This window comes from Pelobates fuscus, chromosome 12, assembly GCF_036172605.1.
Source record: "Pelobates fuscus isolate aPelFus1 chromosome 12, aPelFus1.pri, whole genome shotgun sequence".
In the NCBI taxonomy this organism is placed as follows: Eukaryota; Metazoa; Chordata; class Amphibia; order Anura; family Pelobatidae; genus Pelobates; species Pelobates fuscus.
Window position 1 is genome coordinate 91,100,737 of NC_086328.1, and position 288,358 is coordinate 91,389,094.

At 42.4% G+C, this 288,358-nt stretch overlaps 4 protein-coding genes and 1 pseudogene across 6 annotated transcripts; 2 read left to right on the forward strand and 3 right to left on the reverse strand.

Moving 5' to 3' along the window:
* Positions 1–15,645: 15,645 nt before the first annotated feature.
* CDCA5 (cell division cycle associated 5) lies at positions 15,646–29,092 on the reverse strand. Its single transcript, XM_063438267.1, has 7 exons — positions 28,691–29,092; positions 24,680–25,227; positions 22,666–22,728; positions 20,863–20,901; positions 19,835–19,873; positions 17,824–18,318; positions 15,646–15,947 (listed from the first exon to the last, which is right to left on the reverse strand). The coding sequence occupies exons 1-7, from the start codon at positions 28,740–28,742 to the stop codon at positions 15,867–15,869; spliced, it is 1,317 nt and encodes a 438-aa protein (XP_063294337.1). The 5' UTR covers positions 28,743–29,092; the 3' UTR covers positions 15,646–15,866.
* Positions 29,093–29,162: 70 nt separating this feature from the next.
* ZFPL1 (zinc finger protein like 1) lies at positions 29,163–46,846 on the forward strand. Of its 2 annotated transcripts, none has more exons than XM_063438701.1 (8): positions 29,163–29,197; positions 38,006–38,121; positions 38,470–38,581; positions 38,680–38,873; positions 42,593–42,668; positions 43,938–44,105; positions 44,697–44,820; positions 46,258–46,846. In XM_063438701.1, the coding sequence occupies exons 2-8, from the start codon at positions 38,020–38,022 to the stop codon at positions 46,442–46,444; spliced, it is 963 nt and encodes a 320-aa protein (XP_063294771.1). In that variant the 5' UTR covers positions 29,163–29,197; positions 38,006–38,019; the 3' UTR covers positions 46,445–46,846. The 2 variants fall into 2 exon arrangements, with proteins under 2 accessions (XP_063294771.1, XP_063294770.1); XM_063438700.1 differs by lacking the exon at positions 29,163–29,197 and adding an exon at positions 29,233–29,324.
* A 25,080-nt stretch (positions 46,847–71,926) lies between these two features.
* Positions 71,927–187,323, forward strand: CDC42BPG (CDC42 binding protein kinase gamma). 2 transcript variants are annotated; one of them, XM_063438262.1, is made up of 37 exons: positions 71,927–73,237; positions 121,386–121,481; positions 122,176–122,255; positions 127,193–127,288; positions 131,017–131,165; positions 133,107–133,200; positions 134,811–135,011; positions 135,334–135,582; positions 137,342–137,421; positions 145,556–145,641; positions 145,748–145,852; positions 148,179–148,276; positions 154,580–154,822; positions 156,604–156,714; positions 156,827–157,095; positions 157,543–157,648; positions 158,157–158,263; positions 158,617–158,731; positions 159,253–159,401; positions 159,730–159,818; positions 159,950–159,999; positions 160,486–160,560; positions 168,238–168,306; positions 171,452–171,560; positions 171,668–171,801; positions 172,992–173,119; positions 173,801–173,882; positions 174,219–174,435; positions 175,030–175,092; positions 175,541–176,134; positions 176,239–176,336; positions 181,996–182,080; positions 182,410–182,530; positions 182,659–182,776; positions 183,543–183,621; positions 186,109–186,194; positions 186,371–187,323. In XM_063438262.1, exons 1-37 carry the CDS (start codon positions 73,060–73,062, stop codon positions 186,416–186,418), a joined length of 4,857 nt encoding a protein of 1,618 aa, XP_063294332.1. In that variant the 5' UTR covers positions 71,927–73,059; the 3' UTR covers positions 186,419–187,323. The 2 variants fall into 2 exon arrangements, with proteins under 2 accessions (XP_063294332.1, XP_063294333.1); XM_063438263.1 differs by having other exon boundaries at positions 171,455–171,560.
* On the reverse strand, positions 85,822–86,933 carry LOC134579029 (cell division cycle-associated protein 7-like; annotated as a pseudogene).
* On the reverse strand, positions 187,230–217,169 carry SCYL1 (SCY1 like pseudokinase 1). The gene is made up of 19 exons (XM_063438265.1): positions 217,030–217,169; positions 216,291–216,431; positions 213,161–213,283; positions 212,828–213,045; positions 212,375–212,465; positions 211,508–211,663; positions 208,639–208,797; positions 205,857–205,964; positions 205,125–205,238; positions 203,363–203,518; positions 201,468–201,656; positions 200,816–200,891; positions 197,262–197,453; positions 196,648–196,790; positions 196,400–196,489; positions 195,870–196,103; positions 191,845–191,911; positions 190,817–190,957; positions 187,230–187,384 (listed from the first exon to the last, which is right to left on the reverse strand). Exons 1-18 carry the CDS (start codon positions 217,132–217,134, stop codon positions 190,833–190,835), a joined length of 2,487 nt encoding a protein of 828 aa, XP_063294335.1. The 5' UTR covers positions 217,135–217,169; the 3' UTR covers positions 187,230–187,384; positions 190,817–190,832.
* Between the last annotated feature and the right edge of the window lie 71,189 nt (positions 217,170–288,358).

Sequence of the window (288,358 nt, forward strand, 5' to 3'; positions counted from 1 at the left end):
AGCTCTGGGGGTAAACGGAACAATCTTGGAAACATCCCAAGTGTCTGTATGTCCCAAGTTGGATGCCGCCGGCCGGGCTATACGCAGCTTTTGCAGGAAAGCTGCTGCTTCGTCCGCCGAGGAGATAGTGTGGTTGTGGCTATCTTTCGTGGCTATCAGGGTTCGTGAGGGCCCCCACTTGTAGGCAATCCCTGCCGATCTCAGGGCTTGCGTGACATGTTGTAGGGGTCTTCTCCAGGTCAGGGTGGAGCGGCAGAGGTCCTGCAGGAAATGGAGCTGCATCTCTTCAAACTGGTAAGGTGCGTTGTTTCTTGTCTCTCGTTGGACCGCCATCTTGTCTCGGAGCATGAGGAAACATACCATCACGTCCCTAGGTACCCCAGCCGGGGCTCTAGCTGATGTGGCTAGTCTGTAGCAGCCATCCAATTGTATATTTTTGGCTACTCGTTGTGGCAGTAGGGCTGCAAATAGGCGACGTAGGAAGTGCGGCAGTTCTTGGTCATCGACCGACTCTGCGATGCCTCTAATCTTGAGGTTTGTTCGCCTTCTTGTGTCTTCCATTGCCTCTATTTGAAGTTGGGTGGCATGTTGTGCAGTCTGGAGTTGCAAGATCTGCTGTGCGTCGCGTGCTTGGCGTTGGGCTATAGAGGAGACAGATTCTTCGGTACCTCGCACTCTGGCCGTGACCATAGAAATATCCTCTCTGATGATGTCTAAATCTGCGTTAAAGAAGGCTCTGATGTTGTTCATCAGGGCTTGTATATCTCCCTTAGTAGCTGGGGCTTGAAGGTCTTCCTGCAGTGAGGTTAATTTTGAGCCCTCTGATCTCGGGATGTCATCGAGGGTATCGAGGATTTCATCTTCGGAGGAGGGGCAGGTTGAGTCCGCTGGCGACGCCATTTTGGGCCTAGGCCGCGGTTGCTGCAGCAGGTCGCAGATGTTTCTGGAGCCCTCCCCCGTGAGGGTTCTGAGTTTCATAGCTTTTTTGCCCATCTCTGGTGTTGTTGGGCTCGGTCCTCGGTTGTGTGAGGGTAAGAAATCGCCGTTATGCGTGTATTTGCCGTGGGTATAGCGGGAGCTCGTCCGACATGCGTCCGCTCCCTTCAGTGTCCCGGCCACGCCCCCCGAAAATCACTTCTGCCTAGGCTTCTATGGACAGAGATGGCTGCCAATTCTGATCTGATAGCACTGTTCCAATTGTGAAGGGAAGTTTGTGTCTTTAATCATCTGTATTGTGTCCTTAGTCGACCACTGTTTTTACTTGTACGTCATCAAAAGAGTTTGAACAGCACATCTGGAAACCTCTGTCTGCCTTCAAATTGCGGCCTGGTAGAGCTCGCTGATGTAGTATAAATACCATCTGACTCGTTACTGTAGTGTAGGACTTGTGACATTAAAATGTCTTCAGCAGAGTTTGGCTGTTCCTCGCCCAGTTTTAATTCTCCGACACAACTGTTGAAATTTTGAAAAGCATTTTTACTTTAACACCTACCCAAAACCACATAGTTTGCAAATAAATGTAATCCTATCTCTCTTGTCAACATCAGACTCAACAGGAGAGAGATACAGGAGACAGCTAAAGTATGAGCATGAGTACAGGGACCAAGCATAAATTAAATTAGGTAAAATTTAAATTTTTCTTCTCCTTACTACATCTAACTTCCAGCAAATGCATTATTTGTAAAAAAATAAACATGGACACTGATCATGGAAGTATTACCAATATAGCAAATGGTTAGTGCATGCTATGTAAACAATTTTAAGTATATTGAAAGCTGAAAGGCTGACTGATAATTGTCCACAACACATGAATTGCCAAAGACCATCTATCAATGATATAGTGGCATACAAAAGACCAATGATTATACAGACTTTTTCACTAAATTCAAACTTCAACTTACAGAGTCTGTGCTGATGTGGCCAAACTCCTACCTAAGCTCTGCTAACTAATTTTATCTCCTCCATAAAGAAATTTTAAAGTCTTAGGAATACAAATACGTATTCCTAATGCTATAGTAGTGTTTCCCAACCTATTCAGTCATATCTCCCACGTGGGTTTAAAAGGTGAGTATTACTTACACATCTTCCATCGCCGTGCTTTTCTCACTACGGCAACTCCACCTGCCTGGCTGAGATCATCAAGAATAATGACCTCAGGGGGCGTGGTTTGACCGCCAACGAAGATGGCCGCATAGAGCGAGTGCTCCGCACCCCGGCGCTCAAATATAGCTCTGTAACCTGCTAATTTCCCGACGGAGGGAACATACACCTTGCCCCGAACACCCCGACATCTCCACAGGACAAGGGGACCGGATGTCAAACCGCAGACTGACGAAGAAGAGCTCGAAAGAAGCCATATCAGTGGCGGACATGTTGTCTGCACAGAGGCCTACAGCGCGTGGGGCGCCTGCGGCCGCTAGCCCTAACTCCAGAGACCCCATGGATCGGACCGGACAGGGGAACCCACCCATAGAGGCAACATCCAGAGACATATTACAGTCACTGGCCGAAGTAAAGGGCTACTTAGCCGAATAAATAAAACGGACGGCGGCAGAGGTAAAGGCCGACATTGCTGCAATAGGCGCCCGCACCAGCCACGTGGAGAAAAAACTAGAGGCGGTAGTGGAAGCACATAACACGGCGGCAACCCTAACAAACAAGCTCATGGCACATGTGAATGAACTGGAGCTGGAAGTGGAAGACATTGCAAATAGATCGCGGCGGAACAATCTGCGTGTCCGAGGCCTGCCGGAATCCATTGAGGAAGCAGACCTCGAAAAGACCCTGATTGACTGCTTCAAATTAACGCTGCCGGAAATACCTGACCACCAGTGGGCAGTGGATCGTGTCCACAGAGCGCTCAGGGCCAGGGGCCCGAAGAATAGCCCGCCACGAGATGTCATCATGCGGCTGCATTTTTACAAGACCAAGGAGGCCATACTGCGTCACAGCAGAACCCAGGCCTACGAACCAGGAGGACATACAGTTCAGATTTTTCAGGACATTGCACCAGCCACCCTCCTCAGAAGAAAGGCATGGAAACCGGTCACAGACGTACTGAGAAACAACGGTATCCGATTTGCATGGGGATACCCCTTTAAAATCCTCGTTTTCAACGGCCCTAAACCGGCTGTCCTCCACGCAGCGACGAATATTCCCGCCTTTTTTGCAGACCTGGGCATCGAGCCTCCACCGGACTTTCAAGCCCCGCCAACCACCATGGACACACTCGCCCTGTTTGGGGAAGATGAGGAGGCAAGTGGATGAATGAGAGCTCTGCCCGAACACGCCGGAGCCAGCCCGGGACCGGGAGCCGGAGACACACGCAAGTTGCAACTAACCATCTAACACAGTGTTTTTTGCACACTTTGGGGACTTATCAGACTGCATAGTTGATAACGCATAAAACTAATGCACATTTTGATTCAGTTCAGGTTACCCGATTTTGGGGAGTAATATGTACAGTAATGAGAATCGCTAATGTGTTATGTGGGGTAGGGGGTAAGAGGGAGGGGGGTAACGGATGGGGGTGCAGTGTTACATGCTCAATACACACAAGGTGCCCAGACATAGACCGTCATGGCAGGGGCCTGAGTCACCGGTGTTTGGGATTCCTAAGGTGGAGACAGTCGGGGGTTGGGAAAAAGAAGGGAGGGGAATAATGAAGCATTACTGAAACTGCCAGTTCACGGGAAGGAAATTCACAATGGAAGGCTGTGCGTATAATGACACAGAGTATGTGCCCCTCCACCAGTAAAAACAGGGGCTAAAGTTCTGTTTACACCCCCCCTTTTTCTGCTTTGTATTTATTCCACCCCCCCCAACCCATTAGAAACCAGCAACGAGTCCCTCTGACTCGGTTCGGGCAAATGCGTGGTATAGGTAAGGAGCAATCTGTTAGGTAATAGGCAGGAGGGAACAAAGGGGAGTAAGCTGCTATACTTTAAAATGACTACAGATTGGTGCCCTGCAGCGAAAACACCGGAGATAACGCACACGCATACCACTAGGGAAGGTCAACAGCCCCTATATGGATATGATAAAGACAAGGGTTGGGTACCTGTACAACCTGCCATAAGCAGAGGACTTTATTACTCCCCCTTCCGGCGACCTATCAAATATCTGTATGCTTAGTCGCTACCCATCTCCCCCTATAAACCAAGCTTTAGATTATCCTTGAACGAATGACTTAAGGAACTTAAAGTTATTACCTCCTACGAACAATATGCGCCCCCTTCTAACGCCTGAAATTATCCCCTTGATTTCTCAAAAACTGAAGAACATAATGAGGATGTATTTCTTCCTATAAAGTTCAGGTGATAGCTTGACCACTGTGACACAGTTCTCCTCCCAGTAGACAGCACCGCACATTTCGCCAGGGATATATAAAGTAAGCCCAAACACGGTACTCAGTATAGAGTGTCACCATTTGCCATGCTAATCAAGGTATCACAACTACTCACATAGCCACACCACCTAGAGAAGAAATGGTAGAAATGGTAGAAAAGACACCTCAGAACTTGACTAGAAGGTTATATTGACAACAACAAAGGCACGTCAATGGTAGTGGGACGATTGGTTGCCCTGCCCCCCCCCCCCGAAGTGAGCTAATGAATCGGGATTGGTAAAGCCTCCATATTTGAGTGTTGCCGGGGTGCTCTGCGGCTGAGTTTCCCCCCCACCAGAGGTTATTCCCTCGGTGCGGTGGATGCCCACCCCCAAATCTCCCGGCGAACAGTAAGACCAGGAGGACTTGAGGTACGAACAAGATATAATTGTTGGTACCAGTTTAACACTGTACAGTTAATTGTTACGTTATTTTATTTTATTTTGTGTATATCATTGTTGATTGATCTTAACTTCTCCTTCTTAACCTCTCTCTTAACCCTTTTTCTCTCTTCTCAAGGGGAACAGAGACCTCCCTTTGGCCTACCTACTACCGACATAAGAAGACAGATTAGAGAATTAATGCTGGATGAAGTAAGCAGGGATATGGTCCATACAAAACGTCTATTTTATGAAAAAGCAAATAAAATGGACACATTACTGGCAAGAGCCCTTAGACCTAAAAGGACAGTCACCAACATCACATCCATCAAAGACACACAGGGACAAATTCTGAACAGCCCCACCGACATTAATAGGGAATTCACCACATTCTTCACTGAGATCTATAACCACTCCCCGGCACTCACACGTGACAACAACGCATACATGGCGCAAATTAACGACTTCTTACAGAGTGCCAAACTACCGCACCTGTCGGTGGAGGCCACAGCCCATTTGGGGGAATCCATCGAAATAGCCGAAGTCAGCAGGGCCATAGCGGACCTCAAATGGGGTAAAGACCCAGGCCCGGACGGCTTTGACGGTTCCTATTATAAAACGTTCCAGGACCAACTCATACCCCATATGGCCGCAATGTACAAAGACTGGACAGAGGGGGACGCACCCAAAGCGGACCTGACCACGGCAGACATAGCCCTCATCCCCAAACTCGACAGAGACAACACCAATGTAGCAAATTACCGCCCCATATCCCTGATAAACTTTGACTTAAAAGTGTATGCAAAAATCCTGGCCATCAGACTCAACTCAGTACTGACTGGACTCGTGCACGCGGATCAGGTGGGATTTGTCCCGACCAGGCAACTTTACGAAAACACAAGACGCGCAGTGGACCTGATATGGTGGGCAAACAAGACCCGAAGGCCTTCTCTGATCCTTTCTCTGGACGCGGAGAAGGCCTTCGACAGAATCCAATGGCCCTACATGTTCGCAGTCCTGGAAAGGCTACAGCTACCCCCTAGGTTCATACAGGCCACCCGAGCGCTCTACGCGGCCCCCAGAGCCCAAATCTCTCTCCCCGGTACAGCCCCTCGGCCCTTCGATCTTAAAAACGGTACCCGTCAGGGTTGCCCCCTCTCCCCCCTCTTGTTCATACTTGCACTTGAACCCCTACTGCATATGATCAGAACAGAGAGGGGAATTGAGGGCGTCAAAATCGAGGCTGAGGAATTTAAAATTTCGGCATATGCGGACAACGTGTTGCTCACAATCACAGACCCCACAAAATCAATCCCACATCTTCTCCGCATCTTAAGTGCGTACCAATTAGTGTCCGGCTTTAAAATAAACATGGAGAAGTCGGTGGGTATGCCCCTGGGCCTCTCCGACGAGGAGATCCAGTGGCTGCGACATGCGACTGACCTAAAAATCAGTACACAAGCCATCAAATACCTGGGAGTCAAACTCACACCAAACTACGCGGACTTATATGCCGAGAACCACCAAAAGTTGCTAACCACCCTAAGACAGGACCTAGATAGGTGGCACGATAAACCCATTTCATGGTTGGGTAGGCTGCACACTATCAAAATGAATCTCATGCCGAGACTGTTGTTCCTTTTCCAGGCGTTGCCAGTGGCAGTATCAAAAAACAATTTACAACCACTCCAAACAGCAGTAGACAACTTCGTATGGGCAGGGAAAAGACACCGAGTAGCAAGACACACAATGCACACACCCAAGAGCAAAGGAGGTCTGGGCCTGCCTAACCTCCATCTGTACTACCTTTCGGCTCATCTAGCACAGATAATCGAATGGCACTCGCCACCTGACAGACACAGATGGGTAGACATAGAAACGCTCCTAATGAGAACAGACTTGCCGCAATTCTGGATATGGGTGCCAAAAGCTGACCGTCCCGAATTGCACACTACCTGCCCGGCTATCTTAAACTCCATCAGAGTCTGGAACGCCACGGCTCATAAATATGCACTCACCTACCCCACGTCACCCCTGACCCCATACCTCCGAAACAAAGCGTTCCCCCCAGGAATGTCCCCAAGGGACTTCCGAGGCCTGGAGGACACGGGAATCCAACGCTACTGCCAACTATTTCAGGCTAATGTATTCCGCACATTCGAAAACCTGAAAACCCTGGCACCGCTAGCCACAAAAGATTACTTTAGATATATGCAGCTCAGGGACTTTGCCAAAACACCTGCTGTGGCACAAGCAGCCAGTCTCAGGCCCACCTTCTTTGAAACACTCTGCGTGTCTGATGAATCGCGTACCGGCCTTATCACACGTCTTTATGTCCAATTAAGCGCACCCACAAAGAACACACAAACACCTTCCTACGTCCTGCAGTGGGAAGCAGACCTCAAACAGACTCTAGAGGCAGGGGAGTGGCAGGACATCTGGGAGGCGGCAGCCAAGTCCTCCATATGTGTGGTACACCAAGAACAGTGTTACAAGACACTCATGAGATGGTACACGACCCCTGTGCAACTGAACAGAATGGGTAAGACACCTACAGACACATTCTGGAGAGGATGTGGGGAAAAGGGGACCTATCTGCACATGTGGTGGACATGCCCAAGACTTACCCGGTATTGGGACGAGGTGGCCAAACTCTTGACAACGATACTTAAAAGACCAATAAGACCAGATCCCTGGACATTTCTAATAGCCAAACCGATAGACACATTACCCAACAAAGACCAAAAGCTCCTAAACAAAATAACTCTAGCAGCCAGGAGGGCTTTGGCACTGGTGTGGCTCCAGGCAGACACCCCACACATGGACAAGGTAATACAAAACATCAAAGAAGCCTGTCTCATGGACAAGCTGACAGCTCAGGTCCGGGACACATACCCACGGTTCCTCAAAGTTTGGGAACCGTGGGTGGAATACTCAGACCTACAAAGAGGGACTTAAACCCCCCCCCCCAGCAGCAGAGCCCACTACATCCCGAGAGGAGCGCGCCTCCAGCAGCCCATAATCAGGCCTCCCATATCAACAACGGCCCGAGACTATACTCATACCTCTAGTAGTAAGCCCCCCGTGGCAAAAACCCAGCGCGCAGACCCACATATCCAACAGCGAGTGGGGTACGGGTGCTAAATATCTCAGTAATTTGTAAAGCCAGGGAGGGTCTCACCCCCCCCCCTCTCCCTCCCATCCTAATTTCCTTCCTTCTTTCCTCTCCTACCCAGCTACGTCTTCAAACTTATTTTTTCTCCTGAAAGATGATCAACAAACATGTAAGGAGCACACGTTTAATATGATTTGAACTACTAAATGATAAAAATGTCAGCTGATGGGAGTGCTGGTCGGCATCCACACAAACCGACTGTGAAGACACCAATACTAAATGTCTATATTTGGCTTCTGCGTAAGCAATGAAACTATGACATGTAACAACAAAACTGTATAAGCAATGGACGGTTTCTGCGCAAACCGATTAAACTGCACAAGACGTGTTCTCGCATTTTCTGACAAACCAAAAATAAAGAATTAAAAAAAAAAAAAAAAGAATAATGACCTCAGCCAATCCAATGCTTGCCTATAGGGAAGTATTTGGATGCTACTGCACAAATAACTAAGGTGTGCCAATTAACTGCTGCTCTAGGAGCAGCTTTCTACAAAACTGCAATGTTTAACATTAGAGGGTTAAAACTAAAACACCACTGCACCCAAACCACTTCATTGAGATGAAGTGATCTGGTTGCCTTTAGTGGACCTTCGACCAGCAGCACTGTCACACCGAACTTACATTTTCCCAACCGCTTCCTCTTCTCTTCCTCTCTAAGAATCTGTTCTTCTTTTCCTTATTTCTAACCTAGCTTTCATAAATATATAAAAAAAGACTAAGTAAGGACTAGTTTGTCTTATATATTTTAACTACGCCATACTTTCTTTTTCAAAGTGGGTCCTAAGTGACAATAGGGGGGGCCTAGTGTCTCCCTCAGCCCCACCCACTAGGGTGGGGGCTCTAAGTGACAATGGGGGGAGGACCTAGAGCACACTGAGTGAAATTGCATGGCGTGGAAAGGCTTTATAAGCTTTTCCCCCCTTGCAAAGCTCAGTCTGAGCGCAGCCCTCGATGGGTGAAGATGGGGCACGGGTATTTTTATTTTTTTGTTTAATTAAATTTTATTGGGATTTTCAAAATTGCATAACAGGACATATGTTTATCACCAATAATCAATGATAAGGTCACAATATATATATATATATATATATATATATATATATATATATATATATATATAGATTCTATCAATACATTTGTTTTACAATATCTTACAAATCGATAAAAACAAAGAAAAGAGAGAAAAAAAACCACAAAAAAATTAGTAAATAAAGAAAATAAATAGATGAATAAATAAATCAGCAATATAATGTACAAAAACCCTTGTATCTCAGTTATGATCTATTAAATACTATAATAGAATTAAGTCTATTTTAAAATTAAAATATACCTCCATACGTGGAAAGAATAAATTAATCTGAATGCCAGACCATTTTATTTATTTGCTAAATTGGATTCTACTTCCCTGTAACATCTAAACCATGAAATATTCTTATTTCAATTACCGGTAATCAAATAATAACAAAAAAGAAAAAAAAAACTTGATTAAAATAAGAGGCATTCAATCGCATTAGCTTTCCCCGTAATAATAGCCATAATAATTTTTGTTTATGAGTATCTGAAAAAGTACATGGCCAACCGAGAACCGAAAACTTAAAAGGAAGCACCCCTTTAATCAAATTAATAACTTGTGCCCAATAAGTCTGTATTTTTTTTTTACAAAACCCCCAAATGTGTTTAATGTTGCCCCTTTACTCCTCACATCTCCAGCACTGGTCACTATAGAACGGTTTAAAAGCATGAATATTTACAGGGGTTCTGTACTACCGTGCTAGACGTTTATAAAAAAGATCTCTTTTTGTTGATTATTGAGGCCTTCGTTGCTTTCTGAAAAGTATTTGTCCAGTCATTCTCAGATATTTGTATATGTAAAATATTCATCCATTTCCTCTGGAAACTTAACATTTCTCCTCCTTTTGTCACCTTCTGAATTAAATGGTATATCCTGGAGAGGGAGCCTCTTGTATAATTATTTGTACGTGGGCCCTGTGCAAGGTCCACCTTTATTGGATTTGGATGGGGGGGGGGGGTGGGTCTTTTTTTACAACAGTAAGCAGCCACTGGTTGCTCACTGTTTAGTAAACATGCCCCTATAGGGGCAGAAGGGAGATTTTAACCTTCCTTATGCCAATATGTGGGGTCATATTAACCCTCATAGAATGAGGGGGACATAGGGGGAATTTAGGATGTGGAGGAGAGCACACCTCCCCGCCTCTTCTATTTTTATATATTACAAGGAGGGTTCTACTGAATGAAGACTGAGTTGCGATTCCATCTATGTTCATTCTTTGTCATTTCTATTCATTCATCTTTTTGACGAATGGACGAATAGTCGAAATCCGGACAATCACGAATGCCCAAGTGTTCAACTGTGCATGTGCGGGAATTTCACAGACCAAGCTAGTGTGGAAAGAAGAAGGGTCCACGGTACGTCATCCAGAGAACACTAAGTTGGACATAGATGCGAACAAGAAATAAGGAGGTAAAAAAAATAAATGGGGGACCTAGGGGCATTTGGGGATGACTAAGGGTACAATAAAATGTTGAGACGTCAGGAGGTGGGGGGGTTTCTTTTCAAAGGATGCTGCCATTACAGTGCCGCTTTAAGTAGTTGAGTAGAGAAATAAGTTCAAGGCACGGGAGGATTATTTTAGCGTATCTGTCATCGAGTGTGGGAATAGAAAGAGGTGCCCGTTTTGGTACCGAAGGGAATTTACAGTGATCACTCTAGCAGTGAAAATGTCATTGTATTCACCACAGTACTCATCTTTATGTTCTCATAGTATTATTTGAATACCTATTCAGATGGGTATCTGCCAAAGCAACCCATTGGCATCTCACACAGTCAGATAGATACTCAGCCGATTTTAAGATTCAGCATTCACTCTGACTCACCGCTTAGTTTTTTCCTCTCCTTTTTCTCCCGTTATGTATATTCCTATTGCTATGTGACTCTGTTATATACCCTGGCACAGACGTGTGCAAGGAGATATCCATATCAGATTTTGACCAATCATATAGCATGATCCCTTAACACGATACTTACCTAGTTGATACCAACCAGTACTAAGGGTTAACTAGCAAGTTGCTATCTGTACATTACTGCAAATAGGCAGTTCACAACATTATTGCTAACAGGCAGTTTCTGTTTTTATTGAGCCTAACCTTACACGAATAGCAGAACTTTATGTTACCATAATAGCTGGTTGCACTCACTTATTGTACACGAGCACCACTGTATATAATAAGTTGATTATGTAATAATATATTTTTCTTTTAACTGTTCCAAGTCTGGTATTTAGCTGGCACTCTGTTTAAAGTATATTATATCCCAGTTCCTGTTGGTACACTACTCTTTGTTCACCCATATAAATTTCTACTTGGGGGTTACCCATTGTCTCTAGTGTACCAATTGGACCATTGGCTCGATTTCTTTTCTCTTCTCACCATCATATATATAATGTATATGTATCTCACCAATATATTTGTAAGTGCTGTACAATGTAAAGTACCTGAGTACCAAACATGGTTTCTTAGCATTTTTTGTCTTGTTTTACTTATTGAAAGGTGCTGCAAATATGTTGGGCCTATGTAAATAATTGTAATTGGTGACACATAAGATTTGTGTTTTATGTACGAATTGATATCTGTAGATGTTGTGTATGTCAAACGAGTTATAATAGTGTCATGTTAGTGCAATGTATAAGCCAGTTGTCTTATTTGTACTACATGTGTAATTTGAAATGCCGCAGGGTGTCTGTGGTTGTTGATGTGGTGCCATTTGAATAAAGTTGGCAGAATTTGTATCATTCATATAAAAAAAAAAAAAAATACAACACATCTATAACAATTTCCTAAAGTATTAATATTCAAGTATTAAAGGGACACTAGGCACCTGGAGCACTTCAACTCATTTAAGTGGTCTGGGTGGAAACTCCCATCACCCTTAACCCTGAGCATGTAATTATTGCAGTTTTTTATAAAGTGCAATATTTACCTGCTAGGGTTACCTCACCCTCTAGTGGCTGTCTACCGGACAGCCACTAGAGGGACTTCCGGATGGAGAGGCGACTAAATGACGCTGGATGTCCTCACGCTATGCATGAGGATTTCCAGCATCACCTGAATCCCCATAGGAAAGCATCGAATAATGCTTTCCTATGGGAAAATCCTAATGTGAGCGCGGCCATTGCGATCCATGCGCATTAGGTCTCCCCCACCGGTTGACGTCGGGGCTGGACCCAGGTAAGTGACAGAAGCTGTAGTGCCAGAAAACGAGCTTGTTTTCCTGGCACTAGTTTCCCTTTAAGAAAACGAACACATTCCAACCTAAAACTCAGATTTCTTGTATCATAGATACATTCCCTACACTTTCCTTGTTAAAGTTGAAATACTGAAGGGATGGGAAGTCTTATTTGAAATTTCCAAGAAATGATAAAACATCAGTAGGAAAAAGAGATGAGAGTAAAGTCTATATTTATAAATTCCTAACATTTTATTGCCAGGTATGTAGCTAGTGGTCTCACTCATTGCGGAGAGCGCTAGTTAGAAGACATTAGGTAGACCTAATGCTTGGTTCAAAACAAACTCACCAGCACCCTCCAGTGGTCACAAAACTATGTACTGTACATTGTAATTCTCCTATTTTTATAATGCAGTTAGACACTATAGTCGATCTTCAGCCACTGAGCTGGTTTTGTGATGAGAAGTGCCATTTGCATACAGACAAAAAAATACATATTAAAAAAAAAAAAAAAAGGTTCAGAATATTTTTTTTAATCCCTTAGTAAATGGCCAATTACTTTTTACATTTACTACTTTACACATCAAAGCCTGCTGCTGTATATTTCCCTGCTGTTGAAGGGTTTGTGAATATCCCCTGACACTGCACCTAGTCCCACATAAGGGACTAATGCTTCCAGGCAAAATTAGAGTGGCTCCTAAGAATTTTGGTTCTGGACTGCTCTAATGGGAGGGATTAGTCTGGTATGCTTTGGAACTGGTTCTGTCTGTAATGGCACAAGTGAGCAAAAACATTTTTGAGAACATTGAGAACAGAGCGGGGGGAAACGGGAGCTACTGAGTTCTTCTAAGCTTTTGTCTGTTTTGAGAGTTCTCATATTCTATGTTAAAATTAGGACTCAGACTTTTACTATAAACCATTTAATTTAGGATACATCTAAACTGCATTAAGCTAAAGTTGGTTTGATGCCTATAGTATACCTTTCAAGTGGCACAGGTATCAACATTTGTTGTAACATGTTCAGCTACAATTACCCCATTATTTTTGACTGCCCTTTTGTCTATTCTATTCAAAAATAGGACTATAGATAGGACCAAGGTCACACATTTAAACTGGAAGAAAGGAGAACTAGTCTAAGGCAAGGGAAAATAACGATGCGTAAGTTTCTGCCCGAAGAGATGGTTTTACCAGAGTCTGTACAAATATTTAAACAGAAACTAGAATAATTCATACAAAAACATAATATTAGGGACAGAATAGTTAATATATTGACTAGCAGCTTCTTGATCCAAGATGAGATCTGACTGCCATTCTGCAGTCAAGAAGGAATGTATTTGCTAGTTAACTACAAAGTTGGAATGCACTTCAAACAGGGAATTTTACCATCTTGTGAATCACCAAAAAAAACAGAAAAAAAAAAAACCAAACAGAATACAAGAACGCTGAAATCAATCAAAAGCTCAGAGAAACCTCTACAGCTTGCCCTTTGGCTAGTCTGATAGCCCTCTAGGGTAGAGGGCCAAAATGATCATCTGGGGTTGCTGTATCTCTTGCACAGATTAACTTGCTTGCATTTCGGATCTGGATTGCCCTTATGGGTGATAGGAGTCTGATATGCAAATGGTAAAGGTTCTCTCTGTAATGGCGACTGAGCCAAAAAAATTGAGACCTGAGTGGTTATTAACTGAAGGGCAAGCTATGGAGTTTCTCTAACCTTGTTTGTTTCTACCCAATAAGCTATCCAGCAGTGTTTACATTATTGCTCCAAAAAGAATGCTATATATCATGTCATGCGTGAACTTTTTTCTTTAGGAAAATTAATAGCTGATTTACAATTCCCAGTACCCTTAGCACAGCAGTGCTAACAAAAAGTATGACATGGAGGAGTCATTTTTCTGGTTGGATGATTGCATACCCTGCCAACCCTGGAGATTTCCATTAAATGCAGGATCAAATATTGTTATTCTTTTTCTTTAAACAGATTGTTTTTAAAGCATGAGAAATGAACACTCCATTTGACGTGCTTTCCAATTTTGCAAAAACTAGATACAAATATTCCTGTTCTATCCCAGAATGGCAGTCAGATCTCTCCTTGCACTGAGAAGCTCTTACCCCCATATTTTAAAATCGGTAATATATTTTTACATGAATTCAACATAAAATTCAAACTAGTCAAACTTAAAATTTTCAAACCTAGCTATGTTTCAGTTTGGCTACTCTGGCATTAAATGTAAAATAAATTTTGATTTGATTTTGAATTCTCACTTTAGTACAAGTGAATGTTAGAAAAGCATAGAAAATTATACAAAGATTATTCTTCCCTACTTTTGGACCCTTTGTTGCAGTTCCAGAAATAAACCATAATAAATATAAAATAGCAAGTACAAAAGGCTCGCTAAACACAAAGTAACCATGAAACTTTATATGGAAGGTAAAATTTACCAATAAGTTCACCACTTATGAGCAGGTTTGGGATAGTAAGGCACACATCTGTCCACAACTTCTGTTCCCACAAAAGGATATAAAATATAGATAAACTATCTTAAGCTGCATAACTGCTTAATAAAAAATGTAATGAAAAAACAAGTCTACTTTATTTGAGGTTAAGCAAATTTGTAGAGTGATATTGTCTTCATTGTGTATTTGTCATATACACAATCATTTGCACGCTTGACAGGTATTGTATACTAATATACAGTATGTTTCATAAAAATAAAACCTTTATACGTTATTACAGTTCACTAAGGTACCCGTAAAAACTTTTTGTTTGAAATTATCAATCTAGAAAACTTATATTTGGGCATTAACTGCAAGGATTCCTAAGCTACCTGAGCTATTAGGACAAGGGCAGGGTACACATCACAGTGTATAGATAGAAATTACAATTTCTCTTGATACATTAGCTTTAATAAAATAGACTGGATATTATATAAAAGAAATATATTATTTCAAGTCAGACTTCCAAAAATTAGTTGAAATGGTACCTTAAAGGCAGAGAAAATATGGGTTGACACAGAACACGTCTGAAACATACCAACGATGGTGTTCTAAACAAACCCAACACGAAAAAAGTTCAACATAATTAAAGCACAATTACAAACCCCCTGCAAGATAAGTTAGATTAGTTATGTTTTCAGCTTGACATGTCAGAGAATGAATTTTCAAATCTTTTATTGTGAAGTCTTCATTGTTGCAAAATCTGGTGTAATTTGGATCAGCTTTCCAATTCTCTGATTCCTGGGAGAACTGGAGTCTTGGTAGTGCAAGATCCCACTACACCTTGTTCAGGAATTGTAGGACAGAATTCCAAGAAGGACCAAAGCTATTCTAAAGAAAAAGGGAAGTTCTCTCCATTATTTGGTACATGAAATGAATATACGGTGAAATGTTTCCATTATCAAGATCCATTTCCTGTAGAGCTAGGACACTAGAAAAAATGCAAACTCCCGTTTAATAAAGACTCGTTTTATCAACACATGTATTGTCAAACAAAATTTTGTTTGCCTACTGAAAAGATGAAGAAATACTTCTATAAGCTGAATCCTGTATAAAATGCTTCCCACAACATCAAAACCATATACAAAAAAAGAGAAGGGAAATAAAGGAACGGCTACACATCACATGTAGATCAAGTACATATGTGTATTCTCAGTCAGTGAACCAATATTGGGGATAAGCCTTTTATTCCACAAAGAGGTCAAATTTTTCTGCTTCGTCAAATTCGGCGTTCATGACAGCAGCCCATTCATCCAGGTCAGATTTCTATTAAAGCGAAAAACAAAAAATACATGAAAATTAATTTTACTTACTATAGATATATTACAAATAAATGTACTGTTTGAGCCGTACACACTGTATCCCTTCCATCAGTCCAAGTCACCAGCACATACAAGGCAATCTATATATTTAATACATTGCTAAAAAAATAAAAAGGGTTTTCATCCACACTTTATTGGTATGTACTTTACAAGTAACGCCAAGCCTCCATAGCAAGCCAGTTGCATTAACAACGAAACAGCTGTCCATGAGTGGTTCACTGGCTTTGCTCCTCTTCCTGAGTTGTGTTTCAAAGCTGTTGTATACAGCAGACACATACTCCAAGGAATCCATGTATAAAGTGGAAATGAGGCAAAAATGTGGTTCTTTGTTGAGCTCATTCGCGTATGCCTACCCAGAAGCCCTTGCAGTAGTGAAAGCACTGTTAAAGTTGGATTTCTGTGGGAAAAGAAAGTCTTATGGCTTGACTGGTGTGTGTATAGCAGTGTATTAACGATCCACTTACTTGAAGGTAAGGGGAGGTGGGGAACAGTGTGTGTATATATATATTCCCATTACACAATCTTGGCTAATAAGTTTAACAAAGAAACAATTTAAAAGGAGTCCAACATTAGAAATACAAACATGCATTTTTAATGTTCGACATACTCCTTACTTATTTAGATGTAGGGCTTCCTGTGTAAGAAGGCGGCTGGTGGGACACAAACAAACAAGTTTTACATCCACTGCTGGAGTTGTTGCATCAATGGTGATATTAGTCAATTTAGTGCTTTCCCATACAGAAGCGTTGAACATGCCATGCCAACCAGAGATGCATTATACCAGTATTTGGCATCTTCATGCAGAATGTCAGTCCTACAAAGATTACAGGAAACACCTCTAGCAACTGATTGACAGCCACTAGAGGTGGCCTAAGGGACAAATGTAAATACACCTTTGATGTGAAATGGTTGTGTTTCCATTTATCAGACTGCAGGAACAGTCTCTTTACACCAAAACCATTGCAATAAGCTGTAGTGGTTCTAATGTAGTGTGTCCTTTTAAAATTGTAACCAATTAGTAGATATGTTGGGCTATGACTTGATAATTAATACGATACGTCATTGGTTGAAACTTTGTTTCTGGCATCTTAATACCATCTAATTACACTGAGAAGTAGTGTAGTTACTGCGATAAGATTCTGCACACACAGACTATTAGGGTTATTCACAAGTGAGAATTTATGGTGAATTCCAAATGTAAGGTCAAAAGAGCTGAACTTGAGAAGTCCTTTCAGTCAGCTATGCTCTCCATTCAGCTACTCTGGTCTTGAATTCACACTTTAGTGAATAAGCCTGTACATTCCAGCTATACTCTTATTCTGGCTCTCCATTTAGAACTCTGCTGACCCCCACCAGCTTCACACATCTTCTCTTAACCAGGTTTCATTCACTCCTTCATTTTCTTTAAACGCATTCTCAACAGGCTGCAGTGAGATTCCCTGTGCACACTGCTGCTTGTAAAGAAAGCAAGACACAGGACAACAAAATGCATCCCCCCAAAACAAAACAGCCAGCTGTGGTGTATTGGAGGGCGAGGAGTACATGAAAACTGACAGACAAACCCCAGACGCAGACAGCTGTGTTTGTTTGGCTGCCAAACCACTGAATCCCTTTGCTCTGACTACTTGTACTTTTTTAACAAAATTACTTCAGGAGGGATGTCCTAGAGCAGGAAAGCAAGTCTAGGCACCAGATCCCATATCTGGTTGTCATAGCGACTTGTTGCCCTGCAATGACAACTGTCAAACATCTATGTAACACAAATGTAAATTATCACTTCTTTAATGGATGAAACTAGTACCAGTTCTGTACATTCTTACCTCTATCAGTGGAATTTTACGTTTTCTTCTTTTCTGTTTAACAAGGACCACTCCAGGAATATTGTGATCTGGCTCTTCAACAGATATGCTCACTCCTGTGCTCTTATTGAATGTGTTTCTGTTATCCCCAGAGTCTCTTTTTGTGGTTTTTCCCAAGTCTTCTTCTGGTGTCTCAGAACTCAAAAGTGTATTAAACCCAAAGAGAGACCGGCGTCCAGATTTTGCTGCCGAGTTTGGTGTGGAACTATCAGAAGAAGAATTTCTTGTGGGACTGTATAGGAATGAGCTGCCATTCAAAGACATATCCAAGCGGCTGTAGGAACGTCGCACCTTCTGAGACATTAACTTGTCTCGGTCATCTTTCATAGGGGATAGTGAAATGTTGAGTGGGATTGGAGAGAGTATGTCCAGCTTGGAGGGGGATTGTTCTGTCACACTTTTGGAAAGCACCGGAGGCTTGACAAATGAGTTTTCTTTCCCGAATTGTGGTGAAACCTGTAAAGAGAAGTTAAGAATACATTGACTGGCAAGATCACATACTGTGCAGGCAAGCACTATCCCAAGGAGAATGAAGGGTCCAAGGCATAATACAGCACTACTTTGGGAGATAGGCCTTAAATTGAGATGAAAACATTACCCTCACTTGAGCAATATATGCTGCACGTGAGAACTTGTTTACGTTTTTCCTGTGGCAAAGACTTTACTTATCTAGTAAATAAAACCCCATTGCATGAATTATTTTAACGGCAAATTGTAGTGAAATGAAGCCACAGTTGCGACATTTAGAAAAACAAATAGCGGTCAGGAAAAATCAGGACTTCTTGCGGGCGGCTCGCTTTCTATGGAACAGCCTGCCTACCGCCATCAGATTCTCCTCTAGTCTTCAATCGTTTAAGAAGTGCCTTAAAACCAATCTTTTTAGGACAGCTTATTGGCCTCCCAGAGTAAACACTACCTCACATACCTGTCCCTTTCTCTTTCCTGAAGGGCAGCACTCTATGCTCTCCTCCACCTCTGCCTCGCTCCCACCTATTTTGATTGCTATTCCCTGTCCTATTGTGTTTTACACCCCACCTCCTGCAGACTAATCTCGTTTGAGCAGGGTCCTCTTCAACCTATAGTTCCTGTAAGTGTTCTTGTAATTGTCCTATTAATAGTTAAATTCCCCCTCTCATAATATTGTAAAGCGCTACGGAAACTGTTGGCGCTATATAAATGGCAAAAATAATAACTAGTAAGTGTCCACATGTAGCTAGTAACCTTACTCATACTTTTCTAAGCCTGCACATTACATTTTCATTGTGTGATATTAGTTGTAAAACTACTGATCTGTTAGTTATGCCGCAATTTTGCTTTTTTCTATTTACTAATTTTTGAGAACGTTAAGGATTAATTAAACAGCAAATAGTATCGAACATTAGCTGCAGTAGGTTTTCTACAGACAGTGGTTAGAGTGCTTAGAGGGCACTGGTGCAAAAAAATTTTAGGCCTCCTCTACCACAAATGTATCTAAAAGATAGATCCTCAGCTATTATGTAACTACCACAATGCTTTGCCAGTGTAAGATCTACCAGCTGCCCATCGGTGCAGGGTTGTATTTGTGAGCAGTGTTTGAATATAAGCATGTCTTGTATGGAGTGTGTGTGAATGTATTGGTGTATATTTGTGTAGTGTTGCCATTTGAATGCATTGGTATTTGTGTGTAGCGTTTGAATGCTAAGGTGCGTTTATGTGCAGTGTTGTATTTATGTGTATTGTTGGCATATATATGCCGGGATATGTTTAAGTTTAGTGATTCAATAGTAAGCAGATTGGAAGAGTCCTGAACTCACTTCCTCCCAGCAATGCCCATCTAACAGGGACCGGTAAACGCGGTATGGGGCTGGCTGCTTCGCCCGACAGGGCTCCTGATCAGATTTGCCTATCATGTGGCATGATGTATGAAGGACACCTGATGAGTTCAGGCCATTAGTAGTTCTGCAAATGTCTATAGAGTTCCCGTAGTACTTACCCTTGAACTTCTCCTTAAAGTAGCTGTAGCAGTTATAACCTGATGAGAACAGAGGAAAAATAAGTTAAAATCTAGGGAGGTTTAAAAAAAATAATTAATACAAAAATCCCCACCATGGATGTAAATTGAGGTTTTGTTTACAGATATTTAATGAGGTGCCAATTATGATAAAACCACTGTATAGTTTTGGGTTCCCAAGTTTGTATGACGTTAAATCCTGCTGGGCAGACTATTGTATTAACATTACTTGTATGCACACGCCACTATTAGTTCAAAGTTGAAAGTCACCATAAGTCCCTCTCTGCTCTGTCTCCATCCTCTTTCAACAAAGCTCTACATGCTACAAATGTTTTATGGACAACTAAATAAAAAAAAAAAAAAAAAAAAAAATGCAAATTGTACCTCAAATCACATTGCTTTCTCTCACAGTAATATACATTTGCAATGTAATCACTTATATTAATTGAACACGGTAGGCAGTATAACCATTTCATCTAACTGGATTATAGTTTCTAGAGTCCCCTGACACCACACCTTTATTCAGTGTTAAAGTACCGCTAAAGTCACTCATACCTCTTCACCTCAATGAAGTGGTCTGGGTGCAGTTCTGTCATATTAACCTTGCAATTATATTTAGAAACTGCAATGATTACACTGCAGGGTTAAATACACCACTAGAGGCACTTGTCCAGTCACTATATAAGGGTTTCTGTCCACCCCCACAGCCCACTGGAGGTAAGGCAGATATTTTCACACTTTCTTCTAACCACGCCAATTCATATCAGCAATGGGCACCTTGATGTGCAGAAATCAGTCAGCTGATAACTCTCAGCCAATCACAGCCACACATGGCTGCTTAGGCTAAAGCTTCCCCATTATCACAGAGCAGATAGTCTTTAACTTTACCAATAGCTCACTTTTAGTTATTAACTTGGTTGTGCTCGAATTAGCTAAGTGACAGTTCCCAAGTGACTTGTGGAATATTTATAAATATACTTTAAAGAAAATACCCTCTTGTGAAAACTTACCTTGGGAGTGGACACAGGTACAAAGGCAGCAATGGCAGGCTAGAAATAGATGAAAAGAGAAAAGAAAAAAAACATTAAATAAAATTCTACTTGACCCTATGTGTCCCTCAAAGACCTGATAAAAGAATACATGAGGGGCATTAGTGTGCTTGTGAGCAGTAGCTGGACACAAATAGGGGGTCTTTACAATAGTTTGATATACGCAGTCTGCAAAATTCCATAGGAAGACAAAACTTGTGTGAAAAGCAAAACATTGTAGGGAATAGGTCAAGAGTAGGCAACCTTTTAGTAGTACTGTGCCAAAACGAGATCTTGAAGTCCCTTGGAGTGCCTATTTTTTTATTTTATGTTTTTAAATTTCAGGTGTTTACGTTGCCATATTGTGCCATTGTTATTTATGGGTGCAGTAGGTGCTTTGTAATGTTGCATTTGTGCATATGCGGCCTGCTATAATTGTATATATGCACATAATTTGTATTCTGAAATCAACTGAAATTCTGTTCATGAATCTATTTTTAGTTATTTTTCTTCAGTAGCACTCAAAAGAAAGTATAACCAAAAGGAGAGTGTGTCAGGTCTGTTGAATGGTTAAAAATGGTGTAAAAAAATGTTTAAGAAAGATCCAAGAAGACTCAACCACAAAGATATCTTCAATGGGAATCGCTCATACCTGTGAATACAGACTAAACATGGGATACGGCTGTAGAATAGGATGAAGGTATTAAATGCACTCAAAGAGTGCCTCCCCCAATGGTGATGGGGGGCTATTATTCCCTCTCCTCAGTCTGTGTATTTCGCTGTAAATCAGGAATCCAGATGGTAGATTGAAACAATTTGCAGCTTTATAATAAATAAAAAGGTGATATGGCACCTGTATAATGCTTAAAGGGACATTATATAGTCACCAGAACAACTGCAGCTTATTGAATTTGTTCTGGTGAGTAGAATCATTCCCTTCAGGCTTTTTGCTGAAAATGCAGTGTTTACATTACAGCCTAGTGATAACTCCACTGGCCACTCCTCAGATAGCGGTTAGAGATCCTTCCTGGGTCATGGCTGCCTAAAATGCATCCAAACATTCAGTATCTCCTCTCTCTGCATGCACTTTCCTCATAGAGATTCATTGATTCAATTCATTGATCCAATCCTATGGGGAAGCATTGTGATTGGATCAGGCCACCACTTCTGATGTCAGCAGACAGCTTTTTTTTTCCTGAGGCAAACAGCATGCATATCTACAGCTTCAGGCTTGAATACAGTAGGATTTTGCTATATTTATGGAGGCATGAAGAGCCCAGGGGTGCTAAATGGTGGTTTTAACACTATAGGGTCAGGAATACATGTTTGTGTTCCTGACCCTATAGTGATCCTTTAAAAACAGCAATTATGGTCCTACGCGTTTTGTCCCAGACGTGAGACTTCCTCAGGGAACAAATCATAAACACTTAAAGCAATGACATACACAGACCGAGGAGAGGGATTAATAGTCCCCCCATCACCACCTTTGAGTACATTTAATACCTTCATCCTTTTCTACAGCCGTATCCCATATATTTTTGTCTGTATTCTAGTTGATATGGGATCACCACCTGGGAAGTGATCTTAGGGACACTGTCTATTATATAGACAAGTATATTATATACTTTGTATTCACCATTTTCACATTTGTATTGTGGTGAGAGTTTTGATTTATACATTTTGTGAATAAAATGCAAATTTCATTTAATACAAAAGGTGGCATGTAATATACACAAATTATATAATTTGTGTGTTTTTTCATAAGCAAGAGAGGGATGTCCTTACCAGAGTCTTCCTGGGCATTATTTTCTTGGCTGTGATTGGTCGTCTGAATATAGGCACAGGCATCTACATTTTAATATAAAAAAAAAATATATATAAAAAAGTAATACCATAGAAAAGTAAAAAAACAAACAAAAAAAAAACAATTCTGCTTTATTTACTTTATTTATTTTATACTTATTTCATATATATTTCCAGAACACTGGATTTATAAAAAAAAAAAAAAAAGGGAGCAGCTGTGTTTTATCCAACCAGAAAAACAAACAAGTAGTACACACTAAATAGATCATTTTTGATTAGTCTTCACAAAAAGCGCTACACTTTGCTCACATAAATTTAATGTTTTTAGATCTTCAACAGAAATGTGTATTTTTTTTAAATTATCTCTGAGTGCACATGTAAAAAAAAGATGAAAATCTTTGATAGATGCAATATATGTGCCAGGTGATTAAGAACAATGATATTGTAACAAGTCTATAGCACTTTAATCTGATCAGCATTTGCGGGTACACAGTCTTTGTTGACTTACATTATTAACTAAAATATATCCTATATTTCCTTTTTTAACTTAATATGTAGTATCCCCAAGTTTTGATTTATAGCGGTTTGTAGATGTATGATCACTTGGATACAGAATGAGTATAAGTTTTTGCATTTGAAGTGTTTTCCCCCCTCTTATGTTAAATATATGTTAAGGTATCCAAGGCTTTAACGTCCTACAAATCTTACTGTATTTTAAGTAGAAGAGTGTTTGCGAATATACAATTTTCTAAATGTGAGCTATGTTGTTAGATACAGTCAATGGGCTTTGTTATGCAAGTTAAAGAAACTTTAGACTTGTAAACAAAATAATCGGATGAGATCTGCTGCATTGTTTACTTGATGGTTTGCAGAGAATCAAGACATGCCCCAATACAATGGTCATCCAATAGGGTAAAGGAGTGTCAATGTAAAGTGAAACACAGACAGTGCAATAGGACTGACATCATCTGAGGAAGCCAATGACTGGACAAAACACATTAGGACGTCAGAAAAGCATCACGTGGGACTTTTCTCAAGACTGTCTTGAGAAAAGAAAAGTCAGGTTGGACTGAAACGTCAATGTATGATTTGTGCTGAATGAAGCATCTATACTTTCTACAGACCCCCGAGTGCACTCGTCTTTATTCCTGTATTATGGCTGGAGTTAGCACCTGGGCATTCTAAAGACCAGGGAATTGGAGTGCTGGGATTGTGGTATATATATATTTGTAATTTTCATGCTTTTTACCATTTACAAGAGGAAATACAAACGAAAGAAAGATATAAAGTTGATCATATTTAAAGAAACAGAGGTACCACTAGAGCCTAGATTGTACAAAGTTCTACAAGCTTGGGGGATATTCCTCATAAGCTCCCATATATGAGTGAGTAGCACCATTGTATTGATGTTCTAAGAACTGATTTTCACCTGCAGTATTACACTATATTCTTGTTATATGATCTTTTTTACAGTGTGAGAATTTTAAAGCGATATACACCACAACTGATGAGTGCTAAAAATATCATTGTCTATTATATTCACAAAAACTAATTTGCTTACAGAAAAATACTAAAAAAAAAAAAAAGCATCTTATCAGAATTTTAAAATAAGATGGTTAAAAGAACTCATATAAATTTACTCAAGGCAAAGCTATGGAGCAAAGTCTTCTACAACAATCCGTAAAAAACAAAAACTTGAGCCATTTCAGACTAAAGTCTTCAATATTCAATGGATTTCTGGTTTGTACTTTAGGCTTTTTTTTTTTTAGTTTTAAAATGAATTGTAACAAAAACAAACCAAAAAAAAGTACCGTATGTGTGAATGAGCACTGGCCAGAGTGTTCTTTTCCACATAAACAGGATAACGCATATAAAATATTTACCAGGCACTAAGAAAGATTGTATTGAAACACAAGCTTTTTAAATTCTTATGTTTTTTAATGCATGCACTCATGCAAGAGAAAATAACATGCAGAACATATAATTTTATATATACCAAACTGTCTGAAGTGGTGTTGACTGAGAACACATTCTGGGATATTTTCTTTGATGTAAGGTTCTCCTGAGGGTGATGGTTACTTGATAACTTCTCCTGTGATCGTCTGACTGGTGGAGAAGTCCTTTTTGGACTGTTGCCACTGGATAAATTCCCATGCAAGGTTCTCTTTAATGGAGAAGTCATCTCTGGACCATTGCTGGTGGATGACTTTCTCTGAGAGCTTCTGTTTATTGGAGAAGTATTCTCTAAAACACTGGTGCTGGATGACTTTCTCTGGGAGCTTCTGTTTAATTGAGAAGTCTTCTCTGAAGCACTGGTGCGGGATGACTTTCTCTGGGAGCTTATGTTTAATGGAGAAGTCGTCTCTGAAGCAATGCAGTTAGATAACTTTCTATTGCAGCTTTTGTTTAATGTAGAGGTCATCTCTGGAGCATTGACATTGGATACTTTTCTCTGCAAGCTGCTGTTTAATGGAGAAGTAATCTCTGGAGCATTACTGCTAGATAGCTTTCTATGAGATCTTCTCTTTAGTGGTGAAGTTATACCTGTAATAGAAGAATGGTTGATTAATAGTAAACGGTGACAGCTTTCACTAGTATGGTGAGAACATATAATGGATTATTCACCAAAGTGAGAATTCAAAGTGAATTTGAAACTCCTAGCCAGAGAAGCGAATATGAAAGCATATTTTAAAAACTGCAAAACCATATGTGATGAAGGCTGAACTTGATGGACGCAAGTCTCTTTTAAGCAATGTAATTACCGTATATACTCGAGTATAAGCCGACCCGAATATAAGCCGAGGCCCCTAATTTTTCCCCAAAAAACTGGGAAAACTTATTGACTCGAGTATAAGACTAGGGTGGGAAATGCAGCAGCTTCTGGTAAATTTCTAAATAAAATTAGATCCTAAAAAAAATATATTAATTGAATATTTATTTACAGTGTGTGCGTATGAGTGCAGCGTGTGTGCGTATGAGTGCAGCGTGTGTGCGTATGAGTGCAGCGTGTGTGCGTATGAGTGCAGCGTGTGTGCGTATGAGTGCAGCGTGTGTGCGTATGAGTGCAGCGTGTGCGCGTATGAGTGCAGCGTGTGTGCGTATGAGTGCAGCGTGTGTGTGTATGAGTGCAGCGTGTGTGTGTGTGTATGAGTGCAGCGTGTGTGTGTATGAGTGCAGCGTGTGTGTGTGTGTATGAGTGCAGCGTGTGTGTGTATGAGTGCAGCGTGTGTATATGAATGCAGTGTGTGTGAGTGCAGTGTGTGTATGAATGCAGTGTGTGCAGGGCCGGTGCAAGGATATTTGCCCCCCCCATATGTCCTGACCTCCCCTCCTCCTCCCTCAGTGGTCCTTACCTCCCCACCCCCGTGTTCCTTCACCCCCCTCCCCCAGTGGTCCTGACTCACCCCTCCCCTAGTGGTCCTTACCCTCCCCTCCCCTAGTGGTCCTTACTTCCCCCTCCCCTCCCCTAGTGGTCCTTACTTCCCCCTCCCCTCCCATAGTGGTCCTTACTTCCCCCTCCCCTCCCATAGTGGCCCTTTCCCCCCTCCCTCCCATAGTGGTCCTTATCCCCCCCTCCCTCCCATAGTGGTCCTTATCCCCCCCCTCCCTCCCATAGTGGTCCTTATCCCCCCCCTCCCTCCCATAGTGGTCCTTATCCCCCCCCTCCCTCCCATAGTGGTCCTTATCCCCCCCTCCCTCCCATAGTGTTCCTTTTCTCCCCCCCTCCCTCCCATAGTGGTCCTTATCCCACCCCCTCCCTCCGATAGTGGTCCTTATCCCCCACCCCTCCCTTCCATAGTGGTCCTTATCCCCCACCCCTCCCTTCCATAGTGGTCCTTATCCCCCACCCCTCCCTTCCATAGTGGTCCTTATCCCCCACCCCTCCCTTCCATAGTGGTCCTTATCCCCCACCCCTCCCTCCCATAGTGGTCCTTATCCCCCACCCCTCCCTCCCTCCCATAGTGGTCCTTATACCCCCCCCCTCCCTCCCATAGCGGTCCTTATACCCCCCCTCCCTCCCATAGTGGTCCTTATACCCCCCCCTCCCACAGTGCTCCTTATACCCCCCTCCCCCTCCCACAGTGCTCCTTATACCCCCCTTTTTTTTTATTATTATTTCTTATTTTATTTATATCTTTATTTATTTTTCGTCCCCCCTCCCTGCTTGATACATGGCAGGGAGGAGGGCTCTCCTTCCCTGGTGGTCCAGTGGCAGTTCAGTGGGGGGGAGAGGGGGGCTGGCAGAGCTGTAACTTACCTGTTCTGCAGCTCCTGTCAGCTCTCTCCTCCTCTGCGCCGTCCGTGCAGCTCCTTCTATCAGCTCACACTGTAAGTCTCGCGAGAGCCGCGGCTCTCGCGAGATTTACACTGGGAGCTGACCGAGGTGCTGAACGGACGGCGCGGAGGAGGAGAGAGCTGACAGGAGCTGCAGAACAGGTAAGTTACAGCTCTGCCAGTCCCCCTCTCCCCCAGTCTGTATTATGGCAATGTAAATTGCCATAATACAGACTATTGACTCGAGTATAAGCCGAGTTGGGGTTTTTCAGCCCAAAAAATGGGCTGAAAAACTCGGCTTATACTCGAGTATATACGGTATATAAAATTGTATTGAAAATTATGTAGGAGAAATGCCAATCAGCATCTCCATTGAAATGCATTAAATCAATGCATCTCTATGGCGAACGTTCAGTGCTTCCATGCAGAGCGTTGAGACACTGAATTTAGGCGCTACATAGTGTGAAGCACTGAGATATGAGACACTTTAGTAGCCGTTTAAGTGACTACCACTAGAAGTGTTACCAGGCAACAATGTAAACACTGCCTTTTCTCTGAAAAGGCAGAGTTTACATTGTAAAGCCTGCAGCGACAGACTATAGATGAATAATCTCGCACTTATTCACATTAAATGTCAGTTGCTCCCATTTTTCTAGTTTACCTAAATCATTTGCCATTTGGTTTATCCCTCCTGGAACATCAACCGTTACATATATTAGTATCGTCAGCAAAAAGACATACCTTACCATCAAGACCTTCTGCAATATCACTAATAAAAATATTAAAGAGAATGGGTCCAAGTACAGATCCCTGAGGTACCCCACTGGTGACAAGACCATGCTTTGAAGATACTCCATTGACTCCACCCCTCTGTTGCCTGTCACTCAGCCACTGCCTTACCCATTCAACAATACTGGAATCCAAACTTAAAGATTGCAGTTTATTGATTAGCCTTCTATGTGCAACAGTGTCAAAAGCCTTACTGAAATCTAAGAAAGCAATGTTTACTGCACCACCCTGGTCTATTATTTTAGTTACCCAATCAAAAAAATCATTAAGATTAGTTTGGCATGATCTCTCTGAAGTAAACCCATGTTGTCTCTGATCATGAAATCTATGTGTTTTTAGATGTTCAACAATTCTATCCTTTAACATGGTTTCCATTGCTTTCCCCACTACTGAAGTAAGGCTTACTGACATATAGTTGCCCCACTCTTCCCTGCTACCTTTCTTAAAGGAGTTTTGCAGATTGTAAGCACCTAAAACACCACAGGAGGAGGTCAGACAGAAAATCATATGAGAAGCATTGGAAAGGGGCAAAAGCCATCATAACTAACAACATCACGAAATGCAGAGCATATGCAGACTAGAATAAAAAATAAAAAGGATGCGTTATAGCTTGCCTGCCCCAAAATTAATGATGATGGCAGAAACCCCATAACAGAGAAGATGTCTCAAATATTCATGTAGGCCAGGGATTCCAATGCTGTGTCAGCAGTGACTCCAATTACACACGCTGCGACCTATTTTACCTTATAGCATTACACGAGTGATCCATTTGCCTGGGGGCCTAGTGAATACCATATACATGCTCCAATAAGGTTTCAGCCCTATTAAACCACCAAATTAAAAAATAAAATAAATAAAATAGGATTCAGTGCCCATAGACATTAATCTGCAGTAGGTGTGTGTGAGGCCAATGCCATCATGGTACATGGGTGTGAACACATACATGTTTGTGGCTGGGTGTCAGAGCCCCTGGTTCGCTGTCTCGGGGCAGACATGGCCAGGTCTTACTCGGCAGCTTTCAGATAACCTCCTGATGGCGGCTCAGACCATGCCCGTCTCACAGGACACACACGGTGACTGCTGCAGGCGGGAGGCCCATTACTAGGATCACACGGAGAGACAGACAGAGATATGGCCGCACGCCCTGTCACCGGACAGTAATGGGGGGGTACACGGCAGCCTCCCTGCTCTCCTGTGTATCGGCACTGCGTCTCCCCAGGCCGCCTTCCCCGCGTTAAATCCGCGCGTTCTCTGAGAGTATTCCGCCGCGATCCGAGCAGAACTTCAAATATCCCGCGCCCGCTCTCCCTGCCGGAACCGGAAGTTGTCTGTCTGCCAGCCAGCCCGCCCGATGGCCGAGTATAGAACGCCGGATGTGACGTCATCCCAGCGCGCCGCAAGCTGTCACTGTCACCCGGAAGAGACGTGGCAGGGAAGAGTGAGTTCTAAAGTGTGTGTGTGTGTTGGCGGAAACATTCAGCAATCCATAGACCGTGATAGACTGTGTGTGAGATTTAATATCGAGATTGCGGAGACACTGGGGAGGAGAGCAACCAGGAACATACTGGAGGAGTGAGGTATGGGGGAGAATGCAAGGACTGCATGTGCTATAAACCATGAACACAGAATGTATAGGGCAACAACAAAGAATACTACCAATATAATAACTAAATATAACTGTGTGTGTGTATATATATATATATATATGGGCAGCTGGACACCACAGACGGGAGACTAAGATACAAAGAGTAAAATATAGAAATAAACACAATATGTCACGATATGTCCATAAGGTAATATTATTATTATGTTATTATTTATATAAGCTCAGTTCAAGTTATCGCATATAATTTTACCTCAATAAAAATATATAATATCTGCTGTTACAGAGAGCTCTATCACAAGAGAGAAGCAGTAGTTTACATTCAACAAGACCCACTACTCCAATGATCAGATGCATTGGAACCTTTGATGACCACTGGCAACCCATCAAAGATGTATTTTCCCGACATTGGCTGATCCTTCAATATGACAAAGACCTTGACACCAGTCTAATACCACATCCAAATATCACTGCACGCAGATCGAAAAATCTTAGAGATCTATTAGTTCACAGCCATCTAGAAAGAAAAACCCACTCAAAGAACTGGTTACTGGCCCCAGTAGGAACCCACAAATGCGGCCACTGTAAGGCGTGTCAATATGTTAAAACTTCAAAGACGGTGAAGTGCAGCCAAACTCTTAAAGAATTTAAGGTGTACCACTTTATCAACTGTAGCACTACACGTATCATCTATGTAATAACTTGTTCATGTGGTATTCAGTATATAGGGAAAACTTATCAGGAGTTTAGGAGACGTATTCTCCAACATATAAACTCCGTTACCAATATGAATTTGAGTACCCCTGTAGCGAATCATGTCTGCCATTTTCATGATGGCAATCCGAATCATTTATCCTTTCAAGCATTAGAAAAGGTGACCCTAAACTCTAGGAAGGGTAACTTTAACTTTTAACTTTTAACTCTTCTTCGAAAAGAGTCCAGGTGGATTTATGAGTTTAAGACCCTGACCCCAGGGGGGATGAATGAAGAATTCAATTTTACCCCCTTTATCCATTAATCCACCTGTTCTCATCTGAACACCTTTGATGACGAGTTCTATTTCCCCACTATAGGTCTAGTGATTGAGGGGAGTTATCACGCTGTTGGTGCCTGTCAGTGTGGACTTTTGTATATCACCTGATCATCCTTTCTCGGTGCTATTGGTTTAAACACAGGGAGTCCCCACATAAGGGTACCCTGAGGCCTGGGGTCACAGTTCTCTTGACTTATTGTATCTAAGCCTTTAATGTGGGAAATGTCCTTTAACCAGTCAGGACCTGCAGCTCCAGGGGGCTCCACATTGGTCAACCATTCTTCTCCATAGTTATTTTTGATATATTTACCAATTTAATTACATCGGTCTGTTAATGGTTATCATTATGGTTATCTGCCTATTCATTTATAGTCTTATTCTCCATCTCGTTAATATGACCAATCAGCTTTTGTTCCTTCCACTATGAATAGGGGAATCAATTTTTTTGACTGACATTTATTATTATACCCCAGTATACACACATCACTTCGGTTTAAAATGACACATTACCCTGAAATATGAAGACATAGGGACTGTGCACAGTGCACCCTGAGCCTCTATCTCTATGTCATATACAACGCTCAGGTTGTGTTAACATTTATTGCTACATTCCCGAAACGTCAGATTTTGGTAACATTTTCAGGCTACAAGAATACACTTTGTTATACTAGCAGGTTGCAATCCTCCGGCTGGAGGATACAAATGTCCTGGGTTTATATTGGTGCCCCCTGAAGGGGTTAATTTACCCCCTACACGGCACTGACAGGAGTTATCCAGTTGCAAGGACCTTGATTTTCTATCTGCCATGTCTGTTTAATGAATAGGCACTCGGCAGCCTTTATGACAGTTATGATAAGTGCTGTTTGGACTAGTTTTATTTCTTAGGTAGGGTCGTTCCACATACTCACCTGATAGTATGGACGCAGGGACTCTAGCCCTTTGTTTGGTTCTTTTTCTCTCTCCCCCCCTTTCTCCCGTGTCTTTTTTCCTGTCGGACCCCCTATGGGGTTAATTTAGATGATGTAATCATCACGTGACGCTTCCAACCCCTTACCTGATGTGGATTGGCTACCATAGGCTGACAGGCTTCTACTTTCCTCCAATGAAATTGTTCCACTTACCTTTAAATACCGGCTCAGTTCCCGCAGATCAGCTCCCCTCTGATGAGCTGCGGGCGAAACGTGCACGTCAGGGGCCTTTGATCCAGCTGTATCTCCTACTCTCTTAGCACATCATGGCAACAGGGATACAATGGATCCAGAGTGGACTTCAACTCCCATCAGGCGAAACCCGGAGAGCTGCTTAAGGTTTACTGGGATACTGCAGCAGCCCATTTACCTCGTTATTACTAACGTTTGTGTTGATTTGGCTGCACCCAGTGTCTCCCGGTTATATGCTGAAGTCTCTCTGTCACTTATCAGGAGTGTGTCACTTAGGGCACATTATTGAGTGTGCTACCCGTTCATATATGTGTCAGGCATTTAGGGTTCCCTTATAATTGAGGGGTGTTTATTATATTTTTTATTTGCTATTAGGGCTGCTCTTATTATCTAGGCATACCGCTTACAACCCTTATCCTGAACACGGTATGTTCATGTGACCTGTCTGATACCTCATACACTAGAGGTCTCAGCTGTTCTTATTCACTTATTACGTGCAAAATTACTGCTCTTTTGCACATGGGTATCTAAGAGAGGACACTGAAAACTTCTGAACAGGACCTCTCTCTAGGGCTATTATGTATCAGGGTATTAACCCATGATTGCTAATTAACAATCTGTCACCTTATTTATGGCTTTAGGGATCCTTTGATTGAGGTTTATGTTCCCATGGCATTATTTGCCAATTTTTGCTAATATTATACCTGCTATTAGTGTTTGTCCTCCCTTTTTCTCCTTTTTTGTTATTTGCAACAGTGTGGAGTGGACTTCAACTCCCATCAGGCGAAACCCGGAGAGCTACTTAAGGTTTACTGGGATACTGCAGCAGCCCATTTACCTCGTTATTACTAACGTTTGTGTTGATTTGGCTGCACCCAGTGTCTCCCGGGTATTTGCTGAAGTCTCTCTGTAACTTATCAGGAGTTTGTCACTTAGGGCACATTATTGAGTGTGCTACCCGTTCATATATGTGTCAGGCATTTAGGGTTCCCTTATAATTGAGGGGTGTTTATTACCGTATATACTCGAGTATAAGCCGACCCGAATATAAGCCGAGGCCCCTAATTTTATCCAAAAAAACTGGGAAAACTTATTGACTCGAGTATAAGACTAGGGTGGGAAATGCAGCAGCTACTGGTAAATTTCTAAATAAAATTAGATCCTAAAAAAAATATATTAATTGAATATTTATTTACAGTGTGTGTATAATGAATGCAGTGTGTGCGTATGTGTGTGTGTATGAGTGCAGCGTGTGTGTATGAGTGCAGCGTGTGTGTATGAGTGCAGCGTGTGTGTATGAGTGCAGCGTGTGTGTATGAGTGCAGCGTGTGTGTATGAGTGCAGCGTGTGTGTATGAGTGCAGCGTGTGTGTATGAGTGCAGCGTGTGTGTATGAGTGCAGCGTGTGTGTATGAGTGCAGCGTGTGTGTATGAATGCAGCGTGTGTGTATGAATGCAGCGTGTGTGTGTATGAATGCAGTGTGTGAATGCAGTGTGTGCAGGGCCGGTGCAAGGATATTTGCCGCCGTAGGCAAAAAATTTTTTGCCGCCCCCTCCCCCCCCATATGTCCTGACTTCCCCTCCTCCTCCCTCAGTGGTCCTTACCTCCCCACCCCCGTGTTCCTTCACCCCCCCCCAGTGGTCCTGACTCACCCCCCCCCCAGTGGTCCTGACTCACCCCTCCCCTAGTGGTCCTTACCCTCCCCTCCCCTAGTGGTCCTTACCCTCCCCTCCCCTAGTGGTCCTTACTTCCCCCTCCCCTCCCATAGTGGTCCTTATCCCCCTTCTCCCTCCCATAATGTTCCTTATCCCCCCCCATCCCTCCCATAGTGGTCCATATACCCCCCCCCTCCCTCCCATAGTGGTCCTTATACCCCCCTCCCTCCCATAGTGGTCCATATACCCCCCCCCCCTCCCTCCCATAGTGGTCCTTATACCCCCCTCCCTCCCATAGTGGTCCTTATACCCCCCTCCCTCCCATAGTGGTCCTTATACCCCCCTCCCTCCCATAGTGGTCCTTATACCCCCCTCCCTCCCATAGTGGTCCTTATCCCACCCCCTCCCATAGTGGTCCTTATCCCACCCCCTCCCATAGTGGTCCTTATACCCCCCCTCCCTCCCATAGTGGTCCTTATACCCCCCCTCCCTCCCATAGTGGTCCTTATACCCTCCCTCCAATAGTGGTCCTTATCCCCCCCCTCCCTCCCATAGTGGTCCTTATACCCCCCTCCCTCCCATAGTGGTCCTTATCCCACCCCCTCCCATAGTGGTCCTTATCCCACCCCCTCCCATAGTGGTCCTTATACCCCCCCTCCCTCCCATAGTGGACCTTATACCCCCCCTCCCTCCAATAGTGGTCCTTATCCCCCCCCCTCCCTCCCATAGTGGTCCTTATACCCCCCCCCCCCCCCCTCCCATAGTGGTCCTTATCCCCCTTTTTTTTGTTATTAATTTTTTTTATTATTATTATTTTTTTTTTTTATTATTTATATATTTATTTTTTTTCGTCCCCCCTCCCTGCTTGATATATGGCAGGGAGGGGGGCTCCTTCCCTGGTGGTCCAGCATTGGTAGTTCAGTGGGGGAAAGGGGCTGCTGGCAGAGCTGTACTTACCTGTTCTGCAGCTCCTGTCAGCTCTCTCCTCCTCCGCGCGGTCTGTGCAGCTCCTTCTATCAGCTCACACTGTAAATCTCGCGAGAGCCGCGGCTCTCGCGAGACTTACACTGGGAGCTGACCGAGGTGCTGAACGGACGGCGCAGAGGAGGAAAGAGCTGACAGGAGCTGCAGAACAGGTAAGTTACAGCTCTGCCAGCCCCCCTCTCCCCCGGTCTGTATTATGGCAATGCAAATTGCCATAATACAGACAGTGACTCGAGTATAAGCCGAGTTGGGGTTTTTCAGCCCAAAAAATGGGCTGAAAAACTCGGCTTATACTCGAGTATATACGGTATATGTTTTATTTGCGATTAGGGCTGCTCTTATTATCTAGGCATACCGCTTACAACCCTTATCCTGAACACGGTATGTTCATGTGACCTGTCTGATACCTCATACACTAGAGGTCTCAGCTGTTCTTATTCACTTATTACGTGCAAAATTACTGCTCTGTTGCACATAGGTATCTAAGAGAGGACACTGAAAACTTCTGAACAGGACCTCTCTCTAGGGCTATTATGTATTGGGGTATTAACCCATGATTGCTAATTAACAATCTGTCACCTTATTTATGGCTTTAGGGATCCTTTGATTGAGGTTTTTGTTCCCATGGCACTATTTGCCAATTTTTGCTAATATTATATCTGCTATTAGTGTTTGTCCTCCCTTTTTCTCCTTTTGGTTATTTGCAGCAGTGTTTTATTTCCAACAGGGTGGGGGTCTACAATATTGGGTTCCTATCCCTCACATGTTGGAACATCTGGCATATTATCCGTATAGACCCATATACTTAGCACCTATCTGGTGTGTGGGATACTGTATTCTATCGGAATTGTACAGATTTTATTTGTCCTTCACTTATTGGTGGTTTTTCACCTTATTTTTTACTATTTACTATTAAAAGTTATATTTTATATTGCAGGGCACTCATCCTATGTATGTTTTTTCTGTAACTACCTTGGTAGTTTTTTGAGGGTTATCCCCTACTGTCAGAGTGCCCGTCCAAGTCTTCCCTGTCCTCCCCCCTTTTTTTGTCTGCTATCTGCTGTTACATTATGTAAACACAGAAAGTGGCAAAAGTTGAATAAGCAACCTAGAATTAAAAGGGTTATTTACTAAAGTTGAATTTACAATTTAAAGGGACACTATAGGCACCCAGACCAATTCAGCTAATTGCAGTGGTCTGGGTGCAGTGTCTCTGTCAGTTTAATCCTGCAATTATAATTATTGCAGTTATTGATAAACTGCAATGATTATATGGCAAGGTTAACTTCACCTCTAGTGACTGTCTACCACAGTGGAGCCGACCCAGCGCTGAGGGACATTGGCACTGGATTCAGGTAAGTGATAGAAGGGGTTTTAACCCTTTATGCACTGCATGTATTCCTAGCCTATAGTTTCCCTTTGAGGGCAATGCAGTTGAACTAGAAAATAAATATCTAAGTCAGCTATGCTTTCAGTTTAGCCATAAATTTGAATTCTCACTTTCATGAATAACAGTGTATGTGCTCTGGGTTGCTTGATTAACCCCTTAACGCCGTTACGGCATTCTATGCCGTCCCCATTATAATGTGCTTTAAAGCCGTTGCGGTGCATAGAACGCCGTAACGGCTTAAACAGATACTCACCTTCCAGGCGATCGGCTTCGGGAGGACTGTCTGACAGCCCAGGCAGCCCTCCCCCGGGAAATCAGGCCCCCATCAAAGAGCGATCACATGGACCCCTATGGCTGGCCGTGGATCTACCAGCAGGGGGACTGTCTGTAAAATCTGTTAATGGGGGGGTACTGTTGTACTCGTGAGACTTTGCTGAATACAAATATGTGCATTTTATTGCAGTAAAAGCTAAAAGTATCATGACATTTACAGCTAAAATGTCAGACGGAACTACAATTTTTATTTTTAAAAAAAATCTTAGTTTTTCACAGTTTTTAAAAAATTTTTATTCATAATAAGTTATGTTTCATATATGAATAATTCATGAGAAACTAAAGCCCTGTTTCTCCTGAACAAAATTAAATATAATAAGTATTGGTGCACTTAATATGAAAGAGGTGAATTACGGTTGAACATACCTTAGGAATATTTGAGAATGATAGTCACAGAATTGCCAGGTCAAAGAAACAAACAAAATATGCAGCTATAGTTGAGCGAAATCATTGAAATGTTTTAATGGAGACCTGATGTAAAAGATAATGCAGATAATGAAATTAAAACCTGAATACACTAGGGTGACTAGGCCTTAAATTACCAGTATATATTGGTTAAAGAAACACTAAAGGGTCAGCAAGACAAACATGTATTCCTGACCCTTTAATGTTAAAAACACCATCTAGCCCCCCTGGCCATCCCTCTCCGCCTTAAATATAGTAAAATCTTACCTTTATTCCAGTCTGTTGCTGCTGGCTCTGCCCCTGATCTGCTCCTTGACTGGCATAATCAGAAATTATGAACTCAGCCAATCACCATGCTTTACCATAGGAAAGTATTGGATTGACTGAGATTGACAAGGAGACAGGCGGGCAGAGCCAAATGCCATCCTGGCCAATTAGCATCTCCTCATAGAGATGCATTGAATCAGTGCATCTCTATTAGTAAAGTTCAGTGTCTCCATGCAGAGGGTGTGCAGCACTGCCCCAGTAAGCACCTCTACTAGCCATCTGAGGAGTCGTCACTGAAGGTGTCCCTAGGCTGTAATGTAAACATTGCATTTTCTCTGGCAAAACAATGTTTGCTGCAGGGACTGACTATACTCCCCAAAACAACTACAATAAGCTGTTGTTGTTCTGGTGACAATAGTGTCCCTTTAAGAGTAAGGTGGTAGTTGTGGGAAGGTGACAACAAATTAGCTAAAGCAATAAATACATTTTTATGTGAGATATAATAACTAAAAAAACACTGTAAAGGGAGCTGAATTCCCTATAATATTGGTATGAAAATGTGAGCCCAGAGATGAAGATATCTGCAAACATGGAAAACTTAAAAGCAGTAGTGTACTGAGGGGTGGGGGAGAGAGGGGGTGCCACTAGGATTAGAATTGCACGCTCCCTTAAAAAACTTGCGACGTCTGTGGCATTGTGCTGTGTGATAAAACTGCACATTTTAGAGTAACCTTTTATTGTGGCCAGAATAAGGCACATCTGTGCAATAATCATGCTGTCTAATCAGCATCTTGATATGCCACACCTGTGAGGTGGATGGATTATCTCAGCAAAGGAGAAGTGCTCACTAACACAGATTTGTAAACAGTATTGGAGAGAAATAGGACTTTTGTGTACATAGAAAAAGTCTTAGATCTTTTAGTTCAGCTCATGAAAAATGGGGGCAAAAACAAGTGTTGTGTATATTTGACAATTGTGACTAGTGCTTCTACAATGTATTCTGCCATTGATCAGATATTACCTTCAGTCTCTTTCACAGAATCTTTGTTTCCTGCAGCTATATTTGTAATGCTTTGCATTGTGAAATGTGTTGAGGTTTACACATATGTCCTATCCTCTGTTCCTGCAAGCTATGGAGACCATAGCTATCACTCATTCATCAATCAGTCAGTAATTCCTAAGAAGTTAAAAAAAAAAAAAAAAATCTTGTACCCGTAGTCTTTTATCCCTCAGGTTCACTGACTAGTGTCTATTTCAGTTACCAAGTATCACCAGTAAAGTGTTTCTTGATTCACAAACATATGCATACTTTCTTACATTCATTTTGGTGGACATCATCTGTTTATGTATGTAATTTGTATTTATCCTTGTTTTAACACAACTTTTGTTTTCTGCTATTGGTGTATTTAGTATGTTTGTTTTTAACAGGTCTCTTTTTCGCCATGGGCCTGTGTAAATGTCCCAAGAAAAAGGTGACAAATCTGTTTTGCTTTGAACATCGCGTGAACGTGTGTGAACATTGCCTGGTAGCCAACCATGCAAAGGTAATTATAGTCCATCCTCAAAAATATGTCTTATTTGCAAGGAAAACTAGAGTTGGGATTGTGATCGATGCAGTGGTCTTTATTGTGGTGGACACAGATCAGGAAAGGGAGTGATCGTTACGTGTATTGTTAATAACTATATTTAGCAGGATTACACCTTCTGATTGTGAAACTCGTGTCTTAGAAATGCATGTTTTTATTGGATGTTAGCAAGGGTAAATACTATTATTTTTAATTGTAAGAGACAATACTGGACCTAACGGTCATACTTATTGGGAAGTAAAGCAAAAACTTATTTAATGTACAACTTTCGTGATCTATCTTCTCTCTTAATGTTTTTCTCTTTAGTGCATTGTCCAATCTTACCTCCAGTGGTTGCAGGATAGCGATTACAATCCAAACTGTCGGCTCTGTAACACACTACTGTCCTCCAAGGAGACCACACGGCTTGTATGTTATGGTATGAAGCTTAGCACTTCCAAGTCTAATTGCAAGGAACACAGAGTTTGTCACCTCTACATTTCCAAAGATTAAACATTCATGTTTCTGTTGCTCCAGATTTATTCCACTGGTCCTGCCTGAATGACTTAGCCTCTCAGCTTCCCCAAAACACGGCTCCTGCTGGATATCAGTGTCCAAGCTGCCAAGGACCTATTTTTCCCCCTGCCAACCTTGTAAGCCCTGTGGCCTCCACCCTGCGAGAGAAACTATCTACTGTAAATTGGGCAAGGACTGGGCTGGGCCTCCCTTTGGTAAGTAGCGTAATACAATTTTGAAAAAATCTCAACAGTAAATGATGTCTGCTTTGGAACCTTGCTCACTTGATACATTTATTCTTTTATATCTTCCTTTAGCGTGTGTATACTCCGTTTTCTCTTAATGTCCCCTATTTAACTGGCCACAATGCAATCTTCCCTCACTAGTTCACCCCCTGGTTTCGCTAGTTCCCTCACTAGTTCACCCCCTGGTTTTACTTAACCAGTCCTCTTATGTCACTCTTTGTTACATTAACTACCTGGTTCCTCTTTGGGCAGCATGGACGGCTCTGCCTGTTCGCGGCATGCGCTGGTATGTAATGGAAGGACGCGATACATCCTTTTTGGTTCACGTCCATCCATGTCATCCCTGAGACCTTGTTCACTCATGTTGTGGGATCATAGAGATGGTGTGGACCAATCAGTGAGTCTCTAATCCGATAAATAACATTTCCTTTCCCACAGTAAGTAGCCTGTCATGGTTTCCTCCTGGTTCTGAATAAGCACATTTCTATTGCCATTTTGACTCTTGCTTTTGACTTTTTTTATTTTTATTTTTTAATCTTGTCTATCTCTGTAACTTGGACCTAGCTAGTTTACTCATTCTCCCGTATCTCTGTTATCCTGGCTTGTCATATCTTTTACAAAAGTTCTCAGCGAATACATTAAGTCTGACCCAACTCTATGATCCAGTAATACGTTCGGTTTTGTTTTCTTATATTTTAAGTTTTGCGTGTTAGGGTAACATGACACTTTTTAAAAATTTTATTTTATTTTATTTGTATTTTTTTATTTGAAAATAGATTTGGTTTAAATAAACACTTCATAACAATTTAGAGGGTATACCTCCAAAGATAATATGCATGTTTTACTTGACAATATATAAAATCTAATCTAGATGTTTAATCTGCAGATACTACAAGCCTTTTTCTCCAGGAATATCATGTATACAATAGAAACATATGTCTCCGGTAACACAAAGCAAAATATATTGCATACAGATGGATACTACCTCGTTTTATAAACAGTTGATTAAGGTGTCTCAAAAGCAACGTGAGAATAAATTATTACTGCTATTATTAAGATGCCTTATGGGACAGAGTGTAAAGACACGTGGTAAGATATTAGACTCTTAGAGGCACCAACTCAATTAGCCATAAGCAGAATTAAGTAGGTTCTTTAGTGAGCACTGATTGCCAAATTAACAGGAGACAATTGCCACTGGATAGCATGACTACACTACAGCTGATATTCTTTGTGAGAATATGAATCAAATATATTTTTTTTTAAAAGCTCTGTTGTAGAGGGGGTCTGCTGCCCACTCAGCCGATGCCTGCGGAAGGATAGCCACTAGGAAACTGGAGTGCAGCCAATACGACAAGGTTGCCCCACCATCCCTGTGCCTTAATACATGCTATAAGCACGGTAATGGATTTGCAGCTATGAAGCGCAGGTTGCGGCATCTGCTTGCGTCTTCATGCCTGCGGATCAGCAAACAGGATCTGGGAGGCTTTAGCTGGGAACACAGGTATGAATTACACGCGCGTTTAGCTTCGCCCGCAAATTGCACGCACAGACTGTCAAATGCTCGAAGAAGCAGGTCCACCTGGAAGGGCGGCTGTGTTTAGGCTTGTGGGGCAGCAGGCCACGATGTAACAGCCATCTTAAACAGTGGGCCTTCTGCTTATATTTGCAAAACCCTCTTAGAGTAGGCCATGAGAGTTCACCAGTGGGGACCAAGATATCCCCTGCCAGGCCAAGGGGGAGGAGGGACAGGGTCCAGTGACAATCTGTCTCTTAACCAGGGCAGAGTAGTTGCCACATATAAAATAGTTTTGTCGAGGCTGCAGAGCCATCAGCCATACGAGTTGGACGCATGTAGCGGGAGCTCCGCTCGATTGCCCGAGAATTGCTGCACCTGGTCCTTTTACCCAGTCTCCCAGGTCCCTGTAATTAGGCAATTTCCTCTGGAACCCATGGGCAAGAAAACCAAAAAACTGCAGGCCGAACCGAGCCACATATCCCGCGATATTGATACACTCCTGCACCAGCCTGCTAGGCCCAAACCAGCCAAAATAGTGCCAGTGGAGTCCTCAGCCTCATCGGTTGAGGAAAGCTTGCCTGAAAAGCTCTCTATAGTCCCAAGAACAAAGAGACATGGCCCCTTCTAATAAGGTCGATATTAAGGCTCTCCCGCAGGAGCTCAGAGCGATGTTTCATGCGGATGTGGCGGCGGTGAAGGAAGAAGTGGTTACACTGGCCAGCAAAATTGCCACGGCAGAGGAAGAGTTGGGAACCATGAAGGTGGCCCAAACCACCACAGATGCAGCCCTTGGTTCACATCAAAAAGACAACTCAGGCCTTCATCGCCGCATGGCAGCCCTGGAGGACAGGAACAAGACCAGGAATGTCTGACTAAGAGGAGTACCTGAGACTGTCGCTTCAGATGAGTTGCCACACTATAGTAGACTGCTTATAGCTACGCTACTACCACCTAAACAGGCCAAGTTTGTGATGATTGACTTTTCCTTCCGCCTACCTAAACCCACTAAGACCCCACCGGAGACCTCTGGAGACGTTCTCATAAAATTTGTGCTGGACTCAGCATGAGGTATAATTATGGGGGCAACGAGGAACACTCTTTCAAAGATCTTTGAAGGTGGTACGCTTACCTTATGTCGGCATATGTCCTGACACACAGTCCTATGGCATCAGTCCCATTGACAGCTCACCCAGTACCTATGGGAATAAAACGTGCCCAATAAGTGGGGAGTGCACCGTCTTCTTGTGGATAGAGATGGCAGAACATGCTGACTAACACACCTCTCCGAGGCATCCTCCATGCTACCGGAACTGGGCTTACCTGTCAGAGCATTTCCTGAAGCACGGAGCCAGTTGTGGGCTGTCAACCAGATAAACCTGTTCGCTTCTTGAGCGCAGCACCGAGAACCAGAGACATTCCACCATGAAGAGTGTTATCATTCAGTCCTGTCTCACTGCATGCATTCTTCCACCCCCAAACCCGAGCCCATTACACTGTTGACGGCTGACGGGTTTAGCACACTGCCAGGAGGTATTTAATTAGCACACAGTCTGTACAGGCATATTTACCTCATATCACAGCTGATATGTTACATAGCTGACAGACCGTTTTAAGACACGCTAACTTAAACATCACCTGTAACCCTACCCCATACCGACTTAGGTGTTTTTAAACACGGGTTCCAATTAATGCCTAGGCTAACTTAACTTAAGCTGACTTTACCTATACATTCTACACAAAATATATTGTGCTGTACCTTTTGCTATGGCAAATGTATATCTCACTGATGTTAATTAATATTGCTGCAGTCATGACATTGCAAACTATGTATACTGGTTTATAGCATAACAAAAATAAAGAATTTAAAAATAAAATAAAATAATTGTTCGGTCAATTTTATTAGGCTTAGGGAGAGGGTTTCTCAGAGGAACTCCAGCCACATGCGACTATCTCAATCGGCAGTCAGGCCTTGCCCCCCGAAATCGCCACGATAAAATGAAACAAAGTGGAAGAATGCTGACGTGCTTTATGTGTTTTGGAGTGTTTTTTTGTTTTTGTTTTTTTTTTCAAATGTATGAATCTGTGCAGTGGAGGCGTCTTGTGTTGTGTTTTGCTTCCTGTGCTCTCTCCCTTTATTTATTAGAACTAATGTGACCTATTTTTATCCTCCTAGATAGAAGAGGTGGAGACTGTAGACGAGGTAGCAGCACACGATGTTACAGACTACAGGGATTGGTCTGTTGTAAATTGTAAGTTTGTCATCAAACTTGAAATACTGGTATTGCTTTTAACTACCCTCTGAATCTTTGCTCCTTAGTTATGACATGGCCAAAAAGTATTAATAACCTGGGTGTACCAGACAGTTATCTATTATAAATGATTAAAAAACCACAACAATCATTTACATTTTTTTTTTTTTTTTTTTTTAAGTAACCCAACAAGCGGAGTTGTTTTTGTCATCATAATGCACTTTGTGTACAAACTGCAGTGTTTTTGAGCCAATGTAGATGGCAGAGAACATAAAACAACAAGAAATGCTGATATCTAATGTCTATCCTGTAGACCACAGAAAGCCAGGGTATTTTTTAAATTTATTTATTTTATTTTACTCTATGTCTCGGGTTTCATTCTGCAGGTCTCTTGACCTGTTGAAGTTCCTAGGTATAAAGCTCACTTCTGACCCTTCTGAACTTTATGAACCCAACTATCCCTCATTGTTTCAGGTGTGATGTGGCTTGGGCCTTCCCTTCCTGCAGCTATACTTTTATGCTGCTAGGCTGTCTCAAATTCGCTCTTGGTATTGCCCCATAGGAGTGAGGTGGTGGGAGGACTTGGAACTGGATCTGGTAGGTCCAGACCTCCCACAGTTCTGGATTTGGACTTCAAGTCCTACAGGGCATCCCTACATATGTGTTTGTATTTTATATGTCTTCAGGGCATGAAAGAGGGCTGATCACACAACTCTATCAGCACCTGGGCTCGCCTGGGTAAATAGGTGAGTCTTTGGACAGCGATGGGAGTACGATATTTGCATAGCGTCTGCCAAGGAGTCTTTTTGTGTTGTGCATCAGGAGTAGACTTCCAAGATGCACATGAGTTGGTATATACTCCGGCACGATTGACCCATATTGGAACAGTTACTTCAGATGATTAATGGAGAGGTAATGGGAATTTAGGTGTTTTTTTTCCATATGTGTTTGGGCTGCCCGAAGGTGGTTAGGTCCTGAGATTTAATACAATCCATCTTATCAGACATTCTCTCCAAGCCAGGGAATCATTCCCTTTGGGTTTCCTCATCTTGAGATCTATAGACTCATTCACACAAAAATTGCAGGATTGTCAATATTGTGCTGAGATGAAGTAGTCTGGGTGTGTATAGTGTCCACCTTTAAAGGTATAGTAAACCCTATATGAATGTGTTGTTTTTTTTCTTGTTATTAATGGTAAAAAACAAAGTGTGATATATACTTCTATTATACCAATACATTGATTTCTGTATCCTTTTTTTTTTTTTTTAGCCTCTTCTGATCACATGCCAGAAGCTGTCGAGAGATCATCGCAGTCAGGATATCTGTACAATTCTGCGCCCGCTGCTGCCACACAGCATGGTATAACTGGAGGCACATCTCAAGACCATACTGTCATGATTGGAAACACAGGGGATGACAGTGTCGGCATGAGCGCAGGTGAGTTTGCAATGGCAAAAAAGATATTCATGTAGTAACCCTCGATGGAGGAGTCAGTGTGTAGATACTGGATTGTAGATTCCATGCAGCGGACAGAGACCATACAGCTGTCACAGAATTTCCAGATGTGAAGGACTTATTTATTTTTTTATTTTTTTGCGGGCAGCTCTGTTCTGAAAGATCAGTGCAATTAAACCATCAGAAAGCTGGAGTGTTTTTTGTTCTGTTAATCATGATTATCCGCACAAAAAAAACTGAGCAAGAAAAACACCAAGGTCGAGTACTAATTTGTGACATTGGAATTTAAGATAAAGAAACATAGAGGACTTCTGAAGAAATAAAGGGTAATTCCACATGTAACAGTTATTAAACAAGGATATGTAAGTGGATTGCGAACAATTTTAAAGTGCATGCGAGTGACTAGAGAGGAAGGTTGAGGAGTATATATTGCAAATCAAGTTGCAAACATAGATTTGTCACTGATGGAAGCGTAATGGAAAAATATTTGGACATAGGTGAAAAATTGGGCATACCTTAGCACAGGATGATAACCTTGTTGTTTACAGCTACTTTATTAACGTGTGTTTTTAGCTTCCATCCCTAGGAAAGTATATGACACTCGAGATGTTGCCAAGAGTGAAGACACACTGATTGACTTTGACGATGATAAATATAGAAGAAGACCGACATTGAGTTGGCTGGCCAGAATACTTCGGTTAGTGGTTTGTTTGGTTTTTGTTTTTTACTTTGAGGTATGGCTAAATTGGTTTATCTTAGCTTATATATATATATATAAATACAAAAAGAGAAGTCCTGCGCTTAAGCAGCAAGGACTACAACACACATCAGCCCCAATATATAGTAAAAACCAAAGAAAAGAAAATGTTACTTGCGCTTTTTCCTTAATCCCTATGTATATTTAGACAAATGGAGGTCATTTAGTTGCTCCAATGGCCATTGGAGGGATGCCCGCCTGCCAACGTCAAGGCAGACCCCCCTAAGCGGGTCCTAACACTGACCCTTCAGCCTGCTTCCTTGAGCTTCTGGCAAAGATATCTCTAATGAGACAGAAAGGGGTATTTTTTATATACACCCCTTTACTTATTAACCCTTAATAGGGAACACATGGGATGGGTAGCAGCATTGTAACCAGGCTGTGTGATACAAAGTAAATACAAATACAAAAAGAGAAGTCCTGCGCTTAAGCAGCAAGGACTACAACACACATCAGCCCCAATATATAGTAAAAACCAAAGAAAAGAAAATGTTACTTGCGCTTTTTCCTTAATCCCTATGTATATTTAGACAAATGGAGGTCATTTAGTTGCTCCAATGGCCATTGGAGGGATGCCCGCCTGCCAACGTCAAGGCAGACCCCCCTAAGCGGGTCCTAACACTGACCCTTCAGCCTGCTTCCTTGAGCTTCTGGCAAAGATATCTCTAATGAGACAGAAAGGGGTATTTTTTATATACACCCCTTTACTTATTAACCCTTAATAGGGAACACATGGGATGGGTAGCAGCATTGTAACCAGGCTGTGTGATACAAAGTAAATACAAATACAAAAAGAGAAGTCCTGCGCTTAAGCAGCAAGGACTACAACACACATCAGCCCCAATATATAGTAAAAACCAAAGAAAAGAAAATGTTACTTGCGCTTTTTCCTTAATCCCTATGTATATTTAGACAAATGGAGGTCATTTAGTTGCTCCAATGGCCATTGGAGGGATGCCCGCCTGCCAACGTCAAGGCAGACCCCCCCTAAGCGGGTCCTAACACTGACCCTTCAGCCTGCTTCCTTGAGCTTCTGGCAAAGATATCTCTAATGAGACAGAAAGGGGTATTTTTTATATACACCCCTTTACTTATTAACCCTTAATAGGGAACACATGGGATGGGTAGCAGCATTGTAACCAGGCTGTGTGATACAAAGTAAATACAAATACAAAAAGAGAAGTCCTGCGCTTAAGCAGCAAGGACTACAACACACATCAGCCCCAATATATAGTAAAAACCAAAGAAAAGAAAATGTTACTTGCGCTTTTTCCTTAATCCCTATGTATATTTAGACAAATGGAGGTCATTTAGTTGCTCCAATGGCCATTGGAGGGATGTATATATACTTACATTCTGTATTTTTCTCTCCTACAGAAACCGTTCAGGTTCAAAGGCACGGCCTACCTCCACCAAACAGCGTTTTCTCATTATTCTAATTATTGGAGTTTTGGGATTTTTTACACTAATCCTAATTATGTCAAAATTGGGCAGAGCATCAGCTGATAACGACCCTAATCTCGATCCCCTTTTTAACCCACACATCCGTGTTGGACAAGAGTAGGGGAGAATGTAAAAAATGCGGGGCACCACGAAAAGATTCTAGTGTGCCCCATCCCAATCCAGACTCACAAAGAGGACCAAGCAGACCCCAATCTGGAAATATACCTTGTACTTTCTGTAATGAGACATCAGTAGACCATGCATAAAGATTGCAGATATAAATAGCTGGTTTGGCCCGCTATAGAAAGCAATGTGGAATTTTGGGCTCTAGAAGAGGAGCTGGAGAAAGACGTATGGCTGTCAGGTGGGCTGTAAGACCTGGCTACTCCAGGAAGTGCTCAAATCTACCAGGTCTATCTACTCTAAGACTACACATAGGACCTGGTGTTTATAAAAGAAGAGTATTATGTATGATAGATACATGGTAACAATGTGTTCAGTTTCTCAAACTCATAATCTCAAACACCCATCCATTTATTTTGGATTCAAAGCAGTTATTTTTTTTTACCTTTTTTTTTTGGCTGCCTAATAAAATTCTTCCAATTCCCTTTCTGCTAATATTTTCTAATTGTTCCGGGTTTCAAGCAATTAATTTATAAATTAAGGGACTGTTTTTAAGCATTATAGTTTTAACTTTGGGCAGACAATCTGAGGCAAAACCTTGATTACTTTACGTTTTGGGAATCTAAGAAGACTTGCTAAATCCAGTAGTGAAAAAAAAAAGTATCCCTGATCTTTACCACCATCTTCTCTTAAACTGTTGGCAGCATTAACAGTAAATAGTATGTAAGAAACCTCTGTACAAAATCTTGCACCACAAAAATACTTATCTATATCCCATGCAGGCAGCTATTGTCTAGGCCAGTGTTCCCCAACCTAGTCGTCATGGACCACCAACAGTGCAGGTTTTGTCAGTATCTCCATTGGAATAAAACAGGGAAATACATAAATCCTGAACTGTTGGTGGTCCACGAGGACTGGGTTGGGGAACACTGGTCTATTACATCAGTTTTCTATCATTTATCTCATATGTAAATGGACGGAATAACCAGGAGAATTGCTGGTTGAGCCTTCGGTTAGCAGTTGTACTACAGTTATTCATTAAATAGTCTATAGATGTTTTATCTATAACTTGAACTAGAACTAAAATATAAAATAAAATCCCACTGTATGTAGCTGACTATTCATTTTTTTTTAAATTTAATAAAATTACATTCTCTGTTAAAACACCAGAAGCCTTATGCCCACTTATGTATTTCAATCCTTCCTTTTTTTTTTTTACATTATCCTTCATTTTGCCTAATTGTAGTGCAATACCAGTAAAATAGTCTTTACTTTTACACACACAAATTTTTGAAAATATATGTACACTGAATTTGTATTATTGTGTGGAGGGGAAAAAAGAAAAGCAATTCATATACCCTTTTACAGAAATGTGTATATGTTTGTATCCGAGATGCAATTTATTTTCTAGTAGGAACTTAAATACTTCATATAATGTCATACTCCTGTTAGTGGACAGTATGTATAGGTCTACCTTTGCTAAATAAACAGGACATTCCATACTGCCAAAGGATCTTTAACCCCTTAAGGACCAAACTTCTGTAATAAAAGGGAATCATGACATGTGACACATGTCATGTGTCCTTAAGGGGTTAAAAGGACACTATAGCAACCCAAACAACTTAGCTTAATTAAGCTGTTTTTGTCATAGATCATACCGCTGAAGTCTCACTGTTCAGTTCACTGCCATTTTAGGAGTTAAATTACTTTTATTTCTGCTTATGCACCCCTAGCCACACCTCCCCTGCCTGTGACTGACACAGTTTGTTTGAAAACAAAATGGTTTCATTTTCAATCAGATGTAACATTTTAAAAGGTTTTATTTCCTGCTCTGTAAATTGAACTTTATTCAAGGTCTAGAATGCTATTAACAGATCAGGAAATAAGAAATTATCAATTAAACAGAATTTACAGTAAAGGAAGTGTAAACATTAGATGACTCTTTGCAGGAAGTGTTCAGGAAAGCTGTGTAAGTTGCATGCAGGGAGGTGTGCCTAGGGCTGCATAAACAACGTGGTTTAACTCCAAATGGCAAATATTTGAGTAGTAAGATTGCAGGGAGATGACCTATGCACCATAGCTGCTTCATTAAGATAAAGTTGTTTAGTGACTATATTGTCCCTTTAAGGCGCACAGCTTGATAATGGCTTGGAATATTACTGATCTTTGATGGGTTGAAATTAGTAACTGTCAAAACATCTCTGTATAAACATAAGCATACTTTTTTTTTTTTAATTTGAGTTCAGATATGTTAGTTAACTTCCACATTCTTTTAACGTAACAGCAATGCAAACGAAAGTGGCAATGGCGTCAATCTGATTTATGTAAATACAGATAACTGATTTCACTTCCTTGTATTTGTCAGTTTAAAAAAAAAAAAAAGGAATTGTCAGATTGCATGCAATTCCAGTATTTTGTGGCCTGCGTGTGATATGACAGCAGAAACCATGACACTAATTAATAGCTAGGACCATTCTAAAGGAATGGCCTTCTATAAACTCTGTTTACTCAGAGATGTCCATATCACAGATGTTTATTCAATACAGTCAATATGTTTTCAAACTGCAAACAGAGGGGCTTTATCTTCAAAACTCCCTATAAACCTGTAGCAATTCCACCATATTGCATATATCATAAACATGTTGGCAGTTTTACAAGGAGAATCCTAATGTGATTTAATACCAAATGTTTTCTGGATATCTCATCTCATCTGTTTTTCATCTGGCTTCACATCCTGTTAAAAAAAAAAACAAAAAAAAAAAACTTTTCCCTATGAATATATTATAATCAAATATATTCAGAGCAATATATGTAATGTATTTACAATCCTAAACAATTAACAAATTGCTGCTTATTCTGAAATATTTGTTACTGTAACTAAATTAGTTATTGAAACATTTTACATTTATTATTCATCCTGTTTTAATATACATGTGATTCAGATTTAAAAAACAAAATTGAATACAAATATTGCGATTTCTAGATGTAACCATTCAACTAAGAATTTCAGCATAATTATTAAGAATTAAGAGTGCTAGCTAGTAATTTTTATTTTAAATAAAAGAAACATTCTCTATGATACTATGTCTCTATTTAACTACTATAACATTCTGGTTCATTTTGGATCAAAACCAAAGAGTTGCTGTTGGTTTATTTTACCACACTTGGGTTTTATACATTTGAAGTGCAAAAGTAATGACTAAGCAATTGAAATATTCCTATTGCATTTACTTTAATAGGTAACTGTTATCTTTTATTGTATTGCAGTTGTGATAAATTGTATTTGCAAAAGATGCTACTTGTTGGCTAATTGTGGTTTAAAACAGCCTATTGTGGTGGGTTGACAGCCAGATTAAAAATGTTTAAAAATCACCAAACTGGATACATAATCTCCAATTCTTGCTGTAGATGTTGTTTTAGCCCAAACTATAAGTTGGTGAACACTGTTGCCTTCTAGAGCATGTTCTTCAAATCTGATCAACAGGGCCAGAACTGTTTACTGGTGGTGCAACAGGAGTCTCGGTGAAAATAACTGGTTAGCTTACCTGTGCTGAAACTGTGATATCATGACATTCTGGCCTGTTTGTGACTGCTCTGGAAAGGACCAACAATCTGGGTACGTTGGGAGTCAATCAATTAACCCTCGAAATAGGCTTTATGTGTGTAGGGTGTGTTTTTTATATATATATATATATATATATATATATATATATATATAATTTATTTATTTTTTTTTTTTCTTCAAAAGAAATCGGCACATTGAAAATTGAACCCCGCTATACCACTCTGAATGTTTTTCAGACAGCCAGGAGCTGTTTCATCTCTCTGAAGTTAAACTCAAAGGCAAGTGTCCTCAAAAAGTGCCTGCCTTTGAAAAACTAATCGATATCCTTTAGCACAGCTTATTGAGAGATCTGTGACTGAACAGACACGTGCGTGCGCATCTTGATTGCAAGGCTTCTCTGTGAGAAGCCTCTAATTGGTTATCCACTGAAAGATTTTTCTGGAAGAAGGGGAGGGCTTTTCATAGCTGCAGATACTAGAGCTGCAGCTAATGCAAGCCAAGATTTCTTATATCCCAAAGAAACCATGCAAAAAAAGAATTGTGCATGTTTCCTTTGAGGGTATAGCTACTAAAATGTTAACATAATTCCTTTCATGAATAAAAAGATGATATAGGTCGGGGTTTCTTGAACTGTAACATTCCCCATGGAAATTAATGAAATGTTCCTGTAGATTGTGCCTTTTTCAGAACATTGCCCTTGAATTTCACTTAATATGTAACCACCATTGTTTTTCCACCATTTTACGATGCTTTGCTCAACCTTATTAAACTTAATGGGCTGAAAGGAACAGTCCATCCATGCAGGGTCTAGCATTGTGTTTGGAATTCTTTAAGCATATATCTGTTTACTGTACAGACCACAATGTCAAGCTAAGGGTGTGTATTACTGACTGTGCCCCTTTTACTTCATAACGAAGGGATGTATTCACTAAATATCAGCTTGTGTTAGATACTTTTTCCAGATTAGCACATTTTGCCTAAATTATGCAATTTATGTTTTAATTCCCTAAAATTCAGTATTGGGCAAATAGACCATTTGTGAATGAACTACTCGAAGAAATTCAGTTTATGATCTGAGCACATTAGGTTATGTCATGACTGCATGATGTCCGAAATTATGATGGCACAATATGTAGAAAACATGTTTATGCTCTGGCAAGTTGTCCCAAACACTGTTAAAATTTGCGATATTTATATTCCTGATAAATAAAATTTAAAAAAAAAATGAAAAACATCAGGCTTATTTACTAAAATTAGGAATTAAAGTGAATCTTCAATGTAATGCCAAAATAGCCCAACTGGAAACATTCTCAAAGTCAGCTATTCTTCAGTTTGACTACTTTGGCCTTACACTTTAAATTCACTTAGATTTCTCACTTTGGTAACTGCATGTGTTGAAGTTTGAATGGGCACTTAGAGTTCTTTAAATATTTAATTTTAGATCTGCTATCTAAGACACTGTGATGGTAATCATTTTTGAAAGGTTTTACAATGCCAATTAATTATTTGTATTGTAATATAGATCCTTGACATCACATAATGGCTTATTTGAGTTTGTAATAATTAAACACTGGTGTAATATTTATTTGTTTGATTTAATAAACTTAACAAACGTCTACAGTAATGTGTTCAAGTTTACTGATTGATCTGTGATCTGTGCTACTAAGCTAAGGCCCACAACATTTGGTGGAATATTTTAACATTGACCAAAGGTCAAAAGGTTTACATTTTGGGTGGAAAAATGTCTGTTTGTCTAGATTTACTAAAATAACTTTACTAACTTTGTAAAAGTGCATTCTAATACCATGGAGCATCTAGTTGATTAACATTATTGTCTTTATTCTGTATGTTTAAATGTATTTGATCATATTGAAAGAAAATGTGATATTTATGTACCACAAGTGGAACACTATATTCCTTTGCAACCATTTGAGTTATTTAAAAAGGCTCCACCTTTTGTGAGTATAATATATACATAAAGTTCAACTTTGTATATTGTAATATACATCTTATCTCTTCTGAGGAAGATTCAAAGGGGTGAAATTCACTCTGAGGGGAGTGGTTGCCTTAACAGGCCCCCAGACCAGAGGCTTTTATAACTATAGCTAGCTTATATGATAGTACAGCACTGCATAATTTGTTGGCAATTTACAAATAATAATAACACTATAGCTCTGGTGTTAGATACTTTTTCCAGTGTTCAATTTCTTTATATGTTTTTCCACATCGTTTTAAGATTTTACACTATGTTTGTATTATTTTTATAGAAACATAGAATGTGACGGCATATAAGAACCATTCGGCCCATCTAGTCTGCCCAATTTTCCAAATACTTTCATTAGTCCCTGGCCTTATCTTATAACTAGGATACCCTTATGCCTATCCCACACAGGCTTAAACTTCTTCACTGTGTTAACCTCTACCACTTCAGCTGGAAGGCTATTCCATGCATCCACTACCCTCTCAGTAAAGTAATACTTCCTGATATTATTTTTAAACCTTTGCCCCTCTAATTTAAGACTTGTGTCATCAACAAATTTCAAAATATTCACATTGGATTTTTTCTTGAAGATTTGATACTCATGTAAGTGCTGTTAACATTTATATTACATAGTACAAACTTTATTGCACAAATTAGTTATAAGGGAATATAGCACTCCACTGTTTACTGTTTTGTTGGATATTTTTTTTGTGTTTTGGGGAAATTACACATAAGTATGGTAGCAGCTCACAGTAATAATTTATCACTTGATAGTTATTTTATATATTCTGTTTAACGCTTAACACATTATTTTTTGGTTAATTTACATTTATATACATTTCTGAGTGTATAAGGTTAAGAATATAGAATGAGTTTATAGATCATACCTATTTTCTATCTTAATTTACTAGGCAAAACATTTTTCTTGCTACATAAATATTTGAAAAATTGATTTGTTGTCATTTTTAACCAATTAGCTTTTCATCACTAATGATCTAATGCATGTAACTCAAAGGATTGATGAGTTGCATGCATAGGATTGATGTAAAATGAGAATTCTAAGCACCATAACCACCACAGCCCACTCTACTTGATAACGTAATTTGTTGACTAAGAACATCAGTGGATGCGTTTAGACATAGACATTATATCCAGCTAGAGAGGAAATTGATATATCAAATGCAGAAGGAGAATTTTCTCTTCAGCTGTATATGAAGACAGTGCCAGACCACAGGGGCCCAGGGATCCAGGTAAGTGTCAAAAAAATTTGAACCGACTTGACTCTCAACAGAGAACTGGCACTATAACCACTGCAGGTCACTGTAGTGACTATGGTGCTTAGACTATGACGCTTTAATACCATTTTTAAATGAAGATTTCAATTAATTGACTCTCATCTAACAGGGATAGTCAAATCTTCAGATTTTATAAAAATGCAACAGTTGAGGATCTGAATTTTGGCCACAGAGCTCTGTAGCTATTGCAGACTATACATGTGTAATTCAAAGTTGCTAAAGAAGTATAAATTAACCATCACTGCTCATATTAATAACTCACCTAGCATGAGGGATGTATAAATAAATTAATCTTGTGTTTTTTAAAGCCTGAAGTTTAGGGTGTGATTAGTAAAAAGACGACTATTTAATTGGTAGAGGTTGATTAGTTTGGTAACTAAGTCCCACCTAGAAACCTCCTCTCCATGACACATTTGAACCCTTGGCTTTCACTAGATCACAGCTCAGGTGACTCAGTGACCCACACCCTGTGTACAGGAGAATATCCTGATTCCCCCATAATTAACTAAGGTCCTTATTAAATTATGGGTGTGGAAATGAACGATAAGTGCACTACATTTCTGACTGGTCTCAATTTTTTTTTTTTTTTTTTAAAGATGCTGCAATATTATCAGGATGATGGTGTGGACTTGTGTTTCAGATATTAAGATGTCATTCCCTGCTAAACTCATGAAATTGTACAGTTCATTTAATTGTAGTATTTATACTCAAACATCCATTCTGTGACTAGATCTGATTTGTACAAAAATTATTAAATCAGCACGTTACCTAAATTCTGCAACATGGTTTTTAATGCAATTTTTTTATTTTTTTTCCATTGAAAATAACTTAATTTAGTTTTTTATCTTTATTTAAAGAGTTACTGACTCTTACCTGGAATTTGTATTCATTGAATAAAATATTAAAAATCACCTTTTTCACATGATGTACAGTTCTTTATTTTTCTGTGCAATATGAATGACAATCAAAGTAAGGGTGCCACAACAGCACACAAATATGGAAATATGGAACAACATAGATAATTGACTTGGCACGAATAAAACTGCACATTTTTATAGTGTTTTTATGAGTAAGCAGGCTAGGCTGGCATGTCTTTCTGGACATTTGCAGAGCAGAGATAATGAGCCCAAAATAGGTTAGACGTGTGCGATGTTAAATGCTTAATTTTTATTTTATTTTTTATATATGTATGTTAAAGTCTTGGAAAAAGTGAAACCTCAACCCAGTTAAGTCCAGGTTCAGCTAGAGCACAATTTTTTTTTTTCTCCAAATTTTGTAGTTGTTGCACTGTTTAAAGAGCGTAATACACTCCACACACAGGTGTATGTGTGTTTAACACAGTTTGATCAAACAAAGTTTGTTCTAAGTGGCTATCATATCATTTTGTTTTTTGGATTTCTACATTTTAGTTGTCAGACGTCACAAACAGATATTTGCTACATATAGAAACATAGAAACATAGAATGTGACGGCAGATAAGAACCATTCGGCCCATCTAGTCTGCCCAGTTTTCTAAATACTTTCATTAGTCCCTGGCCTTATCTTATAGTTAGGATAGCCTTATGCCTATCCCATGCATGCTTAAACTCCTTTACTGTGTTAACCTCTACCACTTCAGCTGGAAGGCTATTCCATGCATCCACTACCCTCTCAGTAAAGTAATACTTCCTGATATTATTTTTAAACCTTTGTCCCTCTAATTTAAGACTATGTCCTCTTGTTGTGGTAGTTTTTCTTCTTTTAAATATAGTCTCCTCCTTTACTGTGTTGATTCCCTTTATGTATTTAAATGTTTCTATCATATCCCCCCTGTCTCGTCTTTCCTCCATTCTATACATGTTAAGATCCTTTAACCTTTCCTGGTAAGTTTTATCCTGCAATCCATGAACCAGTTTAGTAGCCCTTCTTTGAACTCTCTCTAAGGTATCAATATCCTTCTGAAGATAGGGTCTCCAGTACTGTGTACAGTACTCCAAGTGAGGTCTCACCAGTGTTCTGTACAATGGCATGAGCACTTCCCTCTTTCTACTGCTAATACCTCTCCCTATACAACCAAGCATTCTGCTAGCATTTCCTGCTGCTCTATTACATTGTCTGCCTACCTTTAAGTCATCAGAAATAATCACCCCTAAATCCCTTTCCTCAGATGTTGAGGTTAGGACTCTATCAAATATTCTATACTCTGCCCTTGGGTTTTTACGTCCAAGATGCATTATCTTGCACTTATCCACATTAAATGTCAGTTGCCACAACTCTGACCATTTTTCTAGTCTACCTAAATCATTTTCCATTTGGCTTATCCCTCCTGGAACATCAACCCTGTTACATATCTTAGTATCATCCGCAAAAAGACACACCTTACCATCAAGACCTTCTGCAATATCACTAATAAAAATATTAAAGAGAATGGGTCCAAGTACAGATCCCTGAGGTACCCCACTGGTGACAAGCCCAAGCTTCGAATATACTCCATTGACTACAACCCTCTGTTGCCTGTCACTCAGCCACTGCCTTACCCATTCAACAATATTGGAATCCAAACTCAAAGATTGTAGTTTATTGATAAGCCTTCTATGTGCAACAGTGTCAAAAGCCTTACTGAAATCGAGGTAAGCAATGTCTACTGCACCACCCTGATCTATAATTTTAGTTACCCAATCAAAAAAATCAATAAGATTAGTTTGGCATGATCTCCCTGAAGTAAACCCATGTTGTCTCTGATCTTGAAATCCGTGTGTTTTTAGATGTTCAACAATCCTATCCTTTAACATGGTTTCCATCACTTTCCCCACTACTGAAGTTAGGCTTACTGGCCTATAGTTGCCCGACTCCTCCCTATTACCTTTCTTGTGAATGGGCACAACATTCGCTAACTTCCAATCTTCTGGGACTACTCCTGTTATCAATGATTGGTTAAATAAATCTGTTAATGGTTTTGCTAGTAAACCACTAAGCTCTTTTAATAGCTTTGGGTGTATTCCATCAGGTCCCATTGACTTATTTGTCTTTACTTTTGACAGTTGAAATAGAACCTCTTCCTCTGTAAACTCACGTGTAATAAATGACTCATTTATCCTTTTTCTTAACTGAGGTCCCTTTCCTTCATTTTCATCTGTAAATACCGAACAAAAATATTCATTGAGGCAGTCAGCTAGACCTTTATCCTCATCTACATACCTTCCTTCTTTTGTTTTTAATCTAACTAATCCTTGTTTTACTTTTCTTTTTTTTTTTTTTTTTTAAATTCTTTATTTATGTTGTGCATGAGTTAACAAGCAGATTCGCACTGCCACAATAGCTAGTGCAAACAAGGCAATAAACAATGAAAAAAACATCAGTGTGGCTTCATATACATTACACATTTTCTTTTTTATGAGAGAAATATTCAGTAAGCTAGAGACCAAGGTCTAGGCTAAGCTTTTCATACATTGTTACGTGGGGCTTTGCTATCTAGACTGATAATAGGTTAGTAGGAGCGTAAAAGTAGAAATACAACATGCTTTGGTTTGATCTATATAACATATGACACATGGGTGCAGATAGTATTTAGTTGACTGACATCTAGTCATGTCCCCTCTGCGTTCCCTGGATAGTCTAAGATAAGATCATATATTCACTTCAACATATGCCACAGCAGCGTGGTTCAAGAGGAGCAAAAGGTTAGATAGAGGCATGAGAGTGCGCACGTTTGTGTATATATCTGTATACTTAAAGCTTAACTGAACAGTGTTTGCGTGAAGGTAGAGTAGGGTTAAATAGGTGTTGCTCATCGACTCTGGGTTAGGAAAATTAGCGTGTTTGAGGAGTGGTAGCTTGTGTTACAGTGTGGCAGAGGTAAGTCTGTGTGTGGAGCCTGGACATGGTATGCTGTATATACATAGGCAGTAAGGTGCTAATGAACATACAAAAACATTGCTTCGTCTTGCCAATACGTCACGGTAGCGTCCCTGCATAATCTAAGCACACGTATTTTCTGCGTTATCAAGGGTTAACTGTTCACTGGTCTGGTTCAAATAACTGTTAACACAACTGCTTTTCGGTGGCATGGTTGTGGAGTAACTAGGGCATCCTATCAATGATGTAGGCATTAGAAACAGAACTAATAACAATTATAAACATGCTGAAATAGAATGGCAGACTATACTGCGACTGTGACTCTGGGTCTCAATGGCAGCTTCCTATGTGTAAGTAACAACATTATGTCCTAAGAGCAGAGTAGTCGGTGGAAGTCCAGGCAAACACATTAAAGAAGGAACATAAGATCAGTCTCAAAATACCACTGGTTGAGGCCAATATGGGGTGTATTCGTGTCCTGAGGTCTTTTGGCAGTCCGGTAGCTGTATGCCTTAAGATCAGCCTATGCCCGTTTGGAAGAGTCCCAATAGCTGCGATGATTGTGACCTGCTGCATGAATGAGAAGTAAGGGTGCGTGTGGTCCCCGTGTCCTGGGGCATCGAGCCTGTAGTGGCGCATAGAGTCCCTTCCGCGTTTCCCCCCTGCTCTGCACTCCTCACGTCTGTGTCGCAGGCCGTTGCGGCTCTTGGCCGGTCTCTCTGTCGCGGTCTTCTTGTCGGGCCTCCCGCCCCGCCGGCTCACCATTCGTTTCTGTTCTGGGTTGCTCTGTCGGGTCTCATGCTGATTGTGTGCTTTTAAGGTAGGTTGCTCAGACCAATGCCCCTTAAGTACCTTCCGCATGGTCTCAATTATTGGCTTCGGCCTGCTGCTGCTTTTGGAGAGGTTTTGGGTGTTAGGCCCCCCGATTGCCCTTTGCAGGCGACGGTTGACTGCGTGTTTGTAGTTGGGGTTGGGTATCGTTACCCCCTGTTTATCAGCTCGATGTGGGCCCCAGTGTGGATTATAATCAGGAGCGTGGGGTCTCGTGTGAGCCTCTAATTTCTTCCAAAAGGCATCGAAGATTTTATTCAGTCTGAGTTCTGTTTCTTGTGCCACGCTGCCTGGGCCTGCAGCGTAAAGTACATCCGCCATTTTGTGGGCTTCATTATCGTTAGGCTCAGGCCTCTGTGTCTCTGTCTCCCTCTCCTCGTTTTGCTGGGGAGTCGCATAGGGGCGGACCGGTATGACCCCCACCGGTCCATAGGGGGGGGACGGGTGGTTTGATTCACGCTTCTTACCGTTCTTGGTGGTGAGAGGGCGGCTATCCGTCCCGCACCCACCATGCTGGTAGGCCTCATCTGGAGGACCGGCGTGTACCGGGGCGGTTGTCGCTTGTTTAGTACCATCGTGTGTGTCCCGGTGCCTTCAGTCCCCCGACGGCCCTTGTTCAGCCAAGTGGTGCCGTTTTTGTGGCGTTTTCTCGTTTTTCAGTGCTGGTCGGCTGGAGCTGCAGAGGTTTGCTGCCTCTCAGTCCAGCAGTCAGGCCCCGCCCCCCCCTTGTTTTACTTTTCTTTTCTCATTTATGTATCTAAAAAAGGTTTTGTCCCCCTTTTTTACTGACTGTGCTATTTTCTCTTCTGTGTGTGATTTGGAAGCTCTTATAACTTGCTTAGCCTCTTTCTGCCTAATCTTATAGGTCATTCTGTCTTCCTCACTCTGGGTTTTTTTATAATTACTAAATGCTAACTTTTTGTTTTTTACTATTTTGGCTACATCTGTGGAGTACCACAGTGGTTTCTTGATTGTTTTGCTTTTACTGACAAGCCTAATGCAATTTTCTGTTGCCTTCAGTAGTGCAACTTTTAAATAATCTCATTTCTTTTGGACTCCATTTAAATTGCTCCTGTCTGATAATGACTCCTTTACACATATTCTAATTTTCGAAAAGTCTGTTTTTCTAAAGTCTAAAACTTTTGTTTTTGTGTGGTGTGACTCAGTCACTGTTCTTATATTAAACCACACTGACTGATGATCACTGGATCCTAAACTTTCACCTACAGTAATATCTGATACCAAATCTCCATTTGTTAACACTAAATCTAGTATGGCCTCTTTACGAGTTGGCTCCTCAACGACTTGTTTTAGAGACAATCCCAGTAGGGAGTTTAGAATATGTGTGCTCCTGGCACAAGTAGCTATTTTTGTTTTCCAATTTATATCAGGAAGATTAAAGTCACCCATGATGATAACTTCCCCCTTCATTGTCATTTTAGCTATTTCTTCAACTAGTAGATTATCTAACTCTTCAATTTGTCCTGGGGGCCTATAAATCACACCTACACGAGTTACTGTGTGATTACCAAATTCTAACGTAACCCAAACTGACTCTATGTTCGCCTCACTAACCTTTATTAGGCTAGATTTTATGCTATTCTTTACATACAGGGCCACCCCTCCCCCTTTCTTGCCTTCCCTGTCTTTTCTATATAAAGAGTACCCTGGTATTGCTATGTGCCAGTCATTTTTCTCATTATACCATGTCTCAGTAACAGCGACTAAATCTACACTATCAGTTGCCATTATTGCCACAAGTTCATGGATCTTATTCCCTAAACTGCGAGCATTTGTAGACATGACTCTAAGCTTATCATTTTTTAACACACTTGCTACAGGCACCTTCTGTCCTTGTTTTGGGGGACAATTGGATTGATGTTTTATCACCCTTTTGCCCCCCCCCCCCCTCCTAGTTTAAATACATCCTAGCAAAACCTCTGAACTGCTCACTGAGAACATTTGTTCCCTTTTGAGAAAGATGCAAACCATCTTTTTTGTACAGTTTATTTCCATTCCAAACAGAGCTACCATGAGCAATAAAGCCAAATCCTTGCTCCCGACACCATTCACCAAGCCACAAGTTAAAGTCCCTAATACGCATCCGCCTGTCATTCTGAGTGTTATGCACAGGCAGAACTTCAGAGAATGACAATGTGGAAGCAACCTGCCGTATATCATTGGCAAAAACACTAAAAACTTCCTTAACCTCTGAAACCTCATTGCAAGCCAAGTCATTTGTCCCTAAATGGACAAGTACATCCAATTCCCCTTCCTGCTTTGCTTGCTTAACAATATTACCGATACGTCTCCTGTCTCTGTGAGCAGTAGCTCCGGGAAGACACCTCACAAGACCACCATTGTCCATCTCCACACCTCTTATGATGGAATCCCCCACCAACAACTGCTTTCTATTAGGCCTCACCAAGCCTCTCTGCACAACACCACTAGCCTCAGTGCCTCTCTGCACAACACCACTAGCCTCAATGCCTCTCTGCACAACACCACTAGCCTCAGTGCCTCTCTTCACAACACCACTAGCCTCAGTGCCTCTCTGCACAACACCACTAGCCTCAGTGCCTCTCTGCACAACACCACTAGCCTCAGTGCCTCTCTGCACAACACCACTAGCCTCAGTGCCTCTCTGCACAACACCACTATAGGGAATAAGGAAACATAATGTGAAAATTTGTGGAAAGTAACTTTTCTTCTTTTAATAAAGAATGATTGGTCCTGGTGGCTTTATCTTGCTAACTACGTACATTACACTATAACCAGTGCTTTAAACTGAACTGCACATTAGGGATGTGCATGGGTAAAACATTTGGTTCAGTTCGGCACTTTATGAAATTCGGGAGTTTGTGTCCAATTTTAGTTCCACGCGATCGACGCCACACTGCTGCCTGCATTCTTGCAAACAAGATGGCCGCCACACGTTCGTGCTTACAAAGGGCAGCCACCCAGCCGCACAATTAGAAACCACACTGGTTGAAGTGTCAGGACAGGTTAACAAGGGTCCAAGGGAATCCCATGAACCAAGTATTTTAATAGCCTTTTAGCATGGCCCATAGTCAGTGGGCAGGAGGCTAGCCTCCACACTCCTCCAGGAGCCAGTGGCGAACGTCTATCACACCACCCTCCTACAGAAAAAAGATAAGCTAACAGGAGGGTGACTGTAAATAAATATAACAAATAATGATGTGTGTGTGTTGATATCAGAGTGTGTGTATGTGTCAATGTATCTGAGTGTGTATGTGTGCTAGTATGTGTCTGTCAGTGTGTGCCAGTATCTGTAACTTTGTGTCAGTGTGTATCTGATTGTGTATGTTTGCCAGTGTGTGAATCTTTGTGTCAGTGTGTGCATCTGTGTGTCTATCTAGGTGTGTTTGTGTCAGTGCATATATGAATTTGTGTGTGTATTTACGTATGTGTTAGTGTATGTGCATGCATCCGAGCAAACACAAACACAGCATGCAAACACACCCCTGCAATCAAACACAAACATAACATGCAAACACACCTCTGCACTAAAACTCCAAAATTATATACAAACACTGCCTTTCACTCAAACACCAATACTACACACAATTGTAAATCCACATTTAAAAGCCAACACTACATCCAAACACTCCAATGCACTCAAATGCAAACATTACATACAAACACACCCCTGCATTAACCCGTTAACGCCGTTACGGCGTTCCATGCCGTCCCCATTATAATGGGCTTTAAAGCCGTTGCGGCGGCATGGAACGCCGTAACGGCTTTGAGCCCCAGGAGGTAAGTTATACTTACCTCCGCCGCGATCCTCTTCTGGGGGGCTGCCTGACAGCCCAGGCAGCCCTCCCACGGCAAATGAGGCCCCCGGGGGCCATGTGATCGCTCTCAAAGAGCGATCACATGGCCCCCTATAGCTGGCTATGGATCTGCCTGCAGGGGGACTGTCTAAAATATCAGACAGTCCCCCTGCTGGTAAGAAAGTATAAAAAAAGAAATTAAACATGTTAAAAAATAAATTGAAAATATTTTTATATATATATAATATGTATATATATTATATATATAATATATATAATATATATACATATTATATATATGTAACGTCATACAAAGTGTATTTTAATACTAATATAAGTATATATATTAGCATTAAAATACACTTAGAATGATGTTACATATATATAATATGTATATATATTATATATATAATAGATGTACATATAAATATTATATATATATACGTATAATTAAAATAATAAATAAATAAAATAATAAAATAAATAAATAAAATATTGAAACAAAATTTAATATAAATTATATATTCATATGTAATTTCATTCTAACTGTATTTTGTTATTAATATATATATATTGGTAACAAAATACACTTAGAATGACATTCTATATATATCTATCTATATATAAAATACAAATAACCGCAAATATATATATATAGATAAATACATATAATTACATAAAAGATTACATTAGTATACACGTAGAATTTAAATACATATATATGTATATATATTAAAATTCTACATGTATATTTAAATAATCTTTTAACATAATTATGTGATTTGATTAATTAAAATTTGATTGACATGCCTGACAACACAGGGAGAAAGTGCAGAGAATTTAATTTGCAAGCACTATATTTGACCCTGTAATACTCCACGACACCATAAAACCTGTACATAGGGGGTACTGTTTTACTCGGGAGACTTCGCTGAACTCAAATATTAGTGTTTCAAACTGGTAAATTGTATTACAACGATGATATTTTAAGTAAAAGTGACGTTTTTTGCATTTTTTACAAACAAACGGCACTTTTATGGACTATATTATTGTTGTAATATGTTTTACTGTTTTAAAACACTAATATTTGTGTTTAGTGAAGTCTCCCGAGAATAACAGTACCCCCCATGTACAGGTTTTATGGTGTTTTGGAAAGTTAGAGAGTCACATATAAGGCTTGCGTTTCATTTTTTTCACATTGAAATTTGCTAGATTGGTTATGTTGCCTTTGAGAGCGTATGGTAGCCCAGGAATGAGAATTACCCCCATGATGGCATACCATTTGCAAAAGTAGACAACCCGAGGTATTGCAAGTGGGGTATGTCCAGTCTTTCTTAGTAGCCACTTAGTCACAAACACTGGCCAAATATTCGTTTTTTGCTTTTTTCACACAAAAAAAAATATGAACGCTAACTTTGGCCAGTGTTTGTGACTAAGTGGCTACTAACAAAGACTAAACATACCCCACTTTCAATACCTTGGCTTGTCTACTTTTTCAAATGGTATGCCATTATGGGGGTAATTCTCATTCCTGGGCTACCACACCGTCTCAAAGGTAACATTACTAATCTGGCAAATTTCAATTTGAAAATGGAACGTTCTATATTTGACCCTGTAACTTTCCAAAACAACATACAACCTGTTAATGGGGGGTACTGTTGTACTCGTGAGACATCGCTGATTACAAATATGTGCATTTTGTTGCAGTAAAACCTAACAGTATTATGACATTTACAGCTAAAATGTGAGGCGGAACTACACATTTTTAAAAAATAAATACATTTCTCACAGTTTTTTTTATTTTATTCATAATAAATTATATTCCATATATGAATAGTTAATGGTAAATTAAAGCCCTGTTTCTCCTGAACAAAATGATATATAATAAGTGTGGGTGCAAATAATATGAAAGAGGGGAACTACGGGTGAACAGACATATAGCGCAAATTCCAGTTTTTGTTTACGTTTTGTTTTGATCAGAACGTGCACTATTGACTCCGTCCTGAAGGGGTTAAAACACTAATATTCTATGCAAACACCAACACTACACACAAATGCACCCCTGCATTCAAACGCAAACACTACACACAAGTAGACCACTGCTTTCCAATGGCAACCGTACACACAAAAACACTGCTCACAAATACTAGCCTGCAAGTGGAAGATCTCCAGCTGGCATAGCATCATGGGAGCAGTATGACAGTTGTGGATCTATCTTTTCAAAAAGGGGGGCAAAAAAAATTCCTGCACCAGGACCCTCTCTATACTAGTTCCACCACTGCTCACACTCCCTCTGTCCTCTCCCCTTTACATGCAAAACAGTCCAGTCACAGGCCTCTCTATGAGAAGCCTGTGATTGGATTGCATGAGGCCCTTGCTGACGTCACGAGGAGAAAGACTGGCATCGGGAGCTTTGCCCTGGGCTTGATTACATGTAAGTTTAAACCTTTAACATCCCCCCTTAAAACATAAAGAAGCAATGCCAATAGGTCATTGTAAGCAAAAAAAAAAAAATGTTAATTGTTAAAAAAAAAAAAAGGTTGGAGTAACCCTTTAAATTCAAAATATCCAAAATAAAAATAATATTGACGTGGATACATTTTCCAGTTTAGCTATTTTAGCCTAAATGTTTAAATTCCCATTACCAACTTTCCCTTTAATGAATAATCCTGACGTTAATGTGTGTTGTGTTTACGGTTTCTCAAATCTTCATGACAATGGCACACACAAATACTATGTGATGCTTGCTTTAAAAATAAGATAATAGTTAGACCTTTCAGTCCATCCCTAATTTTTTTATGTGTCCCTGAATAAGTAAATTATGAACAAAACCTCAAACTATAATATATGTAGATCAATAAAATTTCAAGAAATAGGTCACATATGCATATTCATATTTTACAAAGCCCTTTGTCAGGTTTCTGGAGGTGTGTTTTGGTAAGACAGTCCCTACCCCAGTGGTGACCTTTCAAGTATGTACTTATATTTGTTTCTTTGCCCTTGTTCCTGTTACCTCTGCAAATTCAAGTAGAATGGTAGCTTTCTATAATATAAGTTAGGAGTGTTTTATGTTAAAGGACCACTCTAGTGCCAGGAAAGCATACTCGTTTTCCTGGCACTAGAGTGCCCTGAGGGTGCCCCCACCCTCAGGGTCCCACTCCCGCCAGGCTCTGGAAAGGGGAAAAGATGTAAAACTTAACTTTTTCCAGCGCTGGGCGGGGAGCTCTCCGCCTCCTCTCCGCCCCCTCTCCGCCCCGTCGGCTGAATGCGCACGCGCGGCAAGAGCTGCGCGCGCATTCAGCCGGTCGCATAGGAAAGCATTTACAATGCTTTCCTATGGACGCTTGCGTGCTCTCACTGTGATTTTCACAGTGAGAATCACGCAAGCGCCTCTAGCGGCTGTCAATGAGACAGCCACTAGAGGATTAGGGGAAAGGCTTAACCCATTAATAAACATAGCAGTTTCTCTGAAACTGCTATGTTTATAAAAAAAAAATGGGTTAACCCTAGCTGGACCTGGCACCCAGACCACTTCATTAAGCTGAAGTGGTCTTGGTGCCTAGAGTGGTCCTTTAACCCCTTAAGGACACATGACATGTGTGACATGTCATAATTCCCTTTTATTCCAGAAGTTTGGTCCTTAGGAGTTTGCATATTGTTTAACCCCTTAACACTCTGAGCTATACTCCAAACTGTGTGTTTGATATCATGCATACCAAGTATGGTACCAATCAGAGAAGGATGTCCCTTCACAAGTTAGTGATGCATATGGAAAGAAGAATAGATTTCATGTTATGTTCAACAGTAAAGTCTATATATTTATATAGCTCAGACATTTTCGAATAACTCTGGAAACATTTTTGTAGCTGTTTGCTCCCCCAATATCTTTTTAAATAGCCAAAACACAATGATAACTGAAAGCCTTGCTCAATACTGCATCCAACGTCTATTCTAAGATTCAGTGCAGTCCTACTTTATGTTGTGTTTTTTTTGCCCTGTAGAGTGTAATGTAGACTTGTAACGTATATTGGGCACCTGTTCTAAAGAAAATTGTTATGGCACTCGAAAAAGTGCAGAGGCGGGCTACAAAATTAATAAAAGGAAAGGAACATTTTTGTTACGAACAGGGCCGGCGCGTCCATAAGGCGGCACAGGCGGCCGCCTTAGGGCGCACCGGCTCTGGGGGCGCAAAATTCCAGTGACCGGCAGGAGGGAAGTGCTCCCTCCTGCCTGGTCACCTCCTGGATCCCCGGAGCTGCTGGGAGGCGTGCAGCTGAAGTTGATTAGGAGGCGGCGAGGGAGCTCTCTGATCTCTCTGACCGGCTCCCTCGCGCGCCTTTTGCTGATGCCGCATGAGCCGGAATATGACGTCAGAAAACAGCCTGCGAGGGAGCCGGTCAGAGAGATCAGAGAGCTCCCTCGCCGCCTCCTAATCAACTTCAGCCGCACGCCTCCCAGCAGCCTCACTGGACCACCAATGAGAGACCCACGCCAGCACTCCAGGTAGGGAGGCTGGGTGGGACATTTAAATGTAATTTATTATTAATTATTTTATTAATTACTGTGTGTGTGCATGTGAGTGTGAGTGTGTATGTCAGTGTGTATGTGTGTGAGTGAGTGTGTGTCTGTCAGTGTGTGTGTCTATGAGTTTGTGTGTGAGTGAGTGTGTGTGTATGTGTGTCTGTGAGTTTGTGTGTGTCTGTCAGTGTGTGTGTGTGTGTGTGTCTGTAAGTGTGTCTATGAGTTTGTGTGTGAGTGAGTGTGTCTGTCGGTGTGTGTGAGTATGTCAGTGTGTGTGTGTCAGTGTGTGTGTGTTTGAGTATGTGTCTGTGAGTTTGTGTGTGTGTGTGTGTGAGTATGTATTTTTCTGTATGCCTGTCTGTATGTATGTATCTGTATGACGGTATGCCTCTGTATGTATGTATGTGTCCGTATGCCTGTATGTCTTGTACGTATGTTTCTGTATGTCTCTGTATGCATGTATGTAACTGGATGTATGTTTGTCTCTGAATGTCTGTATATATGTCTCTGTATGCATGTATGTAACTGTATGCCTATGTCTCTGTATGTACGTATGTGTGTGTCTGTGTGTTTTTGTATGCCTGTATGTCTTTGTATGCATGTTTCTGTATGTATGTATGTGTCTGTATGACTGTCTATATGTATGTGTCTGTATGACGTTATGTCTCTGTATGCATGCATGTATCTGTATGTGTGTATGTCTTTGTATGCCTGTATGTATGTATGTATGTGTCTGTATGTATGTTTCTTTATGCCTGTATGTATGTATGTTTCTGTATGTGTCTGTATGACGGTATGCCTCTGTATGCATGTATGTCTTTATATGCATGTATGTCTCTGCTTGTATGTCTCTGACTGATTGTGTCTGTATGTCTCTGTATGATTATTGCTGTCTTTGTATGACAGTGTACCTGTATGACTTTGACTGTGTGACTGAAAAATTATGCCTGTGTGCCTGTGGCTTGGGAGGAAAGACACACAGGTGAAGATGCATTTTTTTTTTTTTTTTAATGAGGGTTGGGGGCGCCAAAATGCATCTTCGCCTGTGTAACTAAAAATCCTAGCACCGGCCCTGGTTACGAAGAAAGGTTAACCGATTTAAATCTCTTTATATTAGAAAAATTACGCCTCAGACAGGATATTGTAGCACTATTTAAATATATCCAGGGCCAACACAAATCCTTGTCTAGAAATCTATTCATAAACAGGGCTATACATAGGACACAAGGTCATGCATTTAAACTGGAAGAAAGGAGATTTAGTCTAAGGCAAAAGAAAGATTTTCTTTTTTTTTTACATTAAAAACCATAAGGATGATGAATTCTAGCCTGAAGAAGTGTTTTTTATCAGAGCCTCTACAGATGTTTAAATAGCCGCCAGATGCATGTTTGCAAAAACATATTCTTGGATACAATTTTTAATTTATGGGGTAATAGCGTCATTATCCAAGGATACATCTGACTGCTATTTTGGGGTCAAGAAGGATTTTTTTCCTAGTTTGTTGCAAAATTGAAAGTGCTTTAAAGCGTTTTTTTTTTGCCTTCTTTGGTATCAACAGCAAAAAACATGAGAAAGGCTGAACTTGGTGGGCACTTTTTTCAGCCTATGTAACTATGTAATATAGTGGGATGTTTGGTATTTATACAACTTTCTTCTTTCTCTTGACCTATAACCTTTGACCTGGGAGGATTGTCGATATTGTGTATCACTGGTTGCCACAACTATATTTGAGGCCTATGTGAAGTCAAGCCTAAGTGTCAATCAGTGGCGGAACTACTGCGGTCGCAGGGGTCGCAGCTGCGACCAGGTCCGTCATTCCAGGGGGAATGAAAAAAAGAGGACACACTCTTTACACATAATGCGCTTCAGCAAGATAAAGTGCTTTAGGGGTCTGCCTCTTTAACTATAGCTCTGCTCTTTGCACATGGGCATCACTGTGATGTGCATGCAGTGGGCAAGTACTAAAAGAAAAGGCATGGGAACTTAGACTGGTGGTGGAAATCTTGGGTGAGTTTGTTTTGCATCTTTGGTTTGCATCATTGATTTTATGACACACATACACTGCTTTCCTGGTCTCTTGACTCTGGTGTCCCCATAAATGGGATACCAAAGAACAGCAATGGACAGGGCTGGCATGTTTGTAGATGGGGCTATTTGTGGTGAAGTTTATATAAAGTTTGTGGTGTACTATGAAGTTTATGTAAAGTCTGTTTGAGGTGTACTATGTGAAGCTAGTGGTTGTAGTGTGTGTGCGTGTGCACATGTATAGGGGCTGTAGAGATTGGGTGTGTTGACAGGGGCTAACCAGTAAATAAATGGTCTAGCTGCAGCATTTTGTTTGTTTTTGGTTTGGTAGAGCCTGAAGAACAATGTATCTCATTTACACAGATTGATTATCACACACATTTATTGCAGCTTAAAGACACATTAGTATTATTGCTGTGGAGCTCTGTTATACACTCAAACACAGTAACAATTTGGAGCTCCTAGAAAAGAGGGTTACAAGGATACAAAAGAGGGACAGAGGAACTTGTGTCCAAAATAGGGACAGTCCCGTCTAAATAGGGACACTTGGGAGGTATGACATTGCCATGTCGTAGTTATCTTGCCTAGACTGTTCGTTTAATAACATATAAAACTAAGACAAAATTATAAAGATTTTGATTCATAGCACAGGGCCAAAACTACAACCTTTTTCCATCAGCACTGAGTTCTATTGCCTCTCTGTAATAGTTAGTCGTAAATGTTTATCACCTTAGTCCACAATGTATATGCCAATTAAAATATAAAAATACAAATGTGTTAATCCAAAATCCCACAGTAAACATGGACCACCACAGCATAATGTAAGAAGGGGCATTGTATTTTCTTCGATTTGAATGAGGCCTGTGAGGGACAGTTGTTATACCTTTTTTTTTTTTTTTGCCCCTTCGGGAATGTTTTCTGATGATACCCTTGTCAACAGATCAAATTTTTTGATAATGATAACAGAAAACATACTTGAACCACTAAACTGTGTACCACAGACGCAAATGTAATCTTTCTTCCCCCCCCCTCCCCCCCCCATGAAAAAAAAACTGCATTATCCCAATTACTCAAGGTAGGGTTTGCATCTTTTTACTTGTGAATGCTAACAGCATTTCTGAGTACTAAGCTTTCTCTGTGTATGCTCCTACTCAAACAGACCATGTGATTTATTGCAGATTGAGGCTGCTGGAGTTGGTGTGACAGAAAATATCTCTACAACCTCCGTCTGTAAGATCTAAGCAGTATGGCGGAACATTCACAGTGATGTACACCTGCATAACAGACACAGACTCCTGTTTCCTGTGACTCTATTGTCACCAAGACAAAGGGTGGACATAATGAATATCACAAACAGTGGTCTCATGTCACCTTTGGGTCACTTGTAAACATCTCCAGAAAGTAATGTGTTTCATCGTTATGCTGCCTTAGGCCCAGACAAACTTGTTAACCATCCCCCAGCAACCCCACAATCCCCCTGCATAAATATAATGTGTGTGTTAATGTGACTGCACGTATTGTGTTTGAGTGACAAAAATGTATAATGTATGTGTGTGTTCCTGAACAGAAATGGTCGCATATTATTATTCTGTAGCCAACACACAGACATAGATATGAAGTTAAACCATACAAACACACACTGTGTATGTGGTCTCTCTAGCACATACACACACTATATACATAGCTTCTCTCTAACATATATGTACATACCCATATTCAGGCCTTCTCTCACACGCATGCACACACACACGCACACAATGCAAGTAAATATTTAGCATTTAGGTGAGCCCGTAGGTCAGGATTACTGGAGCCACAGTTTTACAGGTGTATATTTGACACTGACATAACTAATTTAACCCCATGCACTCCACATTAAATCACCTGCAGAAAAGTGTCTGTGTGTCTGGCGAAATGAGAAATGCCAAAGAGAGCAGAGAAGAGGGGCCATCACCCAGTATGACCATTCACCAATGTAGTTTCCCATTCCCATGGCTGTTAGCAATGTGAAGTAATGGCTCATGTTATATATATATAAATACATTTTGAAAATGGAGGGACCACCTACCACCTCCAAGGTCCAGGCCTGTTGGCCAAGTGACAATTCATCCCTGCCTCCCAGCACAGATGGTCTCTCTGTTTTTTTAACTCATTATCATTTGGTAGCAATCAAGGTACTGCAGTCCAGGCAGCAGGTCCTTCCTGGCCTACAGAACATGGAGATTGTGAGCTTCAAGCCCATGCACAATCCATGCAGTGCTGGGCTAGCAAAGGCCCTGTACAAGTCCTGCCTGCTGCCTCTGATCTGCATTAATGTGTCAACAAATATCACAATACACCTATTGCTATATTAAGCTGCAGAGGAATGGTGCGGTGCTCCAAACACCCTGTATGCTAGTTGCCTGGGGACGGGAGAGGGTATATTTGTCCTTTCCCAGCACTCTTTCCATCCCTGCTCAGTTATACTTTTATAGTATGAATGAAATATATATGGGGGTACATTGGTGGCTTAATTTAAGGGCATCTCTAAGCACCATAACCACTACAGATGATTGTGATTTGATGCAAGGTGTCCAATCTAAACCCTAAACACATGCCTACTGCCTATGACATAGCAATGAGGAACTTCACTTCTCCACTATCAGTACAAATATTTGGACAATGCGTTGAAAGACTGTGAATACTGGGCTATACTCACAGTCTGTGATAACATACCATGACCATACAATGTGTGCTCATTGCGTCCTAATATTTGTACTGATAAAGAGGAAGTAAAATTCCTCATTATAATCTTGGAGGCAGTTGGGTGTGGTTATGGCTCTGAGGAATCCACCATTTATTTTTTTTAAATTGTTTTTTAAATAGCTTGAAGACAATTTAACAAGTACCTAGGGGGGTGCACCTGAAGCCTCCTGCATAGAGTCCCCTTAACCCCTTAAGGACCAAACTTCTGGAATAAAAGGGAATCATGACATATCACACATGTCATGTGTCCTTAAGGGGTTAAAATTTTTGCATAAATAGTGCATGCTATTTAAATTATGTATTATATATTTTAAATAAAATAATAATATTATTATCCGATGTTTAACATGAAGGACACAAAGCTGTACCTAGAATACATTCTACATTTCTTAGTAGTTAAACTACAATATTTCAATCATAACAGTTAAAAATACAAGTTCATATGCTATTATTATATTTTAAAAGTATGTTTTCAGAAACTTTAATTAAATTGTAATGTTTTTGTTTTTTTAATGAATTGTAAAATATAGACTGAAACAGCCGATCTGTGACAAATGCTGAATTGCAGAACGTTCCATATCAGATATTTTGCACTACAATTATGTATTTAGTGAATAAACCCCAGAACGCATGCACTGAGGATAGACAGTTCTGAAACATTGCATAGTTCTATAAAGTTCTCTATTTATCAACACTTACTTGCCATTAAATCTCCAATAATATTCAGTGCAGGGGATTTTAACAAACCCTTTGGAATATCATTGGCTGCTGGAGCTGTCAATCCTCTGTAGGAGTACCTGGCCTGGTTAAGCTTCAGGTGTGCTGTAGGGGGCGTGTTGCAAGTCCCCACGCCCTGTTTCCAGGTTCAGGCGTGGTTTGTGCAGCTGGAGGAAGACTGGGAGCTGATTGCAACAACTTCAGGAAGCTGGGCAACCTAAGCTAAGCGATTTTTAACCTAAAAAGTTAAAAGAAACAAAAACTGATCTTCATGTTTAGCTAGGTGGGATTTTAAATTTGCACACACAGTGTACCTACTATAGAGTTAGGAGACATGATCTGCTTTAGGCAAAGGGTATAAGTCTATTTACTTTGACACTCATACACAGAAACCATTGCACTGCTTGTATCGACCTGCACTTTGACGAGGTGAGTGTGGTGTGTGTGACATTTTTATAAGATCAGGTATGTGACTGTCTTCCTGAGTGAAAGTCTAGCTGGCTGTTAAACACACAGCACTTTGCTGCATTGTATCAGGGAGATAGTGCAATCACACTTTGCCCATGTTCTATCAGATTGTGTAAGTGATACTTTGTGTTTCTTACAATAGAATGCTGCTAACTTGTGTCAGTGTTGCAGTCTGTGTGCACAGGGCTTTGTGTGAACATGGCTGTTTATAACACCTGGATTATATGTGTGGGTGATCAGGTGAATGTGTGGTTATACCACTGTAAAAGATTGGATGTCAGTAACAAGCAAGGGGCAGTGAAAACTGTATCTGTTCAAGGGTGTATCTGATTGTGAGTGTGTTGTTTGAGTGTAATTGGCCGTCACATTGCACCATAGTTGCTCACACACTAGCATCAGAACTTAACTTGCAAGACAGATCATTCATACCATCTAGGCAAAAAAGGGAAAAATTGTATCTTTCCGAAAAGATTGCTACCAATGAAAAATGCCACCTGATATTTAGTTAACATTTCCTGGATACTTGCACTAAAGGGACATTGCAAATTTATCGAGGAATACACCAAACTCTCCAATTTCTAACCATCTGTACTCCGATACTATTGAGACCATATACATTGAATGTGGTGTAGATGGTGGTTGGATTGACCAAATGTCAGGATTTTTTTAAAAACTTGGAGGAATATTCATTTGACGTTCCCTGTCACTGTGGTGTGATCTCAATAGAACTTTGAAGATATTGACTGGAAGCAGACTATAGTGACTCGTTAACATTGGATAGACTGGTTTTCCTTGTGTTCTGGGGTGCTTGCATGTTAGGAAAGAAGAGCCTCCAAGATGTCGGTTGAGAAGAGACTGAAAGACTTGGAGGACATGATTTTAAGAGGACCTCAGGTGTTTAATGAAGGCACCCTCAGTGTGGAGACTCTTCTAGATGTCCTCCTCTGCCTTTGTCAGGAATGTAACACTGCACCTCTACGACGGGATAAAAACGTTGCAGAATTCTTGGCCTGGGGTAAGAAAATGCTAATTTAACTTCCCATCACTATTGAATTTGCCATGTAATGCATGTATTCTTCATTTATCATTTTAAGGTTTTTAAACTGTTGCCTATTTATCAACATTAATCAGCGCAGTTTTTTTCACTGTTTCATTTTTTTCAAGTTTATCAATGACCTTACCATTTAGACATGGACAAGCCCCCAACATTAATTACCAGCCATTATTGATATCCATTTATTACCTTGTCCTTTGATCGAAATCTAAAAAACGACTCATGGGTTTTACTAAATAATGAAGTAGAACAAATTCAACTGATTTCATATTTATTTTTAGAGGAGATCTCTTAAAACTAAACAATTTTATTACTGCTACAGTGGGCCAAATGTGTTCTGTGATTTAAAAATCTTTTCATATTTTGTCTGAACTTTCTGACAATTTCTAATGTCTGAGTGTTGTCAAAAATGTCCTAATGTTGGCTTGTGATTATAATGCGGAAAGTTAAATTTAAAGGATGTGGGTAATATAAATATATACCCACACTGAATTTAATGTTTGTCCATTTTTTTTAAGACTGAGCAGTGTGAATTTGAACATTCTTACACAATTAGCCCTAGGGTTTTAAGGAATACCAAACTGGTTTAGACAAAACGTTAGTGACAGAAATAGAACAGGTAAAAATAAAACCTTTTAACAAAATTAGTGGTTCATTTTTATGTGTTGCAACACAGTCTTCTTTTAATGCATTACTTGAACCCCTATGTTAAAATCAAAGAACAAGAAATGTAAGGGATCCCCTTTGATGGGTTGTAGAGTCCTAGGTAGCCAGCAGATTTGTATCTATTATTCCCATATTCCTTGTGACGCAGAGTGATCTAGATAAGTAACATTAGATCCCTGGTTATGTTGACCTGTTTCATTTTTCTCCGTTACTAATATAGCATTCATAGTCATTGGAAGAAGAGAGATCATTGCCATCTGTTGCACAGATCCCACCAGGGTCAGAATGCTATAACTATTAAGGCAGACCTTTTGTCACTTGTGTCTTGTGCACTTATGGTTCCAGAAGTGATGGCTTAGGGTCCCCCCAATAGTTGCATGTAGAGCCTAGGATTTTCCATCATTGTTTAATTTCATACATAGCACGAAGTAATGGCAGGCTATATGTGGCTTAGGTGTCAATGTGATATAATATGCCAAAGATCATAATAGTTAAAATATCCCTAACAAAAGATATATATAATTGAATTATTTGCTGAAATGAAGATGTGACAAGCCTAGTTAAGTTCTAACTGTACAATTTAATATTCTTATGTTGTTTTTTTTTTTTTTTTTTTTTTATACTGATGTTTTGTGCATCTCCAGTACAAAAAAAATCACATTTTTAATTGCTAAGGGATTCACACAAATTAAAATGGTTTTATAGATTAATACGCTGGTAGACAGAGAGTTAATTTGGAGCATTATCAATGTTTACATAATATTTTGACATGTGCTCATGTGCTTTATTTTCTTGCACTGTTAAGCATGTACAAGTATCAGCTCTTTAATATAACGTGCAGAGTGATGTTAGTCTCTCAACAAATGCCAATTTTACTCCTTTATAAACCCCTAAGGGTTTATATACTACACTGTTGATGATCAATTTAATGCCAAATTTTCAAACTTTAGACCTTCATAAAAAATGTTGTTAAAATTTGGCTTTATTTTGGCTTAGATTTCCCAGTTTCAATGTTAATGCATCACGATGCATTGTTTCGACTACATGGTTAGCTTCCGCCTTACTTCCAGGTGTTTTACGTCCGATAACAAGAGTAGAGACACTGCCACATCATAGGGCTACCCTTAAAATGGAACATACATGGAGGTTTGTCTTATTGCACCAGTGATCTAGTGACCATAACCATCTCTAATTACAGTTAGAAGCAGCAGGGAGCTATTGGCTAAAGAGAGAAATTAAATATTCTGGCTACATAATTTCTGGGGCATTGAGTGCCATTGCTATTCTGGTAGCATTCGCGCTCTACATTTGGAGCTTATTGAATATTGTGTTGCACTTTACAAGAGGTGTCCAAGCTTTATATTTTACAGGACCATTTGTGCACCAATATATTTTAAAGGGACACTATATAGTCACCAAAACCACTGCAACTTAATGTACTGGTTCTCGAGTCTATAGCATGTCACTGAAGGCTCAGCACTGTAAATGCTGCAATTTCCAAAAAAATGTAGTGTTTACATTACTTCCTAGTAATGCCTCTAGGTGCCGTCACTCTGACCAAGCCACTATAGGTACTTCCAGGCCGTGAGGCGACTTTTGCGCTATGCATTGTCACCGTCCAGAGTCACCCAAAACACAATAGGAAAGCTTTCCTAAGGAGAAATCCTAATGTGAGCGCCGTTATTGGGTCTCCCCTGACGAAGGTGGACTCTAGCCTGCACCCGAGAAACATCAGCGCTAGACCGAGGTAAGGGGGGGAGCACTTTAGTGACCGGAAAATAACTTTTTCTTTTACATGTGAAATTCCCTTTAGTAAATAATTCGGCTCAGTCCATAGCATATCAGGAGCGATGTTACTGACATTACTTTTGTCCTAAAGCCAATCAATGTCTTCTTAGCTGTTCCCTTTCCCTGAGCACTGCATTGACATACTGTACAGATAAGGAAAAGAAAATGATTGGGTGTGATCTCAATGATCTCTCATTGGCTGAGCTGCACTATTTACGTTCCAATCAAGAATACTTTTTATTTATTTATATTTTGTGAAAAAGAAGAGTGGTGTCAAAGGAGGCCGGGTTCTGCTGTGAAAAGCATTTTTTTTTATTTTCTTTTTCTAAAGAGATTTGATAAGCACTTCCTTAATATAAGGCCAGAATCTACTAAATTAACTCGTTTTTTTGGATACACAGTGTTCCTTTCAACCACTAAATATTCGCTGCTATTCAATGAGGCTCTGTGTTGCTTACACTAAGCATTTCCGAACTTTACTCTTCAACTATTTCCTGCCAGATATTTATTTTAGTCCAAAAACAGCGGGAGGGTCCTGGTTAGACACGTGCATGATGTTAATTATGCTTAATGCAAAGCAATACTTGGCAGCAATATGGACCAATTTTCCTTTGATATTTGCATGAGATACTCCTTTAATTGATACAGTGTGGCATGTTTACAGTTACTCCCGACTAGTAAAAACAAATATTGTTCCTTTGTGACGTTTCAGTTAACCTGTGGGGTATATCAAAGCCACCGAGAGGGTGTGACATGGAGATGATGTGACATCCCTGTCACCCTACCTGTCCCCACACCACAAGTCCCTTTTTATAGATGTCTCTGAAATTCTCATGGTTCAGACTGGTTTGTCTAGATTTCCAACTATGTCATATTGTCTTTGTCACCCTTGTTGGTGTCACACTAAAGGGGAGGAATTTAAAGCTCTTGTCTGACACTTTCTTTTTGTTTTGCATGTATATTTTAGTTTGTCTCCAGTGTCATAGATTACATTATCACTTAAGAACAGATTCTTTGTATTAAGACATTTCACACCTCTTGTTTTAACTCTTAAATTCCATATATATTGTTGACCAATATCTTTTATTGAGGTGGGAGAGGGGGGACTTTAGTTGTGTGATTATCTGTCTGTCTAGTGCAAGGATAGGCAACCTTCGGTACTAAAGATGTTTTGGACTACATCTCCCATAATGCTCTTACACCAATAATGCTGGCAAAACATCTGAAGTGCCGAAGGTTGCCTATGCCTAGTCTAGTGTATTATGTCGATTCTTATTGAAATCATTTCCCTTTTTTAATACTTTTTTGAAAGCAAGATCTTCTCATTAGGAAACTTAGAAACAAACCAGTTTGACATATTGTAGAGTTTATCCATCCTAATCGTCTAACATGAAAAATGCATTAAGCAAAATAATGTGATTTAATTTTGAGAGCAAGGTAAGATCGACAAGAATATGTACACATTAATATTAGCCCAGATACAGGGGGAACTGCATGAATCATGCTGTCACTGGAATGGTCTTTAATTAAGAGTCAGGGTACGCTAACAGTTACTCGTGAAGCTCATTTGTCGTCGTCCCCTTCTTGTAATGCAAGTGTTAAGCCAAACAACACAAGATTCTATCATGTTTGGAGTCCCACTTACATCTGTGTGACTGAATGTGAAAGTTGATTATCTGCAACTATATCTAGGGATTAGGGCTTATTCCTTACCTGTTTTCCTAGCTATTGTTAAAGGAATAGCAGTTGTATCCATTATATTATTTTTAGGCCCAAGCAAACTGAGCTTTTCATCGTATGCAAGGCGACATCGGAGCGGGGCTGCAAACACGAACATAACCTTCAGCCACCGGACAGTTCTGTAAATGTTAAGAGGATTGTGCTAGTCACGCAGCTTAATGATAGACTTTGGTGGGATTGCCACACTGGCATCCACAGACCGGACAGGGCTATTCATTGAAAGGGACATAACAACTTGTTCTCAACCTATCAGTAGAACTGCATTCACAAAACAGAGAATAGCTTCTTCCTGCCTCCCTTCAAACTCAATTCTCTTGTCTCAAAGTCTCTCTCATCCATCCTGTACATTAGACTCCTACAAACTTTTATCTATAAACCTATCTCATTCGCCATCCCTCCTTCATAACCCAGTGTAATCATCCTTTAGAACGTCTTCCTTCAAAGAGCTAAACCACCCTTACACCGACCTATGGAACATCCCTTCAAACTCCCTTTTCTATTCTTCACAATTGCTCATTTATACTTCTACATAGAAAACTATCTTCCATACTGCTCAACCCAAAAACGTACTCATCATTTCTCTTGTAAAATAAAAACTTTCTTTCCTTTTATCCTGACCTCTTACTCATTCTGTTCGCTGGAAAACTCTCCCCTCCACACATTCTACTAAGCTGTTTTCATGGTAAACTCTTCTTTTTAAAACTCTACCTGTTCTTTACTGCATTAGAGTTTACAGAATTAAAAAAAAAAAAAAAAAAAAAAAAAGGCCAATATGAAATGTAAATGAACCATATCGCCCTATTTTAACATGAATGCCTTCTTTTCAGTGGGACTACCCCTCAATTATTTTGCCAGTTGATTTACATACTGCAGACAATTTGATGGGAACCAGCAGTCACAAGGAGGGAGGCAGGGGGTGGTACATACCACAGGACCCCATTTTGTCTATACCCAAATCAGTTATTTGTAAATTTGAGTCTATAATAAGGAGATGTCACAGTTTTTAGCTAATTCTCAGGGCTCAACTGGATTTAATGACTATATTTTTTTTCTGTCCCTTTAGGCGTGCATTTATTTGACTTCATATATTTTAAAGGGTTATTATGATCCTTCTGTGTAATATGCCTTATTGCACACTATGAATTCGATCATTTCCCCCCCCCCCCCCAAATTTGCAGTATAACCTACCTGGAATCCAGCGCAGGGTTAAGCTCCTGGCACTGACTTCCAAAGTCATAGGCTGCGCACAGTCCAAGCACAGGCTTGTCATAGAGAAGCATGTGATTTGACCCATTTACCGGCTCAGAAAGCAAGGTCAATGAGGGAGGGTTATACCCAGTCTTGTTACAGAGGGAGGGGAGAGTTGGCTTTCTCTTGCAGGCACTCTGCCGGCAAGGGGAAGACTTTTTTACTTCTGTTTCTAGAGAGCTGTGCGCACTGACTACAGATGTAAAATATGCACAGACCTGACATTAAGCCGCCTGGATCACAGTTCTGGACTGCCTAAGTCATGTCTGATGGGGGATGCAACTAGCCCCAGCACACAATTACAAATAACTCTGTATGTACTATGTTTCAAGCTGAACTGCACTACACATACATACTCCTACCACCATGACTACTTCAAATCACTGAAGTGTTCTTGGTGGTCGGAGTAACCCTTTAATTTTTGCTGTAGGCCACTTCTTTTAACCCCTTGAGGACACATGACGTGTGTGACATGTCATGATTCCCTTTTATTCCAGAACTGAAGTTTGGTCCTTAAGGGGTTAAACCATAAATCCGAACGGCAAACCATAGCATGTACATTCTACCCTCTAATTGCACATTCACGTACTATCCACTGCGTATACTCAACATTTACATCCTGCAGACACACTCACATGTAACTGTTTTCGTGTATTCTAAAAAAGTGTTTTCTGCATTTCTATCGGTTGTTTGTGTTGATTTCGTTTTTTTTCTTAGATTTTTGTTTTGTTTTTTCTTTAGGTTGAATTAGGTTAAAAGTAAGGAGGTGTCATAAAACCCAGTGCCTGTAAAATGTAAATCTGGCTCTGGTAATCTCGGCAGTAATGGTGATAAACCTGATGTAATCCCTTATGAAAAATAGAGCACTTTGCATTTTCAGTTTTTGATCTTAATTGGAAACCATACACCCATAACTGTAATATGTTAAAGTGTCTGAAAGATGATAATCTGAAACAGAACCAGGGAGATAAATGATATAAATAAAAGCAGGGATTAATGGACCAAGCTTCTCTGATTCTAACTCTAACCTTTACTATTGCATTTGTTGTTGTGTTTTTTTTTTTTTTTTTTTTTTTTTTTTTTTTTTTACACACATCTCACTTCTTACTTATTTTTTATGAGAACACTGTGCTCTAGGTACTGAGCTTATTTTGTACCTGTGTGTCGGGACACACAAAATTCAATTCCGATTTCTTGGAATTGGGTGTATTAAACCATGACATGAAACCGTGCGTGAGAGAGAAACCTCTTAATTTTTATTATTTGATTTATAGAGCAAAATAATCCATAATACTGTTTTTTTTTTTATTTATTTTTTTATTACTATTTAAAATTTTCAAACATTTATTTTATTACACAGTCATAGAGATTTTAGGTTAAATTTTGGAAAATTATACTGGTTGTGTCACTGAAATTTTTTTATTTTTTTTAGTAGCATAGCAAAAACTCTGTCTCTACACATTTCGGAATAAAACACCTCAGCCATGAAGCAGTTAATTCAAATCCACCTTGAACCTCTGCCACTTAGTTAAGCTTTTAAAAATAGGACATTTGTTAAACTACATATTTAACAGGGCTTCACCTTCAAGAATGACCTGCTAGCTTGGAGTCCTACTTCACCGAGGTTGGAGTACTTTATCTGGAATGTTCTGGTCCATTTAAATTTTTTTCTTCTTTTTTGAATGTGTGGCATTCCAGACTTCATTGAGTTAAAACTGGTTTGCACATGGAATGCCAAATGTTTCTGTTCTGGTTCCCTAGTAACTCAGAAAAATAAAATGTGTAGGTTTCTGCCGTGTAAATGTGTTATTTTTTTTTTTCTCCCTTCCAGTGATCTGACCTAGCGTGTTTTTCTTGTTCAACATGTCCGTACAAAACCCAAGAGAATGTTTCATTTTGAAACAAACTTCATGAGGCTCTAATGAAAAATGTTTTGGATTTATGAACGAGTGAATTGTCCTATTTATTAGATGTTCAAAGTCTTTGGAATCCCATCCTCCCCACACCTCTAAAACAAGAAAACTAACAATAGTTTAAATAGCAGACTTAAAATGAACAAACGTTTTGTGTCAAATTGGCAGTCCCTATATACAAAAAAAGAAAATCTATTTCAGAACATAAAGATGTGTATTTAGATTTTATGTTATGTAGCAAAAAACTGATTTACTAAACTCTGAATTTTCGCAAATTAAATCTGTATTGTAAAAGAAGCAAAGTTGTGACTATGACCGAGTAGAATTTTTCCAGATCATATATATTTGCCTCCATTTATCCATTTGCGTTTTATTCACAAAAATGTGGAGTTAAGTGAATAACCAAGTAAGTCTCAGCTATCTTCCATTTTGGACTCTTTAGATTAGTCTCTGGAAATGACCCCAATAAATAAAACCTTGAAAAATACATGTAACATGTGATAACCTATTTTATTGTGCTGCTCAACTTTCTTTCAATCCCTTCACTACAGGAATTGTGTATACAAGATTACTTGGGGTACCCATACCCCAGAATCATGTAAACACCATTTTTAATAAAAGTGTGTGTGTGTGTGTGTGTGTGTGTGTGTGTGTGTATATGTGTATATATATGTATGTGTATATATATATATATATATATATATATATATATATATATATATACACACACACACACACATTTTTGCTCTGAGGAGACTGCTGAAGACAGGCACACAAGTTGCGTTACAACATGCAACACAACCTTGCCTTAAACACTGCGCACAAACCATACACACAAGCAGTCCCCATAGACAAATCACACCGCAATCAACTCCCCCACACACATGCTCACAGTCACCGATACAAGTGCGCAAAAAGGATACTCCCTGCCAGTCATGCCCTCCAGCACCTACACAGCTGGTCAAAAATAGGTTAATGCATGTGTAAGAGGATAATAGTATGTGAGGAAAATGTTCATTAATTTACAACACAGCTTTATTATCTGTAACTTCATTATTTAGTAGTAATAATAAAAAAAAGTCCAACCAAAACAAGTGTTTTTTGTTTACACTAATATCTGTGTATAGTGAAATTTAAAATATATATTTAAACATTTATTTCTAGGACACCCAAACGTCTCTGGTGGTGGTTTTTCATAAAAGGCTTGGCAGTAAATGGGCTAAATGTTATATTAATTTAGCAAATTACATCACAATTCATTTTTTTCCACTCACAGCCATGGCCCCCATTGCAATGTGTCTGGATCTCCCCTCATGCTCTCAGTATGCTGACCAAGATGGAAGCACTCCATCCAGAGAAGGGTTAAGATCCCACATGACCCTGGTCACTTTACAGGTGTAGTGCCCCCCTCTTCTTTCCTTACAGAAGAATGATGAATGGGGTCAAGCAAAATTGTGCTTCCAGGGACCCTGTCTAAGCTCTGGGCCCTACGAAGCCACTTAAGGTCAAATTATGATTAATCCTGCTCTGACTCCATTTCGGGGTAGAAATAAATAAAGCATTGCGGATTTCTACATTTTTCATGGCCCATAAAGTTCTCTACTGAAGCTCCAGGCTCATATATTGCAATAAACCTTTTTAATTTTGTATTTTTAAAAAAAAAAATTTGTTACTTGCTGCTACTCTGAAATGCTGAGTGCTATACTAGTGTGTGACCGAAGAAGCAAATATACCTTCATTGGTACAGCCAAGCATCATGGAAAACACTCTGCAGGTTCAAAAGCCAGGCATCCATTTAGCTTACCTTGTTCCTCTTTTCTAGAAGGTCGGAATATGTCTGCACAAGATGCAGATCCTCCCTTTAGTGTTGAACTCAATGGAGGAGTCACTTAATGTGCAATGTCTGAATAAATGAATGGTGATATCCTGCACATGTGATTGTAGTAATATGGGATTGCATTCATTTAATTCTTGTCATCTTGTCAGATTTCTTTTGATATAACAAAACCAATGTCTGTGATGTGAGTGCAGGGGTAAAGGTAGAGTGGTGGTGGGGCCATTAGATGGCATATGAGAGATCCATAAACACACATGGTGTTTAGTTAATGTTTGCTCCCACTCAATAGATTCTTGCTATGATGGTTCAAAACTTGACTTGTGCCTATTTTTAAAGGAACACTATCCAATTTGGAATACAAAACTTTATTTGTAATGCTATAGTGTCCCTCTGCCTCTGTGACCCCCTCACCCAGGGATTAAAGGGTCAGAAATCTTTTGTCCACTTGACGTGGTCCCTTGGCGCTGAATCCACGCTTTTCTTATGAGGATTTTGAGGATGCTGGACGTCGTCACGACATCCAATGCCATTTAATGGAGTTAAACTTTGTGGTGGGGGGGAATGCAGGATGTGTCTTTGGTGGCTCTCTAGAAGATGGCCACTAGAGGTTGTCTTAACCATGCAATGTTTACAAGACAGGGGCACAATGAGATGAAGTGATCTGGGTGCCAATAGTGTTCCTTTAATAGTTGAGCATATTCTTTTGTTTGCAAATTTTGTCCACCACATAAAATAAAATACATGTTATGTTTAACTGACAATAGCATTCTGCAAACAGAAAAGATTAACTTTTATATTAGTAATCCTTGCATTTCACAAACGGTAACTTTAAAATTGGACTAATTAAACACTTCATATAAATAAAATTAGGGTAAAAAAAAGCCACATTTCTGAAAGTGGCTCTGTCATGTTTTTGTATTCTGAATACCTGTAATATTATATCTTTTTAATTCTTTCTATGAATCATGTCTCACTAATGTATCTATTTTCAAGCTATTGCTCTATTAAGATAGAAATTGTTATCTAATGGTCTTTTGTTCTAAATATTCATGATTAGTCTGTTTTTTTTTTTTTTTTTTTTTTTTATTTGGCTTACAAATATGGACCCACAAATGGAAACTGATGCCTACGGAAGATCTTGCAAGATGTCAAGTTGACTTGCCTTATTCAGAAGATTTCATTTGTAGTCTAGAAATGAAATCCGAGAAACTTGATACCAATCTTTGTCTTAAATATTTTGATTCGTATTTTTTGCAACTTTGTAATCTTTGTGGGTCTTATCGTCCTTCATCACACACGATCATGGCAAAAAACATGGCAATCCATAATTAATTCATTAATTCCTTTGACTAGCGTGATCAGGAAATGTACTGTTTACATTACAGTGTAAAATACTTTACATTTTTAGTTATTTAAAAAAAAATCACAAACAACCACTGTTAAGATTTAAACTCTGCAGGAACCGCCATTATCTAAACAACTTGAATATTATATGCCTTTTATATATCATTCTGCAGAAAAACCATAACCAGCTGTAAGTAGTTTTTCCTTTTTAATTATGTAGTCTGAAAATAGATTACGAACAAAACCTTTAGAAAAACAGTATGCATTTAGCTTTGATCAGAGCTTCTCCTGGAAGAAGGCTGTCTTTGTAGCAGACATTTCATCAAAAAGTAAAAATAAAGGAAGAGGTTTAAATGTTGCACAAACCAACAGTGAGGGTAGTAAGTGTTAAAAAACATTACTTTGTTATTAACATGTTTATCCAAGTTTTATATAAATGCAATCTTCCCCTTCTAGGCCCCAAACATTTGCATGCAAAATATCAAAATGCGTTTGTGCGAACTCCTCTGAGATCACAACGGAATAAAAATTTGCATTGTTTTATACGCAGTTAGGGCACAAGCAACTTGAAGTAACAATTACAGTCTGGGGAGGGGGGGAGATGCGAAGTATAAATTGAAAGTGAACCCACAACCTTTAGATCAACAAAGCACGGAGAGTCCAAAGTATGTCAGTGTTGCACCTGCATTTCCCAGAATGCCTCAACATTGCACAAAAAAACAAACAAACAAGTGTTAGGAGGCAAGTCTTTAGAAACTAGAGAAATACCATGTTCAATGCAAGACAGGTTATTAGTATCCTAAAACTGGTAACTAGAACAAATGATATCTCAGACCCAAAAAAATAATAAAAATAAATATTTAAGTACCATGGTAGGGATCAGAAAATATTTCCAACCAGATTAATGGTTATTTAAAGGGATATAGGTATTGGTTTTCCTGGCACTAGTAGTGCCCCCATCCCCAGTGCTGGGTCAGGCTCCACCTACTCTCCTCGCCCGCCGACTGAGACCTAATGCGCATGTGCAGCAATGCCACGCATGCGCATTAGGCTTCACCATAGGAAGCATTATTCAATGCTTTCCTATGGGGGTTTTGGCTACGCTGAGGTCCTCACATAGCTTGAGGACATCCAGCATCATACAACACTCTTTTTGTGTTCCAAGAACACTGAAGTCCCTCTAGTTGTTGTCTGATAGACAGCTACTAGAGGAGGACCTAACCTTGCAAGGTAATCATTGCAGTTTATGAAAACTGCAATAATTACACTTGCAGGGTTAAAGGTAGTGGGTGTTGGCATCCAGACCACTCCAATAAGCAGAAGTGGTCTGGGTGCCTGGAGTGTCCCTTTAAAAGGTTAACTCATTTTGAGCAGATTAGTCAGAACTCTACAAATGTGTATTTGTATACAATGTTTTATGTTACATTTTCTACAAGCAAAACAGATTTACATATATAAAATATTTACATTCTGCTTTTTAATTGGCATTCCCAGTTAGGCTTGCTAACCATTACAAATACCCCATCTTTAGATAAGGTGCATTACAAAAACATAAAGGGTATATATTCATTTCAAAATAGAGGATACAAAGTGGAGTAACCAAAAAACAGTTTTAACCAAAGACTTGTGCATTGGGATGAACAGCAATTCAGTCAACAATTGGGCGACTCAGCAGTTTACCAGAAGGATCACCAGATGACCAAATCAAAAAAGTCCTGAATTGCATGAGGACACAATTCTTCCATGTGATTCAGTCATTTTAACGAATAATTGTTAATATGAATAACATTAATTGCATTTGCAACCAAGTGTATATGATCAGTTACTAATCTGGTCTATTATTCACTACCCTAATTTGGTATCTTTAAATATGGCAAACATAAGAATATCAAATTAGGGAGCCATCAACTGAAGAGAAAAAGAAAAGCCCTTTAACTGAATATTCGAAATACCATTCTGTCACAGTGTACCGATGTTAAAACATCAATATGTTAAACATCAATAAAAAAAAGCGTATTTCAAGAGTTTGAATGAACAATATTTTTAAATATTTAGTCTTCCTTTTCAAGTTCACATTTCAAGCTTTTTAAATAGGCATGGACATTGTCAAATCCATGGTATTTGGCAAGATAAACCAGTACACCAGTAGCACAGCGACCATTGCGCTGTCTACAGAAACTACAATTGCAAATTCCTCTGCATGGTGGACAGAGCCACTCTGGATCTAGTAACGCATTTCTCACATCCTCTCCATAGCGATTTTTTTTTTTTTTTTTTTTTTAAACATGGGCCACAGAACTGTCCTCTCACTCCTTCACACTCTGGATTTCGACAGTTTGTTTTAGTGTCTGTAGTCTTTTGATGACATGTTGAGCCCGTTGATCTATTGTACACCTTCTCCCTGACATTGAAGCAGATGTGACGAAGCTCTTCCTCTGTGATTTCTTCTACAGGTCGTACAACATGGGGTATAGACATACTTGGGCGGCTCCTCCTCGGCACATAAGTTTCATCCTCCAAATCATCATACATTCTCCTCCTCTTCACTAAATAGTAGGGGTCATCATCCTCTTCATCTAGAGATGGGCTTGGTGGTCCATCAATAAGAGATCTTGATCTTGTGTAAGGTCTTTAAAAAAAAAAAAAAAAACCAATACAGCTTCCGAATGAATCTAAAATGGATGCTGTCCAGGAGGTGGGAGGGTCTGCTGCTGATTGGCTGGAATGTGTCTTCTGACTGTGAGGTACAGGGTCAAAGTTTACTCAATGATTACGAATAGGGGGCGGACTGAACAGAGCACAAGCTATGTTCGCCAGGAACTATTCGCAAGCGAACTATTCGGGACATCTCTATTACAGATTCAAGTCAAATACTCATGAAGTAAAATCTGACAACAGATTCAGGTAGAATTTATCTAAAGACCGTGACTTGCCTAAAGTCAACATTTTCACAGATATTGCTTATGAATTTTGGAATAAATGTCAACACATGACTAATAATGAGTCATAAGGATCTAATTTAAAAGTTCATAGTACACACCTCATAGTGTACACCCACACAAACATAAAGCCAGGTAAGGAAATCTTACCTCATAATAGGTGAAGTCTGATGCTTTACCATGTCCTTTGTTGTTGGCTTGTTTGTGTGTAAAATCAGTCAACATTGTGCTATCCTACTCAGTCCCCCTCTCTATCCCTTTAGCTCCCTTCTATTTCTCATAATCCTAGTTTTTGTAACCATTTTGGTCACTTTCATGATCCATTGGAAAAAGTGTGTGTGCACAGGCCATAGAGAAAGGACAAACCAATATTAACTTTTTGATTGTCCCTTCCAAAGCGTTGGTGATTGTAGAAGACCCTAGATTTTGTATTAATATCTTGAGATATTTGGCATAAAGCCATAAACACTCACTGTACTGCAGGTTATATTTGCCATTGCACAGTTATGGCATATTGGTTGATCGTGTGTACCCACCATAACTTTCTTAATGTCTACAACAGTGGGGGAATTTATGTTCTGGTCTATATTGCAATAAAATGGTAAATACTCCGTAATGGGGTAAGAAACATTTTAATGACAACTTCTCCTGCGTGGATTTAAAGGGACGCAATTACATGTTCAGTGTATTGATAAATGTATTTTACGGCGTTTCTTATTGAACGCCATCATTTTTATAATAATAATGCAGTGATGGCAATTTTGCAAATGTAAAATTTTTTTTATTTTGTGTCCAATCAGTTGAACACAGGAGCAGCATGTAGATGTTAGGATTGAACACACCGCTAAAGCTCTCAAAGGCAAAATGACTGTAGATCAGGAGAGTGTGTGAAATCGGAAGAAAACGCACTTCCTCTCCAGCACCACACAGACCATAGCGCACACAGCAAGTTTTCCAAAACCTACAGATAGGCACTACGATTATTACGAACACTCCAATTCTTGATGGTGACTTATTCGAACCCACCACACTTCCCTTCAAGCATAATTCCCAAAAATGTCTCTTGCAAAGGTTTTGTCAAAATGGCCGCTGTTATCTCTGCTCTTGGGCAGTACTGCATATTAATAAATCCTTTCTGGTGCAGGTCAGTAAGATAAGAAAACCCTTCTCCAGGACTACTAAGACCATATAGTACACAATAAGTCCCCCCAACACATACAGATTAGACACTAGTGATTATTACTGACACAATAGTTTTCTGCAATTAAATTATCAAAAAATTACATTATCAAAATAAGCAAATTTGCTTTTACCGAAAAAATTCCATTTTCCATGTAGAATTCCTGCATTTAGCTAGATTCAATTTGCTATGCCATCCTTTTACTGGTGCTTCTTAAAGGAATACTTGAGGCATAAAAGCAATGTTTGTTTCTGGAAGCAGATTCAGTGTATATGCCCGGGCAATCTCACCAATCCCATTATCTGCCACTTGGGAGTTAAATCACTTTTTGTTTGTTTATACAGTCCTAGCCACACATCCCCTGTGTCTCCCCGGTGACTCCCACAGTCTGATTTTGAAGAAAAAAAAATTCATTTTCAATCGGGGTTTAACTTGTTTTAGACTTTTGTTTTCATTATATTTTTTTTCTCCTGCTCTGTAAATTGAACTTAAATCACACACAGGAGGCTATTAACAAATCAGGAGATAAGAAATTATTATTAAACAGACTGTGCTATACAGGAACCTAAAATGTCATCTAGGTTCCTTTTCAGGAAGTGTTTAGGAAGACTGTGTAAGTCACATGCAGGGAGGTGTGACTGGTGCTACATAAACAAAGTGATTTAACTCCTAAATGACAGAGAATTGAGCAGTGGGGACATGATCCATACACTAAACAGCTTCATTAAGCTAAAGCTGTTTTGGTGTCCTGTTAAGAAACCACTGAACACCTGGTGACTTATTTTTTAATTTTTTTTTTTTGAAGCAAAGTTTCAGAAAATAAGCATAGATCACCCAGGGTGCAGTGAAGGTAAAATTAATACAAAAAGGTCATATTTTGTCATATTTTAAAGTCCAATTTTTCATGTATCTTTTTTGAATCTAATGCTACTTGCCTGTGACGGGTTCTCAAACCCAGGAGCAGCTAAAAGATCGGTCTAAAAGATCGGTCTCCTCCAGCTGAGAATAACTAGGTCTCTTGCAATGCTTTGCAGCTGGGGGTCTACCATCTATCTGGTCATCCCTTACCTAGTCTTCCCAAGTTCCTTGGTAGAGAAGTAATATATCCTGTTATCTCCTAATTCTGTTTAATCTATAGACATTCTTAATAAACCAACTAAAAACAAGATCCTTCGCAGAACTAATGAAGTTCTTCACTTACCATATTTGTCCATCTCGAATAAAAATCTATTCACAGCAACCCTTCACACTCTGTCTTTAAGCCAGTTTTCAATTTTGAACAATATCATTTTCAAATCATCCAAACAGAGGCATTTCACTGTAAGACCTTTATCCTCTGATTTTACTCACTTGTTTGGCATTTACATAATTGAATGACAATTGAGAATTGCCATCGTCACTTGCGTTGTCTGTTTTCACGTGATGACCCATTTTCTTTTAAATGAATATCAAAGATTTTGGCAATTTAATGCCACAATCCAGTTCTGTCAGAACACCACATATATACCGGAAGAAGAGTAAATAACATTTTCCTTCTTTCCACTTTCACATTCTTTATTCAGTGGCAGAAAAAGGCAGCTTATAACAATGATGGACACCGAGCCAATTATGATCTCAGTCTTAGGATAGAAGTGTAGATTTCTGCACAAAATATCTATTTATTTGTTAAAGATAATGGAAATTAGACTTGAGCATGGGCGAAAAATGCTGTTCATCTTAGAATTTTTTAAATTGTATTTTTAATATATAAAACAGCTGAACCAAATTTCATCAAATCATTATTTCTTTTTTTCCCCATAATTTTAATTTCAGGTGTTTAGTACAAGTTCCTTAAATTGGTACTCCTATGTGCATTTTCCATATTGAAGGGGGTACCAAATTATGGAGCTGTTTAGTAGTCCTGTCCAAATCAACGAATGACCAAATTGCTTCAATCATGAGATTCGGGATTCAGTTGAGTCGGACATTTGGCGATTTGGTTGTTATTCGGACGAATAGCAGTATGTCTCGTTGAACATTTTATTTTAAATCCTTAAAGGAAAAGATGTTCTGGCCATAACAGGCACCATTTTAATCTGAATGTATAGATGAGTTTAAATAGTCTAAATATGGAATAAAACAAAAAGGGGGGGGGAAATGAACGAAAACCAACACATAGAATGAGATTTGTCTTTTTGGTTTTATAACTCTCAGATCTTCACAAATGTCTCCAATATGTTTACAGGACACACAGATGCAGCCATACCTAGAAAACCTGTTTTCATAATTAATCTTTAACAATGTATATGGGTAAATAAAGGGTTAACTGTACAAGAAAGGGAAGCAAATGCATTCTCCTGCACTCTCCAAAGAATGCAGGTACAAATGCTATACGGAAACAGTCAGCAATGTTAATGTTATGACTGTAGCAAAATGATGACACTGATTGTCTTCAATGTGATAAGTCCACATAGATGTGGCATAGACTTTATGTGAAATTCGGGATCTATTTTCAAAAGTAGCAATTTTTTCATACACCGTTGATGCATTTAGCATAAGAAATCCACGAAGAGGTTCAAAAACTCTGTTCGTGTAACAGTATTATGCATTGTACAAGAGATTGTGTTGAGCTTTACACTACATTTGCATGGTTTTATTCAACCCCTTTATGTGAACAATCCACTTCATTTGCAAGAGAAATATGTGGAAAGTGCACAGGAAAAATAAACGTAGTCATACTCTTGTGATGGTTATTGCAAGGCACGGCAAAACTCTCTCTAAATTTCACTTGTGTGAAAAGCACATGACAAGTTTTGCATGATTCGAGTTTGGCTTCAGATTCTGGATTAGGCCAAGTGTTTATTGTTGATTACTCCAATACAGCGTGATGAAGGCCAGGTGCATAATCAGAACAAAGAAAGTTAAAGGGACATGCCATTGCCCAAATAAAATGTTTTTTGAGTAGATAAACTAAACATACCGTATATACTGGAGTATAAGCCAACCCGAATATAAGCCGAGGCCCCTAATTTTACCCCAATAAACTGGGAAAACTTATTGACTCGAGTATAAGACTAGGGTGGGAAATGCAGCAGCTACTGGTAAATTTCTAAATAAAATTAGATCCTAAAAAAATTATATTAATTGAATATTTATTTACAGTGTGTGTGTATGAGTGCTGTGTGTGTGTGTGTGTTGCAGAGCCTTGGTGGGGGGTGGGCAATTTTATTATAATTTTTTATTATTTAAATTTTTTTTATTTTTAATTTAATTTAATTAATATTTTGTATTTTATTTTATTTTTTTGGTCCCCTCTCCCTGCTTGATACATGGCAGGGAGGGGGGCTCTCACTCTCTGGTGGTCCAGTGGATGGGCACTGTGTAGGAGGGGGGCTGGCAGAGAGTGTTTACTTACCTCTCCTGCAGCTCCTGTCGGCTCCCTCCTCCTCCGCGCTGGTCCGGTCAGCTCCCCTGTCAGCTCCCAGTGTAAGTCTTGCGGCCGCACTATGACCCCGCGGCTCTCGCGAGACTTACACTGGGAGCTGATAGGGGAGCTGACCGGACCGTCGCGGGGGAGGAGGGAGCTGACAGGAGCTGCAGGAGAGGTAAGTAAACGCTCTCTGCCAGCCCCCCTCCTACACAGCCCCCAGTCTGTATTATGCTTGCTATAGCTACAGATCTCTTACCTGCACCCCTTGCAAGTCCTGCCGTTTCCCCCCCCCCCCCCCCCCGGCACTGACTTTCAGTCTGTCTGGGTTTTTTTACTACAGGGAGAATTTAAAGTGAATTTGTATAGCCAGAGTAGTTAATTGAAAGCCTACCTGGCTCAGAATTTTTTTTTTTTTTTTTCAGTTCAGCTATTGTGACCCTAAATTTGAAATTCACTTTCATTTCACTTTGAATGCTCACTTTAGTGCATAACCCTGTATGTTCGGTAAATGATGAATCAGAGGATTCTCACACTTGGAGCCAGAGAGTCGGAAACGCAGAGGTATGAGCCCTGTCGGTGCGCAAGCACATTGAGTTTGGGGAAGCAGACAAGTGTACTCTAGCAGTCCGTGCCTGCTGCTTCCATTAACTCTCTGGAGCTAATGGAATCGGGATGATAACCTCCCTGGCTATGGCATGGAAGGGTTTCTGCAATTATTTCTAAAAGCGACGATTTAAAGTCGTAAATCTCTGCTGAAGTGCTTTATGTGTGTGGAGTGTTCATTTAAGCATGCTCCGTTTTGTTTACATGGTTTCCTCCTTAATCCCCAATCCCTGGTAAATAATCTGTGGATGCTCGGATTGTCAGATTCAACTGGTTTTCCAAGATACGCATGCAGTGTGGAAACACCTGAAAAGTGCTGTGCTGCGAGGGGTTAAACTTCTGAATGAAGGCAGGGGTGCAACTAGAATCACAGGGCCCTGGTGCAAGAATCAAAGAAGGACCTCCTTTATCACTCCTCCTTGCTCCCCCAAAGCAATATACCTGAGTGGGCCAAGTGGGATTTTGTGTGGGTCTTGGCTGAGTGTGATATGTATGTGTGGAGTTGGCAGAGTGTGATTGTAGTCAGGTTTGGCTGAGTGTGATGTGATTGGCCCTGCTTGGCTGACGCTAACATACTGCTGTCGGTGCATCCGATACTCCTCCAGCAGTGTCTGGGAGCAAGAGGACTGCTTCTCGCTCAGTCTATGGCATTAGACCCTGTATGCCACTGGACCACAAGTCTAATGTTGAGGGTTTTATTGAAATGCAGGGGAGGGGCCATATTTTTAAAGCTCTTTTATTTAAAACTATAAATGTCCTAGCCTTTATGCTAGCACAATGTACATATGGAATTTAATAGTTTATAATATACACTATAGCATACACATTTAATATTATGGGGCCCCTGTGACAGGCGTAATACTGAGGGCACGGTCACACTCATGACCTCAGCTACTCCTGCTGTTCCACCACTGAGTAAAGGGGATCCCAAAGTCCATTTTAACAAACTTGCCACCTGCAACATATGCTGCATACTACATGTGCTGCCCGTCAATCTGCTAATATGGCATGTATTCAAGAAAACCATAGCTGGTCTGGCAGTATGAGTGGGATAGTCCACTATAGACATAAGTGACTAACTAACTGTACTGATTTTGTGGCCATACACCGAAAGATGTATTCCTTTCAAACCTGTACACGTCTGATATGCAAACTTGTTAGAATCTATTCATGATGTATGGGTTTGGTAAAGCAATATAAATAACACATTGTCAGATTATTCTAAAACCCAAGGCGCACAGTCACTGTGATTTTATAGATGTTACAAAGTACCCTCTGTCTGCTACCTTTTGCTACTGTTTTGTTGCTATAAATCCACGAAAACCTTCCCCTGGTCATTCGTATACACGAATGACCGAGCACCCGACGTTTGGCGTGTGCTGCCTATTAACCACCCCGAAACTGCAATTTCACACTTATTAACCTCGTTTACCTCTGAAGTGCTGAATAAAATACCAAACAACCGGGGGCCGAGCCGACCGAGCTGCTGAATGGCCGCGTTCTAAAACTGCTCCGACCGCGCCAGACACGCATCCGACCTAATCGGGCTACAAAACTTAAAATGGGTCACCCAAAACGAGCGGCAACCTCGCAGCAAGCCTCCGGCAAGACCCCGTCGGGGAAATCGAGCGCCTTTACTAAATATTTCCGCGACCGGGCGGACAGCAATGCGGGCTCGATAGGCCCCAATATGGCGGCAGACTCCTCACCTCTCTGCATGTCTCCCAACGGACAGAGACCTGAAGGACATCCTGCGGAATTTGCCCTCAAAGCAGGACATTGCAAGTATGCTGACCCAGCTAGAGGCCTCAGTCCAGGCCAAAATGGATGCATTTAGTTCAGAAATTCGCCAAGTATCTGACAGGGTAGTCACCCTGGAAGATGACAGAGATACCATGCACACACAACTAAGCTCCTTGCGGGCAGGTGTGGAGCACCAAAACAGATACCTGTCCACACTCCATAGGTCTATTGACGACCTGGACAACAGGGGGCGCCGCAACAATCTGAGGATCCGGGGTCTCCCAGAAAATGAACAAGAAGATGTTTACCTGACATTAAATGAACTTTTCAACTTAATATTGGGTAAGCCCAGAGACAACCACATTTTACTAAATAGAGCTCACAGGGCACTGAAACCCAAAGGTATAGCGACTGACAAGCCCAGAGACGTCATCTGCAGACTCCACTACCATACCTGCAGAGAAGACATTCTACATACGCTAAAACAGACCTCACAACCTTTACTATTTCATGATGCTTGATTTACTCATAACATACCTGTTTGTATATAAGTAAATTGTTGTGTTTTTTGCTCCCACCTCCCAGTGACCAACCCCCCCCTCCTCCTCTCCTCTCCACGGGCATTCTTCATTCTTCATTGTGAGAGAAATTATTTTATTGGCACACTCACAAACATACCCAGACCTGATGGCCACAGTACAAATAGTCACCCTTAATACCCCTGAGAAGCGGTCCATAGCCCTCACAGAGTTGCACAAACTACGAGCTGACGTGGTCTTTCTACAAGAGACCCACTCTCAAGAGCAGGGTATACCCCTCAGGATTCTTCAGTAACTACAGTAATGCCAAGGCCAGGGGGGTGGCTATACTCTTTTCAGCACGCACCCCCTTCACGTACAAGGATCAAAAAACTGATGATGGGGGCAGGCTGCTCTTAGTAAAGGGCCAGATAGGCCAGACTACACTTATGTTTGCTAACTTATATCTGCCCAACCGACACCAAGGTAAGGACCTCAAGAAATACCTCCACATAATTAAACCTTTTTATGGAAGGCATGCTAATTATGGGTGGTGACCTAAATATGTCCCTAGACTCTACCCTTGACACGACCTCCCACTCCACACATTATCAGACCGCGGCAAGGAAACGGGTAACACACCTCCTTGACCAGGCTAGACTGTTTGATTGCTGGAGGGCTACACATCCCCAAGCTAGAGAATACTCTTTCTACTCCTCGGCCTCACGCTCATACTCCAGGATAGACATGATGTTCCTTCCCCAAGATCACTTGCATTTGGCCATCTCATGCACCTACGGCCCAATCACCTGGTCGAATCATGCACCCCTGTCTCTTGCCATACAAATCCCTACGCTTCCATTAACGTCCTTTCATTGGAAACTCAATGGCTTTCTCCTTAATGACTCCACCATCACAACACTAGTAGAAACCGCACTCACCAATTACTTCCGAGAAAACATGCTTTCAAACATCTCCCCCATGACCACTTGGGAAGCGCACAAATACGTCATAAGGGGGGAATTTCTAGCAATCGCGGCTACTCTCAAAAAACGGAGAACACAGAGAATATACACACTCACACGGGAAATTAGAACCCTTGAGCACTCCCATACCCGGGACTGCTCTCTACCGACCTATAACGCCCTCATAGCCAAACGCATAGAACTGACGCAATTACTGCAACAAAAAGCCAAGAAAAAGCTCTTAAACACTGGGCATTCCTACTATACAAAGGGTGGCAAATGTGGCAAACTTCTTGCCAATGCTCTACGACAGTCCAGGCAAAACACATACATCTCCAAAATCAAGACACAGACTGGCACTTTATCCCACACCCTCCTGGACATCATGGAAGCCTTTCAACACTTCTATACTAAACTTTACAATCTTAGGGACTCACCCCCGACACAACAGACATAACCAGGTTCCTCTCAACTAGGCTAAAAAACACAATCCCCGAAGCCATTGCCCGCTCCATAGACATGCACATAACCATCGAAGAATTAAAATGTGCGATAAAATCTACGCCACTAGGCAAAAGTCCCGGCCCTGACGGCCTAATACTACAAACAATTTACCACACTTCTGGCAGAACCATATCTACGGGCATTTAATGCTCTAACCCATTCGGCCCCACTCCTGGCATCCGCATTGGAAGCTCATATCACACTGCTACCAAAACCAGGTAAAGATCCAACTGATTGTGGCAGTTACCGCCTGATCTCGCTCATCAATGTAGACTTGAAAATATGCACAAATATTTAAGCCACGCGTCTACAACCTATCCTGCACTCCTTAATACAGCCAGATCAATCTGGTTTTGTCCCTGAACGCGAGGCCAAACATAACACAACAAAAATGCTAAATCACATCCACCTCTCCCAAACCACGCAAAGGCAGAGCCTACTGTTATCTATTGATGCTGAAAAAGCGTTTGATAGAGTAGACTCGACAATGTTGACCACCACCCTTCAGGCCATGGGTTTCGGCCCAAACTGGATGAAATGGATGGGAGCCATATACTCTAATCCAAGGGCAAAATTGAGAATAAACGGCCAACTGTTGTCACGTTCTGTTCCTGGTTGCGGATCATTCTGGTAATGGCTTCTGGTATCCAGTACTCCTTTTGCTATTCTTGTTTAATATTTCTTGGTTTTTGGTTTTCTATTCTGTGTCTGGTTTTCTTTATGCTGGGATTTCTGGGTTCATTCCTATAGTTCGTCCCTGGATTTCCCAGTCTCCAGGTTTCCTTTAAATGTTTGTTTTATGTGCCACACCCTTATGTTTCCAGCTTTCATTATGTGTTGGAGTTCCTGCAGGCAGCAGCTCAAAGCTTCTGTCTTTTCTTGCAGGTAAGTGCTATATATGTGTTCTTAATCTGTGGTTGTTTTAGCATACATTAGGCAGTGTAGGACCTGCCAGATATGGGGTACATTGGCGTTGTTGGCAGGCTTATGCAATGTATGATCATATAGTGTGACTAAACCCCCATGATTTCCATATGTAGTACTTAGTTATTTCTCCTCTTGTTTTGCCTATGTTATCTTGTCGTGTCTTAGTTTGTATATACCTGTCCATGTTCAGCCCTGTCCCGTCATGCCCATGTTTAGTTAATGTTCCCTTATGTATTGTGTCATGTTCTGGGTTTAGCTTCCTATCCTTCTCTGGTTCTGGGTTCTACTAGTTATGTCTTGTTTTCATGTTTGGTGCCTGTTCTAGCTTTGTCTTGTTTCTAGTACTGGATACACCCTTGTTGCAGAGCCTCCCTATACAGCTTCTGGGAGGTCTGCTTATTTCCTAGTTCCTTGGATCCGCAGAAGCTGAATCAGGGTTCTGGTTGTGGCTGCACAAACGCTGGTGCTCAACACCAGGGGGCGTGCGGTTACCCTGCACCAGACCCTGCTAATCCACCTCCACGCTGAAGACTCCCACTTAACATCAGGCATTATGGGTCCCGGTCCATGCCCCGCCACCTGGACACTGTGTCTGGGTTCCGGGCACCGGACTACCACCCTGACAACTGTCAGGTCCAGTACACATTAGAAATGGCATGAGACAGGGGTGCCCTCTCTCACCTTTACTCTTTATCCTCTCACTAGAACCCTTCCTGCAGGGAATACCACCACCTTTCACGGCTTTACGGTTCACCAACAGGAGTTCAAGGTCTCTGCGTTTGCGGATGACCTACTATTTTCCATCACCGACCCGCTCACCTCCCTACCACCGCTAATAGCTGAACTGACGACATATGCCAGACTATCCAACTTTAAGGTCAATTACACAAAGAGCGAGATCTTACCCCTTCAACTAGACAGACACACACAAAATATGCTCAAAGCCGCATACTCCTTCACATGGGCCAAGAGGTCCATCACTTTATTTAGGGGTCCATCTACCCAGACACCTGAAACATGCATATGATCTAAACTTTCTACCACTACTCACCGAGATATCAAAAGACCTCGTAGGCTGGCAGAGACCCGTCTTTAGCTGGCTATGTAGGATCAATATATTGAAGATGAATACATTGCCTAAAGTGTTATACCTCCTACAAACACTTCCCATTGCAATCCCCCCCTCTTTTTTTTTTTTTTTTTTCTCCAAGCTCAAACAATTGTTTACGAATTTCATATGGGCAACCAAGCGCCCGAAAATAGCTTACTCAGTTTTGACTAGACACAGGGGACGGGGGGGGTCTAGGCCTATCCCACATGGAACGCTACTATCAAGCGGTCATATTGACTAGAATATACGAGTGGACCGCAATGCCCCCACTGAAGCAATGGGTACACATAGGAAGCTCAATGTTCCGATCCCCACTATACGCAATTCCGTGGCATGACAAGGGACACACCTCTTACCCCAACACTCGCAACACCCAACGATTTTACCCTCGTTACGCCAATGGTCTCGCATTAGATACCAAAAGGAAATCTCGCCACACCCCCCGCCTTTCTATCCTTTGGCACACAATCCAAGTTTTTACCAGGCATGCGCTTGCAATTCTTCGCTCAATTCCCACCTACCCAAAAGATACCCGATGGTTAATACCGTTGTGACACCGGCAGGAGTAGTTCCACTATCTATATTGGCCTCCACCGACCAAACCACTACCAAACAACACTTCCAATATGCCCAACTGGCTCACTTTCTGGAAGGGAACTCATACCTACTCCGGGGAACAAGGGCACACACCACTTTTGAGACCTACTGCACCACGTATAGCCTACAGACCAAACACTTGTCTATCTTTTACAAACTCCTCAGCACCACAAGCCACACCCTACAACCCACGTTCACGTCGGCATGGGAAGATGAGCTAGGTATCACCATTCCTCATCACACCTCATCTATCAGCACGGCGGTAAGGGAAAGCACATACAAAAGGATATCCAGATGGCATTACTCACCCACTAAGATCCATGCACTCTTCCCGACAGTACCTGACATATGTTGGAGATGCGGGCAACCTAAGGGAACCACAGCCCACATCTGGTGGCTATGCCCATCTATTCAAACTTACTGGCAGAGAATGAGAAGCTTAATAGCATCTATCACTGGCCACCGGGTATCACACTCGCCCGAAACCTTTCTATTCCTCAGGCACACCACCCACATGCCCAGTCACCAGCGCAAGCTCGTAAACCATATGCTGACAGCAGCAAACATGTTAATACCATTAAAATGGAAAAGCACTGGGGTCCCATCAGAACGCGAATGGATACAGAAGGTGGAATTCATACGGACCATGGAAGAATTAGATGCCTCATACTCAAATTTACCACATACACCCTGACATGGCAGCCGTGGTTGACCTACCTAGGCCCTTAGGACTATTCAAGTGCCATCCCCACACGACCCCACCACTACCTACATGACCCCCACCCCACCCCCTCATCCCTGTTATGCAACACCAACTGTACGACCCTACGAGTTGAATCTATACCCTCCGACCAAATCTGTATTGTGTTTATTGACTGGATTCACAAGAATTCTAATCTGTTACATTACTTTGTGTTACAAATATGAATAAGAAAAAAAAATGCGCAGACTTCAATACCTGTATATCTTAGAATATTGTTTGATACGATGATGTGGCGTCTATCCTACATGTCTTGTAATATTTTATGCGCAATAAAATAAAGAATAAAAAAAAAATGCCAAACAACCAACCATCCTACATGAGGAGTGTGCTCTTTATTAACCTCCCAGGAGTTGTGGTTTTTGGTTAACCGCAGCCTAATTGACAATCGACGGGGTGGTCGTCGTTCGTATGCATGAACTTGTGGCGGTGGCCATCTTTAACTGTCGAACGCCCATCGGGACTTGGTCGTCGACCTTCTGGTACTATTTTCGGATGCTATTTCCCACGTACCCCGCTGGGATCTCCAAAGCCCCGTCCGTGTATAAGGCACCGAACACCGTGCCGTTCGGTATTTTGAGACTATGGAGGCTTGACAGTCCCCATGCTGGACATTATGGAGCTGATTTCTGGGTTTCCCTTTTGCTGAACAGCCCTACAGACAATCTTTATCCCCATAGTGTTTCCATTCTATGCGTGAGATCGGAGCGCTTTTCGGATATCTTGGGCGCTCAGATCCAAGCTGTCTGAGGATATGTTGAATGTATAAGTTAAAGAATATTTTGGAAGAATTATAGATTTTTATGTGATTTTTCAATGTAACTGCAAATATAGAATATTGCCTGTACTAGGAAATAATTAAGTTACTGTAACTATTTAAGCTAATTATCTCCAGAATAGAGGGGAGGGTTTGAAAAGATGCACTTTGTCCCCATTGGTTATTGTTGCTTGTAACACTGTGTACCATCAGGTCCAGATGGGTGTGCCTCTGGCCTGAAAATGTGTACAGGGAGTGCAGAATTATTAGGCAAGTTGTATTTTTGAGGATTAATTTTATTATTGAACAACAACCATGTTCTCAATGAACCCAAAAAACTCATTAATATCAAAGCTGAATATTTTTGGAAGTAGTTTTTAGTTTGTTTTTAGTTTTAGCTATTTTAGGGGGATATCTGTGTGTGCGGGTGACTATTACTGTGCATAATTATTAGGCAACTTAACAAAAAACAAATATATACCCATTTCAATTATTTATTTTTTACCAGTGAAACCAATATAACATCTCAACATTCACAAATATACATTTCTGACATTCAAAAACAAATCAGTGACCAATATAGCCACCTTTCTTTGCAAGGACACTCAAAAGCCTGCCATCCATGGATTCTGTCAGTGTTTTGATCTGTTCACCATCAACATTGCGTGCAGAAGCAACCACAGCCTCCCAGACACTGTTCAGAGAGGTGTACTGTTTTCCCTCCTTGTAAATCTCACATTTGATGATGGACCACAGGTTCTCAATGGGGTTCAGATCAGGTGAACAAGGTGGCCATGTCATTAGATTTTCTTCTTTTATACCCTATCTTGCCAGCCACGCTGTGGAGTACTTGGACGCATGTGATGGAGCATTGTCCTGCATGAAAATCATGTTTTTCTTGAAGGATGTAGACTTCTTCCTGTACCACTGCTTGAAGAAGGTGTCTTCCAGAAACTGGCAGTAGGACTGGGAGTTGAGCTTGACTCCATCCTCAACCCGAAAAGGCCCCACAAGCTCATCTTTGATGATACCAGCCCAAACCAGTACTCCACCTCCACCTTGCTGGCGTCTGAGTCGGACTGGAGCTCTCTGCCCTTTACCAATCCAGCCACGGGCCCATCCATCTGGCCCATCAAGACTCGCTCTCATTTCATCAGTCCATAAAACCTTAGAAAAATCAGTCTTGAGATATTTCTTGGCCCAGTCTTGACGTTTCAGCTTGTGTGTCTTGTTCAGTGGTGGTCGTCTTTCAGCCTTTCTTAGCTTGGCCATGTCTCTGAGTATTGCACACCTTGTGCTTTTGGGCACTCCAGTGATGTTGCAGCTCTGAAATATGGCCAAACTGGTGGCAAGTGGCATCTTGGCAGCTGCACGCTTGACTTTTCTCAGTTCATGGGCAGTTATTTTGCGCCTTGGTTTTTCCACACGCTTCTTGCGACCCTGTTGACTAGTTTGAATGAAACGCTTGATTGTTCGATGATCACGCTTCAGAAGCTTTGCAATTTTAAGAGTGCTGCATCCCTCTGCAAGATATCTCACTATTTTTGACTTTTCTGAGCCTGTCAAGTCCTTCTTTTGACCCATTTTGCCAAAGGAAAGGAAGTTGCCTAATAATTATGCACACCTGATATAGGGTGTTGATGTCATTAGACCACACCCCTTCTCATTACAGAGATGCACATCACCTAATATGCTTAATTGGTAGTAGGCTTTCGAGCCTATACAACTTGGAGTAAGACAACATGCATAAAGAGGATGATGTGGACAAAATACTCATTTGCCTAATAATTCTGCACTCCCTGTATATAAGCAATGCCTTGCCATTCAATAAACCAGACTTCTTGCCCTCAACTCGCAGCCTCGACTCGTGTTGTAGGGAAATGCTGATCACTAGCTCTGCTATGAGCTCCAGGGACACACTACACTTGCAGGAATATCGCTAGATGCTGAATTGGAGCTTTCTACCGCTCTCCAGGATCTGGGACAAGGACATCCAAACGGTCCAACTCTCAGCTAGCCTGAGGCAGCCGTAACAACAGATATTGTTTGATTCCTTTGAAATCAAGTTTTAACTCGGGCCTGAAGTGTTTACTTTTTTACTTTTTTTATTTTTAAATTTCATCAGATATATCAGATCAAGGGAGATGTACACTTGTTGCTGTTAAACGATTTTAATAAGTATTTTTGGGGTGTTTTCAGACACGCAGATTATTGTTTATCTTTTAATTGGCACTGTCCGTGTCTTCAAATTGGTCTATGGTTCCTTGAACCAGACACTGGATTTAATGTTCTAATGTATCTCTACAATTAGCCAGAAGTAATTATACACACCTAACATGCAAACAACGCAAAAACACATTTCCTTTTCAAATCTGTCTAAATTGATGACAAATCAGTGTAAACAAACTTGTTTAACACGCATATGTTGTATAAATCTAGATTTTATTAACTTATTTTACTTTTAAAAAGGCAGAATCCTTTACTCCCTTTTTTATGTCGTAGATCAAAATACATTTTTTGTCTAACATTAACATTTTTCACAAGACCCTAAACGTAAACCGTGAAAACACAAATTGCAGGCAAGATAGAGGCAAATAAAAAATAAATGCAAAAAACAGAAATGGGGGGAAGAATCCACTCACTAATAGTGGGTGGAATCCATTCACATTCAAAAATACCTCCTTATGTAAAGAGTAACATAGGTGTGGTTAGAACCTTTATTAGAAAAAATTATATAGTAATAATGTATGATAAAAAGTTACCAAGACTAAATGCACCATAAATGTGTATGAACAGTGATAAAGTGAAACCAAATACCCTTATTAAAAGCTTGGGTAATATGCTCCTATATATCACCTAAGTAGGTATAGGGAACAAGTGGGTTACTGGTATATGAACCTCAAGAGGGTCAAAATAAAACCACCAAGGTCCCTTATAAAATAAATGCAATACAGAAAAAAATTACTTTGTCCGGGCGGGGCCTAACCACAGAGCTGTGCAGACGCTCATCTCTGCAGCTCCTACTAAACCGGGCACTTAACGCCAAAAATAACCGCCAAACAGGCATTTAATCATGACCCCAAAGCTACTACTCGAGAGAGGATACCGAGGTGCAGAGATCGGTACCGCTCAAGCGACAAACCGAGCACAGCACACAATGAGGCCTACAAATGTGGCAGGCGCAGGGGAGGCGGCCGCTCCCCAGCAGCAAGGCCACGCCGGAAAGCTGACTGCAAGCCCTCGTTTCCCCCCCCCCTCTGGACCGGTGGGGGTCATCCCGGTCCACCCCCAACCAACTCCCGGGCAAAGCAATGGCCCAGTACCGGCTACGTGGAGCCCAAAAGCTACCGTTCCTGCAACCTCCAAGATGGCGGAAGCCTCTCGCGCCGCCGACACGTCTAACGCATGACGGGAAACTGAGATGCGACTAAACAGTATATTCAATGCTTTCTGGGAGTCCCTAGAAGCCCACATGAGGGGCTCAGAGCCTGAAGAGATCCCCCAGACTTTGCCACAGGGTACCCCACAAGACGCCAGACGGGGAAAAAGAGCAGCGCAACGGCAGACGCAGCAAAAGGGAGACACTAACCAGAACCAGCAGGGGCAGAGGCAGGACGCACAACCCAAAAAAGCGGATGATGGAAAGCAGCGGGTGGCCAAACACTGGCATCTCCCAGGCAAGGCGGGGAAGCAGAGGGAACCGCTGAAGACAAGCACCAGACCACCCCAACCAAGGCAGGTGAAGCTACACTCAGCAACTCAGAACAGCCCAGGAGATCTCGGCACCCACACACCAAGGAGATCGCACCAGCTGCACCACCTACAGCAGGGGGTACTCACCCAGCCCCATCAAGGCATCGGCTGACCCCAAAGGGACTGAGACTCTAACCCAGGCATAGTATCAGACACACAACTCTTTGCCCCACTGGATCTCACACGAATGTCTGCTGACCTATATCATTTATTTCGTTTTCTTACTTTGTTCAGTTTTGCTTCTTAAAATCCCATCACTCGCAGCCAAAATGGAGGTCTGCATATTAGGCTAAGATGTAGCTAGGGGGCTTTACTTTTATTTTTTACTTTTCAAATCAGTGTTTTCTCCTCATGTTCCACACAGTTTACCCTCTAGCACTGTACTTATCTAGCTTGTATAATTTTTTGATAAAATACGCAGATCAAGCTTAAAGGAAAAAAAAAAATTACTTTGTCAAACCAATAACATGATTATTATCCCAGAGAATTGGTACGTAAATGGAAGACCGCATATACTGAAAGGCTATGCAGTGCAATGAATTGTCTCTGGGGGGAAAAGTGCTCTACTTTTTTATTTTCGTAGCACTGTACAATGGTGTATTTTCATATTTTTTACTGATGGGAGTCACATCGATTTGTTGTTAATGCCAAATTAGGCCAATTAGGCTTTAAACTGTAAAAAAAACACTTGTTTTTGTGTCTATTCTGCACTCCATTAAATCCTAAACTCAAAAAAAAATAGCTGCACAAAAGTAATTAGATTCTTCAGTCATTTAACATTTGTTTATTCCTCATCGATATCCTCTAATTCACATGATCATTCATGTGTTAAAATATAAATACAATGTTCAGTCCTTTCTACTGGAACATTATATATAAATATAATTATGTTTGTCTCTTTTTAAATCTGATTTTATTTTACCCTCTATCTCTTATCGTCTACCTCCTTTGCATATGTGTCGGGGTCATACTTCACACTGCTAACTGCAAGAAGAATGTAGAAATACTGGATTACTAACCCTCGGGGCACATCCATATCTTCACCCATATAAACAAACTGTGCGTTCTTTACTGCACCCACGTTCTCCTTTTAATCCATGACTCCGAACGAGAGCACACTTACAGAGGGTCTCACACATTTTATGTTGGACTGTAAGTCCCTGTATTTTCTATGCAGCCAAGGGAGTAGCAAAGTCATGAGATGCCCAGGTGCAAGTTATTATTTTATTTTTTTGCTCCCCCCAAACAATAATTTCCGCAATACATTGTACCAGCATAGTGCGTAGTTATATGGGTAGAATTTTTTTTTTTCAATTGAGAATGCATTAACGTAGACTAGCACATACCCACTCTCAGATACAGAGGTGCTCATTGGAAAATCACACTCCTTAACAAACACAGTGGAAAACACATTGGTGAACATACAGTGACACATACAACTACAGTGACACGCAATCATCAATGCACATACTGAGTGACACGCGCTCACATATACTCATGAACACTCACTGGCACACACTGCATAACCCATATTAATACGCTGACACACACACACTGACAAATACAACCATCCCGACACACGATCTTCAATGCACACACGCGCTTACTGACACAAACTCATACTCTGTAACACATATCGACAAATGCAAACACACACAGGGATCCATACAAACACACTCATACATACATAGTGACCCATACAAACACACTCGCACACTGACCACACACACTGGGCCAGTGCAAGTATTTTTGCCGCCCTATTCGCTCCACCCATGGTGTGACATCACAATGCCCAACCCATGTGATCCACCCATGTCATGACATGACATAAAATTGTCAGGAATTGTAAATGAATTTCGTATTAAAGTAAAAATAGCCAAACTGCAAACATAGCTGAATTGGAGATTTTGTTTTTCCCAATTTGGCTAATTTGGTTTTTGAATTAGAAATTCACTTGACATCCATTTTGAACTCCCAGCAATTCTCACTTTTGTGAATAACACTGTTAAAGCATAGTGCAAATTGTACATTTAATTATAGGAACACTCCAAGCGTATGAAGACGGTTTAGCCAGGGTGTCAGTGATAGTCTGTGATCATAATCTGACAATCTCAGCCTATCACTGGCTGCCAGTTGAGAGAAATAGTAAGTTTTATCCTTGTATATTAATGTATGGGTTTTATGGTAATTTTTGTGTAAAAATTACATTGTGTATGTATGTATGTATAGATAGATATATGGACCGCCTGGCACCCCGACCGGGTACCTCCGTCAATCGCTGCTTCCTTGTACTTGCGAGTACCATAAGCACTGCACTGGAACACAATAACCACTGTAAACCCCACAAACTGTTGCAGCGCGGTTGGGGTGTCGCCGTCCTCCACCCATGCTGGACCCAAGACCAGGATCCAGCTTCCAGTAGGTAGACCTCTCCTAGTCCAGAGAGTGTAGCAGGAACAGCTCTTACAAGAGCTTGGTGATTATACTCAGGGGAGTATAGTGATTATAGCAATCCCCAGAGTGAATGTAGTTCTCCAATCCCCCAAACATGAGCCTAGACTTCATGAAGGGTAAAACAAGTGTGTTTAATGGAAGCCACAGCTGGCCTTTTATGCAAGTCCCCAAGCAAGCTATACGCCCACATGGACCTTGTGTGGGACAGGGACACAAAGCTTACAAACCAATCAGAACAGTAATTAAATGTACAACACACACAGCACACAATCCCTCCCCTCTGCATGGGAGATAATTGAGTAAAAGTACATTATGTAACTCCATTATCTCTAGGCAGAATAAAACACATATTTTATAAAGTCTCATAAGTACTCCAAAACACAACATATCATCATAAATGTTACATCCCCCGATAGCCCTGATCTGGGTGAACAACATATCCAAGCATCACCCAGATCAGAGCAGAGGTTCAGGAAATTCCTGGAAGTCTTATTTTTGACCGACTGTGCACATGGTCCCATGCCCAAAACCGTTCCAGAGAATTAGTGCCAACGGTTGGTCTCTGTCTGGAGTACAGAAGTACATACTTCACATTAAAGTATTTTAGCCAAGTCTATTGCAGGAGCCATAGTCACAGGGTAGGAGGCTGGCAAACAGGCCCCTCCAAAAACTCGTGGCAAACTCACAGGAAAAGGGGAGTTTGTCACAATATATATTATATTAATATAATAGTATTAATTATAATACTCTGCCACAATTTAAAGTGCCACTGCAGTCATCCAGTCCACTTCATCTCAATATGGTGTTCTCGGTGTAGTGGTCCTGTAGGTTGAAACGTACAAGGTAAAGCATTGACATTTTGCAGAAACTGCAATGTTTACCTTGAAGGGTTAAATATGCCTAGAGGCACCTTCACTGCTATGTCATGTTTAACTATGAGAAGCAGTGGACTTGCATAGCCCTTGCCACACATGCGCATCAGGTGTCCAATGCTCCTGTATGAGGAACATTGGATTGAACCAGTGTTTCCCATTGGTGACATTGCAAGAGGTAGGAAGGCAAGAAGTGCAAAGGAAGTGTTGGTGCTTGAAAAATAAATAAAACTAACTTAACATTTTTTTTTTAATATAGGTTTATATTCCTGACACTTTAGTGTTCCTTTAAAAGTATTGATTTAAAAAAAAAAAAGTTAAAACTAGCCTTTGTGCACAAATGCAATCACACACACACACACATTTACTCACATTTGATGGTCCACTGACTCGTGCAGACTGACACACATAAACCCAAGCAGACTCACACACACAACACACACTGAACCGTGCAGACTGACACACACACACACACACACTGAACCGTGCAGACTGACACACACACACACACTGAACCGTGCAGACTGACACACACACACACACTGAACCGTGCAGACTGACACACACACACTGAACCGTGCAGACTGACACACACACACACACACACACACACTGAACCGTGCAGACTGACACACACACACACACACACTGAACCGTGCAGACTGACACACACACACACACACTGAACCGTGCAGACTGACACACACACACACACTGAACCGTGCAGACTGACACACACACACACACACACACTGAACCGTGCAGACTGACACACACACACACACTGAACCGTGCAGACTGACACACACACACACACTGAACCGTGCAGACTGACACACACACACTGAACCGTGCAGACTGACACACACACACACACTGAACCGTGCAGACTGACACACACACACACACACTGAACCGTGCAGACTGACACACACACACACACACTGAACCGTGCAGACTGACACACACACACACACTGAACCGTGCAGACTGACACACACACACACTGAACCGTGCAGACTGACACACACACACACACTGAACCGTGCAGACTGACACACACACACACACTGAACCGTGCAGACTGACACACACACACACACTGAACCGTGCAGACTGACACACACACACACACACTGAACCGTGCAGACTGACACACACACACACACACTGAACCGTGCAGACTGACACACACACACACTGAACCGTGCAGACTGACACACACACACACACACTGAACCGTGCAGACTGACACACACACACACACTGAACCGTGCAGACTGACACACACACTGAACCGTGCAGACTGACACACACACTGAACCGTGCAGACTGACACACACACTGAACCGTGCAGACTGACACACACACACACACACACACACACACACTGAACCGTGCAGACTGACACACACACACACACACACTGAACCGTGCAGACTGACACACACACACACACACACTGAACCGTGCAGACTGACACACACACACACTGAACCGTGCAGACTGACACACACACACACTGAACCGTGCAGACTGACACACACACACACACTGAACCGTGCAGACTGACACACACACACACACTGAACCGTGCAGACTGACACACACACACACACACACACTGAACCGTGCAGACTGACACACACACACACACACTGAACCGTGCAGACTGACACACACACACACACTGAACCGTGCAGACTGACACACACACACACACTGAACCGTGCAGACTGACACACACACACACACTGAACCGTGCAGACTGACACACACACACACTGAACCGTGCAGACTGACACACACACACACACTGAACCGTGCAGACTGACACACACACTGAACCGTGCAGACTGACACACACACTGAACCGAGCAGACTGACACACACACACTGAACCGTGCAGACTGACACACACACACTGAACCGTGCAGACTGACACACACACACACACACACACTGAACCGTGCAGACTGACACACACACACACACTGAACCGTGCAGACTGACACACACACACACACTGAACCGTGCAGACTGACACACACACACACACTGAACCGAGCAGACTGACACACACACACTGAACCGAGCAGACTGACACACACACACTGAACCGTGCAGACTGACACACACACACTGAACCGTGCAGACTGACACACACACACACTGAACCGTGCAGACTGACACACACACACACTGAACCGTGCAGACTGACACACACACACACACTGAACCGTGCAGACTGACACACACACTGAACCGTGCAGACTGACACACACACTGAACCGTGCAGACTGACACACACACTGAACCGTGCAGACTGACACACACACTGAACCGTGCAGACTGACACACACACTGAACCGAGCAGACTGACACACACACACTGAACCGAGCAGACTGACACACACACACTGAACCGTGCAGACTGACACACACACACTGAACCGTGCAGACTGACACACACACACACACTGAACCGTGCAGACTGACACACACACACACACTGAACCGTGCAGACTGACACACACACACACACACTGAACCGTGCAGACTGACACACACACACTGAACCGAGCAGACTGACACACACACACTGAACCGAGCAGACTGACACACACACACTGAACCATGCAGAATGACACACACACACACTGAACCATGCAGAATGACACACACACACACAAACGCTCTGAACCATGCAGAATGACACACACACACACACAAACGCTCTGAACCATGCAGAATGACACACACACACACACAAACGCTCTGAACCATGCAGAATGACACACACACACACAAACGCTCTGAACCATGCAGAATGACACACACACACACACAAACGCTCTGAACCATGCAGAATGACACACACACAAACGCTCTGAACCATGCAGAATGACACACACACGCGCGCGCACTGACTCATGCAGAATGACACACGCGCGCACTGACTCATGCAGAATGACACACGCGCGCACTGACTCGTGCAGAATGACACACGCGTGCACTGACTCGTGCAAACGGATGCCCGCGCACTGACTCGTGCAAACGGACGCCCGCGCACTGACTCGTGCAAACGGACGCCCGCGCACTGACTCGTGCAAACGGACGCCCGCGCACTGACTCGTGCAAACGGACGCCCGCGCACTGACTCGTGCAAACGGACGCCCGCGCACTGACTCGTGCAAACGGACGCCCGCGCACTGACTCGTGCAAACGGACGCCCGCGCACTGACTCGTGCAAACGGACGCCCGCGCACTGACTCGTGCAAACGGACGCCCGCGCACTGACTCGTGCAAACGGACGCCCGCGCACTGACTCGTGCAAACGGACGCCCGCGCACTGACTCGTGCAAACGGACGCCCGCGCACTGACTCGTGCAAACGGACGCCCGCGCACTGACTCGTGCAAACGGACGCCCGCGCACTGACTCGTGCAAACGGACGCCCGCGCACTGACTCGTGCAAACGGACGCCCGCGCACTGACTCGTGCAAACGGACGCCCGCGCACTGACTCGTGCAAACGGACGCCCGCGCACTGACTCGTGCAAACGGACGCCCGCGCACTGACTCGTGCAAACGGACGCCCGCGCACTGACTCGTGCAAACGGACGCCCGCGCACTGACTCGTGCAAACGGACGCCCGCGCACTGACTCGTGCAAACGGACGCCCGCGCACTGACTCGTGCAAACGGACGCCCGCGCACTGACTCGTGCAAACGGACGCCCGCGCACTGACTCGTGCAAACGGACGCCCGCGCACTGACTCGTGCAAACGGACGCCCGCGCACTGACTCGTGCAAACGGACGCCCGCGCACTGACTCGTGCAAACGGACGCCCGCGCACTGACTCGTGCAAACGGACGCCCGCGCACTGACTCGTGCAAACGGACGCCCGCGCACTGACACACATTCTCTGAAACACACACTTACCTTTAATTTCATATATCAGTTTGCTGCTTGGCATCCTGTTGCCCCCTGCATCAGCCCCACTTCCTGCTGTGTAAGAAGTATGTGCACCTGGTGGAGGGCCTCCTGGGATGGATACTCTCTGCCACCCTGCCCCACTTTGGTCCGCTGACATATCTCCATGTACACTGTAGGGGGCGGGAGTACACTGACGCTGCGCCCGCGCGCAATGGAATCAAGTGCAGCCAGGCGCCGGCCAGAAGGTAGTTTAGTACTGTGTGAGTAATGGCAGCGCCGCTGGCGCCTGGCTGCCATCCTAATTTTTGCCATGCTTTATTGGGTCTGTCTGAGTGGGCCAGTCGTCTGGACAGACCCAGATCCAATTAGAGCTGCAAGTTTGCCAGAGGCGCCCCCAGGGAAATGTCACACTAAGCTACTGCCTAGGTGGCTTAATTAAGTGCCGGCCCTGCACACAGACCAAGAGAGTAACGGGGACCAACATAAGCACAATGACACACAGCATAACCCAACACACAATGATCAATCCAAAGAAATTGACATGCACACACAGTGAACTGTACACACACTATCCGGACCTCGCTCCCACACTCTCCTACCTTGTGCTCCCATTCCCCGTCTCCCTCTTACTCCACAAGGACGCCGCATCAGAGCGCGACTGTCCATACAGCTTGGTCAGCTCAACCACCGACGCAGACCGCTCACATTCATACGAATGCCACTTCTGTTCGTGCGAACACCACTTACTGAACAACGCTATACAGAAGGCAGAAATCAGTTCGTATGGATGCCTGTTACCGAACCCGGCAAAATAGAACTCTGTTCATGAGAACGCCTCCACTTCCACATGCGGCCACACAGGAGATAGAGCTTCGGGAGATTCAAAGTGCACCAGGGAGGAACTACAATCGACAAGACTACCCACTCTCCCTGTTTAAAACTTTGATTCCTTGCTCAGTTGTACTGTGCTCCTGATCGTGTAAAGACCTTCAGTGACTGTCCTGTTGTATACTTATTTTTTGACTCTTGCCTGAACCATCGCTTCTGAACCTGTGCCGCCTTTCCTGACCTCTGGCTTCCCCAACTACACTCTTCGTCTGATCCTTTTGTACTGCGAACTTGGTCAGATTATTTATTTATACATTGCTCCTATAAAAAATGAGCACTGGGATAGAAATGAGGGGCAGAAGGATTTTGAGATGCAATATTGCAATAAATGCAGATTTGGAGATTGTCATTCAGAGATACGAGGTGGGGTTGGTCAAGTTTGCCAAGGTCCTTTTGGAGGCTGACACATTTTTATTTTTTTTTGTCATAAGGGTAGTTACTCTAGGCTACTTCGTCATTGCCGTTGTACTTTACACACAGGCAGCCATGGCAGAAACCCCTCATTATTGCATACTTCCCTACTTGGTAAGTCAGCTTCATTTAGTGCAGACCATACTCAGTGAAACTCTTGTAATGTCACTGTCCTCAAATCAAGACGTCTGGGTGTTAGGGCCTCTGAGAGCAGTTTGTTCCAATGGAAGGGACATCCAAAGAGAGAGGGGGGAAAAAAGAAAATGTAAACTTTAATTCATTTAATTTTTTTATTTTTTCTCCCTCCTGGTGCCTTGTCATATCCACGTCAATGCTTTGTTTCTGAGAACTCCTACAGCACTTCCACACTTGTTATTTTACCTTCCGGCCTTCAGATCACGATCACCGCATATGTAGACATTGACATATTTTCCATTATTTCAAGGGCTCTAAATAAAGTTTTTGGAAAGAATGCGAATGTGTACATCTTACGTTTGTCAGGTCTACAAAAATATTTGTACTGACTTCCTTTCAAATGCTCAAGCATTAGTTTTAAGGTAGTCTTAGCTTCTCAGCTGACTTTAGGTACTTTGTGGTCTGCACATTCACTGGAGAAATATTGGTGAGTTTCAACTTTGTTTTACCTTTTTTTTTTTTTTTTTTACCTTTTTAGAATCTGTATTTGTTTTTGTTTTTTTAATTTAAATGTGTTTTATACTAAATTTAGCATTCAGTCCAGGCCTAGCCAGGGCACATGCTGCATTAGAAGAGAAACCATAAGTAAAGGAAGTGAAAGTGTTGGTGTTCAAGGACAAAGTTGATACAGATTATGATGATCGATAACCGATTTCTACATTTAATTTTACTTTGCAAACCTCATAAAAACACATGTTAAAGATAGGAGATAAGTAAACCGTGACAGTTCCTCTTTAAATATGGAGTAAGAAAATATTCAGTCATTTTATTGTCAAACACAATTTATACTTGGCTTAAACAAAAGTGTCCTATCTTATTAGCCAGACATAAAAATGTAACGCACATAAGGCAAGCAGAGAGGGTGCATGGCATATTCACCAGAGATGCATTTCTACCCGCTGGCTGTAAATCTTCACTTACTAGTGACAAGCAGAATTTTTGATCCATGATTTCTATATGCACTTACTTTTTTTTTTTACATAATATAAGGAAGTCTGTGGACTGCCATTTTGTAATGGATCACTGAAAACTATAATAAAAGATAGGGACAGGACAGAAACTGTTTAGTGGTTAAAAGTATTTTACCGACTGAGGAACGAGCTGAGGAACGAGCACCTGCTGTGTAAGAAGTATGTGTAAAGGACACAACCAACCGCAACAATGCAATATCCTTAGCAAAGTCAGCACATATCCTTACTAAACTTAAACTCAAAACATACACTCAGGGCAACAGGGCAGGAAAAGCATTGTCAGCCCAACTGCGGCACAAAACTGCCAACGCTAAAATTCCATACCTACTCACCAACACGGGCACGAAGCTGCATAGCCCACAAGACCTAAATTACAAAATGGCAGAATACTACCATTCACTTTACAACCTCAAAAATGACACGTCCCTACACCAACCATCAGACCATGACGTCATCACACGTGGCTAACCTCTAAAACCCAATCACTACCCAAGAAATACTGGATACAATCCAATCACCTCCCCCCAGGTAAATCCCCTGGCCTGGATGGCCTCACAAATTCATACTACAAGAGATTCACACCCCTTTTAGCGCCCCATTTGAAGCAAGTCATGCCCCCAGAAATGCTGATGGCACACGTAGCTACCCTCCCGAAACTGGGCAAACCACCAACTAGATGTCACACAGATCTTAAGCTGATAGCAAAAATCTTCTCCAACAGATTAAGGCCTGTTATTCCAACATTGATCCATGGAGACCAGGTGGAATTCGTGGGAGGCAGGCAGGGAGCTGATGGAACCAGGAAGGTGTTGAACCTACTGCATGGGATGCGAGGAGAGGGGGCTCCTAGTGTACTACTGTCCCTAGACGCAGAGAAAGCCTTGACAGGCTGCACTGGCCCTTCCTCCTTGCAGTCCTCAACAAATATGGCTTCCCGTCCGAATTTAAATCACTGATGGGGGCACTATACTCCAAACCAACAGCCAAAGTCGTAAATGGGGGCTTTATATCCCGCCACTTTGACATAACCAATGGATCTAGACAGGGATGCCCCTTATCCCCTCTACTGTACATACTCGCCTTAGAACCACTCGCGCAAAGAATACGGGAAGACCCCAACATACACAGAATTAAACTCCATGGCTACGAGTATAAAATGATACTGTTCGCAGACAACATACTATCCCTGGAACAACCACACATCTCTCTGCCAAACTTTCATGCCCTTCTGGCCCCGGTACAGCAAATGCTCCTACTATAAACTCAACCTAACGAAAACACTAGCGCTAGGCATCAATATACCCAAGCAGGACATAATACTACATGCTAAAAAAAAAAACTTTGACTACAATTGGAGGAGAGACCACACAACGTTCCTGGGAATACACTTCACCCCCACCGCTCACGCAAGGCGAACTACTCAAAACTGCTAGGCGACATTAAAAACACGGTGCAGGAGTGGAAGGGGAAATTCATGTCCTGGTCAGGGAGAATAGCCGCAACAAAAATGATCCTCCTGCCTAAAATCCAGTATCTTTTTAGAACACTCACGATCCCACTTAACAAAACATACCTCCTGGAATTACAGAAAACTCTAAATGCCTTTTGTTTGGGGACCTCTAAAACCTAGGGTAGCGAAAGAAACCCTGTATAAACTATTCGCCCACAGAGGAATGGGACTGTGATGGAACCAACCTCGCCACGAAGCACTGGAGAAGTCTGGTTGCTCGCCTGCTGCCTTTGGACTATGGCCACGCATTAAAAACCTTTTATTTTCCCTGCAGAAAGGCTTGTTCGTGCCTTTCTGCCTGGTCGTTCGGTAGATTGAATCTACCAAACCAAAGCCCGAATGAAGGGACCACCTGGGCAAGGAGTGTGCCAGGGATTTACCTCCCAGAAGCTGCGGTTAACCGCAGCTTAATTGGTGAACGCTGGGTGGTCTCTGTTCGTAAAAGCGAACACGTGGCAGCAGCCATCTTAAACTCACGAACGGCCAGCGGTGTTCAGCAACAAAACTATGGAACTGAAAACGGATACTTATTTGCGCGAACACCGCTGAGCCGCCGACCTCCCTTCTCCTGCCTTCGGTCATTTTAACCAAACGCCGGTCCATTCGGTATTTTAATGTGTGAACAGTGCTACTCCAGATAGCTAAGCCATGAAGCCCATTCGTATACCGAAAGACTATGGGAAAGATTTTGGCTCCATGGCGATTGAACTGTATGTATGTGATCTGAGCGCCATTCAGTAATAATGTGCGCTCAGACCTAAGCTATCTGGGGATATGTTGAATGTACGTTTTATGTAGTAATTGTAAAACTGTGTAATTTTGTCTTTTTACTAACATGTGGCTAATGGAGTTTTGCCTCCGTCTTTGGAGATAATTGGATTACTTCCCAATTATCTCCAGGACAGAGAGGAGGGATTATAATGCATTGTGGGAGTATTTAAATGTGTAAGGTTGTGATTGGTCAATGTCCACTATGTATCCCAGTTTTCCATCTGGTCCCATAGGGGAGTGTCCATCAGGTGGAAGACCTGCATAAAAGCCGGGCAGGTAGCCCCAGTAAATCAGTTCTGCTTGACCCTCAAACGAAGTGTCGTCTCGTTCTTGGGGGGAATTGGATTGTATGCTGTTACAGTGCTGCCAGGAGTGTAAACTGTTTGTATGGTTTTTCCTGTTCGGCTGTTTACTGCATTCGTAATGTTCCTGTTCGGGAGTTGGGGAATTCGTGTGTTTCCTGTTCGGGAGCTTGGTGCTTGCAGTAGCTGCCTGTGTATCTGGAAGGGGAATATCGCATAAACTGTTTTTAACCCCTTTCATGCTTTACGGTCCGTTACAGGGACTCCCAGATATATCAGGATATTATAGAGCTCCACACATGGCCACTCTACTCTCTACGTTCCACCACCCGAACCCCCCCCTGCGTGGATACAAATAGAAAGAGGGTTCCCCTCCATATAGCCTCTAACAGCCCTGGCATGGATCCCTACACAAAAACATCCAAAACAACCGCAAGCCCTACCCTCAATGACATTTACTCTATGCATTTTGAACAACTATCGTAGCAAGCTAGGGGACGAGTACAGGGTCTCACCTGCCTTACGTATAGAGGCGTTATCACGACTCATTGACGACTTCAACCATAAAATATGGGAAAGACGTAGTCTGTACACTCTACTAACTCCTCTAAGGGTCAAGTCTCAAGATGTTTTGGGATCTCCAAACAGAATACTACATCCCTACCATAGCCCATTTCTCTTATCTCCAACTGAGATCCTGGGTCACGCCACAACTGACCCCAATAAGACCACAACTGTCTGACGCTGAAAGTGTCAGCCTTAAATTAAAACCCGCTAAAAAAGTATCTCCCTAATATATGCGTCAGAACACTCCACGACAAACCTAGACTCCTTTGCCTTTAAAATGGCGTGGAATAGGGATGTCCAGACAGCTGTCGGACCCCCAATGGAAGGAGATATTCCACCCTCACAAACAAATTACACTGTGCTCGACACACATTGAACTGTCACGCAAAATTCTCTACAGGTGGTACATGGTACCGACACGCTTAAAACACAGCTACCCTTCCACCTCAGATCAGTGTTGGAGATGCCAGCGTGACAGGGGAGACATGCTCCACATATGGTGGTCGTGTCCACGACTTCGCCTATACGGGCAAGCAGTGAAACGCCTGATAAAAAGCTGCACGGGAATTGACCCCCCCTTTCGCCCCGAAATAATCCTCCTACTGTTCCCAAAACAAATGCCAAAAAATCCTGCATAATTTAGTTTATACTGAAGACCTGTGTTGGGTTAAGAAACCATATTCTCTGTGAGTAATGCTGTGCTACCTGTTTTCTTTACGTTACACTCCTTGAAATTGATGCAATTTAAGTGCCTGTCCATTCTCTCTCTCCCCCCCCCCCCCCCATATTACTAAATAGAAAAGCACCAATTACAGGCTCAAGTATCATTAAATTGATGTTGAAAATGAAGGAGTCTGCTTCAAATTGTGTGACCCTGTCACCCCAAGAACCTCCAGCTATTCATTCTGAGATTAGACAAACACAGATACTTTGGGTCCATCCCTGAGAGGTTTATGCTATGATTAATGTTTGCGTTTCAAACAGTGCTGCCCTGTCTGATCTTCTATTAAATGTCATGCAAACCTTTAAATGTATGGACAGTGTGAAAGGACCCTACCTGGGGCCTGGTGATATCTTAAAAGGATACTTTAGGATATTTAATTAAAAGAACACTCCAAGCCCCAAAGCTATTATAGAGTACAGCAGTTGTTATGGTGCCACCTGTGCATGTAGTAACACCATTTTATATTCTCCCCACCTCCTCTCTGTAGACCGGAAAGTCGAAAGCCCTTGATTATGGGCTTCCATGAGTTCTCCTGAGCTTGTCCCTGCAGTGCACAGCCAGCTTGTTGGCCAAGAGTGTCCAATGATTGGTCTGAACCAATTAGCTGAATCGTGCACTGTAGGGTTTAGGGTTTAGCTCAGGCTCCCTGAATGTATAAAATAGTTTGATGACTTATCACGTGGGGAGAGGTGGGGGTGGTGCACCAGGGCTCTCAAGGCACCATAACAGCTGCATGTATTTAAATATTCAGAATATAGGTTGTTTTGTTTTTCTTGTATGCAAAAAATTCCATGACATTTTTTTTTAATTTTTATTATTATTATTATTATTATTATTAATTTCAGTACTGGGTCAGGCTCCTCGCTGCTTGTATATCCCCAAAACAACCTTCTGTGAAGTACTCAAGACTGATGACTTTTGTCCAATCAGATACTTTATAGAGTAACATTGAGGACACCTAGCACAGCAATACTGCAACGTGTGTTGCATTGCGCCTCGTTTCGTGTTTTAGAACACTTTATCAAGTTCACCCAAAAGGAAATAAAGGACTAATATAATTATTATAGTATATGGAATGAGGCATCTGCACTAATCTTTTTTGATCTTCATTTGATTTGCAAAGACACAGGGCAGCATCAAGTCACTTAATTTAGATGAAGAGAATTTGGTGCCTAGTCTGTTGATTTAAGGGTTTGATTTAGTTTATTTTTTGCCCATGTTTGACTCTATTTAGTTTAGCTTTAAATTAATATTGGGGGAAAAATGAATTACAACTGTCTGCAGAAAGTGGAAGGACAGAGTGGCAGTGCAGCCTGGCGCTGAAGCACACACTTTAGGGTTAAATTGTTTGTGAACGGTTTAACACTTAAAGGTGAGCCAGTGCCAGGAACCTCTCAATTTTGATTAAGTTATGGTGCCTAAACGAGTCCCTTTTTAAGTATAGCACAAGCAATCTGAAGCTGTGTCCGTAAGGAGTTAAAAAAAAAAAAGTAAAACCTAAAAATCTTTATTATAAATTCTTGCGTTTGCGGCAGAACTGTCCAGGGTGCAGTAAGCTCTTGCCAAACTTTTTAGATCACTGCTATACTCCTACCCCTCAGCTGCGCTTTATTCCTATAGCACAGGTTTTTGTGAGTTTCAACTTTAATTTGTAATAAGCTAAATTGCAAATGCAAAAAACCCAAGTCAAGACATCCTGAAGCAAAATGTTTTTGAAGCAAGAATTCTGATTTTATATATAAAAAAAAAAATTTTTTAATGAAATAACCACAAATAACTGTAACCTAACCTACATATTGCTCCTACCATATGAAATTAAAATTCCACACTAGATACAATTCATTAGAACACTGGTAAGAACATCTAACGCAAAACCCCTAACCTTAACATCCACATATTACTATTCCGTTATGATCTCTGATTATCCAATTTATTATTCTTACAAGGATATCTCTGCTGCCTCGTTTTATTTTACTGCCTGCTTTTATGTGATACTTGTCTATGTTGTATATGAAATATAATGCAATTCATATGACCTTGTCCTACTACAACCCTTGAAATACCAGAGGAGGGCAATGTGTTGTGGACCCACCACTTTAACATTTACTGTACTTTATTATAAAATTTTATTTGCGAATTGTGTATGTGGGTATTTATATGTAGAATGCAGACATGGATATGGGCACCTGCTTAAAATAATACTGTTGGCAGAAATTACATTTGTGTTTGAACGTAGGTATGAGGCTTGAACGGACATGTATGTGAGTGCCTCTGGCTACCAAAGTTAATCCTACATGCCTTGGGTCACCCATGGATTTAAACAAAAATTCCATCAAAGTATCTGAGCTGCAAGTTCTTTTCTTTCTATTACAGTGTGATAGACGTAATAATTATCTCATAATCTCATTGCAATGTGGAATAGTGACTTAAATAGGACTAAGCTATTGCAAAGTGACACTAAACCAAAAGGCCGGAGCCAGTCTTACACTGCGGTATCATGTAAATGTATCTCTATATTGTTTCTTCTTGATGGGTTGGGTTGCAGGATCACAATTTTAGTTTGGAAACCAGGTTGTATTTCTGTTTTGATACATGCTTGCCATTAAAGGGACACTCTCTAGGCACAATAAGCTTCTGCTTACAGAAGTGGCTATGGTGCCAGGACCCGGTCAGTGCAGTCTTACATTTGTCAAACTGACAAAAAGGGACGTTAAAACAGATCCTGAAGCTCTGTTCTATAGCCCTTTCATTTGAAGAGTTGTAAGTTACACCTTCTGGCTCTCCACACGCTGCATGCTGAGGAGAGGTAATTTTCACGTGCTACTTCCCAGCACCAAGCTGTTGCAAGTACAAAGACTGCCCATCTAATAATTGGTTTTGGGCACATTATGTGATTGACACGGCATTTAGCACCAGGGAGATTGGGGCAATCTTCAGACTTGCAAGTGCTCATTGCTGGGGAGTAACACCAGCAAGTCGCTTTACATTCATGCTGGCTTACTAACTCATGTTTGTATGTAAACCAGGAAGTGGATTTATCTGCTCTTTGACTGACAAAGCTTGTAGGCAGGGCTATGAGCTCCAATTTCAAAAGCTATATATTGTCAGCTTGACAAATTTGTCAATGAAAGACTCCTGGGACAAGCGTCCCTTAAAGTACTGCTTTGAAGCTATCTTGGTGCCAATCTGGTTTTTAGTATTCCATTGCCCCTAAATTCACACCAGGCTGAGAGAAGCAGCATAGATTATCAAAGTAGGATATTGTAATGTATGTTGTGTTAAATGCTCACAAGTCACCACTCTATTTGTGGCAGATAATTTAACAGTGCCATATTTCTCAGGGGTTTCAAAACCAAAGTTGGATCTTTCTTTTTCTTTACTGAGCTTATTCAAAAGATACATTTCTACAGAAAAGGACAGACCATATTGCAATGGTTAATTCTTTTAATGGTATTATGAGTCTGTAAACCTACATCGTCATGCTTAATTATCGCTGGTAGAGGATATTGAGAAAAGAAACAAAGGGTGTATACCCAGAAAGAAATCAAACCATAAACAAACAATAAACCAAAACTAATGTATGTTCTAGTGCCATACAGATAGCAACTTGCAATGAACAAGGCTCTGAACCCGGTTTATTTTAGGACTACAGTGGTATCTCGGTTAACAAACGCCTCGGTTAACATCATTTTCGGTTTACAAATGAAAATCCATTAAAATGAATGCCTCGGTTTACAATTTTTTTTCGCAATACGAAGCAAGTTTTCCCAGAATGCACTGCGCCTGAGAGGTTTATAGTGATGTCCCCGTACATGCTGGAGTCTGTGGGTAGCAGGTGGCATCGGGTTGGAGCGGTTTTTGCACAGAGTTTTTTGGAGCAATTCTGGAAATATTTTGCAGCGGTTTTGGTACTTTTTTGCTGCATTTTTCAAGTGGTGGAAAGGTTAGGTAGCTGGGCTTCATCGTTTGCATGCCGTTTACTGAGTGTTCTGCAGTGTGGAACAGATTAATTGGTTTTCAATGCCTTCCTATGGGAAACCATGTTTCGTAAATTCGTAAACAGAGGTACCACTGTAATTCTATGCAATTAATGTCATTTTCTACTTCCTAAACCCCCCGACTTTATTTTGCAGCTTATATTGCTGACTGATCTCCCACAATAAGTTAAATTTATTTTTGCTTTATTTTCCCTCTTTTCTGAACAGCTGAACCATTTGCTTCAAAAGTCAAGCAGAAGCGACTGAAAAGGGAAGACTTTGAGATTGTGAAGGTTATCGGAAGAGGAGCGTTTGGAGAGGCAAGTCCACTTTAATATATATAACATTGCAGAATAAATTGTGACCTGTTATACCGGTGTTTGAGGCAGTGGGTCTGTTAATGGACAATTCAGCAATCTGTTTTCCTACAAAATGCTCGTGATATGTTTGGTTTTTCTGGCTTTCTAAGGATGTTTTTCTAAAAGTAATTTAACCTTTTGCCTTCCTTTATTTTTGCGCAAGCACACTATTTTTTAAATTCCATTGTTTTTTTTTTTGTGGTTTTTTTTCTCCTCTCCGCTCATTCTTCCATCTTCTTTGCCAAATATATCCCCAGACAATACTTCCCCTTCCTTTAGAACAAGTACAGCCTCTATCTACTCTTTTCGTCTCTCAATAGCCACCATAACCACTGCTCACTGTAACCACAAAACACTTGCTCCAGGACAACACAATCTCTGCTCAGTTTGTTCCATCTCTTATACTCTATATTAACAACCTCCTCTCTTCTACATTCACTTCCCCTAAAAAACAAAACCAAACAGAACAAAAAAACAACCACAAATGACTTTATTCCACCTCTCTACATAACCCATAATCCAATACTTATGTTCCTATCTGTCCTTATATACCTATTGTTTTCCCCTGTTCCATATTCCCACATTAAAAAAAAAAAAAAAGGTTCTCTCTAAATCGCTAAATACATTTTCCCTTCTCTCTTCCATCTCTTTCTAGGTAGCAGTTGTGAAAATGAAAGGCAGTGGTAAAATATTTGCCATGAAAATCCTTCACAAGTGGGAGATGTTAAAGAGAGCAGAGGTAGGTTTTGTGATTTTTATCTGGAAAGGTTTTGCAAAAATGCCGCCATAGCCAATGTCAAAATAAGTGGGTCACATTTATAAATCCCAACACATTGCACCAATAACTTAGAAACATATAATGTGACGGCAGATAAGAACCATTCGGCCCATCTAGTCTGCCCAATTTTCTAAATACTTTCATTAGTCCCTGGCCTTATCTTATAGTTAGGATAGCCTTATGCCTATCCCACGCATGCTTAAACTCCTTTACTGTGTTAACCTCTACCACTTCAGCTGGAAGGCTATTCCATGCATCCACTACCCTCTCAGTAAAGTAATACTTCCTGATATTATTTTTAAACCTTTGTCCCTCTAATTTAAGACTATGTACTCTTGTTGTGGTAGTTTTTCTTCTTTTAAATATAGTCTCCTCCTTTACTGTGTTGATTCCCTTTATGTATTTAAATGTTTCTATCATATCCCCCCTGTCTCGTCTTTCCTCCAAGCTATACATGTTAAGCTTTGAAAGTTCCCACTCCACTAATTAGCTTGGCCAATCAGAAGCCTCTCACTTTGGTTCATAAAGCAAAACTGTTGGGCATGTTTAAAGGGTTACTCCAAACACCATGACCACTTCTGCTTATTGGTAGTAGGCTGGATGTGCGGTTATTCAGCTTGCAACTCTGTATATCTATAGTTATTGACAATTGTGCACCTGCCTGTCAATTCTGTGCATATTTTACATCCATCATTAGCGCGCACTGCGCAATGGCAACAGATGTTCACTGCTTCTCACTTGAGCCTGCAAGAGGAAGCTCGTGTTCCCCCTCCCACACTTATTTCAGCCCTCCCTCTTCCCTATCTTACTTGATATTTTCATTTGCTCCCTCCTACTTGCAAGCACTCTGAGCTGGTTAAATTGTCCAATAAAAGGCTACTATAGGAGAAGCCTTTGATTGGACCTCCGTGCGGCTCCCATTACGTTATATGGGTGCCAAGCAGCGCCGGGAGCTTTGTTCGGCATTGGATTGAAGCTTCTTTTATTACTTTTTTTCAACATCTTTTGTGTAAGGGGAACCTAAGAATAATGCCCAAAAGGACATTCAACAATTAAAAAAAAAAAAACATGGGTTGGAGAAACCCTTTATCTTAAAGAGGATAGGGGTGATTAGCATAATTCAAATATTTGAATAATGGAGTCGGGACAATGAAATAAATGCTAAAGAATCACTAGCACCATAAGCACTACGGCATGCTGTATTTGTTATGGTGCCAGGAGGGGCTTGTTGATGCGCCTCCCACTCCATTGTAAGGAGTCAAGCTATTTTTAGAAGGATTTAACTTCTTACCTGCAGGCGCTGCTCCTTCCCTCTACATTTAAAGGAGAGTTGGAAGCTCCCGCATAGGAGCTTCCATTAGCTCATTGGATGGATGGATACTTACAAAGGATGCAAGAAAGCTTCCCAGGCACTTAGTGTGAAAGCCACAGGCAGATTTATTGAAACAAAAAAGACTGCAACGTTTCAACCTACTAAGAGGTCTTTTTCAAGTAGGTCGAAACGTTGCGGTCTTTTTTGTTTCAATAAATCTGCCTGCGGCTTTCACACTTTGAGTGCCTGGGAATTTTTCTTGCTGCCTTGACGCGTTGGGATTGCTGGTCCTGTTCTGGAGCACCTGCAGCTGCTGGGAGTCAGTGCGGTTCCTGTGATCAATTTTACTTACAAAGGTTGGGCACTATTGCACTTTTGGTACCAAAACCACTACAGTGAGCAGTAATGCTTATGGTGCCTGGAGTGTGCCTTTAAGATGCAGATGTATTGCTATATTTATGTTGTATATACAATAAGGGATTTATTCACTAAACACTCAAGGGTAGTAAATTAAAACTTGAGGCAACAATCGCTGACTAGCTATATTTAACAACTGTTCTTACAATAATTAATTTCCTCACAAATGTTATAGAAGTGGTTTTTTTTTTTTGTTTATTTTCTAATAGTTTTTTTTTTTATATATTTAAGTTGTGTTTTCATTAGCCTGTTTTCTTAAATTGCTAGTTTAATGATCACGGCTCCTTCTTTCCCATTTATAGTAAGTTTTACAATCTGTATAACTGACTTAAACCTTTGCACTAGCATTAAGTTCAAATGCCTTGTTTACAATAATGCAGAGCAGGGTCTAATAATACCACAAACACTTCCTTGTATGAGAACTGAATGTTCATATATGGAGCAAAGCAGAGTGCTCGCAAAAGCTGACCTTCCATTCCCCCAGGTCATACGAAACTGGAATGCCAAGATGTGTCACTGTACCTATCTATTGACATGTCTGGGATGCCTTCCAAAGAGCAGACAAGCTGAAACAAGCATCTCCAACAATTCCGCACCTTTACAACTGCCTAGAGATGTCCTACTTAGTGTCTGTGTGTGATCTGCTGCACATGTGTGCATTCATATTGACAAGGATAAACACACTTCTGTATATACATATTGTAAGAGAATGTGTGTTTGTTTGTTTGTCGATGTGTAGGTAGACCTCCAGAACAAAACACCCAGAACACTTACTGTTGATGATGTTTCTAGTTGGTGCATGCACTGTTTTTAATAGTTTCGAAATCACTTCAAATGGTGAGGGGTGGTTGCCTTGTTTTAAATCGACAACAGAGATATGTGACAGGTAGATCTTGATGGTCTTTTTGTTCAGTCTATATAACATTGTAGTGATGTAGCGGGTATACATGCATAAAAGCTCTATAGGAAATCCTATCAATTAACTGTTAATAGCTTTCCCTCCCCGCACCTTGGTAAACCACCTTGCTTACTCTCTTGCGCCTGTGTCATCCAAAAAAACAAACTATTTTGTAAACTATTCCAGTAACCTACTTTTTTTTCCCGTACATTAAATACATCCTGCCCTCACCTCTTGTGGCACTTTACCCCACTTCCTCTAGATTGTAAGCTCATTTAAACAGGACCCTCTGTTCCTGGGAGTCCAGCTTGTTTTGCTACAAATACTTGTCTGTTAGTCCACACATTGTACAGCGTGGGCACTTTATAAATAACAGTAATATCTGGCTATGCGATGGTTACACATAGCATAATAACACCTTCTGGTCTGTTTACCTCTAGCTTGCCTTTCTTCTTTGTGAGATGATAGGAGGAGTATGTCTTGATTTGATAGGCTTATAATATATTGATTCAGGCTGAAAACAACCATATTTTAACCTTTCTGCACCCCTGGATTACAATGGAAGATTGAGCCTTCTCAGGATTTGTAATATGTTTACTTATCCCTATGTTAACAAATATATATTTGGGAGGTGTGTAAATGTAAAATTAAATGTAAAAATCCACACCACTTGATACTGCAACTGTGTGCCTCCTGTCTGCTATGAATGCTTGATATACTGAGTAAATGGTTTAAGAAGACTCTTCTAAAGAGAAACAAACAGCGATAATTGGAAACCCAAACCCGGTCTGCATAAATTGTCCGGTAGTCCACTTTACAGTTCTTGTGGGATTATGGAGTTCTCTGTTGTATTTATGTCAACCTAACCTGTGATAATTTTCAGACATTTCAATTCAGTCTTTCATTTTTATTATTATTCTTTTAATTTTTTTGTGACTACTTTTTAACCTTTAAATTTTTTTTAAATGAGGGTTGGTTCACATCTCTTTAAAGATGTAGAGGTTTTGTTGCATACAGTGTCTCTTCTCTCTGGCAATGTAAAATCTTTGAATTCCTGAAAAAATAGTAATGTTAACATTTTGCCAAAGAACAACTTTCTAGTGACTCTCAGACTCTTTGAGTTTTGTTCATTTCAGCCTGAATAGAAAACATTGAAAACAAGTTGTAAATCCGGTTTTAACAAAAATAATTAAAAAAAATAAAAAAATATTGAGTTGGCAGACCATAAAACATCAGAGTTACCCACTTAAGTGAGAATTCAAAGTGGAGAGTCTTAAGCCAGAATTTAAAACTAGCCAGATTATAAAAATGATCTAAGCCCGTTATGTTTCTAGTTTGGCTACAACAGGCAATACATTTAAAATTCACTTTGAATTCTCACTTTAGTGAATAACCCTGCAATTTTACACACACTACTAATCCACTTTTGACGCATCCTCTTTATTTCTTGGTCTTTTCCCATATTTTATCACCCAAAAGACTATTCTCACTACTCCTGGTTCCCTACACCTACTTCTCCAAGCCAACTGCCCGGGAGTGCCCTTCCCCTGACAGTATACGAAGTCCAAAAACCCACAAAGACTGTAGCGAGACTTATATGGAACTCCTGTCGGGCCGCGGCTAGGCTCAACTCCCAGCCAACTTCCACCCCGATTTTTCCCTACTTCCACACCAACTACAAGAGCACTCTTTGGAGCTCCCTGGGAGCCAGGGGGAGCGCCCCTTATTTTGTCAATAGAAACCCTGGACATTTGACTGGCCTAAGCCCTGATTGTTCTGGAACACTTTTGGGCATGAAACATGTGTGTGGCTGGCCAAAACGTTACCCCGGTGGTGAATTGTCATCTCTTCATGGATCCAGGCGCTATTTTGCCAAAATGGACACTCTGATCAGAGCTATCCGGGGATGTATAATGTGTGTGGTTTGTGTATGTTTTTATGATGTTTTTGGGGTGTTTTTCTGTTGTGCTCTCTGTATCCAGGAGATAATTAGTTTAGCGAGCAGCAACTCCAATATCTCCCAGACACAGATGAACCAGGGCGTTCTCATTGTACTGTGAATAAGGACCCCATGCCGGTGGTCCATGTATTAATGACCGTGCTTTTCCTAATAAAACCAGATCTACTTCCAGCATGAAGTCTCAACTAATGTATGCTATAATACTACTAAGGAGCTATAATACTATGGGAAAGGGAAAAAAAACTGAAGCCAATCTCAAAGTATATTTACAAAGACCGTAATATTGTGTAATTATTAATTTTTCTTTGCAGACCGCATGTTTTCGTGAAGAGAGAGATGTTTTAGTGAAAGGTGATAACCAGTGGATTCCTAGTCTGCATTTTGCCTTTCACGATGACAACTACTTGGTGAGAAATGGCATCGCAAATAAGAGATGGTTCTTCTACAGCCTCATTCATTGCAACTTATTTTCTTGTTAAAATGGAATTTAAATTGCTTAAAGGGACACTATAGTCACCAGAACAACTACAGCTTAATGTTTTTCTCTAAACACTGCCTTTTCAGAGAAAAGATAGTATTTACATTACTGCCTATGGACACACTAAGTGGCCACTCCTCAGATGGCCACTGGAGGTGCTTCCTGGGGCAGTGCTACACACGTTCAGCACCTGCAAATTCTGCATGGAGACACTGAACTTGATTCAATGAATCTCTGTGAGGAGATGCTGATTGGCCAGGGTGGCGTTTGGCTCTGGCCCGCCTCCTTGGCTGAGATTATCAGACTTAACAATCTCCGCAAATCCAATGCTTTTCTACAGGAATGAATTGTGATTGGCTGAAATCATAACTTCTGATGAGGTCAGCCAAGGAGGCGGATCAGGGGCAGAACCAGTGTTGGTAGACTGGAATAAAGAGAATAATTTTCTATATTTTGGAGGGCAGGGGGTTAGATAGTGATTTTAACACTACAGGGTCAGGAATACATGTTTGTGTTCCTGACCCTATAGTGTTCCTTTACAGTTGCAAGAAAACGTATGTGAACACTTTGGAATGATATGGATTTCTGCACAAATTGGTCATAAAATGTGATCTGATCATCATCTAAGTCACAACAATAGACAATCACAGTCTGCTTAAACTAATAACACACAAAGAATGAAATGTTGCCATGTTTTTATTGAACACACCATGTAAACATTCACAGTGCAGGTGGAAAAAGTATGTGAACCCTTGGATTTAATAACTGGTTGAGCCTCATTTGGCAGCAATAACTTCAACCAAACGTTTCCTGTAGTTGCAGATCAGACGTGCACAACAGTCAGGAGTAATTCTTGACCATTCCTCTTTACAGAACTGTTTCAGTTCAGCAATATTATTGGGATGTCTGGTGTGAATCGCTTTCTTGAGGTCATGCCACAGCATCTTAATCGGGTTGAGGTCAGGAATCTGACTGGGCCACTTCAGAAGGCGTATTTTCTTCGGTTTAAGCCATTCTGTTGTTGATTTACTTCTATGCTTTGGGTCATTGTCCTGTTGCAACACCCATCTTCTGTTGAGCTTCAGCTGGTAGACAGATGGCCTTAAGTTCTCCTGCAAAATGTCTTGATAAACTTGGGAATTCATTTTTCCTTTGATGATGGCAATCCGTCCAGGCCCTGACGCAGCAAAGCAGCCCCAAACCATGATACTTCACAGTTGGGATGAGGTTTTCATGTTGGTGTGCTGTGCCTCTTTTTCGCCACACATAGTGTTGTGTGTTTCTTCCAAACAACTCAACTTTGTTTTCATCTGTCCACAGAATATTTTGCCAGTACTGCTGTGGAACATCCAGGTGCTCTTGTGCAAACTGTAAACGTGCAGCAATGTTCTGTTTGGACAGCAGTGGCTTCCTCTGTGGTATCCTCCCATGAAATCCATTCTTGTTTAGTGTTTTACGTATTGTAGATTCGCTAACAGGGATGTTAGCATTTGCCAGTGACTTTTGTAAGTCTTTAGCTGACACTCTAGGATTCTTCTTCCCCTCATTGAGCAGTCTACGCTGTGCTCTTGCAGTCCTCTTTACAGGACGGCCACTCCTAGGGAGCGTAGCAGCAGTGCTGAACTTTCTCCATTTATAGACAATTTGTCTTACCGTGGACTGATGAACAGCAAGACTTTTGGAGATACTTTTATAACGCTTTCCAGCTTTATGCAAGTCAACAATTCTTAATTGTAGGTCTTCTGATAGCTCTTTTGTGCAAGGCATCATTCATATCAGGCAATGCTTCTTGTGAAAAGCAAACCCAGAACTGGTGTGTGTTTTTTATAGGGCAGGGCAGCTGTAACCAACACCTCCAATCTCATCTCATTGATTGGACTCCAGTTGGCTGACATCTCACTCCAATTAGCTCTTGGAGATGTCATTAGTCTAGGGGTTCACACACTTTTTCCACCTGCACTGTGAATGTTTACATGGTGTGTTCAATAAAAACATGGCAACATTTCATTCTTTGTGTGTTATTAGTTTAAGCAGACTGTGATTGTTTATTGTTGTGACTTAGATAATGATTAGATCACATTTTATGACCAATTTGTGCAGAAATCCATATCATTCCAAAGGGTTTACATACTTTTTCTTGCAACTGTAAGTGTGGTAGAAGCCAGTGGGAATTCCCATATTGAGATACTAATATCTCATTGAAAAAGTACAATCTTAATCTGTAATACCATTGTATCGGTTTGAGACAGCTCTAGAGTCACAGATTTCAAGATTAACTTTCACTGGCGATTACGATGGCTGCTTCCTTATCTTTACAGATATCTGGAAGCCCTAGTCCTACACATAACATCTGCAATGTTTAGACCGTTTCTGTGTCAATAGGAAGAGGGGACTACCAAATAAATACTCCGACTTTGTAGTTTGTATAAAAATAAATAATAATAATCCAGGAAATGTCTGACACAATGTAGTGCTGTTATAACAGAGACATACAGTGCATTCACAAAGTATTCAGACCCCTTTATTTCTTCATAATTTTGTGTTGCAGCCTCATGCTTCAATTGTTTGTTTCTTTCCTTTTTTTAATTTTTTTTTTTTTATTTGAATCAGATTTTTTTTTGTCATTACCTTGTAATGACGAGGCAAAATCGAGATTTTTTTTTGAAGCTTTGCAAATGTATTAAAAAATAAAATAAAATAGGAAAACTGAAATATTGCATTGATGCATCATTACCAAAAAGACCTTGAGACAGTAACTGGTGCTATGGGTCCTTTCATTAAGTCCTGAGTTAACCCCTTAACCCCTTAAGGACACATGACATGTGTGACATGTCATGATTCCCTTTTATTCCAGAAGTTTGGTCCTTAAGGGGTTAAGGACACATGACATGTATAGCATGTCATGATTCCCTTTTATTTTAGAAGTTTGGTCCTTAAGGGGTTAAGGGTCTGTATACTTCTGTTAATGTGGCATTACCATTTTTCTGTTTAATAAATTTGCAATGGTGTCAAAATATTTGCCATTTTGTGTAGATTGATGTGAAAAACTCAACAACAATTGTAGCTTAGGGCTGCAAAATAAAACCATAAATTTAAAACAAAAGTGAGATAACTGAAGGGGTCTGAATACTTTCAGAATGCACTGTGTATTAGCTGTTTATCAGCAGCTCTCAGGTTTAATCCAGGCCCTCTCCCAAAACTGGTATGTCAGAAAAGGAGCTTGAGAGATAGGACAATTCTTTCTAGCCAGGCCCTCTCCCAGCATGTCACTAAAGGAAGAGGGTGAAATTAATAAGGGTAACTGCCAATGACAATTGCTACTCTGATGTGTAAAACAGGTTTGACCCTATGCTCATCTAGGATTCTATGAACTATCCATAAGGGGGGGGGAATATTTAGTTTTCTGTTTTTTTTATTTTTTATTATTAACCCCCCCCCCCCCCCCCCCCCCCCAAAAAAGTGTGTGTGTGTATATAAATTTTTTTTTTTATATAATGCTACAAATCAGTCAGTGATCCTTAACTATAGGGTTTCTCCAGAATTCAGTAAATGCATTCTTTTCACATAGTGCAAGTTTTACCACATTGCCTCTCAGCCCTCTGTCCATTTCTGCTGTAGGTAATACAATGGTTTCTTTTCTTATCATTTGTTTTACAGTACCTAGTAATGGATTATTATGTTGGAGGTGATCTCTTGACTCTGCTTAGTAAGTTTGAAGACCGATTACCAGAGGACATGGCACGTTTTTACTTGGCCGAGATGGTGTTGGCGATAGACTCCATACATCAGCTGAAATATGTGCACAGGTGAGTTTTACTGTGATACATGCAGACGAAGGGGCTAGGTGCCTTTTTTATTTTTAATTTTTTTATCTTGTGGTTCGCAGCTAGCATTGTTGATAAGAAGGCAAGTTTTTCCTCTTTGATATAAAAACAAAAAAACATTAAACATTAGTAGTTTGTTACTTGGTTTTAAAATAAATGGACCTACTAGACCAGTGATGGGCAACCTTCGGCACTCCAGATATTGTGAACTACATCCCCCATAATGCTCTTACACCCACAATGCTGCAAAGCGTCATGGGAGGTATAGTCAAAAATATCTGGAGTGCTGAAGGTTGCCTATGCCTGAACAAGACAGTAGACACACTCACTAGGTTAATCACTGTTAGAGTTTAAAGTCCATTTCAAATAGAAGGCTAGAGTAACTGAACTAAAAGTACAACTGGTTAGGATTTTTCCGCTTTGTTTATTTTTACCATAAAAGTGAAATTAATTTTGAATTCCTACTTAAGTGAATAGCCCTGTGTGTTACATACCTGTAGTCTGGTTTTTAAACTTCAGAGCTGCAAGTTCTGTTTCCTACAGGGTCTGCACAGTATTTTATTTCTCAGATGTAAAATAGATCAAATGGATTCCATTACGTTGGATAATTACTATACCTTCGATAAGATAAAATCTTAACGTACACTTTTTGTGAAATACCTTCCTATGGGAAAATGCGTGTTTTGCCATGTAGTCCATAATAATGTTTTGACTCTTCCTTTTAAGATGTTTATCCACATATTTTCAGATCTTGCTTTTTGTTATATATTAATACAGTATATATAATTCCATTCGGATGATTTAGTTCAATATGGTTGGCAATATGTAAAAGGCAAATTCAGTTATTTGAACTGAATTTCTGACTCCATTCTGCTGTGATTCCCATTCCGTTGCCTGTTGAAATAAGCTGATTCTCCGTATAACTTGGCTGATATTCAATACTGCCAAGTGCAACTAAAGTCCTCAAACGAACACTATAGCGTTAGGAATACAAACATGTATTTCTAACGCCATAGTGTTCTACTCCCTATTTAGATGTTGATGCCCTTCTGTGAGCATTAAAGAAGCAGTTTAACTTGCCTTATTGCCACCAGTGCGCCAGTCTCCATACTGCCACCCTGCCTATCAGGTTGAGTTAATCAATCCTGATGATCTCAGCCATTTCAATGCTTCCTCATGGGAGGAATCCACATCTCCTCAATGCATCAAGCAAGTGAATGCATCATCGGTCCTGCAATCCTTGCAAGCCCAAATCCAGGAAATCCCTCTAGTGGCTGTCTGAGTGGCAGCCACAAGCGGCGGTCGTAGGCATCAATGTAAACATTACCTTTTCTCCGATAAGGCAAGGTTTACACTGCTCAGCCTGCAGGGCCTGGCTCTAGATACTAGAAACCCTTCATTAAACTGTAGTGGTTTGGGGACCTATAGTGTCCCTTTAATGCAATCCCCTGTTGCGAAGCCCACTAAACCCGAACTTAACCTAACCCTATAGCAAAAATTATACCCCATAAATATAAAGATTTTATGGTAGGATTAACGGGACAGTTTGAGGCAACATATTGCAGAATTATTGAGGACTTTAACAATATATCCGATTATTCTTTTTCCACTATACCTCTATCTTGTCTTGTATTCTGATTGATTGCATCTGATGATGTATGATGGAAGCGGACGTTCCACAACAGATGGATTTACCTGTCTATTAACCTTGCTTCTGTCTACATATTTGTAACGCAATAGTTAAATGCAGCATTTGCCAATTCTAGGTTTCATTGTATGTCTACAATATAGATGGAGCCTATCTTCAGGGAAAGTATGGCTATTGATGCCCGAATTTGACTCATTAGAAAAAATATCGACATCTTTGCAAGTAAAATAAATGACTGCATAATTTTGACTTTTGTTGATTTTTGTTCTGCACAGAGACATAAAGCCAGACAATATTCTTATCGATATGAAAGGGCACATACGACTTGCTGATTTTGGGTCGTGTTTGAAAATGAAACCAGATGGCATGGTAAGGATACTTCTTACAAACTTTGAGATTCACTCTGTTTATGAACCTCTCTAAGATCTGAGATAGATATTCAAAGCCTAGTGTCCGTTTGCACTGTTCCACTTTGAAACCGTGGTTGCAAAGTGATTGTATAGATCACGTAAACTCAAAAAGGTACAGACAGTCTAGACTGTCCCTTGTGAGTCTATTTACTAAAGTTTTTTTTTAAATGGTTTGAAATTTACTTATATTCATTATAACCAAAAAACAAAATTAGCCCAGCTGAATGTCTCCTATTAATTAAAGGAGATCTCATGAACTTCTTAATAATGAGTAACCATTGGATGCCTCTTTTTACCTTAACATAATAAACAAGTACAGGGTAAATAAAATATGTGTGTGTTTTACTGACTTTTAAAAGGTCATGCCATTTTATTCTCACAATATGTACCTTATTTATTTTAACCTTTACCCCCAAGAAAGAACCAGGTCGTGGGTACTAATGATACTTATCACACTGGGAGGTCTCTATCAAACTGTATTTGGTATACAGGTCTTGAGCCCTGAAGCTTCCAGTGGAGTTGCCACAACACCTTAGTCATGTCTTCAAAATAATATGCCTGGGAGTGTATGGTGCAGTGGTAATAGCCAGCTAAGCTTCGCTCATTTTAATCCATTGCAAGAAACGTGTTTTCCTGTGAAATTTGAGTCCAAGGCTCATGTGAACATCCTATTCATTAAAAATAAAAAATATCCCCTTGATCTATCAGTTTAATACTGCACCACACCAGCATTTGGCAATGGTTCATATCCTCTAGTCCTATATTAACAAAACCTTCTGCCCAAACCACATAGAGTGGATTTTATAAGGTTTGGTAGAAGAAGAATAGGAGAAATAATAATTGATTATCTGTAACATTAGCGGCTGAGAAACAAATAAATGGTATCTCCTGGCACAACGGACTGTAGTGGTTATTGTGCTTGTAGTGTTTTATTTAATAACCGTGTGAGTGCACTTTGCTAATGTAATGTAAACCTGTTTAATTGAACCATAAGGGATAATTTTTCATTGCACTAAAAATCCAATCTAGAATTATCCTTTGCCATTTTTGGAATGACCCATGCCAGTTGTGTCCTCCTTAAACAATATGTGACAGTTTATTTGTTAATTTTGTACTTTTTAGATTTTTTAGATGTCTTTTGAGTAGGTGAGGAGTGACTGGATTGTCTGAAATGATTCAGCCTTGTTAATATAGCGTAACATCGTAGAATTTAGATGTTGCCGTTCAGAAGAGAAAATTCTGCTTTAGAATAATGGGTGGGTAGCAGTGCATCACCTATGATGTAACTCCTTCTTAAGTGGTTTCCGAGTATGCTTCAAGTCATTTTAAACTGTTTTCATGTCAACTTACCTTCACTGACGTGAGGATGACAGACTAGTATTATGTGTTAAGAGCTTTAAGCCTATCTTTCCCACTGCAGAATGACTGAGGAATTATGAGGTTTCATTCCTGCTACATGATCACTGTCTGATTAAAATTAAGAGTTATTACAGTGTAAGGTGACATTACAGTGGCCATTACAGAGAGTCTATTGTCAGTGTAGAGTTCACATTTTCCATTTTTATGTAGGTGGAATCATCTGTTGCTGTTGGCACCCCAGATTATATTTCCCCAGAAATTCTCCAGGCCATGGAGGATGGCAAGGGAAGATATGGAACGGAATGTGACTGGTGGTCCCTCGGAGTCTCAATGTATGAACTTCTCTTTGGGGAGACTCCTTTCTATGCGGAGTCTCTTGTAGAGACTTATGGAAAGATTATGAACCATGAGGTGAGTGTAAAATTGCTTCTATCTAAACAATCCTTCTGAAACCTATCGTGCATTTCATGGCCCTTATTTTTGTTACATCCATGTATTAATATATTCCTTAGCTATATTTTCACAGAAGAGAAACCGTATATTCTACAGTGCAGTTTATGGCATTGTGGCCATATTGGTCTTATTGATTTTATATAATTTCAACTTGTTTTACCAAATGACGGACACACAAACACATTTTATAATTTAAACTTTATTTAATTTTACCTGAATTCTAATCTAATCTGTCATTCTGTCTCTTCATATGTCTTCCTGTTGTCTTGTGTTGTCACAGGAACACTTGCAGTTCCCGTCTGATATCACTGACGTGTCTGATCACGCAAAAGATCTGATCCGGCGCCTCATCTGCAGGCAAGAGGAGCGTCTGGGAAGAGATGGAGTCAATGATTTTAAGAAGCACCCCTTTTTTACTGGGGTCGACTGGGATAACATTAGAAGAGCTATTCCCCCTTACATTCCTGAGGTGGACAGCCCTTCAGACACCTCGAATTTTGACGTGGATGACGAATCTCTGAAAAATTCGGTTGGTGACCTTTTTTCAATTTGTTCTTGCAGAGTACAGCTTTTTAATTTCTCCTTCTCCAGCAAATCCTAAAAACAAAAAAAATATTATTATTTGGAATACATAAATATGAACAATCGGGGGGAAAAGATAACCGAACACTTTACTTGAAATATTAAACCGAATGAAGACGATTTTCTTAGGCTACACACTGTCAACTGTAGTTTTGTTGCTTTAAAACATTGATGCTTTGCTTCAATATTTATGACTGGAGTTGCGTGAAATTCTTCACATTATGTGGGACAGATCATGGGCTATATAATTTAATTTGAGGGCATCGATTTCATAATTCATCCTTTTGCTATGATTAGCAGTCACGTAATCAGTAAACATGTGGGTTACCTACATGGCCAAGCAAACATGTCTGTCTATTTTTCCTCACTACATACAGCAGTTTCACGCTTGTTTTGTTTAGTCTCTCCAGGATGCTGTGTTGCTGTTTTAGTATTTTTAATTTTTTTTTTATGCTTTTAATTTTCTTGATCTTGCTGTAATCATTCTGGGAAATTCTACACCAGGGGTAGGCAACCCTTTAGCAGCACTGTGCCAAAATAGGATTGTGATGTCCAGTAGTGTGCCTGTCCTATTTTTTTTTAAATTGAGGCGTGTATGTTGCTGTATTCTCCTTGTGTTATTTATACTGCAGTTGCTTTGTGTCGTCGTATTTGTGCGTATATGAACTATTCTATTGAATATGTTCATTAGTAGTTTGTGGTATCGTGTATGACACCTATGAATGGGGGCTGCTTGTGGAATTGTGTGTGTGTATGGATAAATCACATTGTGTGTTTGGTGGTGTGTATATGTGGGGGACTGTTTGGGGTATTGCATGTAAGAGACTGCATGTGGGTTTGTGTGCATGTATATGGATTGTTAGTGGTGTTACTTCTGTGCGGATTGTGCGTTTGTGTGTGGGCTGTTCGTATTATTTGTATGAGGGGAGGCTTATTCTGCATTTCTGTGTATATCTAGCAGTGTGGATGGCTTCCCTGGGGTCCAGTGGGGACCAGGCTGACCAGGTACAGGTCAAGGACAGGAGCTGCAACAGCAGCTGCGGGCTGTTGTACTCCAGTGTGGATTCCCATTCACAAGTGCTGGAATGAAGTGATCTGAGATCACTTACTCTATGCATAAATGGAGGATTGTCCTTCACCACCTTTTCATATTAGCAGATATCTGAAGTTTCACTGGGACTCCTGATAGGCCAGAGCAAGCATTGAGTGCCGTGCATGGCACATGTGCCATAGGTTGCCTACCCCCGTTCTACACCATTGATATTTAGTTAGGCATATTGCCACATTCTGTCACTCAATGTATTTAGTTTAATTCTTCAGTGTTTAAGCTTTTCCGGTGTTGTCCTCTCCAATGTTACTGCGTAACCTCTTCTCATACTATGTCATCAACTCTATCATATTGTCACTTGTTTAGGTTCATTTTAGAATTTTATTTTAAATTAATTTCTTACATGTTGGAAGTATGCTCGTTGTAGTCAAAATCATTGCTTGGTTTACTGTGCTCATTTTACTAGTGTAAAATCAATGTTGCATAAACTGACCTGAGAGGTATGAACTAGCTAGTGCGCTACACTTATTACATTAAGAGTATTTTATAGGTTTACATGGAAAACTCGGTATCTGAATCAAAATGGGATTTCTTCGATGACTACCTCAAAACTGGTTCTCTGATTCCTAACGTGTCATTTTTTTTTTCTTTTCCCCAGGGAACATTACCACCCAATAGTCTCAATGGATTTGCAGCACACTTTTTGCCATTTGTAGGATTTACATTTACATCTGATTGGTATGTTTTTATTGCCAAGTTTAAAATCCTGCTTCCAAATCTCTAGACAACCATTGGAATCATATTCAAAGATAATGTTAACTTAATTTTATAAAATGTATGTTTGTTATTATTGTCAATCTTTGCAGTAAAGTACAATTTTGATAATTATCAGCATGTCAACAGCTACTGATGAGCCATTAATAAATTATCATAATATAATCATTCTAATTCTTACCGACAACACTTCTTCCATTATTGATTTTTGTGAGCATTTCACAATCAAGATTAAAGAAACTATCCAATGTGAAAAGTGCATATGTTTTGTTATGCACTATATGTAATTTTTTTTAGAATATATTTACCCCCACCTCCCCCTGTTTTTATTAAACAAAACAAAAAAGAAAAATATTTGGTACATGCACAGCAATCCGTGCAATCTGACAATAAAATATTTCTAATAGAGAAGAACTTAAACCCAATGCTTCTGTGCAATTGTATAGACTTCGGTTTTAAGCTATAGATCAAAGCAAGTGAGTCAGGACACCCTCCCGGCTGTCTCATTGATTGCCAAAAAGTGTTGACTAGGGTTATTTCTAAAAGCGCTGCTCTCTCTTGGAATTGGAACTTTTACGATGTAGACCTATAGGGACACACAATTAATATCTAAAGCACTTCAGATAGCTGGAGTTCTTCAGGTATATGAAATGTTACATTACATGATTGCAATCCTACTAGAGACACGGTCACTTTTCTGGAATTGATCTACTGAATAAACCCACTGAAAATTACATAACTTGTGCCAGGGCAAACTTGGCAAATGAAGAGAAACAATAAATTGCGTTCTCTATATTTTCTACCTGATAGTCAACATACAATTTATAACAATGAAATACTGTGATCCTGGGAGGTGTTCAGTTTCAGGATTCAGGGATGTAGCTTTCAAAATGTAATTTTCGTTTTCACACAAATAAAAATAAAATAATAATAATAATAAAAATTCTCGGTGTAGATGGAGAATCCATGCTCTAAATCCACTTATCCCAAATTTTATATCTAAGAGGATTGATACAAAATATAGAAGAAATGCCTCTTTCCATTTTCCATTGAATTTTTTTTTTGACATTCTTTATTTGTTGCATTTTTCAAATCGAGGCAGGATACAAAAAAGAGAGGTAAGGGGGGGGGGGGGGGGGGAGTGAATTATCAGACATCAAGTTACAATTGGAGACAAATACAATAGCAGAATGTTAAACCGAGCAACAGGTCGGAGTTGTAAACAGTGCTTTACATGTGACCCATGTGCCGTCACCTCTATATGCATCTACAAGAGTGGGTATTAATCGGAGGCTTGGGGGGTGGCCCATGAGTGCCATGTGTACTATAAGTGTCAACAAGAGGTCTCTTGAAAAGATAGGTGTGGGGGGTCAAGCCCGTCCCCGTACGGTGTAAGACGTCCAGGGGTACCATAGAAGGGCACATTTGTCCGAGCGCTCCTGCTGGGAGGCGGTTAACCTTTCCATATTGTGGATTTACTCCACCTTATCCACCCACTGTTGGTAGTACTGTCTGGCTTTTCCAGGTCTTTGGGATGAGGCTTTTTGCAGCGGAGAGCAGGTGTATTGTGAGGGATTTTTTGTATTGTTGTGTGGGTGTGGATGTGTGGTGAAGGAGCATCGGCAGTGGTTGCAATGGGAGGTCTGAGTCCGTGATTTCCTTGATCTTAGTGTGTATCAAGCGCCAGTATGGAACTATGCGGAGGTTGGTGCCCAGGTCAGAGTTACATCTCCAGCATTCTCCAGAAGCTGTGTCGTGCATCTGGGGTCCTATACCATTGCGTGAGTAGTTTATAGCGCATCTCTTGGTATTTGGAGCTAATGGACCATTTGTGAGTTATGAGAGATTTTATCCCACTCCTGGCTAGTCAAGTGCGTACCCGTCTCTTGTTCCCATTTTTCCGTGAACCCCAGTGGGCGTTCATTACCCAGCGACTGTTGACTTGTGTAGAGGTAGGATACCGCGTGATCTAAGTGTTTTCTGTCCGTGCATAGTCGTTCGAAGTCAGTCAATTGTCTGTGTATGTGGTCTTTACCTTGAAGGTTCATGTAGTAAGTTTTCACCTGGTGGTAGTGGAATATGTCAAGTGGGGTCCGTCGTTGTGAAGTCGGGTAGCGGTTTGAGGGCCCTATCAACAGTCCATTGGTGCAAGTAAATCCAGTCCGTCTGGTGAAAGTTCCGAAGGGCCACGGGGGGGGAGGTCCCCCGCTAGGTTTGGGTTATACGTGATCGAAGTGAGCGGATTAGGTGAAGTGTTGAGTCGGTGTGTAAAGTGCAGTTTGCACCAGACCCTGAGGGTGGCGTCGATGAGCGGGTTTTGGGTTCCGTGTAGGTGAGCGAGCCAAGCCAAAGTCTGGATGGAACTGTGCCCTGCGCCTGCTGGACCTCCATGGACACCCACCTTTTAGTGCTTGGGCGTGCGTGCCAGTTCACCATCCTTTGTAGATGTGCGGCCTGGTAGTATTGCTGCACGGAGGGCAGCCCCACTCCCCCCGCCGCCTTCGGTCGTTCCAGTGTGGCTCTGCTTATGCGGGACGAGTTGCAGGTCCATACAAAGCTACGGATATCTCGTGTCAGGTTGCGGTTCCATACAAAGCTACGGATATCTCGTGTCAGGTTGCGGAAAAAATGAGTGTGGGATCGCGACGGGTAGTGTCGCGAATAGGTACAGCAATCTGGGGAGGACATTCATCTTTATCGCTTGAATGCGGCCAAACCAGGTTAGTTATTGCAGTGACCAGCGGAGGAGATCTTTTTGGATGCTCGCGAGGAGGGGGGGGAAATTCAATTGATAAAGTTGCGTGAGATCCCGTGGTAACCATGTGCCCAGGTTCCATTGAAATGTTATGGCCTCTTTAATTTGTGACCAAGTGTCTGTTGTTGTCTTTTTCCAATTTCTGGCTATTGATTGTTTAAATGCCATCAAAGCATGAATCAAAAGCCATTTCTTTTCTCTTGGAAATTGGAGTAGTTTCAGATGTAACCAAATAGGTTCAGGAGCCCATGCAAAAGTAGTACCCAGTAGTTTATTCATCTCTGGTAAAATTTCATCCCAAGCTTTCTTAATCGGTGTACAGTACCACCACGGGTGCATCTCATCCGCCCCCTCTGAGCTACACCTCCAACACTTCTGAGTATCAGGGGGAGAGAAGTTAGCCAATTTAGCCGGGGTTTGGTACCACCTATTAATCAGTTTAAAGTGTTCCTCCATTATGTTAAAGCAGTGAGACAAAGAATATACAGATTGTAGGGCTGCATACCACTCTTTTGTGTCAATCCTAAAAAGCAAGTCCTTTTCCCAATGACCCTTCGCGATGGGAAAAACAGGACTTTTTTTATTAATCTAATAATGCCTACACATTTGGATAAAAAACTTTGTGTTTATCATTTTTAATTATCTCATTTATTTTAATGACAGAGACAGGACAATTCAGACAATTCAAACAGTAGTTGGAATTAATTTTAAAAAATGTATTCTAATAAAGGTAAAATTCTGTGCTGCAGAAAGCCCACATTCATTTTGCATATCTGAGAAGGACATTCTTTTTAAAGTCTTAAACAAATCGGATATTGTTTTAATGCCCCGTCGTCTCCACTCCCTTAAATTCAAATTATCAATCCAATTAGATAAATGCGTTAGTGGTAGCAGAGGGAGAATTTTTCCTCTTAGATTTACTTGTTTTTTTTTTTAAATGATTTCAAAAAGTAATTAGAGGTTTTAATATTATGTTATCAGTCTGTCCTGTCTTGTTTTTTTTTTTTTGTATACATTGTGTCTTGTTGGCCAGAACAGGTTGATGATGACATTAAATGGTTCAATATAATTAGATTATATTTTATACAGACTTTGGGTGGTTTTGTCCTGTTTGATTGTAGTGATTGAATGCATTAGAAGAGCAGCTTGGAGGTATAGAAAAATGTTTGGAATGCCTATTTGCACCTTGTTTGTTTTAGATATTCTGGGTTTCTTGTTGAGCCATGTATAATTTCTAAAGCTTTTGTTTATATGATTCAGCCAGAATAACGGTATAGGCATCTGGATCATCCTTTGTAAATAGACCATCTTAGAAAAATATAAGCTTTTATAGAGTTGACTCTGCCCACCATGACCATTCCAAATTTCCCTTGCTAATTAGCCTTCATTAAATTTGAGGGGTTGAATACAATATTTATACCCAGATATTTAAACCCCCTCTTTTCCCATTTAAACGCATAGTGTTCATTCAGAAAAATAATCTTTTTCTTGTAGATACATAGGTAACACAACTATATTGTTTTATTTTCATTACTGCTGGTACTGAAGAGATGGATAGTAGGGTACCATCTGCATACTGGCTGATCTTAAGTTCTTTATTGTTTATCTTAAAGCCCTTTATTTTAGAATTCAACAAATTTCATGGGCTAATGGTTCAGCTGCTGAAATATAAAGGAGTGGAGAGAGTGGACAACCTTGGCTGGTACCGATTGAGATATCAAACTAGTCAGACCGGACTCCACCCCTGCATTATTTTACTCAATGGGAAGAATATAGGGCCATAACGGCTGAAAGAATCTGTCCTGTGAAGCCAAAGATCTCTAGTGTTGCTTTCATAAAGTCCCAGCTGTCTCTATCAAAGGCTTTCTCCCCGTCGAGAGCCATAGTGAGGAATGAAGTTTTACTAGCATGAATTTTCATGTGTGTTCATTATTTTTCTAATGTGATTAGAAGAAGTTCTCCCCGGAACAAAGCCCACTTGATCCTCTGCTAGTAAAGTGGAGATTACATTTTTTATTCTTTTAAAAAAGACCAAAGCGTAGATTTCATGTCTGTATTCAACAGAGCTATTGGACTGTAACTAGATATTTCTTATGCGTTTTTATTATATTTAAGTATAGGGACAATATTGGCTTCTGGCATCTCTTTTGGCATCTCACCTGAAAGCATAAGTACATTTAAGCAGTCAGCCAATCTTTGAAGCAGTAGATTTTTATAGATTTTATAAAACAAATCAACAAAGCCATCCGGCCCGAGGGCCTTTTTTCTTTTCATTGAGTTAATAACCTCTGCAACTTCCTGAGGAGTGATACTTTCATTAAATTGGTGTAGCTGATGTATGTTTAAACAAGGAAGATCTTTATCAGATAAATATTTTATTATGGAATCTTGGGTGGACCTTACTGGTATATTATATAACTTTTAAATGCGCTTCCTATTTTCCATGGATCTAGCAGAAGCTCTTGATCTTGTCTTATTTTGTTTATTATTTTGGAATGCTTTAACTTTATTAGTAAGTAATTTGACTGCTTTATTCCCCCTGTAATAAAATGTGGTTTTCATGAGCTCCATATTTCCATTTACTTTAGATATTAGAAATTTCATTAATTTTGTTTTCAAGAGATTTTATTTGGTTAGAAAGAACTCTGGAGGGAGAAGACATATTCAATTTATTACATATTTATTTTTGTAAAGTGCTACGGAATTTGATGGCGCTATATAAATATCATAATAATAATATGATCATCCAATTCGATATATAAATCTGATAAAGATTTTGATTTATTTAACTTAACATGCGCTCCTAGGCTAAAAATGTGGCCTCTAATGATGCTTTTAAAAGCGCACCACTTCATTGTAGGGGAGAGTTCAGCATCGTTATTATTCGACCAATAAAGATCAATTGCCTTTGCGATGTGATCTGTTATCTTTAGATTAAAATAATTTATTGTCTAATTTCCACTCTGGGCGGTGTCTGGGAATTGGGTCTTCAGTTGTAATTTTACCATATTATGGTCTGACCAGGGAATCAAAAAAATTATTAGAAGATTTTACTCCAGCAAATTGCGGTTAATCAGAATTATGTCAAATCTGGAATACGAACAATGGGTTTTACTAAGGCAGTGAAGTTGATGTCGGAGGGATGATAAATCCTCCAACAATCATATAGTTATGCTATGAAGAATATTACTAAATGTACTTGTTTAATTAAAAACGTTCTTTGAGAGTTTTTTGTCTTTCTCTAACCTTTTATCAATTTAACAGTCAAGTACACAATTAAAGTCTTGCAGCACCATAACTAAGCCTTGTTTAAATGTATCTAATTTAAAGAATTTTATATATATATATATATATATATATTTAGAATTTAAGAGAAGTTATGATATTAACTATTCTATATATCTTCTCCTCTATCTGGCAAATCGTTATAATCCATCTAGCCGTTTTGTCCGTCCATTGATGTTTAATGTGTACATTCATCCTAGATGAGAATATGGCTTCACTTCTTTTCATTTTCTATTTCAAGGATGAAAGAATGGAGAGAGGAAAATCTTTAAACTTAATTTTTTTTTCATCCGCTTTTTGCCAATGGGTCTCCTGAATACATACACTATGTGCATTTTCTTTTTTCTTTTTTTTTTTTTATACGTTTAGCTAAAATTCTCCTTTTTTGTGGGGAGTTTAGCCCTTGAGCATTAATCGATACAATGTTTAGCATTATGGGTTAACAGATTTAAGATATGTTTCCACCCGATAACAGCCAGAAAATTTTTCTATTCCTGCAATGCAGGCTTGTGGGGCTTATTGCCCTTGAGCACCTTCTATTTAATGCTCCAATAGGGGATCCCAACCCAGTTGTTATCCAGATTAGCTCATGTGGGTTGTAATTCACATATTAAAAAAACAATCACGCAAAAGACAAAAACATATATAGAAAACAACCCTGTAAGGAAGTCTGGAAGGATCTCCAATGATCTTCCCCACCTCATTGGGCCTTCCAACATGATCATATCTTATGATCTATTGTGATGCCCTGTTACCTCTAAAGGATAGTTATAATAAGTCATCTAAGAAAGCTCGGTATATAGAGAGGGAAAAAAATAAAAATAAAACATTAATATTGTATTGTCCACTGTGAGTATCATATAAAAATTGTCAGTCTTCAAATTGACCGCTTTAAATGTGTATAGTTAACATTAATATTATCTGTGCATTTTATAGACCATTATATTCATTAGGTTTTCAAATATTTTTAAATATTGGAATAACCAAACCATGTTACAGATTCTGTAACATGTTACAGATTCTGTAACATGTTACAGAAAAATAAGCATTGTGACTACAGAATAACCTACAAATTGTTTACACAATAAATGCACACATAGACTACACCAAAAAGTCCTATTTGGACAAGCTTAAAGAAACAACCACACATCAGTGTCAATTTGGAAAACATCAAGTTAAATGGAAACTATAGCGCCGCCCTCCCGCCCCCCCCTTTCTGTCACTTTCCTTTTTCCAGCTCCGATTTTCCTCAGTGCTGGTCCAGGCTTGCATTAGTCCTCCTTCCCCCCCCCTCCCCCTCCCCCATCCCCCCAACAATGGAAAGCATTTGTATAATGCTTTTCTATGTGGTTTTACATGAATCTTGATGTCCTCGTGCATAGCATGAGGACGTCCAGCATCAGTTAGGTGACCAAAAGTCGCCTAAATACCCTGAAGTTTCTCTAGTGGCTATTTGATAGACCGCCACTAGAGGAGGAGTTAACCCACAAATGTAATTATTGCAGTTTATTAAAAACAACTATAATTACGTTTGTTGGGTTAAGGGACTTGGGACAGTGCACTCGACCATTTCAATGAGCTGAAGTGGTCTGGGTGCTTTAATGATACATATGTCACTTGTTGTGATTATACCTGCCTTTTTGACTCCTTTTATAATGCAGTTATGATCATTGCAAGCTGGATAGGTTTTGTTAGTTGCTGACCCAGTCATTTAATTGATAAAGACATTTTGAATTAAGTTGAAAACTGTCTCCAACTCACCCAGTTTTAACAGCTTTATTTTGGTATAAAATCTGACATTTCCTGGCTAAATTCATGAAGTGTGACTGTCCCAGAATGTAAAGCGTAACTTAGACTAAATTTTCCACATTTAGGCTAAAATAGCCCAACTTAAAGCATAGCTAATCTGCAGAACTTTTACGTTCCATTTTATCATAAAAAATCACTTTGACTTAATTTTAATTCCCAGTAATTTGCACTTTAGTAAATAAGCCTGTTTGTTAACAATCTTTGCAGTCTTTCCATTGAACATGATTTTGTTTTATAATCTGTCTCTAGTTCGCTGTCTGATAGAGGTTCTCTGCTCAGTTTTGTCAATAACGGGATGGAACACAAGCTTGGACAAGCCAAAGAGCAGCTACAAGGTAGTCTCCCGTGTGATTTGGGTAAAAACGTATATGGATGTAAAATGTGTTGTATGTTGCTATATTTCTGTATACTAAATTAGTTCACTTTTTATTGGTCTCAAAGTTTCCCTGCAGAAATCTTTGCTTTCAAACTCTGAAACCCCAACAAAAGACTTTGAGATTCGGAGCCTGAAGACTGAAATGGAAGTTTTGCAGAAGAAACTGGCAGGTTAGTACTGTAATTGGCATGCGGTATCTAGTTGTTCATATTGTTAATATTCATACAGAATGGAAATATTTAGCTCAGGAAGTGATCTGCTTAAGTCACATTTGTTGCATTTTGTTCTTAATACAGTTGACTTATTCTTTTTTTTTTTTTTTTTTTTTTTTATAAGCACCGGATGCTGATGCCAATCATTGATTATGGGGATGTAGTGTATGCACCTGCACCGCAATCCCACATTAATAAACTCAATACATTGTATAACTCGTTCTGCCGATTTGCGCTACAATGTAATTACAGGCCAACCATTGTGACATGCTAAAAGAACTAAACTGGCTGTTGCTGGAATCCAGACGCACCCTTCATCTTTCCAGCCTTGTGTTTAAGAGCTTTTCTGAGAAGCTCCCAACCTACTTAAGCAAAATGCTCTCCCCAGCTGTTCCCACCTCCTATAATCTCCAATGCAGTACCAGCACGTTAGTCTACCTCAATGCAAACAGAAAGGAGCTCGATCCTCCTTCTCCTACATAGCACCACAGTTATGGAACGACCTCCCGCACACTTTAAAATCTTCCCCAAGCCTCAAGTCCTTTAGGAGATCCCTCTCCACATATCTCAAAATAGAATGCACCTGTCATGGTTGATTATATATTTCCTACCTGTTCTATGTTAAATTTTGTACATATTGTGCATTAATATTGTTTTTGTATTTTATTGTACCCTATTGTATCAATGCAATGTTTTGTGGACCTAGGACATACTTGAAAACGAGAGAAATCTCAGTGTATCCTTCCTGGTCAAATATTTTATTAATAAATTTATATTTTTCTAACTAGAAGGGTCTGTTAATGAAACTCCGAATTATTATAGAATTGAACGCCCACAAAGAAGAAATTTAGATTAAATAGTCGATTTTAGAAAAAAACAACAACTTGGCAATAGTTATAGTTAAAACCAAAGGGAAAAAAGCAAAGAAAAAAAGTTACCTGCACTCTCTCCTTAATCCCTATGTATATTTAAGCAAATTGAGGTTATTTAGTTACTCCAATGGCCACTGGAGGGAATGCCCGCCTGCCAACGTCAAGGCAGACACCCCCTAGACGGGTCCCACTCTGACCCTTCTTCTTGCTTCCTTGTGCTTCTGGCAATAATATCTGAGACAGAAAGGGGTGTTTTTTATATACACCCCTATATACTTATTAACCCTTAATAGGGAACACATGGGATGGACGGCAGCATTGTAACCTAGCTGTGTGATACAAAAAGTGATTGTTAGCCTGAATGTTGCAATTCAGTTTTCACTTTACTTCAATTTACTTGTTAGGGAATAAACCGAATAGTCATACAAAGCTCGATTTGTTTGACCATTCATCCATTAGTATTTTATGTTACTTAGTCTATTACTCTTACTACATCCCAAATAGCGATGTTAAAGAATTTATTGCAATATTTCTTTAACACTCAAATAATCTTAACGAACCATGCTTATATTGTTTTCATAAATACAAATATCTCTGTATGTGGCAAACTTGCGAAGGACAGTACATATGAAAAACAAAAATGTAATTATGAAGGGGCAAAAAAAGGTATACTTACTCCCCATTAAACTTGCTCAGATTGGGCAGTATCCACATGTACAGCATATCAGCCAATTCTGTGTTCCCTTTAGTTCTTGGTTAAAGCACAGGGAATATCCACTAAGCCAATTGACCCAAGCAAAAAAAAAAAAAAAAATACTGATGAAGTCTCTTAAAAATCAGCAAAGGTTTTTTTTTTGTGTGTATTAATATTTTATAGTTTCTGTTTAATTTGGTAATTCTGTTTGCTCATCTGATGTCAGAACAGTTCACCTGCAAATAAGCAGTTATTATAAAAAGGTCTGTATTTTACAATATAGATAGATCTCTGTATTTTTATTTTAATATCTCTATACCGTTCGTGGTTGTGTCAATTATTCATAATCCCTGTAATGGCATCAACTGAAAAAACAACCAATTAATACAACCATGAGTTCTATATGAATATAAATAGGTAATGTTTAAATTATTCCCAATATCTGATACATACAATGTATCCTACATTTTACGTTTTGGAAAACAGTCTGGATATGAATCTGTTTTTACTGAGCTGATCTAATTGATCTCATTATGGCTTTTACTTGTTTTTACTAAACCTTGAATATGATTTTGGGTTAATTAGATATGTTGCCATGTATAATGTGTCTGCACAGTACAGGGTAACCCCCATGATGTAATAATTAAGACACATAATTTTTGAGTGCCAAATACTATATGTAGATATTAAATTAGTTTTTCTCTGTTTGTCCTCAAAGAGAGAGAGACAGATCAGGAATCTGCATCCGGTGCTCAGATCCAATCCCTGGAGAAACAGATCGGCTCACTTAAACAAGAAAGAGATGCATGCACGAAGGTATGAAAGCATACTTATGTTGTACCGTACTTACATTATATGGCCAATAAATACCTAATATCTTGGTAGTAACCTGTGTGTAATGCAAAATGTATTTTGGATTTGTGCTGCCCTAGGCATGACGAAACTCTGGAACGCCCTAATCTAAATTTGCCACACCTCTCTCTCTGTTTAAGATCGACACACACTTTGACTGTCAGACACGCCCTTACACACCCACTCAGAGACAGGCACACACTCTGATACATGTACATATACATACACTGACCTACACAGGCGCACACGCTCCCTCGCTGACACGGGCGCACACGCTCCCTCGCTGACACGGGCGCACACGCTCCCTCGCTGACACGGGCGCACACGCTCCCTCGCTGACACGGGCGCACACGCTCCCTCGCTGACACGGGCGCACACGCTCCCTCGCTGACACGGGCGCACACGCTCCCTCGCTGACACGGGCGCACACGCTCCCTCGCTGACACGGGCGCACACGCTCCCTCGCTGACACGGGCGCACACGCTCCCTCGCTGACACGGGCGCACACGCTCCCTCGCTGACACGGGCGCACACGCTCCCTCGCTGACACGGGCGCACACGCTCCCTCGCTGACACGGGCGCACACGCTCCCTCGCTGACACGGGCGCACACGCTCCCTCGCTGACACGGGCGCACACGCTCCCTCGCTGACACGGGCGCACACGCTCCCTCGCTGACACGGGCGCACACGCTCCCTCGCTGACACGGGCGCACACGCTCCCTCGCTGACACGGGCGCACACGCTCCCTCGCTGACACGGGCGCACACGCTCCCTCGCTGACACGGGCGCACACGCTCCCTCGCTGACACGGGCGCACACGCTCCCTCGCTGACACATCTATTCTTTCGCTCACAAATAGTTTTTTTTTAAAAATATTTTTATTTAAATACCTTTTGGTCTAGCTCATGTGCTGCTGGGTGGGTGATCAATCAATCAATGGAGGCAGCGAGGGAGATGTAATCTTCCTGCTCAGCTCCCTTGGGCACCACTTAGTGATGCCGGGAGCCTGTCATATTTCGGCTCTGGCATCAACACTGGGCGCGCGAGGGAGCTGAGCAGGAAGGGCTCAGAGGACAATGCTTCCCCGCTGCTTACCCACAATATGAGCAGCTGCACGCCTCTGGGGGCCCTAAGGTGGCCAACCAGCCAGCTCTTGGGCCCACTATGAAAGAGGCTAAAAAGGCATCTGCCAGGGCGCTTGTGGCATGTCATTTTGTTTGCCACCACCCTGAAAGTGCCACCCAAGACAAATGCCATGTTAGATTTACTGTAAATACAGCACTGGTGTAATGTATTAGTTGTATCGGGATAACCTGTAATGATGTACCTATAATATGCACAGTACAAGCTATCGGAGTTCCATGCTTGTTTAGAGTTCTAAAACCTCTGGTAGTTTGCAGTTACTAGGTCACTGACTTATACCCCAAATGTACATACATTTTACATTAAAGTTCTCTGTATAAAACTTAGTTTATTGAAAGGCTCCAGATACATCCGTTTACTGCTTTTTTTTTTTTCCCCCACCACCAGCTTGATTTATCATCTGTTTTATTTACTAATTGACATATAATACTTTTACCTAAATTTACATAATAGTATTGCTCTTTATGCTGGTACAGAAATGTGAGGTATTTGATTAAGAGTGGAGTGAGTGCAATACATTTGACATTGAATACATGTATGTTTCTCATCAGAAGAAGGCCTCGAGTTAATTAGAGCCAATAACGTTTTCTATGCAGCTTATAGGGAGCTAACAAATATCTGTTGAAATTTTGAAACTGAAGCCTATATTGATATTGAAAATATTGGGTTTTGATGATTCAATTCCCTGCATAGGACATATAATGCCAGACAAATTGACTCAATTCAACACCTAAATAGTTGATAAGAGTGTGTTTTTTTTTTTTTTTTTTTATATGCTATTTTCTTGCTGAAAGTAGTAGCAGCCTGGAGGCAAATGAAAACGAAAAATGAAACTTGCCAGTCGGAGCACTCTGATTTACAAGCCAACCAGTCCGATTGATCTGACGTAGATTTTCTTATGAGGACTTTATTCCCGCCATGCAAGTTCATCTTACCATGGGCTGTGTACGATCCATACAGCATGGCAGGAAAGGAGTAGGAACGGATGGGTACACTATGCGCCCCCACCTCCAGCCTGGTTATATATATATATATATATATATATATATATATATATATATATATATATATATATATATATATATATATATATATATACACTCACACAAAAAGTTTCTTGGCACTCACCCTTTCGTGTATATATAGTTCAATATAGCCTGGGTGCAATCCCACGTTGAAAATATATAAACAAGAATAAAGAGATGCACTCCAAGGACTTAGTGAATGGGAAAAAAGGGGTAGTTTATTCCAATAGGTATAGCATCAAAAATAGCTGACGTTTCGACCCATTATATATGTGTGTGTGTGTATATATATATATATTCCATCAAACAAGTAGAAAAAATTGACGTTTCGGTCCGCACAGGGACATTCCTCAGGATCAAGTGATACAAAAATAACATCAAATTACCTCAAATATATAGCGAAATGCATTATAATTAAGTGACTTACCCCAGGTGCAGTGTATAATCTCCGGCGTTCACCGCTGAACTGCGCGCCCCACTGAGTGCCCTCACGCAGACCCGCGGTCCATGCGTGATGATGTAGCAAACATGTAGTTGCCGCGGCAACGTTTGTACACATCGCCATGGAATCCGCTGTGGATCAAAAGCGGAAGTGAGAAACTAATACACAATAACCCAATAGCGTGAATAAAAAGGTGATTTAAAGAGAAGTGAATAGAAGAACATATAATTTAAAACCAAGACTTTGATTTAACAAGCTAGAACAGGCTAATTAGTAACATAGATCATCTAACCCCTGTTGCAGTGTCATTTATTATAGGAAAAAAAAACTTGCTTCTATAGGGATGAAACTAATGCATAATTTATAATGGACTCTAACAGTCCTATCTCACTGTGCTTGGAATTACTCCTTTGCACTTTAACTTTTAAACTCACAACACTGAGTCTTCTACATACAATAGTTAATAACCCTTATTTACTAAGCTTGAAGAAATTTAAACAATCCTTTCAAATGCTTCCTCAATATTTAATAAGGTGGTCAAATCTAATTACTATGACACCTGCTAAAGAATCATGAACATAACCCTAGTATTGCATAGAACTGTACTAGCCTGACAATCATCCATATAAACATCCTAATAGGTATAAGTGCGGTTAACTATAACCCAAAAATTATGTTTATCATTAACTTCAACCATAACCATATTAGGTCAATAGTTGTTACATATATATATCCACTTATGCCAATTAATTAATGCAAAATACAAAATTGTATTCCTAGCCTGTAGTGACTCCCTTTGCTCACGCGTCTCTTCCCCCCCCCCCCCCCCCCCCGCAGCTTACAAAGGGTTAATAACACTTGCCTAAACCCAGCGTCACTATCTCTCGGCGACCTAATGTGACTTAAGTGTCTGGTAGACAGCCACTAGAGGTGGAGTTGACCCTGCAATGGAATATTGCAGTTTCTCAACAACTGCAATAATTAACCATTAACTAAAAAAGAAGAGAAAAAGAAAGTATCCCTTAGACAGGGACTTTACAGTGTGTCCAGACCATACCTCAAAAGGGGGTAACCCTTATAATGTGCTACAGAAAGAAGATAAAGTGATCCTTGGACACAAAGTCCAGGATACCCTAATGAGATATAGGACTGAGTAACCTGTTATTTTGAAATATATAAATGTATTAAAGGACCACTATAGTGCCAGGAAAACATACTCGTTTTCCTGGCACTAAAGTGCCCTGAGGGTGCCCCCACCCTCAGGGTCCCCCTCCCGCCCGGCTCTGGAAAGGGGAAAAGGGGTAAAACTTACCTTTTTCCAGCGCTGGGCGGGGAGCTCTCTGCCTCCGATGCTTTCCTATGGACGCTAGCTTGCTCTCACTGTGATTTTCACAGTGAGAATCACGCAAACGCCTCTAGCGGCTGTCAATGAGACAGCTACTAGAGGATTTGGGGGAAGGCTTAACCCATTTATAAACATAGCAGTTTCTCTGAAACTGCTATGTTTATAAAAAAAAAAAATGGGTTAACCCTAGCTGGACCTGGCACCCAGACCACTTCATTAAGCTGAAGTGGTCTGGGTGCCTAGAGTGGTCCTTTAATCATAAACAAGAACAAAAAAATAATAAACAAAAATAAACACACTCCAATAGGTAAAGAGGAGATATAGGAAGCTCAGGGACAGGGATAGGCAACCTTCGGCTCTGCAGATGTTTTGGACTACACCTCCCATGATGCTTTGCCAGCATTATGTGTGTAAGAGCATTATGGGGGATGTAGTCCACAACATCTGGAGAGCTGAAGGTTGCCTATCCCTGCTCAGGGAGCTAAGGGGGGAGCCTGTACAGAGAGTAATAGGAGGTATCTATAGTACATAGCAGTATGAGTGCCCAAAAAATAAAAAAAGAGAGACTAAATGTGCCTCTCAAAAAAACGGGCAGTAGCTATTACAAAGTCTGATAAAGATACCCTCCAGCCCCAGTATGGCTACACTTAAGGATTATAACTAGAGCAGTTAATACTCTATGCTACATAGTAACACACGCTGGCTAGTACTGTCAGATTTATCCTAAGTGTATAAGAGCCATCTAATAAAAGCAGGCTAACACTCTCCGTAAACTACGCTCCAAACAGGCTTCAATTCCTCTTACCCTAAATACACACCCCAACCAGTGTCAAAATAAAAAGTGCTGTGATAATAAAATCATAATTCGCCTAACGCGTTTTGGCGCTAAAACAAGTGCCTTTCTCAAAGGCTATCAACGAGAGAATACACTCGAGCTCGTGTTAAATATGTTCAGCGGCATTGGTGAGCCAATCGGAGGAGAGTATGGGCGGCGTTACATTTTCACGTCTGTATATCCAATTGGTCCCACCCTTCCGTCAGTCATATAGACTTGCTCCAATCAAAAGAGGGGGAGGATATTGTGGGGCCAAGGTGATATACTGCACCTTGATAGAAAAATAGCATTATAATTCCAGCAACAGTGTACAAAAAAGTTCCTATTTTAAAGTTGTGTCACAAAGAATTTTATTTAGATTTAAAGCGATATGATGCTTTTGATATGGCTCAAGTTAACAGCTGATTGGCTCAATGGCTGCATATTGCATATATAATTCATGCTGCTATTATTCTCTCTGTAGTTCATGATTATGACAATTTTAATTATAATATATACAATAAATGTACTTGATAACAAACTAATATATATATACATAAGAAGGACTGTTATGATGCAATAAAAGGGGTGAAGGTAAAACCTTCATTAAGGCCATTTGGGAATAGGGTGTCTAATTTCTGAATCCAAAAACATTTTCTTCTTTTTAGGATCAGATCCATATCACCTCCTCTTTTCCCCAAATTGACCTTTTCAACCCCAGCAAACTTAAAGCATCTAGGTGTGTCACTGTGATGGCTTTTTTTCACTTAGGATAAATCTGACAGTACCAGCCAGCGTGTATTACTATGTAGCATAGAGTATTAGCTGCTCTAGTTAGAATCCTTATGTGTAGCCATACTGGGGCTGGTGGAGAGTATCTTTATCAGACTTTGTAATAGCTACTGCCCGTTTTTTTGAGAGGCACATTTAGTCTCTCTCTCTCTTTTTATTTTTTGGGCACTCATACTGCTATGTACTATATATACCTCCTATTACTCTCTGTACAGGCTCCCCCCTTAGCTCCCTGAGCTTCCTATATCTCCTCTTTACCTATTGGAGTGTGTTTGTTTATTTTTGTTGTTTTTTTGTTCTTGTTTATGATTAATAAATGTATATATTTAAAAAAAACGGGTTACTCAGTCCTATATCTCATTAGTGTATCCTGGACTTTGTGTCCAAGAATCACTTTATCTTCAATAATTAACCATTGCAGGGTTAAACTGACCAGGACACTGCACCCAGACCACTTCAATGAGCTGAAGTGGTCTTGGTGCCTGTAGTGTCCCTTTTAATAAAGTAAGATTACAAACCTTACAACCCGTGAGTGCTCTAGTAACTGGTACGTTTGTTTGTCTAGTATGTGTTTGTGAATGCATAATTGGATTCTATGGAATTTTCAGATTTTTTGCATCTTATATTAAAAAGAAAAAAAGTTTTTAGAGCGGTATGAAGTTCAGCTTCTCACAAATGTCTAATTTTTACCTATTTACTCAACAGGAGTTATCTGATTTGCGAGAAAGGCTGAAGCAGCAAAGTGAGGAGCTCAGGGTAGCAGTGGAAAAGCAGAGAAAGGCAAAAGATGAGCTACATGGCGTGGAGGAAAAATGTGAGGGGCTGAGTGCACAGACTGGACGTTTAACTCGTAGGTTAAAAGACAAAGAAGAGGAAGTAGAGGCATCAGCAGAGAGAGTGAGAATGTTGCGGAGAGACCTACATAAAGCAGAAGCCAGCCGACGGGAGGTAAAAAAAAAAAAAAAAAAAGTACCTGTATTTTTAGAATTTACGAAACTTCTTTCTCTATACAGTATCTGTCATAAAAAGCACTCAATCACGCCTCCTCACTCTTCACTCTCCTGTCCCTTTTTTCTTCTCCCTCCTCTAATCTCCAAGCTTCCTTCTCCCCTCACTTTTTCTTTCCTATGGCTCTTTTCCCCCTTTCCTTATTCTTGGGGTCCATATAGCCTGTCTTTACATTTATTTTTACAGATTAGTCACCAGTGTGTGAGATGTAGAGAGAACATTACTACTTTACTCTGTACTAAATGATTTTAGTAATGTAGGGCATTTTCTTATAGCAACCTGATTGAAGGAGGTTTTGTGACTTAATTATTGTCATTCGCACCAATGATTGAAAGAGTTTAGTTATTAGCCCTGTCAGTCCAGTCATGCCAAAGTGAGAATTAGTCATTTAAGGTGATAAGTAACTGCACTGGAAAAAATATCTCTGTGAGCTATGTTTCCAGTTTGGCTACTTTTGACCTTAACTTTAACATTTACTTTGAAATCACTTGATTTCATCATTTTAGTAAAGTCTTAACTCTAAAGTCCTTAACTCTATCTTCACACAAATTTTTCAGTTCATTTTGTGCAAGAGACTTCAGTGAAAACAAACTGTTATTGTGTTGTCTTTTATTCAATCAATGCATTGACATTTCATTATTTGTGACTTAAAAGAACAAATGCAGTTTGACCTATGGCGGTATTTTTCTTTCTCCTTAATTCCTAAACTGAGTAAACACACCAGCATTTTTTGGGTGGGACTTCAGGGACTGAATTCCCAGATCTTTACATTTAGTGGAGAGGGCAAGAGGATATTGGTATTTTCTTTTGTGTGTGGGGTTTATTTTAATGTTTTTTTTGGGGTTTTTTTTTTTATTCAAAGTAGCCTGATGATATTAAGAAATGGTAGTATAGTGCTCTGCATGGCTACTAAGGGGACAAGGTGGGACTCCCCCATTTAATTGTCAGGATTTCTATGGGAAAGAACATTGCTGCACACCATTCTCTTATTTTGGGATTTTTGACACGGTTACATTAAATACATGGCATTGCAACATGTGCTTGTGCGTGTACTTGAAGATAAATCAAAATCGTTGGTGAAAAGCCTCATGATTTCAAAGCAGAGTGTACTAATACCTCTCTTAAGAAAGTTGCTTTCAAACGTTGTATCCTATTTGAGGACTCTGAAGATTGAATGCCAGTTGGGTTTGTGTAAGTCACGCTATTGGTAGTTAAGCTTGATACTGCAGATGTTTTGGAACTAGGGTGACTGGACATCGTAGAGCATGTTGAAAAAACATATTTGTTGTCAGGTTTAGCTACTGTCAGCTGTAGGGCAATCATTACAGAATCGGTAAACGTTAATTTTTTTAAACTCAGGTAAAAGATCGGTTTTGGACAATTGGATGAATGCCACAGGTCAGATATGTTGTGCTAGATCTGTAAACACAAAGTAGTGTGGTACGAGAATCATATTTGCATTGAATTTATGAATTACCCTATGTTCCCTCTGTAAACACAATTAATTTATTTTAATTTACTGGATTGCCATGAAGTGGTTTTGGTTATCATTTTTGCTCATTTAAAACTCTGGCAGTCTTTGTGTGGCTTCCATAAGTTTGTAAATATGTAGATCTAAATGTAAAGCACATACATGTCATGAATAGGTTCTTCAGTAGAAGTGCCAATGTATAGCGGTCTCTGGAAATTATATAATCTATTTTGTTCTACCTTCTTTTAAGGCTGAATCCCAAGTGGAGGATCTGATCATAGAGCTGGAGAGACAGAAAAAGTTGAGAGAAAGGAGTGAGGTCTTGGCTTCCCAGGCTGCAGAAGATCTGGATATACTAAAGGTAAAATTATTTGTGCTACCCTACTGCTCTTGTAGTGATATACCAGTGTGTTTGTCTTGATATTAGGTTTATATCCAACGTAATGTGACCTTTCCAACCTCTCACCTTTTAGACACAGCAGGTTCTAGCCTCGCCTGTTGTTAGAGGTTCGATTCACACTTCTGAGATGAACGAGTTGAGGTTAGGATTTGAAAGACGGATCCAGCAATTGGAAGCAGAACTTTCACAGTTGAGAGACGATTTGGCACGTCGAGAGGCAGAGCATGCCAGTGAGACAAAATTACTTCGTAGGGAGCTCGGTGAGAAAGAGACTAAGCTTATATCTCTAAGACATGAGATGGAAGGAATGCAGGACAGCCTCGGGAGGACTAGAAATGACAGGTAGACTTACATACTTAAATTTATGACTCGTTTTCGTAACTCATTGACTTTTTATTTTTAATCAATGCTATTGTTGCATCTACTGTATATGTAGGGGATTATAAAGATGTGGTTGTGACCCTTATGAGGGGACTGTGTGTTAGAAGAGTCTGTTCTGGGTCCGTGCGGTTCGTAAATGTTTTTATTTTATTTTTTTCCTTTTTTTTTTTTTTTTTTTACCCTGTTACAAGATTCTAGACACTGATACATGAATTTTCTTTGCCAGTGATCATCTTATCACACCATTACATAAGGTTTGCAGCCGGAGAGTGAGAGTTGGTATCGACCTGGGGCTAATAATTATATATGGCATTTTGGTCACACCCTGGGCTTTTCCTGGTTTCTCTTTTCTGTAGCTCTATTAATTTTCATTCTTTCTTTTTTTTTTGCTTTCTTTTTCTGATGTAGTGCTCGAGCGCAGGAGGAGGAACTTGAGAACATGCGAAAGACTAGTGAAAGAGAGAAATATCTGCTCAAAGAGGAGATCAAGAAATTGAAGGCAGTTCTGGAGAAGGTGAGATATGTCGGTTTGGCACTTGGTAATGATGACTGTTCTGCTTGTGTCACCTTCAGCATGAAATATAGTGTCTATAGAATAAATAAAGTTGTGACAAGTAGAGTATCAAATTGCAGTGCATTTAAAATCATGCCATTATTTGTAATTTAGCAATAAGAGGCTCTGTGTCCATTCAGTGACCATATTGGTGTGTGTGTTTTTTTTATTTATTTTTTTGTGTGAAGTTTTTCAAAGTAATGGTGTTTATTGGTACATTAATTTTTATTTGATGCTTCAAAGTCACTGATCATGTGTTAATTGTTTAAAATACAAAGCACAACCTAACAAATAGAACTACAGATCTAAAACACACACTTCTGCAATCTGCAGAAAATGAATGGCTTTTTGGTAGTTTACATTTTGCATACGGGTGAATGGAAATAAGAGTTGTGTGATATATGCACTAAATGTTACTTGTTCTTTGCTTGTTTTACTTCAAACCCATAACTCTCCTTGACTCTTTCAGATGCATTCAGAATCAGACAAGACAGCCATGGAAGATGTTCAGTTGCTGGAGGAGAAGAGGGAGTCTCTGGCTAATTGGGAGGCTCAAATAACAGATATCCTACAATGGTGAACATTTCAGTTTAAGGGTTTTTTATTTTATTTTTATTTTTACATCAATGTCTAATGCTGTCATGTCCTAAAGAAAGGGACCATTTCTGCTTTAAGTAAAGTACTTCTGCAGATAAAATAGATGTGTGGGCATGCTATTTTTGTGTTTCTTTACTCTTGGATCACACTAACCACTCTAAATTGACTGGAGTTTATAGAACATCTCATATAATTTTTGTACATATAAAAACAATATACTAGTTGGTGTTTATGTTGAAGGAAATTCAAGGTTGTATAAGGAAAATCTGTTTACTCAGTGTAAAGCATGCAGGTCCTGGACTCTGTTAATCAGTTCCTCTTTCTATTTGTAGGGTGAATGATGAGAAACAGTCTCGAATTTATCTCCAGGCTTTGTCTGTTAAGATGACAGAAGAGCTGGAATCTTTGAAGTCTTCTGGGAGCCAAACACCTTCCAGCAAGTCTGGGGTAAGCCATCTAATAAACAACATATATACTTTTATTTTTTTATTCTTTTAGTCTGAGATCTAAGTTTAGATGCATGTACTATTTTATTTATTTTGTTTTTGTTTTGTAGTCTCTGCATTAGAAAACATGTTCAAGAGAGTTTGGTGGTCTTTTCTAGAGTGATGTGCATACTCATGACTTGACTACTGTACAACAGTGGTTTCCAACCTAGTCCACAAGGCACAACACCAGTCCAAGTTGTGTATAGATACTGAATCCTGGAGAGTTTTATTTTTTTCCTTGAGGACTGAGTTGTGAACCACTCTTTTACAGGATTTTCAACTAATTTGAACTAGAAGGAAAATCCATATTGGTTAACTATTGAAAGCAAAACACTTGACTTTTTGTGTGTTTGTGTTAGGAACAGCAATGGGGTGTGTTGTTGTGCTCCTTTTAATGGCCATTTCCTAGTATAACACTATTTAGTATTGGGCATGTCACAAATAATTTTTAGTTCGTATGTGTACTTCATCTTCTTTCAGGACAGCCAGTGGAAGGCCCGCAGGCTGCAGAAGCTCGAGGCATCAGCCAGATTGGAACTGCAGTCTGCTTTGGAGGCAGAGATACGTGCCAAACAGAGCATTCAAGAAGAGCTAAATCGGCTCAAATCTGACAGTGTTGACACAGAACGGTGTGTATGACAACATAACTTCCTAATGTATGATTGTCCCAAAAACAGTAGAAACAGGGCCACTGCACCCAGGCCTCTTCATTGAGATGAAGTGGTCTGGGTAACTTTTTGATTTCCTCTAATCATATAGGCACAAAATACACAACAATTAGTTCATTAAGAAATTCTGTATCCGTGAATTATGTTAAACTGGATCAGAATACAAGTGGCAGTTCATTTTGCAATATGTTTCTCTTTTGCCCCGTTCTCTCTTTCAGTCACTCGCTCACTCACATTCTCTCTCTCTCTCTCTCTCTCTCTCTCTCTCTCAATATTCTGATACAAACAGAAAGTTGCAGGATGCTGAAGAGGATAACCGGAAAGTACGAGCCGAGTTGGAGAAAGTCCGTGAGGAGGCAAAGTCAAAAATGACTACAGGTAAACCACAATTCCTCCTCTTGTCTTCAAATGTTCTCATATACAATATTGACATTTGTCCTACTATATCTCCTACTGCATGATGATGGTTTAATGCTTTAATTTAAAATGGTTTATCATTCTGTTTTCAGAAGTAAAGCCTCAGAGGTCACTAATCCCCTTCCTAACCTTCCGATCTGAGGTACGTAAGTCAAGTCTCAAAGATGAATAAGGTTGGGTGGCAATTATTTTTGGTTGTTGGAGGTTGAAATGTTATCTAAACATGGGAATTGCTGATAAAAATAAAAGATTGGGGGGGAAGCAATAAACATGGATACACTGCACGTTATGGTAATTGTATAGGTAATACAATAGGGAGTTGGAGAAAATAAAAAAATTAAATGCCACATAAAAATTCACAGGGAAAAAAATAAATGGGTTGACATGGGTTCGGGGAGAGATTATAAATAAATAAAAAAAATCACTGGGAAAATGGGATGGCCTTTTAGGAAGTATTTGAATGTCTTATTCGAAAGGGGGTGAGAGGGCAGCATACTTTTTTAATTTATAGAGAAGACCACAAAGAAATAACTACCGATTAAGCCTTGTGATATATTAAGAAGCTGTGAGATTGTGACAAAGAAACATATGAAATCAAATATTCTGTTTTGTGACTTTCCTTTTTTAGAAAGATTTGTTTAGCTCAGAAAACTCTGACCAGAGCTTGAGCAATGTGATCATGAGACGTGCAGACAAAACAGATGTAAGTGTTTCCAATGTAAATGTTTGTGTAGACATGCTATTGTTGTAAGTGATACAGCAGAGTATACTTTGATAATAAACACAATGCTCAAGTAACATCCCACTGTGTACAGTTATTCTGACAATATTCAGTAACTTGTATGCATCCAGAAAAAAAGGAGAGACTCCGGATTGGGTGTTGGAGCTGCCTACCTTCGTTTAACCAATACAACTTGAGCACTAAGCCATCATATACATTTCATTCAACATTCAGTAACATACTGTACAATTTGTATAATTACAAAGCATTTGTAACATAGTTGCATAGGCTAAAAAGAGACCTGTGTCCATCAGGCTCAGTCTTCTCATATCTGTTTGTTGCTGTTGACCCAAAAGTAGGCAAAAAAAAACTCCCTCTTGAACCCAGAGTGGCAGTCAGTTGTATCCCTGGATCAAGAAGCTATTTCCCTACCATTAAAAAATTATATCCTTGTACACTGCTCAAAAAGATAACAAAAAAAAAATAACACATCCTAGATCTGAATGAATGAAATATTCTTCTGAAATACTTTCTTTACATAGTTGAATGTGCTGACAACAAAATCACACAAATTAAAAAATGGAAATCAAATTTTTCAACTCATGGAGGTCTGGATTTGGAGTCACACTCAAAATGAAAGTGGAAAAACACACTACAAGCTGATCCAACTTTGATGTAATGTCCTTTAAAACAAGTCAAAATGAGGCTCAGTAGTGTGTGCGGCCTCCACGTGCCTGTATGACCTCCCTACAACGCCTGTGCATGCTCCTGATGAGGTGGTGGATGGTCTCCTGAGGGATCTCCTCCCACACCTGGACTAAAGCATCTCCTGGACAGTCTGTGGTCAGGGCCGGACTGGGAAGAAAATTCGGCCCGGGCATTTTTTAATTACAGCGGCCCACTAAAAAGGGGGCGGGCCAGATAGGGTGTGTTTTGTCATCACCAATGACAAGCACGCCCCAACACAAAGTGAGCATGTTGGTTCAATGCTCTTCCAGGGTAGACCATGCGCAGAGCTCTGCTGAAGAGCTCTGGCATGAGAAAAAGACCCTGTATTCCTGTATTTGTTCTGCACTGCGCAAGCAAATTCAATAACATGCTTGCACTGTGTTTGCTTGAAATTTGTCTCTGGTGTCTCCATAGTTGGGATACCAGGAGACAAAAATGCTAAGAAAGCATATTGTGCAGTATGTGTGAGGGTGCTATGTGTGTGTGTGTGAGGGGTGCAGTGTGTGTGAGTGATGGGTGCTGTGTTTGCATGAGGGTGCTATGTGGGTAAGGGTGCTGTGTTTGCGTGAGGGTGCTATGTGCGTGTGAGGAAGCTGTGTGTATCAGGGGTGCAGTGTGTGTGTGTGAGGGTGCTGTGAGTGTTAGGGGTACAGTGTGTGTGTGTGTGTATGTGTGTGCTAGTGAGGGTGCTGTGAGTGTCAGGGGTGCAGTGTATGTGTGCTCTGCATGTCAGGGGTGCAGTGTGTGTGTGTGAGGGTGCTGTGAGTGTTAGGGGTACTGTGTGTGTGTGTGTGCTGTGAGTGTCAGGGATGCAGTGTGTGAGGGTGCTGTAATTGTTAGGGGTGCAGTGTATGTGTGCTGTGAGTTTCAGGGGTGCAGTGTGTGTGAGTGAGGGTGCTGTGAGTGTCAGTGGTGCAGTGTGTGTGCGTGAGGGTGCTGTGAGTGTTAGGGGTGCAGTGTGAGTGAGGGTGCTGTGAGTGTTAGGGGTGCAGTGTGTGTGTGTGTGTGTGTGTGCTGTGAATGTTAGGGGTGCAGTGTGTGTGTGTGTGTGCTGTGAGTGTTAGGGGTGTAGAGTGTGTGTGTGTGTTTTGTGAGTGTTATGGGGTGCAGTGTGTGTGTGTGCTGTGTGTTAGAGGTGCAGTGAGTGTCAGGGGTGCAGTGTGTGTGTGTGCTGTGAGTGTCAGGGGTGCAGTGTGTGTGAGTGAGGGTGCTGAGAGTGTCAGTGGTGCTGAGAGTGTCAGTGGTGCTGAGAGTGTCAGTGGTGCTGAGAGTGTCAGTGGTGCTGAGAGTGTCAGTGGTGCTGAGAGTGTCAGTGGTGCTGAGAGTGTCAGTGGTGCTGAGAGTGTCAGTGGTGCTGAGAGTGTCAGTGGTGCTGAGAGTGTCAGTGGTGCTGAGAGTGTCAGTGGTGCTGAGAGTGTCAGTGGTGCTGAGAGTGTCAGTGGTGCTGAGAGTGTCAGTGGTGCTGAGAGTGTCAGTGGTGCTGAGAGTGTCAGTGGTGCTGAGAGTGTCAGTGGTGCTGAGAGTGTCAGTGGTGCTGAGAGTGTCAGTGGTGCTGAGAGTGTCAGTGGTGCTGAGAGTGTCAGTGGTGCTGAGAGTGTCAGTGGTGCTGAGAGTGTCAGTGGTGCTGAGAGTGTCAGTGGTGCTGAGAGTGTCAGTGGTGCTGAGAGTGTCAGTGGTGCTGAGAGTGTGTGTGTGTGTGTGTGCTGTGAGTGTTATGGGGTGCAGTGTGTGTGTGTGTGTGTGTGCTGTGAGTGTTATGGGGTGCAGTGTGTGTGTGTGTGTGTGTGCTGTGAGTGTTATGGGGTGCAGTGTGTGTGTGTGTGTGTGTGCTGTGAGTGTTATGGGGTGCAGAGTGTGTGTGTGTGTGCTGTGAGTGTTATGGGGTGCAGAGTGTGTGTGTGTGTGCTGTGAGTGTTAGGGGTGCAGAGTGTGTGTGTGTGTGTGTGCTGTGAGTGTTAGGGGTGCAGAGTGTGTGTGTGTGTGTGCTGTGAGTGTTAGGGGTGCAGAGTGTGTGTGTGTGTGTGCTGTGAGTGTTATGGGGTGCAGAGTGTGTGTGTGTGTGCTGTGAGTGTTATGGGGTGCAGAGTGTGTGTGTGTGTGTGTGTGTGTGTGCTGTGAGTGTTATGGGGTGCAGTGTGTGTGTGTGTGTGTGTGTGTGTGTGTGTGTGTGTGTGTGCTGTGAGTGTTATGGGGTGCAGTGTGTGTGTGTGTGTGTGTGCTGTGAGTGTTATGGGGTGCAGTGTGTGCTGTGAGTGTTATGGGGTGCAGTGTGTGTGTGTGTGTGCTGGTGCTGTGAGTGTTATGGGGTGCAGTGTGTGTGTATGTGTGCTGTGAGTGTTAGGGGTGCAGTGTGTGTGTGCTGTGAGTGTTAGGGGTGCAGTGTGTGCGTGTGTGTGCTGTGAGTGTTATGGGGTGCAGTGTGTGTGTGTGTGTGCTGTGAGTGTTATGGGGTGCAGTGTGTGTGTGTGTGTGTGTGTGCTGTGAGTGTTATGGGGTGCAGTGTGTGCTGTGAGTGTTATGGGGTGCAGTGTGTGTGTGTGTGTGCTGGTGCTGTGAGTGTTATGGGGTGCAGTGTGTGTGTGTGTGTGTGTGTGTGTGCTGGTGCTGTGAGTGTTATGGGGTGCAGTGTGTGTGTATGTGTGCTGTGAGTGTTATGGGGTGCAGTGTGTGTGTGTGTGTGTGTGTGCTGTGAGTGTTATGGGGTGCAGTGTGTGTGTGTGTGTGTGTGTGTGTGTGTGCTGTGAGTGTTATGGGGTGCAGTGTGTGTGTGTGTGTGTGTGTGTGTGTGTGTGTGTGTGTGTGTGTGTGTGTGTGTGTGTGTGTGTGTGTGTGTGTGTGTGTGTGTGTGTGTGTGTGTGTGTGTGTGTGTGTGTGTGTGTGTGTGTGTGTGTGTGTGTGTGTGTGTGTGTGTGTGTGTGTGTGTGCGCTGTGAGTGTTAGGGGTGTCTGTGAGGCTGATGTGATGTGGGTGATTATATCCCCCCTCCCTGCTTACCTTATGCCTGGGAGGGGGAATCCTGCTGCTGCCGCCAACCATCCCTGGTGGTCTTAGTGGTGAGTGAACTCTAGCCTGTGAGGCTAGAGTTCACTCTCGCGAGACCCGGAGCGTTGCTATGGCAACGCTCCGAATCTCGCGAGAGGAACCCGGCGGAGCTGCAAGTTAGAGCTCCGCCGGGTTCCTCTGCTGGAAGGCTGGCTCCCTCCCTCTCTCCCCGCCGGCGGCCGCAATATCCTGCATGTGGGCCGGTGAGGGAGATCTCTGATCTCCCCACCGGCCCGCCATGGACTACTGCAGGGCCGGCGCTCGGATAGTGCCGGCCCTGCAAAGACCGGCAGGGGAGATCCTGTGATCTCCCTGCCGGCCTCGGCCCATGGCCACCGCGGCCCACCGGGCATTTGCCCGGTGTGCCCGATGGCCAGTCCGGGCCTGTCTGTGGTGCAACGTGACGTTGGTGGATGGAGTGAGACATGATGTCCCAGATGTGCTCAATTGGATTCAGGTCTGGGGAATGGGCGGGCCAGTCCATAGCATCAATGTCTTTGTCTTGCAGGAACTGCTGACACACTCCAGCCACATGAGGTCTAGCATTGTCTTGCATTAGGAGGAACCAGGGGCCAACCGCACCAGCATATGGTCTCACAAGGGGTCTGAGGATCTCATCTCGGTACCTAATGGCAGTCAGGCTACCTCTGGCGAGCACATGGAGGGCTATGTGGCCCCCCAAAGAAATGCCACCCCACTGCTAAACCGGTCATGCTGGAGGATGTTGCAGGCAGCAGAACGTTCTCCACGGTGTCTCCAGACTCTGTCATGTCTGTCACATGTGCTCAGTGTGAACCTTTCATCTGTGAAGAGCACAGGGCGCCAGTGGCGAATTTGCCAATCTTGGTGTTCTCTGGCAAATGCCAAACGTCCTGCACGTTGTTGGGCTGTAAGCACAACCCCCACCTGTGAACGTCGGGCCCTCATACCACCCTCATGTAGTCTGTTTCTGACCGTTTGAGCAGACACATGCACATTTGTGGCCTGCTGGAGGTCATTTTGCAGGGCTCTGGCAGTGCTCCTCTTGTTCCTCCTTGCACAAAGGCAGAGGTAGCGGTCCTGCTGCTGGGTTGTTGGCCTCCTCCACGTCTCCTGATGTACTGGCCTGTCTCCTGGTAGCGCCTCCATGCTCTGGACACTACGCTGACAGACACAGCAAACCTTGCCACAGCTCGCATTGATGTGCCATCCTGGATGAGCTGCATCACCCGAGCCACTTGTGTGGGTTGTAGACTTTGTCTCATGCTACCACTAGAGTGAAAGCACCGCCAGCATTCAAAAGTGACCAAAACATCAGCCAGGAAGCATAGGACCGGAGAAGTGGTCTGTGGTCACCACCTGCAGAACCACTCCTTTATTGGGGGTGTCTTGCCATTTGCCTATAATTTCCACCTGTTGTCTATTCCATTTGCACAACAGCATGTGAAATTGATTGTCAATCAGTGTTGCTTCCTAAGTGGACCGTTTGATTTTACAGGAGTGTGATTGACTTGGAGTCACATTGTGTTGTTTAAGTGTTCCCTTTATTTTTTTGAGCAGTGTATATTATGTTTTTGCAAGTATGCGTCTAGTTGCTGTTTAAACATCTGTACAGACTCTGATAAAATCACATCTTCAGGCAGATAATTCCACATCCTTATTGTTCTTACTGTAAACAAACAAAAACCCTTTCCTTTGCCTTAGACCAAATCTTATTTTTTCCAGTCTAAACCCATGTCCTATGCATAGTCCTATTTGTGAGTTCCAATGGTTTGTATTGGCCCTGGATATATCTGTATAATGTTATCATATCCCATCTGAGGTGCTGTTTTTCTAAACTAAAGAGGTTTACATTTGTTAACCTTTCTTTGTAGGTAAAACTCATTTTATTAAATTTGTAGCCCGCCTCTGCACTTTTTCTAGTGCCATGATATCCTTCTTTAGAACAGGTTCCCAAATTGCACAGCATATTCTAGATGTGGTCTTACCAGTGATTTATAAAGAGGCAAAAATATATTCTCATCCCGAGAATTAATGATATAGATATATATATATATATATATATATATATGCCAAAACCTTACTGGCCTTAGCCACTGATGATTGACATTGCACATTGTTGTCTATAACAATTCCCAAATCCTTCTTGTGTGTTGTTATCCCTAATTCACTACCATTTAGAGTATTGCTTGTGCATTTTATAACCCCGAAGTGCATAACTTTGCATTTTTCTACATTAAATGTCATCTGCCATTTGAGTGCCCAGTCTATCTAAATACCACTGCAGCAAAGCAATATCCTGCTCACATTGTATTACTTTACAGAGTTTGGTGTCATCTGCAAACACTGAAACGTGCTTTACAATGCTTAGTTCAAGATCATTTATAAATAACTTAAATAGAAGCGGTCCCAGAACAGAACCCTGAGGGACACCATATACCACTTTTGTCCAGCTTGAAAATTTATGATTAATGACAACTCGCTGTACTCTATTTTTAAGCCACTGTTCTATCCAAGAACAAGAATTTTCATCTAGACCACTTTTTTGAGTTTAAACACTAATATCTTGTGTGGAACCCTATCAAATGCCTTGGCAAAATCCAAGTAGATCACATCCACTGCAACAACCTGAGCTATTCTTCTTCTTACTTCTTCGTAGGATGCAATTAAGTTAGTTTGACATGACCTATGCTATGTAGATCACATCCACTGCAACAACCTGAGCTATTCTTCTTCTTACTTCTTCGTAGGATGCAATTAAGTTAGTTTGACATGACCATGCTGATTTTTGCTGAAAACCATCTTCTTCTCAATAAATTCATGAATATTATCTCTTAATACCTTTTAAAATACTTTCCCAGCCACAGAAGTTAAGCTCACAGGTCTATAATTTCCAGGAACCACATCTACTTTCCTTCAATCCCCTAGTACAATTCCTGAAAGAAAAGAATCTTCTATATAAGTGTGAAAAGAATCTTGAAAGATTACACTTGGCTCCTTAAGTACTCATGGGTGAATATTATCAGGCCCTGGAGATATGTTTATAATTACTTTCTTTAGTTGCTGCACCACCTTGTCTTGAGTGACTCAAACTTTTTCTGCAAGTTTTTTTTTGCAGCAATCCTTTGCATATCTATAGCCATAGGTTCTTCCTTAATATATACTGAGGAGAAAGTTATTTAAAATCTCTGCCTTTACCTGGTCTTCATTAGCGAACACCCCCATCCCGGTTTTTCATTGTACCTACACTTTCATTTTTGTAAAAAAAAATTTAATTTATGTACTTGCTTTGGGGTTGGTTTTGCTCTCTTTGGCTATCACTTGCTCATTTTGTAATTTAGAGAATCTAATCGCCTTTTTACATGCATTATTGGCTTCCTTATATCTTTTATAGGATGCCTCTGATTTGTCGGATTTAAAGGCTTTAAATTTCCTTTTCTTATTTTAAATTTCTTGATTTACTTTCCCACTAATCCACGTTGGTTTTAATTTGTTTTTCATATTTATTACCCAATGGCACATACTGAGACATGTCCCTTAGTTTATAATATTTGTTTGAAAATATTCCATTTATCCTCAGTGTTTTTTTCCATTAAAGAGTTTGCCAGTCAATATATTATAAAGCTGCCCTTATCTAGTTGAAATTGGCCTTTTAAAAATCTTTTAGTATACCCCATGTGAATTTTTTTTATTTAAAAGGACACTATATTGTGATCACTATTTCCCAAGTGCTCACCTACTTGAATGTTGGTCAAAAGGTCAACATTGTTTGTTAGAACCAGGTCCAGACAAGTGTCCTTTCTGGTTGGTGCTTGTACATGAACGTGTCTTTAAACAAATTCGAAACCCAATTCCCTTTGCTGAAATTGACTTTCACATGGTTTATCAGAAATATTTTTGTCTCTATAGTCTGTGAAAAATAAAGCAAACCGGAAATCTGCTGGGTTTATAGAAAACGTAGAAGAGGCCTCAGATAAGGTATGTACATCACTTTACATTAACCTGCTATTTGTAATTTGAAATCACTGGCCTAGTGTCAGAGAGGTCGTTTTACAATCTCCTTTGTAATGGCACAGGATTTACTGTTGAATCGACTCAGAGGACATTTAGACCGTCAAATGTGTAATTAAAAATGTTGCTTGCATCCAAAAGTCACAGAGAAAATGACCGCGTCGAAAATGTTATGTTGCGTTAGAGACGCATTATATTCTGAATCCTATGTAAGCCTAACCTTAAACAAATATGACACAGTTGTCTTTCCTAATGTACGCAGGAACAACTTTGTGTCAAGAATAGGGAACAACATCACAGTAACATGTCAATACATTGTAACATATTTTGATGTGAGATTGTGTCACGTGTCATCAGCAACATTTTATGGTTAAAGGGACACTATAGTCACCTGAACAAATTTAGTTTAATGAAGCAGTTTTGGTGTATAGAACATGCCCCTGCAGCCTCACTGTTCAATCCTCTGCCATTTAGGAGTTAAATCCCTTTGTTTATGAACCCTAGTCACACCTCCCTGCATGTGACTTGCACAGCCTTCCATAAACACTTCCTGTAAAGAGAACCCTATTTAGGCTTTCTTTATTGCAAGTTCTGTTTAATTAAGATTTTCTTATCCCCTGCTATGTTAATTGATTGCTAGACCCTGCAAGAGCCTCCTCTATGTGATTACAGTTCAATTTAGAGATTGAGATACAATTATTTAAGGTAAATTACATCTGTTTGAAAGTGAAACCATTTTTTTTTCATGCAGGCTCTGTCAATCATAGCCAGGGGAGGTGTGGCTAGGGCTGCATAAACAGAAACAAAGTGATTTGACTCCTAAATGACAGTGAATTGAGCAGTGAAATTTCAGGGGAATGATCTATACACTAAAACTGCTTTATTTAGCTAAAGTAATTTAGGTGACTATAGTGTTCCATTTAGCCTAATTTTTTCCTGCAAGATTTATAAACGGATACTGCTCCATTACTACTATTCTTATAGAGATAGTATAGTACTGTCAATATTTGTTCCAAATTTATTACGCAGCTTCTATCTGATAAGACCGAGCCATTGAGGAGTTTACATATTGCTGTGATGTCATCTGCACCCTACTGGCATTTCAGGGTCACTTTTCTAAATACAGAGGGCATGAAATATAACCTGGTTTGCTTGAATATCCCTCCTTATTAAGTAATTATGTTTTGTTGCCATTTTGTGTTTTATTGGTAAAAGAGAAACGCAAACATACAACTAATGCCTAAACATTAAATCAGAGAGCCAAGCAGCTACATCACTTAAAATCAACAAATGAATACTCAATGTGCTGATTTGTTTTCAATTCTATTTTCCAACATAGCAACATACAAGAAGGAACCAATAGACATTGTTAAATTACATAAATAGTGACTGCACCTCAAAATTATCAAAAACTAACACTTTATAAAAATTAACACGGAACACAGAAAATGGGTAAAATAATGGCAATCGAACTGTGCACAAATAAAACCTAAAACAAATATACATCACACACCACACACTAAAGCTGCTACACTCTAACATAAAATATAATATTAAAGTAGCAGATGGAATGCAGTTATCTGAAACAAAGTGCTCACTTTAAGTATCTACAACCGAACTGTAAAATAAAATTAACAGCAGCAATTAAAGGGATCCTATAGTGCCACGAAAACCCATTTTCCTGGCACTATAGGCTCTCGGAGTGCCCGCCTCCCTCGGCGCTGAATGGGTTAAAATCCCTTCAGCCACTTACCTTAACCCAGCCCCGGGCTACATCGGTGCTGGTGACCTCTCCTCCCCGCCACGTCTGCTCCCGAGTGGAGTCGAATGCGCTGCCAGAGGTGCGCGCACATTCAAACCCGCCCATAGGAAAGCATTACTGGATGCTTCCCTATGGGGATCTTCTTTGACGCTGTACTCCATAAGGACGTCCAGGGAGATGGCCACTAGAGGCTGGATTAACCTCTGAAACTGCCATGTTTTCAGCTGCAGGGTTAAAACTAGGGGGACCTGTCACCCAGACCACTTCATTTAGCTGAAGTGGTCTGGGTGACTATAGTAGTCCTATAAATGGTAGCGATTACAAAAAAAGGGTGGCATGTCCACTAATTGGATATAAAAGTTGGAGATAATATATAAAAACACAAATACACATAAACCAAAAAAGCAGAAATCAGCAGCAATACTGGTAAATCACCACATATTGGTAAAAATTAACCAAAGGACCACAGCCCATACATATATTTTATGATTCTTATATTTGGTTTTGCTTTTTATGAGTTATCCACAGCTTCTATTAATAGATGATGTACAAAAATAAGAAAAATACTATCTTATAAATTAGAGTTAATGTTATCTAATGAGACAAATTGGAATTGTAGTAGGAAATGGATAGTGGACATTTCAAAAAATTATCCAGGAGAAGAACAGTTAACAGACAAAAAAATACCAATAATGTTGAATTGACAACTAAGTAGGCTACAAAAATGTAGCTGTATTTCGATCAATAAACAGTTTGAGAGCTGGTGGGTCTGATTAGCAGTCTGGGTTCCTGGAGAAACTGGTAATGCTAATGTAAAGGCAGCAGGGGTGTAGATAATAGCTTGTGGTGAGTGAAAGAAATTGAACCACGGTTCCTTTGCAACATGGTAAAGGTGGGACTTACGGAGGTAAATTATTGCAATATTCACTACTTTTATCTACCAGTCAACCAGTGTGGAAGGTACAGACAAAATGAGAGACTTTACATCCATTAGGAAACCTGTGATATATATTTTTGTAAATGTATCCTTTGTGGAACATGCGTCAAATTATTGTATTTATAAAATCAGCAAATTAACACGGAATAAGAAAAAGGAAAATAAAAAGCAATTAAGAAGGCCATTTCAGAAAAAGCACCAGAGAGAAGGGAAAGAAAATTTATTGAGCTCTTATGGATTTTCATTTAATAATTTATAAGATATTTTCTCCAGGAAGGATACATTGAGATTTCTCTAGTTTTCATGTATGTCCTGAGTCCATAAAACATTCTTTAAGAAGGTTTTTAGAATGCACTTGTTGAAAATTATTTTGGAATATTTCAAGTCATTTTTATCCATTTTTATTTATTAAGCAGCCCAAGCCACACACTTTTAAAGTGAAAAATTTTACGTCTCCAACAAAATGCCTGCGGTGTAAGTCTGTTATGATTGGACTGGTTCGGCAGGGAGTTTGCTGTGAAGGTAAGATAAAACTTTTTATATTTTTTCTTTTGTTCCTTGTGCCATTAATCAAATCTTGTAAACGTTGTCAGTCTATTAATTTGATTCCACTATATTTCTCTTTTCAGTATGTGGTTACATGTGCCACGTTTCCTGCTCCGAAGGTGCCACACTTTGCCCATCACCTCCTAGCCAGATAACGAAGATCCTTGGCGTGGATCCAGTCACCGGAAGCGGAACGGCACTAGAAGGACACTTATCGGTATTTCTTATTTTGTATGTAAAGTGGCAATAAGAAATCGGCAATTGGCATATAAATATTGCATTTAGCAATATTTTTAATGGCAGTGAGTGGCATACCTGGAGTTGGATAATCCTCACATTTTATAGATTGCTTCATGAATAGTTAGTACCTATTTTATGAAACTGGGCTGATTTCAATTTGCAGAAAGTCATTACTAGATGTCTTCATTCTAACATTGTTTTATTGCTGTGATTTTTTTTGTTTGTTTGTTTTTTCTGTGGTGGCTGTTGTAATTTCATTTTCCAATTATATTTCTATTGAAGTTTCAAAGAACTACAATGTAATGATTGACAATCTGAAGAGGTGAACTGTCTCACAGTCAGAAACATACAAGTCTGCATGTGTCATGGGAGTACAGTAGCATAGTTCAGTTTTCTAGACCATAGCTCGTCCTTCCTATAGCTAGAGATTACCTGATGTAAGACAAGTAAGGATTCCGGAAAGAAAATCATAAACATATACAGTGAATACTATACAATACAATACAAGAGAACAAAAAGTCTGCTGCCTGGTAATTCCACTGATGTTCTCTCCCTTTCTGACCTCACTACCCCATCCAGTCCCAACAACCACAAACACATAACATTCTCTTTGTATGAGCTCCCAGGCCCTAGTGTCCCGTAGTTTCTTTGACACCTGAGGAAAGATGAGAATTGTAGTTGAGTAGTTTGTTTTTTGTTTTTTAAAATGTATATACATTTATTTTTGTAGCTAGGAAGGCATGGTTGCCTGTTGAAATTTAAAGATTGTGGGGTACTAGTTGGACCTTCAAATTAGAGTATGTATCCTCACTTGTTGGACTCTGCCAATCCAACACAATGTTCTCAACCCCTGACTCAATAAGAAGCTATGAGCACCATAAAGCTGCAGATATAAATTTGGGAAACAACAACCTCTTTAAAGAGGTCCAACTCTACCCCTTGATACGATTTTCCAATTACTGCTCTATAATACAGGGCAATACGCAGTCCTTTCTTTTATGGCATCCAATAGCCCAATCCAAAGGCAATGAGTGACATCACAAATCCATTTAGAGAGGGTTTAGCATGACTAAAGAAGAAACCTCAATTTTCTTAAATTCTTTATTTGTGCCTGAATTCATTATTCTTTTTCATTCGGTCTGTGTCTATTGCCGTTTGTGTCCTTAGATCCCGAAGCCTACTGGAGTCAAGAAAGGGTGGCAGCGAGCCTATGTTATTTTAAGTGACTTCAGGATCCTTATTTATGATGCTGGTTCACAGGGCAGCACAACTATTATACAGGCTATCGATATGAGGTGAGCTCTAAGTCTTAAAGGCTTGAATTCCAAAACATTTGTATCCCCTTTTATTACACAGATGCAATATTTGTAATTATCACTAGCTTGAGACATTTTATGTTTAGAAGATACAGAATTGTATGTGGTTCTGACTGTATCTAAAATCATAATTAACCATTAAGGAAAATATGAATGTTGATGGACTAGTCCAGGGGTGGGCAATCTGCGGCCCTCCAGGGCCATAATGCTAGCAAAGGATCAAGGGAGATTTGGTCCAAAACATTTGGAGGGCCGCAGATTGCCTACCCCTGGACTAGTCATACAATTTGCCTTGTTTAATATTTCTTGGGTTAAACAGCCCAGTTCCCATCTCCTTAAAATGGCTGCTCAAACACGGTCCACACACTGGATGTCCATGATTGCTAGATCATAAGGATAAATGTGATTTATAATACATCATTGACTGAAATGCTGATAAAATAAAGCAAGTTTTAGTGCATCTAAGATGGCCCTGGATAGGATAACCTTTCTATTTAGTAGAATCTTACTAAAAAGACGGGAATATCTATATAAGGCTATAAAGTTGGTAGATTAATGAATAAAACACAATTTAAAGTTGTAACATGTAAAAAAAATAAAAAAAATAATGCCATACAGTCGGATAAACTACAGCCACTATTCATTCCTTTGTCTTCCTAGGGATGAACATTTCTCCGTTAGTTCTGTGTTTGAATCTGATGTCATCCACGCTAGCCCTAAAGACATCCCGTGTATATTCCGGGTAAGTCTCACTGACTTGAAGTTCTGTGACGGAAACTTTTATAGTGGGTCTGTGAAGATGTGCAGAGTCTGTGAGTTTCAATAGCAGGTACTGTTTTTGTAGAACTTGTGAAGAGGAATTCAGATGTAGTCGGGGAAAAAGATTTCCTTGACAATTAACCTACTAATGGACAATTTTTCATGTTGCCAATTCAGTGAGATGAGGGCGTTTGGTACAGTACTAGGAGAATGAGAGGGCTGTGTGATATTAAAACAATATATTTTGTGTTTTCTCCTATAGAGCAAAATAAAAGTTGCTTATATGCAAAGTCACATATTGCAATTCTATACTCCACAGGTGGCCTACTCTCAGCTCTGGTCTCCACAAACCACGTCCTCCCAGCTGCTGCTGGCCGACACTGAAGAGGACATGCAGAAGTGGGTGCAGGTGCTGAGTGAGCTTCATACACTTTTGCGGGATCAGAAACCTCAGAACCGGTCCGTCCGTGTATTAAAAGAAGCCTATGATAGTGCCCTTCCTCTCATACGCACAGCTCTGTGTGCCACGATCATAGGTAATGGTCAACAAATAAACAATAGAAGGGTCTCCTATATCAACAGGGAATTAGACTCTTCTACAAGCAGGCGACAGCTTGAACTATAAGCTTGTCCTTTACATTAGTTCCGCTACTGCTTAGTGCCCTGCAGTAGAGAGAGGTCCCTGGTACAAAAAAATGTTGTGCCCCCGTCAAGCACAAGGGTGACCAAAAGGTAGAACCTCAACTGTTGTGCAAATCCCACAATGCTTTGCCAGAATCAACCATTTGTTCATCCTTTCAGGGTTGTATGTCTGAGCAGTGTTTGTTTAAACACTGTAAGCATGTTTTTGTATAGAGTAGGAGTGCGTTTGTTTGTAGTGCTGGCTTTTGACTGCAGTTATGTATTTGTATGTATTGTTGCTATTTGATTGAAATGTATGTGTGTGTTTAGTGTGTAAGTTTCAATGCAGAGGTGTGTGTGTATGTAATGCATATGTATGTTTTGTATGTTGGGTTGGCATTTTAATGCAAGGGTGTGTTTAGTGTTGGCGTTTGAATGCTGATGTGAATGTACACATACTAAGAATTGTATACATAGTATTGTATATTTTTTGTGCTTTACTTTTTCAGATCAGGAAAGAATTGCTCTGGGGACTGAAGAAGGACTTTTCCTACTATATGTGAATAAAAATGGTAAGAATTGTAAGAATTCGCAAAATTTTTATTTTACAACCGTCTGTCTTACAAATATAAAATCACATTGCTGTCCTTTGTTTTCAATGTGCAATCATGAGTTGTGTGGTCTGGACAGGACTTCAGCAGTACATTTCAACATACATCTCTTTCATGATCTGTTTAAAGAGTAGAGCTGTTACGGAGCCAAGAAGCAAAATATATTCTCCATTTCAATGTGTTTTCCTTTTCTAACTAGAGTCTCACACTGTGATTCTCTATGAAATGTCCCCATATCATTTTACTAGTGTTTAGGGAACTGTTTTGTAAATTCTAAAGTCACTTAGAAATAATTTTCTAAAACATGTTTCCATGTGAATTATTTTGATCATGTATATTTCATTTCTCTAATTGCTCTCAGATTTAATTTGTCCCATTCTCAGTTTTTTTTGTTTGTTTGTTTTTGTAGAGATCACCCAGCTAGGAGATTGTAAGAGAGTCCTAGCTCTGCGCTCAATCCCTGAGGCCCAGCAGTTGGCTGTGCTTTGTGGAAAAAGCCACAGTGTCCGCCTATTCTCCTGGGATCTCCTTGACTCACCAGATTCCCCAGGTGTGAAAATTCCAGAGGCCAGAGGCTGTCAAGCTCTAGCCTCTGACATGGTGTGTCAAGCCTCGTCTGCCATACTGTGTTCTGCCTCCAAAAGGCAGGTCATCTGTTTCCAACTGACTAACAGGAAGGGCCTACCACGTCGTATCAAGGAGTTTCAAGCCCCTGGAGTGGTGCAGTGTATGGACATCTTGGGGGAACGTCTCTGTGTTGGATACCCCTCAGGGTTTTCCATCTACCCCCTTCTAAATGAGGGTGCTCCTCTACACCTGCCAAGTCCAGATGAGCCCAAATTGTCGTTCTTGACACAAGGTGCACCTGATGCACTCTGCGCGGCTAGGGTAACACTCAGTGAATTTCTCCTGTGTTTTTCTATATTTGGAGTTTTTGTGGACGCACAGGGGAAGAAATCTAGAGCACAGGAAATAATGTGGCCTGCACCGCCAGTCAGTTGTGGTGAGTTTAAATAATAAATGCATCAAAAACAATCTTACCTTTTGACAGAGATGAGGGTCTGTCAGTCTGTCTATATATCTAAATTCATTTGGTTTTCTTTACAGTATACACGGCTCCTCACCTTACTGTTTTCAGTGAGAATGCAGTAGACATTTTTGATGTTCGGAAAAGCGAGTGGATACAGACTGTCCCTCTGAAAAAAGTAAGACAACCTCTCTTCTATAAACCTATTTACAGAATTGTATTCCATTTATTTATTTTTAGTTGTCGTCTTTTCCATATATCTTTTTGTGGCAATAAAACCTATGGATTGTCAACGCTTCCTCTCTTACAGGGCATGTAGACATATAAGCCATTAAAGTAACATGATATTGTTAACTATACAAGCATTCATTCCTATTGATATAATGCTCTAGTAGTCCCTAGTTACATTTAGGCTTCTCCCCATCTTGAAATTAGAAATTTAAATAAATTAGATTTAAAAACGTTACTTTTATTTAATAGTGCCACATTACAGTCCCCGCGGCAGATTCTCCCACAAAGATACCTTGTCTGCTGACCCTTCAGTTTCTCGACCAGTGAAATTAATCTCGTAAAGCATCATTGCAGATAGAAGCCCATGCGATTCTCCAATCAAATGCTTCTCATAGGGAAACACTGAATCCACCGCTTTCCTATGAGCAGCTTTTGATGAAGTTTGACGTCCTCATGGATGTCAGTCGTGTGACAGAGTAAAACTCTTTAAAAGCCATTGGAGCGGATGCACCTCTAGTGGCTGTCAAGACAGACACACACGAAAGGTGTGTTTAACCCTGCTATGTAAACATTGCAGTTTCTACAAAATGCCCATATTTGACATTGATTGGTTAAACCTACTGGGCCACTGCACCCAGACTACTTCATGGAGACAAAATGGTCTAGATGTCTTTAGTGGTTTGTAGGCACAGCCGATAGACTGATGGGCAGAACCTCATTGTTCCTCATTACAGGTAGTAGCTCTAGGTTGAGAGCCGACTGGAGAGAATGAAAGGCTGCATCTGGGGCTTGCAGCCTCTGCTTCCCAGGGCAGGAAGGAGCACATTAGGCCTTTCTTTGCCGCCTAGGATGCTAGTGCAGTCAGGAAGTAATATATCCAGTATTTCCCAGTGCAATGCATGCCACACGTATTGCATTCCATTTCACCATTTACATCATGCACGTAAACAGAGAATTTTGGCTTGACAGATTGTATGACGATAAAATTTGAATGCAAAGTGCAGAATTTGCGAGAATTCAGAACTTAGCCGCCGTTTAGTCCGCGTAAGGCCACTGAGTGCGTCCGCCACTCTCAGACAAGATCGTGCTAGGCCTTGATTTTTGCAGGATCAAAGCTCCGCTGCAGGAAAGTGAAAGAATCGCACCAACAGGTGCCCAGGAGGTCCCAAACACAGTCGGGTAGCTTTAGAAGTCGACTGCTCAACAGGATGGATATTTTTGCACGTAATAGGGCGATTTTAGGTGAGGAGCCCATTATACATGCGACTGCTTATCATGGCGTTTCTCCTTCTCTGTTAATTGAACTTAAAGGAACACTATAGTCACCTAAATTACTTTACCTAAATAAAGCAGTTTGAGTGTATATATCATTCCCCTGCAATTTCACTGCTCAATTCACTGTCATTTAGGAGTTAAATCACTTTGTTTCTGTTTATGCAGCCCTGTTTATGCAAAACTGGTTTCACTTTTAAACAGATGTAATTTACCTTAAATAATTGTATCTCAATCTCTAAATTGAACTTTAATCACATACAGGAGGCTCTTGCAGGGTCTAGCAAGCTATTAACATAGCAGAGGATAAGAAAATCTTCATTAAACAGAACTTGCAATAAAGAAAGCCTAAATAGGGCTCTCTTTACAGGAAGTGTTTATGGAAGGGTGTGCAAGTCACATGCAGGGCGGTGTGTCTAGGGTTCATAAACAAAGGGGTTTAATTCCTAAATGGCAGAGGATTGAGCAGTGAGGCTGCAGGGGCATGTTCTATACACCAAAACTGCTTCATTAAGCTAAAGTTGTTCAGGTGACTATAGTGTCCCTTTAAATTACACACAGGAAGCTCCTACGGAGTCTAGCAGGTTATTAGTAGAGCAAGAGGTAAAGAAATTCTAAATTAAGCCTCCTTTATTGCACAGGTTATTTATTTATTTTTATTTTTTAATGCATTGGATGTCTCTTTACAGGAAGTGCTTAGGAAGACTGTGCAAGTCACATGCAAGGAGGTGTGGCTAGGACTGCATAAACAAAGTGGTTTAACTCCTAAATGGCAGAAAATTGTGCAGTGACACTACAGGGACATGATCTTTACACCAAAGCTGTTTCATAAACTAAAGTTGTTTTGATATCAATAGCGTCCTTAATTTGCCAGAATGTCTAACCTTAAAGGACCACTATAGGCACCCAGACCACTTCAGCTTAATGAAGTGGTCTGGATGCCAGGTCCAGCTAGGTTTAACTCTTTTTTCTATAAACATTGCAGTTTCAGAGAAACTGCTATGTTTATAATAGGGTTAATCCAGCCTCTAGTGGCTGTCTCATTGACAGCCGCTAGAGGCGCTTCCGCGCTTCTCACGGTGATTTTCACAGTGAGAAGACGCCAGCGTCCATAGGAAAGCATTGAGAATGCTTTCCTATGGACTGGCTGAATGCGCGCGCGGCTCATGCCACGCATGCGCATTCAGCCGAGGAGGAGGAGAGGAGGAGCAGCAGAGTCCCCCGCCTGGAGCTGGAGAAAGAGCTAAGTTTAACCCCTTCCTCCCCCTAGAGCCCGGCGGGAGGGGGGCCCTGAGGGTGGGGGCACCCTCAGGGCACTATAGTGCCAGGAAAACAAGTATGTTGTACTGGCACTATAGTGGTCGATTAACGTCTGCAAATCCTCAACTGTACACGTGTATGCAGCCGACACTGTAATCTACGCTAGTAAACCCAAGCTACCGCAGCATGAGGCTGTGCTCCAAAACCAGTTCACACAGGTAGAAAAGTGGATAGCGGATAACAAACTCTTCCTAAACACTGACAAAACTGTTACAATGATCTTTGGAACTGTACCTAAATTACGTAAACTACAAAATCAACAACTGTGTATCCGAACAAATTCAAATAGCACACTGACAGCAGACTGCTCTTTTAACTATCTAGGTATGTTGCTAAACCCCAATCTATCCTTTGGCCTTCACATTGAAAAAATCCCTTCAAAACTTTACTCAAAACTAGGTGCCCTTGTCAAATCCTACCTAAGCCCTACAGTAAGGAAACAAAATGCTAATGCCGGTCATTGATTATGGGGATGTAGTGCATGCATCCGCACCGCAAACCCACCTTAATAAACTTTAATACGTTATATAATTTGTTTTGCTGCTTTGTACCAGAATGTAATTACTTTACCCACCACTGTGACATGTTAAAAGAGCTAAACTGGCCACCGCTGGAATCCTGACGCACTCTTCATCTTTCCAGCATAAGAGCATTATGTAGAATGCTCTCCCCGGCTGTTCCCACCTCCGATCCAGTACTACCACAATATTTAGCCTACTGTAATACAAAAATAAAGTGGCTCGATCCTCCTTTTCCTACAGAGCACTACAATTATGGAATAACCTCAGGGACACAGTCAAATCTTTATTCAATCTAAAATCTTTTAAGAGATCTATGGCATTATACCTCAGCACAGAATGCACCTGTCATGAATAAATATATTTATTACCTGTTGTGTATTAAATTTGTGTGTGTGTGCAGGGGCGTATTAGCCGCGAGGCAAACAAGGCATTTGCCTTGGGCGGCATTTTCCAGGGGGCGGCAAAAAACGCCGCCCCCAAATGCCCAAGGCAAATGTCTTGTTAGCCTTGCGGCTAACAGACATGCTGGGCTGGTTGCTGGTTGCTGGGCGGCCGGCGAGAGAGCTCTTCCCCTGAGCTGAGCTCTCTGCTCAGCTCCCTCGCGCGCCGCCCGCAGAGTGAGACTGGGAGCCGGAATATGACGTCATATTCCGGCTCTGCCTCCCAGCCTCACTCTGCGGGCGGCGCGCAAGGGAGCTGAGCAGAGAGCTCAGGGGAAGAGCTCCCTCGCCGGCCGCCCAGCCTGCCCGCCAGTGCCGTCCTGCAGCCACTGGACCACCAGGGAATGGGAGAACCCCCCCACCCCCAGCATTCCCAAAGGTAGGGAGGCGGGGGGGGGGGGGGGGGGAGTAAAAAAAAAAATGTGTTAATGTGAGTGTGTGTTTCTCTGACTGTGTGTGTCTGATAGTGTGTGTGTGTGTGTGTGTGTGTGTCTGATAGTGTGTGTGTGTCTGATAGTGTGTGTGTGTCTGATAGTGTGTGTGTGTGTGTGTCTGATAGTGTGTGTGTGTCTGATAGTGTGTGTGTGTCTGATAGTGTGTGTGTGTGTCTGATAGTGTGTGTGTGTGTCTGATAGTGTGTGTGTGTGTCTGATAGTGTGTGTGTGTCTGATAGTGTGTGTGTGTCTGATAGTGTGTGTGTGTCTGATAGTGTGTGTGTGTCTGATAGTGTGTGTGTCTGTTAGTGTGTGTCTGACTGTGTGTCTGACTGTGTGTCTGACTGTGTGTCTGACTGTGTGTCTGACTGTGTGTGTCTGACTGTGTGTGTCTGACTGTGTGTGTCTGACTGTGTGTGTCTGACTGTGTGTGTCTGACTGTGTGTGTCTGACTGTGTGTGTCTGACTGTGTGTGTCTGACTGTGTGTGTCTGACTGTGTGTGTCTGACTGTGTGTGTCTGACTGTGTGTGTCTGACTGTGTGTGTCTGACTGTGTGTGTCTGACTGTGTGTGTTTGACTGTGTGTGTTTGTTAGTGTGTGTCTCACTGTGTGTGTCTCACTGTGTGTGTCCGACTGTGTGTGTGTGTCAGACTGTGTGTGTGTGTCAGACTGTGTGTGTGTGTCAGACTGTGTGTGTTTGTTAGTGTGTGTGTCCGACTGTGTGTGTCTGTTAGTGTGTGTGTCTCACTGTGTGTGTCTGTTAGTGTGTGTGTCTCACTGTGTGTGTCTGTTAGTGTGTGTGTCTCACTGTGTGTGTCTGTTAGTGTGTGTGTCTCACTGTGTGTGTCTGTTAGTGTGTGTGTCCGACTTTGTGTGTTTGTTAGTGTGTGTGTGTCCGACTGTGTGTGTCTGACTGTGTGTGTGTTAGCTAGTGTATGCGTATCTCTCAGTGAATGTGTGTGTATTTAGAAGGCGGGGCAGGGGGGAAGGGTTGGGTGGGGGTGGCGCGTGCGCGCGCGCGTGGGGAGGGGGGTGTCTGAGTTTTGTCCTGCCTAGGGCAGCACAAAACCAAGATACACCACTGTGTGTGTGTATATATATATATATATTTTATCCTATTGTAACAATGCAATGTTTTATGGACCCAGGACATACTTGAAAACAAGATAAATCTCAATGTATCCATCCTGGTAAAATATTTTATAAATAAAACCCAATCATTGTGTAATCTGTCACTGTATGAAAGTTTCCAGGAGTCCGCTTCTGTTGTGATCATCTTCGTGCATGTGTGTACAAAGCACTCTTTGTCAGTTTTCACTAAATATCAAATTTTACTAAATAAATCAGTATGGCAAAATTGGGGCTAAAATAGCTAAGTTGGAAAAAAAATTCACACCCCCTATTTTAGCCTCAAATGTGCAATTTGGATTTAGTACATCCAAAAGGAGAGTGCATGTATTTGAAATCATAAACAAGCCAGTTTGACTCAGAGGAAGCCTATATATAATAACAATTAATAATTATTTTACAACACATGAGATTTGCTATATAGAAAATTATTTACTAAATGGAATGTGCTAATTTACCTGATCATTTTATTTTAATTTTTTCTATTTAGGTTCGTCCTCTAAACTACGAGGGTTCCCTCTGTCTCTTCGGTAGTGAGAAAGTCCGCTTAGTGTATCTACATAATAAATTAGCTGGTCAGTCATTTCATGGATTTCTGCTGTATTGTATATGTACTTCATGCACTGTGGTATATTCTACTGGGTAGAGTGAGCATACGGTCATCCCAGGCAGCCTGATTTGATTAAAAATAAATAAAATACGGGTATTAAATATTCATGATTTTTCTATAGTTCTCTCTATACAAAAAAGCAGTAGAACCCAATTTTACATTTTTCCTTCTCAATTTACACTTACAAATTTCAGCTTGTGTATATAAAGCTGTAAGCCACACAATCATTTAACTTGTTTTATAATCCGCATTGTCCTCCAAAAGAAGTCTTACAGCCATATCTTTTTCACACAGATCACGATGAATTTGATGTACCAGAGACATCGGATAATAGTAGAAGACAAATGCTCAAAACAAAAAGCAAGAGGCATTTCTCCTTCCGAATATCAGATGAGGAGCGGCAACAGCAGAGGAGGTAGGAGCATTAAACGTGAAACCGGTGATTTTTGTTGCAAGATTTTCTTTTGAAATTGTGCCTTTCACATATTTCTAACGTAACTATTTGGAAAACCGTATTGTCTTTCTTTCCACTGTCCCATGCAGGGTGATGATGAAAGACCCGCAGTTGAGGTCAAAGTTAATATCAAACCCTAAGAACTTTAACCATTTAGTTCACGTGGGGCCTGGAGATGGAAAACATCAGCTAAAAGACCTCCCAGTGGTAAGTATGTAATCAGAGATTATAGCACAAGAGCATGTAGAATGGTTGGTTAAACCACGTCATCTGTCTTCTAGGGCATCGCCTGCATTGCTCTCCTCTAATACTTTTCTGCATTAAATTTTACGTTTGTTACAGTGGTATTCAATCCCTACGTATCTGCTTTCTATTTCAAACATATTAAAGGGGCACTACAGTCACCCAAACAACTTTAGCTTAAGGAAGCAGTTTTGGTGTATAGATCAGTTTCACTGCTCAATTCATTGCCGTTTAGCAGTTAAATCACTTTTGTTTCTGGCTGTGACTGACACAGCCTGCATGACTGCAAAATGTTTTTTGTCTCCTGCTCTACAATTTGTACTTTAACTACATACAATAGACTCCTGTAGGGTCTAGCAAGCAATTAACAGAGCAGGAGATAATACATTTTTAATTAAACCGAATTTGCAGTAAAAGTTGTATAAAAATTAGATGACTCTTTACAGGAAGCTTTTAGGAAGGCTGTGTAAGTCACATGCAGGGAGGTGTGTCTAAGACTGCATAACCAGAGTTATTTAACTCTTAAATGGCAGAGAATTGAGCAATGCGACTACAGTGGCATGATCTATACACTAGAACTGCTTCATGAAGCTAAAATTGTATTGGTGACTATAGTATTTCTGTAACTGAAAAAATCAAGCAGAGTTCAGTTACATGATATTGTTGCTTTTGGCTTGCCTTATTTGTCTAATCCAGCACTAACACTAATATTGTATTATTACCTTGTCAGGCTCAGGAAGAGAAGAGAAGAAGCAGTGGGCAAGACATAACTGCATCAGGAAGACCCCTGTCATCCAGCAGTGACCAGGGTAATAAAGTTCAATCACACCACAAGATATATGTTGGTAATGGCCGCTCTAGACTGTGATTCCAATGATGCTTAGCAGGCTGAGCACAATGAAAATCAGTCTACACTAGGTTTACTACTCCTGTCTTTGGGTTTATTTATTTAGCTGAATATCAAACAGGATAATACATGTCTTGGGAACAAATAAATAAATAAATAAATGAAAAAAAATTATATATAGATTTTTCAATTTACACTGGTCAGCCACAACATTAAAACCACTGGCAGGTGAAGTAAAGAACACTGATTATAGAATTACAATGGCAGCGGTCAAGGGGTGGGATATGGCAGCAAGTGAACAGTTAGTTCTTGAATTTCACATGTTGGAAGCAGGAAAAATGGGCAACCGAAAAGATCGAAGTGACAAATAGGGCCAAATAGCTAGACGACTGGGTCAGAGCATCTCCAAAATGGCAAGTCTTGTGGTTTCCCGGTATGCAGTGATTAGTATCTACCAAAAGTAGTAAAAGGAAGGACAACCAGTGAGCCGGCATTAGGGTCTTGCGTGCTCAAGGGTAATTGATGCACGTGAAGGCTTAGCCCACCTGGTCCGATCACAAACAAGATCTATTGTGGCACAGATTGATGAAAACAATTAAAGGGACCCTCCATATCCCTAAAACACTGTAGCTTGTTGAACAACTTTGTGTAAAGAATGTCTTGTTTATTTTTCATTTTGTAGAAAATTTTACACTTTTATAAATTATACTGGCTTTTCAAGCAATGGGATCTGTTACTTTCTGGCTTGGTGAGCTCAATTGCACTGAACTCAAGAGGCAGGCAATTGCCCAGAACACCTGCCTTGCAGAGACTTCTCATTGAGCTGCATTGGGAAATCTGTGATGGGACAACCACAAAGGCTGGGTGGGGTTAGAAAAGGAGGGCTTGCAAAGGTAGCAGACGAGATCTGCAGTTCTTGCAAGCTGTTTTTAGATATAACTCAAATGAAAAATGCATAATTAAATGCATGCAAGTTTTCATTTCTGGTATGTATACTAAACAGTGATATTTATTTTGTATTTGGGCAGTAGCGTCCCTAGAAAGGTTTCAGAACACAGTGCATCGCAGTTTGCTATTTATGGGGTAGCATAGCTGCATAACGGTCACGATGACCACTGTCAACCAACAAAAACACCTTCAATGTGGACATCAGAGTCTGAACTGGACCATGGAGCAATGAGTTTGTTACATGGTGTGATAAATCACTTTTTCTTTCAGCTCAGGTGGATGGCTGGGATGCACTATGAGAGGAAGGCAGGCTGGTGGAGGCAGTGTTGTGCTGGGAAACCTTGGGTTCTGGCATTCATGTGGATATTACTTTGACACGTACCACCTACCTACAGATTGTTGCAGACCAAATACACTATGGCTATGGTGTTCCTTGATGGCAGTGGCCTCTTTCAGCAAGATAATGCACCCTGCCCCATGGCAAACATTGTTCAGGAATGGTTTGAGGACCATGAAGGGTTGCCTTGACCTCCAAATTCCTTAGATCTCAATCAGATTTAGCATTTAATACAATTAAAGATTAGTTTCCAGGAAACCCAAAATACTCTGATTCTGGGCGGTTTTCTTTTTCACAGACTGCTTGGTAGTGAAGTGGTTAAATGAATGTTCAATGTCACATATAGCACAGCTAAACGTTAAAGGCTAAAAATAAAAAAAAGCGCTTCTAGCTGCTAAAGTGCTTTGATTTTGTATGTTTTTAGTGGATCATTATGAAAATATATGTAGTATGTACAATTATGCGGTTTTGATGACCATTTCTGTGATGGCATGAAAAACATCCCACTGTGCAACATAAATTAATCATGTATCCTTTGACTAGGAATTATACATATTTTTCTATTAGACAGAATTTAATAAATAACTCTAGGACCAAGCTTTGACAGATTTCTGCCAATTCCTGACCCGCTTACAAGTTGCAAATCCTGTTAGAGAAACTGGTGTCCCATTAAGAGTGGAATATCTGTGAAGACGCATATTGAACGGACATTTTAGCTATCCAAATAAAAAAAATATATAATCATGGTTTATTATTAATCATTAATGCATGTTTTCATTGTATGTATATCTATTAAATTTAAAACCATTTTGTGAAAGTTGTAGATTTCTAGGATTCTGCTTTTGCAAACCCTCCCATTCTAAACCTGCCCAGATTTTCTGTGGCTGTCCAATCGCAGACTTCCCAATGCAGCTCAATGCTGCTTTGAGTTTAGATCCACCGAGCTAAACCACACACGTAACAGGACCAGTGGTCTGTCACCTGGGATGTGTGAAAATGTTCATTTACAAAAGTGCTAATTTTTTTATTAAAATCTGCTCTATTTGTAAAATGGGGAAAAAAGGCTACGCTCTTCACAAAAAGTTTTTCAGAAAGCTAAAGTGCTTTAGAGGTCTGGAATGTCACTTTAAATAACATCTAATTTTTCCGATTTTGTTTTTGCAGTAAAGCGTAGTTCCTGCAGTTCTCAGTCAGAGGACTCTCCATCATCCCCACATACACTGATGTCCTCATCAGATATGCTAAGTGAGGTAAGTGCACATTTTTCTCTTTAATAATTTAATGAGAATGCACATTGTTTCTGTGCCCCTAAGATATGTATTGATAAATACAGGATAAACTGATGTGTAGTTTCAGACCAGTGAGTGAGATTTCTTTTGATATAATAAACACATCTATTAATCTTTTACTTTGTTTTTCTTTTTAGATCTCTGATCACACCAGTCTTCTCAACCTCTCCAGTACTTCATCATAAAGACGCAGAGGCTGAAGAATATATATACTAATGTCAATCAGTGATTTTAAATGGGCCAAGGGCTGACACCGTTCTAAATACTGCCAGGACTTAACATGAAAAACCCCTCCATCTGATCCATCCCCACAAAATGTCATGTCTTGTTTAAAAATATTCTGCATAATCTGGACATATCACTGGGAACCTATAGAAAACAAAGATGTGTCACGGTTCTTGCTGAAATACAAATCATTTACATGGTTGAATAATAATTCTTCCCATCAAATGGCTACGTAGTTAAACTGTGATTTAAATAGTTTTCTCCTTGACCAATCCAGCATAATCCTTTCCCATTTGTTTAAAGATTTTTACCAAAAGGAGCCTACTGACCTTTGGGCATTACACATGATTCCAAATCCAAACTTTCTGTTTACAATGGAAATGTTTTAAAATGTGGTATTTTTGTAACAAATTACCAGTTTCTTAAAAGGGAAACAGGCGAGAGGCAACCAAAGACACTACTTTTATTTCTCTCTCCTGTTTACTTGTAACATGATTGCACAGGCCATTAGCTTTTTATACTGCAGTCAGATATACATTGCAGTGGAGGTCCTTCTTAGACCCGACATATTGTAATAGACAAGTGTAAACAATTAATTTCAGATGTCTTTATTGTGGTATGTACAAGACAAAAACCAAGGGAGAAATGCAATATATAGATGTTTCAATATTTTAACTGTTGTAAGAAATGACTGCATCCTGAGGGTGTACGCAATTTAAAAAAGGAGTATTTTACTGGAACATGATAGAGAATTAACAGAATCAACATAGATTGTGGTTTGGAAAATGATATTTTATTCTTGCGCTGTTAATATACAGCATGGTATGGAAGAACTTTATACAGCATAAATATTATGAAATCTGAATCTGGTCTGGTTCTCTCTTCTTTATGGAAAATGTTACAGCTTATTGGGATGGTGATGCTACCTGCAAATAGAAATAAAGAAGCAGTGATTTAGCCATAGTAAATGTTATTTCTTCAAGGCAATATAAAAAAAATCAACCTGTACTTTAAGGGAACGAATAGGCTGCAACTGATCCCAATTTTAAGGCATATATAGATAATGCATTAATAAGAAGGGTACCACTCTCCATAGAAGCCTCTGCAGAAGCTGCAAACCATGGGGGTATGCAGCAAACAAACCTCACGAAATCAGGCTGTGTCTCAACCAATTCTGACACTTATTTTAGTCTTAGGTCAGCATGTCGCATGTGCTTTCTGGGGCATGTAGCCGAGAAAGTTGCAATTTTATTTACAGACCCCCCCCTGACCTAGATGGTAAGTTAGTAGTCAAAATGTATTCATTTTTAATGAGCTGCTCAATCCCAATTTGTGGTGAAGAAAAGGAGAAAGTTGGAGAATTAGCTTTTTATAGGAGGTACATATTGTGGGACTGTTACTATGTCCTCATTTAATCCAGTGGTTCCCAAAGCAGTCCTAGCCCACCAACAATCCAGGATTTATGTATTTCCCTTTTATTTTCCAATGGAGATCCTGGAGTGTTACTGGGTCATAAGGACTGGTTTGGGAACCACTGATATAATTTATACATAGTACTAGTCAAAGATGTTTCAGTACAGGTAGATTAAAGTTGATTGTGTCCGTTATGGTGGCTAGAATACCAGCAGTCATAGCACATCTCAAGTTATGGTGGCAAGAATAAAATACAGTCTGCTAGCAACCGAATATTTATTTTAAAATACCTGATCTAGTATTTCGAAGTAGAGGATATCCCGCTCCCCAATTTTGCAAGCAGATCCTGTATAAATAAAATGTCTGCTTTTTTTTTTTTTTTTTGTACAAAGATGAATTTAAAAATTAGACCCTAAGAACTGATTTACAGCTGGGGAAAAACAGTGGAGTGACTGAGCAAGCAGTTGTCACAGGACTTGCTAGCCATCACTAATGCAAACAATGTGTGTAGAGTGATCTCACCTGTTGTGCCATCCATGAAGGAGAGGCAGAATTGTGGTCGGTATGTACGAATAATCATGTTGGTGAAAAGCTCTCCTTGACCCCCTTCAATCTGGCTTCCGCCCTCTCCACTCTACAGAGACTGCCCTTATCAAAGTCACTAACGACCTAATCGCAGCTAAATCCAAAGGCCACTACTCCATATTAATTTTTCTTGACCTCTCTGCTTCCTTTGAAGAAGGAGAGCATGATCAATGGTGTCACTCTGTCTCTGTGACTGTCCTCTAGTTGTTTTCCTCTTATCTCTCCCAACGCTCATTCAGTGTCTCCTTTTCTAATGATACCTCCTCCCCTCGTCCTGTCTCGGTTGGAGTCCCCCAAGGCTCTGTCCTTGGTCCCCTTCTATTTTCTCTTTATACTGCCTCTCTTGGCAAACTTATTACCTCTTTTGGATTCCACTACCACCTGTACGCTGATGACACCCAGCTATATCTCTCCTCCCTGGACCTCTCCCCTGCCGTCCTGCAACGTGTCACTGCTTGCCTTTCTTCCATCTCTGACTGGATGTCCTCCCGCTTTCTGAAACTCAATCTCTCAAAAACTGAGCTTGTCTTTCCTCCTCCTAATACTGATCCTCCTCTTTCGCTCTCCCTTCAAGTTTGTGGTACCAACATCAGTCCATCCTTGCAAGCGCGCTGTCTTGGCGTCATACTTGACTCTGGTCTCACCTTTGAGCCTCACATCCAGCATGTTGCCAAATCCTGTAGATTCCATCTTAAAAACATAGCCCGCATCCGCCCCTTTCTTGCACCAGATACTACCAAGGAGCTTGTCCATGCTCTAGTAATTTCCCGCATGGATTACTGTAACCCTCTCCTGATTGGTCTTCCCAAAAGCCGTACTGCACCCCTACAGTCCGTAATGAACGCTGCTGCTAGACTGATTTTCCTCTAGTCGTTTCTCTCACACCTCACTCCTCTGCCAGTCCTTACATTGGCTTCCTGTATGCTATAGGAGTCAATTCAAGGTACTAACTCACACCTATAAAGCACTGAACAACTCTAGCCCCTCTTATATCTCCTCACAGATCCATAGGTATGTCCCTTCTCGGTCTCTCCGCCCTGCCCATGACCACCTCCTGTCCGTTGTCCACACTCGTACGGCCAACTCGCGCTTGCAGGACTTCTCGCGGGCGGCTCCCTTCCTATGGAATAGCCTGCCTACCGCCATCAGACTCTCCCCTCGTCTTGCATCTTTTAAGAAATGCCTTAAAACCCATCTCTTTAGGAAAGCTTATGGCCTCCAAGACTAACCAATACCTCACATACCTGTCTCTTGCCCTCTCCTAAAGGGCAGTCCACCTTATTTGATTGCAAATTCCTGTCCTAATGTGTTACACCCCACCTCCTATAGAATGTAAGCTCGATCGAGCAGGGTCCTCTTCAACCTATTGTTCCTGTAAGTTTATTTGTAATTGTCCTATTTATAGTTAAATCCCCTCTCATAATATTGTAAAGCGCTACGGAATCTGTTGGCGCTATATAAATTGCAATAATAAATAAGTATGTGGGAATGGGTGCACTTGCCTTGACTGGCCTCTAACTGAAACAATATTTATATTGTATATTTAGAGGAGATACAATCTGGCAAAATAAAAACCTAATACAGGTCTCTTCTTATGTCCTGTTGTACTTGTCTAAGGACTAGTATTCAAGTGTTAAAAAAAAAAAAAAAACACTTTAAACTAGAGCTTATACAGCAGACCAAAACCACATTATCATTTAACAGTCTTTTCAAGTACTAAGATGCTGCATGGATACATATGCAATCTGGCAATGCAAGTTATACTAAATAAGTATAAATGTAAAGACTGACCAGAGACTACATTAAAACGATTGCTCTGGTCACAATAACCTAATCAAGTTGTTATGGTGCCTGGAGGACCACCAGGACAGCATCAGTTTGCTCTGTTCCTCCTCTTCCACCTATCACTATTTCCCCCAAGATAAAATGGTACCCTTTTCACAAGAGAAAACTAGTGATACGCAGTGTCAGCTCCCAGCCTGTGGTCTTGGCGGGAAGAAGTGGGGCAGAGCCGACAGGTGACGTCTAGACTACTCTGGGGCTGTCAAACCCTTTAAGGCAAGATGGTAACTAGGACCTCCAGCCACCATTACAAGTTCACTAACCTACAATTTAGGAAGGATTGGGCAAGCTTCCAGAATATCCAGACAGGTACAGTAAAATTTACTTATTAGTATCTTTTCCTGACAGCCTTTGATATGATTAAACTACTAAACTATCCCCTGGTGTGTATTTTTTTACAGTCAACCAAAGTATAAACCCAACACATACAAAAAACTGTGGATATTGCCTGAGAGGGACAATTTGTTTTATGAATTTAACATGCAACAGTTGCATCGTATTCAAAGACCTCCACATACCATCCTTCTGCTCCTTTCAGTCCAACTTCCTCACTCCCAGTTTTAAGGGCCCCTTTGCTGCCCTCCGTTCTGCCCTCTTAGCTTCCATTTCTCGTTGACGTTCTTCTCTTTTTTTACGTGCAATTTCAGCTTTACTTAAACCTGTACAAGCAACCGGCTCGTTAAAATCAAAATTATGAAAGGGACCAAATTATTAAAGAATGAAGGGAATTGATTAACACCTGAAACTGCAAGTTTTTTTATATTGTTACAGTTCACTATATGCTCCCTTCACATTCAAGAACTTTGCAAAATACACGTTTTTTTGTGGTTATTTTTTTTTTTCCCCTCACTCCTTAACACCATAAAAAGAACAAAGAAAAAACAACACTGCACAAACTATGCTCAGTAATTCCAGTCAATGTTAGTGATAAGATGTACTTCTGTGCAATTCACCCAGGACTGACATTTAAATTACTGGGAAAACTTAAATGTATGGAATTGCGCAAACACTCCCTAAAGGAGTGGATAAGAGATCGGTGGTTTTCTAGAGCTTACAGTAAAACAAGACCTAGAAAACCACCTGTGAAAGAGTGATAGTTAGAGGTACAGATTTATTTTAATTAAATTTGAAGAAAACAAAAAGAGTGGTGCTTCAGCCTTAACCCCTTAAGGACCAAACTTCTGGAATAAAAGGGAATCATGACGTGTCACACACGTCATGTGTCCTTAAGGGGTTAAGGGAACATAGCTACTAAGCTCATAACAAGAATGTCTAACTCCATTCTCAAGGTAAAAATCTATTGTGGTTATAAGAAAAATATAGAGTATAAAAAGATGCAAAGCATTTTAAATGATCACAATGTGTTAAAATCTGTAGGAATTATTGTAGATAAATCACAGGAAAAATATTTCTAACAGTGACCTCTGGCGATAATTAAAGCTTATCTAAAAATATTAAATCGAAGTCCATGTATGATACTTGAACATGTAGAGAGGCCCGTTCCTGTTAAAACAGAAGAAATGAGACAATGGTGGTATTATCCTACCCTGATCAGCTTCTACAGACTCCCAGTTGTCCTCACCACCCCAGTCCCCAACTGCATCAGAATCTTTCTGTTGAGAGAGGGAAAGTAAACATACATTTAGCATAGACAAAAAAAAATGGAATAAGTGCGTTTTATATGTTTTAACTGCTGTGCAGCAGGAGCAGGTATGTATACTGTATAGAATTTTGTAAATCAATACTTTTATTTGGAAAATAGATTAATTTCAAGAATATTGGGGGCTATTTATCAAAGTGTTATGAAAATTGCACCAATTTTCTTGAATTCATAAAATTTACTACAAAGATAAACATATATATATATTTTTTTTTTTTAGATTAGACATTTCCATTTCAGAAGACCGCCAAATATGCAGCAGTGGGAAAAATGTATTGTATTTTCTACTTACTACGACACACATTTTATTTATTTAGATAAAATAAAACAAATGAGTATGGGATTAAATCACTGTACATGGCATTTATTTAGCGCCTGTATATTCTGCAGCACTTTACAATTATAAAAAGGGGTTATGAACAAGGCCATGCTCAAAAGAGCTTACAATCTATGAGATTTTAAGGTGGTATGTTCAATATAGCAGATCTTGCTTGAGCAACAATGAAATGTCATTGCATTCAGAAGTACACTGCTTTCTTAAAGGGACTCTATAGTCAACATATAACAGCAAGAAAGACAGGTCCCCCAGCCTTCCTTCTTGCTTTTATATGAACTTTCATTTATTTAAAAATATTTGAGGTTTTTTTATATTAAAAACTTACCTCCGTTCCAGCACCGAGCTCCCAGCCAGGCCGCGCCCCCTTTTTCGTCGAAATCGCGGGGCCCAATAGGACGCTTCTCAGAGAGAAGCGTCATCGCGATGTGGTGCGCATGCGCGGCTTCGCGCTGCAACAATCGCGTTCTTCATAGAGCGGCATTGACAGCCGCCCTATGAAGAAACAGCGCTTTACCGCGCATGTGCGCGGAATGCGCATTCGCGAGCTGAGCTGTCTGACTGACAACTCAGCTCGCTTTCTATACCCGCCCCCCTCCTACTCCAAACTTTGCATGCAAACACTATATATAGAGATTTCTCTATATATAGTGTTTGCATACAAACACACATATTGTTAAACAATAAGGGGGGGGGGACTACTGTCCCCCCCGGCCCCCACCCCTGAGCGGTGGGTGGGGGCCCTAAAATTAACAATATGGGGGGGAACCTACTGTCCCCCCCCGGCCCCCACCCCTGAGCAGTGGGTGGGGGCCCTAAATACAAAGGGGGTGGGGGGGGGGGGGACCCTAGTTAACCCTCCCCCCCCAAAAAAAAAATTCTCCCTACCTACCCCCCTCACCCTAAAAATAATGAGGGTGGGACCTTTAACTAAAAACCTGTAAACAAAAAAAGAGATAAAAACAACTTACCATTCGATGTTTTCTTTCTTCTAAAATCATCTTTCTTCAGCCCCAAAAAAGTCCAAATAAAAAGCCATAATAACCGACGCAATAAAAAAAAAATCCATGTTCACCCATGAAGGGCTCCGCACAGACTGAGCTCTTATAAAGCCTTGCCACGCCCTGCAATTAGGCTAAGAACACTCTGATTGGCTGGTTTAAGCCAATCAGAGTGCTCTTTGGAATTTTCCCACGCTGTGTAAAATGACAAAGAATTTTCCCACGCTGTGTAAAATGACACAGAGCACTGTGATTGGATGGCTTGAAATCCATCCAATCACAGTGCTCTGTGTCATTTAACACAGCGTGGGAAAATTCTTTGGAATTTTCCCACGCTGTGTAAAATGACAAATAGCACTCTGATTGGCTTAAACCAGCCAATCAGAGTGTTCTTAGTCTAAATGCAGGGCGTGGCAAGGCTTTATAAGCCTTCCCCCGCCCTGCAAAGCTCAGTCTGCGCGGAGCCCTCCATGGGCGAACATGGATTTTTTTTTGCGCTCTTTTTTTTTTTTATTGCGTCAGTTATTATGGCTTTTTATTTGGCCTTTTTTGGGGGCTGAAGAAAGAAGATTTTAGAAGAAAGAAAACATCAAATGGTAAGTTGTTTTTATCTCTTTTTTTTTTTCCAGGTTTTTAGTTAAAGGTCCCCCCCTCATTATTTTTAGGGTGAGGGGGGTAGGTAGGGAGAATTTTTTTTTTGGGGGGGGGGAGGGGGACAATAGGTCCCCCCCTTATTGTTAATTTTAGGGCCCCCACCCACCGCTCAGGGGTGGGGGCCGGGGAGGGACAGTAGTCGCCCCCCCCTTATTGTTAGTTTTAGGGCCCCCACCCACCGCTCAGGGGTGGGGGCCGGGGGGACAGTAGCCCCCCCCCCATGTTATTTTTAGGGCCCCCACCCGCCGCACAGGGGTGGGGGCCGGGGGGGACAGTAGGTCCCCCCCCTTATTTTTAATTTTATGGCCCCCACCCGCCGCACAGGGGTGGGGGCCGGGGGGGGGACAGTAGTTTCCTTCCCCCCCCCCCCCCCTGTTATTTTTAGGGCCCCCACCCACCGCACAGGGGTGGGGGCCGGGGGGGGGACAGTAGTTTCCTCCCCCCCCCTGTTATTTTTAGGGCCCCCACCCGCCGCACAGGGGTGGGGGCCGGGGGGGACAGTAGTTTCCTTCCCCCCCTTGTTATTTTTAGGGCCCCCACCCACCGCACAGAGGGGGGGACAGTAGTTTCCTCCCCCCCCCCCTGTTATTTTTAGGGCCCCCACCCGCCGCACAGGGGTGGGGGCCGGGGGGGACAGTAGGTCCCCCCCGTATTTTTAATTTTAGGGCCCCCACCCACCGCTCAGGGGTGGGGGCCGGGGGACAGAAGGCCCCCCACCCGCCGCACAGGGGTGGGGGAGGACAGTAGGTTCCCCCCCCCCCCTTATCTTCATGGCCCCCACCCACCGCCCAGGGGTGGGGGGGAAGGGGAGTAGGTCCCCCCCCCCCCCTTCAACCACTATTGTGGCCAGAAAGAGTCCCTGTGGGTTCGGTCTTCAGCTGAAGCCACTCCCACAGCAGTGCTGACAGCCTCAGCACACAAAGCGCGTTCACAGTGCTTTGTGTGCTGATAGCCTGTCTGAAGTATTCACCCATGCGTGAATACGTCAGACGTGAATGAGGCCTTTTTAGGGCCTCTGAACTCGGAAGTCCCTCTGGTGGCAGTCTGATTGACTGCAACAAGAGGTGTTCCAAGCTTCCAATGTAAATACTGCATTTTCTCAGAAAATACAGTGCTTACAAGAAAAAGGCTGCAGGGAGCTGTAGCACTCACCTGAACAACCTCATTAAGCTGAAGTTGTTCAGGTGACTATAGTGTCCCTTTAATTCTGTGGACCAGGCACACAAACCTTGTGTGATACTGATGAAAGATACAGTTTTCAACATGATCCAGGAGATTCAGTGGGCTCAGCACTGTATCTCATGCTCTAAGGATGTAAATTACAGCGCAGAATACAATACTGTATCCTGAACTGTAAGGATGTGTCAATCAGCAATATATGGTAATGTGTTCTAGGCAACGTCAGTACAGTGATAAAATAATGTGAGTAGGTATATCAACTCATCCTTGTATCATCTATAAATGTTGAGATAAGCTACTAAGCAACATAATCACTACAGCATAGTGTAGTAGTTTTGTTGCCTGTAGTTTATGGATACTATTCTCCAGTTATGTTAGATTGTTTGGAAACGGGTTGATAAACAGGGCTCTGCACTTCACCCAGGGGGACTATCCCCTCCTTGGCTGCGTTGATAATGCAGAATGTATGCTTCTAAGTTCTCAATGTCAATTTCATCCAAACTGGACAATGGTAAGGGGGTATGGGAGATGTCTCCAAGAGCATTGGAGAAACCGGTTTTTAATTAATCTACTTCAAAGTGAAGAAGACAGTTAAGTTGTCAGAGACTTTAGGCAACATTATCACTACACCGAGCTGTTGTGTCTATACTGCATACTGTCCCTTTAAGAAAATCACAATATTATAATTGTAAAGAAAAGAACAATACTTTGACTATAAACGTCTAGATAACCACCTGGCTTACCTGTTCTGTTGCTGCAAAGAACTCCACATGTTTACCTCCACCTCCAGCACTGTCCCAGTTATATTCACTGGCAGGTCTTGTGCCTTCAGGGAGTAGAGCTTTAGATTTTGTTGAAGGCATGGTATGAAAAGCATCATCCCACCCCCAACCATCGTCAGGTGCTGACGGCCTAGTATCAGGTTGCTTCTGATGTGTGAACTGTTCGGATTTGCTTCTGGACGACGGAAGTGTGGACTGAGGAGGCAAGAAAATTTACATTTAATTTAAAGTAAGAGTAAATAAGTCATTTGGAAGTTTATGTAGTCTACAAGATAAAGAGTTCTAGCAAACAAATAAGTGAAGGATGAAGTATTGGACCAGACAATGACGATGGGAGGTTAAGAACTTGGAAAAGTGTGAATATGCAAGAGAATAAAATGGGTAAAATTCTCGGAATGATCAACTAGTTTGAAAATATTTTAAAAAGAAGGAATTATTTTAAAAAAGGACGCAGAAATGGAAAAGTTACATATTGAGAAAAAGACACTCACTGGTTTTTCCTGCGTCTTTTTATTAGAGGTACTGCCCCATCCGGTGTCCCAGTCATCAGCTTCGGGCTGCCCCTTGTTCTGTGCAGAATCCTAGATAAAAGCAATTCTATATTCCATTTCAAAAAAGAAGTTTTGGAAATGTTTCATGTTTTCACTAGTTAAATCCAAGTCCACTCCAGATGTACTTCCGTAATCAGAGACTGACCTGTTCTTGTGGAGAAGACATCATATGAAACACAGGATCTTACCTCTAGGCTACCCCAGTCTTCATCATCCCATCGATCTAAAGGACTGTCCTCTAGCTCATCCTTTTCTTCCTCCTCTTCTTCATTATCATCATTATCGTATGTTTTGGTTGAGGGAGGAGGAATGACTGGTGAAGGGGCAGACTCTAAAACAAAAAAAAATCCCATTCTAATTAGCCATAAATAATTATTAAGTCTGGTATTGCAGATTTTTCCCTCAATCAGATGTTGGTCATTTTTTAAAACATACAATAATAGCCTCAGGTACAACATTAAAAAGGCCAAAACCTTTTCCAGCTCACAATTAACCCCTTAAGGACCAAACTTCTGGAATAAAAGGGAATCATGACGTGTCAGACATGTCATGAAACAAGTGAGCGATGTTAAAAGGATACTATAAGCACCAAAAAAACTTTAGCTTAATGTAGCAATTTGAATGTAGATATCGTTCCCCTGTAGTCTCACTGCTCAATGTTCTGCCATTTAATAAATTAATTGAAAAGATACATTGATAGATAAGTGAATATCAGCTGGAGCCTGCATGGGCACATTTGTCAAATGTACATTACAGGAAGGATTAGGAGCAGGTCTATTTATCTCTGCCACAACCAACTCACCTGGTTTGCTTGCTGTGGAAGGTACGGGAGTGGATGCAGGTGCTGTTGCTGCTGCTGGTGGTGGTGGTTCCTGACCTCCTGTTGGACTTGTGCGGATGAATTTGGATGTCAAGGATGAGACACCTGTGACTGCCCAGCCAGCCCATCCGCCTACAATACCAGGATTAACTGAAGCAGCATGTACATCTTTCTCTATGGGAGAAATGCCAAAATACCAATCAAAAGTTGCATTGGTTATGAATAGTAGTTAAACTAGGCAATCAAATTCTGCGTCAGTGCAATCTCTTGTTTATGAAGACCACCTAGTATTTTCTCAACACAAATGCTGTTTGATAAAGATACAGTCTTACAGAACCACTCCTAAAATCCACTTTTAATGCCGTTGGACTCCACAAACTATGTAGAATTAGAATAAGTACATGAACAGAATTATCAGGAGGAATATTATATATATATATATATGTGTGTGTGTGTGTGTAAATATACAAACAAGTGCACACAAATGCAATAAGGTAGAACAGGCTCTACACTTAGGTGAAGGATTCCCTTAACCCTCACAATATAAATCAGAAAAAGAAAAAAAGTATAAGTGGAGCTCTGAAATACCTGAACAGATGAATGTATTGGTAGAAATGCTTTTACAATAATCTGCAAATAATAAACAATCCAATCATAGTGCAGATGGTCCTTATAACCAAAGATAAATATAGTAGTATAAATTAACAACTGAGGAAGCCAATGGCGAAACGCGTTTTGGACTTATTTTAGAACTTTTTTTTTTTTTTTATTCTTTATTTTTGTAGTGCACGTATCTATTACAGGCAGGCTCGAGGTACCCCAAAGGCAATCCTCAGGCTTTTTCTACGCGAGCATGCGGGGTGTATTCTTAACTGGCACAATTTTTCAGTTATCAGGCTTAATAAACATATAAGTAGGTTATCGCTTTACATGAGTATAAGTAACATGCTAGAACTTTTGCGCATAGTTTTAAAGTAAGAGAAACAACATGTCAGTCGAGTGAGAAAGCAAACATGCGTCTGGATAATCATACTAACAACATGCCAACACCATTGATAGAAAATAAACTATGCTAGGCATATTGATTAGTGCGCTAGTGGCATTAACATGGAGAATATGTATGCATGTATACACAAGCCTTGTCTACCTAGTTATTCGCTTGGAGCTAACCCCTTTCATGAAAACACAAAGTTTGTCAGACGATTATACTATTAGTGATGGCAGGATAAGGATACAACTTCAGGGGCAGACTTATGATGTTGAGTATGAAGAAGGTTAAAACACATATTGAACAAAAACATAGAATAAACCTTCAGTTGCTTGTTAGCTGTGCTCACTGAGTGTGAAGCCAATACAAAATGCACGCTAAGCCAGAATGCCAGACTGGGCAAGTGTAATTAGATAGCAGGTTATTTAAACGATACCAGTTAAATAATCAAATTAACTTTTTAGTGAGTCACATCGTTCCCCGGATCCTGCTCCGTCGGGCTACTGGATCAGACGTGATTAATCTCCCGGGCTTAAGGTTGCACTGCCTCCGACCTGGTTAGAGGAGTAGCTGAGTCCTGTTATGAGGGTGGGTCCGGCGTTAGCCTCGCAGCCAGCCCCGGGTTCTGCATGAGCCAACCATCTGTGCCCTCGGTTCCGGTTCCATGAATGGCCGGCAACGGTATGCCTGGGAAGGGTGGTCAGTCCAGGTATCGGGCTATGGTGTGAGAGGTTTCCTAAAGGGCTCAAGGTCCAGGAAGGCTGTCGCGGAGACCAGGCCCAAGCAGAGGGTACGGAGGTATGATAGGCCTTGGTTGCTACAGGGGGGTGATCAGTTTAATCAGTTAACGATGGTCCGTTGCCATCTGCAGAGCTGTCCATAAGTGATGAGTGTGGTTGTGCCCAGTGTGGGCTTAAGGTCTGCCGCATTACAGGCCCGTGGGTAGGAGTGGCGTTTGGCAGGCCGTTGTGTAGCGCTGGCCGCCATTTTAGCACCAGGTGCATGGTGTTTTATGCCAGGTAGGCATGATGGTGGGCCTCTGTATGGCTTCGGGTCTCGCTGGTGGGGACCGGGATAACCCCCCCGGTCTGTGGGGGGGGAAGCAGGGCCCGCGAGGCGTATCTCCAGGCTTCTGCTTGGCAGCCAGGCTCCCGAACAGGACGGCGGCCGTCCATCCCGCTCTCCGCCCTTGTAGGCCGCAGACCCTGAAGTCTCATTTCGCCTGTGGGGGGGCTCAGAGACTCCCGATCTTGGGGAACGCGGTGGCTTCCGCGTCTGCCAGGGTACTTGAGACAGTTTTTGGACCCCCAGATTGCTGTGGTGCTTAAATTCTGTGCCATGGGGGACCTCTACAGCCCGCGACCGGTCAGCATGGCGGTCGGGCCCCGCCCCCTATTTTAGAACTTTTAACTGATTATTTTGATCAATTGATCTTCTTAAATTGGATTTTTGTTTGATTTTATTTAATACATTTCTTTACATTATCTTTGGAGTCATCCTGTCCATTCCTATATGCCTAGTTGGATGTGGAGGAGACCAGAAGGAAATACAAAGAAGGCAGTGGATCTCCCTTGAATGATCCCAAGGAGCTTCACACTAGAGCCAGGTGACTTTTTGGCTCTACACTTATCTTTGGTTATAAGGACCATCTGCACTATGATTGGAATATAAAATTACCTCTTTTTTTTTTTTAAATATATATATATATATATATATATATATATATATATATATATATATTTTAAAAAAACAGCTTCTCACATCAAAAACCAATGTATATCTTACATTCTGTCCACCCTTGAAATAAAAGGTGATCACCACCCAATACTATATACGTGAGCACAGTCCATTTCATAATAGTGTGAATCTAAAAATCCCAAAGCAGTTTTTTTTTTCCTTTTTAATATCTAACTAAATCTCATCTTAAAAAATATAAATTTAATAAACCAGGAAAGATACCTCATTTTTACTCATTGTGCACTAGGTATATTAAAAAGGAGGTAATTTTTAAATAAAGCTTGCAATAGAAATTTAGGGGATAACAAAGTGTTCTGTCTTCCAAGAGAAGTCTGCACATCTATAAAGCTCCTAAGTTTGTACCCTCCCGGATGGAGTTCACTCAAAATCAGCACAGCTATTGCCATCCTTAACCCCTGATTCCAATTATATGGCCTGGGAGGTCATCATTGGTGAGGATCTCTTGAGGGCACCAAAGAGCTGTGACTCTCTCTCTGCTAGATTAGAGCCAAGTAACCTTAATTTACAGCAACTTGTAAATAAGTAGACCTTACAATGCTCTGATGTTATAAATAAATGTAGTTTTGAGTGTTCCTTTATCTAGATAATGAGCTTACATAATGGGAATAGAGGTGGAAGCAAGTGGTGTGCCAGGCACATCCAGATGCATGGCCAAGCAATGATCTACTGTGTAGCTGCATTTAGGTTAATTTCAAAAATCATTCTCAGTCAAAAAGCTAAACATTTTACAGGATAATGTTATGCTTGTATAAGGCCTTCTACATATTACAATGATCAGTAGTTCACTCACCAAGTTCTGCTAACTGCGTTGGATCCTCTGACACAGACTCTAACTTATCCAGAAAGGTTCTGATTGCTTTAAATGCCTAAAAGTCAATAGAATGGAAAATTAAAAGAAGAACATTATGACCCATAATTACCCATGGTAGACTAAATTTCCTCTCTTTACTCCATCCTATGTCTCCCTTGCAGATTGTAACGTATCTTTTATTATTCCCTTGTGAGCAAATCAGACTTGGTAGAACACAATCTCTCAAAGAGAAGTATCAAAAAATTACTCATTTTATTTGCTCGTAATCCCAAAACATGTACAAATTTAGTAATTCGGAGGGGGGCCTTACACCCTATTCCTAAATGTATCCATTTATCCTGTTATCCATATTCCTCAACCTATCTCATCACAGAGGGAAAAATGAAGCCCTGTCCCCTATTCCCCAATTCCTATGGTCTTCTGGGTAAAATGGAGTCTACGTATTGGCATTTCTATAGCACCAATATATTTTGCAAAGTTTTAGAATTTTAAGCCTCGGTCCCCTATTAAACCGGGCTCAGTCTCCATTTCTCTAAAATAAATAAAATGGTAGGTGACAACAGCAGGAGGAGGAAACTCTGTGCTTTCTATACAGAAAGAGACTAATTATAATTCATTTGTAATGTCTCACCTGGTCTCTAACACTCTTCTCTGGATCCACAGTGACCCCGCATAGTACAGGTAGGATCTTTGCAGCACAGTCTGTCATAGAATAAAAGTTATGTGTAGCAGCAAAACCAAGCACACCGGCTGCACGGGAAGGTGCAAATGGATCCTTCGTAGCTCTGCAGAACGCGGATATCAAAACCCTCTGCCGCGTCTGTGGAAAAGTTAATGCAGACAGATTGTATGAATGGCTTTAAAAAAAAAAAAAAATTAAAAAAAAAATAAAAAAAAAATTACTTTTACATATCCTCAATGTAAATTATTAAAAGAGAAACGATGACATAAAAATAACCCTTAAAAAAATAAAAAAAAATATAAAAAAAATTTTTTTTGCAAAAAATAAAGCTACCTGTACAACACAATCAATTCATTGACAAGATAAGACCATATTATTTATATGAATATGCAGCTGCAACATCTGCTAATATAAATTATTATTACTATTACAATGGTTATATTTTTTGTTTACAATATGCACCAATCTTTCTTTCTATTCTTCTTTTATGTTTCTGAGGTTTTTATTGTTTTTCATTTGCGGCTTTTATGCGTTTCCCTTTTTTGGTCTTTTTTTTTTTTTTTGCACTCTAAATTATAAAGTATAATTTTTTTTTAAATAATAAAAAAAAATAAAAAATAAACAAAGAACCAAAAAGCAACTCCTTTTTAAAGTTTCCTTTAAACACACAAGGAAGAAACTCTTCTCCCACAACGAATAAAACGAGTTGATTATTCCCAAGAGCAGTTTCACTCTTCCTAGGCGACAATAGCCTTAGTGCAGCTGCAATCAGTTTACATATAGCATTTTTAGTGAACTGGACTATTTCATGTGCTTAGCAGCGTTATGGTCTCCTAGCTTGGCTCTCTTGGGAGGAGAGAGAGCTCCGTTAAAGTTGAATGTATGGCATGCAGTGGCTGCCTGCAAAATGTAAACAAAATAATACATGTTCTTGTTCTGTGCTGCCTTACTGACAACTATGAGAGGCAGCAATCTCTGCAGTTCTAAGCCACGTTCAGAGTGGAGAGTAGTTGCAAGGGGCTCTACACACCATCATCTTTGCAGTTATGCCCATTATAACCGTCTAAAACCCGTTTGCCAATTATATATTCTCTAGTAATCTGTTTCAATAGCGGATGTAAGAAACAAATACACCTCTCTTAATTTCGGGACATTATGATGACCTGGCATGCAGCTGTGGTTACGTCTTGCCTTAAGTTTATAAAAGTTCAGATTTCTACAAGAATTGGTTTTATATTAAATTATGGAACACTCCCCTGAATGTCAAACCCCTGAGCTAACGGAAGTGGCATGCGTGCTCTACTTGAGCGTACCTGCCTTCACCCCCACAGATCTCAGGTCAGATGTACACAAGCTGATGTGAGATCACCCTTACACACAGATTCAGAGGATAGGCCAATTCCCCATGAAGAGACTGGTAGTCTATTCCAGGTAAAAAGGAGATGGCTTGCAAAGGATGTAAGCTCATAAGAACAGCAGCATTTACAATCTTTTTTTCAGATACACAATAAAAAAAAAATTTCATACATGTATTCACCGGGGGGTATATCTACTAATTTTTGTTTTAAAATTAAAAAAAAAATAGCCTGGAGTGGTTATTTAAGCGTGGTCCTAATTCAGATCATAGATCTGGCATGTATACAAAATTAGATCATAGATCTGGCATGGATGCAAACTTTGGCATATTTAATCAAGGGCATAACACCCCTCAAGTATACACCTTTTCAGATACAACAAGGCTATTTGTTTGCGGTAATGTTAATTTATGTGCACAAATAAATATCCTGCAATATTTGGCTACTATGAAATGGAACCTATACAATATAAACGTATTACATACTCACCGTGGGATTGAGATAAGGTGCAATCTTGCCTAAACACACAGTTGTGTTACAACGAATAGGTCCCTGGTCGTCTCGTGCCTGTAGCCTAGCGAAATGCTTCATAAGCTCCACATTAAGATTATTTTCATTTAACTTAGGAGCCAAGAGCAACATGGACTGAAAAGAGAGAGAGATTTGAAGCACAAATGCACATGTAGTTTAAATATGAATATTTACAGCAACTTGACAAATGTGTGAGATAATAATGCCATTAGTTACAAACATTTCAACCTCTACAATGTGCCTCCACAAACTCCCCCTTGTTTTAATGCTGTAAAGAACTCATATAAAGACTATGATCTACTAAGCTTCCCTAAGGTTACCTCTACCTTCTGTGTACTTTTCTCACCCACTGACCCTTGTCCACTACCCAGGAGACATTCCGAAGGATTCCGAGTATCCAGACGCTATTAGCAGGAGTAACCTATGTTCACCCTAGAACTCTGGCTCGACCACGCTTAGCCCCTTGTCCTGGTCTCTTTTTACCTCGATTTCCCCACCTTCCCAACTACCCAGGAAGGCGCTTTATAGAGAGAAGCATCTACCTCTTAAGCCTAACAATAACTCCCTGTAACAACCAGAAAGCTATCCTTCCACACCAGGATATGCCCCCGGTATTTTACTGAGGAATGGCTCCGACTGCATGGAACTTTTCTCGGTCAAACTTGTTACAGCGGTCAGCTTAAATTTTGAAGTGTTGGCGTTCGGACAATACCCCATGGATGCGAGCGCTATTTTCACAGAATTGGCGCTTGGATTAGACCTTTCGGTGGAAATCAGTGTTAATTTTGGTGGCAAATTTTTATTTAGTTTTAGTTAATCTTTTGACTAGAAAGTCATTTTAGTCGTATTTTAGTCATCTGAATTGTTGTAGTTTTAGTCGACTAAATCTCCAGTACATTTTAGTCGACACTACTAAAATCTAATGGGTTTATTTAAACCCTCTGTCTCTTTTGCCCCTTCCACAGCCCCTTTGTGCAGTCATTTTGGCAGCAAATTTCAATTTAGTTTTAGTCATAGTTTTGACTAAAATGCCATTTCACTTCTAGTTGTATTTTAGTCACCTGAATTCTAGTTTTAGTCGACTTAAATCGTTAGTCAACAAAACTAACACTGCGGGGGATGTATGATAGGTGGGGATACGTTAATGTTTAATGTGTGTTTTAGGGGGATTTTTGTGTTGGGCTCTCTGTATACCTGGGAGAGAATTAGTTTACCGAAGGACCAATTCAATAATCTTCCAGACACAGACACCTGGGTGGGCCTAGGATGTTCTGAATAGAGACCCCATGTTGGGGGTCTGGGTATAAATGAGTGTGCTTTTTCCTAATAAAACCATTTCCCCCCCCTCATCAAGTCTCGACTGACGTCTGGGTATATGGTAGCTATAATTCACAATTGCCTTGCGGGAATCTGGGAGAGACTATGGCGGAGGTATCACTCTGGGTACACATGCATTTTCAGAAACACATCCTCTGCATAAATACAGCTCTGAATACGAATACACAAACATTTTTTGCTTGCATTTGTCATGGGCAGTAACTTTAAAGCCTTGCTAGACAGCTAGGACTTGAAAATATGAGCCCTGGACTAGTGTGCTGCCTGGAACTGCCAATCTTCTAACACGTTATAATTTTACAAAATGCACTGCTAATGTCTTCCTTCTGTCTGTCAGGTGGTGTAGTGGTGTGTGCAAAAAAGTGAGTTTTCATTTAGTACTTACCTTCACTGTCTGTTCCCGGATCGCAGGGTTGGTATCCATAAATCCATGGACTACATGTGGGAAAATTTGTGTGTTCACAGTAGGTTCATTCAGATACTGAATAAAATTCTCCATCTACCAAAACAAATTAAAAAACAAAAAGTCAGGTCCAAACAAAATATCAAATATATAGCCTAGAAATCACCATTTGTGTTTAAATAAACACAATAAACCAGGACATGAAATATTAAGGGCTCGCTAATTTGATGATTATTGTTATTTTGTTGCTGCTATTAGTAGTTAGCCAATGGCTACAAAAGAACAAGAACAGAAAAATATTGTCTGTCCAAAAAATAAATAAATAAAAAAGAGTGAATTTGTATATTACAGGCATGCATTTAAGGGAGGCTATTGAAACCACTGTTTTGATTGCTTCTTATGAAGCAGTACATAATCAATTAAAATGTCAATAGCTATGAAGAGGCTATAAATGGCTATAACGGGGGAATCCAAGATGGGGTTTTTATTCTCCCTGAAGACTGCTCAGGAGGTATTTAAAAGCAGTCAGAATGCTTATAGAAATAATGAATATGCTAGCAGTTTATGATACAAGCAAGGAATAGGTGATCCCAACCTGAACAGATTAGTTCAGATTTTGCTTTTAATTGAAACAATGGCTGTATGTGACTCTATTTGAGGTTTTTGTTTTGTAAGGATCAAACTAAATCTAACAGTTAAAAGGCATAGCCACACCTGCTGAAGAAGTCGTATCCTCATGGCGCGGTCTGTAGAGGAGAACATTTTAACAATGACTGGAATTATCTTTTGTTGATATTCATCAGCATTAAGAAACTTCCCGATCTGCAAATGAGTGTGAAAAAAGGAGTCAGTTATGTGTATGAAACAGGTTGTCTGAAAAGGCAATAACCATGCCCCTCACACATCAAAATTATCATAACCATGCCCCTCACACATCAAAATTATTATAACCATGCCCCTCACACATCAAAATTATCATAACCATGCCCCTCACACATCAAAATTATCATAACCATGCCCCTCACACATCAAAATTATCAGAACCATGCCCCTCACACATCAAAATTATCATAACCATGCCCCTCACACATCAAAATTATCAGAACCATGCCCCTCACACATCAAAATTATCAGAACCATGCCCCTCACACATCAAAATTATTATAACCATGCCCCTCACACATCAAAATTATTATAACCATGCCCCTCACACATCAAAATTATTATAACCATGCCCCTCACACATCAAAATTATTATAACCATGCCCCTCACACATCAAAATTATTATAACCATGCCCCTCACACATGAAAATTATTATAACCATGCCCCTCACACATGAAAATTATTATAACCATGCCCCTCACACATGAAAATTATTATAACCATGCCCCTCACACATCAAAATTATTATAACCATGCCCCTCACACATCAAAATTATCATAACCATGCCCCTCACACATCAAAATTATTATAACCATGCCCCTCACACATCAAAATTATCATAACCATGCCCCTCACACATCAAAATTATTATAACCATGCCCCTCACACATCAAAATTATTATAACCATGCCCCTCACACATCAAAATTATTATAACCATGCCCCTCACACATCAAAATTATTATAACCATGCCCCTCACACATCAAAATTATTATAACCATGCCCCTCACACATCAAAATTATTATAACCATGCCCCTCACACATCAAAATTATTATAACCATGCCCCTCACACATCAAAATTATTATAACCATGCCCCTCACACATCAAAATTATTATAACCATGCCCCTCACACATCAAAATTATCATAACCATGCCCCTCACACATGAAAATTATTATAACCATGCCCCTCACACATCAAAATTATCATAACCATGCCCCTCACACATCAAAATTATTATAACCATGCCCCTCACACATGAAAATTATTATAACCATGCCCCTCACACATCAAAATTATTATAACCATGCCCCTCACACATCAAAATTATTATAACCATGCCCCTCACACATCAAAATTATTATAACCATGCCCCTCACACATCAAAATTATTATAACCATGCCCCTCACACATCAAAATTATTATAACCATGCCCCTCACACATCAAAATTATCATAACCATGCCCCTCACACATGAAAATTATTATAACCATGCCCCTCACACATCAAAATTATCATAACCATGCCCCTCACACATCAAAATTATTATAACCATGCCCCTCACACATGAAAATTATTATAACCATGCCCCTCACACATCAAAATTATTATAACCATGCCCCTCACACATCAAAATTATTATAACCATGCCCCTCACACATCAAAATTATTATAACCATGCCCCTCACACATCAAAATTATTATAACCATGCCCCTCACACATCAAAATTATTATAACCATGCCCCTCACACATCAAAATTATCATAACCATGCCCCTCACACATCAAATTACAGAACTGCACAAACTTTAAAGTATGAAATAGTCTTGCAAATAAACAGTATTTTCTCTAGCAGAAGAAAAAAAAAAAAAAAGTCCATGTCATTTACAACACACTCTCTAAGCTAAAAAGGTCTACATCTACTCACAAGCAGGTGATTTAATTAGGACATCACACCTTAGCAGGCATAACAATGTGCTTTTTAGCTGACCTCATTAACAGACAGCAACAACTTCACCATAAGCAAAATAATGACAGGGTACTACTACCCATTGTGGCTTATACATTCTGGATGGGCAGTGAATGCATTGTGGGTTGTGTGATCTTTAAATCGGAGTAGCAAACCTCAGTTTTAGAAAATGACTGGTAATCTCAAGCTAAAATTTTCATTTTTTTTGTTGTTACAACTGATTTTTTTTTTATAAAATAAAATATTTAATTAGAATCAGGTGCCCTCAAAGGGGCACTCTAAGCACTATAACCACTGTAGTTGTTATGGTGCCAGAAGTCCCTGGTGCTGTCCCCCAAATGGGGGGCCAAATAGTTTGGCACTTACCTAAGTGACAATAGAGTGACCATGCTGCCATGTGACGTAAAGCATTCCCTTTAACTATGTCAAGTCTGAGCAGCTTTTCAGATTATTCACTGATCGAGCACATCAGATGACAGTCTCCACCAATAAAATTATGTAAAGCATTGCACAAAATTGACATAGTTAAAGAAGAATTAGAACTTTGGTTGTGGCTTCACCATGAAGACTAGGAACACTGCTGTTGCCCGGTGAAACAAAGATAGCTGTAAAACTATTTACAAACAATTTGACCCCTTACTGGAAAAATCGCTCCAAAGGCCCCCATGCACCATAAAACAGAATGCCTGCAGTGGTTATTGTGCTTAGGGTGCTCTTTTAAGGAAGTATTGTATAACAGTTAAATTAAACATGTTCTGGTGATAGACTGCAAAGGCCAAGATTGTCATTTTTGACCACACCATGCAGACATGTCAACGCATATGGCATATGGGCTGTTATAATGTTACTGAACCTACCTTAAATAAGGGAGTCAGGATAACTGCACCAGCACTGCCAAATTCAAACGCTGTCAGCAATTGGGGAAGGATTTTATGACGACAAAAATCCTCTGGGAATGTGTCCAGGTTTTCACTGAGCTGTCCAAAAAATGTCTGTCGCTCTGTGGGATCTTTTATCTATGAAAAAGGAAAAAGGGCTTATTAAGATAAGAAATCAATGAAAAGTGCAATGAAGAGGAGAATCAACAGGCAAGGAAGGAGGTCAGAGAAGGTGAGAATAAACAGATTGAAAAAAGAGTGCAGCAGCCTTCATGTAAGTGGTTTAATTCTAAACAGAGAAATATGTCATCAACTGAATTCTAACTAAAAACTTATAAATGATTTTAGTAAAAACCATGAGTGTCAATTACAGAACAGTACAATCAAATCATTAGAAAAAGTCACAAAGATTTTGGCCCACTTCCATTGTATCTGGCACAGAATGAGCACATTTTCAACAGTCAGGTTTAACTTGTCTTGTAGCAGAGTACGCAACTAATTGGATGTTTTCTATGCTATTAACATTCCATTTACTTGGTTCAAACTGTCTAATTGGTCAACGAAATGTTGACGACACGCTCTACCCATAGAGGAATCCTATTCATGTCTGTTTTTAGTTACCAACTGAGTGAATCTTACAGGAGTTTGTGTCTTTAGCAAACTAAGAAAATTTTTCATTTGTGACAAGTCTAATCCAAAGGGTACTCAAATGTCCAGCTAAGGTTTCTCAGCACAAACAACACAACCCCAAGGTGTCCGTGAAGGAGAGATATACCACTCTTAGTAAAGTAAGCATTGAGACTCACTGTGACACGGAGAAACAATAAGAATGGGCAAATAAGCTTTTGCTCATTCTCACTGTTTGCTGTAAGTTTCTCGAGCTCGCTGTACAGGGCGTTCACATTTAGGAGGCCTTGAATTAGTTTGGCTCATTTGTTTGCTTTTGGCGCTTAGCTCACATTATATATTAATACACAAACACTCTGACTCAGGAAGTCTCTTACAATCTGTTTTTATCTTCGTTGCATATTCTAAGTGTCCCTGTAAGTTTAAAAGAGGGGATCCAGATATCTAGACGAGTACTCCTTGTTCATTGTAACTAGAGCAGGGGTAGGCAACCTTCGGCACTCCAGATGTTTTGGATTACATCTCCCATAATGCTTCTACCGCCATAATGCTGGCATCGAGGGAGATGTAGTCCACATCTCTTGGGGGTGCCGAAGGTTGCCCAACCCAGATCTAGAGCATTATCAGCCATGTATCACAGATGCAAATAATGCACGACTGAGGCACAAACTGAAATGTTGCATTCTTGCTATTAACACTGCAGTATCTCAATAGACAATTGTACGTTCATTTCTTTGGATTGCATTTCTACTATGGATAGAGAAGGCCTGGGAGTTGAAGGTTTCGGACACAAGCACAAATGACAACATGAGAGTTTTACATATGGAGACCCTGGTGCAGTGAGCACAATCCAGGATTATTATGTCTCATTAATGGGTAATAGAAGAGGTGAAAACAAGTGCTTTAGTAGTTCACAGTATCTTGTGTAGAAGTCCTTACTCAACATTTAAATGTTGGACTGCCTTTGGGGATGGAATGAGTCTACTAGACAAAAAAAAAATATTGAAGGACAATACACACTTATAAAGCTGAAAGAGGTTTATGGAGTATCCCATTATAATGACAGTTTATAAAAGCGCCAATTTCAATGAGAAATCAGCAATTTTAAAAATTAATTACTGAAACAACCTGTCAAACAGCCAAAGTGTTTTTTCCTGAGCTAACGGAAGTGTCAGGCGTGCTTAACTTGAACATCCCTGTCTCCCTCTCCTTGTAAACCTCAGATCAGAATGCGAACACACCAGGTAAAGGGGGCACGCATGGCAGACGAGTGCAAAAGTAGGCATATGTGGAGCCCCGGAGGGAGAGGTCTTTTAAGATATACCCCCAAAGAATACATGAATGTATTGATTTGGGACATATCTACTAAACTTTGTTTTGCCAATTTGAGAAGTGGAGTATTCCTTTAAAGAAATGTCACACAAGAAAACTGAAAATCATATAATAAGAGAAAAGTTTAATTAGTGGAAGAATAGTGAAAAAAAATGGCTTAACCCCTTAAGGACCAAACTTCTGGAATAAAAGGGAATCATGACATGCCACACACGTCATGTGTCCTTAAGGGGTTAAAGGACCACTATAGTGCCAGGAAAACATACTCGTTTTTCTGGCACTATAGTGCCCTGAGGGTGCCCCCACCCTCAGGGACCCCCTCCCGCCGGGCTCTGGAGAAGGAAGGGGTTAAACACTTACCTTTCTCCAGCGCCGGGCAGGGAGCTTTCCTCCTCCTCTCCTCTCCTCTCGATGTCATTGGCTGAATGCGTATGCACGGCAGGAGCTGCGCGCGCATTCAGCCGGTCGCATAGGAAAGCATTTACAATGCTTTCCTATGGACGCTGGCGTCTTCTCACTGTGATTTTCACAGTGAGAAGCACGCAAGCGCCTCTAGTGGCTGTCTCATTGACAGTCGCTAGAGGCTCTGGAGGCTGGATTAACCCTCAGTATAAACATAACAGTTTCTCTGGAAAAAAAAAAGGGTTAATCCTAGAGGGACCAGGCACCCAGACCACTTCATTAAGCTGAAGTGGTCTGGGTGCCTAGAGTGGTCCTTTAAGGTGGAACAACAATAAAAATAAAGAAATTAAGAATTAAAGATGGAGAGCATGTGAAATAATGTAAGAGTATAGAAAACAGAACAGCACAAAAGACATAGAACAAACTGAGCAAGTGGCAGAAATTATCCAGAAAAGAAAAAATAGAGTATACAATGGGGAGGACTGACCTGAATCTCTTCCAGGAAGAGATTGGTTTCCACAAAACTGTTGCTGAGGAACCCTCCTGGGGAGCGGCAGTTCAGGAGGAAGCGTGCTGGATTGGGACGGGCTTTGGGGTTTGCTCCAACCAGCTCACAGTAGTGAGGCACCAGTGTCTTGGGGATCTGATATATACAAAAGCAGGCAAATAAACCCCAACATAACATCTTATCTGTAATGCATACATGCGCTACTATAACCTTTACACAAGTTATTCAATGTGTTCTACATCGTCTGATAAAGTCCAACAAAAACTACTGATTGTGAAATATTGCTGTAAGGCTTAAAGGGTCACTCCAACCAAAAAACAGTGTTTTCATGAAGCACTGGTTTTGGTTACAATAACCCTTTCTGTGGTGGCCCGCCCTCCCTCCCTCCCTCCCTCCCGCTCTAGTTTCCGCTGGAGAGGCCAAATTCTTCCCTGATCTCGATCTTCCTTGGCCAACGTCACCATCCCTTGCCGGAGGATGACTGAGGGTAGGACATTGGCGGCATGGAAGGGAGGTCATGCCTCCATTGGCTGCCTGGCACCAGCACGCTATGTGAACTGGCATCAGATGCCAATATTGCTCAGAATTGATATTAGCCAGTCCAGAATACTCCCAATGACCCTGCTGTAGATAAAGTCACACCTCTGGAAGCGAAGGGGTTAATCTCCGTATGTGAAGCATTTCAAAGTAAAACGCTGGACACACAGACTTCAAATCACTGATTTGGTCATGGTGTTTGGAGTAATGCTTTAACAGAATTATAGGTTCTAATATTATATTACAAGCTACTCCATTTTAAAAAACACTGAGCCACCAAGCTCACTATTACATGTATGTATTGCATACCTTTCCAAGGGATCGGAGAGATGTGGGGCGTGGAAGAGGACCATTAAACACCTCCCAGATTAAGCAGCCAAGGCACCACATATCAGCTGACCTGTTACACAGAAATTGCTCATCAAACTACTCCCCTTACAACGGGAGTCAGTTATGCAATGCAAGGGTTAATTAAAGAAAACAAAAAAAGAGAAAGTACAAGAAGGTGCAAGCAAGCTATGCAAAGAGGGCTTAGTTGCCAAACAGTGAATTGACAACTAAACTGGAAAATTTCAGGCTAAAATAGCATATCTGTGACCATGGCTTAACTAAACAATTTGTAAATGAATTATTTTGGCCTATATGTTGGCATTTGGTTTCAAATCAATGCAATTTATATTTTAGATGTTAAATTCAATGAAGCAGTATCTCTCAATAAGAGAGATACTGAAGCAGAAACTATAGAAGGTTAAAGTAACACACCACTTTTCCTTGGAACTCTTGGATCGCTCTGTCTTTTCTGGGGGGTCATATTTCTCCAGCTCACTGATCTTTCTGGGGGCTGTTTCCTCTGCTCCAGCTGGGTACATATACTCAAGACCACCCAGCTTCCATTCCCCAGCACGGTCCACATACACAGCCGACATACAGACATTATTGTGAATTAGGTTACCATCGTTCACCAAAAAACTTAGTGCTTTCTAAAATGAAATAAATACATAACAGGGAAATGGGGTCATTCCTGCCATTTGTCACCGAATAAAACAAAAACATTTAATATAACACATACGAATTTGACATGATTGACATTCTTACCACTATCTGATGAAGGCCCCATGAGATCTCCAACTCACTGACTCCCCCTGAATCAGTCCTAGACTTCATGTATGTTTCAAGCTGGGTCACTGGCTCAGTCACTATGTATACACATTTGTCAGTCTGAAATGGCAACGAAAGATGAAGGATTTTTTAGTTTTAAAAAGCACACAAAAAAACAGAGAATGAAAAACAGAGGCATATTCCTTAATGCTGTTCATTAACCTGGATTAGGCAGTCTTTTTGTTTATCACAACAGTCCTCACAGATCATTAGACCTGAAGGAGATCCTCTCAACAGAGGGGAGAGACTGCTGCTGTCTGATGCTATGACTTTATTTTAAATGGAGATCTATAGTCCCAAAAATAATATTTTTTTCGGGACAATATGTTCTCATCTATCACTGGGCGCACTTACCACTTTCCTTTGCCGATAAAAATTTAAGTTAAATAAAATGTTATCACCTCATTTCAAGCGCAGAGACTTCTCCTTTGCAGCTCCCGCTTCTTCTCAGAAGATGTCAGCATGCCTCAGTCTTATCCAATCTAAGCTTTGGTGGACGAGATACCCATACGTGGCCAAATGTCACAGCTATCCAGTCAAATGCTGCTGTAAACAGATTTTTAATGCAGGGCCGAGTTTGACGCTTTTCTGGAGGAGGAAGCTACTCTAGTGGTTGACAAGTTGACAGCCGCTAGAGGTGTATTTAACCCTTCAATGTTAAAATTGCTGTTTCTACAAAATGGCAATGTTTTACACTGGGGGATTAAAATGAAAGGACCACTGCCCCAGAGATCTTTATTGAGATGAAGTGGTCTGGGTGACTTTAGTGAATCTTTAACGTATGTGTTTAAAATTCATTTCTAATAATTTATTTAATGACATTACACTATTGTGGCTGCTTTTTATCCTTATGCAACTACCATCTACTATTGAGTGGAATCGAATAAACTGAATTTATTTTGCGAAGTACTTTGGGAGGAGCTGTATCCAAGACATATGCGTTGGCTAGCTAACAATTGTATTCTACCCTATAAAATGCTTTCTTTCCCTCCTTTATTTGTAGTTTTTGCTCCCATATTTATAGAAAACTGCTTGAGGATTTGGAGAAGACGATGGAAGCATACCTCTAAGGCAGGGGTTTTCAATTTATTTTCTCATTGTTGAGGAATAAATACTTTTGTTGTTGTTAGTTTTATAGAACCATAACCAAAATAAGCAGTAGTGGGCATGGTGCTTGCAGTGTGCAAGTAAATCATAGTTTGTTTTTGTAGAATATTCTGTTTCAGGATTTTTGATACAGGCTGTCTAGTAGAAAGATCAATTTAGGCAAAATACAGTGTGTGGGTCGAAACAAACCAGTGTGTGGGTCGAAACAAACCAGTGTGTGGGTCGAAACAAACCAGTGTGTGGGTCGAAACAAACCAGTGTGTGGGTCGAAACAAACCAGTGTGTGGGTCGAACAAATCACAGGAAAAAATGTGGTGCATATTTAAGCAGTACCAATTATCATGATCCAATAAAGCAGGTTAAAAGACATTATGACTAGATCTGTTCTTTAAAGGGATTCTATAGTGTTAGGAATGCAAATCTGTATTTCTAATGTTATGGTGCCCACTAGTCCCCACCGGCACACAAAGGGTTAAATCACCCCCCCCCCCAAAAAAAACCTTAACGCCCCCGACTCCAGCACTAATGGGACATTAGCGCTGGAGTCGGGGGCGTTAAGGTTTTTTTTTGGGGGGGGGGTGATTTAACCCTTTGTGTGCCGGTGGGGACTAGTGGGCACCATAACATTAGAAATACAGATTTGCACTGGGTTGGCAATCCGCCTCCTCCGACGTCAATCAAAAGGGGGACCACAGAGAGCACCTCAAGAACATTAGACCCTCCCCATAGGAAAGCATTGAATCAATGATTTTCTATAGGGTTTTCGCTGATGCTGGAAGTCCTCATGCAGAGGATAACGTCCAGTGTTGTTTAAGGGTCTGCTAGCATTCTGGAAGGGACTCTAGTCAGTAAAGGAGTAGTGTATATTTAAAAGAAAAACTACCACAGCAAGAAGACAGTCTTAAATTAGAGAGGTAAAGGTTTAGCAATAATATCAGGAAGTATTACTTTATTGAGAAGGTAGTGGATGCATGGAATAGCCAGTTGAAAAGAGAGAGCAGGGAGAGTGTGTCAGGTTGCTCATGGGAATGGGGGTAACCCATATACATAAATACAATAATAAGAGAACTGAAGGGGAGACAGGGAGATGGTGAATTGTCCGCACCTCTCAAGTCAAAATTATTATAATCAAATAAGTGGACTTATTTGATTATTATAATTTTTCAAACATCCTTGTCTTGGGTATTTTAAAATAATTGATTAAAAGTGATGGTTTTAAGCTTCTACTAAGGGTAGCTCTCCTTTTTCTCAGAGGGAAGACTTAGGAGGTGCAGACAATTCACCATCTCCCTGTCTCCCCTTCAGTTCTCTTATTATAGTATGCATGGAATAGCCTTCCAGCTGAAGTGGTAGAGGTTAACACAGTAAAGGAGTTTAAGCATGCGTGGGAAAGGCATAAGGCTATCCTAGCTATCAGATAAGGCCAGGGACTAATGAAAGTATTTAGAAAATTGGGCAGACTAGATGGGCCGAATGGTTCTTATATGCCGTCAAATTCTATTTTTCTGTCTGAAGGCAGCCTTAGCCGGCCACTGAAGGCAGCCTTAGCCGGCCACTGAAGGCAGCCTTAGCCGGCCACTGAAGGCAGCCTTAGCCGGCCACTGAAGGCAGCCTTAGCCGGCCACTGAAGGCAGCCTTAGCCGGCCACTGAAGGCAGTCTTAGCCGGCCACTGAAGGCAGTCTTAGCCGGCCACTGAAGGCAGTCTTAGCCGGCCACTGAAGGCAGTCTTAGCCGGCCACTGAAGGCAGTCTTTGTCATGCAAGGCGAATTTTTGCAGTTTCTCAAACTGGACAAAGTGGGATAGGGACCCTGCACCCAGACCACTTCAATAAGCTGAAGTGGTCTGGGTGCCTGTAATGTCCTTTTAAGCAGCAATACATTGAAATCTATGCTGAACAGTCGCCACAGTCAATCTACTGAACTGGCAACTAAATTGATAAGGTTTACTGGGTCCAGTACCTCCAATCCATCCACATATGATAAAATATTGGGGTGTCTCAGGGTCTTGATCCGTTTCAAAGCAGTTCTGGCTGCTTGCGTCTGCTCTTCTGCACTTGGTTGTATCTCGTATGTGAACACAGACACTGCATCTCCACCGACCTGTCGTGTGAACAGATACAAACCATTACTATAACCTTGTCATACATGCAAGCTCCCCCCCCCCCCAATGCAATAACAATACATATATCTTCAAGCAATTGTTGAGCATTCCATCGCAGTTATTCACTAAACTCCAGAATGTTGCGAATTAAAATGTGAGGCTAAATCAGCAAACCTGACTTTTATTTATTTTATTTTTTTTTTAAACTGACAGGCGTATTTATATTTCCAGATCTCCTATTTATGTCTTAATTTTTTTTCAATTCGGATTTTAATACCACCCCCCCAAAAAAATAAAATGTTTCCTGACTACCTGTTTATGGTAGGTAGTAAAGTGCAGATAGGTAAAGAGATATATTAAATCACATAGTGATATCTGTTGTAACATGCAAAACACACTAATTATGCAGCACAAATTAATATGCTACTACACCCTGAAATTATTTTTAGTAAGAATAGCAGTAATATCCAGCCAGCCCATTATACAACCTGTGTAACCCAACAACCCCAAACTACATAATAACAAATCACCCTGCAGCTACTGGCTGTCATCCTCCCCCAAACAAATACCCCTTAATGATGCCATGGGTACCCTCACCTTCTTTTTTCCTTTCTGGATGCCCCATCCTCCCGGTAACTCCTCTCTCTCCCCAATAATATCATAGGGGAAATCACGGGCCGGGTCCCGGGACCAGAACCACATCCTGACACCGACTGTGGTGGGGGGTGGGACACGTCACCGTGACGTTCCCGGAATAGGGGCGTGGCTAGGTCGACACGTAACCCGCAGAGCTGTTTAGATGGTGACGCGGCGCCTCTAGAGCTCTAAACACAGGCCTCGCAGAGACTTTTTGGTTTATTATATATTTATGATTTATTACAATTTACTCTAGACTGCAGAGCTCTGTCCCAGCAGGATCACATGACACCGAGTCACGTGACTGGAAAGGTGGTGCAGATGTGTGATGTGGTCTGAAAGCTTGTTGCTCAGATGAAGCTTCCACTAGTCCAGGGGTTATGCACCCTCCCGCACTCCTGATGTTGTGGACTACATATTCCTTGATGCTTTGCCAGCATTATGGCTGCAAGAGCATTATGGGAGGTGTAGTCCACAACTTCTGGAGTGCCCAAGGTTGCCTTCCCCTGGACTAGGCTTTCGTTGATCTATTATTATTTTGTTTCACCATAGTTCACTAAACTCTGAATTGCGACATTTCTCTCTCTGCCATAGTTACAGCCTGACTATTATAGACTAGACACTTGGCTACAATTGGGGGTTAGTGAATAAAATCTACTGGGTATTTAATTACCTGATCTGGAAAATATATCACCAACACAGCTGTCACAGTTTGGCTAGTTTAAAGGACAACTGTCAACTCAAACAGCTGGTGTGCCTGCACTGGGGCCCAACACACTGAAGGGGCCCATTGGGTGACCCATGCACATCGGGCCACCTGATAATGTGTTCTCAGGGGCACTGCCAGCGCCGCGGCCGCTTAATAGCGCAACTGGGCCCCTTTAAGTGACAGCCGGTCACTTCCCACCAACTAACACTGTCACACGCAGGGGACGAGGCAGTGAGCAGGGGAGCACTGTCTGGGAGAGTCTCTGATTACCAACAGCCTCAGCCAGTAGAATGAACCCCAGGGAAGCCACCCTCCTGCACCCTAAAGGTAGGAAACAGGAGAGTGGCTAAAAAAATAGATATATATTTTCCATGTGTGTCTATCTGTGTTGGTGTCTGTGTATCTGTCTGTATGTATATCTGTGTGTCTGTCTGTATGTGTATATTAGCTATATGTCTCTATTTGTGTCTGCATGTGTGTCTGTATGTGTATCTGTGCCTCTATATTTATCTGTGTTTGTGTGTGTGTCTGTGTTTCTTTGTGTCTGTATGTTTATCTGGGTGTCTGTAAAAGTGTCAATGTGTGTCCCTGGGTATCTGTGTGTGTCAGTGTTTGTATTTGTATGAGATGTCATTCTGTGTATCTGAATGCGTATCATTCTGTGTATATTTGTATCTGCATGGGTGTCAGTGTGTGTATCTGTGCAGACAGCTCATCTTTCAAACGCCAACACTACAAACAAATGCACCCCTGCATTCAAATGTCAACACTACATCGAGGCACACCCCTACATTTAAAGGCAAACACTATACACAAGTAAACCACTGGCAAAAGTACATAAAAACACACAAGTACACCCAGTGGCGTACACACAATCCATAGGGCCCCGGTGCGAAACTGAAACTGATCAAAGGACTAAAAGGACCTTTCTGCACTTGCAACTGTAACTGGAATGGTGAGGAACAGTAGCAACGCTATGCACACATCTTGAAGATTGGATGACAAGGCACAGTTTTCCACAAATAGAAGGTGAGAAAGGTCCTTTACAGTGGATCATCTCCAAATCTCTTCCTGAAATGTTGAACGGAAGCTCAGAAGCTGTTCTGGGAAAGCTGGTGACATGTTCTCTGGGTAGCATTCCTGTAGCTGCGAAGCAGCTTTGAACAAATCATCATCAGGACTGTAGGCTGAAGTATATTAAATCTCTGCATGACATTGCTCATTCCAGCAAATCGGTTAAACAGCTGGTTGGTCACAATGTCTAAACACCTATAAAAGTGGTTTTAAAGCATTGTTCATGATCCTGCAACCTTTCATCTATTGAAAGTTCATCAAAGTGACGCTTCACTTTTCTTACTCTCTTGTTTTCGAACTGCGTCTGGATGCCAGCCTGACATGCATTCATGCCAGGCTGGCCTTCCAATTCTTTGGACAGACATGCCCCCTTTTTGGGCATGTTCTCCCCTTTTGGCAGGTTACGTGATTCGCACAAGTGGCCCACCCATTGACTTCCTGCTTCACTGGACACTGCTGTTAGGGGTTATGGATTTACTTGACAGATGAAAACATAAATTAGAGAGAGATTAGCATAGAGTATGTGTTTTCTTATAGCTGCATCCTATGAGTTTCCCTCCAGCACCATCTCCATCAGATACATGACGCTTGGGACGTATGACTGTTTTAGTGTTTTTGGTCGATAAGATTCCGTAATTAGGCCCATCATAATTGTCAGCACCAGGCCCACTGTGCTCTTAATCCGGCCCTGCCGCTGTGGCGTTGGTTGGCTCATCCGTTCGGGCAAAAGAGATACGAAAGCCAGACAGATAGACTTTAATTTCTTGACTTTCATATACCATTCATGAGATCTGAGCGCAATTCGTATATTTTGTGCGGTCAGATCTAAGCTGTCTGGAGAAGGGTCAAATGGAATATTTCAGGAATAAAATGTGAAAGTTATATATTTTTATGCTGTTTTCATGTGTGCAATAAAACGTGGGTATTTTATGTACCTTGAGAGAATTAGGTTATTGTAACCGTTTGGACCAATTATCTCTAGGGTAGGGGGGAGTGTTTCCATAAAATGCACTTTGCTCTTATTGTTTGGGGCATTGCATTGTCCAGTGTACCATCAGGTCCAGGGGGGGGTTGTCCTCTGGCCTGAAAACTTGAATAACTTACTGTGTATGAATACCCATTAAACCAGTTAGTTTTACCCTCAACTCGCAGCCTCGACTCGTGTTGTAGGGAAAGGTGTATCCTAGCTTGTTAATAGCTAGTGGGATGTTCTACATTTCCAGGAATTAAAACTGCATGCTGATGGAGCGGCGATCTCACTCTCCAAGATCGGGAACCAGGATAACCAAGCAGTCCAAATTCCAGCCAGCCAGCCTGGAGGCAACCGTAACATTTGGTGGCAGAGGTGGGATCGTCCTGGAGTTCCTAGGAGAGATACAGAGCGGATGGTAAATTGAAGCTATGAGTATTTACCACCTTAAAGGAACTACTAGAAAGTTGAGGTGGGAACGCAAGCAATCGTCCTAGGAGGGAGCTGATTGCAGAATTGACGGAGCTGGATCAGAGCTTCACCATGGCAGAAACCCTGATGATGATTGGTGACGAAAAGACCAGGATTGTCAGAGAGAGACTCTCCTTCTTCGGGCCGAATCCCTCTATGGAGTTGATACAGCAAATAATGGCCCAGGTAGATGCGGAGATACAGGCAACTAGAGCCCACAAGCTCAGCAAACTTACAGCCCAGCATGGTCCGGCAGCAACCATGACGACCATCCCTGCAGAGACGACCGGGAGGTGAAAGATTCCCTGTGCGGCTTTCAGACCTTTTCTGGACAATGAGACGGGGATAGATGAGTATTTAGCAGACTTCGAGCGGCCATGTGCACTCCACCAGATCCCCAGCGAGGATTGGCCCACTATACTGTCCAGAAAGCTATCTGGATGAGCATTGGATGCATTTCAGACACTAACCCCAGAGGAAGTGACCCAGTATGTGCAGATTAAGGACACCTTGCGGCAGCGGTACGCTGTTACCCCAGACATGTATCACAGGCAATTTCGAAACACCAAGAAAAAGCCGAATGACACTCACACCGAATGGACACATAGGATGCGAAGGACGGCCACCCACTGGATCAGCGGGTGCTAGGCAGTAACTGCTGAGGAGGTACTGCAACTATTTCTACTGGAACATTTTTACAATGGCATGGACCAACAAGGGAAGAAATGGTTTCGAGACCCACTACCCTAAACGAGACGGCAAAGTTAGCCGATGAACATTATGATTCGAGACTACACGAATCATCCAACTACTGACCGACGGCCCGAACGGAAACAAGGGAAAGTTACTGAACGCCGGACTGTATCGATTTCAGGGCTCCTGCACCAGCAGGGCCCACCCGGTACTCGGGACCACCCAGTAACAGCATCCCAGACCGTCCCCGACCAACTTGCTATCGGTGCAAACAACCCGGTTGTCTTATGGCGAGCTGTCCCCTCAACAATCACCATACCTCTCGGAGCTACAATTCTTCATCTGGCCCTTCTCGACCCGCCCGGGCTCTTTGTGTCAACAAGGAGGGTCCCATGGAGGAATACCTAGGTCCCCTTCATGAAGCTGACCCGGTATACGCAGCCTCCAACAACCACCAGCACCACAGGCAGAAGGTATGGCTTGAGGGTCACTCCACGGAGGGGCTAAGGGACACTGGCACTACGATTACTTTGGTTCAAAGTCACCTAGTTCCAGAACATAAGCGATCAGGTCAAATGGTGGCCGTCCGAGTAGCGGGAGGGGATGTGTACAAGATACCTACCGCTAAGGTACACCTTGATTGGGGAGCGGGGAAAGGGACTGTGAATGTGGGGATAATGGATAACCTACCTGCCAAAGTCCTGCTGGGCAACGATTTGGGCCCAATGACTTCTGCCTCTGATCCTTCTTACAACTCAGAAGGCTCACCCAGTGACTACCCGGGTACAAGCAAGGACTCAGCAAGACCCCTCACCAGTGCGGGAGACTCAGTTAAGACCCATCCCGACTATGACTTACTCCCAACCCCCCCCCCCCCATACCATGGGACACCCCGGCCGCATTTGAGACAGAGTCTAGGTCCGACCCGACTCTCCTTAAGTATAGGGAAAAAGCAGAGACTGGGGCTGGGGGACTAGATAATGAGACGTTTATTTGGGAACGAGGGAAACTGTATCGACTCACTGAAAAGAAGGGACACTGTAAGCACCAGCTAGTGATCCCCCACAAGTACAGACGTGAGATATTGAGAGTAGGACACGATATCCCTTTAGCTGGCCAGCTGGCCGTGACCCGCACCCTACACCGCATCACCCACCCCTTTTTCTGGCCGGGGTACAATGCTGATGTGCGAGCACCTGGTGAATATGCCCATTATAGATGAGCCATTCAGCCGGGTCACCATAGATTTAGTGGGGCCACTGGCTACCCCTAGTCCATCCGGTAAAATATATATTCTTACCGGGGTGGACTACGCCACCCGGTACCCAGAAGCAGTGGCCCTATCTAATATTGAAGCAGACACCGTGGCTAATGCGCTGGTTCAGGTGTTCTCTCGGGTAGGATTTCCCAAAGAGATCCTATCCGACAGAGGCACCCAATTTACTGCTGAACTCACGCAGCAGCTATGGCATCTCTGCAAGATAAAATCTCTCCTTTGCTCTCCCTACCACCCGCAGACTAATGGGCTCTGTGAGCGGTTCAATGGAACCCTCCAACAGATGCTCAAAACATTTACCCAGGAGTATAGAGACTGAGAGCGCTTCCTACCGCACCTCCTGTTTGCTTATCGGGAGGTGCCCCAGGAAACGACAGGGTTCTCGCCTTTCGAGCTGCTCTACGGACGCAAGGTGCGGGGACCCCTGACAGTGGCGTACACACAACCCATGGGGCCCCGGTGCAAAAACTGATCCGTGGGCCCCCCCGCGCTTACTCTGCGTGGGTCGGGGCCGCAACACAAGGTGACGGGCACCTGGTCACAGGGGTTGCAGGGCAGCGACCCCTGCGACCGCGGTATGTACACCAGTGCATGCAGATACACATACACTTAAAGGACCACTACAGACCCCCAGATCACATCAGCTCAATGAAGTGGTCTGGGTGCCAGGTCCCTCTAGTTTTAACGCTGCAGCTGAAAACATAGCAGTTTCAGAGAAACTGCTATGTTTCACTGAGGGTTAATCCAGCCTCTAGTGGCTGTCTCATTGACAGCCGCTAAAGGAGCTTCCGCGATTCTCACTGTGAAAATCACAGTGAGAAGACGCTGAACGTCCATAGGAAAGCATTGAGTAATGCTTTCCTATGGGCGGTTTGAATGCGCGCGCGGCTCTTGCCGCGCATTCGTAATTCAGAGCTGAGAGGCGGATCGGGGCGGAGAGATCCCCAACGCCAAGGGAGTCTGGTGCTGGAGAAAGGTAAGTGCTGAAGACACACACACACTCGCACGAACAGACGCATACACACTAGCTAACAGACACACACACTCTCACGAACAGATGCATATACACTAGCTAACAGACACACACATTTACTGACAGACACAGACCACACACACTCACTGACAGACAGACACATACACACTTCCTTACAAAACACAGTAACACTCTAACACACACACACACTCTAACACACACCCACACTCTAATACTAACACACACTCACACACACTTTTTTTATTAAATTTAATCCCCCCAGCCTCCTTACCTTTGGGAGAACTGGGGGTTTCCCTGGGGTCCAGTGGTGTCACCCAGCGGGCAGGCAAGGGAGCACTCTCCCCTGAGTGCTCCCTCTTCAGCTCCCTCACGTGTCACGTACTGATACCGGAGCCGGAAGATGACATCATCTTCCGGCTCCGGTATCAGTGCGGTGCGCGAGGGAGCTGAAAAGGGAGCACACGGGGAGAGTGCTCCCTCGCGCGCCCGCCAGCCTGCCCACGAGATGACACCAGGGCCAGCCTTGGGGGGGCCCTGAGGTGGCCGGCTCCTGGGCCCCCCAGGAGAAGAGGCTGGCCACAGTAGGTACATACCGGGTGCCCTGGTATGTACGCCACTGACCACTGAACCTTATTTGTGAGCACTGGGACGGAGAGACCGAGAACGCCGGAATCCCCATCGTGCCATACGGGCTGGAGCTTCGGGACCGCATGGAGCAGTTAGCCAGGTCTGTACAGGCTAACCTCCAGTCGGCCCAGAGGCGACAGAAAGTGTGGTATGATAGGGGGGCACGGAGAAGGAGCTTTGCCATAGGACAGAAAGTTATGGTTATGCTCAAGCCGGTTAAGACAGATATGCTACAAGCATCCTGGCAGGGTCCTTACCAAGTGGTAGAGAAGCGAGGCGATACTACTTACGTTATAGCTAGCTGCCACATTGAGAGTCTGCGGAAAGTCTTCCATGTTAATATGCTCAAGGAATATCTAGAGAGACAGGAAGACGTGGCAGCTATCTGTAACCCCGCTCACGAGGACCCTGACAACCTACCTGTAACGGAGCTCCGTGTACTCCGACCGAGTACCCTCCGTTGATGGATGCTCCTAGCGCTTACAGAGGACTCCAAGCACTGCAGACGACACCACAACCACCGCAGACTCCACAACCGCCGTAGCTTAACTGGAGCTGCGCCGTCTTCCTTCCACCCTGGATCGGCTTCTGTCCTCCAGGACAGTGTGGGGAAGACCTCTCCTCCAGGAGAGCGTATCCGGAACAAGCTCTTAAAAGAGCTAAGTGATTAAGCTCAGGGGAATATGCAGAGCATAGCAATCCCCAGTGTGATACAGCAATTCCCTCCAATAACGAGACAAGGCTACGTTTTGAAGGGTCAAGAAGAACTGAGGACTGGAACACCCAGCCTGCTTTTTATTAGGATAAGGTACACACAGGACACTCCCAGGGGGAGGATGAAAATAACCAATCATACGCATGGTATCACCCCCACGTCTCCTCCCCTCAGATAAACACATAACATAATTAAAACGTACAATATTTTACCCCAGTTCTGGATGTACCCCAAAAACAGTATCCGGTATCGCTTGATAGCTCTCATTCAGGGGGACAATATATCCAAAAATTAGCCCATTCGGATGAATGGTTCGGGAGATACAGAGTTCCAAAGTTTTGACCGAAGTTTCCGTACGAAGTTTTGGGTGTATGGAGGTCTCAGCGGTGTTCGCCTGTTTGCGTATCCGATTTTAGTTCCATGCGTTTACAGGCAAACACCGCTGTTCGTGCGCAAGATGGCCGCGAACACGTGTAAAGTCCCGAAATGGCGGCCACCTATTCAGAGCACAAAGAATTCGTATGAAATCATACGAACGGCTGCATTCTCCAGTAATGGTATTCCCATACAATATATTCGTATAAATCCCCTGGCTGTTCGGTTATATTAGCAGTCCAGACCTACAGCATAGTTAAAGGGCTAGAGTCAGCCTAATACAAATCCATATGCCCGAATATAGTGTTTAAGGTGCAATACAGTCCAGGACCATAGTCGCAGGGGAGGAGGCAGGCAAGCAGGCCTCTCCAGGACAAAGTGGCGAAGGGCTCTTCGTCCCACATCTCCCCTTTGGGGGGAAGACTAACCAGGCACCTGACCTTCTGTCGGTCAGTGCCTCCGTTAGTCGATCCACCAACCCACAATAAGCAGATGCCAGAGTAGCCCACCCACAACAAACAGTCACTGCACCTGGGTATTTTGCCGTGGTGATGGGGTAACACGCTGAGGGGACTTGAAGGGCAGAGGCCAGCGGCGCCCTGCCCTGATGCCAGCTCTGCTGCTGGGGTAGCCTGCAGGACATCAGGCTCTGGACCAGGGACAAAGGTAGGGCAGAGGCCGACTGCACTCTGCCCAGATGCCAGCTCTTCGGCTGGGGTAGCCTGCAGGACATCAGGCTCTGGACCAGGGACAAAGGTAGGGCAGAGGCCGACTGCACTCTGCCCAGATGCCAGCTCTTCGGCTGGGGTAGCCTGCAGGACATCAGGCTCTGAACCAGGGACAAAGGTAGGGCAGAGGCCGACTGCACTCTGCCCAGATGCCAGCTCTTCTGCTGGGGTAGCCTGCAGGACATCAGGCTCTGGACCAGGGACAAAGGTAGGGCAGAGGCCGACTGCACTCTGCCCAGATGCCAGCTCTTCTGCTGGGGTAGCCTGCAGGACAGCAGGCTCTGGCTCAGTAGCCAAGGTGATACCGGAGAAACTGACGGAAGCCAAGCACAGAGAGATGGACACAGGTTTCTTCAGGAAGGAAGAGATTCTTTATTGGATCACCGATCGGGACTCAGAGGGACTAACGTCACCAAAATACAGCAAGTTCTGAGCCCCGGACAATAGTGCAGGCTCCTTATATAGGCACATAACTCCTCCCATATTAAGCTCCACCCGCACATTCTCTTAACCAATCAACACAAATAAGAATTAACTTCCTGTTTGACTGCATGGCTTGTCCAGCACAATGGAGGAGGGGGAATACTACATCCTGTATTCTTGCACATGCTCCGTACACTACTGATCGTATCTTGCCTCGTGCAACCAACTGATCGATACATCAGCATATGCACGTACACATGCCACGTGGTAATCTCGGCCTACTAAATTTATTTTTACCGAGATTCCACCACATTCCCCCCTTTGATGCCTCTTGATATTTTACAATTACTTGAGGCATCACTTAACCTTGGTTTGCATACACCGCAAGTTACCTTGAACCAGACCAGACTTATCTTATGATGTGAATCTTTTAACACTCATCTTCCTGCATTGGTTCTCCCTGATCTAAAGCCTTATACTTATAAATCGCCATTATCTGTGCAGCAGCCTTCCTCTCTGCTATATTTTCTATCAGGCTTTGCACAGACCTAACTAGACTAGACACAACATTAAAATTAGTAGGACTCCACCTACCACTGCCTTAAGCCCTCCAAACCACTCATACCAGCTACCAAACCAACTACTTGGATTATACCCTTTCCATACCTGAGTAGGCACATGCGCTAGTTTAACCATATGGCTAGTAAGCTCAGCTATTGCTTGCCCTTCGTCATCTATTTGAAGACAGCAATTGCTCAGGTTAAACTTCCCACATACACCTCCCTCTACTGCCAAAAGGTAATCCAAGGCTAATCTATTTTGGTAGACTGCTGTCCTCATCCTGGTGTTATGCTTCGCTAGAAGATTGAGCGCTTGTGATGTTTCGTTAGTGATAATCTCAACCACCGCCTGTAATCTTATAATACGGTTGAGCATATAAATAGGGGTTCTGTAACCAAAGGTACCATCCTCAGCCCACGTGGCTGGCCCATAATAATCTATGATACGCTGGGGAGGCCATTCATTATCTTCCCAGGTACCTATCTCTATGGGTCCCCTTTTCTTCCTATGATTCACATCATACACTTTAACACCTAAAGTCTCACCTGTTTCAATCGGTAACAAGAAGAAGGATGGTTTGAGCATACCCAACACACATGCCCCTTCCCAGTCCTGTGGCAACTCCGAATAGGCTTTCTTACCACAGATCCAGTACAAATTTGCTGGGGCTCTCCAGGTAGATGTGATGGATAAATCAAACCACACATCCTTTAAATTGGCATATCTAGCAAACGGGTTAGATGGTTCTGAGACATTTGAAGCCGACCACCAAGTTGTATTCTTCGTATCATCATCATAAGCTTTTTGCCCTAGACAAGTTAATTCTCCTACAGAAGTATTATACATTATTCCTTTCCTTGCTATGCAAACATAACCTATGATGGAGGTCTTTAATCTCCACTCAGATTTACCTCTAACACTCATATGATAATCGGCTTGTGTAGATATTAATTGTTCAACTGCCTCAGAACCGGACATTACCTCCTTTGCTTCCCAAGGCCATTGGTCTCCCATGTTAGTACCTCCACACACATAGCAGTTGGTAACATTAAGACTACTGGCAATACTTTCGGCTAAATCGATGAACAGGTTTTTAGCATTATGGGGGATCTTATTATCTATACTCATCTCTTCATAAAAGGAATGGTATACTTGATGAGTTTGGGAGGATACCGTATCAGTCTCTATCCCTATAAACAATAATGTCCCAGGATCTAAACCCGTCCCGTATATCTGAAACCCAAATAAATTGCCATATTTGTCTAAGAACTTATCGGGGTTATTTATAAGTATATGGATGGGATTACATTCCATAGACTTACAATATGGGCTAGTCGGCAACTTAGTCACTATCATGTCTTTATCTACTGTCTGTCCCCAAGTCGCCCACCCCACACAAGACCAATATGGGCAAAAGTTATAGTCTTTATTTGGGCATCTAGGACTTACATATTTATTTTTACTACTGGGACAAATATATTTATCATTAGACCCATACGTCCTCTCCCATCTAAGATCCCCACATACATTCCACGGCTTTCTACCACTCGATATCGCTTTACACGCATCAAATAGCAGAACACCCGAAGAATGTACGGATTCTAACACCGTCTTATTAATTAGGGTCCCCTGAGGATCTCCATTCCTGAGAGTCAACCAAATTGTACGAGGTTGATACTCCGGACTGAAGCACTTAGGTTCTCCTACTCCTAAATGGCACACACTATAGTCTATATTTAAGTATCTACATCTCGATACATCTCCTTTACACTCGTATTGTGAATGCCAAATTAGGGTTTGGGAAATATGGTTACCTGTTCTCGTAGTCTTAATGCATACCTCACAGCTAGGAGTGTCGGTACCTCTACCTTCCTGAATATAAAAACACATATAAATAAACACTATCAAAAGCACATCTTTCGCCGTCATCCTCAGTCTTCGTCCGTGCGAAGGCGCCTCAGCTTCCAGGATGTGAGGGCTGCAGGGAATGGAGTTCTGCTCGTCTTCACAGGTGTCCCTTCGAGACTTTCCTGGCTTATATACTATGTGTTGGTAAGCGGACAGGCTTTATTATGGCCTTCTCACTCACGCACCAAATCCCAAAAATAATAAAATTTGTAATCCACAATAGTTCCTCGTTACTCCGACTGAGTAGTGCGTTTTAACCGGATCTTGCAGGGATTCTCTGGATCTGCTGTAACTTGCCAAGAATCGACTGCTGCTGGCTTAACCCTGGAGTGATGTATCCACGGAGTCACTTCGGCTACTTTTATCGCTGTAGGGGTAGACAAAAGAACAACATAAGGACCTCTCCACTTGGGCCCTAACGGTACATTATTCCACTCTTTAATCCACACTTGATCTCCTGGATGATAACTATGAACAGGGGGATAAATATTCACAGGTAATCTATCTTGTACCCATTTCTGTACCTCCTCCATAGTCTTACCCAACTCTACAACCTGCTGCCGGGTAATTCCTTCTCCCAACTGACTCAAATCCCCCCTTAAGTTACCAAGTACGGGAGGTGGTCGCCCATACATAATTTCAAAAGGAGAGAGGCCCATCCTTCTGGTAGGGGTACTGCGGATTCGCAATAAAGCTATGGGTAAGAGAACGTTCCACTTAAGTTGGGTTTCCTGACACATTTTAGCCAACTGGTTCTTTATAGTTCTATTCATTCTCTCTACCTTACCAGAGCTCTGGGGTCTATATGCAGTATGAAGTCTCCACTTTATACCAAGCATATGAGTCAGTTGTTGTAGGCACTGATGAACAAAAGCTGGACCATTGTCCGATCCTATAGAACAGGGTAGTCCATATCGGGGTATTATTTCTCGTAGCAGGAATCTTACAACTTCTCCTGCTTTCTCTGTACGAGTAGGACATGCTTCTACCCAGCCTGAATAGGTGCACACAATTACCAACAGGTAACGATGTCCACCCGATTTAGGCATCACTGTAAAGTCTATTTGTAGATCGGACATGGGGAGTCCCCCCATAAACTGGACTCCTGGTGGCTTTACTGGTCCTTGTCTTGCATTATTTTTAGCACACGTTACACATCTTCGTACAATGGCCTGAGTCAAGTTGGACAATCTTGGTATGTAGAAATGTTTTCTGAGAGATTCTTCAGTACTGTCTCTCCCAGAATGTGTCCCGTTATGATAATTTTGGACAATTTCTACCGCTAGTGATGCTGGTATGACTATTCTTCCATCTTCTAGCTGATACCACTTGTTCTCCAAATACTTTCCTGGTTCAGTCTTTAACCACTCCTCTTCTTGAGCTGTATAAACTGGAGTCCATTGGGACAGTGGAGTTGGTATAAGAGCAGCTATATGCCCCACATACTCCTGTCTTCCTGATTCAGCAGCACGCTTAGCTGCACTATCTGCCATCCGATTTCCCTTGGTTACATCACCATCTCCTCTCAGATGCGCTCGACAATGTATGATACCGACTTCTTTCGGCTCCCACACTGCTTCCAATAGTTGTAGGATTTCAGCTGCGTATTTGATTTCTTTTCCTTCTGAATTCAGTAGTCCTCTTTCTTTATACAAAGCTCCGTGGGCATGAGTGGTTAAAAACGCATATTTGGAGTCCGTGTAGATGTTCACTCTTAAACCTTCAGCCAATTGTAACGCTCGTGTTAGTGCTATTAATTCTGCCTTTTGTGCTGATGTTCCTTTCGCCAGTGGCCGAGCTTCTATCACCTTGTCTATTGTTGTTACAGCATATCCTGCATAGCGGATCCCTTCTTTCACATAACTACTGCCGTCGGTATAATATTGAACATCGGGGTTCTGGATGGGAAAATCACGAAGATCTGGTCTACTTGAGAATACTTCATCCATTACTTCCAAACAATCATGTTGACTTTCAGTAGGTTGTGGCAAAAGGGTAGCTGGATTTAAGGTGTTTACAGTCTCTAAATGCACTCTTGGGTTTTCACACAACATTGCTTGATACTTGGTCATACGGCTGTTACTAAACCAATGATTTCCTTTGTAATCCAACAACGTCTGTACTGCATGTGGGACTCGTACATAAAGCTCTTGACCCAGAGTGAGTTTATCGGCTTCAGCTACTAGCAGGGCGGCTGCAGCTACGGCTCTTAGACAAGGTGGAAGTCCACTGGCCACTGCATCCAATTGCTTAGACATGTAGGCAACAGGTCTTTGCCATGATCCCAAGTACTGTGTCAATACTCCTACAGCCATTCTTCTTTGCTCGTGTACATATAAGTAGAATGGTCGTGTGTGATCAGGTAGACCTAATGCTGGGGCACTCATCAAAGCCTTCTTCACATCTTCAAATGCCGTCTGCTGTTCTTGGGTCCATAAGAAGGGGTCGTGCTCTGTACCTTTGATAGCTGCGTACAGAGGTTTTGCCAGTATCGCATAGCTGGGAATCCATATCCTACAGAAGCCTGCTGCCCCCAAGAATTCTCGCACTTGTCTTCTATTCTTGGGTATTGGTATTTGGCAGACAGCTTCTTTTCTCTCTGGCCCCATAATTCTTTGACCTTCAGAGATATGGAATCCCAGATATTTGACAGTTGGCAAACACAACTGAGCCTTCTTTCTAGACACCTTGTATCCTGCCTTCCAGAGAATGTGTAGTAGATCGTGCGTTGCTTGCTGACAGATTTCTTTTGTAACTGCTGCTATCAACAAGTCATCTACATATTGTAACAATACACACTCTCCTGGGATGGACTCGAAATCCAGTAGATCTTGACTTAGGGCTGAACCAAATAGGGTAGGTGAATTTTTAAACCCTTGGGGCAGTCTTGTCCAAGTCATCTGGCGTTTTGAGCCCGTTACAGCGTTCTCCCATTGGAAAGCGAAAATACATTGACTTTCTGCGGCTATTCGGAGGCAAAAGAAGGCATCTTTGAGATCTAAGACTGTGAAGTAAGTAGCCCCGCCCGGAATTAAAGCAAGCAGGTTATATGGATTGGGTACAACTGGATGTATACTAACAACCGCATCATTGACTGCTTTCAAGTCCTGCACAGGTCGATACTCATCTGTACCGGGCTTTTGAACAGGCAGCAATGGGGTGTTCCAGGGGGAAGTACAGAATTTTAGGATACCATACCGTATGAACTTATCCAGATAGGATTGGATGTTCTTCTTAGCCTTCTGCGGGATGTGGTATTGTCTTAGGCTCACTGGATAAACCCCAAGTTTTAGTTCAATTTTTATAGGTGGAATATTGCGGGCCAGTCCTGGTGGGTTGTTCTCTGCCCAAACTCCTGGTATGTTAAATAATGTCTCATCACTCCTAGGGTTTTGGCTAGTCAACGCTGTATAAAGTCGCCACTCTTCTTCCTTTGGTACGGATAATGTCATGATACCTGAAGGTCCATTAAACTTTAAAGATGTTGTTCCATTTGGTAGGAACGTAATCTGCGCTTGTAATTTTGATAGCATATCACGTCCCAGCAATTGGACTGGACATTCAGGCATATAAAGGAATTGATGTTTTACTACGTGGCCTCCCAATGTACAGAGTCGACTTTTAAGAACCGGTTTTTCAGCACTTCTTCCAGTTGCTCCTATCACAGTAATAGTCCTTCCAGATGGAGGAGCAACTAGATTAGTCACCACTGAATGTTCAGCACCAGTGTCGATCATGAACGCACTCCTTTCCCCCCCTATTGATACTTCGACCATAGGCTCCGCTCGACCAAGGGGGATGGAGCCCGGTCGGTATCAATAGTCCTCCATGACCGTGTCAGCCAATCCTACAAAGTCCCTACCTTCTCTATCGCGGGACCTTTGCGCTGCTGGAATATACCTGTCTTCCCTAACACTTCCTCTGTTCCCATTACTCCCTCTATTACCATTACTCCCTCCGGGGCCTCCTCTACCTCTCGCTCTGCCTCTAAAGTTTCCGTAGCCTGCCCTGGGTAGATCTCTCTCGTACTGCTCTCTTTGCGGACATTCGTTCCTCCAATGCCCTTCTTCCTTGCAATACGCGCACTGATTCCTACTCAAAGGCTCCCTACTCCATCTACTATCGCCTCTATCTGGGCCCCGTCTATCTACGCCTGCGATCGCTACCGCTAGCATATCAGCCTTTTTACGCATCTTGCGCTCTTCCTCTTTCTTGCTTTCTGTTTCCCTATTCATATAAACCTTATTCGCTACCTCCATTAGTTGGGTGATTGACATACCTGCAAACCCTTCTAACTTTTGTAGCTTGCGCTTAATATCTCCGTAAGCTTGGCTGACAAAGGCGGAGTTCACCATTCGGGAATTGTCTGCGTCTTCCGGATTAAAGGGGGTATACAAGCGGTATGCCTCCAATAATCGGTCATAAAAGACACTGGGCGCTTCATCGCTTTTCTGAATCACCTCAACTGTCTTCGACATGTTAATAGCTTTCTTTCCTCCGGCTTTCATGCCAGCAATTATAGCGTCTCTATAGGCTCTGAGTTGAACCATGTCAGCACCATTTACATTCCAATCGGGATCGGTGTTGGGATAATGTGTTGCGGCCCATGCTGATGGATTGGCTTGGTTTAAAGTACGGGCTTTATCCTCTAGTGCTTTAATGGCTGCTTGATTTATTCTTGTCCTTTCCTCATTGTTAAACAAAGTCATTAATAACTGCTGGCAATCAGCCCATGTCGGGTTATGTGTCTGTACTATTGAGGTGAACAGATCAGTCATAGCTTGTGGTTTCTCAGTATACGAGGAATTGTGGGTCTTCCAATTTAAAAGATCGGTTGTCGTGAATGGGACATATACAAAGACTGGGTCAGCATGTGCCATTTGGCCTGCGGCATCGATATAGGCTGGCCCAGGATTCAGACGAAGAGGCATCTGATAGTGTCTTAATTGTTGGGCACCGGTCAACTGTCGGGTCTGTATGGGGCTACGTGGAGGGCCGTCAGTCATAGGTTCCAGTCGGGGAGAAGTAGGGTATGGGGATGTGGGAGCTTGGTTTTGGGAAAAGGTGGTAAATAAAACACTTCGAGTCGAGCTAGATGAAGCTTGACCGGAAGTCTGAAGTGGCGCCAAATCAGGATATTCGTTTTTAATAGGGGTTGGTTCTGATTCCGGAAGGGGAGATTTAGTACGAGGGGGGGGTGGATGGAAGCGGAAGTGGATGGGGGAAATGAGGGGAGGGTTGCAGGACTTCCTGCGTTTGCGTCACTTCCTCTTAACGGAAAGTAAGGGGGCGGCAAAGGGATCTCGGACTCAGGGGGCGTGTCCAAAATGGGCCTAACACCAGTCCTAGTGGACGAACAAGTCCTAGCTACCATGAGGCGACATTGCTCCTCGTGGCATGTCCGGAGCCATTTTGGCGAGTCATTTACGGCCTGTCTCCAACAATCAACATAAGGAAACTGGCCGTAAAGTTCAGGCCTACCTGATACAGCCACGTGTAAGCGCTGTACCAGAGTTGGATCCAAACTGCCACGTGGCGGCCATGCCGCAACCAAAGTAGGCCACTCCCTAGTACACAAAGTGACCAAACGTACAGGAGACATTTTAACCCCAAAATCACAAGTTTTGAATCCCTTTTTAAAATTCTTCACCATACAACCTAAGGGATCCGGAATCGTTGACTGCGACGCACCCATACTTAACAATGGAACGTCGTCGACAACGAATACTATACACGCGTACTATTCAACAGTCACACCCGTTTCCTCTGGCAACAGCACCACGTGGTACGGTTACCAAGTGAAACGTACACAATAACAATAAACACTCAGGGAATTCCCGTACACACACAGCTGCTACACCAGTCACTATATAATCAATATTATGCCCTTTGGCGTAACTATACAGTCACCCACGCTATAATTCTCTATATACGAATTACCCGTCTATAACACACCCCAGTTACATCGTCTTTTACAAATAGCGGTTACAGTACGGTTAGCATAGGTCAAAGCACAAGTTAAGGTCACAATACAATTATTAGTGGTTATGGTGTTAAACATGCAATGGACGACAATGATTAGTACTTATATACAGTGTCAGTAAATATACAGGGTTATGGTACCGTGCACTATAATACAGCAACACACTATTAACACTCTCGCTAGACGGCTGAGCTCGCGCTATCTAACAAGATATACACTTTACTAAACAATCGTTAACACATTTACAATTCCCAACTAAACTATTGGCCAGTACCTTGATGGACTACCTAAAACTATATACACCCGTTTTGGTTAGCCACACTGCCCAATCACCACATATAGCGAGCTAGAGAACCGAATTTACACAGGCGCCTCTTAGTCGCACTATCAAAAGTCTAGTGGGTTCCAAATTTACACGCCTTCCCACTTAGCCCAGATAGGTTGAGAGCTAGCGAACCGAATTTACACAGGCGCCGCTTAGTCTCCCGGTCCCTCCGACCTAGCGAACGTAATATACACCCTAGAACGCTAGTCTAGACAAGACACCGGTGTCCGGCTAGGGCTATTTACACCAGGACCCCGCCTGACTAACAAAATCAAACGGTCTGACTAAAGAGCGTTCGATCGAGCGGTGCGCCTTCGCTCCTTCCCTCCGACAGAGGGGGCAGATACACAGATTCAAAACCCCTTTGGGCCTACCGCACAATCGGTATACCCCTAGTGGGTCCTGCCGTCTAAAACAGCAGTTGTCTTACCTCCTCGTTCCTGAACCTGAGTTCACACTCATCGACGGGGACACCCCAGCACTTCTCACGTAGAGGCCGATGATCTCCTGGACAACAGACCAGTGGCGCCGAGACGAAGGGAGGTCCACGCAGAAGTTCAGGGGTGCAGCCGTAGAGAACGTGGGCAAAGATAGACCGTCTCACGCCTCTGCCTCTCAGCTACCGTTGAACGATGAGCTTCCCGGCCAATGCACCAAATGATACCGGAGAAACTGACGGAAGCCAAGCACAGAGAGATGGACACAGGTTTCTTCAGGAAGGAAGAGATTCTTTATTGGATCACCGATCGGGACTCAGAGGGACTAACGTCACCAAAATACAGCAAGTTCTGAGCCCCGGACAATAGTGCAGGCTCCTTATATAGGCACATAACTCCTCCCATATTAAGCTCCACCCGCACATTCTCTTAACCAATCAACACAAATAAGAATTAACTTCCTGTTTGACCGCATGGCTTGTCCAGCACAATGGAGGAGGGGGAATACTACATCCTGTATTCTTGCACATGCTCCGTACACTACTGATCGTATCTTGCCTCGTGCAACCAACTGATCGATACGTCAGCATATGCACGTACACATGCCACGTGGTAATCTCGGCCTACTAAATTTATTTTTACCGAGATTCCACCACAAAGGGAACATGGAAATCAGTAGGGGTTAACATCACCTCTGTTAACCCTGGTGCCACGCTAGGAGTTAGCTGGGGAGGGGAATTTGTACTTACCCCCTCCTCCTGTCGTCCCGGTGAGGGCAGTTGAGGATCTGGACAGGCTGTCCAGCATCCCTGTAGGTCAGGCACAGAGACCACGGTCCCATCTGCGCCGTCTGGGAGATTGGTGTCTCCCCTTGTTAGGGTACGCTGCCGCTGGGGAGAGGGGGTGCTGTGCTCCTTTTCCGGAAACACAGGCTGCCGCTGGAGAGGGAGACCGCCTGTCTCCACTCCCGTAACATAGTCCTGCTGCTGGAGAGAGGGACCAACTGTCTCTGCTCTCTGTAGGACACACTGCTGCTGGGGGGGGAAGGACGCCACCTTCGGCCCCCTGTAACTCACACTGCCGCTGGGGGGGAAGGGCGACACCTTCGGCCCCCTGTAACTCACACTGCCGCTGGGGAGGAAGGACGACACCTTCGGCCCCCTGGGGTACACACTGCCGCTGGAGATCTGGGTTGGTTGCCCAGCATCCCTGTAGGGCCGGTAGAGAGACCTCGGTCCCATCTCTACCTGCCATCTGGAGGTCATCACCGGACCAGTCAGGGAGGTCTGGTTCTGCTTGTCGGGTAGGTTGGGGCTGCACGAAGCTGAGCAGGTGTTGGTAGTCTTGCTCCAGCTCCCACTCCCTTGTTACCAGGTGGGTCATGTCTTTTCTCACCTCGCGTTCGTCAGCCCAGACATACATGCCCATCCGGTAGTCGTAGATGTCCCAAAATCTAGACTCCTCCGTGCTGCCGAAATCATGCTCCTCCTCCATGGCATCCCGAAGTAGACCAGGACCATCATAATCATCCCCCTCCGGTAAGTCGTGCTCGGCCGTCCAGGGAGTAAGTCGGATGGTATGCCACCAGAGGGCCTGGTATGCGTTGTCTAGCCAGATCTCTCGCCATACCAGGGTCTCTAGTCCGGTCACCCACTCATCCAGGGGCTGCTCTCCCAACAGACACATTCGCATCGCCACACGCTTCTGTAGCCGCTGCTCATCACTGGGGAGACTCTCACCTCGCCGCCACTGGGCGTCTTCCAGGGCATCATACCAGAGTTCCTTTCTGTCTGCATCCCTGTAATCTGCGGCCTCCTCCTCATCATGGAACGCTGTCCGCAAACCAGCTGATTCCATCCTGCTGTAGCCAGGGGCGCTGCCCAATGGCTAGCGTTGCCCTCAATTGTAACTCCCAACGTTACCAGTGTCTCTGCGCTGCTTCTCCTCGCACTAGGACGCCATCCCACCGCTGCCACCAATGTAACGGAGCTCCGTGTACTCCGACTGAGTACCCTCCGTTGATGGATGCTCCTAGCGCTTACAGAGGACTCCAAGCACTGCAGACGACACCACAACCACCGCAGACTCCACAACCGCCGTAGCTTAACTGGAGCTGCGCCGTCTTCCTTCCACCCTGGATCGGCTTCTGTCCTCCAGGACCGTGTGGGGAAGACCTCTCCTCCAGGAGAGCGTATCCGGAACAAGCTCTTAAAAGAGCTAAGTGATTAAGCTCAGGGGAATATGCAGAGCATAGCAATCCCCAGTGTGATACAGCAATTCCCTCCAATAACGAGACAAGGCTACGTTTTGAAGGGTCAAGAAGAACTGAGGACTGGAACACCCAGCCTGCTTTTTATTAGGATAAGGTACACACAGGACACTCCCAGGGGGAGGATGAAAATAACCAATCATACGCATGGTATCACCCCCACGTCTCCTCCCCTCAGATAAACACATAACTGTCACGGTAATATACCCCAACACGCAGGAATAGTTCATATAGCCAAGAGACAAGAAACCAGGGTTCGTCTTACCGGACCTTAGAATGGCCGGACTAGGACGAGTAAGAAAGACAGAGTCTAGAACAAGCCGAGGTCAAGGGAACTGAGAGACAGCGTAACGTAGAACAAGCCGAGGACTGGTACACAGAGGACAAAACAGCGGATAAGCAAGCAAGGATGAGGAGAGAGCGGAGTCAGGAACAAAGCCAAGGTCAAGCACCAAAAAACCAACTGAACGATACAAGCACTAAAGGGAACTGGACAGAAACCACGATAGGGCAAGGAGCAAAGGAAACAGGTGAGTATAAATACCCTAATGTTCACTTTGATTGGCCCTTGTCATATCCACGCCCCCAAAACGTGAGTGTATGGGGAACGTGGCATGACAGGGGCCAATGGGAGACTGATTCTAATTTAGTCTCCCACTGTCCCTTTAAGAGCGCGCCCGAGACGCGCGGCGCGCTCTTAGTGTCGGGCGGGACACGTGACCGCTTCTCGCGGTCACTGCCCGCCTGACTGATCTTATCGTTGGCTGAGCCGCGCGCGGCTCGTGCAGGAGCAGGACTGCGCGCGGCGAGAAGAGAGGACCCCGGCCGGCCCCTGGAGAGGGTAAGTACCGCTACAGTACCCCCCCCTGAAGACACGCCCACCGGGCGGGGAGGAGCAGGCCTGGCAGGAAAACGAGCGTGGAAAGAACGCACAAGGCGAGGAGCGTGAACAGCGTCAGCGGAAATCCAACTGCGTTCCTCAGATCCATAGCCCTTCCAATGTACCAGATATTGGAGGCGACCCCGAAGAAAACGAGAGTCAATTATAGCCGCCACTTCAAATTCCTCATGGCCCTCCACAGAAACCGGAGGAGGAGGAGGGACATGCCGAGTATAACGGTTGCACAGGAGGGGTTTTAACAAGGAGGTATGAAACACGTTAGGAATGCGTAGATTCCTAGGAAGATCCAATGCATACGAGACAGGATTAACCACATGCAAGATACGAAAAGGACCAATAAAACGAGGGGCCAACTTCATAGAAGGCACACGAAGACGAATATTGCGAGTAGAAAGCCAAACCCGGTCTCCCACAGCATAGGATGGAGCCGCCCTGCGATGCTTGTCTGCCTGAACCTTCTGGCGAGCAGCTGAAGCCACCAAAGAACACTGAACCTGCTCCCAAGTATTACGTAGACTAGCCAAATGTTCGTCCAGAGCTGGCATGCCCTGTAAGGAGAATGCAGCTGGAAGAACCACGGGATGCCGGCCATAAACAACGTAAAAAGGGCTGTTACCGGAGGATTCATGAGCAGCATTATTACGAGCAAACTCAGCCCAAGGAAGAAGGTCAGCCCAATTGTTCTGATGGTGGGACACGAAACAACGAAGATACTGCTCTAGAGATTGGTTGGCACGTTCAGCAGCTCCATTAGACTGGGGGTGGTAGGCGGAAGAAAACGAGAGGGAGATACCCATCTCTGTACAAAACGTTCTCCAGAATCTGGAGATAAACTGGCTACCCCTATCGGACACGATCGAAGTGGGGATACCATGCAACCGAAACACCTCCCTGGCAAAGATAGAGGCAAGTTCCTTGGATGATGGCAATTTGACAAGAGACACAAAATGAGCCATCTTAGAAAAACGATCCACAATCATCAGGATGACAGTTTTACCATTAGAGGGAGGTAATTCAACAATAAAATCCATGGATATATTGGACCACGGCCTCTCGGGTATGGGCAACGGATGCAACAACCCACAAGGAACTCTGTGGGAGGACTTCATACTGGCACAAGTACTACAGGCATTAACGTAATCGGTGACGTCCTTGCGCAAGGAAGCCCACCAGAAATATCTAGAAACTGCTGAGAATGTCTTAGAAATACCAGGGTGTCCAGCAGTTCTAGTGTCATGATATAATGACAAGATGTCTCGTCTCTCCGGTATGTCAACGAATAGCTTATCAGCAGGCCTGTCCCCAGGAGCCAAGTTTTGTTTAGCCTGAATAGCTTGTAAGAGGGAAGACGAAATAGAAAGAACAGTAGTAGCTATTATTCTGTCAGGCGGAATGACAGGGGTAACATCGACCTCGAGTTTGTCAGTAGTCTCGAATTGTCTGGACAGAGCGTCAGCTTTAGTATTACGATCACCTGGTCTGTATGTGATTATGTAGTTAAAACGAGACAAAAACAGAGACCACCTGGCCTGCCTAGAAGACAATCTTTTTGCTTCACTGAGATAGGAGAGGTTTTTGTGATCTGTTAAAATGAGGATGGGATCCCTAGTACCCTCTAGCAGATGTCTCCATTCCTTGAGCGCCAAAATGATAGCAAGGAGTTCACGATTGCCTACATCATAATTCTTCTCTGCTTTGGACATCTGTCTGGAAAAGAAGCCACAAGGGTGTAACGGCTTTTCAGGTGAATCTCTTTGAGACAAGATAGCACCTACCCCTATCTCAGAAGCATCAACTTCAAGAATAAAGGGCAGTGAAGGGACAGGATGCTGTAAAATAGGAGCAGAGGCAAATGAAGCCTTCAGGAATTCAAAGGCCTCGAGTGCTTCTGGTTTCCAGACATGAGTATTACCATCCTTCTTGGTCATTCTAGTTATAGGTGCTACAATGGCAGAAAACCCTTTAATAAAACGCCTATAATAATTTGAGAACCCCAGAAAACGCTGAATGGCTTTCAAACCCTGAGGTAGAGGCCATTCCATAATGGCAGACAGTTTCTTGGGATCCATACGAAAACCCTTGGCAGAGATTATATAACCCAAGAATTGGACTTCAGATTGATCAAATGAACATTTTTCGAGTTTGCAATAGAGACCGTTAACCAGAAGAGTTCTCAACACTAATTTAACATGCATGTGATGAGTCTGTAAATCAGTAGAATAAATTAATATGTCGTCCAAATATACTATAACGAATGTATGTATATATTGACGTAGGACATCATTAATAAATTCTTGAAAAACTGCTGGGGCGTTACAAAGGCCAAAGGGCATCACAGTATATTCGTAGTGGCCACTCCTGGTATTGAATGCGGTCTTCCATTCGTGATCCTTTTTAATACGTATGAGATTGTAAGCACCCCTAAGGTCCAATTTAGTAAAAACTGTGGCCTGTTTAAGCCTATCAAATAGTTCTGTGATCAAAGGTATGGGGTACGCATTTTTGACGGTGATTTTATTTAGGCCCCTATAGTCAATACAAGGCCTTAATTCGCCATCTTTCTTAGATACAAAGAAGAAACCCGCCCCTGCCGGGGAAGAGGATCTTCTTATAAATCCCTTCTCTAAAGATTCCTTAATATATTCCTCCATAACCAGATTCTCCTGAGGAGATAAAGGATATATTCTCCCTTTGGGAGGCATCGTACCAGGTAGTAAATTAATAGCACAGTCGTAAGGCCTGTGAGGTGGCAATTTTTCAGCCTCCCTTTTATCAAAAACAGATTTAAGAGGCAGGTACTGAGGGGGTATGACCGTAGGCACGGGAGGTATATTAGTAGAATTCAAAGGGGTGATTTTAACAATACAAGACTCTTGGCAAGAATCACTCCAAGAAACTATTTGTCCTGACTCCCAATCAATGGTGGGATTGTGAGTACGTAACCAAGGATACCCTAACACGAGGTGAGAGGAAGGAGAAGTAATGATCTGAAACCGAATGGTCTCAGAGTGTAACACCCCTGTAGACATAAGTAGTGGAACAGTTTCATGTGTGATAACTGGAGAGCATAATGGTCTACCATCTATGGCCTCAACGGCCAAGGGTGTCTCCTTCTCTCTGGTGGGTATGTTATTCTCCTTGACAAAACTGGAATCAATAAAGTTTTCGGCCGCTCCGGAATCAACCAGGGCTAGTATATTCCCTGCTATGCAGTTACTACCAAGGTGCAGGGAAACAGGGAGAAGTAATTTATTAAGAGGCAAATGTGAGGACTGTGATGTCACACCCAAGGCCAGTCCTCTATACGGTCTTAGGTGCGATAGTTTCCCGGACGCACGGGACATTCTTGTCTCATATGACCCCTCCTACCACAATAAAGACAAAGTCCCTCCTTTCTCCTATAAAGCTTTTCAGCGTCAGTAAGTTTGGCAACCCCTAACTGCATAGGTTCCTCCTCAGAACCTTTAGATCCCTCGGGAGTCTCAGCTCTAGGTGAGTTAACGGGAACAAAACGTCTATTTCTGGACCTGGTATATAACCTGTCACGGATCCTGTTATCTATATCGATAAGATAGTCAATCAGGTCCTCCAGGGGTACAGGGAGGTCCTTAGCTGCTACCTCATCCAACATAGTTTCAGACAGACCTTCCATAAACGCAGTAGTAAGCCCATTATTAGTCCAATCTACCTGTGAGGCAAGGGTACGGAACTGAATAGCATAATCGGCTACAGATTTAGATCCTTGCTTTATTCTCATTAATGCCCTGGCGGCATTTTTTGACCTTTTAGTCGTGTCAAATGTTCTACGAAACGCTGTGAGGAAGCTATTGAAGTCGTGTACCATAGGCCCATTAGCCTCCCAAATAGGATTTGCCCATTCTAGTGCCTTATCCGTAAGCTGGTGCATAAGAAAACCCACCTTAGATCTATCAGTGGGAAATGAACGTGGGTACATTTCAAAGTGGAATTCCACCTGATTAAGGAATCCCCTACATGTCTTAGCGTCCCCTCCATACCTAGGTGGCGGGGTTAGATGTGCTGAAGCATTAGGCATATTAGCTGTGTCTGGTATAGGGTTTACAGGAGGCGCAGGTACAGGTACCGGAGCTGATCTGGATAACAGTGTCTGGATGGCTTGAGCCATTTGATCCATACGGTGATCCTGTTCTGCGAATCTAGCCTCATGAGTGGCCATCTGTTGTCCTAAACCTGCGGGGTCCATGGCCCTATCGTAATGTCACGGTAATATACCCCAACACGCAGGAATAGTTCATATAGCCAAGAGACAAGAAACCAGGGTTCGTCTTACCGGACCTTAGAATGGCCGGACTAGGACGAGTAAGAAAGACAGAGTCTAGAACAAGCCGAGGTCAAGGGAACTGAGAGACAGCGTAACGTAGAACAAGCCGAGGACTGGTACACAGAGGACAAAACAGCGGATAAGCAAGCAAGGATGAGGAGAGAGCGGAGTCAGGAACAAAGCCAAGGTCAAGCACCAAAAAACCAACTGAACGATACAAGCACTAAAGGGAACTGGACAGAAACCACGATAGGGCAAGGAGCAAAGGAAACAGGTGAGTATAAATACCCTAATGTTCACTTTGATTGGCCCTTGTCATATCCACGCCCCCAAAACGTGAGTGTATGGGGAACGTGGCATGACAGGGGCCAATGGGAGACTGATTCTTATTTAGTCTCCCACTGTCCCTTTAAGAGCGCGCCCGAGACGCGCGGCGCGCTCTTAGTGTCGGGCGGGACACGTGACCGCTTCTCGCGGTCACTGCCCGCCTGACTGATCTTATCGTTGGCTGAGCCGCGCGCGGCTCGTGCAGGAGCAGGACCGCGCGCGGCGAGAAGAGAGGACCCCGGCCGGCCCCTGGAGAGGGTAAGTACCGCTACAGTAACATAATTAAAACGTACAATATTTTACCCCAGTTCTGGATGTACCCCAAAAACAGGGGGTACAGCTTTATAGCTCTCATTCAGGGGGACAATATATCCAAAATTAGCCCATTCGGATGAATGGTTCGGGAGATACAGAGTTCCAAAGTTTTGACCGACCGCACAGACCAACTAGCCGAAAATAGTTCTATGCGTTTTGGCCTTTCGGTCGGTCTCTGTTCGCACGGTAAAAAGATATGAAAATCTTGCCATCCATTTGCATCTCCGTGATCGCTAGAATCCCCATACCAAGTTAAGTATAACTACCGAACGGCCGGTTGTTCGGTAGTTTCCGTACGAAGTTCTGGGTGTATGGAGGTCTCAGCGGTGTTCGCCTGTTTGCGTATCCGATTTTAGTTCCATGCGTTTACAGGCAAACACCGCTGTTCGTGCGCAAGATGGCCGCGAACACGTTTAAAGTCCCGAAATGGCGGGCAACTATTCAGAGCACAAAGAATTTGTATGAAATCATACGAACGGCTGCATTCTCCAGTAATGGTATTCCCATACAATATATTCGTATAAATCCCCCGGCTGTTCGGTTATATTAGCAGTCCAGACCTACAGCATAGTTAAAGGGCTAGAGTCAGCCTAATACAAATCCATATGCCCGAATATAGTGTTTAAGGTGCAATACAGTCCAGGACCATAGTCGCAGGGGAGGAGGCAGGCAAGCAGGCCTCTCCAGGACAAAGTGGCGAAGGGCACTTCATCACACTACCCATACCCGATTTGTTAGAAAAGAACCTAGTAGCCCAGGTACAGATAGGAGACAGGCTTAACCCGACTGAGAGGGAGAGGCTAAACAAGCTACTGCAGGTCAAACGCTCCACCTGTTCCCAAGACTCAGGATGCACTAGTTTAACTACCCACCAGGAAGACACCCCACGACAACAACCCCAAAGACATGCCCCTCTCAGAATCCCCGAAGCAGTTCGGGCAGAAATGAAGAAGGAGATCGACGAGATGCTCCGACTAGGGGTCATTGAGTCTTCCGATAGTCTCTGGGCATCCCCAGTAGTTTTGGTACCTAAGAAAGACGGTACTACCCGGTTTTGTGTGGACTATCGGAAACTCAATGAGAAGACTGTGACTGATGCCTACCCAATGCCCAGAGTAGATGAGCTACTCAATCGTTTCGCCAGGGGAAACCGAACAAAAAGACCGGAAGAACTACCGACCGACGACCACCTAGACCCTGGCGTGTGTCTTCAATTAACCACCATGAAGCTGTGGTTTATGTGGTTAACCGCAACATACTCACTTATCTCTCGGGTGGTCGCCGTTCGAATGCCGAACACGAGGCGGCGGCCATCTTTTGTCATTGAACGCTCAGCGGGACTTGATCGTCAAACCTCTAGAACTGTTATCGGACACTAAACTGCACAAATCCCGCTGTGGCATTGGTTGGCTCATCCAGACAGATTTTAATTTCGTGACTTTCATACACCATTCGTGAGATCTGAGCGCAATTCGTATATTTTGTGCGCTCAGATCCAAGCTGTCTGGAGAAGGGTTGAATGGAATATTTCAGGAATAAAATGTGAAAGTTGGGAGTTGGGGGGCGGGGTCTGGCCGCCGAACTGAGAGGATGCAGAACAGAATGGCTCCTGCTTTTCTGGGCAATAATTACTATGTACAAGCTGCAGGTGTCCCACAAACGACCCAAAAAGGTCACCAATCGAGAGGGGAACTAGCGGGGCTCACACTGACACCAAATATGATGCCATCCCTGCAAGGATTACCGGAGCAATATCTGCGGCCTACAAGTCCACACGGCACTGGGGAGGCGTCCGCTCCCCGGTTGCCCCCAAGGGCAAACAGCTGGCGACTGGACCCTCGTTCCCCCCCTATGGACCGGTGGGGGTTATCCCGGTCTCTGAAGGACCCCAACAGCACAGGGGGATGTACACCCAAGCAGCGCTTACTAACCTGAAAATGGCGGCAAATGCCCCTGAACCACAAGACAAGGCGCACTGGCCCGATATTCTACAACGGCTGGTTGCCACATTTGCAGCCTTCTGGACAAAGCTGGAGGAACGGCTGGCTGGGGCACACACCCTTGAAGAGCACCTACCAACGGCATTATCCTCACGCCCTCGGCCACGAGGCGGGAGAGCGGGAGGGCAACACATCGCCTTACTCAAAATGGCGGATACCAAGCGGGCTACACACGCCAGTGATGCCCGAAGCGACAACCACACAAGGCAAGATAGACTCTTCCTTAATGTAGGGCAACAACTGAGAAGTCGGAAGCTCCATTCTGCGCAGCAGCAAACTGAGACCTACCTGCCTCAGAGAATCATGCCCAAACCAACAGCTCTACCGGCTCTGGGGAAGGCGGCGCACCGCAGGGTCAGACGCTGCACTTCACTTAGACACAAGGCGGCTGAGAGACAACCTTTCATGCGACCTCGGACTGGAGGGCTGAGTCGGTCCGGGGCGCGGTGTAGCACCCCATGTACAGAGAGAAATATAACCTACCTGCCTGCACCCCGGTACCGCGACCGGCGATACGCCTCCATAAGCAGACGGCCTCCAACTATCAAGTCCACCCCACCGGAGCGGAGCTCGGACCTCGCTGTCATAATGACATCTTGCACCTCACGGAGAAGCTGGCTGCAACATATCGCCGAGTGGCTCCACGCTACCTAGTGGCAGGCCTCAAGATCTGGCGTGGGTTAGGTACCTAGGGCGGACTGGCTGCATGTGCCCTGCGGCAGTTTCACACTTCCCCAGGACGCCTGTTGCCTCTACCTGCGGGGCTGTCATGCCCAACCCCTGATAGCCGAGGACTATTCTTACTACAGATGAGCACAGTTTTCATTGATTTATTTTGTTCTGCACATATCGTTATTTTACATATGTCTGTCTCATTCATGTAGTGTTGCTCTAAGGGCAATGCCAGAACCTAACATTAACAATGTGCCTGAACTTTAAACTACTCAACATAGTATATCCTCTACCAAACATATAAGCTTGATGTCATTCATTTCACTCAGCTGTGTACCTAGCTAGACATATAATTTTACAAAGAGGGGGTGTAAGATTAATCAGCCCAGATTTCTGTGTGTGTAATGCATGTCCCTCTCTTAAGCACAGGCAAGCGTAGTTTCAGTGTGTTCATACTGTTAATACTTACTTTAAGCTACTGAGTCAAATTTGTTTATACATGTTAGCTACATTGCATGCTTAAAAGCTCCAACTACTCGAGAACCTAAATGATTGCTCTCATATTACTTTAACTAAAATTGTGCCTGACAATCTTTTGCCGCAACCTGTAATGCAATGTTCAATTTTGTACCTTGATGTCGCTGTTGTGGCGCATTGAAGCTTGTTACTACTCTTATGCACACCAAAAATAAAGAATTAAAAAAAAAAAAATGTGAAAGTTATATATATATATATTTTTTTTTTTGACATTCTTTATTTGTTATTTTTCAATACACAAATATGTTGGTGAAATGAACAACGTTAATATAGTGGATAATACAATAATACTTCACTCAAGTCTCCAAACAGGCGTACATATTCACGACAGTAGATAATAACAATCGCATACAGGGATTTTATTTTGGTTCAGATAAGGTTAACAGTTACCACAGCGAGATACATACGTATGACAGTAATAAAAAAATGTGTCATGAATAGGCTCACGCAGGGACCCCCTAGCCGAAGGGCCGGGCAGCCTGGCACCTGTGCGGATATACAGTATCCCAACTGTTACTGTTTAGTTAAGTAAGGCAACGTTTCATATTGTAAGAGTCTCATTACCCAATAGCTCGAATAAACATCTCTACACGCTATGTGTGGGTGCTTGTTAAAACTCTAGACGGAGACAGTAACAGGTACTACGGTAAGCAGGCGGGTTTTGCCTAATTCTGCGCATCCCCATACTCGCGAGTGTAGTTTGCGGGTGGAGACAGTGGGGAGTATCATATCCGTGTATGTGACATAATGTCTCCCATCCCGCTTGGGCGAATTTTCTACAGGTCTCAAGTTTCATGTGGTGTATCGGATAACTTTAATGTCTGCTTTCCCTGTCTATTTCAAGTAGTGTCTGTTCACGACTATTCCCCTGCTGTACTGTCCTAATTGTGGCTAGCGTTAGGAATTTATTACTAATCCTTCTTCTATCCCTTTCCGTGTCTTTGAACGCTAAAGGTGGTGGCAGTGTGAGTATGGTTGACTATGCGAATTTATGAGAGAAGTTCGGATCTAGGGTTTGGGGAGGTGCCATCGCGGTCTACGTGTGTGTTCTCTTCTACCTAATCTCCTTCAGGTCTAAGTCAGGCGGTTGCCAGCTCCCGTCCTGCCCCGTGAGAGTTCTGTCGGGGTGGCCTAAGCGGTGCGGGTCTGCATATGCCTGCTAACATGTACCTGAGTCACGGTGGGGTGGGACGTGTTTGGTAGTGTGTAGCAGTATCACGCAGCGAATGCGAGAGTGTGTCTGCCTTTTACCTATGACTCATTGTTCTGCCATAGTCAATTTTCCTATCATGGTGTGGATGCTAGTAGCCCTTGCCAGTCTCTGTTAGTTGTGATCGAACCAGGGCAGTCCCAGCGTCGGGGGTCCCTGCTTGCGCCAGTGCGTGGTCGTGTTATCTAAGGGTGTCCTATGTATCCCGTCTATCCTCACTTGTCGTTGAAGTCGCCTTGTGATGTCTGTACAGTGTCCGTTCCACTTTTCACCTGTCGCGCCCCTGTCCTTTGTCTTGGTCCGTCTAACGTCATACCGTCCTGAGTAGGGAAAAAGGAATAAGGAGGAGCGTGGGGGAGTTCTGTCATATGAGAGGTTAGTCGGGCGTAGTAGAGTCAGTGGGTGCAAATCAGCCCGTCGGGTTCCCCCGTGCAGCGGCAATGGTGTCCCCGTCCCCTTCCGTATCGGCCTCCGCTGCTCTCCTAGAAATATAGTCCATCCACGGGAACCACGTCCGGGCGCAGTTGTCTGAGCGGCCTTGCAGGGACGCCGTCATCATTTCCATATCGTATATAGATTCCACTCTGGCTATCCATTGTTGGTACGTGGGCACTGCCGGGCTCTTCCACAACGTTGGTATGAGAGTTTTCGCCGCCGTCAGCAAGTGTATAACAAGACCTTTCTTGTATACCTTCGTCGGCGTGGTCGTGTGATTTAGCAACATAGACAACGGCTGAAAGGGGACCTCCGTTCCCGTGATGTCTTTGATTGTCCTTTGCACCATTCGCCAGTACGGTATGATGTGCGTGCACTTCCACCATATGTGTATCCCTGTCCCTTCCTCTGCACCACATCTCCAACACACACCTGAGATCGAATCATGTACATGTCGAAGAACGTCCGGTGTTCTGTACCAATGTGTCAAGATTTTGTAGTTACATTCTTGGTATTTGGTGCAGATAGTCCCTTTGTGCGTTAATTGGAACATTTTTCCCCAATCTTCTTCCGTAAGTTCGACCTCCGCATCTCTTTCCCACTTTTCCGTGAATCCTAGGGGTGTTTTTCCTCCGTTATGTTGGAGCAATGTGTACAGGGTCGAGACCCCATGTGAAAGGTGATGTCTTGCCGCACAAAGTTTCTCCAGGTGGAACAGAGGGCGATGTAGGTGGTTTTTGCCCGCCACCGAAGTAACAGTGTTTAACCTGATGGTATCGGAATTCATCCAGTCTGCTAGGTCTACGGTCATTTAGCAGTTCCGCTATCGTTTTCAGGGTCGGTCCAACACACCATTGGTCAATATATACCCAGTCCTGTGCACCTAGGTTCTGCAGGTCGGCCGGGTTGAGCCCCCCTGCCAGTTTCGGGTTATTGGTGATGGGCGTGAGCGGATTGGGGGATGTCGTGAGGTTTCTGTTATAGCGCACACTGCACCATACCCGCAGCGTAGCATCTATCATTGGGTTACCTGTGCGCAGTTCCCCAAGTGAAGCGTCGCCAAGCCATAATTGTGCAGGGATCTTGCCTCGGGCCTGCTGTATTTCAATGTGAACCCATTGCTTTGTGCACGGGCTGGCATGCCAGTCGACCAATCTATGGAGGTGGGTAGCCTGGTAGTACATAATGATTGACGGCAGTCCCGCGCCACCCTCGGCCTTTGGACGTTCTAGTGTGGACCTTTTCACACGCGAAGGCTTGTGGTTCCAGACAAACTGCCGGATGGTGGTCGACACTGATTGAAAAAAGCTCCTTGGGATAGCTGTTGGTAATGTCTGGAAAAGATACAGAATGCGAGGCAAGACATTCATTTTTACGGCATTTATCCTCCCAAAACACGAGATATAAAGGGCCGTCCACCTTTTGATATCTTGCTGTATGGCAGCTAAAAGGGGCGCGAAGTTGAGTTGGTATATGTCCCTTGTGTCCTTTGGCAACCAGATGCCGAGGTAGCGCAGTTTGGTGGTGCATAGTTTGAAGGGGAATTGTGTTTGGAGGTGATGTCTGAGCGCCTGGTCCTGGGTGATTGGCATAGCCTCGGATTTGTCCAAGTTGAGCTTCAAATTGGATATTTCACCGTAAATACGGAATGCTTCCAGGAGATTCGGCGTCGAGACTCTCAGCTGTTCTAGGAAGAAGAGCATATCGTCGGCGTACGCCGCTACTCTATGCTCCTTCCCTCCTATGCGATGTCCCATGATCCCTCCGTGCTGCCGGACTGCTTCCAGAAAGGGTTCGAGTGTAAGGGCGAACAGTAGAGGGGACAGGGGGCATCCCTGTCTCGTGCCGTTGCTGATGTCAAACGAGTCTGTCAACACTCCATTGACCCTTATGCGAGCCGAGGGTGTGGTGTATAGCGCCGCCACCCAAGTTCGTAGGCGCGGCCCGAATCCCATGTGTTCCAGGGTAGCGGCCATATAGTGCCAGTCCACTCTATCGAACGCCTTTTCGGCGTCGGTAGAGAGGAGCACCATGTCCCGTTTGCCAGCTGCCACGGTGTGTATGATGTTAAGGGCCCGGATGGTATTGTCCCTTGCTTCTCTCCCGGGTATGAACCCTACTTGATCCGTGTGGACCAAGTCTGGAAGCGTCTTTGCCACCCTAGCAGCCATGGCCTTGGCGAATAGTTTTACGTCCGCATTAAGCAACGAGATCGGCCGGTAGCTGGAACAGTTGGTCGGGTCCTTACCTTCCTTCGGTAGGATCGCGATCGTTGCCCTCAGGGAGTCTTTAGGGAAGCATCCCCCGCCTTGAATGGAATTAAGTCCCGTCAGGAGTCTGGGCAAGAGGATGTCTTTAAACGTTCGAAGGTAGGCGACTGGAAGACCATCGGGTCCAGGGGCTTTGTGCGGTTTGGTTGTCTTCAGTGCTCCCGCCAATTCCTCAACTGTCATGGGCTGCTCCAGGACGTCCGTTTGTTCTGGGGTCAGCTTGCGTGTGACATGTTCCTCTAAGTATGCCGCAATCCGAGCCTGCTGGAGTCCATCCCCATTCCCCTTTTTAGTCTGCGTTTGGGCATATAATGCCGCGTAGTATTCGCGGAAGTTCGATAGGATGCCCTCAGGGAGCTGCGTAATGTCCCCCGTTTTAGTGTGTACCTTGTGGACGTGCCGAGATCTCCGCTTTTCTTGTAGCATCTTCGCTAGTAGTCTCCCACTTTTGTTCGAATGCTCGTAGAAATACCTCAATGACTTCCTTGCTGTGTGGATCAGGCCCTGGGATAAAATATCCCTGAGCTCTCTACGGGCCTCCGTGAGGCGGAGGTAGGTGCAATCGTCCAGGGTGTCTTTATGGGCCTGTTCCAGATCGGCAATTCTACTCGTCAGATCGGCAATTCGCGCCATTCTCTGCTGCTTTCGTTTAGTGCTCGCAGTTATGAGGTGTCCCCGTATTACACACTTATGGGCTTCCCATAGTGTCAGAGGCTGCATATCCGGGCTTTCGTTCGTCTCAAAATAATCAGTCAAAGTTTGGGTCATCACGGTGGTGAACTCCAAGTCTTCCAACAGAGATTCATTCAGCTTCCACTGCCTTTCTCGCGGTTTAAAGAGTGGCGAGCGTGTGCGAATCTGCACCGGCGCATGGTCCGAGTGGTCCATGATGCCTATGTCAGCGCCGATCAACAAGTTGAGGTACTCTTGAGCTATAAAGAAATAATCTATGCGACTATAATGTGAGTGTACTGAGGAATAATGGGTGTAGTCTCGGCCCTCTGGGTGAAACGCCCTCCAGCAGTCCACTAATCCCAGCCTTCGTAGGGAACGATGTGCTGCTCTCAGGCAATGTGAGGGGATCGAGCTTTGGCCCCTGGATGTGTCTCGCAACGGGTCCAGTGGCATGTTCAGATCACCCGCCATGATCAGCAGGCCTTCCCTGAACCTCTCCAGCTTGGACAGCGTTCGGCTAAGGAAAGAGTGTTGTTTCCTGTTTGGGCCATAAAGGCAAGCAAAGGTGTATACATGGTCAGCAATAGTGCCTTTCAGGAAGAGATATCTCCCATTCGGGTCTGCCTGAGATTGTGTACATTGGAATGGGACAGTGTGCGAGAACAGAATCGCGACTCCGGCCCTTTTTGCTTCGGCATGATTCGCGTAGTATCCCAATGGGAAGCGCTGATTTTCTAGTTTTGGTGCGTTCCCACCTTTGAGGTGGGTTTCCTGGATGAATGCTACAGATGTTCTGGCGCTCCATAGTCGGCGGTGCAGATGGGCCCGTTTTTCCGGGGTGTTAAGTCCCTGGACATTATTGGACCAATATTTCAACTGAGCCGGGATAAACCCCCGTGCGGTAGTCATGCCACGGGAAAAGCAGGGGGCGGGGGACGACCCACCCGCCGCTGCACCGGGAAGTTACTGGGTGTAGATTTGTCGTGGGAGTGGGTTCTAGGAGGGAGGGACGGTCCGGTGTCCAGTCAGTCCCGTGGGTGGGGTACTCGTTAGTGTGACAGCGACCCTGCACCGGTTTGTCGTGGATCCTATAGGTCGGCGGTCAGCCCTACCTGGAGCCCCGGTGGTATTTACAAATGGGTCAGTCTCAGTGAGGTCGAGTCCGTCGTAACCAATGGAGTGATTCGGTCTATATGTCTTTCTATATCTACCGTCTCCCACAGCTCCCAACCTGATGAAGGCATCTATGTGCATAGCGTAGTGCAGTGTTTGATCGGGGGTGTGAGGCAGGTTCGTGACCCTCCGGTCTCCCGTGTATCCATAAAATCCTCCGTGTGCCCTGTACTGTGTGTGTGGGGAGGTACCCCCCTCCTCCCTCCCACCAAGATCTCCCCTTTCGTGTGCTATCCGTGGGGTTGTGTGTTGTTCATTGTGTCAGTGCAATTCGTAGTTCCTGTGCCCCCTTTGTGAGGATCCCGTGAGATGTCACAAGGTGTCACAGTTCGGGTCCTACGCGTCTTGGTCAAGGAGTCTTTCTATTAGCGTGCCTATGTGGATTTCTCTGGCTTGCATATTAGGTTGGGGAGGTGCGTTATCGCCTCAGATGCGTAGTGAGTGTGTACGGCAGCCATGCGTGCTGTGAGGTGCAACGTTTACCACTGGCACGTGTGTGCGGTCTGGCATCCATGCGAGGTTAACTACCCCTAATGCGTGTGCAATGTGGCTGTGTATCAAACATGGGGGCCCACAAACATAGCAATCAACTTTAACATGTGTAAACAGGGAAAAAACAATGTGCTGTACAGTAGCCCCCCGGATCAGATCCAAATCCCAACAAACAGCCCAGTATCCTCCCTCCCTTAAGCTCCCAGCCTCCCATGCCCCCCCCCAACATCCCCCCACACCGCCCCCCCATGAATCAGGTTGTGGTCCATCAGGTGTCTATGGATAGTGTTCATGTACAGGGAACCTCCATTCGTAATGTGTCCGTTTACCATTAGTGGAGTCCAACTACTGCGTCCCATCACACCCCTAGACAGGGCCCAGCCCACCCAACCTGGCTGGGATCCCCCATGTCGGGAAACAGCATCGGAGGTTACCTGGGAGTATTTCGCCCCAATTATCAATTCCCCGGGCTGGTCCCCCTCCCCACCTAAGTAGATCCCACCCTTTATCCCAAGCTAATACTAGTGTGCAGAGCATAAAGATAGTACATACCCCCGGTAAGTTGTCGTGCGGTGGGGACCGGTGCAAGGGGGCCCCAGGGAGGGCATCCGGGGCAAGATGTTAATCAGCTGGGATATTCGGAATGGAAGTCCAGGCCATCCGCCGAGGTCTGTACCCGTTTATTCTTCCGGTGTCTCTGGGCCTCCTCTGCGTTGTGTCGGGGTGGGGCCCGCTCTGAGGTTATGCGCCACTTCCAACGGGCCCGTGGCCCTGGCTGGAGGTCCCTCCAGGATCCAATTCGGGATCTGCATTGCCGGCAGGCCCGCCGCCTGAAGAAAGCGAGGAACGTCATTCGGCCATCGGATAATGTGCCACACATTGCCAGCTCTCGCCTGGAGGCTAAAGGGGAACCCCCACTTGTAGGCTATCCTCCGTTCCTGTAGTAGCCTGGTTAATGGTCGGAGCGCTCTACGGGCATCCAAAGTTATCGTGGATAGGTCTTGGTAGAGGGAGACCTGTGAGTCCATGTAGGTTATCCGTTGTTGCGCCCTTGCGGCCTGCATTATTGCCTCCTTTAGTGGGAAGGAGTCAAGAGAGCAAATTATGTCTCACGGGAGGCCATCTCTTCTGGGGGCCCGCAGGGCCCTGTGTGCCCTTTCTATGCCAAAGTCATTAGGGGCCGATTCTCCCATAAGGTAGGTGAATAGGCCTGTTAGTACCTCGTGCGGATTCTCTCCCTCAGTTTCCGGGAGGCCTCTAACCCTGATGTTCTTGCGGCGTCCCCTATTATCCAGATCCTCAACTTGGCGGCGGATGTCCAGGAGGATGTTCCCTTGCCTCCCGGTCGCCAGCTCTGCAGCTTGCATCGTTTGGGTGCTTTGCAGGCGATCTACCTCCAAATTGTCCACACGCTGCTCCAGGGCCGTAAGGTCCCTTCGGACTGCCGTGATCTCTTCCCGGATGACTGCTTTCAGTTCCGCGACCATGTCGGCTTTGTCCTTACGGGTAAGCATGTTTGCGGTGATATTAGCAAGCTCGGCTGAGATCTGAGACAGCGTGGGTGCCGTCGGCGAGGTCCTGCCCGAGAGTGCTATGCTGGAGGCCGGGGAGGACGGTGCCGGCGTGGCAGTGCCATCTAGGCCCCGCGGGCCCTGAGTGTTCAGTAAAAATCTGTCCATCGGGCCAGGATTATGTTTCGCCGGTGTCATCCCGGAGGTGTCAGCATTGTGGGATTTCCTCGTTTTCCCCATTTTTGCCGTTTTGTAGCACTATTGTGCTGGGTTTAACAGGTTGGGGCCTAGGAGCTGTGCGAGATGCGTCTCACTCCATCGGCAGTCAGGCCACGCCCTCCAAGTTATATATTTTTATGCTGTTTTCATGTGTGGAATAAAACGTGGGTATTTCATGTACCTGGAGATAATTAGGTTATTGTAACCGTTTGGACCAATTATTTCCAGGGTAGAGGGGAGTGTTTCCATAAAATGCACTTTGCTCTTATTGGTTGGGACATTGCATTGTCCAGTGTACCATCAAGTCCAGGGGGGGTTGTCCTCTGGCCTGAAAACTTGAATAACTTACTGTGTATGAGTACCCATTAAACCAGTCCGTTTTACCCTCAACTCGCAGCCTCGACTCGTGTTGTAGGGAAAGGTGTATCCTAGCTTGTTAATAGCTAGTGGGATGTTCTACATTTCCAGGAATTAATACTGTATGCTGATCGGAGCGGCGCTCTCACTCTCCAAGATCGGGAACCAGGATATCCAAGCGGTCCAACTTCCAGCCTGCAAGGAGGCAAAAAACTTGCAGATAACTTGTGATTGGATGACTCAAGACAAGGTGCTACAGCAGTTAAAGAAAATTTATGTAAATAAAGCTCTGGGGCCTGATGGTATTCACCCACGAGTATTTAAGGAGCTAAGTGGGGAAATAAGTGAACCTCTGTATTTAATCTTTCAAGATTCTTTTGTTTCAGGTATTGTACCAGAGGATTGGAGGAAGGCAGATGTTGTTCCTATATTTAACTCCTTAAGGACCAAACTTCTGGAATAAAAGGGAATCATGACATGTCACAGCCTGAAAAGCCGCCTTACCGGCGAAACGCGCGTCTGGGTTTTTTCTGGTCCTTCCCAGCACTATACCCTCTGCACTTGCAGCAAACAACTTGGGACATATTTATTACTATCAATAATGGTATAGGTTGTGGGTACGTCAGGAGGGATACCGAGGTGTAGCTACATATATTGATCGTGGCTATAACTTTTTCAGCGCTTTTAGCGCATGGACACCAGTTAATGTGTATTAGACAACACATTACTCTGCTCATATTTAAGTTATTTAGACGCTAGCTAGCTAGTTGTTTTCAAAGGGAGGTGCCCTTGAAGGCACAGTTATTTATTGAGGATATATATTCCCTCTCTCCTCCTTCTACCTTTCTATTACCTGCAGTTAGTTTTCCTACCTGGTAGGTGCCCTTGAAGGCACAGATATATACCTTTTCATCTGTTTTTCTTTCTACAATGACATTGGGGTTATATGCAACTTACCGACCAGAGTAGATGACTTCTCAGGAATAGGATATACCTTTACTATAGCTTGCAGTCTATCATAACTCTAGACAGCATTCAGACAGCATTCTTTTTTTTGGTGTTAGTATACGATCTGAATATCAAACTCGTATCTATCACCACTTATTATAAAGTACTCAACTCAGCGTTGAACTACAGTTACAGACAGTATCAATGTTTGCAGCCTGACAAATTATTATAAAGTACTCAGCGTTGAACTACAGTTACAGACAGTATCTATGTTTGCAGCCTGACGAACTATAACAAAATACTATTAATCGTAACAGTATAGACATTGCAACAACGGTTAACTTTATAACAGCTGTGATTCAAGTGCCGTCTGTCTCTTTTTAAACCTTTTATTTCTGCATAGTATCTCTTTATGCCCCTGTATGTATCTATACAGATGGTTTAAGAGTTGATGTGCGAAATAATCACATTGTATCTCGTTCACCAATAAATATTTATTATTTTTCTGTATATATATGTATATTTTTTAGGCAGTGTTCCGCCTTCTCTTATTTACAACCAATTTCCGCTTAGGGTTAACCCCTTCACTGCCCTGATACTTTCATACCAGGCTTTCACTTTGTAAAAATGTCACAGATGTCATGTGTCCTTAAGGGGTTAAAAAGGGTTAAAAATCCTTGCCTGGAAATTATAGACCTGTGAGCTTTACTTTTTTAACTGGGGAAATATTTTAAGGGCCATTAAGAGATAATATTCAGGAATTCATTGGGAAGAATTTAATTAGCAATAATCAGCATGGTTTTATGAAACATAGCTCATGTCAAACTAACCTACTTACTGCGAAGAAGTAAGTAGAAGTATATCGATCAGGGTGTTGCAGTGGATGTGATCTACTTGGATTTTGCCAAGGCATTTGATACGGTTCCTCACAATAGGTTAGTCTTAAAACTAAAAGAAATTGGTCTAGATGAATACTCTTGTTCTTGGGTAGAACACTGGCTTAAGGATAGAGTACAACGAGTTGTCATATCTGTTGACTGGCTGCATGATCACTCTAGCCCTGGGACAAATCAAAGAGAGCTAGGACTGGGAGCCGCAAGAGTCTTTATAAAGACAAGAGCAATCACATTGCAGGCACAGGTGCATTCCTGCCTGGAATGTGAGCTGCAGCCTGTTAGGGTGGAAAGGCTCCAGAGAGACTCCAGCCAAGCCTCTGCGACTGGGTTTAAAATGCTCCAGAGTCCCAGCAAGCAACTAGGAAGCAAACTGGGCGGAGGCAGGGCCGGCCCGTTCATAGCCCGCGGTGAAACCACAGCTCCAGGCGGCACTCTTACAGGGGCGGATGCCTAACTCACTATAGGGCAGACTGTGTCAGGTCCTCGGTCCCTCACAGAGGACACGACACCAGGAGGGGGCCCGGCAGCTTGCCTGTGATGACACCGGGAGGCCCCTCCAATCTGCCCAGAGAGGCAAAGAACCAGCACAGTCTGCAGTTCCGCCGGGTATGAGCTGCAGACTGAGTAGTGTCTCACGATCTCTGGACAATCAGAGCGTTGCCATGGGTTACCACAGCAACGCTCTGACTTCTGGATATCTCAAGACACTGCACAGTCTGGAGCTCACACCCGGTGGAGCTGCAGACTTTGCTGGCTTTCTGCCTCTCAGGGCAGATTGGAGGGGTGATGCTGAGGGAGGGGGGTTGATGGTGATGGAGGGGGGTTGATGCTTAAGGAGGGGGTTAGGGTGATGGTGTGGGGGGTGATGCTGAAGAAGGGGGGGTGATGGTGAGGGTGGGGGGATGCTGATGGAGGGGATTGGGAGTGATGGTGGGGGGCTGAGGCTGAGGGGGGGTGATGCTGATGGAGGGGGTTGGGGTGATGGTGGGGGGGTGATGCTGAGGGAGGGGGGGTTGATGGTGAGGGAGGGGGGTAGATGCTGATGGAGGCAAACGTCAAACATAAATAACTATACCGTAACAAATAAGTTAACTTATAGTTTCATACAGTATAACCCAACCGTCCTTGCCAATATACTGACCATGAGCCTATGTACCACTTTTTCTCACCTTCCCCCTCGGCATAAATTCCTTTTTCTTCCAATGCTTACCACCAGCCGACCTTTGCCTCGCTCGATGGGCACGTCCAAACAGGTAACCTAAGATTCACCCTTTAGAGCAGGGGAGGTTGAGACCTGAAACTTGACCACCTCATTCCACATATTAACCTTACCGCCTCAAACTTAATTGGCAAAGACATACCCCCCGGCCTCAACCCTGCTGTTTTTTACGCCTAAAATCAGCAGGGGACCCCACCAAAACCACTCAAGGCCTGTTCCACCACTTCCTGCAGGGCAAGATTAAAGATGCCGAGCCCAACCTCGGTCAAGTGCACCCCGTCCCCCTGAAATAGATTGCAGCATGCCGCTCAAAGACACTATGGCGAACTGGAATTCCCCGAACACTCCAAACAAATCTAGAAACCCTCCTGTTCAGTTTCCGACGGCAGTGCTCCATGGCACGCAGAAATTACGGGCGATAACCTCAGACCAAATCAGGCACACATCCGGGAATAAAACTAGGATGCGTGCCATGTTCCACTTAATAGACATGTGCAATTGGTTTCGGTCCGAATGTGAATTCGGATGAATTTCGGGCAATTCGGACATTCGGGAATTTCCGAATGTCCGAATAAATGAATTGCAGAATTGTCAAAGTCCCGAAGTTCCGAAATTACAGAATTTCCGAATTGCCGAAGTTGCGAAGTTCCGAAGCACAGTATTGCCTACGAACTGATATACTTACCCAGTGGAAGAATGAAGAATGCTACACTGTATACAATTTTATATAAAAAGTATACAAACATAGCCAGGATTCATCTGTAAGCATTTGCAACACTTACAACAATCAAGTAACCTACATTTATATAAAATGTAAGTTACTTAGCCAGTCAATGTAATGACAGCAATGAATAAGTAGATTGTAACGGACCGTTTCGCCCACAAGAGGATAAAAACCGTTTAGGCGATAATCCCCTTCCAGATAGACAAGCAGCTACTGCAAGCACCAATCTCCCGAACTGCAAACTGTACGAATCTTCCAACTCCCGAACTGGAAATACACGAACCCTGGAATAGCTGAACAGGAAAAGCATACAATACGCTTACACTCCTGGCAGTCAGCATACAATCCAATTCCCCCAATAACGTGACGACACTTCGTTTTGAGGATCAAGCAGAATCTGAGGTGCTGGCACACCCAGCCTGGTTTTTATTACAGTTGTTCCTAATACAGGTCCGCCCACAGGGAGGTATAAAACAACCAATCACATCACAGTTACATCCCACATATTCCCTCCCCTTATCCTGAGAGGAAACTCAATTACACATACAGTTAAAACATACTTTCTACCCAACTTTCATAACTCTAAAACCATACATCACATTTACATAAAAATACATATCCACAATCAATCCATCCAGGGGAACAACATATTAAAAAAATGGCATGAATCAGACCAGGGGTTCAAAAGTTAGTATCTTTTAAAACCCCCTGCCAGCATGGCTTTCCGGCTCAGACCGGTTTTACAGAGCCCTCTCTCCTGGAGACAATGGATAAGTAATCCAATTACCTCCCAGGACACAGACAAGACTCCATTATACACATGGGGGCACAAAGACAGTAAAACACTTTAAAATACATAAAGTCACCTTTTACACATAACACACAGACATTTCACATATCCCCAGATAGCTGGGATCTGAGCGCACAAAACTACAGAATAGGGGGGGGGGGCGTGGCCTACAGCGCTAGTGAACGGACGCATCTCCCTTAAGCTCTGTTAGAGCCGGGGGAAATATAGACAAAGAAGCCACAAAACAAGCGATTACATCATCCAAAACGACACCCCCCAAGCATAGAAGTCATGGGGCACAAACATAGGAAATCTCACCTCCAAGGAACTTCCCGGCAGCCAGATATTCGGCTCTCATGTGAGAGGCCGGCGGCGCGACATCTGCCTAAAATGGCGCCGGAGGAGCATGAGACGCCGGAGCCATCAGAGGCCTCCCACGAAGAAGATGACCTGATGAGCTCTCCCCGCTCGGGAGCGGAGTCAGAGCGGTCAGAAACTGACGAGGACACGACACCCTCTACAAAAGGGGATATCAGGAGGTTACTGACAGACCTCCGGAAGGTATGGAAGGAAGACCTCCAAGCAGTCCAGGCAGAAATAGGAGAGATCCGTCACAGAGTGCAGGAGATGGAAAGCAGAGAGGCCTCCAGGAACAAGCACATGCAAGCTACTGACACCAGAATGGATAGCCTCTCCTCTCAGGTACAACAACTGGCCCAAAAAGTGACTACTCTAGAAACACGTCACAGGCAAAAAAACCTGCGCCTTAGGGGCATATCGGAACAGATACCTGACAAGATGATACTCACTTTTGTGAGGGACCTAATAGACACCATGTGCACTAAGGACAGTGCCTCCCACACCATTATCACCTCCACATTCAGAGTGAGGAAATCAGCTGCAGCCCCAAAAGACGCGCCCAGAGACATAATTGCCATGACCCGCGATATTGCAGTGAAGGCGGCGGTTATGAAGCGCTCCAGAGAACAGGGACCGATACTATACAAAGGCCAGACGATCTCTATATATGCGGACATACCATTCTCTGCCTTAGCGGAGAGGAGGAAGCTAACCTCCACGGCCAGACAGCTCAGGGAGCACTCTATACGATACCGCTGGGGGCCGGGGGGATCCCTAGTGATCACCAACGGAGACACGACAGAAACGCTGACGTCAGCAGAAGACCCAGAACCGTTGATGCAGAAGCTCGGAATCCCGACCCGCACACGGGCAAACTCATCAGAGGCACCCCTAGAGACACCCAAAAGAGACCGGGAACCTACAACCAACAACGCCCTCGAATTCCAACAGCAGGCTATATCCTCGAACCACAAGGCACAACCCCCACAGAGAAATAAAGAAGCGAGCATAAACACACCCAGGCACTCAGTTGGGCACCTCAAAATTCAAAGACTTGCTAAGCGGGACTAGAACCAAATCGGTTACACACCATGAGACATGAGAGCCAGCTGAACCCCCCTACACCCCATCGATCTCATGTTGGGCTTAGCAAAGGCGCTAGAGGGAAACGCAAGCACAAAACTGTCCTCCACCGCACATTAGAGTGCTTTGCTGCAGCTCAGCTCTCCCCTGCTCGGCTCCACCCATGCATATACCTATACATAATGTTTTCTTTGTGACATATTGTTTTACTTAGGTACTATTGTTTACCCATGTAATATTGTTCCTGTATGCAATAATGCTCCCATGACCTACTTAATCTAATACTAGTTCTATAAACTATACTACTAACACCATACTCAGTTAAACCGTGTTAAAATGCAAATCCGACTCAAATACACATATAATGGTAAAGTTGTTTTAAAGAAAAAATTTCAATAAAATTTAAATTGAAAAAAAAAACAAAAAAAACTACAGAATAGCGCTCAGATCCTATTCACACAGTTCAATTGCAATGGAGCTAAAGTCTTTCCCATAGTCTTTCATTATATGAATAGGCTCCATGGCATAGCTATCTGGGGTATCACCGCTCACACAGGGCAAGTACCGAATGACCCCACTGTATTTAAAGGGCCAGAATGAGTGACATGCACTCTGTTAGGGCCGAATACGTTTTTTAAAGGGCCCAATCTCCCAGGGCCATAGTCCAAAGGCAGCAGGCGGGCAACCAGGCTTCTCCAGTTCATAGTGGCGAGGTTGGTTTCGCCACATAGATAACTACCTAATTCCCACGGTATTAGGGAGCTATCTACTAAAAGGCTGAAAGACCTAAATTGGTCTTTCAGCCAAATTTACTAATACTAAGTAAAGATTACTTAGTATTAGTAAACTATGCCCCTACTCGCTATACCACGAGTAGGGGCATGTCTATTAAACACTGTTAAAAAATGTTTGTATTATTGTTAGATTGTTTGTATGAGGCTGTGTATCAATGAGCTTGTGTGTGTCATTGAGATGTCAGTGAGATTGTCTGTGTCTGCATGTGAGTATGCTTACTGTATAATTACATGTTTTACTATGAAATGACCAATATTTTTTATTAGAAAAGGCTATATATATATATTTGTGCTCGGAATTTAATATGAAATGGATATTGATTGATATGAAAAGTTGGTTGTGGTGTGCCGAAACCAACGTCCGAGTGGGCCTGTAAATAAAAGAGGGCCCACCAAGGAGAATTGTATGTTCTTTTTTTTTTTTTTTAAATTCTTTATTTTTGCACACGATAGGTAAGGCAAAAATTATACAACTGGAAGGCTTGCGCAGAAGCCAAAATACAATAGCACAGTTTTGTAAACGTAAGAAAGAATGTAGAAAAACAGCCCATGTTACAAGCCACCTTGGAAATTCTATACAATTTGCCTCCCATCGAGGGTTTTATATTTTTTATACGGCATCAGTAGTTAAATTCCTCATTTTTGCCTGTGGGTGTCACGACAAGAGCAGAACGACTGTGTGGCCTGCACAGAAGCCTTAGTGTAAAAGAGCAGTTCAGATAAGCCAATCTTAAGCGACATCTGTCAGCGAGACACGCCTATATCTATACGACAAGAGGAACAAGAATACAAGGTCACGTGTCGGGTGAGCAGTAGTCACCGGGGGTGATACAAGAAGCAAACTTATAGCGGATGCAAGACCACCCCAGGCTTCCCCGTATAGGTCATCCCAGTCAACTGTCTCTGATTGAAGGTAGTCGATAAGTCTCAGGCATTTATAATTTGTCCTATCGGGGACCAATCAGGAAAAGGTGTCCAGAGAACACCAGGTCTCCACCTTCCCCTATCACACTGATCGTATCTGAGGAGATGTTGGTTAGGCAAGTAAAATGAGGAATAAAAGAGAATATTGCCTACGATAAAAAAGAAAGACCTACCCCCGAAACCCGGAAACCGAGAATCGAGGGTGGTCGTAAAAGAAGAGGAGTAGAAGGTATAGAGAGAGAGGTGAAGAAGAGATGAGGCGTCGGATCCGTGACGCGGCGAGAGCGGGACGACCAGCCAGGGCAATCGCGGGACGGGAAAAAACACAAGGGCCCCCCATACTTCCTGGTATATATGGTCTGTCTACGTGGATCCAGCTACACTATTATCCCAGGGCTCCCAAAGTTTTATGAATTTTTCTGTCGTACCCTTCACACGTGCTGTCAGATCGTCCATCAATCGGCAGTCTCGGATCCTAGATATCACTCCCGAAATCTCCGGACCTTCAGGGGAGAGCCAAGCTGTGGCTATAGTACGTCTAGCCCCAAGGGTTATTTTGTGGACCAGAGTCTGCTCCCTTTTGGTCCATCCGTCAAGGGATCTGTTCAATAAGTACACCCACGGATCTAATAGTAGGGGCTTGTTAAAGGTCTGTGCCAATAGGTCTTTGACCGCCTTCCAGAAGCTACGTAGTTTCGGGCATTCCCACCACATGTGGAGGTATGTACCCCGGGCACCGCATCCCCTCCAGCAATCATCCGTATCCAGTTTGTGCATCTTGTAGAGTTTGACAGGAGTGGTATACCAGCGGAACATGGTCTTCCATGTTTGTTCTTGGAGGGTGACGCAGACGGAGGAGTTTTTGTTAGCTTCCCATATGTCCCGACAGTCTACTCCTTCCAAAACTTCCCCCAGATCTGCCTCCCACTGGTCGGCGTAGGCCAGTCGGCCCCATTCTTTGTTCTCCGTGCTAAGGTGGGCGTACAAGAGTGTTATCATACCCTTGGGGACGGTACCCGCTCGGCAAAGCTTCTCGTAGAAAGTCATCCCTGTTTGAGCAGCTCCCTTTATGTGGGGTTTTCTAGCGAAATCCCGAATCTGAAGATAGCGAAAAAAGTCTGTTGGTGTAAAGTGGGAGTCTCGTCGAAGGTCGTCAAATTGGACTATAAGCCCGTCATGATAAAGTTGGTGAATCCGCTGCAACCCCCTTCTCTCCAGATTCCGAAATCCTCCGGGAGCCATACCCGGTGGAAATTCCTTGTTCCGGAGTATCGGGGTTAAGGGGGAGGGGGATGATGCCAGTCCGTATTTGCGATTGTTCTCGTCCCAGATACTAAGTGAATTTTGAATGGACGGGCAAGGTGCCTGTACTCCCTTGGGACCCACATAGTGGTGTGGGGGGCATCCCACCCCATCATCTTGGATTCTATTTCAACCCATCGCCTCTCTTCTGGCAATGAGTGCCACATCGCTACCTGTGTCAACTGAGCAGCAAGGTAGTAGAAATAGAGGTTTGGTAGGCCTAATCCCCCTCTGTCCTTACGTCTGTAGAGGACCTGCCTAGATATCCTATGTCTCCTATTCTGCCATATAAATGCACCGATTGATCTTTGTAACGGTATCAATTGGGTTTTTGTGACTCGGATAGGCAAAGCTTGAAATAGGAACAGAATGCGTGGGAGGATGTTCATTTTAACCGAGTTAATCCGTCCGATCCAGGAAATAGGCTTGTCCGTCCACTTCTCTAGGTCTCTGGTCAAAGTTCGAAGCATGGGGTCGTAATTAGTTGGGTATAAGCGTAGAGGGTCAGCCGTAAGTTGTATGCCCAAGTACTTCAAGGCATCTCTTTCTACTTTCAGGCCGTAGGTCTCTCGGATGCGGCGTACGTCGGTATCTGGCATGTGAATCGGCATTGCACTGGTCTTGTCCATGTTTGCTTTATACCCCGATGTCGCGCCATACTCACTGATGACATCTTGCAGAGCAGCCATGGAATCCAAGGGGTTGGTAATGGTAAGGAGGACGTCGTCGGCGTACGCCGAAACAGTGAATTCGCTGTCTCCCACCCGCACTCCCCGTATATTCGGATGTTGTCTTATAGCTTGGAGCAGAGGTTCCATCGCCAGCACAAATAGGAGGGGGGAGAGAGGGCAACCCTGTCTGGTTCCGTTAAACAGCTGAAATGGCGTCATAGGGGCTCCTGTAATCTGCACTTGTGCCCGTACGTTATGATACATGGCCTTCGTGGTTGTTATGAATTCGTCCGGGAACCCCAGATGTTTCAGCACCGGGAACAGAAATTGCCACCGCACTCTATCAAAAGCCTTCTCTGCGTCAACAGCGACCACCAGCGTCGGCATTTTTGAAGTCGCTTGCTTCCAGATCAGGTCAATGTTCCTCCGCGTGTTCTCAGACAGCTGTCTATCCGGAATGAAGCCCACTTGGTCGGCGTGGACCAGAGAGGCCAACAGCGGATTCAGTCTGTCTGCTTGTATTTTCGCTAATATCTTAAGGTCATGGTTGATCAGTGAGATAGGCCTGTAGTTTTCGGGTGCGAGTGGGTCCTTACCTGGTTTGGGTATCAAAACGATTGTAGCGAGGGCCATGGTCGGGTCCGGCTGGCCCCCCTGCCTGAGATCGGCAAAAAGCCTAGTCAGTGGAGGTGTTAGTTCTTCCTTAAATATTTTTTAATAGGAGCCATCGAAGCCATCAGGTCCCGGTGCCTTATTACCTTTCGAGTTGGAGATGGCTCTATATACTTCCTCCTCGGAGATAACAGCAGCAAGAATACTCACTGCCTCCCTCTTGAGTTTAGTCAACCCAAGTTTATTGAGGTATTCGAGTATGGTCTTTTCCTCATTTTCATCACATGTCTGCTTATCTGGAGTATGGTTGTATAATTGCTTATAGAAGTTTTCAAACACCCGAGCAATCTCGCCGGGCCTCGTTTTGGTCGTGCCATCGGGGTGTCTTATGGCTGTTATATGTGAACGTTCCTGTCTGGGACGCAGAGTCCTGGCAAGGAGCGAATCCATTTTATTGGATTTTTCGTAAAAAGTCTGCCTCGACCATACCATGGAGCGCGCCGCATCGTCTAATAACAAAGTCCGAATATCCCTCCTAACCACCTCCAATCGTTCGTAGGTCTCCGTATCAGGGGCCGTTTGGTGTTTCAGTTCAAGGGTCCTCAGCTGTTCCAGCAGAGTTTCCAATCTAGAATGTTTCAGTTTCTTTCGTCTGGTAGCCAGCTTTATGAGAGATCCCCTGATGACAGCCTTATGGGCTGCCCAGATCGTGCTCGCTTGAACGTCCGGGGTGTCGTTTGTGTCAAAATATTCAAGAATTTCTAGTCGGATCTGTTCCCTCAAGGCGGGATCTTGCAGTAAGGAGGCGTTCAACCTCCATTTCCATGGAGAGGCCACGCAGAGGTTGCCCAAGGTAATGGTCACATGGGCGTGGTCCGACCATGAAATGGCACCGATTCTCGAGTCGACTATCCTGGGCATTCCCACGACGTTGGCTAAGAAGAGATCGATCCTTGAATACGTACCATGCGGTGCCGAGTAGTACGTGTAATCTTTGTCCCCCGGGTGGTGGGCGCGCCAGACATCCACCAGACCTGTGTCCGTCAAAAAACGGTTAAGCAATCGGTCTTGGCCCCCTCTGCCTTGGGACCTCGGGGTTCCGTCTCGCGTGCTCCTGTCAACGGCCGGGTTCGGAGTGGCATTGAAATCCCCTCCAACATAAATCATACCGTAGGGCAATGCATCTATTTTCTCCTGGATATTCTTCCAGTAGGCCGGATCCGGCTGGTTTGGGGCATACACATTAACGAGATGAATCGTATGTGAATGCAAGATGCCCGAGACTATAATATACCGACCCTCCTGGTCTGCCTCCTGGGCCATTTTCCTGAAGGGGCAGCTGTTTCTGACAAGTATGGCCACGCCGTTACGTTTGCGAAGCGACCTAGCTTCATAGGAACCTTTGAAGACGTGGTCCTTCAGACCAAACTTGGCCTGTTTAGGGAGGTGTGTTTCCTGTATAAATGCAATATCTGTGTGTAGCCTCTTAAGTTCCTTGAACAATATGCAACGCTTCCTAGGAGTGTTGAGACCCTTAATGTTCAATGTAGTGATTTTAAGTGTCATCGTGTGTCACGGCCATCCCTGCTTCTGGAATTCGGGACATTTGGGTCCCCGCCCCCCTCCGAATCCCGCTACCCCACCGAGATCCCCCCGCGCCCCCCGCCCCGCACCTCTTGGAGAGAGAACAAAGAAAGAGAGAAAGGAAAGAAGAAAAGGAAGAGAAGAACCAAGGCATCCAAATCCATTCGGATGAAGAGAAGCACTGGTCTCACCAGTAGCCAGTGTTTTGTGGGTAGCGTGTTCCCTCATCTCCCACCACGATCAACGCGATAAGGGAGCAAGGATCCCTGAGCTCCCACTCCTTCGCGCCCCCTAAAACCTATATAGACCTAAGTAGGACCCCATCCGGTTATAAGTCGAAAAGAATCGGGAAGTCTACCCCTGGGTTCCCCTGTCCTGTCACTGTTCTACCTCCCGTCAATGGGGCCCAGGTGGCTGTGTCAACCCTCCGCCCGTCCAGGGCCTAAACTAAGTCAGGTCGGGTCATCCCTTGACGGTGTGCCTCGGTGTCAGAGCCCAAAATCTTCCCCTCCAAGGAGATCTACCCACCTCCCCGTAGCGGAGCAACTTGTATAGGTAGCACACCGCAAATAATGCATAAAATTGGAAATATGGACCCCAGCTGAGGGAAGTGCATAACAGAAATAAAAATATATGCCAGACAATGGGGACAGCGCGTATAGCGCAAGTACATAGGTATAGCTGCTAAAAGAGCCGCATTATGCGGTCCATGTACGGTGAAGCGCCATTGCCATGGGGGGGGGGGAGGGGGAAGCAGGGCACGCCCCACAGAGAGCATCCCGTGGGCCGCCATGCCCCCCAGAGGGAAAACCCAGTGGGGCGGGGGATTTAAAAACAAAAACAAAAATAGGGGGGGGCAAGGCGTCCACCCCCCCACCATGCCAACGGCGCCACCATAGAGCGTGTCAACCGTAGTAATGTAGGCTGAGGTATGCCCGGTAACAATGAAGCAGTAATCAGGTACGTATCAGCAAGTTACAAACTGTAAGGCGGAGGGATCTTATGACTTCCTCCAATCTCCAGGGTGAGGCGGAACTTAGAACTATATACAAAGCCAGTCCGTGCTAAAAACCATATACAAGAGTTTAAACCTAGTCATCATGAGGTCCATCTACAAATACCATCATTCTAGTCAAATCTGTACCCCTATGTGTTTGTTTTTTGGGGGGGGGGGGGGTTTCCGTTCTTTTTTAAATAGTTTTTTAATATACATTTCTCTTTTTTGTTTTTCGTTTCAACGTCGTCTAACCGTTAGCATATAGACTGGGTGGTTTGCAAAGGCGGAAAGAAACTTGTAAAATCAAGGGCACTATAAGTTGTCCCTTTGGGCACTATAAGTTGTCCCTTTTTTTTTCTTTTTTTTTTTTCTAATTTTTATGTTTTTGTTCTTTTTTTATTTTTTTAATTGTTTTTTACTATACGTTTCTCTTTTTTGTTTTTCGTTTTAATTTTGTTTAACTGTTGGCAAATAGATTAAGCGGTTAGCAAATGTGGGGAGAAACATGGAAAATTAAGGGCACTATAAATTGTCCCTTGTGAACTTTTTTTTTTTTTTTTTAAACAATATTTTTAGTTATATATATATGTTTTTTTTTTTTTTTTTATTCTTTATTTTTGATGTGCACAAATTTGACAAACAGCCTTGGCACGCCACAACAGCGGTGACAAGGCACTTCAATACTACATCATTACAGGTTGTGTCAATTATTAGTAAGGCACATTTTAATTTTAGTAGAGCTAATACGTAGAAGCGTTTATCACATTTACAATACTGCTGCACTTTACTAGTAAATACAAGCTATTTTAACTTTCCTGTCATCTATGAAGCAATGCAGGTGCTAAATATGACTGAATGCAACGATCTGCCATTGTTAAAATAAAGCTCGGGTAAAGACACGCTTAATAAGGCTTAATAAGGATGTTTCCTAACTTATCAACATCTTCGCAAAAAATATCACCCTGGCTAGTCTAAAAGGCATGTACTGCAGGGCGGGTATGACATCTCGCTGGTTGGGGCAGACCGTTCTGCTATGTCCGTGTGAGCAGGGATTCGAGCAAGGTCCAGCCATGTGTGCCATCGGACTCTTCGTTGGCTTCGCTGTGGGAGTGCCTTGCTTGACCGCTGTGTTGGAAGTCGCCGTCGGGGGCAGTCGTCGTGCGGTGTGCCATGGGCACATTCTCTGGGATTCCCTGGGTGAGCGCCTGTCAGGACGGCTGTTTGGACCCTGTGTGATACAGTTGGCTGCTGGAGGAGACTGATGTTATGGCCGCCGGTGATCAGAAGGTGTGTGTGGGTTGCAGTTGTGGTCGGCCTTACTGTGGGTGTTCCCCGATCTGCTGCGTTGTCGGCATTCTCTGGTGGTGGAAGGCCAGGTGAAGTGTGGGCCGGTTCCGCTGCCCTTGTGGCTCGCGCTAGGCCTCCTCCGCTGTTCGCCTGTGGCTAGGTCAGAGTGGTGGGCTGGCAAGTAGTCGCTTGTGGGATTGCGGTGGGCAGTATGAGGAGCTGGAGTTCTTCCGGCCCCCTGGGCCCTTGTCCAGAAACCCATTTTGTTGCTCTGCTCCCTGCAAGGGCGCGCTCCCTTTCCCCGGCCCCTGCGCACATGGTAGTCGCCATCTTGGATGCCGTGTTCGGGCCTGTAGGCAAGATGGTGGCGCTGTCGGGCCCTGGATGTGTAGCCTCTGGGTGAGGACCGGGATCTCCCCCGCCGGTCCATAGGGGGGGGGGAACAGGGCCAGGACCGCCCGGGTCTCGATCTCCTGCTTAGTACCTTTGGGCAGGATAGTGGGGCAGCGGCCGCCTGCCCCTCTCACCGCCGGCGTAGGCCCCAACTTGATAGTCATGGGCTTCACCTCCTGGGGACTGTAGCTGCGGGAGCCAGCCTCTCCCAGGAACCGGTAACTTCGTGGTGCTGAAGACCCTTGCTGCCGGTTAATAGTTCGGTCGTTCGCCATAAATTTTAAGCATATTTGTGGGTATATTGCAGGAGCTGAACTTGTGTGCGACCGTCCAGCTCGGCAGTCCGGCCCCGCCCCCTGTTTTTTTGTTTTTTTTTTATTCTATTTGTTTGTTTACTGTTTTTAGTTATGATTAGATTGACCACTCCTATTTTCCTATCGCCCCTGTGTGTAAAGCTATTTCAGGACTGCGTTGAAAGAGAAGCGTACCTTAACCCTCTTCTGAGGCATATATACACTGAATCCAATGGGAGGTAGGGGGGGGAGGTAGAAGGGGGGTGTAGAAGGGGGGAAGGTAGAGGGGGGGGAGGTAGAAGGGGGGGAAGGTGGAAAGGGGGGGAGGAGAGAGGGGGAAGGTGAGGGCCAAGGGAAAGGTACAGAGAACCCATAACATAAGCGATATATCAACACATTGACAGAGTGTCCACAAAACATGGCTGGATCAGTTCCATCCCGGTGTAGCATAACTTATGGACGGTTAGGGCTGTAGCAGGTTGCCCGATAGACAGGCGTCCTCGGTCCAGCACCCTAAGCGCGTTGAAAATACCCGAGCGTTAGGAGATACCCAGCCCCAATGCCTCCCAAACCATGTGAGGGGCTCCCGGGCAGCAAAAAAAAAAAAACCCCAGTCCATGACAGAAGTGGCAGTTTCAGACTCGGAGAGAACAACCAGATGGGGGCAATAAGCATGCGTGCGGAGGAGTCCGGCAAGGAAAAGCGTTAAGTGAAGGGAAAAGGGGGAAGATAATCACATCGAAACCGGACCCAGCCAGAGCTTTAATCGCCCTGCAATGACCCCATCCCTACAACCCGCTCCCCGACCCAAATGGAAGGCGGCAACCACCCTGGCCCACGTAGACCCCCCATTAAGCCCCCACCCCAAGGGGGGATGCAAAAAGACACCCCTCCGGGGCCGGTCCCAAAAGGCCCACCGTTTACGGTGTGAGGAAAGCATACGATACCCTCCGGTCGTCAGCGATGGCTCCTGGCTCCGGCAGCACTCCAGTCGTTCGGCAGCTGAGGGAGGTCCTCAAGGTACAGGGAGACGTCTGGGATCTCTGGGGGAGGTTGCACTCCCAGGTTCCGCAGGAAACGTTGAGGGTCGCCACCTGGTGACAATACGTGTGCCCGGTCTCCCCGGAACACCAGCAACTTAAAAGGGAAGCCCCAGGCATACTTCAGGCCTGCTCCTCGTAAGGCCTCGGTGATCGGCCGCCACTCCCTCCGGCGTTGCAGTGTAGATGGTGCAAGATCGTGGTAGAGGGAAATAGCTGCCCCGTCGTGCCGGATGGGCCCATCATGGCTTTTTCGCATGAGGGCCTCCTTAGTGCCAAAGTATAGAAAGCGCACGATGACGTCCCTCGGGGTGTTGGTGTCAGCCCTGAGTTCGCAGGGCTCTGTGCACCCGCTCGATGTGCAACTGCTCTTCAGCGAGGTCAGGGAGGAGAGGCCGAAGGAGGGAAAGCAGGGTCTCCCGCAGATTTTCGTCCCGCACTTCAGGGAGCCCCCTAAGGCGGAGGTTGTTTCTTCGGGACCTATTAGCCATGTCCTCCAGAGCCAGGTCAGTCTCAACCATATGGGCCGCCATCCGATTCACCCTGTCGGTGACATCGTTGTGGGCTCGTGCGGTTGTTTCCATGCGGTCCTCCAGGGCTGCAGTGCGCTCTCCCAAGGCCCCTATATCTGCTTGGAGCACGGCCGTCGACCTGGCTATTTCTCCAGCCAGGAAAGCCCTGACTTCAGCCAGTTTGGCCAGGACAGTATCCTGTTCAGTGGTCGACGCCTCAGTGTCGGCCCGAGTCGGGGTGCGCGGGGATCCACCGTCGCCATCTTGGCTTCGCGGCCGACCATGCCGCTGCATGGCGAAGTGGTCGAGGACGGAGCTCCCGGATTCCGTGGTTTTTTTCCCCTGCTTCTTGGTTATCATCCTCTCCATGCTTGGGGACCCTTTGTGGGGTAATTAATAGCAGAATTAGGTCGCTTTTGTGTGCTTAAAGGCGCGGTGAGTGCGGAGCTCTACTGAAGCACGTCTAGGCTCATCGACGGTTCGGCCACGCCCTGAGAATTGTATGTTCTAAGGGTGCTGGTGGGTGGGGAACACTTGAACTCGAACGTCAGAGGTGAGTAGGGGCTAGTGGTTTAAGTAGGGGACTTACTCCTCCCACAAATTCAGGCCTAATGGCCTTTCTACTTGTGCTCGGAATTTAATATGAAATGGATATTGATTGATATGAAAAGTTGGTTGTGGTGTGCCGAAACCAACGTCCGAGTGGGCCTGTAAATAAAGAGAAGTTCAAAAAAACACACTTTATTGCATTTGTTTACATGACTAGATTCCTGAAGGCCTGGCGAAGCTCTCGTTCTGGTCGTGGAGTGTACGTATTGTATATAGAGGATTTCCAACGACCCAGTCTTTTAATGATGTGGACCGGAGTTTTAGAACTAGAACCTGCTGAAGCGGCTCCTATGCGGAAGGAATGCCCGGAGGATGAAGCTGGGTTGTAACTCAATTACCCCAATAAAAAATTCTAACATGCGTGGTGAATTTTGCTGTAGTGAGTGGGTGCCCTTGTAGTTGCAAGAGTGGTGAGTTTGCAAATTGTGCGTTATTTGCAGACCGTAGGTGGTCTAGTGCCTTAACTGGGCACCAAGCATTGTTTGTTGGAAAGAGAGGGATGATAGTGGGGTGTGGTGCATGATTAGTTTTGGTAGATGGAATAGTGAGAATGTAATAATCGTCTACTTTAGTGAGTTGTGAGGTTTTAAGGTTGTGTGTGGTATCTCCTTGACAAACAACCATAAATTCCCTAGGTCTTAGGAACCCATAAAAGCTAGATAGATAGCCGATTTGATCACCAGGTTTGTGTTTCGAATCAAATGGGGATTCTTCAAGGAGATTGCTGAGTAGTCTGAAGATAGACCCATCTATAGGAAGTCTGGTGGTGATAACTGGAACCGAAACTTTAAAGATGCCCTTTAAGATTTTCTTAATGGGGTAGGATGAAAAACAAAGGGGTGTTGTAAGGGAAATTAGTGAGGCTTTGATGCTGCACCCCCGTGAGGTATAATTTGATTGTATAGTGTGAAAGTTTTAAGTGTAAGTGGGAAAAAAGAGGCAAAAGCCACCATGGTTTGGGTAGAAAAATCACCTTGTAATCCAAATTCCGCTGTGAATTAATTGAAGATGGTAAGTGCCCTATTGCAGGTGATAGTTGTGTTGGGTGATAGTGCTTGGTGTGTGAGAGCCCTAGCGTGGTGCATAAGTATGTTTAATCCAGGATTAACTCGTGAAACGTCGGTGTTCTGGATGGTTGATGGTGGGCTGACGGGAGCACCTGGAAAAAAAATATCTGGAATTGAGATCGAGACAGAGCATCAGTGGCCGTGTTGTGAATACCAGGGATGTGAACGATAATTACGTGGAACTGGACGGTTGCTGACAGCCAGGTCACCTTGCGGGTCGGCCGCATAATGGTAGGGGAGGATGAGCGCCCTTTGTTAATGATATCGCAAGCTGACGAATTGTCGGAATAGCATCTTACTGCCCTGCCGGACCAGAGGTGACCCCAGGTGTGTGCGGCCACCACGATGGGATAAATTTCAAAAAGGGGAGATGTATCTCTAAAAACCCGGCAAAGCATCCATCTCTGTGGGCCAGTGACCCCTAAACCAGTGATTCCCGAATATAGCTGTGAATCCCGTGTTGGCTGCAGCGTCAGTGTAAATGCAGGGTGAGGAGTCGGAGAGAGGGGGAATAAACATGGAGATACCGTTCCACACAGTCAAAAACTTTCCCCCACGTGAGTAGGTCAGCTTTGGCGTGTTGGTCCAACGTAATTGGACATGCGTCCGGTACCCGTGAAGCAGACAAAGAAGCCTGGACACGAAGGACCTTCCCTGCGGAATGATGCGCATCGTGAAATTCAGGGACCCTAGTAAGGACTGAAGTTCTTACCTGGTGCATACATCATTCCGCAGGAACATTTATATTTCTCCTCTGAGGCAGGCCAATTTCCCGGGGGGGGGGGAGACTGGCACGGAAGGTACAGCTCTATCCCTAGGAAAGTGAGTTTATTTGTGGGTCCGATAGTTTTTTGAGTGAGACAAAGGTACACCAAGGGTGGAAAAAGTGCAGAGGTGCTGAGAATGTCGGTGGGTGTGTGTGCGCTTGGTTCTATTATGAGAAAGTCATCTAAGTCATGAATGGCTGCGTGACACCTAATAATGTTCAGAAGCAGCCAGCATAGAGTTTCTGCGAAAATATCGAACAGTTTTGGGCTGCTTCTGGACCTGAAGTAAGTCACGTGGAAAAAATAGTACCTGTTACGCCATTTAACACCGTGCAAGTGCCAAAGTGATGGGTGCAGGTGCAGTAATCTAAATGCGTTAGTTATGTCCGTTTTACTAAGCCAAACGTTGTTACCGGTTGAGATGATGGTTTGTATGGCGTAGTTGATTTTACGTACTGTAGTGAGAATTTGTCTGCGGGAATGAGTGCGTTAATGCTGGGAACAAAAGAGGAGTGGGGTGCCGATAAATCAATAATCATACACTTTAATTTGAATATTTGTGTACAGCTATGCCAATGGGTTTGGTGTGCCAGGAGAAAACGGTGAGGAGGAGAAGGGGCCGATCATGAAACCTAGTGCAATTTCTGTGGAAAGGAGAGTGTCGGTGGTTTCTGGATCTAGGTAGGCTGACAGGAGGTTGGGGCATTTCCGCGTCCCTGGGGGAATGGCTATGAGACCCGTGAGAAAGCCCTGGGTGAACCTTGTTATCAGATATTTCACTAGATGTTTATATGGATGAGTTTTTTAAATAAAACCAGGTTGTCGATGTTAATGTTGGTTAGTCATTTGCTAGGGGACAACCTGGCCGGGCATGGTCTTTGTGTGTGCCCTGAAGCAGATGGAGCAGATGTGCAACAATCTGCAGGAGCTGAAGCTGCAGGAACCAGCATTGAAATTGCTGCACACCTGCCCCTTCCCTAAAAAGGAGATGGGCCTACCCAGTTTATCCCGCTGTCCACCTTCGTGTTTAAAGTGAGGAGTGGAAGTGGATTGAGGGGTGGGAGTGGGGTTAGATGGATCAGCCATAGAAGGGCAATCACCAAAGTATAAGCCCTGTTCTCCAGCACGTCTTGGGATGTGATAAGCAGTGACACCAGACACACGTCCTTCCCATCTAGGATTTCTTTCCTAATAGAGTCTGGGACGGAGTGAGCTGGTGACATGAAAGGAGACGCAACTGAGGCAGGAGCTGGAGGGGGAAGTATAGGGACGGGTGTTGGTGCCATAGGTCCTGCCGGGGTGAGGGCTGAGAGGACAGGAGGGTTACCTGAGGGGGCTATGGCACTCTACACCTTGCTTAACCTGCTGCTTAAGGTCTGCAGGTTGGTCAGGATTGCAGCAAGGGTGTCCTGGGTGGTTGTGCCAGCGCCAGATGGTTGACTTTGAGAGCTAGAGCCTGGCCTAGGCTCAGGGGCGTGGCGGGACAAAAGTCTGTATAGTTCCGCCTTTCGGGCCGAAGCCGGAAAGGGGATGCCTCTAAGCCTAAGTTCGGCCGTAATTTTTTGGTATAGTCCATGCTCTCAAAGACGTAGGGGTAGAAGGGGTGAGAGATATGCCTGGAGACTCTGGTCTGATGGGAGTGGATATTATGTCCTCGGCAGGCAAATTGTCAGTAGTAGATGTATCTTGTGACATTATAGAAATGAATTAATTAGTTGGATTTAGTAGTGGCTTCTGAGAGAATTATTACAAGGGGTGGGGGGTGGGGAATTCCTCAGATGAACTGGACTGTAAGGTTATTGCCGAAGCGAAAAACTTAGCTTTTACTAGTGACGGATGAGGCCCTGCTAGTGCCAAGTGGCGGTGAGAGGCTCTATCTATCATTTGGGCGAAGTGACTATGTTGCCACAGATGTGGTGGCGGGATGTTGGCCTCTCGATGATATTTAAAAGGTTCAAAACGTGTGGCCGTGAAAGGTGAGGCCCTGACTACGGCCCTGTAGAAGAGCGAATGAGGTGTTTAACTATGATTTGGACGTGGGGCTGTACCTCCGTGTTGAAGTGGGAGATGGCTTTGCGGGGTCTGTAAATACCTCGGTGAGCTAGGTCTGTAGCCCAGACCCTGTGTGCCAGTTCACGTACCATCTATGGGGTAGATTGGCGAATTGTGTGATGTTGAGATACTAACCTTGATAGTGGTTATACCCGGGGACTTGGACTTTGAGTATTTGTGGAAGAGAGACCCGGCGGTTAGTGCTATCGTAGAAGAGGCCTAAGGGGTTATGAGACAGATGTAGATCTGATTGAGCGTGGCATATAAGCGCGTAACGCATTACTGGGGGGCATGGACGAGTGATATGAGAGAGTGGCAAGTGAACAGTGAAGGCTGTCTGAGGCCTTAAGAACAAAGCTGAAGTTTGAAGAAAATACTATACCTGGGTATAAGGGGCAGGAACAATAATTCCAGATATTAATTTGGAGAGGCAAAGCTGTAGATGCTTTCGTAGAAGAACCTAAGGGTTTTTGGGCCAGATGTAAATCTGAGTGGGCGTATCGTATGAACGTAGTATGAGTAGAAAAGTAAAGTGATAACTGTCTGATTTTTTAACAAACCAGGAGCTAAAGAATAAGTACTATACCTTGATTAAAAAACAAGAAACAGGGTTTTCCAATGTGGAAGGAGCAGATGGTTGGTGCTATTGTAGAATGGCAACCAGGATTTTTTAAGGCGAAGAACCCCAGTTTTGCAATTATTTGACGAAATATATGACAAAAGTATAATCTGTGGAGATCAAAGGAACATGTTTTAACAGGACTGAGATTGACTTGTACGTAAAAGGCATGGTATAATATTGTGCTAGTAGCTGCTGCTGTAGTTTAGTGCAGGGAAGCTGCATTTTTTACAGAATAGGACAGAGAATACCATAAACAACCACTAGGTGGTGATAACAGGCCAAAACTAGGTATGTGAACAGATACAGGAAAATGCAATGAAAAGTATGAATGAAAGTTTCCCCAATCTATAAATGTCTTGCATTATTATAGTAAATTTTACTGGCATCATCCCTTTCCTACATATATATACAATTTATAGCTTTATAACCGGAAGAGAAAATCCCCAAATGTATGTATGTATGTATATTTAATTTGACAGATTAAAGTTTGTACCGAAGTTTTAAGTTTGTGAGGGGGGGGGGGGGGGGGTAGGACCCCCCAGACGGGTGGCCGCATAGAAGCTGACATGAGGGGACCGTGGGTGGTCCCTGGTAAGATTTCCGACGTGCCTTCCGGCCCCCCGGTGAGACCACAGTGCGGTGTGGTGGGGACCGGAATGTAATGCATTAATAAACTCACGGTTAGCTAAAAAGCCGGACCGCCGAAACCGGAGGAGTTTTAGCCGTGCAGCCAACACACCAGACGCCCGAAACGGAAGTGACGCGAACCAGGAAACCCGCGAACCGGAAGTAGATCAAGGAACACTTGAACTCGAACGTCAGAGGTGAGTAGGGGCTAGTGGTTTAAGTAGGGGACTTACTCCTCCCACAAATTCAGGCCTAATGGCCTTTCTACATATATATATATATATATATATATATATATATGTATATAAATATATATTACTCAATCATCTGTAATCTGGGGTGGCAAGCCATAGCCTTACATATTACATGTGACAATATATGGCACAGTGACTTATGGGGCTGGCATAAATTATTTTTCCAGGGCTGCTTTGTATCCCCAGTCCGGCCCTGCTTCTCCCTACTGACTGAATCCGCAGGGGTGCAGCCAGCAACTCCTAGACTGCAGAGACAGCCTACAGATCAGGGAAGTGAGGGAGGAGGAGGGGAGAGACAGCCTATAGATCAGGGAAGTGAGGGATGGGGGGAGGCAACCTATAGATCAGGGAAATGAGGGATGGTGGAGGTAGCCAACAGGAAGGGTCAGGGAGGTAAAGTAAGAGAAGGACAAGGGGCAGCAAGGAGCACAAAAGGTAAAGTAGGTGCCGACAGCCCACCGGGAAATTTCCCGGTATCCCAGGTGGGCCAGTCCGGCCCTGGAGTGAAGCAGGGATAAGATGTAGCTTCCTATCCCTGTCTCTCTTCATACACAGTGCCGGTATTGCAGGGATCCCTGCGGAAGCCGATATTCAAGTCCAACATAGCAGAAATGGAAATCTTTACCTATTCATATATCATAAGGTCAGCTACTTTGGTCTAGAATATTTATTTTATTATTCTACTACAAAGTAGAGATAATTCACTTTGTAGTGATTAGACTCGTTATATGTATTGTGGATGGGTGTAAGTATGTATACCTGTATAAGCCCCCATAGTCCAATGGAGCGTGCTTTACACCACTCGATTCGATGCTTGGTACTGTACTTGGTCATGTGAGGCTTGCATGCAGACGCTCGGCAATGAAGATCTATTCCATGAAGCTCCCGCCGCAGTTTTTGTACCAATATTGCCAGTGGAAGTTTGGAACTCTTCAGCTATCAGCAGACACCTTTTATGCACCACGCGCTCTAACACTAGGTGTCTCCCCTCTGTGACTTTACTTGGTCTTCTGCTTTTAGGCCAAGTTGCTTCTGTTCCCTAAACGCTTCCACTTTCAAATAATATCACTTACAGTTGACCCTGGAATATCTAGCAGGGTTAAAATCTCATTAACTGATGTATTCCAAAAGTTGGATCCTATGAGAGTGCTACGCTTTAATTTACTGAGCTCTTCAGAACGGCCGTTTTTTTGTTTGTAAATGCAGAGTGCATGGCTAGGTGTTTGATTATATACAGCTATGACAATGGGCCTGATTTAAACACCTGAATTCAATAATTACTAACAATGCCGCACTCTGAATATTTGTCTGTCAAACTGCAGTCAAAGTTTTCATATACATAAAATGTTCATAAAAAAAATTCTAAAACATTAGGTTTCATTGATAACATTTTAATGTATTTTGTTCTCATTAAAACTGTAATTATATCTTAGAAATGTCCAATCATTTCCAGCCTTAGAATTAAATTGCAAATGACTATAACATTAGATAACATGACAGTTTAATTTCTTAATTCAGAAAAATAAAGTTCCATAAATGTTCTCAAAAGACTTTTAGAAGTAGAAAGTAAATCCCAAACGATGACTTTGATGAAAAATGTGACCAAAAGTATTTTTTGTGTAATCTTGAGCCATAATCTTGTTGTTTCTTCAATGAGCAGTGATGTTAAACCTCTTCTCCTTGAACCCACAAATCTCTCTACTCAGCTCCCTATGTGTATACGATTCTGGCTGTGTTTCATGTCGTTTCAAATTCCAGCAATAAAGTTTAGTCTCTTCTCCTTTAACGCATGAATATCTTGACTTTGCACCCACTGTGTACATGATTCGGGCTGTGTTTGATGTTGCTGTTTCAGATATTCATGCATAAGGTTCCCAAGCCTGGCAGCAGAACATATACACGGAAATTAATTATCTACATGAACTCATTCTAGTTACCATTTCATAATAACCACACAATGTTTTTAACATAACTAAAACAAATCATTCTACTAAAAGATTGTCATCATTATTTTCATTTGGAAAGCCAGATACTATCATTTAAATCATATAATGAATGCATTTATTAAAAAACAAAATTTTCCACAGAGCTGTTCAAATGAGAAACAGGACAGTAAAATATACACAAATCAATACAAACGGTAATGAAGGCTCTGCCCATGACCTGAGATCTAGCCATTAAAGCTCTTTTCTACAAAGTACTAGGCAAGATAGACTGTGAGCTTACAATTTAAAGGTTACTTTACTTGCCTCCTTATAGAGACCTGCATGTCTCACTGATTATATGCTACACAGAGCTCAAGATTCCCACTTTCCTTTAACCATTACCGAGTGTAAATTTTGCCCTGGATAGTTGAAATTTACAACTAGGGACTGTGGCCTCCAGGCTTGCAATGGCAAGTATCATATAAGCCCTGGTGAGTAGTGTAGAAATTAAAAATGTGGAGTTCGTCATATGCAAAGGTAACAAAATTATGAGGAGTGAGGTAGCTTGCCCCATCAAATAGCCTAGAGAAGCATGACAACCATTATTTGAAAGAAAAATCCTCATTTGATAATTGTAACAATTAATTTATATTATAGCTATTTAACTAAGTGAAACAAGTCTGGACAGGGGTGGGACCACGAATATTAGATCATAATAAGATATGTTACAGTGTGAAATCGGAACTTGGTACACATTAAAATATATGCAATAATTTTTGCGTAAAAGATTTCTAATATAGGAAAAGAGAGGCCCTTACCAGTTCTGGGCTCTGTGTTGGTAGATTGTCTTCTCTCCTCTGTGAAACATTCTAATAAAACAACAATACAATACAATTTATTGATTGGCTCCACTTAACAATTCTTCTTTCTGTACAAGGTGTTCTTTCTTCTTTGAAGCTAATCTGTAAAACAAGAGAAACAACAATGCAATAATAACCCAATCCTCAACCTGTCCATCATAAAGCAAACTAGAGGTCTTCCACAACAACAATCCAATAGCAACCCATGCTTTTTGACACTAAAAACAAAAAATGTAAGCAAATGTAAGCAACGCAGACCTCTAGTTAGCCAGATCTCCCCTGAAGAAATATTGAGCATGTGAATCATAAAGGAAAAACAGGTTTCCCACATATTTCCAGAAATTTCTCTTTCCAATCACATCTCCTCCTAGACCAAATGTTGTTTTCCAACTTCTTCAGAGACTCTGAAACTCATCAAAAAAATGTTTCACCTGAAAACCGATGAAGATCCAATAGTACGTTGTCCATTTCTTCGTACTGCATATGGCAACTCTTGAGATATCTGTCAAGCAGCAAACTACATAGACAGGCACACAAAGAGGCTTCCCATCATCCCACAAGGACATGTTAAAATTATGCATTGTACTGACTTTATCCCAAGAACATCTTTACTTTTCGAATAGTAGAATAGAAAGGTTCTTACATTTTTTACTATATAGAATATGCTCTTCTCTCTTCTTCGAAACTACTGGGTAGAAAAAAAGAGAGAAACAACCCTCCCGCAACAACAATACAAATATTATCCCATACTTTTACACAATAAAATCCATTACATTTAAAGAAGAAAGCAACACAGACCTCTTTAGTTAGCCAGTTGTCCCCTGAAGAAATCCTCAGCCTGTGAATCATAAAGCAAACGACAGGTCTCCCACATCCCACATATTTCTACACATTTCTCTTTCCAATCACATCAGCCAATTTCATTCTTTAATGGATTCACTCACAATTGGTAGGATCTCCTCCTAGACCAAAGGTTGTTTTCCAACTTCTTGAGAGACTCTGAAACTCAAAGACAATTCTCACCTGAAAACCGATGAAGATCCAGTAGTACGTTGTCCAATTCTTCGTACTGCATATGGCAACTCTTGAGATATCTGTCAAGCAGCAAACTACATAGACAGGCACACAAAGAGGCTCTTTCCCATCATCCCACAAGGACATGTTGAAATTATGCATTGTACTGACTTTATCCCAAGAACATCTTTACTTTTCGAATAGTAGAATAGAGAGGTTCTTACATTTTTTCTATATAGAAGATGCTCTTCTCTCTTCTTCGAAACTACTGGGTAGGAAAAAAAAGAGAGAAACAACCCTCCCGCAACAACAATACAAATATTATCCCATACTTTTACACAATAAAATCCATTACATTTAAAGAAGAAAGCAACACAGACCTCTTTAGTTAGCCAGTTGTCCCCTGAAGAAATCCTCAGCCTGTGAATCATAAAGCAAACGACAGGTCTCCCACATCCCACATATTTCTACACATTTCTCTTTCCAATCACATCAGCCAATTTCATTCTTTAATGGATTCACTCACAATTGGTAGGATCTCCTCCTAGACCAAAGGTTGTTTTCCAACTTCTTTAGAGACTCTGAAACTCAAAGACAATTCTCACCTGAAAACCGATGAAGATCCAGTAGTACGTTGTCCAATTCTTCGTACTGCATATGGCAACTCTTGAGATATCTGTCAAGCAGCAAACTACATAGACAGGCACACAAAGAGGCTCTTTCCCATCATCCCACAAGGACATGTTGAAATTATGCATTGTACTGACTTTATCCCAAGAACATCTTTACTTTTCGAATAGTAGAATAGAAAGGTTCTTACATTTCATTTTCTCTTCAAGAAGACGCTCTTCTCTCTTCTTTGAAACTATTGGTTAGAAAAAAAAGAGAAACAACCCTCCCGCAACAACAATACAAATATTATCCCATACTTTTACACAATAAAATCCATTACATTTAAAGAAGAAAGCAACACAGACCTCTTTAGTTAGCCAGTTGTCCCCTGAAGAAATCCTCAGCCTGTGAATCATTAAGCAAACGACAGGTCTCCCACATCCCACATATTTCTACACATTTCTCTTTCCAATCACATCAGCCAATTTCATTCTTTAATGGATTCACTCACAATTGGTAGGATCTCCTCCTAGACCAAAGGTTGTTTTCCAACTTCTTGAGAGACTCTGAAACTCAAAGACAATTCTCACCTGAAAACCGATGAAGATCCAGTAGTACGTTGTCCAATTCTTCGTACTGCATATGGCAACTCTTGAGATATCTGTCAAGCACCAAACTACATAGACAGGCACACAAAGAGGCTCTTTCCCATCATCCCACAAGGACATGTTGAAATTATGCATTGTACTGACTTTATCCCAAGAACATCTTTACTTTTCGAATAGTAGAATAGAAAGGTTCTTACATTTCATTTTCTCTTCAAGAAGACGCTCTTCTCTCTTCTTTGAAACTATTGGTTAGAAAAAAAAGAGAAACAACCCTCCCGCAACAACAATACAAATATTATCCCATACTTTTACACAATAAAATCCATTACATTTAAAGAAGAAAGCAACACAGACCTCTTTAGTTAGCCAGTTGTCCCCTGAAGAAATCCTCAGCCTGTGAATCATAAAGCAAACGACAGGTCTCCCACATCCCACATATTTCTACACATTTCTCTTTCCAATCACATCAGCCAATTTCATTCTTTAATGGATTCACTCACAATTGGTAGGATCTCCTCCTAGACCAAAGGTTGTTTTCCAACTTCTTGAGAGACTCTGAAACTCAAAGACAATTCTCACCTGAAAACCGATGAAGATCCAGTAGTACGTTGTCCAATTCTTCGTACTGCATATGGCAACTCTTGAGATATCTGTCAAGCAGCAAACTACATAGACAGGCACACAAAGAGGCTCTTTCCCATCATCCCACAAGGACATGTTGAAATTATGCATTGTACTGACTTTATCCCAAGAACATCTTTACTTTTCGAATAGTAGAATAGAAAGGTTCTTACATTTCATTTTCTCTTCAAGAAGACGCTCTTCTCTCTTCTTTGAAACTATTGGTTAGAAAAAAAAGAGAGAAACAACCCTCCCGCAACAACAATACAAATATTATCCCATACTTTTACACAATAAAATCCATTACATTTAAAGAAGAAAGCAACACAGACCTCTATAGTTAGCCAGTTGTCCACTGAAGAAATCCTCGGCCTGTGAATCATAAAGCAAACGACAGGTCTCCCACATCCCACATATTTCTACACATTTCTCTTTCCAATCACATCAGCCAATTTCATTCTTTAATGGATTCACTCACAATTGGTAGGATCTCCTCCTAGACCAAAGGTTGTTTTCCAACTTCTTTAGAGACTTTGAAACTCAAAGACAATTCTCACCTGAAAACCGATGAAGATCCAGTAGTACGTTGTCCAATTCTTCGTACTGCATATGGCAACTCTTGAGATATCTGTCAAGCAGCAAACTACATAGACAGGCACACAAAGAGGCTCTTTCCCATCATCCCACAAGGACATGTTGAAATTATGCATTGTACTGACTTTATCCCAAGAACATCTTTACTTTTCGAATAGTAGAATAGAAAGGTTCTTACATTTCATTTTCTCTTCAAGAAGACGCTCTTCTCTCTTCTTTGAAACTATTGGTTAGAAAAAAAAGAGAAACAACCCTCCCGCAACAACAATACAAATATTATCCCATACTTTTACACAATAAAATCCATTACATTTAAAGAAGAAAGCAACACAGACCTCTTTAGTTAGCCAGTTGTCCCCTGAAGAAATCCTCAGCCTGTGAATCATAAAGCAAACGACAGGTCTCCCACATCCCACATATTTCTACACATTTCTCTTTCCAATCACATCAGCCAATTTCATTCTTTAATGGATTCACTCACAATTGGTAGGATCTCCTCCTAGACCAAAGGTTGTTTTCCAACTTCTTGAGAGACTCTGAAACTCAAAGACAATTCTCACCTGAAAACCGATGAAGATCCAGTAGTACGTTGTCCAATTCTTCGTACTGCATATGGCAACTCTTGAGATATCTGTCAAGCAGCAAACTACATAGACAGGCACACAAAGAGGCTCTTTCCCATCATCCCACAAGGACATGTTGAAATTATGCATTGTACTGACTTTATCCCAAGAACATCTTTACTTTTCGAATAGTAGAATAGAAAGGATCTTACATTTCATTTTCTCTTCAAGAAGACGCTCTTCTCTCTTCTTTGAAACTATTGGTTAGAAAAAAAAGAGAAACAACCCTCCCGCAACAACAATACAAATATTATCCCATACTTTTACACAATAAAATCCATTACATTTAAAGAAGAAAGCAACACAGACCTCTTTAGTTAGCCAGTTGTCCCCTGAAGAAATCCTCAGCCTGCGAATCATAAAGCAAACAACAGGTCTCCCACATCCCACATATTTCTACACATTTCTCTTTCCAATCACATCAGCCAATTTCATTCTTTAATGGATTCACTCACAATTGGTAGGATCTCCTCCTAGACCAAAGGTTGTTTTCCAACTTCTTGAGAGACTCTGAAACTCAAAGACAATTCTCACCTGAAAACCGATGAAGATCCAGTAGTACGTTGTCCAATTCTTCGTACTGCATATGGCAACTCTTGAGATATCTGTCAAGCAGCAAACTACATAGACAGGCACACAAAGAGGCTCTTTCCCATCATCCCACAAGGACATGTTGAAATTATGCATTGTACTGACTTTATCCCAAGAACATCTTTACTTTTCGAATAGTAGAATAGAAAGGTTCTTACATTTCATTTTCTCTTCAAGAAGACGCTCTTCTCTCTTCTTTGAAACTATTGGTTAGAAAAAAAAGAGAAACAACCCTCCCGCAACAACAATACAAATATTATCCCATACTTTTACACAATAAAATCCATTACATTTAAAGAAGAAAGCAACACAGACCTCTTTAGTTAGCCAGTTGTCCCCTGAAGAAATCCTAAGCCTGTGAATCATAAAGCAAACGACAGGTCTCCCACATCCCACATATTTCTACACATTTCTCTTTCCAATCACATCAGCCAATTTCATTCTTTAATGGATTCACTCACAATTGGTAGGATCTCCTCCTAGACCAAAGGTTGTTTTCCAACTTCTTGAGAGACTCTGAAACTCAAAGACAATTCTCACCTGAAAACCGATGAAGATCCAGTAGTACGTTGTCCAATTCTTCGTACTGCATATGGCAACTCTTGAGATATCTGTCAAGCAGAAAACTACATAGACAGGCACACAAAGAGGCTCTTTCCCATCATCCCACAAGGACATGTTGAAATTATGCATTGTACTGACTTTATCCCAAGAACATCTTTACTTTTCGAATAGTAGAATAGAAAGGATCTTACATTTCATTTTCTCTTCAAGAAGACGCTCTTCTCTCTTCTTTGAAACTATTGGTTAGAAAAAAAAGAGAAACAACCCTCCCGCAACAACAATACAAATATTATCCCATACTTTTACACAATAAAATCCATTACATTTAAAGAAGAAAGCAACACAGACCTCTTTAGTTAGCCAGTTGTCCCCTGAAGAAATCCTCAGCCTGTGAATCATAAAGCAAACAACAGGTCTCCCACATCCCACATATTTCTACACATTTCTCTTTCCAATCACATCAGCCAATTTCATTCTTTAATGGATTCACTCACAATAGGTAGGATCTCCTCCTAGACCAAAGGTTGTTTTCCAACTTCTTGAGAGACTCTGAAACTCAAAGACAATTCTCACCTGAAAACCGATGAAGATCCAGTAGTACGTTGTCCAATTCTTCGTACTGCATATGGCAACTCTTGAGATATCTGTCAAGCAGCAAACTACATAGACAGGCACACAAAGAGGCTCTTTCCCATCATCCCACAAGGACATGTTGAAATTATGCATTGTACTGACTTTATCCCAAGAACATCTTTACTTTTCGAATAGTAGAATAGAAAGGTTCTTACATTTCATTTTCTCTTCAAGAAGACGCTCTTCTCTCTTCTTTGAAACTATTGGTTAGAAAAAAAAAGAGAAACAACCCTCCCGCAACAACAATACAAATATTATCCCATACTTTTACACAATAAAATCCATTACATTTAAAGAAGAAAGCAACACAGACCTCTTTAGTTAGCCAGTTGTCCCCTGAAGAAATCCTAAGCCTGTGAATCATAAAGCAAACGACAGGTCTCCCACATCCCACATATTTCTACACATTTCTCTTTCCAATCACATCAGCCAATTTCATTCTTTAATGGATTCACTCACAATTGGTAGGATCTCCTCCTAGACCAAAGGTTGTTTTCCAACTTCTTGAGAGACTCTGAAACTCAAAGACAATTCTCACCTGAAAACCGATGAAGATCCAGTAGTACGTTGTCCAATTCTTCGTACTGCATATGGCAACTCTTGAGATATCTGTCAAGCAGCAAACTACATAGACGGGCACACAAAGAGGCTCTTTCCCATCATCCCACAAGGACATGTTGAAATTATGCATTGTACTGACTTTATCCCAAGAACATCTTTACTTTTCGAATAGTAGAATAGAAAGGTTCTTACATTTCATTTTCTCTTCAAGAAGACGCTCTTCTCTCTTCTTTGAAACTATTGGTTAGAAAAAAAAGAGAAACAACCCTCCCGCAACAACAATACAAATATTATCCCATACTTTTACACAATAAAATCCATTACATTTAAAGAAGAAAGCAACACAGACCTCTTTAGTTAGCCAGTTGTCCACTGAAGAAATCCTCAGCCTGCGAATCATAAAGCAAACAACAGGTCTCCCACATCCCACATATTTCTACACATTTCTCTTTCCAATCACATCAGCCAATTTCATTCTTTAATGGATTCACTCACAATTGGTAGGATCTCCTCCTAGACCAAAGGTTGTTTTCCAACTTCTTGAGAGACTCTGAAACTCAAAGACAATTCTCACCTGAAAACCGATGAAGATCCAGTAGTACGTTGTCCAATTCTTCGTACTGCATATGGCAACTCTTGAGATATCTGTCAAGCAGCAAACTACATAGACAGGCACACAAAGAGGCTCTTTCCCATCATCCCACAAGGACATGTTGAAATTATGCATTGTACTGACTTTATCCCAAGAACATCTTTACTTTTCGAATAGTAGAATAGAAAGGTTCTTACATTTCATTTTCTCTTCAAGAAGACGCTCTTCTCTCTTCTTTGAAACTATTGGTTAGAAAAAAAAGAGAAACAACCCTCCCGCAACAACAATACAAATATTATCCCATACTTTTACACAATAAAATCCATTACATTTAAAGAAGAAAGCAACACAGACCTCTTTAGTTAGCCAGTTGTCCCCTGAAGAAATCCTAAGCCTGTGAATCATAAAGCAAACGACAGGTCTCCCACATCCCACATATTTCTACACATTTCTCTTTCCAATCACATCAGCCAATTTCATTCTTTAATGGATTCACTCACAATTGGTAGGATCTCCTCCTAGACCAAAGGTTGTTTTCCAACTTCTTGAGAGACTCTGAAACTCAAAGACAATTCTCACCTGAAAACCGATGAAGATCCAGTAGTACGTTGTCCAATTCTTCGTACTGCATATGGCAACTCTTGAGATATCTGTCAAGCAGAAAACTACATAGACAGGCACACAAAGAGGCTCTTTCCCATCATCCCACAAGGACATGTTGAAATTATGCATTGTACTGACTTTATCCCAAGAACATCTTTACTTTTCGAATAGTAGAATAGAAAGGATCTTACATTTCATTTTCTCTTCAAGAAGACGCTCTTCTCTCTTCTTTGAAACTATTGGTTAGAAAAAAAAGAGAAACAACCCTCCCGCAACAACAATACAAATATTATCCCATACTTTTACACAATAAAATCCATTACATTTAAAGAAGAAAGCAACACAGACCTCTTTAGTTAGCCAGTTGTCCCCTGAAGAAATCCTCAGCCTGTGAATCATAAAGCAAACAACAGGTCTCCCACATCCCACATATTTCTACACATTTCTCTTTCCAATCACATCAGCCAATTTCATTCTTTAATGGATTCACTCACAATAGGTAGGATCTCCTCCTAGACCAAAGGTTGTTT

What these genes read in the sequence shown, in the direction of transcription:
- CDCA5 (XM_063438267.1), bottom strand. Translation starts at nt 28,742, where the DNA reads ATGTCTGCCCCGAGACAGCGAACCAGGGGCTCTGACACCCAGCCACAA. An exon ending in ACACCACTTCAGACAGTTTG is followed by an intron (nt 22,729 to 24,679) that starts GTATATATAAAA and finishes ATTAAAATGTAG; the next exon opens with ATGCCTGTGCCTATATTCAG. An exon ending in TACCTGTGTCCACTCCCAAG is followed by an intron (nt 19,874 to 20,862) that starts GTAAGTTTTCAC and finishes TGTTCTCATCAG; the next exon opens with GTTATAACTGCTACAGCTAC.
- ZFPL1 (XM_063438701.1), top strand. Translation starts at nt 38,020, where the DNA reads ATGGGCCTGTGTAAATGTCCCAAGAAAAAGGTGACAAATCTGTTTTGC. An exon ending in TGGTAGCCAACCATGCAAAG is followed by an intron (nt 38,122 to 38,469) that starts GTAATTATAGTC and finishes TTTTCTCTTTAG; the next exon opens with TGCATTGTCCAATCTTACCT. An exon ending in TGGCTGGCCAGAATACTTCG is followed by an intron (nt 44,821 to 46,257) that starts GTTAGTGGTTTG and finishes TCTCTCCTACAG; the next exon opens with AAACCGTTCAGGTTCAAAGG.
- CDC42BPG (XM_063438262.1), top strand. Translation starts at nt 73,060, where the DNA reads ATGTCGGTTGAGAAGAGACTGAAAGACTTGGAGGACATGATTTTAAGA. An exon ending in ACGAATCTCTGAAAAATTCG is followed by an intron (nt 135,583 to 137,341) that starts GTTGGTGACCTT and finishes TCTTTTCCCCAG; the next exon opens with GGAACATTACCACCCAATAG. An exon ending in TCCTAACCTTCCGATCTGAG is followed by an intron (nt 160,000 to 160,485) that starts GTACGTAAGTCA and finishes TTCCTTTTTTAG; the next exon opens with AAAGATTTGTTTAGCTCAGA.
- SCYL1 (XM_063438265.1), bottom strand. Translation starts at nt 217,134, where the DNA reads ATGTGGTTCTGGTCCCGGGACCCGGCCCGTGATTTCCCCTATGATATT. An exon ending in CATATGTGGATGGATTGGAG is followed by an intron (nt 213,284 to 216,290) that starts GTACTGGACCCA and finishes TTGCCATTTCAG; the next exon opens with ACTGACAAATGTGTATACAT. An exon ending in TCTTTGCAGCAACAGAACAG is followed by an intron (nt 191,912 to 195,869) that starts GTAAGCCAGGTG and finishes CTCTCTCAACAG; the next exon opens with AAAGATTCTGATGCAGTTGG.